The 275,323-nt window shown below is 63.2% G+C and overlaps 2 protein-coding genes, 1 long non-coding RNA gene, 1 other non-coding gene and 1 pseudogene across 9 annotated transcripts; 4 read left to right on the top strand and 1 right to left on the bottom strand.

Annotated features, from left to right (window-relative positions):
* Positions 1 to 19,379: 19,379 nt before the first annotated feature.
* Positions 19,380 to 19,542, top strand: LOC133747397 (small Cajal body-specific RNA 16). Its single transcript, XR_009864350.1, has one exon. It is a non-coding gene; the product is annotated as a small Cajal body-specific RNA 16 (non-coding RNA).
* Positions 19,543 to 49,975: 30,433 nt separating this feature from the next.
* On the top strand, positions 49,976 to 108,909 carry SEC14L1 (SEC14 like lipid binding 1). Its single transcript, XM_062215462.1, is given in 18 exon segments — positions 49,976 to 50,082; positions 51,512 to 51,604; positions 85,284 to 85,433; positions 85,551 to 85,682; positions 87,490 to 87,618; positions 88,347 to 88,575; positions 90,008 to 90,117; positions 91,828 to 92,017; positions 94,783 to 94,871; positions 96,544 to 96,614; positions 97,635 to 97,806; positions 98,745 to 98,879; positions 101,802 to 101,936; positions 105,088 to 105,339; positions 106,620 to 106,709; positions 106,711 to 106,799; positions 107,203 to 107,304; positions 108,801 to 108,909. Coding segments are annotated over 17 exon segments (2,154 nt in total). The 5' UTR covers positions 49,976 to 50,082; positions 51,512 to 51,541; the 3' UTR covers positions 108,817 to 108,909.
* A 29,166-nt stretch (positions 108,910 to 138,075) lies between these two features.
* SEPTIN9 (septin 9) lies at positions 138,076 to 274,675 on the top strand. Of its 6 annotated transcripts, XM_062215569.1 has the most exons (12): positions 138,076 to 138,109; positions 153,812 to 153,868; positions 215,934 to 216,569; positions 265,619 to 265,810; positions 267,817 to 267,945; positions 268,145 to 268,226; positions 268,481 to 268,618; positions 269,682 to 269,799; positions 270,300 to 270,395; positions 270,527 to 270,623; positions 272,364 to 272,415; positions 273,020 to 274,675. In XM_062215569.1, exons 1-12 carry the CDS (start codon positions 138,091 to 138,093, stop codon positions 273,153 to 273,155), a joined length of 1,752 nt encoding a protein of 583 aa, XP_062071553.1. In that variant the 5' UTR covers positions 138,076 to 138,090; the 3' UTR covers positions 273,156 to 274,675. The 6 variants fall into 6 exon arrangements, with proteins under 6 accessions (XP_062071553.1, XP_062071555.1, XP_062071556.1 ...); XM_062215571.1 differs by lacking the exons at positions 138,076 to 138,109; positions 153,812 to 153,868 and adding an exon at positions 163,405 to 163,505; XM_062215572.1 differs by lacking the exons at positions 138,076 to 138,109; positions 153,812 to 153,868 and adding an exon at positions 196,186 to 196,219.
* Positions 174,334 to 174,501, top strand: LOC133747436 (U2 spliceosomal RNA; annotated as a pseudogene).
* LOC133776554 (uncharacterized) lies at positions 242,895 to 244,544 on the bottom strand. Its single transcript, XR_009868436.1, has 3 exons — positions 244,395 to 244,544; positions 243,276 to 243,409; positions 242,895 to 243,142 (listed from the first exon to the last, which is right to left on the bottom strand). It is a non-coding gene; the product is annotated as an uncharacterized LOC133776554 (long non-coding RNA).
* Positions 274,676 to 275,323: the final 648 nt, after the last annotated feature.

Below are 275,323 nucleotides of genomic sequence, written 5' to 3'. Positions count from 1 at the left end.
CTGCCCTGGAAGCCCATCCCCCATCGGGGTACAAGGGGCTGGGGGGTCAGGGTTCGGTGCTGACCTCTGCGTCCCCCTCGCTCCAGGCTGACTTCTGGACAGTAATGGGCAGAGGAACCGCCCTGAGTTTCTCGGGCCGGCGCCTACACAGAATGCTCTCCTCCAGCCCGGCCCCTCCCATTCAGTCCACGAGCTTCCAGGGCTGGTGACAGAGGAAAACGTTAGAAAGAAATGGCAGTGCCAGGACCCCAGTGCCCCGGGATCCTCCAGGCGAAGCCCCATGGATCCCAGGATGCCCACCCTCACAGGACAGCTAATTCCCCGGGGCCTCGAGACGGGGAACAGAGCCTTAGCCCCAGGTCCTGCACCTGCCTGCACTTTCCCGGGGCTGCTGCAGGCCCGAGCAGGCAAACCCAGCGCTCTGGGCTGAGGCTGTGGCGTCAGGGGAGGTGGGGAGGGTTAACGTCCCCTCCACCCTGGCCAAGGGGAATCTGAACGCTCGGGCAGAGGTGAGAGCCCTGCCCTCGACGGACGCTCCAGTGCTGGGGCCTCACAACCCTGGCTGCACATTTAGACCACGGTACTGCCCGGGCCACTCCCGAGACCCTGACCTAAAGGATCAGGGGGCAGCCTGGGCGCAGGATTTGTAAAAAGCCTCCCGGTGAGTGTAACTTCCAGCCAAGGTCGAACGCCAGATCTAATGCTTCTATTTGGTGATTTTTCTGAAAAATATGTCCCTGGAAACCCTGGGTTCCTCTGGCTCTTTTGTTTTTAAAGATTTATTTTTTTATTTGAAAGGGAGAGAGAGGGAGGGAGGGAGGGAGAGAGAGAGAGAGAGATCTTCCGTCTGCTGGTTCACTTCCAAATGGCCACATCAGCCAGGGCTGGGCCAGCCCAGAGTCAGGAGCCTGGAGCTCCATCCGGGCCTGTGGGTGGCACGAAATGGTCAAACGCCCAGGCCATTATCCGCTGCCTTCCCAAGCACATTGGCAGGGAGCTGGATCCGAAGTGGAGCAGCTGGGACTCGAACCTGCACCTGTATGGGATGCTGGCATTGCAGGCAGAGGCTTAATCCACTGTGCCACAGCACCAGCCCCCATGACTTCGTTCCTTTCCTGAGCTACAATAGTCCCAAGCTCTGGGGGGCATTGAAACTCCGCACAAACCAGTTCATGTTTGTCCTCACTCGAACCTCCCCAGAGCCACAGGAAAGCTTTTGTTGGTCTCTGAACTTCTTCATCATCGGTGAAACGGAGCCCAGTGACTCCCTCAGGGTTGCTGGGTCTTAGGGCAACCAGGGTTAGTTTGTACCTGGGATACGGACTCCAAGCTCGGGGCCTTTCCATAGTAACTGCTTCTGGACACGCTCAGGAACGTCAGGGCTCAGGGGAGGGGGCAGGAGGAAGGGTCTCTTTCACAGAGGAACATCCAGGACTGGGGTGGAGCGCATGAGGCTCTCCCAGGCTGGGCCCCCAGGTGGGAGCCCCTTCCAGCAGGTCCTGCCATTTGTAAACCATGGAACTGGGATTCAGCTCTCAAGCAAACCCAGCTAGGGTGAGCCCCAGCAGGTGCAGGAGGCTCCTCTGGGGGCAGCTGACCTGTAGCTGGCCCTCCTCTCGGGACACCAGGAGAGCTCCTGCCTGGCTGCAGCTGGGAGTTTGTTGGGTCTGGGTGTCCGTGTCTGGGTCACAGAGGTAGCCAGCGTGAGGAGTGAGCAGGGAAGGACCCAGGGTCAGCAGGACATTCCTCCCTCCCAGTCCTGCTGTGGGAGCTGCCGGACATTGTGCTCCAGAAAATGAGAACACGAATCAGAGGGAAACGCAGGATCCAAATGACAGGAGACACAGCCACTGGCGAACAGCCAGAGCGACTCCCAGCGTGATGGAGACAGAAGGGTGCTGGGTGCGATGGCTTCAGAGTGAGTCAAAGGGGAGCTCCCCAAGCAAGGAGTGAAACAGACACGTTGTCTAACGTCCACACACATCTGGAAAATACTGATGGGCATCTGAAACCTTTCAAAGGATCTGAGGAAACATTAGCAGGCAGTAGTCTGACAACCAGGCAAACAGAAAAACCAAGGCAACAATTAACACCAGGAAAAACAAAGAGCTATAGAAGAGAGAAAAGGCCAGTGTTATATAAACATGACAATGTCAACACGACCTGGCCCCCAATGTAATGTGATCATATTGAGAGGACTGTGGGAAGAAATGGAGAGGTAGTGTGATCATAAGAATCAAATCCTCATCTTCCAGGGCAGGGAGTAAGCAGATCATATCATTAGAAGGCAAAACCCAGAACCAACAGCGGAAGGGACTGGAAGTGGCTGCCCCTGGAGAACAGGACCGGGAGTCGGCCCGGGTAGGGAGGTCACTGTGGGTTTTTGCTATTATTTCATGTTTACAAGCATAGTCACATGAACACTGACTGTCACTTTAAAAGAGGGAAGGAGAATATGTTCTAAAAACAAAAGAGCACCCCTGGCACACGGACCCCCAACTCTGGCCCTGGCTGAATCTCCTGACCACACCAAGGACACTCCCGGCACCCTGGCACCCCGGCACGGTCCCCCTGCCTCCGCTCTGTGCTCTGTCACCATCCCACGCTGCCGTCTGACATCCACAAACACTCGGAGAGCCCGGGGGGACGTTTGAAACCCCTTCAAAGCATTTGGAAGCAGCAGGAAGAGATGAATGGGAAGCCGTGAAAACCAAGCGCTCCCTCAGTCGCGCTCAGATGTCAGCTCTCTGCCAGGCTCAGCACCTTCATCCACAGCGGCAGAAGCCGGGTGCCAGCCTCCACCACGTCCACGCACACCCAGGAGCCAGACTGAAGTCTCAGCCACGCCGACGGGAGAGGGCACACGGGCTGCCTCTCTGCCCTGCCGGCCTCTCAGTTAAAGTGTCCCTTTGGGTATTGTAACTGGAAAGGGATGGGGCTGTACGGGGATGCACCTGCCACAGACGGATGGGTGGGAGGGGACGAAGCTGCCGCTCGGTGGCCAGGGCTGTGAGCACTTCTCTGAGGGCAGGGGAGCATGGATGGCGTGTGGGGACGCAGGGGCTTCAGGGAACAGCAGGAGAACAGGTGGGGGTCAGGGCGGGGCCGGCTTGTGGCTTCAGATGGGTGGTGGAGCCCTGGTTCCCACAGCGGGCTAACAGCTTGGAGAATGACTCCCTGTGTGAGCAGGGAACAGAAGCCCCCCTCGGGGTTACGCAGGCTCCACTCCCACCCTGTGTCGGAGGGCGCTGTCCTGCTCAGGACTTCCTCCGTGGAAGGAGTCTGCGGCTGGGACGTGTGAGGGTCTCCCCCTTCTCAGTCTGGCCGAACGTCCAGTGCACACGTGACTTTGGGTCTCAGTTTCAGGTCTGCCCTCACAGCCCTCCTCTCACGGGGATGGACTACAGCTCCTCGCACAGACACCGTGGGCTTAGTTCGTGGCCCCTTTAAGCACAAGTTTCCTTCCCTTCCCCCATGAGGGTGCTGGGTGGGAGGGGGATGTGGAGAGGCGGTGTCCCCTCTGCAGCTGGTCCCTCCCCTGCTGTGACGGCTCCCAGGGCTCACAGGAGACGCCCAAAGTCCCCAGGGTGGCAGGTGCGCCCTCCCACCACCCTCATCATGCACCTGCCGCTTCCGAGCCAGAGGTGCCCTGGGCTCAGGGACCACCGCGTCTTCGTGGACCCCATACTCGGCCCAGCTCCTGGCGCTGGGCTCTGTCTGCCGAGAGAGCACAGCCACGGTTTCTCGCAGCCGCCCCCCGCCCCAATATCCCTGCTCCAATCCTCCCGCTGGAAATCTGGTTCAGTTCCCTTCATCTGGGCTGTGAGGAGCAGAGGAGCACAGGGAGGAAGTGCCTGGGGCAGGGTCCACGGAGGGCAGCGCCCCCTCCTCTGTTGCTGTTGTGGGCGTGGTCAGCAACACATCATAAGGGCCAGAGGTCAGGCTGCAGAGATCCCAACTCCACTGCGGACCCGGCCAAGTGCTGAGCACAGGGTCAGCCTCACGGGGAGGTCAGCCCCAGAGCCAGCTTGGTGTTGGGGTGCACATGCGCAGACCCACGCTCCCCACTGGGGGCTAGGGTGCCTCCTCCCCATCCTGCTCAGCCGGGCTTGGCTCTGTCCACTCTGGGCCCTGCCATCACTCTCTTCTCCCTGGACAGTGTCCTGGGGGTAGGGGAGCCCCAGGGGAGGCTGAGGCTCTGCAGGAGGTCAGCTGACCCCAGGCCCAAGTGGAGCACCTGCGCCTGACCCAGGGGGCCCGGGGGGCTGGGGGGCCCGGGGCAGGCAGCCCGCCTTCCTCTCCCCTCCGCCTGGGAGCCGCCCACCTGCACACACACCTGACTCTTTACTCTTTTCTCTTCGCCTTCCCTTCCCACGCCCCATCCTCCCTGTCCTGGGTCCCAGGGGGGAGTCAGGTCCCACAGGGCGAGCAGGAGAGGGAGCCACCAGCAGGCCAGCAGGAGGAGGGTAACCAGCGCCCTCCTCCCTCCGCCACCTCCCTGGCGGGCACCCGGGCTGCACAGGAATTCCCAGCAGCCTCCCCTGGCCTGGCCCTGGCTGCCCCTCTCCTCCCTGCCCGCACTCCCTGCCTTTGCTGAGCCACCAGACACACACGGCCAGCCCTGCAGGAGCGACTGACACGGGGCCCTGCCCACAGGCCGACCACGGCTTGGTGGTCCGGTCACGTCGGGGAGGGCGCTGCAGGCCGGCTTGCACACCCCGCAGACTTGCTCAGTGCTGGGGCCTCTCGTCACATCACCCCCACCCCGCAGAGCGGAGTATGCGCCCGTATCCGTGTGTGCATGCCTGCGTGAAGGGCCACGTGCACCCCCCATATGTGTGCGCACACGTGTGTGAGTGTGTGCACGTTTAGCTTGTCTGTGTGTGCACACGTGTGCATGTTTACCTGTGTCTGTGTCCACGTGTGCTCACATCTGTGTGAAGGGCCCTGCATGCCCCTCCCTGTGTGTGTGTACACGCTTAGCTGTGTCTGTGTGCCCCTGCACACGTGTGCGCACCTGCTCTGGCGCAGACCGGCGATGAGGCCAAGCTCCCCTCAGAAGGCCCAGGCCAGAAACATCCTCCAGCCCCACTGGGGCACGTGGGCGGTCAGGGACCAGGGCAGGCCTGCGTGGCCACACGCAGTCCCGGGTGCACCCAGCAGACATCTCGGGCCCAAGCCCGCGGGGATCCCCAGAGCCTGCCCTGCACGACGGCCCCCTGCCCTCCCTCGCCCTGTGACCGCCCTCAGGGAGACCCCAGCAGCTGGGCTGTGGGGCAGGGGCGCCCCAGGTCTCTGCCTCCGCCCTGCCTGACCCCAGCCCTCCGGCGCCTGTGACCGCCCCTCAGGGAGACCCCAGGCAGCTGGGCTGCGGGACGGGGGCGACGGGCGCCCCAGGTCTCTGCCTCCGGCTCCCTGCCCGGCCTCATCTGCGTGCCTGCCGGGTCAGGAGAGCAGGCGTGCCCTGCCCTGCAGAGCTGCGGGCCAGGCGCCGGGGCAGGGAGCAGCCACCGCACACCCGCCACTCCGCGCGCCGCCGCCGCCCAAAGAATGATTTTCTCTCTTTTTCGCTTTTCCAGGCTGCTTTCCGGAGCGCCCCCTTGTGGCAAAGTCGCGCAGGCACAGTATCTGAGACAACGGTGGTCCAAGGGGTCTCCCCAGCTTTGCAAAGGGTGGTGGGAGGTGGGGGCGGAGCCCACCCTCCGCGGTCCCCTGCTGACCCCTCCTCTTCCAGGAGCCCTGGGAAGTGAGGGGACAGAAGTCTGTATTCGGATGTTTTACACGGAGGAGCTGAGCCTGGTGGACAGCCGGAGAGCCTCCCCTCCCCCGGGGACCAGAGCCGCGGTCTCAGCGCTCGCCTTGCACTTCTTGCACCTGTCACAGTCTTGGCTGGGTCCACTCTCTTCCCCCACCTCACATCCCCCAGGGCGGAAGACTGGGGAGAGGCGTAATCACGGGGCAGGAGACCCCGTACTCCCCTCACCGTCCCCCCCGTCCCGCTCTCCATCTGTGCATGGGAATCCGAACACTCCACGCCGCTTGTACTCCACCTTCTCAATGCATTGTCATTTACTGGATCTCAGGGCGTGGGGGGGATTCTGGTTTTGATGGCGGTCCAAGTACTCGGGTCCCCACCTCCTACGCGGAGGACCTGGATGGAGTTCCTGGCTCCTGGCTTCAGCCTGGCGCAGCCCAGCGGATGGAGACATCTCTATCTCTGTCTATATCCATCTCTGTCTCTTAGGGGCTGGCACGGTGGAGCAGTAGGTAAAGCTGCCACGTGTGGTGTCGGCATCCCAGATGGGCACCGGCTCAAGTCTCGGCTGCTTTGCTTCCGGTCCAGCTCCCTGCTAATGCACCTGGGAAAGCAGTGGAGGACGGACCAAATGCTTGGGCCCCAGCAGCCCATGTGGGGACCCAGACAGAGTTCCAGGCTCCTGGCTTTGGCCTGGCCCAGCCCTGGCCATTGTGAACATTTGGGGAGTGAACCAGCGGATAGAAGTTTCTCTCCTGCCCCCATCATTCTGCCTTCAAATAAACAAATAGAGCTTTAAAAGCCCCAGACAATGTGCTCTCTAGGAAACATGCCGGCATGCATCCGTGTGCAGAGTTAATTACACAAAAGAAGGAAGTCGCACAGAGCCAGGCCTCCGCACACGCGGTCCTGCGTGCTCAAATCACTTCTTTCGTTTCACTGCCCGTGTCAGAGCAGGCGCCTGGAGGCTGTTTGCTCTCTCGCAGGACCGTGACCCGAGGCTCACGCCGGCCGCTGTGGTCCTCCCCTCCTCCCCACTCTGCCCCCAGATCTGTATTGCTCAGAGAAAGGACTTGCTGGCCGCGTGGGGTCTGAGAGCTTTGGGTCTTAGTTTTATTTTTAGACCGTGTGCAAAAGAAACAGAAAGGCCCGAGGCAGGGTTTGGACGCTGGCCCAGTTCTGAGACTGCCGCCTGCTCCGAGGCCCTGAGAGAGGGCTGGGCTCAAAGGCTGACCCCAGGGGGCAGGTTTTAGCTTCTGGGGGGGCAGGCTGCTGCGTCACAGCCAGCAAAGGAAACCCCTCGACTGCCTCTGCCCACGGGAGGTTCCTGGGGGAGCAGCCGCAGCCCTGCACGACCTCCGTGAGAACTTGACGCATCTCCCCTCCAAGTTTCCTAATACCTGGGGGCATCCTTGGCTGGGAAGACGGAACCTGTGGAGGTGCCTCTGCGGCTCCCCCAGGGGCACCTGAGCTTGGTTACCCTAATCTAAAAAAAATATTTATTTTATTCAAAAGACAGAGTTACAGAGAGAGCGAGACACAGAGACTGACAAATCTTCCATTCCCCAAATGGCCACAACAGCCAGAGCTGGGCCGAGCCGAAGCCAGGAACCAGGAGCTTCTTCTGGGTCTCCCATGCAGGTTCAGGGGCCCAAGCACTTGGGCCATCTTCCGCTGCTTTTCCAGGCCATAGCAGAGAGCTGGATCAGAAGTGGAGCAGCCGGGACTCGAACTGGAGCCCATATGGGATGCTGGCACTGCAGATGGTGGCTTAATCTACTATACCACATCGCTGGCTCCGGTTACCCTGATTTTGAAAGTCAAGTGGTCCCCGGACTCCTCTTCTGACCTTGAAACTGGGATCCCTCCTCCCCCACCAGCCTCTGTGCCCCAACACCCCCGCAGGCTGAGACCACGTCCCGGCAGCTCCCACACAGCTCCACTGGGACGTCCGCCGCCCGGCCCCAGAAGTGACTTGGTTTTATCAGTAGGAGGCGCTGATGAGCTGCTGAGCAGGCACTGGGGCAGGGGCAGGGGCGAGCTCTCACTGGCAGTCGTGCATCCACGCCCGGTCCAACACCTGACCACAGAGACAGCATCCTGGACCGGCTCACACCGGTGCTGCTGCACGTGAGGTCCCCAGGCCAGCCTCCCCCGTGCCCGCTGACAACTTTGGAGCGATCCAGATTCTCGGGCCCAGCTTGCGATTAATGGGCCCCCAAGGCGATTCTGTCGAAGGGGCCAGTCTGAGAACCCCCGGTTTAGTCTGAGACCCCCTGGTTTGGGTGATTCATGTGGGACCCTGCAGCCACTACCCATCGTCATGGAACAAAGCACCACAAGACTGAGTGGCTTAAGTTAGCAGTGATTTTATTTGCTGGTGACTCCGTGGGTCGGCCGTGTGGGGCTCTGCAGGGCGGTTTTCTGTGATCTGACTGCCTCGTCCATCAGCTCCCAGCACGGCTGCCCAGGTGCTTTCTGATTTCTGAGAAGAAAGAATGTGTAGTTAGTTGTTGTTCTTTTTTAAATTTTTTTTTTTTTTTGACAGGCAGAGTGGACAGTGAGAGAGAGAGACAGAGAGAAAGGTCTTCCTTTTGCCATTGGTTCACCCTCCAATGGCCGCCGCGGTAGCGCGCTGCGGCCGGCGCACCACGCTGATCCGTTGGCAGGAGCCAGGTGCTTCTCCTGGTCTCCCATGGGGTGCAGGACCCAAGTACTTGGGCCATCCTCCACTGCACTCCCTGGCCACAGCAGAGAGCTGGCCTGGAAGAGGGGCAACCGGGACAGGATCGGTGCCCTGACCGGGACTAGAACCCAGTGTGCCGGCGCCGCAAGGCGGAGGATTAGCCTAGTGAGCCGCGGCGCCAGCCTCTTTTTTAAATTTTAAGAGTTATTTATTTATTTGAAAGTCAGAGTTACAGAGAGAGAGAGAGAGAGAGAGAGGTCTTCCATCCGCTGGTTCACTCCCCAAATGGCTGAAACGGCTGGAGCTGCTCCGATCCTAAGCCAGGAGCCAGGGTCTTCCTCCAGGTCTCTCACGCAGGTGCAGGGGCCCAAGGACTTGGCCATCTTCTACTGCTCTCCCAGGCCACAGCAGAGAGCTGGATCGGAAGTGGAGCAGCCGGGACTCAAACTAGCGCCCATATGGGATGCCGACACTGCCACAGGGCTTGCCCCCGCACTTTTTCAAAACCCTCTGTGTGATCTCGTGTTTGGCCACAGTTTGACAAACAGAGCTGAACGCCCAGGAGCCGGGACCTCAGGCCATAGCCCTCGGCTTTGCGTCCCGCTGTGAGACGCCCAGGGGGCCTAACTTCAGTAACAGAGGAGTTGTATTTCTCCCACAGCTTTGGAAGTTCAAGTCCAACAAGGGTGGGACCTTGTTGACCCGGTGCCTGGTGAGGGAAGCACATTGCGGAGGGGGCGTGTGTAGGAGCTGACAGCCACGATGGCCACGTCTCAAAGCAGAGCAGAGACAGACAGAGGAACAGGTGATCCGCAATCCCTCAATGCCCTCCCCTCCCGGGCAGTGACCTAGGGACCTCCCATCCACCCCACCCCTGCATCACCTCCCAGTGGGAGCACCCGGGGCCCGAGCCTTCCCCCCCACCCTGAGCCTTTACCACCAGGTTCAGCACTCAGAGTGTGGCCCAGGCTAAAACGCGAACCCAGAAACGCACATGGAGGGGAGGACAGGAGGGCCAAACAGAAGGCATCAGCCAGGGCGTGAGACACAGGTCCAGAAATCTCACACCAAGAACCGTGGGCCTGGGGCCGAGACGGGGCCGTGCCTGCCCCTGTGCCGCCACGCAGCGAGGCCTGCGCTGTCCACACCGCCGCCAGCCCGAGTTGTCCCAGGACAGAACATGGCCGAGAATCATCCCCTTCTTCCCAGTGGCTGTGGCCTGAGCCACGTGTTCACGGCTGCTCCGGCTGTTGTTCTCGGGTTTGGTGTAGACTGGAGTCCAGAGCAGGCTCCCGCCAGCACGTAGACTGTCAGACGTCCAGGACATGGGCGAGCCACTGTCACCCTGGGCCATTCTGCAAGTACAGACTCCAGGGCCGGCATGTGGCGCAGCAGGTGAAGCCACCGCCTGCAGTGCCGGCATCCCACATGGGTGCCAGTTCAAATCCTGACTGCTCCACTTCCAATCCAGCTCTCTACTGTGGCCTGGGAAAGCAATGGAAGATGGCCCAAGTCCTTGGGCCCCTGCACCCGCCGGGGAGACCCAGAAGAAGCTCCTGGCTCCTGGCTTTGGTCTGGCTCAGCCCTGGCTGTTGTGGCCATTTGGGGAGTGAACCAGCTGATGGAATACGTCTCTCGCTCTCTCTCTCTCACTCTCTCTCTCTGTAACTCTGCCTTTAAATAAATAAAAATAAATCTTAAAAAAAAAGGAAAAACTGGCCAGCGCCGTGGCTCACTTGGTTAATCCTCCGCCTGTGGTGCCAGCATCCCATATGGGCACCGGATTCTGTCCCGGTTGCCCCTCTTCCAGTCCAGCTCTCTGCTGTGGCCCGGGAGTGCAGTGGAGGATAGCCCAAGTGCTTGGGCCCTGCACCCCATGGGAGACCAGGAGGAAGCACCTGGCTCCTGGCTTCGGATCGGCGTAGCTCCGGCCATGGTGGCCATTGTGGGGGTGAACCAATGGAAGGAAGACCTTTCTCTCTGTCTCTTTCACTGTCTAACTCTATCTGTAAAAAAAAAAAAAAAAAAAAAAAGGAAAAACTGGAAATGCAAATATTAAAAATGTACAGTCCCTGGCTGGCGCCGTGGCTCAACAGGCTAATCCTCCGCCTTGCGGCGCCAGCACACCGGGTTCTAGTTCATAGCTCTCTGCTATGGCCCGGGAAGGCAGTGGAGGATGGCCCAAGTGCTTGGGCCCTGCACCTGCGTGGGAGACCAGGAGAAGCACCTGGCTCCTAGCTTCGGATCAGCGCGATGCGCCGGCCGCGGCGGCCACTGGAGGGTGAACCAACGGTAAAGGAAGACCTTTCTCTCTGTTTCTCTCTCTCACTATCCACTCTGCCTGTCGAAAAAAAAAATGTACAGTCCCACACATTGCATAAAAAGACAACAAATACTCAAAATTCACCGCTCTTCAATGACTCTGCTGCGTGTCACCGCTGCCTGTGCCGCCGAGGCCCCTCTTCTGTGGCGTTCCTGACAGTGACAGCCCTGCCATCGGTCGGGGGTGGCAGCCAGGTCACCCGAGGTCAGCCATGGTGACAGCCCTGCCATGGGGGGTGGCAGCCGGGCCACCCGAGGTCAGCCACGGTGACAGCCCTGCCATGGGGGGTGGCAGCCGGGCCACCTGAGGTCAGCCACCGTGACAGCCCTGCCATGGGGGTGGTAGCCGGGTCACCCGAGGTCAGCCACCGTGACAGCCCTGCCATGGGGGTAGTAGCTGGGTCACCTGAGGTCAGCCACTGTGACAGTCCTGCTGTGGGGGGTGGTAGCCGGGTCACCCGAGGTCAGCCACCGTGACAGCCCTGCAGTCGGGATGGTACCCGGGTCACCCGAGGTCAGCCATGGTGACAGCCTGCAGTTGAGGTGGTAGCCGGGTCACCCGAGGTCAGCCACAGTGACAGCCCTGAAGTCAGGATGGCAACCGGGTCACCCGAGGTCAGCCACGGTGACAGCCCTGCCATGGGGGGTGGCAGCCGGGTCACCCGAGGTCAGCCACAGTGACAGCCCTGCCACGGGGGGTGGCAGCCGGGTCACCCGAGGTCAGCCACAGTGACAGCCCTGCCATGGGGGGTGGCAGCCGGGCCACCCGAGGTCAGCCACGGTGACAGCCCTGCCATGGGGGTGGTAGCCAGGTCACCTGAGGTCAGCCACCGTGACAGCCCTGCCATGGGGGTGGTAGCCGGGTCACCTGAGGTCAGCCACCGTGACAGCCCTGCCATGGGGGTGGTAGCCGGGTCACCTGAGGTCAGCCACCGTGACAGCCCTGCCATGGGGGTGGTAGCCGGGTCACCCGAGGTCAGCCACCGTGACAGCCCTGCCATGGGGGTAGTAGCTGGGTCACCTGAGGTCAGCCACTGTGACAGTCCTGCTGTGGGGGGTGGTAGCCGGGTCACCCGAGGTCAGCCACCGTGACAGCCCTGCAGTCGGGATGGTACCCGGGTCACCCGAGGTCAGCCATGGTGACAGCCTGCAGTTGAGGTGGTAGCCGGGTCACCCGAGGTCAGCCACAGTGACAGCCCTGAAGTCAGGATGGCAACCGGGTCACCCGAGGTCAGCCACAGTGACAGCCCTGCCATGTGGGGTGGCAGCCGGGTCACCCGAGGTCAGCCACAGTGACAGCCCTGCCATGTGGGGTGGCAGCTGGGTCACCCGAGGTCAGCCACGCGGGAGGAATGACGCCGTGGAAATGGGTAAGTGCCGTCAGTCACGCTGGTTTGGTTTCTGAGCCAATGCTAATGGTGATGGTGAGAAGACCCCGCCTTGGCCCTGGGTTCTGCGGGAACGGGGAGCCTGCACCCAGCCCCGTTCCTCTTGCTGGGGCTCCACTCCAGGGTCCCGTGGGTCAGGACCCCCCAGCCTCGGCCGCCACCTGCCCTGGCTCCCTGCACAGGGTCCCCAGCAGAGCCCTCAGCACTGAGCCTGGGGGTCCCCAGGGCCCCGGTGCTCCGTGGGCCACCTTGAGCCAGACCGCCCAGGAGCCACACCCCCTCTCCAGCCCCAACACTGCCCCTGCCGGAGCCCGGCCCCCTGCCCCGCTGTCCCGGGAGGTCACGCAGAGTCCCACCCCACCCCCCCCTGGAGCTGCAGGCTGAGGCTCAGCCGCTCTCAGCTCCCCTGAGTGTGGAGGGGTGGGGGGGGTGGGGGTCCCGAGCTGTGCCAGCGTTGACCTGCAAATCCCAGCAGACAGCACCCGGGACCGCGCACCCTGGGGAAAGGCTGGGCCCCGCGGAGGGGTCTTCTCAGCCCCCTGTGGACGCTCCACACTGTTCAGGGCTGCTGTCCACGGCCCAGGGCCTGCCTTCGCTCCGAGCGCCACGACGCCCTCCAACACGCGCGGCAAAGGTGCTGTGACCCAGCCCCCTGCCCTGAGAAGACCCGTCCCCGCCGAATCCCAGCCCCGCCCCCGCCGGGTCCAACCCCGCCCCCACCGAATCCCAGCCCCCCCCCCCCCCCCCCCCGGTCCCAGCCCCGCCCCCGCCGGACCCCAGCCGCCCCCAGGCTCTCCGTGGCCCAGAGTCAGCGGCAGCCCCTGTGGGGTTCCCTCCTGAAGCCCCCGCCAGCCCTGCTGCTGGGGAGGGCTAAGCCGGCGACTGCTCGCAGCGCCCCGCTATTTTTTCTAATTCACCATTGACACAGAGTTTGTTACGTTGAAAGGTTCCTATCCAAGGTGCACAGTATGGCGAGTTTTGAGGAATGCGGTCCCACTGTCTCCCACAGCCCCACAGCCGTGGAGAACGCCCCCCACCACTCCAGAAGCTTCCCTCTCACCCCTCGGCCATGCCCCCCCCCCAGGCGCCCGGGGTCCCACCAGGACGGCCGCTCGCGGACCCCGGGCCTGGCTAACTCCCACCCCTCGGCCACGCCTCGCCCCAGGCGCCCGGGGTCCCACCAGGAGGGATGCTCGTGGACATGGGGCCTGGCTAACTCCCACCCCTCGGCCCTGCCTCGCCCCCCCCCCCCAGGCACCCGGGGTCCCACCAGGACGTCCGCTCGCGGACCCCGGGCCTGGCTAACTCCCACCCCTTGGCCACGCCTCGCCCCAGGCACCCGGGGTCCCACCAGGAGGGATGCTCGTGGACATGGGGCCTGGCTAACTCCCACCCCTCGGCTACGCCTCACCCCAGATGCTCGCGGACCCCGGGCCTGGCTGCGGTAACTCAGCGGAAAGCCAGGCCCTTCCTTAATTGTCCACGAAGTCTGTGCGGAGAAGGTTCTAGACTGGAGCCTTTATGCCGGAGTTTAAAATAGCCAAGCAAACCTCTGGCTCCCCCCCCCCCCCCCCCCGCGTTTCAAAAGCCCTTTGTGATACAAAGAACAGGGAGAGAACCTCTGAACTTTGACCCCTGACCTTGGGCAAGTGTGGTGATTGCCCCCAGTGCTGTCACTAAGGACCGCAACCCATTTCGACAACAAATGTGGGAGCGACAGGTCGGAAGTCAAGGGGCCCAGGATTCACGAGGTCAGAATCCAGGTCGGGGCTGTGGCGCTGCGGGTCAGGTTGCCAGCTGTGTCCCCTGCCTCCCAGACTCGACGCTCCATGGCCGATCCGGCTTCCTACGAACGCTCCCAGGGAGGCAGCGATGATGCCCATGGGTTCCTGCACCCATGTGGGAGACCGGGATGCTGGCCACGCGCTGGCCACGCCCAGCTGTTGTGGTTCTGCACCCGTGTTAGACCGGGATGCTGGCCACGCCCAGCTGTTGTGGTCCTGCACCCATTGGGAGACCGGGATGCTGGCCACGCCCAGCTCTTGTGGTTCCTGGGTGGGAGACTGGGATGCTGGCCACGCCCAGCTCTTGTGGCTCCTGGGTGGGAGACCAGGATGCTGGCCTCACGCTGGCCCACGCTGCGCTCCTGCAGAGTTTAGGGAGTGAGCCAGCAGAAGGAAGCACTCACTCTTCCTCTCTCTGCCTTTCAAATAAAATATGCAAATAAATACATATAAAATGAAAGGGGCTAACCTTTCTCCGCACACCGCGTGACTGTGCTGGGAACATGTCTCCGGAGACGCCGTGGCAGGAGCCGGTCTTCTGGATTCAAAGCTGTGGATTCCCAGAGTGTGTCCTGGGGCCCAGGACCCAGCAGACAGGCGTGGTGGGGAGGGTCCTGTGCTCACCCGGACTGGGATCGGTCATCCTCTCCTGGGCTCCAGCCTGGGGAAGAACCCTGACCTCACACCTGACCCAGCACAGCCTCCCGGTTCGACCCGGGACCCACGGTCTTTACCGCCACCTAGTGGTGCAGAGACTCCTTGCATGGAGAGCGTTCCGGAACCCAAAGCAGGCATCTCTGAGCTCTGAACCGGGTCACCTCTCACCTGGAAGCCACTTCTCACCCCCCGCAGCCACCCTGAGGGTGGGGGGCAGCTTTTGGAGAAGCCCCAGGGGGCCGGGGTGCAGGGTCACGATGTCGCCTTGGTGCAGGTCGGAGCCCCGGCTTGCCCACTTGCGGCAGCCGGCACTCAGGGCCCTGGGACGCACGCTGTGTCCCCTGGGCACCATTCCCGGCCTGCTCCTCCCGGCCTCTCGGCCACAGGTCCTGTTCTGGACTCATCTCAGGGAGAGTCGTGGTCTCAGGCTCATCCCCGCGGAGGAGCCGTGTGCTGGGGAGCCATGGGCGGGCCGGGGTGGGGGGACCCAGCCGTCCCAGCGTCCCAGCGTCCCACCGTCCCGCGTGCCTGCATTTCACATACACACAGTCATACACACGCTCAGCCAGCGCCGGCCTGGAAGCCACAGCCTCGGTCCCCGGACAGAGCGTCGGCTCGGTGGGGAGACACACGTGTCCACCAGCGGTTAGCACGGTGTGCAGGGGCGTCGGCACCCTTTCCTGGCGCAGAAGGTGGCCAAGGCCTTGGTGGTGTGGCTGGGCCCGATGGCCTTGAACTTCACCACCTCACAGCAAAGTTTCCATGAGCCGCTCCTGTCCCACGGTCAGCGCCTGGCCCAGCCCCAGACCTGCCGTCCCTAGGGGAGGCAGTGGGGCCGAGCCGGGCAGCAGGTGGCCAGGCATGGGCGCCCCCCACTGGACGGAGGCCACAGGGAGTGGGCACAGGCGGTGTTGTCAGGAGGGAGAGACGAGGGTGTCACAGACGGGGGGCGCCTGAAGCTGCTTCCTGTGCAGGGGGGTGGCAGGGGAGCCACGGCCCAGGCCCTGGGCCCACCTCTGGGGAGCGGGGCTCAGAGCCCCCTGAGTGCTCCCTGGAGAGCAGATCCCCCCACCCTCTCTCCTGGGCTGCTGCGTCCCCCCCACCATGGGAGTCAGCGGGGGGCATGCAAAACGCAGCCAGGGAGGGCCGACGTGTGTCAACCTCGCGTCTCCCAAACCCATCCATGCTCAGCTGTACTGGGGAAACTGAGGCAGCCTCCTGCCTGGAGGAGGCAGGAACTTCTTCAGGAACCGCCGTCCTGGGCACCGCGGCCTGGGGTGAGACACGGAGGCCCTTGGTCCCCCCCAGCTCCGGAGGCTGAAAGCCCGGCCCCAGGTAGCCACGGGGCTGGTTTCCTGTGGCCTCTGCCCTCGGCTCTGCGTCCTCTCCCTGGCTTGGTCCCCTCACTCGCCCTCTGGGCCAGTCCCTGCGTCCCTGCGTCTCTGTGTCCGGCGTCCCCTGTTCTCATGAGGACCCAGCCTTCAAGTGCCCACTCTAGCGACCCCGAGTTAACCCGATGACCTTGGCCCTGACCCCATTGCCCAGTGAGGTCCCATTCAGCGATGCTGGGGTGGGGGCTGCAGCCTGTGGACGCCACAGGGGATGCAAGTCGCTCCACGGCACTCAGCACGGCCCCACGAGCCGGCCAGGAGGGCGAGCGCAGAGCCGGGCACCTGGGACAGGCGGGCGCAGAGCCGGGCACCTGGGACAGGCGGGCGCAGGACCGGGCACCTGGGACAGGCAGGCGGGCGCAGAGCCGGGCACCTCGGACAGGCGGGCAACGGAGCTGGGGTGGGGGAGCCTCTCATCGCCAGTGGCCCGGAATCAGGGGCCCTGGGCTGAGCGGAGGGCGAGACCCAGTGCTCAGTGGCAGCCATGCTCCGCCCCACGGCTGCGGCGTGGAGTGGCGGAACGCGGGCTCTCGGGGAGTTAAACACCTTCAAACGCGAGGCTTCAACGACAGCCCCCTTGCGCCCCTCTCTGGGCCTTCTCCGTCCTCAGAAAGCCCGGGGCAGGCGGGAGTGGCTGATGCAGGGGAAGCCCAGCTCCCATGGGGGCGCGGGTGCCGCCTGTTTCCCGTGGCCCCGGACCAAGGTTATCTGCGAGGCCACACTCACCGCCCGGCTCAACAGTCCTCGTGTCCTGAGCCCTGGCAAAGCCGGACCCGAGGCCCCGGGGAGATGGGGAGAAGGCCCCCAGGCAGAGCCGGGCCGGGAGAAGCGGGGTGCACGCGGTAGCCTCTGGGCAGCAGGCAGGGATGTGAGCGGGGTTTACGCGGTAGCCAGAAGCCTGGAGCTCCATCCGGGTCTGCCGCGTGGGTGCAGGGGCCGGAGCACTTGGGCCGTCTTCTGCTGCCTCCCTCGCACGTTAGCAAGGAGCTGGATCAGTAACGGAGGAGCTGGCACTGGAACCGGCACCCACGTGGGCGGCTTTATCTGCCGTGGCACAGCACCGGCCCCGACTGGGCCTTCCAAGGGCCTCACAGCCGTGGGGAGGGTGAGGGGGGTCCCGTCCTCTGCCCTGGGCACCTGCTGTTCCCGCCCTCGGAGTGCCCCAGGCCAGAAGCGGACATAGTCCCTGGGTCCCCACCCACGCTCTGCCACAGAGGCCAGCCTGTGGACCCCCCGGGTTTGGCTTGGTTGGGGGGGGGGGTTGCCCAGGTTGGCTGGGGTCTGAGGGCCGAGCCCCTCTCCCCTCCTTCTCCTGTGTGACTGCAGTAGAGTGAAGCCGGGCCCACCCCACCCCTGCACGGCACTGCCTTTGCCCGCGAGCCACAGCTGAGTCCACGCCCGGCTCACAGGCGGCTCTGCCGGCTCCACAGCGCCGGCCCCAGGAGGTTTGTTGAAAGCAGGAAACCTCCGGTCACAGCAGTCAGGGAGGCGCCCGGGAGGAGCTGCCGGGGAGCTCACTAGGTGGCCTCCCACATGGGCGCCGGATCGAGTCCCTGCTATGGCCTGGGAAGGCAGCAGAAGATGGCCCAGTCCTTGGGCCCCTGCACCCACGTGGGAGACCTGGAAGAAGCCCCTGGCTCCTGGCTTCAGATCAGCGCAGCTCTGGCCATTGTGGCCATTTGGGGAGTGAACCAGCGGATGGAAGACCTCTCTCTCTCTCTCTGCCCCTGCTTCTCTGTAACTCTGCCTTTCAAATAAATAAATCTTTTTTAACCTCACTTTGCTCACTGTCCCTGGCCCCATTCTTCCCTGGGAGCGAGGGCTGAAGTCCCCGTCACCTCCCCCAGCACCAGCACCTCGGGGACAGGCGGCACCTGATCCGGTCTCCGGGGCCTGGCCTTGGAGCTCTGATGGCTGGGTGTCGCCCTCCCCCGCACACCCCCGCCCTCCCAGAACTGTCTGGGCTTGTCCTTTTTCCTCTTTCACCACTGGGGCTTGGCTCACTCAGGGGTGGGGACGGGGACAGAGCCTTTGTGTCCCCGCATGTGACAGGCAGGATGGGGGGGTCTCACACACCAGCAGGCCCGCGAGCACAGGAGCAGAGCTGTTGAGGCACCTGGCCCCTCGCCCCCCACTCCCGCCGTGCACCGCTGGGGGCTCCGTGGCCGCCCCCCCCCACCCCCTGGGGCCTCCCCCAGCCCTGCTTGGCGCACCCAGGGTGCACAGCGCCCCGCTCGCCCACCCCGCGGGCCCAACAGGTTGTCTGCACGTTGCCAGCGGCCACTCAAGCGGGCCAGACTATATACCACACCAACTCTGCCTTTAAAAGATTTTATTTTTTGTTTTTTTTTATTTATTTTTTTTTTTTACTTTTTTTTTTGACAGGCAGAGTGGCTAGTGAGAGAGAGAGAGACAGAGAGAAAGGTCTTCCTTTGCCGTTGGTTCACCCTCCAGTGGCCACTGCGGCCGGCACACCGCGCTGATCCAAAGCCAGGAGCCAGGTGCTTCTCCTGGTCTCCCATGGGGTGCAGGGCCCAAGCACTTGGGCCATCCTCCACTGCACTCCTGGGCCACAGCAGAGAGCTGGCCTGGAAGAGGGGCAACCGGGACAGGATCGGTGCCCCGACCGGGACTAGAACCCGGTGTGCCGGCGCCGCAAGGCGGAGGATTAGCCTGTTGAGCCACGGCGCCGGCCGAAAAGATTTTATTTTTAAAAATTTATTTTAAAGACATTTTAAAGACAGAGATCTTCCGTCCGCTGGTTCACTCCCCAGACCCGCTGGCGCACACTGGGGCTGTGTCCGCCCTCCTGCTACTGCGGATAACGCTACGGCGAACACGGCCGGACAGCACTTCTTCAAGTCCCCGCTTTCCGTGTTTTCGCGTGACGGGGCGCTCCGCGGGTGCGGCCCCTTTAAGGCCGACTGGGAGGACCCAACGCCGAGAGCGCGCCTCTCTAGCCGCCGTCTCGATGGTGGGCCGGCGCTTCCGGCCGGAAATACGCGCACGGAGCCCGCCTCCGGCCGGAAGTGCGCGCGGAGCCCGCTTCCGGCCTGGCTGGCTGCGCGACCCTGGGGGAACGCGCTTTGTCCGGTCTCGGAGAGACGCCTGCCCGGGCCCCTGCCGTGCGCCAGCCCCCGGCTCTCGGGGCCGCGGCGTCCCCGGCCACCCCCGGGGCGATGGCGGGGCGCCCCGAGCTGCCGCCTTCCCAGGGCGCGGGGTCCGGGACGGCCTGGGCCGCGCGGGGGGGCGGGGCGGGCCCGGCCCTCGGAGGCCCTGGTCCTGCTCCGCGCCGTCTCGCTCTGCCCGGGGCGTCCGCGGCGTGGGAGAGACGGGCGGCGCGGCCCGCGCGTGGGCGCCCCAGGTACGTGGGGCCGGAGCCCGCGCCGCCGCCGCGCGGTCTGGGGAGAGGCTCCTGTGCGGCCGAGCCGGTGCCGGGCAGCCCGACCCTGACCTACAGCAAGCGCCCAGGGGCCGCCGGCCCGGGTGCGACGTTGCAGTAACAGGTGTGAGCACCCTAGCAGCAGTTTGGTGATCATGTATGATACTGCACACAGGCCCCGCGCGGGGCCGGGGGAGGGTGGTCGCGAAGTCGTTTCCCGCGTTCAGAGTCGGCCCCGGGCCCCCCAAGCCGGACCCCGGAGACGGGGCGACGGAGGTGCTGCACTTCTGCTTCCGCCCACCAGAGGGCGCGACCCCAGGTGCCTGGGGTGCAGCTCGGGGCGGTGGTCGTCCGCTGCAGGAGCTGACCCCGACCGGGCCCTAGCCCTCGGGGCGGCGAGCGCGCGTGCGCGCCTCTGCCCGCGGTCACTTCCGGCGAGGAGCCGGCACGGTGCCTGCTGGAGGTCGTGGCCGGAGCTCCGAGCGGGCAGCCGGACAACACCCCCAGCCCCCGGGGGCGCGGGGTGGCCCCCCTGCGCCCGACCTCCCGCGCGCTCTGGGGCTCGCGTGCCGGCTGGGCCTCTGGGGGTCGCAGCGGTGCCCACCCCAGGAAGCTTCCGCTCCTGTTGCTTTATCCGCTGGGGAAGCGGCGAGGGGCAGACCAGCGTCGTCCATCCGCTGGGTCACTCCCCGAGGGCCGCAGCGGCCAGGGCTGGGCCAGCCGGGAGCCCCATCCAGGCCCCCACGTGCGCCGTCCCCGCCGCCTGCACGGCGCGCCCGGGAGTGGAGCTGGGCTTGGTGGCCGGGGCGGCGGGCAGCCCCCGAGCTCCCTGTCCGTCCTGGGCGCTTAGCCGGCCCCACCGGGACAGGGCAGACTCCTGACCCCGCACAGCCGTTCCAGTGCAGGGCGGCGGACAGGGGTCTTAGGAGACCCCGAGACAGGTGCTGTGGGAGAAGAGGGGGCGGGAGGGGCTCCTGCGCGGGGGCGGGGCGTCCCCGGCGGGGGGTGTGTGGGGGGGGGGCGGGAGGAGCTGCAGGGGGGCTGGGGGGCCTGGGCGCCTGGGGGTGGGCTGCGTTCCCGGGGCTCACCCCGCCTCTGTCTGAACCCGCAGGTCCTGGGATGGGCGACACCGCCGGAGGCGCCTGGGGTGACAGGTGAGGCGCCCACCGTCGCGGCGCTGGAGACTGCCCGTCTGAGGACCTCGGCCCGGCCCCTGCACCACGCGGCTCCCAGGGGCGGGAACCCTGCCCGGGGTGGGTTCCCTGTCCCCTAACCCAGGTCACCGTCGGCAGGTGGCCGAGAGCGCCCCCTGCCGGTGAGTGGACGCCATGCGGGGCCTGGGCTGCACCAGGTTGGTTAGGTCGGTGGGGGCGGCAGAGCGCGTCTGCTCCTGTGTACCACGTGTGTGCCGGCCGTCTGCTTGTGTGTACCACGTGTGTGCAGGCCCTGGGTCACCGTGGGAGCCGCTCCCCTGGGACTTGCCCAGCGCCGCCCCCGTCTCCCCCCCCCCCCCGGAGACTCGGGTCAGCTGTGTGGCTGCGCCCGCCCTTGTGGGGGCGGTGCCGGGCGCCCTCGGGGCTGCCGGGCAGGGCTGCACCGGAGGGAAATAAACCAGTGAAGGTAGGCCTGGGCCTGAGCGTCTTCCTGCGGTGGGGACGGCGCGGGTTGGAGGGCTCCGGGCTCTGATTTTCACGGGAAGAGCAGAGCCCCACCTGCTCGGTCCCCAGCGGTCGCAGCTCAGCTGGGCCAGGGGCCGGAGCTCCATCCGCGTCTCCCGCGCCGTGCGGGGCCCGAGCACCTGGGCCGCCTTCCACTGCTCTCCCGGGCCATGGCGGAAGCTGGGCTGCAGGACTGGGCCCGTGAGACAGCAGGCGCCGGGATGGGGCGGGTCCCGAGGTGACCACAGCGCCCGCCAAGGACAGGCCGCCTTGGCGCCGCCCCGCAGGTCCTGGCGCCGACCTCCCCCTCCCCTGCCCCTTCCCCCGGCGGTGCCCCCGTCCCCTCAGCTCTTCCTCTGATGTCTGAGCGCCCCCCCAGGTGCCCCCCCCCGTCCCCTCCCCCGGCGCCCCTGTCCCTCAGCTCTTCCTCCGAGTCTGAGCACTGTGCCGGAGCCGCGGTGGCGTGGACTTCCACTCTGGCGGCCCAAGCGCCCCCCACACCTCCGTGTCCTCACCGGCTCGGGGGTGTCCTCTGTTCAGTGTCCACCTTAGCGCGCACGCGAGTGCCCCTCCCCCGGCGTCCCCTTGTCCCCTCCTGGTCTTGGTTTTCTTGGGCTGGGCCTCTCTGAACTGGTGCGTCCACATCTGCCAGGGGCCTGTGGGCGGGAGCTCCCGAGGGCGGTCAGGGTGGTCTGACAGCCACGTCCTTGGGTGTGGGGGCCAGGGCCCAGCCGGAACGTCCAGCTTCCTGGGGAGGCAGAGCCATCACACGGGAGTCACGAGGAAGTCATGCGTGTGAGCCTGGGGCTGTGAGCGCTGTGGGCCGCGCCTTTGAGCAGCGGCCGGCCCACCACCCACAGCAGCCAGGCGGTGACCGCTCTCCCAGAGGCTCCCCCCAGCCCCGTGGAAGGGAGTTGTGAGCTACACCAGGAGAGGGCTCCGGCCCGAGCCGGTGTAGACACGTCCAGTCCGGTCCACACAGGACTGCCTGGGTCCAGGGGCTCAGGTAGCTGCACTTTTACTCAGAAGATAAAGGAATTTGTCACCCAGGCCACCAAAGGCACAGAGAGTCCCTGGGGTCTTGGAGTGCAGCATGCGGGAGGGGTGGGCAGGCCTGGGGCCCTGCCGTGCTGCTATTCCGGGGGCCAGACCGGGCCCTTGCTGATGTCCTGGCGAAGGGCCGTGTGCACACAGCAGGGTTCTAGTCCCAGCTGCTCCTCTTCCAGGCCAGCTCTCTGCTGTGGCCTGGGAGGGCAGTGGAGGATGGCCCAAGTGCTTGGGCCCTGCACCTGCATGGGAGACCGGGAGGAGGCACCTGGCTTCCGATCAGCGTAGCTCTAGCTGTAGCGGCCATTGGTGGGTGAACCAAGGGAAGGAAGACCTTTCTCTCTGTCTCTCTCACTGTGCACTCTGCCTGTCAAAAAAAAAAAAGATTTACGTATGGCACCAGCGCTGTGCATAGTGGGTAAGGCTGCTGCCCGTGACGCCAGCATCTCATGTGGGCGCAAGTTCGAGTCCCGGCTGCTCCACTTCCGATCCAGCTCCCTGCTGTGGCCTGAGAAAGCAGAAGATGCCCCAAGTGCTTGGGCCCCTGCACCCACGTGGGAGACCCTTAAGCCCCTGGCTCCGGCCTGGGCCCAGTTTGGACCATTGTGACCATTTTGGGGGTGAACCAGCAGATGGAAGATCTCTCTTGCTCTGTAACTACCTCTTTTTTTTTTTTTTTGAAAGATTTATTTACTTATTTGAGAGAGAAAGTTACGGAAGTGAGAGGGAGAGGCAAAGATGTTTTCTGTCTACTGGTTCACTCCCCAAGTGGCTAAAACATCCAGAGCTGAGCCTATCTGAAGCCAGAAGCTTCTTCCGGGTCTCCCGTGTGTGTACAGAGGCCCAAGGACTTGGGCCGTCTTTATTTCTTTGACAGAGACAGACAAGGGTCTTCCTTCCCTTGGTTCACCCCCCAAATGGCTGCAACGGCTGGCGCTGCGCTGATCCGAAGCCGGCAGGTGCTTCCTCCTGGTCTTCCAAGCAGGTGCAGGGCCCAAGCACTTGGGCCATCCTCCACTGCCTTCCCGGGCCACAGCAGAGAGCTGGACTGGAAGAGGGGCAACCGGACAGAATCCGGCGCCCATATGGGATGCCGGCACTGCAGACCAAGGATTAATCTACTGAGCCACAGTGCCAGCCCCTAACTGCCTTTCAAATCTTAAACACTTTTTTTTTTTTGAAAGGCGCAGTTACAGAGAGGAAAGACAGATTGGTGTTCCATCTGCTGTTCACTCCCCAGACGGCCACAGTGGCCCAGGAGCTCTGTCTGGGTCTCCCGTCTGGTGGCAGAGGCTGCAGCTCGGGCCGTCCCCCTCCGCATTCCTGAGCACAGTGGCAGGGAGCCACATCCAAAATGGAGCAGCCAGGACTCAAAACCAGCGCTCACAGGGGGCGCGGGCATCGCAGGCAGCAGCTTAAGGAGCTGCATCACAGCGCGGGCCCCTCCTCCCTCCAGCTGGAGAATTCAGTTCTAATTTGCATTCGCCTGTCACACGTGGTGGTTACTGACACCCAGGAGTTGAGTTCTGTCTGCGAGTTGGAAGATTCTGCCCTACACTGGAGAGAGCTTTCAGTCCTGCTCTGAGTAGCCAGGACCTTAGAGACCAAAGCCCAGAGGTCCCAGTCGCGGGCTCGAGCCCGGTACCCCAGTGGGGCACGAGACGCGGCCGTCTCCGCCACGGTCGGGTGCCTGGCCCCTGTCGTGTGTGTATCTTTTTAAGATGTATTTTTATTTACTTGAGAGGGAGAGACAGAAGTCTTCCTCCTGCCGGCTCACTCCCAGATGGCCACCACAGCCAGACCGGAGCCAGGAGCCTCTCCAGGGTCTCCCCGTGGGCGCAGGGGCTCAGGCACTTGGGCCGTCCGCTGCTGCTCTCCGGGTGCGTTGCAGGGAACCGGGTCTGATGCCGGATGCCAGCTTCGCAGGCGGTAGCTTCAGCTGCTGTGCCCCAGTGCCAGCCCCCGGAGTTTGTTTCTAGCGCCATTCATCACTGGCATCCGAGATTATAAACCAAAAGCATTTAGGTTGTGCCCCCCACCCCCAAGTCTCTCCTGCCGCATCTGGCTGCGGGGGGGCTGCCTCCCTCTTCGCCGTCCCAAACCTTGGTGCTGTGCCGGGTCCTGCCAGGAAGTGACGCCACTGCCTGTGCGGCTTCAGCCCCGAGCTTTGTCACGGGAAGTCCCCGCCCCTGGCGAGCGTGACTCCTGGCGTAGACAAGATTGTAGGTTAGATGGAGCCGATTCTGTCCTGTAGGAAGGGGAACAGTGGCTCCTGAGCCTGTGTGGGACCTGCTGTGCGAGTGCCAGCCGTGTCACGTGTCACCCAGCAGCAGTGTGGGACAGGCCCGGTCTTGTCACCGGTCACCCGTGGGCGCTGTGGTCCGCCGTGCACAGTGATAGCTTGTGAGGCTAAGTTGAGAAAGAAGTTCCTTGTCTCGGCACAACCCGCTCCACCCCATTGGCCTTTTTAAAAAAGATTTATTTTATTTGAAAGGTAGAATAACAGGCAGAGAAAGAGAGAGAATCTTCCATCCACTGGTTCACGCCCCCAAACGGCCACAACAGCCAGAGCTGGGCCCAATCTGGAGCCAGGAGCTTCTTCCAGGTCTCCAACACAGGTGCCGTGCCCCAAGCACTTGGGGCCATCCTCCACTGCTTTCCCAGGCCATAGCAGAGCTGGATCGGAAGTGGAGCACCCAGGACTCAAACCGGTGCCCACCCATATGGGATGCTGGCACGGCAGGTGGCGGCTTTAACCGGCTATGCCACAGCGCCGGCCCCCGGGAGCAGCTCTCAAACGGCCACTCCACTGTGTGTCTGTTTCCCCCCAGCCCTGTTCTGTCTGTGCAGCTCGGCTCACCGGACACCTGGGTGCGTTTTAGAGGACACACATTCTGGAATTCAAAACAAAGGGCTGTAGTCGTGCCCTTGACAGTCAGCCTTAGAAATCCGGAGGCGCTGCCTGTGCCCAAAACGCCCCTGAACCCGAGAATGTGGCTGCTCCGCTGTCCCGGCAGCCCTGCTCCAGCGAGACCTGAGTGACGCCAGGGTCCAGCTGAGGACACGGCTGTCGGCCTCCCGCCTGGGCCGAGTCGGGCTTTGGCGGCTTCTTGGCACCCGGGTCATCCCTCGGGAGATGTCTGAATCGGTGCACGCCCTGGGTCTTTCTCTGGGAGCAGTTTTTGAAACAAACACAGATCTCATCCTCTGGTCCACCCCACCGTGACCCAGGCTGAGCCGGGGCCGAGGCTGGGAGCCAGGAACTCCATCCAGGGCCCCCCCCGTGAATGGCAGGGACCGACTACCTGGTGCCAGGGACCCGACGTCACGCTGTTTGGCTCGAAAGCCCTGGCTGGGCCTGGTCCGGTCCTTGTCTCCCTGTGTGAGAAGACAGCCGGGAGCCACAGAGGCCAGCAGAGGAGCGGGATGTGCCGAGAGGCACAGGGACAGGGCACACCATCCCCCCACCCAGCCTGGGGCATACTCTGGGGTTGGGGCGGTGCTCTGGGCAGGGCCTGATTGGAGACCCAGGGCGGCCGGGAAGGGGCTCTGGTGCCTGGGGCGGGCGTGCCCAGCATGGGGCCTGGAGGTGATGGCTCCAGATGGCACACACAGCTTGGGTGCTGCCGGTCCTTCGTGCCTTGTCCCTCCCCCGACTCCCTGCCTCGCCCACGTCACCAGGGCAGCTGGAGCCTGGACTCAAACCCGAGTGTGGGATACAGGCACCTTCACGGCTCAGCCAGCGCCTGCCCCTGGGGACAGTTTCAGAGGGGCCATCAGAGACCCCAGATGGCCGTCCCTGGTCTCACCAGGGGTCCACTAGACTCCCAGCCCCCCCTGACGGGGGAGGGGCTGCAGCTTTTCCTCTCTGGGCTCGGCTGCGCCCGGTCCCACCGCCTCCCCACCCTTCCTGCACCTGCTGCTCTCCAGGCTCCCACGACTCCCCGGAGAAATTCTGCCCAACCCACAGGTGCTTGCAGCCTGCGAGTGGACAGTGGGCCCCTGCTTCCGGCACCTTCCGCCCCCCCTTGCAATAATCCTCGTCACTGAGGTCTCGTGTCTGGATTTGTGCTTTATGTGGGAACAAAACGAAAACGGCGCAGCTCTCCTGGGGCCACGGGGACGCAGGAGCCTCAGCACCTAACAGGAAGACGGCGCCCCCCGGGGCCAGGACATCGGGGGTGTCCTGTTGCTTGGCCTTCATCGCCCGCTGAGGACGCCGGGATCCAACAGCGGAGAAACGAGCGTGTGAAAGGGGCGTGTCGTGTCACACCGGGTGGGTTCACGGCTGGGCAGCGTGTTGCCGCAATGAGTCACACACGCACGCGTGCGCACACGCACACACACATCCGCACACATACACACGCGCGCACACACACCCACACACGCGCACACACACACACCTGTGAAGGCCTTCCCCGCTTGCAGGTCTGGGGCAGCCCCGGGGCCGGGGATCACATCTCGCCCTGGGCTGCAGCAACTTTGGAAAATGTCGGGTGCTCTGAAAGCCTTGGAGTCGAAAGGAGTCCTGGTAAAGACCCAGGAGCTGCTGGGGCATCGCCGTGGCCCCGGCCGCCCCCTCCAGCCCTCAGCCCAGGCACCCCCAAGGGCTTCCCTCCACTGCCCCTCTCCAGCTAGAGCGGCGGTCACAGGAGAGCGTCAAGGTCAGGTTTTGAGTTTACTTGAGCCAAGAGAGAGCTGGCCGGAGCGGAGCTCGGAGCTGGGAACCAGGCTTTCCTTGCCAAGGTCAAAGCAGAGAGGACTTCCTTATCACGCCGGCTAAAACCGGTCTGGAGATTTGGCTGTTATCTCTCTGTTTTCGCAGAACACAGTGTCTCGGTCACCCAGCCTGTCTAACTCGGCCCTGGGGGAAGGTGGGAGTGCACGGAGGCTCAGCCGAAATCGTTGCCGCCTGGGAATTGTGTTGGACCTGAGACCCCTCGTCCCTGTCCCGTGGCCATCAGAGCGGGAACCTTATCCGAAGGCATCTTTTCCGTGCGGCTGCCAGGAAGCCGTCTGCAGGGCCCCGGGGTGTCCTGGCTGTCCCCTATCCCTAGCACAGAGGCCAAGATCTTCGGCAGCCCCCGCACCTCACTGAGCCCACTCCCCCAGGTCACATGGAGAGTTGCGAGCTGGGCAGGGGGAGGTGAGCGTTAGCTCAGCAGCTGGGACACCCCTGGGGGCGCCCCTACTCCGCCTCACAATGCCCAGTTTCTGGTTCTGGTTTCTCCTGATTCCGGCTCCCTGCTGATGTGCCCTGCCACCCACCTGGGGGACCTGGACTGAGTTCCCTGCTCCCGGCTTCCGCCTGGCCCAGCCTGAGCCACTGCGGCTTTGGGAGTGAACCAGCAGACGGAGGTCTCGCACGCCGAAGTTTTCAAATAAAAAAAAATGGGGCTCAGCTGCTTTCCTGGGGGGGCAGTGGGTGGAGGGCATTGGTTCCTTGCGGCATCCGCCCAGAGAGTGCGGGGGGGGGGGGGTGGCTCTGCTTCTATGCAGATTGGGAGAACTGGGGGGGGGGGGGTTGCCCCTTATCTGATGCCCCTGCCTTTCTGATCTGCTTGTGCTAAGAATCAGGAAACCCGCCCCTGGCATCCCTGTGCCCCGGAAAAGGGGAGTCCACAGGACGGGATCTGCTCCAGACTGGGGCGGGCCCCCTGCCGCAGCCCCAGCCCTGCGCCTTCTCCTCCCTCGTGGGTCCCCAGGCGTGCGCCTCACCACCGAGGAGCCGCCGTGTACTGCAGGGGGAGCTGACCCGCAGAGTGGCGGTGGCTACAGGCTGGGGGCAGGGGTGAGAGCCCCGGGGACTCTGCCAGCCCCCGGAGAGCACGGGCGGAACAGAGGCCACGTGTGAGAAACAGCTCCTGCCCAGGGACCCCTCGGCGCACACAGCTCCCGCCTGGTGGCTTGAGCGGCTTCTCCCTTGTCCTCCCAGCCGACCGCCGGGGCCGGGAGCCTCCTTCCTGGGATGGCACCAGCACGGTCCCTGCCCAGGTGCACAGCTCCTGACGGCCAGGGTGATTTTTCTTTTTCTTTTTTTTTTTTTTAAGATTTGTTTATTTTATTTAAAATAGTTACTGTCCATTGGTTCACTCACCAAATGGCCAAGCCAGATCTACCACGTGGGTGCAGGGTCCAGGCACTTGGGTCACCTTCCACTGCCTTCCCAAGGGCATCGCAGGGAGCTGGATTGGAAGTGGAGCAGCTGAGACCCCAACCGGCACCCACGTGGGCTGCCGGCATCGCCGCTGGCTGCGGCTGAACCTGCTCCGCCACAGCACCTGTGCCGAGGTCTTTGTTCGTAATTTAGCCTTAGACAGAGCGCCCATCCATTGGTTTACCCCCACCCCCACCCCCAAATGACCACACTATCGGAGACCGAGCCAGGCCAAAGCCAGGAGCCAGGAGCTCCATCCAGGTCTCCCGCGTGGGTGGCAGGGACCCAAATACTGGAGCCGTCACCTGCTGCCTCCCAGGGAGCCAGACGGGGGCATTGCAGCCAGCGTCCTAACCTGAGACCGGATGTCCACTCCTGAGTGCTGGGCTCGACCACGGGCAGCGCCTGGTCTCGTGACGTAAGATGAAGAGAGTCTCAGTCATGTGGTTTCAAACTCAATGAAAAAAGCATTCAGAAAGATTTCTAAGGACAAAGTATTATAAAATAGCTTCATTCTGTGCCATGTTAACGGGGACAGGGAGGGCGGGTGGAGAGGGGCTGGGGGATTGCGACAGAGACCTAAAGGCCGCCTAGGGGCCCCCACACACCCAGGCTCCCGGGGAGTTTTTTGTTTTCTTTTCAAGATTTATCTGTGAGGCCCGGGGAGAGGTCTTCCATCTGCTGGTTCAATCCTCAAATGGCCACAATGGCCGGGGCTGGGCCAGGCAGAAGCCTGGAGCCTGGATCCATCTGGGTCTCCCACACGGGCGCAGGGGCCCGAGCACTTGGGCCATCACCACTGCCTTCCCAGGCCACAGCTGGGAGCTGGATCTGAAGTGGAGCATCCGGGACTTGAACCGGCGTCCTGATAAGGCATGCCGGTGTTGTGGGCAGCGGCTTCGCTGCCTGTGCCACAGCGCCAGCCCCTCTTGGGTGACCTAAAGGCACTTCCCTGGCTTTGCTGCTAACAGCCGGGTGGCTCAGGTCACGGTGGAACCTAAAGGTGTTGGGAGAGGAGGGGTTTTCAGGCTTGCCTGGGGCTGGCCGACTGTCGGCCACAGCTGAGCGTCCCTGGGGTTGGCATTTGCGGCGTCGTTTTCGGCCCCGCCCCACACCCACACGCACACACATGCCCACTCCCGTGGACTCGCATCCCCATTTAAGCAGTTCTGGTCCAGTGAGCGAGTGCATCCCTGTAAAGGAGTCGGCAGCGTCTGCGCCCTGCCATCGTCCTGCCGCAGCGACCCGGGTTTCTTGTTAAAGGCCGTGATGGTCACCGCCCAGGCTGGACAGCGGGGAGCCCTGGGTCAGTGGGAAGTTCTCATCTTACTCCGGGTGCTTCCCGCAGGAAAGGGGTCTGCGGCCAGAGGTGGCCCCGGTCTGTCATGATTGCTGTCCAGATGCTCACATTCCAAGTGACTCAGGCTGTCCCCAGACGGAGTCCCGGGGGCGGGGCCAAGCTGCCGGCTGTGACGCCAGCGTCCTGTGTGGGCGGCGGTTCAAGTCCCAGCTGCTCTGCTTCAGATCCAGCTCCCTGCTGACGGACCAGGAAAGCAGCAGAGGACGGTGGGAGGGGAGACCCCAGTGGACTCCAGGCTCCTCACTTTGACCTGGTCCAGCCCCAGCCGTCATGGCCTCGTGGGAGTGAGGCAGTGGAGGGAAGACCTCTCTCTCTCTCTCTCTCTCTCCTCTCTCTCTCTCTCTGTCTAGTAAATGAATCTAGTTGAGAGGGTCTGCTCGGTGTTAAAGGACGTGAAGTCCTGTGTTTAATGCCCGCGCTGGACGCCAGTGACAAAAGTCCTTGTTCGAAGGTGACGTCTCTGCTTCCCACACCTGGCCTTGGAAGTGCACGCGCTGTCACAGACCCTGGCGGGAACGGGACCCCGCGAGCCTCAGAGGCACCAGCAGACTGAGGTTCCGGCGCTCGCTGCTAAGGACGCGCGCGTGTTCTGGCTGTGTCGTCAGAATGTGTAGGCTCCCCAACAGCTCCCGGGAAGACGGGCGCTCCCCGGGCCGCTGCTCTCCGTACTCCCTGTGCTGAGCACATAGCAGGCCAGCTGCTCCGCTCCCCAGAACTGAGGCGTGGGCCGTGTACTTGCCTTTCCTTAGGGACATTCTTTGTCTTCCACGGAACGCTAGGAGGGGTTCCTGTCACCGAGCACAAAGCCCCGAGGGAGGGCGGCTCCCCTGCCGACTGAGCCCTGAGCCACAGAAAAAACACCTCGGGGTTGCCAGGCTGCGGGGAGCCCTGGAAGGAAACACTGTTCCCAGAGCCTTGTCCTCCCCCGTTCCCAGAGCCTTGTCCTCCCCTCGTCAGCTTCGGCAGAGGCTCCGGGTGATGACCAGGCAGTGCGAGGAGCCAGCCCCAGGCTGTGCCATGGATTTTTCCCACTCAGCACCTGCCGCTGAGTCCCGGAGCCCGGTGCGTCTTGGCTGTGTCGTTGCAGCCCCGGCTGGCGGCGCCCAGAGACACAAACAGGAAACCAGTTAAGGAAATGACGCGCCTCTGCTGTGCCGCTCCACTTACGCAGTGTCCAGAGCCGGCCGAGCGCAGCCTGTGCGGGCAGCCCAGTAAGGGGCCCTGGGAGCCAGGCCGGGGAGCGGCCTCGACCCCACCCTGCCAGGGGCTCCAAGGCACAGGGTGCAGACTTCGGAAGGCTGTGCAGTAAGAGTTGTAAGAGGCCACAACAGCAAAATCAGATCGAGTCGCCCACGCTCAAGTCACCGAACCTTCGGTGAAGCCAGGAGAGGGGGCAGCCAGCGTGACCAGCACTGCCCCCTGCTTCCATCCGAACCTGGTGTCGGCCACCGCCGATTTGTCTCCAGCTCTGCCTCGCCCAACAAGGGCGGCAGCGTGGGGATGGCCACCCCGCTCCCCGCTCTTCCCTCGGTCTTTTCTGTCTGTAAAGCTGACGTCGGCTCAGCTCGTTGCAATACTGGTTCTGTTTGTGGAATGAAGTGTTGCCCACTTCTAGAACTGAAAATAAAAGCCCATTGAGATAAAGGGGGGGGGGCGTATTTGAAAGGCTGAGTTGCAGGGGGGGGGGATCTTTATCCACTGTTCAAATGGCTGCAATAGTCTGGGCTGAGCTAGGCAGAAGCCAGGAGCCAGAAGCTTCCTCTGGGTCTCCCACGTGGGTGCAGGGCCCAAGGCCTTGGGCCATCTTCTGCTGCTTTCCCAGGCCATTGCAGAGAGCTGGATGGGAAGTGGAGCAGCTGGGACTCGAACCAGCAGCCATATGGGATGCCGGCACAGCAGGCAGTGGCTTCACTTGCTACGTCACAGCACCTACCCCCCATGGAGATCTTGAACTTGCTGTCTGGTTTGTCCCTTGACAGGGGCCACAGTTGTGCCAACCACGAGGACACAGTAGGAAGCCGAGGACAATAATTTCTCAGGGGCAGCGTCCCGCCTCCCCCCCCCCCCCCCGAACCTGTGTCTCCCAGAAGTTCTGAGCCCCCAATCCAAGCGCTGCTTTTGCGACGAAGTCACAGTGACCTTGTCGGTTGCTGTCTTTGGGAGGCGCGTCGCTCTGCCGGCCAGGACAGCCCTGCACAGTCCTGGGGCTGCGTGGTGACCGTGTAAGAGCCTCTGAGCCCAAGCAGGCCCCCCTAGGCCGCCCTGCCAAGCAGTGCAGAGCACCTCCAGTCCGGAAAGCCACGCTCCGCCTCCCAGCCAGCCCTCCTCTCCGGGACGCGCACTCTGAGGGGAACAGACTGGAGAAGAAACACCAGCCAGCTACCCACCCCCACCAGCTGAGGTTGTCCTTGTCTTTGGGACAAACGTTGGGGTCAGCAGCGAAGACCGGGGGCCGGCACCTGGGACACCGGCACCCCACATCGGAGCTCCGGTTCGAGTCCTGGCAGCCCCACGCTCTGATCCACCTGGAAAAGCAGCGGAAGGGCCCCATTGCTTGGGCCCCTGCACCCTCGCGGGAGACTTGGATGGAGCTCCAGCGTTGGCCTGGCCCAGCCGCAGCTGTTGTGGCCTTTTGGGGAAGTCAACCAGCGGAGGGAAATTCTCTCTCTGCCTTTCAAATAAATACAATAAATATTCAGAAAAAAAGGGAGAAAAAAGTCATGAAGACTTTGGGTCTGCCGCATCCCAGGGAGTGTGCCAGAGGCAAACGGGATACAGCGGCTGCTGGTTCCCCGCGCTGGGCTGTGAGCACAGCCTCTGGTTCCCCTCCCCAGGCTCTCGCCACCCCACCCCTACCTGGAGAGAGACCGGCTGCTCACTGTAGGTGCAAGTTACTGGTGGGGAGGGCGCCCTGGGAGGGAAGGAGATGCAGGACAGGTGGGTGACGATGATCCCAGGACCCCTCCGGCCCCACCTCCCTGGATTCAGAGGTGCGCCCGGTCCAGGCCCCCGCCCCGGCGGCTCACGCCAGAGCCACGTGGGAACCCTGCCCCTCCTCGCTCCTGCCATTTTCTCATTTTGTCCTTGGGCCTGTGTTTCAGTCACTCCAGAAAGCTGCCCCCTCCCGCACCTGGGCCGTCTCAACCCCGTGAGCTTCCAGCCCCGAGGCCTCGGCCCCCCTTTGGTGGCTGAGCCTGGGGAAGGTGTTTTCCCACGGCCCCTTGGGGAGCCGTTCCGTTCCCGGCTGTGTGTGGGGTCCCCAAAGAGTCCACAGAAAATGCGTGCTCTGAGAAAAACAGGCATGGATTTCAAAACTTCTTTGCACCTAGATTAAATTGATCTTTCTTTTAGATTCTTTTATTTGAGAGGTAGAGTTACAGACAGTGAGAGGGAGAGGAGACAGAGAGAAAGGTCTTCCATCCCCTGGTTCACTCTCCAAGTGGCCGAAACAGCCAGAGTTGAGCCTATCTGAAGCCAGGAGCCAGGAGCTTCTTCTGGGTCTCTCACACAGGTGCAGGGCCCCAAGCACTTGGGCCATCCTCCACTGCTTTCCCAGGCCACAGCAGAGAGCCGGATTGGAAGAGGAGCAGCCAGGACTCGAACCGGCACCCATATGGGATGCTGGCACTGCAGGCGAAGGATTAACCTACTGCACCCAGAGCCGGCCCCTAAATGTATCTTTCAATTCCATCTTTCCCAGGAGGTCATGGGAGCCCTTTTGTGTGGGGGCCTAGGGATCACTCACCTGGGCATCTGCGCTCTGGACCACACTGCTCACCTCCCAGAAGGGGCCCTAAGCAGCTCTTCCCGGGGGGGGCGAGTGCTCTGACCCCGACTGCTGACGGACCCCCCCCACCTCACCCCGCTGCTTCCACGCAGAGCTGACCGCTAGTGAACAACTTCACAGACCAATCCCCCAGGAGATCCCCACGGAGCTGACCAAGACTGGCTCTGGAGAGCACAGCCTGCTGCCGGCCCGGGCCGCCTCCCTGCAGGAAGAGACGCGGCGCAGGGCTGGGGGTGAGGACAGCCCTTCCACGCCGCCGTGCAGCTGGGGCAGTGGGTGTAGCTCGGGGTCTCTGGGCCCTGCCCCCTTCCCGACTATCCCCGAGTCCTTCCTTCTCATCTCCCTTTAGGGGGAGTCTGTGTGGGATGGTAGGACACTTGGGCCTCTTACACCAGCCTCGGAAGGAACCCATGTGTGGGAGGAGCCTGGACATTGAGAAGGCCCAAGGGGTGGGCAGTCCCTGGCAGGAGGCTGGCCAAGAGGGCTCACGTGAGGCTGCATCTCCCTCTCCTGGGGTCAAGGTCAGGGTCAACAGGATGTGTGTGTGTGTGGGGGGGGTGCTGTGATCCCCTGCCCTGGGCCCCTGCGGCTTTCACTGGTCGTGCCAGGGCCTTCCCTGCAGCGGGGAAGCCGTGGAGAGAGGGGGCAGCAGGCAGCCTAAGCCGCGCTCATCACATCCTAAAGCCATCCTGCCCGGCTGGTCTCCCGTGTGGGGCCGGGGGGTCCAGAGCGGCCTGTGTCTTCCCCATTCTGCTTGAGGATTGTAAATCCGTCGTCCTGACTTCACACTCCCCAGAGTGAAAGTGGACGTTACTAATCAGCACCTTCAGGCAGACGTCATAAACCGAGCCTGTCTCGGGCCGCCGGGTCGTCTGTCACCCCAAGGACTCGGGCCAGAGAGGGAAGCAGGGTGACTCACTGCCCAGGCGTCTCGGTCTCCACCCAGCACGGGGCTTCCTCACAGTGCACGATTTCCTATTACATAATCCGCTCCTGAGCCATCAAGTGCAAAGGTCACAGACGCCCAGAGCGTCTCCAGCCGCCGGCCCAGGGAGCCGGGGCCCCAGAAGATCTCGCTTCCCGGTGTCAAGGTTGTCATTACGCCTCCCGGAAGCCACCTTCCGGTAATTGTTCTCACGCCTGTGCAGGCGCGCACAGGCGGTGCACCAGGAACCCGGGTATTTTTAGCACCGCCTCTGTGCTACGTTCCTGTGTTCTCATGCTGGGGGCACAGGTTTGACGAGCAGGTGATCGCGGGGGTTTGTCATGGGAGAGGAAGAGCCAGCACCTTCCGGTGGCATCTACCACCCACCATGCCCTCAGCACGGTCCCCGGAGCCAGCGCAGCATCCAGGAACTTGGGCCCTGTGCATGGAGCGAGCGTGGACGGGAGCACAGCCCCGGGGCGCCCAGGCCCCCTCCCCCATCCTTCCACGCCGGGTCCCCATCGGCCTTCGGTTAAAAAGGCAGAAATCGGAGAGGAGCTGCCTGATGATAGGTGGGGGGGGGGGGGGGGGGACCGCTTCTCTCTGTCCCCCCACGGCTGGGCTTCTGATGGCCAGCAGCGGGCACAGCAGGAGGCCCCTCTGCGCCCATCTGCCTGGGGGCAGAGTCAGAGCCCACAAGTGCTCAGTCCCCTACAAGAGCACACCTCTGCCCCTCCCCCCAGAACCTGTGACTCAAATCGAGGGTCCCACGACCCCCTCCTTGGGCTCCACTTCCCCGAAGCATGGTGAGGGGTTGTTGTAAAGGGCGTTAACCAACACTGCAGCTGCCAAGAGCAGAGAGCACGGCGTGGGGGGGGGGCGGAGCTTCCGTGTCCCCCCTCCCCCCGGGCACCTCCCCAGACCCCGTATTTGGCGGGGGTTCGCAGACGTCCCACTGGGTACACGTGGATGACTGTGTCGAAACGCGATCAGACCCGGTGCCCGTGGACGGGGAGCCCAGCACGGCCACCTGCTCAGAATCTTCTGGGCTCCCCCTGGGGCTGGGGCGCGGCCCTCTCTGGGACCTAGGGTCCTAGGGCTGGGACAGAGCAGGGTCTCTGCCCGCCTGGGAGAAACGCTGCAGCCTGCACGGGCAGGCAGCAGAGGCTCAGAGAGCAGGAAACAGGGGTGGAACCCAAAACTCCCCCACCCGTGATGTCACCAGCTGTGGCCTGGGCGAGAGCAGCTGGCGCGGGTCGAGCTCTCGCATCCCATCTCGAGCTCCAGCTCCCCCAGCTTCTTGCTGAGGTGTCTGGGAAGGCAGCCGAGGATGACCCAAGGCCTTGGGTCCTGGCTCCCATGTGAGAGGCCCCGGGGGGGCTCCTGGCTCCTGGCTTCAGCCTGGCCCAGCAGAAGGATGATACTCTCTCTCGCCCCCCCTCCAAACACCCCACTTTTCAAATAAATAAATCTTTAAAAAAATGGATTTCAGGGGCTGGTGCTGGGGCATAGCGGGTAAAGCCACTGACCGCCTGCAGTGCCGGCATCCCGTATGGGTGCCGATTCGAATCCCAGCTTCTCCACTTTCAATCCAGCTCCCTGCTAATGCACCTGGGAAAGCAGCAGAAGATGGCCCATGTGCTTGGGCCCCTGCGCCCATGTGGGAGACCCAGAAGAAGCTCCTGGCTCCTGGCTTGCCCAGACCTGGCCATTGTGGTCATTGGAGAGTAAACCAGCAGATGCACAATCTCCCTCTCTCTCTTTCCCTCCCCCTCCCCCTCCCCCCTCTCCTCCTCCTCCTCCAACTATTTCAAATAAACAAATAAATCTTTTATAAAAAATGGATTTCAGCTCTTTAGCAAGACAAGCAGCAACATTTCTTTATCCACCCCCAGGATAAAAGGGCATGCATTTGATGAAATACTTGACGCGAAGTGAATGCAAACCACCCTCCGTAATTGTGGGTAACTAATCCCGACCTCGGAAGAGGAGGGCGGCTGCTGGCTTGTCTCCTGGGGCCCTCCCGCGCCGGCCAGGCCCCGGCTTACATAAACGGCCTCTGCTTCCACCCACCAGGTCCGGCCCTCCCGCCCGCCCCGCACAGGCTGTGACTCGGAGCACAATTAGAGGCTTCCCGTGGCCTGGCTCGCAACTCCAGGGAGGACTGCCGGAGCCTGACCTTGACCCGACCCCCGGTCTGTGTGCATTTTCCTTACTGCAGGGCACATTCCAGCTCGCTCCCCCCCCCCCACCCCATGTCCTCCACCGAGGTTAGGGCACCTTCTTAAAAATGTGCAGCTGAGGCCGGCGCCACGGCTCACTAGGCTAATCCTCCACCTTGCGGCGCCGGCACACCAGGTTCTAGTCCCGGTCGGGGCGCCGGATTCTGTCCTGGTTGCCCCTCTTCCAGGCCAGCTCTCTGCTGTGGCCAGGGAGTGCAGTGGAGGATGGCCCAAGTGCTTGGGCCCTGCACCCCATGGGAGACCAGGAGAAGCACCTGGCTCCTGCCATCGGATCAGCGCAGCGGCGCGGTGCACCGGCCACAGTGCGCCAGCCACAGCGGCCATTGTTGGGTGAACCAATGGCAAAAAGGAAGACCTTTCTCTCTGTCTCTCTCTCACTGTCCACTCTGCCTGTCCAAAAAAAAAAAAAAAAAAAAAGTGCAGCTGGAGCATAGCAGGTTAAGCCACCACCTGCGACGCCGACACTCCATAGGGGCACTGGGTTGCGTCCTGATGCTCCACTTCCCATCAGCACCTGGGAAAGCAGTGGAAGATGGCCCAAGTGCTTGGGCCCCTGACACCCACGTGGGAGACCTGACCTGGAAGAAGCTGTTGGCTCCTGGCTCAGGCCTGGCCCAGCCTTAGCTGTTGTGGCCATTTGGGAAATGAACCAGTGGATTGAAGACCTCTGTCTCTGTCTCTCCTTCTCTCTCTCTCTAACTCTGCCTTTCAAAAAAATAAATAGGCCAGCGCCGTGGCTCAACAGGCTAATCCTCCGCCTTGCAGCAACGATGGTTCAGGTCCCTAGGTTCCTGCCACCGTGCTGGGCTGAGTTCTTAGCTCCTGGTTCTGACGTTGGCCAAGTCCCCGCCATGGCGAGCATTTGGGGAGTGAACCAGCAAGATGAGAGCTCTCTCTCTCTCTCCCTCTCTCCCTCTCTCTCTCTCTCTCTGCCTCTGAAATAAATAAAAATAACAATTAGCTAATTAATAACAAAAGAAAGATCAGGGGGTAAGCCATGGCTTGCAATGGCAGTATCCTACATGGGCACCATTTCTAGTCCTGGCTGTTCTACTTCCGATCCAGCTCTCTGCTGTGGCCTGGGAAAGCAGTGGAGGAGGGGCCAGGTGCTTGGGCCCTGCACCCACGTGGAGACCAGGAAGAAGCTCCTGGCTCCTGGCTTTGGCCTGGCCCAGCCAGCCCCAGCTATTGTAGTTGTTTGGGAAGTGAACCAACAGATGGAAGAACTCTCCCCGCCCCCTCTGCCTCTCTCTTCTCTCTGTCTCAGTAGTTCTGCCTTTCAAATAAATAAATAAATCTTTAAAAAAAGAAAGAGATCTGAAGTCTCTGGCGCTCCGATGTGTGATTTAGAGGCAGCTGGTCACGTGTTCCTGCCGGAGGCTTTGACCGGAACTGTCTTGTGCAGAGGAAGAGGCTGGGCCCAGGGTGTCGTCTTGTGGGCATGGATGGTGGCCGAGGCGGCCACGACCTGGCCTGGCAGCTGCCCCTCAGCCAGGTCGTCCGTGTGACTAGGGGATGCGGCTGTCTCTGCCCAGGGCCTGCCCAGCACATCTCGGGGCTCTCCATCCCTTTTTTTAAAAAACAATTTTATTGCCGGCGCTGTGGCTCACTAGGCTAATCCTCCGCCTTGCGGCGCCGGCACACTGGGTTCTAGTCCCGGTCGGGGCGCCGGATTCTGTCCCGGTTGCCCCTCTTCCAGGCCAGCTCTCTGCTGTGGCCTGGGAGTGCAGTGGAGGATGGCCCAAGTGCTTGGGCCCTGCACCCGCATGGGAGACCAGGAGAAGCACCTGGCTCCTGGCTTCGGATCAGCGCGGTGCGCCGGCCGCGGCGGCCATTGGCGGGTGAACCAACGGCAAAGGAAGACCTTTCTTTCTCTCTCTCTCACTGTCCACTCTGCCTGTCCAAAAAAAAAAAAAAAAAAAAAAAAGCAAAACAAAACAAAAAACAGTTTTATTTATTTATTTAATTTTGGCGGCAAAGAGACAGAGCAAGCTCTCCCACCCGCTGACTCACTCCCACAATGTCCCCAGTAGCCAGGGCTGAGCCAGGTTGAAGCCAGGGGTCAGGAGCTCATTCCTGGTCTCCCTTGTGGGTGGCAAAGACCCAGATTCTGAACTTGCTATGCCAGGTAGTGCCTTACCTAACGTTCTGCCGCGGTTAGGGTGTGACATCACAGGGGATGCTTGCGCAACTGTGCGGGGAACACATTTCTGAAACGTCATGTTTACAAGGAATGCAACCCCCCACTCCACCCTGGCGGCTCAGCGGGCAGCGGCTTCACCCTGACTGCTCTCTGCGGCCTGGGCCCCTCCTCGCGGGCTCAGCGTGCTGGTGGTAGCCCAGGCAGCCCCGCTGATGGCACGGTGGCCCCTTCTTTTTGGGGTTTCTTTCTTTTTTTTTTTTTTTTTGATAGGCAGAGTGGATAGTGAGAGAGAGAGACAGAGAGAAAGGTCTTCCTTTGCCGTTGGTTCACCCTCCAATGGCCGCTGTGGCCGGCGCACCGCGCTGATCTGAAGCCAGGAGCCAGGTGCTTCTCCTGGTCTCCCATGGGGTGCAGGGCCCAAGGACTTGGGCCATCCTCCACTGCACTCCCGGGCCACAGCAGAGAGTTGGCCTGGAAGAGGAGCAACCGGGACAGAATCCGGCGCCCCGACCGGGACTAGAACCCGGTGTGCCGGCGCCGCAAGGCAGAGGATTAGCCTAGTGAGCCGCGGCGCTGGCCTTGGGGTCTCTTTTTAAGAATGGTGAACCCTTCCAGAAGCCCTGCCCCGGGTGCCACGTCCACCCTCCCGCCGCGTTGTCCCTGGGGGAGCAAGGCCGTGGGCCCCGGTCCCCTTGCTGGCAGCTTCCTCTGCTGCCCCCAGCACGGCATCCCAGGCTGCTCCGCTTCCGATCCCGCTCCCTGCTAACACACCTGGGACAGCAGCGGAAGATGACCAAGTGCTTGGGCCCCTGCACCCACGTGGAAGACCTGGAGAAGCTCCTGGCTCCTGGCTTTGGCCTGGCCCAGCCCTGACTGTTGCTGCCATGTGGGGAGTGAACCAGTGAGTGGAAGACTCTCTCTCTCTCTCTCTCTCTCATTCTCTCTCTCTCTGCCTCTCCTTCTCTCTCTGCGTAACTGTGGCTTCCAAATAAATAAATAAATCTTTAAAAAAATAGAAAAAATCATCTAAAAACCACCCATGCCGTGATTACAGTCGCCCAGGGGACTCACTGCCGTGTTAATGTTATGAAAGTCTCTGCTCCTACGGAAAACAGTCGCGGCCGGGACAGGAACAAAGCCCTGTCCTGTTGCTGCCCTGGGAGCACCAGGGTCCCGCCTGGCACCGGGGTCAGTGCCGGCGGCCTCGGAACTGGGGCGTGGCTCATAATGACGTCCCTTGTCTCAGTGGAGCGCAGAATTCACTGTGGTCCTTAGCTGGGAAAAGCACGGAGCCTCGTTTATCAGACAGGACCTGGTGCAGACTTTACCTGGTAAACACGGGAGGGCTTGGCCAAGGTGAAGGAAACGGCCTCGGAGGTGGCCTGCACCCAGCACGAGCGTAGCCCAGGTTTTACCGAATTCATGCAGCCCCTCGGCCTCCCCCTCATCAAGCTGGGACCCATCGTGCCTTTCGGCTTCTCCTACGCGGAGCCCAGAGTGCTGGAATCCAGACGGTGGATTTGATACCGTCTGCCAGGGAACAAGGTTTACTTTGTTCTGGGATCCAAACAGTTCAAGCAGCGAAGTGTACTGGGACAATGAGAAAAAAGGGAATTTAAAGAAAATAAATGAAAACAAATACAAAGAACTTCCCATTATTTTCACCAAGTTAAAGTTGCCTGGATTGCACTTGGCACCTGCAAACTAGACCCTAATCCACAGATTCCAAAGGGGCAGGGTTTTCCTTCCCGCCCCGTGACGTCATGCCGTAGGCGCTCCGGAGCTGCGTTGTATCTGGGAACGATCAGATGACGGAGGATAAATGGAACTCAAGAGCCCTGGTGCACTTGTTATTTAGAGAATGCATGAGTCAAGTCAGGACGGGGAAAGAGCCCCATCCTGCCCGCCCGCCCGGGGTCCGAGGTGCCACACACAAGCGGTGAGCTGGGACAAAAGCAAAGAGCAGAAAAACCGAGTGGCCAGAGAGGCGCGAACGCAGAAGACACAGCCCTGCAGCGTGGCGTCAGCGAGTGAGGCCCCGAGTCCGCTCTGGAGCTGCCTGCCCTGACCGTACCTCGGTCTCCACCTGCACGAGGAGCTGACCACAGGGGCCGTGCTGTGGGTCTCTAACTGCTGCTGTTTGTTCTTGGAGGGAGCCGATCCTGGGCTGCGGCTCACTGAACTGTCCCGTGCTCGGGCGCCATAGGGGAGAGGGCCTGCCAGCTGCCTCCAAGGCTCTGAGCAACCACAGCTGCCTGTGCCTCCTGGGTGTGGCGTAGGTGCCAGTGGCCAGCAGCATATCAAAGGGTTTCTGGAATGCACCCCCAAGGTGCTGCTCCCCAGGGGACCCCTTAGTGTGGCAGCGTGTCATGTGGGACCAGCTCGTCCCTCATCCCCGGGGCACACGGGAGCCCCTGACGACAGCCCCACCTTGGCTGCCAAGGGCAGCAGCAGCCTTGCTTCCAGGCTGTTTCGGAGCCCACGGTCTGCACAGGCACCGTTGGGCTGGCCCGGGCGCCTCCTTGGGCCTCACAGGGACAGGAGCGAGTGCCGGGGGGTCCCGGAGGTGGAGCCTAGGCGGCCCCCAACGCCTTCTCTGTGCACCTGCCAGCTCCACCAGGCACAGGTTGCAAATACGGGGGGAGAAGCCGCGCCTGACCTGGTTGCATCACCGTATCTTGTACCACACTGAGTCACGCAGCTTACCTGGCATGCACATCGTGTCAGGGGTTGCAAGTCACCTAGGGATGATGTAACGTGTCCAGGAGGGCGTGTGCAGTTTGCGCGCAAAGACTGCTGTGTTTCAGCCCCTCCACGGCTGCTGGCTTCGCAGAGGGGGGACCTGGAACGAACCCCACGACACAGGGCGGCTGCCCCTCCTGCTTGCAAAGGCTGATGCCCGTGGAGTGACAGCGAGCAGACGCGTGCCCCTCCCTCAACTGTAAGCAGTTGAATGGGACCCCAGAAAGATGAGCGAGACCCTAATCCCAGTGGGGGCCAGTGGGGGTGGCCTTATTTGGAAAAAAGTCTTTGCAGATGTAGCTAAGAACCTTGGACACACTGTGGATTTGGAGTGGGCCCTCGATCCAGCGACTGCTGGCCTTAGAAGAGAAAGGAGGGAGATGTGGCGCCCGAGGACACGTAGAGGAGAAGGCGGGTGCAGGGCCACCAGGCAAGGGACAGCTGAGGCCATCGGCATTGAACAGGCCAGGAAGGGTCTTTGCCTGGAGCCTCAGGGCAGGGCACAGCCCTGGGACACCCTGGTTTCACCTCCATGTGTTTCTGTTGCCTGAGGCCACCCAGCTGGGGAGGATTTGCCAGGCCAGCCCCAGGGAGCCCAGCACCCACATCCTGAGCCTTGCGCGTGGCAGGAAGGCGCCTGTGCCCTGCGTGGGAAGGTCGGAGCTGCACCTGTGCCTCCTGGGGAGAGAGAAAAGTCACGCAGGCTCTGGGTTTGGCGTCAGCATGGCAGAGCATTCCTGCGGCCGGCAGACCTCCCGTGGTGTCCTGCAGGCAGCTGGGGCCCCAGCCCCGGCACGCACAGGGCACCTGACCAGAAGCCGCCAAGGGAGGCACCGTTCCTTTTAGGACAAGTTATGCATTTGCACTTGATCATTTTAAAGTCGAGTGAAAAAAAATAAATAAGTCAAGTGAACTTCCTGAACTTGGAGGGACATAGAGACTGCTGTGCCCAGCTAGGCAAGGTGAGCTCCTGGTGTGTCCCCTGAGCCCTTGGCGCCCAGGTAGCAGGTGGGCTCCCGGGAACCGCTGTGTCTCTGTAGCCTGTTTGTACCCGGAGCTCAGCACACGAGAGCTGGTCTTTAAATCACTTTTGCCTACCAGTCTTTTGAGTGAGTTCCTTACTGTTTTTTCTGTTTGGGGAAATTGAAGATGGGGAAGGGTTCATGTAAATTACAGGGTGATGTTGGTTACAGGAAGGCGGTGCTAATCACCCAGGGGCAGAGCCCCGGGAAGCAGTTGGGGACAGCCCAACCCTTCCCAGTGTCCATCAACGTTTTCGCCCGGGCTCAACAACCTGGGCAATGCATCTTCTGACGCTGAATTCCACCAACATCCAATCTTTGAAAACATGGTTTTTTCTCTTTGGAGCTCCCTAGATGGCTCAGTCAGGCTCCCGGGCCCTGCCTGGGTGGGAAGGGAGGAGAGAGGGAGTGTCGGACCGGGGTAAAACGAGGACATGAGGGGCCCACACTGTGGCATAGTGGGTTAATCCTCTGCCTGCAGGGCCAGCATCCCATATGGGCTCTGGTCCTAGTCCCAGCTGCTCCTCTTCCGATCCAGCTCTCTGCTGTGGCCTGGGAAAGCAATAGAAGATGGCCCTAGTCCTTGGGCCCCTGCACCCACGTGGGAGACTTAGAGGAAGCTTCTGGCTCCTGGTTTCGGATTGGCGCAGCCCCGGTTTGTTGCAGCCATTTGGGGAGTGAACCAGAGGAGGGATGACCTTTCTCTCTGTGTCTCCTTCTCTCTGTAACTCTACCTCTCAAGTAAATAAATAAAATCTAAAAAAAGAAGAAAAAAAAGAAAGGAAGAAATGAGGCCATGAGTGACTCCCATCAGCCGGAGCCCACGCTGCGTCCCAGAACCCACCGGGGCTGTGGCTGCAGGAGGCCTGGTAGGTGGACGCGCCCCAAACAAGGAAGTGGAACGCAGTCTGAGGGGTCAAAAAGAAAGTAGGAGGAGCCCGGCCTCTGCTGGGCCTCGCGGGGTCTCTGGTCAGAGACGGAGTGGAGGAGGACTTTCCTGTCCTTTGTTAGTCTTGGGCAAATTACTACCACTCATCGGGCTTAGGGTGCTCTGCTTTTTTTTTTTTTTCTAAGATGTATTTATGTATTTGGAAGGCAGAGTGAGAGAGCTAGCGGAGACTTCCGTCTCCTGGTATAGTTCCCAAATGGCCCCAACAGCCAGGAGCCAGGAATTCATCCGGGTCTCCCATGAGGCTGGCAGGGGCCCAATCACTTGGGACATCCTCTGCTGCTTTCCCAGGCACATTAGTAGGGAGCTGGATCAGAAGTGGAGTGGCGGGGACTTGAACCTGCGCTCACGTGGGATGCCGGTGTGGCAAGCAGTCAGTGCTGCAATACTGGCCCCAGGATGCTCTGCTTTCCACTACTCACCCGGCCCCTCGTTTTGTCAGGGTCCTGTTACGAGCAGCAAGTCCACCCCTACCTCCGGCCGTGGGACTGGAGCCAGCACAGCCCTGGGCCTGCTCGCTGGACCTCGGCTAAGCTAGGGTCCGACTCGGCGTGGAGCGAGGGTGCCACACGGCAGGTGAAGCACGAAACCAGCCGACCAGAGAACCAGGTTGCAGTCGGCCGCTTCGTCCCTCTGAGAGGGCGGCTCACAGGCTCAGGTCACCCTCGTTCGTCCTGGATCCATCAGATGCCCGCTGTGGCCCTCACTGCCGAGGTGCCCACGTGGCTTCCCTGGGCCTGCTGGGTGACAGGAGGCAGAGAGGAGCTGGCCAAAGGCGTGGGAGAGGGGACAGAGTGCAGCCTCCAAGGTGCTTCTGCTCTGCCCTCCTGCTGGCGAGGCCTGCTTAGTGCAGAGTACGGGTCTCAGCAGTGCAACCCTACCGGGGCTGAAGAGGAGGGGTTGGCCAAGTCACTGTGACGCTGGCATCCCACGTGGGCACCAGTTTGAGTTCCGGCTGCTCCACTTCCAATCCAGCTCCCTGCTAATGCAAAAGCAGCAGACGATGGCCCAAGTGCTTGGGCCTCTGCCCCCGTATGGGAGACGTGGATGGATTTCCAGGCTCCCGGCTTTGGCCTGGCCCAGCCCTGGCTGTTGTGACCATTTGGGGAGTGAACCAGTGGATGGAAAATTTCTCTCTGTAGGTGTCTCTCTCTATATATATGTAACTCTGCCTTTCAAATGAATAAATAAATCTTTATTTTAAAAAAGTATACTGAGAAGTAGAAGAAAATGAATGGCCACAGCCTTGGTGGCAAAGCAACCTACAATTCAATGGGAGAGACAGAAGCAGTTATTTACAGTCAACCCGATGGAAGCCAACATTGCCTTCTCTATTTTAAGATTTATTTACTTATTTGAAAGGCAAAGTGACAGAGAGAAAGGATGAGAGAGAGAGAGATCTTTCACCTGCTGGTTCACTCCCTAAATGGCTGCATCAGCTGGGACTGGGCCAGGCAGAAGCCAGGATCCAGGAGCTTCCTCCGAGTCTCCCACGTGAGTGCAGGGGCCTGAGCACCTGGGTCATTCTCCACTGCTGTCCCAGGTGCACCAGCAGGGAGCTGAGTTGGAAGTGGAGCAGCCAGGACTCGAACTGGCACTCAGAGGGGATGCCGGGCCCGGAACACTGCCTTCTAGTGGAAGAACAAAGCATGGGGGCCCGAAGAAGGAGGCTCAGGGAGAAGACTCCGGGGTCCACACGGGTGACACGGGGCTACCATGGAACTGAACGGGCCGCCTTCCCTGCTGGCGCCTCTGTGCTCAGACACTGGATCCCCGCGGGTGTCTTCCCCGCTCCGGGGCTTCCCGTGGTGTCTGAGTGAAAGCAAGGTGCCGGGTCAGTGCTGGGCTCACAAGGGCATGCACGACTACACGCAGAGGCCGAGTGGGGACCACAACGCAGTCGCTCTGGGAAAAGCCAGGCGGGGCCGGCGATCCGCCGAGGACCCGCGAGGCCAGGCTTCAGAGCTCACGGTAAGTCTGTGGTCAGCAGGGTTCTGCAGCGAGGCAGTGAGCTTGTTTGTGTTTCTCACGGAGAATCCTGCGTGCGTGCGCCAGGCACCCGGAGGGAGGCAGATCTCCCAGGTCAGGGAGCCGGCTGAGCTGTAGGGAGCTGCGCCTCTCTGCAAATGCAGGAGGCTGCCCGGTGACCCTCGCGCTGGCTCCTTGGCCCCGAGTCTCCCCAGGCCAGACTGATGCAATGTGTTAGCTCAAGGCCCCTGGGTCACTGCCAGCGCTCAATTAGGAAATTGTGCCTGTAGGGTAACCTACATTTTCTGTACTTTTCCAGGCCGCCAGCGGCCAGATGGTTCACGTCAGGAGACTCTGCCTTTCACTCTTTTAGGTCCAAATGTGAAAGCCGACTGCTCCAGAAGCACACGTGGCGTCCCGTGCGTGCGTGACGTGGGAGCAGAAACGCCAGGGCCTGGCCAGGGCCAGCAGCGCCCCCGCGCCTCTCAGCACGGCGAGCATCAGGAGTTGCTGGCGGCTCTCCACGTGGCTCATGTTCGGACTCAGTTCTTCCTTCCTTTGCCGTACGGTGACGAGGCTGGGCTCTGGAGACTGTCCCTGCATGCCACGGTCTCTCCTGCCCCCCCCCCCCCCGGTTCCCTTGCCCCCAAACCTGTGATGTCGCTAACTTCCCCGGCTTTCCTCGAGGGGACCCCTGATGCGTGCCCACTGCAATGGTGAAGCCAGGGCGCGAGGACCCGCGCACAGCGTCCCCGCCTCAGGAGGGGAGAAGGGAAGCTGCACAGCTGTTTCCTGTGTACCGCGGCGGGTGCCAGGCAGTGAGAACAGGCTGTTGACACGCCGTCCTGATGTCACCAGAGGCCACTGAAGGGAGCAATTGCAGCCTCAGGCTGGTGATGGGACTTGGCTGAGCCACAGTGCTCTGCTGTGGATGCCAGGACCTGTGACCCCGGGGCTCTAGCCCAGGGGCACCGATACGTGTGGCCCTTACACAGCGTCTCCGCCACGGGAGAGGTGACATGGACAGATGAGGAGTTCACTAATGAAACGCTCATCACGGGGCCTGCGTGGTGGCCCACGTGGACCACCATGTGCCATGCCAGCGTCCCAGCCCGGAGTGCTGGGTTAAGTCCCTGCTGTTCTGTTTGGATCCAGCTTCTTGCTGGTGCGCCTGGGAAGGCAGCCGATGACGGCCCAGGTGCTTGGGACCCTGAGAGACCTGGATGGGGTGGTTGGGTGCTGACTTCCGCCTGGCCCAGCCCTGGCTGTTGCGGGCATTTATGGAATGAGCCAGTGGATGGAGCTCTCTCTGTCTCTTTCACGCTGCCTTCGCAATACACATATCAATAATGAACGTTGGTGACGCAAGGGACACACTCAGGTGCTCGGGAACGCTCTGGTGGGGAGGGAAGGGCCACTCCCCAGGCTGCGGGCAGGGCTGTGAGCCCCGCCCTGCTGCAGCCTGCGGGTGACAAGACTGGCCTGGAGAGCCGAGAAAGGAGCAGTGCCACCCGGGCAGAGGTCTCGAGACGACTGACCAATTCGTCCTCTCTGGAGGACAAGGGCTGGGTGGCACCGCTGACCTGAGAGTGGGCACTGTCCTTGCTGGTCTCCATTCTGTCCTCAACCCACCCCTGTCCACCCTCCTCCCAGTGACCCTCTCGTGTCGCAGAAGCCTGGGACCGCCCTCCTTTCACATCCTGGCCAACATCCTTGGCTGTTGACTGCGTTGACCCCACGTGACCGGCCCCGGTACGTTGCACCCCCTCCTGCCTCTCCCTCCACCCCCCCACCATCAGCACCCTCCCTCTCTCTTGCCCACACCCTCGCTTTCTGGGGGTCTTCAGATTTCTGCCCTGGGTCTTGTGTGTGTGAGCAGGCATGCACACACGCCGGAGGGCCACGATGATCCCCTCGGTGACGGACTTCCCCCTTGGAGGCGGCCCTGCTCGGCGGTGAGGCCTCCCCCATGCCCGTCGCCGGCTCCCACGAGCACTCGCTCCGAGACTCAGGGCAGCACCGTGGCTTCTGCGTGTCCCCCCCCCCCCCTTTGCTGCTGAAACTCGCCAAGACGGGCACTCGGCGCCGATGACAGCCCTGCCACATGCGCCCTCTGCTGCTGTCTTATTAAGAGAGCCCCATTCTCAGCTGGGCATGGGGCACCTGGAACACAGGCCGCGTTCCCTGCTCGTCTTGCGACTGGGTGTGACCAGGCGACCGAGTGCTGGCCAATGGCCGCGAGGGGACGCGTGCACCTGTATGTGACCTCTGGGGACAGGAGGCTCGGTTCCCCATTATCCTTTCCCGGCGCCAGCTGGCCGTGCGAGCAGGAAGCCCACCGTGACCTGGCAAAGCAGAAGACGCGGCCGCCCTGGCCGTCTGACCCAGGACGTTCTTGCTCAGGAGGACACGGTGAACCGGTAGCCAGCCTCGTGTTCCCTCAGGACATGCACAGGAAAATCCGTTCTCGGGAAAGACTGCTGCTCTGGGCACCGGGCCGCTTCCCAGGACGACTGCTCTCCCGGGCCGGCAGCTCCACGCACACCCACACGTGGGCCCCGCGCGTGCACACCAGGCCCGAACCAGTACGGCGCTTTTTCTTTTTTTAAAGATCATTTTATTTGGCCGGCGCCGTGGCTTAACAGGCTAATCCTCCACCTTGCGGCGCCAGCACACTCTGCTGTGGCCCGGGAGTGCAGTGGAGGATGGCCCAGGTCCTTGGGCCCTGCACCTGCATGGGAGACCAGGAGAAGCACCTGGCTCCCGGCTTCGGATCAGCGAGATGCGCTGGCCGCAACGGCCATTGGAGGGTGAACCAACGGCAAAAAGGAAGACCTTTCTCTCTGTCTCTCTCTCTCACTATCCACGCTGCCTGTCAAAAAAAAAAAATCATTTTATTTATTTGAAAGTCAGAGTTACACAGAGAGGGAAGGAGAGAGAGAGAGAGAGAGAGAGAGAGAGAGAGAGAGAGACTTCTATCCGCTGGTTTACTCCCCAATTGGTCGCAGTGGCTGGAGCAGTGCCTATCCAAAGCCAAGAGGCAGGAGTGCCTGTCTCTCCCTCTCTTGAACTCTTTTAAATAAATAAATGAAATTTGAGGCAAGATTCCCCACACCCCACACAGCCACCTGACCCCTCCTGCCTCGGCGGGAGCGCCTTCGGGATGGCTCTGGCTGAAGCGGGGCTCTCCCCTGCCAGCCGGCTTCGTGAGCTCAGCCTCGGGTCGCTGGCTGGTCACCGTGGGAGTCTCTGGGCAGCCGGGGTGGACCAGCCCCAACTTCTGTCTCGGCGATGCCGTGACTTTGGGCGTTGGATCCCGGCCACTCCCCCCGCCCCAACATGGTGGTCTTGTGTCTGCCACACAGCACCGGCTCCGGGCTCTGGTGTGGGAAGAACAAGGCTGGAGCTTCCTGCGGAACCCCGGGGACCTTGTTCCTGTATCGGAGAGAATTCTAAGCAGAAGCAAAAGTGGGCAGGACAGTGTAACTGGGACCAAGCCAGGCCCCCACCCCTCCCTGTGGATGGCGTTTATTTCAAAGGCAAAGTTACTGGGGGGGGGGGGGGGACAGAGATCGATCGCCTGGTTCAGTCCCTAAATGGCCACAAGGCTGGGCTGGGCCAGACTGAGGTCAGGGGCTCCCTTGGGTGCTGCTCCCCGGGCGACAGCCGGAAGCTGGGGACCCGAGCCTGAGCCTCGTCTGGGATGCACAGCTCCAGCCGCCTCCACCTGGTTACTCGGAAGCCAATCCGTTAGCCACCATCCCATCACCACCTCGCCTTAAAATGAACTTTAACGTCGCTGGGTATTTAAATAGCTTACATTTCCATTTAAATTTTTCCTATTTTGTTCAAGTCAATGCAGTTTCCTTTTTAAAAATTTAAATTTAAGTCTAACACCGCAAGAAACGCGCGGCCCAATGAATTTCCGATCCATCTCCTTGGAAGGTTCGTCCCGCGGGGTCCAGGCGGGAAGACAAGGTGTGACCGGGTCATCGGCCGCGGACTCCCGCGTCGGGCGGGCGGCACCAGGGACACCGGGGGGACAACACCGGCTGTGCCGCGAGCGCGGGCCCGGGCCGAGCCCCGGCCCGACGCCGCCGGACGCCGCCCCGCGTGGCCGTGGCTCGGCCAGCCCACGGCAGGGAAGCCCGGGGGAACCGGCAGGGCCGGCCGGAAGCGGGCGCAGAGGCCCCACGACCCCGACGCCCCTCCGGGCGCCCGGCTCCACCTCCGCGGCCCCGGCCGCCGCCACGCGCGCAGCTCCGGCTGCCCCACCCCGCCCCCGCCCGCGGCCCCGCCCCCGCCCGCGGCCCCGCCCCCGCCCCGCCCCGTGACGCACGAGAAGTGGGAGGAGCCACAGGGCGTCGGCGGACGCCCGCGGTTTGCCGGGGCCGGCGTCTTCCCGGAGCTCCTCCCACGCCCTGTGGCTGCGGACATGGCGCCTGCGCAGTGCCGACCCAGCCCGGCCGTCTCCCCCTCCCCCTCCCTAGCAACCGTCGCCGGCTGCCGCCTCCGCCCCTCGACCGCGCCCGCGCATGCGCGCCCCGCCCTCGCCGTCACCCGTAACAACCACTCGCGCCCGCGCCGCGCCCCTCCTCGCGCCCGCCCTCAGCCCCCTCCCCGGAACCGAGCGGTGAGCCGAGCCGGCCGCGCGGAGCCGCCGGCATGAGCGACCCCTGCCGCCCCGCGCCCCGGGCCCAGCCTTTCTGACAGGAGGTAGGCGCGCGCGGCCGCGGCGGCCCCCGAGTGCGGCCCCGCGGGGACCCCGGCCGCCTGCGGGCCGCGCGCGGAGCCGGAGGGGCGCCCCCCGCCGCCGCCCCCTCCCGGGCCGCGGCGCCCCTGTGCGCGGGGAGCGGAGTTGGGGCGCGGGGCCGCGGCGGGGGCGCGCTGGGCCGGCCGCTGGCGGATCCCCGAACGCCGATTGTCATGCAACAGAGGCGGCCGGGCCGCGGTCACTCCGGATGCCCGCGTGGGCGGCCGCTGGACCCGGGCGCCGCCGCCGCCGCCGCCGGCCGGGCTGCCGAAGCGCGCGGACTGGCGGGTTCTTCGGCGCGGTCACTTGGGCATCCTGGGGGGCGGCCCCGCCGCGCGCACCCCGACCCCTCTTTGTCCCCGGTGCGGCTCGCGGCGTTCGGGGACAAGTCCGGGAGTTCAGTGTCCCGGTTAAACGTCGGGGAATGGTTGGGTTCCCGTTGCGCACCGGCTGCGCCCGGGGAGCAGAAACGGAATGGAACGTGGTCCCGGCGCGCCGGGGCGGGTCGGCCCCAGGGCCCCGGGATTTTAGGGCCGGGAGCCTGGCGGGTCCGTGGCGGAGCGGAGCCGGCGCTGGTCGTCCATGGCCTGTTGCAGGGGCCGGAGTTGTCCACTCCAGGCCGCTCCCGAGAGGGAAAGTTCCAGGCCGGGTCCGAGGCACCCGAACGCTGCAGGAGTTAATTGTTCAATGAGAGCGGGGCGACGTGTGGGTTCTGCCTCGAGGTCTGGGCTCCTGCTGCTGCTGGGTGTCCGCCCAGCCGGGCTGATTCCTGGTGGTCGTCCTGGTGGGGTTTGTTTTCTTCCTAACTTTTAAACAGGGGCGTTAGCAGTCACAGGCCTGCGGATGCGCTGTGTTCAGCAAACTCCTGGCCGACCCGGGAGCCGTGCCGGAGAACCCCGGCCGGTGAGCTGGGCCTCAGCGTGTAATCCCGTGTGGCGGCCCTGCGAGGCTGGGGGCTTCAGGGGAGCCCCTCTACCCAGCGGGCTGGGTCCCTGCCAGGAGAGCCAGGTCTCCGAGACCGTGTGCGCAGGCAGCAAACAGGAAGCGCCGGGTGTCCTGGGACGGGGGCCTGCACCAGCCCTCCGTGATGGCCTCGCCCCGGGTCTACCCCGGTCCATTTCTGTGTTTCCCGGAGCCCCTCCTGGAAGTGGCTCAGGGAATGTGATCCGAGCGCGAACCCTGGGGGTTGTGAGGATAACTCAGGGGTCCCGGGTCCCCGGGGACGGCCCCCACGCCTCCAGGCCCTCTCTGGCCTTCCTGCCTCCCGCCCTGTGGACTTGGGTGTCGCCTTTCGATTTTGGGTCCGTAGAACGATGACCCCACGTGGGTAGGATGTGCCGGTGCACACCTGGTTCTCTGTCTGACTGTTTGCCGCCCGTTTGTGTCTTGCAGGTGTGAGAAGATTGCTGTCGGGTTCCAATCATGGTGCAGAAATACCAGTCCCCGGTGCGGGTGTACAAACAGCCCTTTGAGCTGATTATGGCTGTAAGTCCTCCAGTGCACTCTGCGGAGTGTGATCTGTAGAAGCTGCCTGTTGTCTCCGCTGCTTGTTGCCTCGACTGTTGTGCTCCAGTGCTGTCCGGAGCCTGCGATGTTTAAAACTCCAGGATCTGCGTTGTGTTTGTTTTTGAAAACCGTGTCTCAGCGTAAAGCCTGAATTTGTGTTCATTCTGCCTCTGAAATGCAGAAGTCGGGCTCTGAGCACATACTTCCTGTTGGTGTTGCTCTTTTCTTCTCTTGTTTGTCACAGCAGAAAAGGGATGTGGAGCGCGGCGTCTTCCTGAGCTGTCTGGAAGCGCGCGCCGGCTGCGGGTGAATTGGCCCCGGGTCGCCGTGGGACCCGGCACCCTGGGACAGATGTGCTCCTGCTGTCCGTGAATGAGTTTTTCCCCTGATATCAGATCCGTGTCGAGGGAATTCCACAAGGTCTGTGGTCGTTTGCTTGAGTTTGGCTGAAAAGTGGTATTTTACTGGATGGGAAACAAGGCTTCGCCCACCGCTCTTAGATTCCCGGGGGTGCTCCTGGCCTGCTCCTTGGTGTAACCGGCGGTCTCATCCCTACCCAGGGCATCTGATCCGTGCTGGAAAATGCCTCTGTCGCCGCCACCACGCAGCCTGATGAAAATTTGTCACCCAGGACGCGGCTGTGAGTGGCACTGGAGTGTAACGAGGCCGGGGGCGTCTCCCCCACCCTGCCCTCCGCCCTCTAAAGTTAGCCCCGGTCCAGACCGGCTGGTAGCTGTTTGTATAAATAGAAACAAAGGTGCCCTTGCTTCCGGCTGCCCCTGCCTGTGTGGGATTGCGCCGGATCAGAGGGTGCTGGAAGCGCAGCCCCTTCAAGGGGACGACTTGGGTTTTTTTTAATTGCGGTCTGATTTGTGTGCAGCAGAAGTCACGTGTTGGGTGTGTGGTGTGGTCAGTTGTAACCAGTCACCAGCCCGGCACGACACTGGACGTTTCCCCGGGGGCCGTGCGCCCCGCTGTGTGTGTGTGTGTGCGTGTTCCTGTGGAGGTGCTGCCTGCCCCCGTGCGCGAAGCCAGCCCTGAGGGGTTTCCGCTTGGCGCGTTGTGTGTGCTGGCTCGGCGTCTGCTCCTCGTATAGAACAAAGACCACTCCTGCCGGCTTGAAAAGGAGTTTTGTTCGCGGGATGCATGTGGCGTGATGGGAATCGCACACGAGTTCAGGAATTGAAGCTGGGCTGGGCTGCGCTCCAGGAGCCTGGTGCTGGAGGGTGGTTCCTGGCACTCCGGGCCTCCGCAGCAGTTGTCCCCGGAACCTCACCCCAAAGGACTCTGCCTGGCTCCGGGCCGGCGCCCTCCTCTCCGCCCCCCTCTCCCCTCTCCTGCCCCAGGCACGCCGGCCCCCTCCCCCGCGGCCCAGCCCACTGCTCTCAGCTGGCTGAAACCCTTCTGGCCCCTGACGCGCGTTCTGGCATTCCTGTTGCATTCCTTCAGTCTCTAAGTGACCGGTTCTTGTCACATTCCTGAGAGAGACTCGGTCTGGTTCCTGTGGACCGTCTGCGGCTGGGCTGCCTGAGCCTTGTTCACCTAGCAGGACGGCTTGGGGACAGAGATATGGGGACGCTGGAGGCAGAAGAGCAGTGTGGGAAGGTCCCGGGGGCAGGGGCGCGGTGCCACAGGGGCCGCGTTTCCCAGAGCATCGCGGAAGCTTTGCAGGACGCAGAGCAGCCTGGGCCCCGGAGTTGGAAGATGGTCTCCTCCCAGGTGCTGGGTTCCGTGGGGGAGGCTGGGGCTGTCTGGCGGCTGCCTGGGTTCCCTCACTTACGTGAGAGTGCTTGAGAAGCCCATGGAAAAACGGAATGAAAAGATGGGGTCGTTTTGGTGTGTAAAACTTTGAAATTGTTTATTAGAGGAATTCTACAAAGGTTCATGAAAATGTATGTTATAAAAAAGCCACGGGGCCGGCGCTGTGGCATAGTGGGTGAAGTCGCCACCTACAGTGCCAGCATCCCGTATTGGTGCTGGTTCGAGTCCCAGCTGCTCCACTTCTGATCCAGCTCTCTCTTGTGGCCTGGGGAAGCAGCAGAGAATGGCCCAGGTCCTTGGGCCCCTGCCCCCGCGTGGGAGACCTGGAAGAAGCTCCTGGCTCCTGGCTGTGGATTGGCTCAGCTCCAGCCATTGCGGTCATCTGGGGAGTGACCCAGTGATGGAGGACCTCTCTCTGTCTCTGTCTTTCAAACTCTACCTTTCAAACAAATAGATAAATCTTTTTTTTTTTTTTTAAGCCTATGGATCTCAAGAATTTTGGTACCCGAGTAAACGTATCTTTTAGTTTCATTTTCCATGAACTTTTTTTAAAAAAAGATTTATTTATTTTATTTGAAAGAAAGTTACAGAGAAGTAGAGTCAGAGAGAGAGAGGTCTTCCATCCGTTGGTTCGCTCCCCAGATGGCCACAATGGCTGGAGCTGCACCAATCCAAAGCCAGGAGCCAGGAGCTTCTTCCAGGTCTCCCACGTGGGTGCAGGGGCCCAAGGACTTGGGCCATCTTCTGCTGCTTTCCCAGGACATAGCAAAGAGCTGGATCGGAAGTGGAGCAGCCGGGACTCAAACCCGCAACCATATGGGATGCTGATGCTGTAGGCTGGGGCTTTAACTCACTGCGCCACAGTGCTGACCCCATCCATGAACTTTTGAAGTGCCCTCCTATTTCCAAAGTGGTGACGCCTGCCTTGTCGATCTTGGCCGCCCGCGGTCTCCCAGCATCAGGCCTTGAACGGCCTTGGCTTTGAGGCAGTGCTTCCTTTTCCCGCGACTGCTGCGAGATATTTTTTGGTCTGAAGATGCAGTGTTTTTGTAGCGGAGCTGGAACGTCGTTGGTTTCTGTGCGGGGTGCCTGGCTGCCCAGGGTGCTGGCCTCAGTGTGTGCTGAATCGTTTTTCTCATTGAGGGAAAACCACAGTGCAGGGTTATGCTGGAAGTCCATCGTTCTGAGTGAGTTCAGGGGAGGACGGTGGGTTCCGTGGAATGTTCTGGAGACCCCCAGGAAGCAGATGTGCGTCTGTAGAAGTCCGCGTCGATGGCATGAGGCAGACCTGGCAGGTGCTGGGGCTGCCCTGTGGGTCCTGTGAGCAGAAGTCCCTGCCCGAGTGTTTTGACCAGGAGTGTGAGTGTCGCTGCAGGGGCGGGGGGTGGCACAGCGGCTACACTGCCACACGGGGAGCCTGTATCTCATTGGAGGGCCTGGGATCAAGGCCCATCTCTACCTCCAGTCCAGCTTCCTGCTGATGTGCCCGGGAGGCAGCAGGCGATGGTGGGAGAGCCAGGTGGAGTGGCCGGCTTCTGGCCTCGGGCCGGCCCAGTCCCATTGGCTCTTGGCATTCAGGGAGTGAACCAGTGGATGGAGGTATTTCTCTCTCTCTTAATCACTCTGCTGTTTGAGTAAATAAATAAACACATCTTTTTTAAAAAGTTTCATAAAGTTTAGTATTGCCAGAAAATTGTAGGTAGCAAGTGCCTGATGTCTACATGTTTTAGGACACACATCATTGAGGGATTCGCTGCATTTTATGTTAAATATGTTAATTGCATTTCATTTGATTTAATGAGAGTTACCACCTGGGACGATAGCGTTAAAAAAATCATGTTCAGAGTTCCGTTCACTTATCTGGACTAAAGAAGGGGATTTAAACAGGCAAGATGGGAGGGGGGCTCCCAGCAGGTGCTCGTGGGTCGAGTGGGGCCTTGGGTTTGCTCTTAGACCCAAGATGGAGCATTCAGCACACATCAGGGCCCCCGGCCCAGCTGCCCGCGTGACCTGCACACGACACAGAAGGGCTTTCTCGCCTAGGGGCAGAGAACTTCTTTTTTAAACATTCGTTTGTTTATTTGAAAGGCAGAGTTACAGAGAGGCAGAGAGAGAGAGGTCTTCTATCCGCTGGTTCACTCCCTGATTGGCTGCAACAGCCGGAGCTGCACTGACCTGAAGCCAGGAGCCAGGAGCTTCCTCCAGGTCTCCCACACTGGTGCAGGGGCGCAAGCACTTGGGCTGTCTTCCACTGCTTTCCCAGGCCACAGCAGAGAGCTGGATCGGAAGAGAAGCAGCCAGGACTCGAACCGGCGCCCACATGGGATGCAGGCATTGCAGGTGGCGGCTTTACCTGCTACGCCACCGCGCCGGCCCCCAGAGAACTTCTGATTCTCAGGTTGCGTGTTCCTTTTATCAGGCCTCCTGAAGCACTGCTTGGAGGTCTTTGCCCGGGGGTCTCAACCCGCAGCATCTCCTAGGGTGATTTGCCTGTGGCTGCTGGCGGGAGGAGGGGTCCGGGGAGAGCACTGAGGTCGTGTAGGCAGGGAGGAATGCAGAGTGGGGTGCTTAGGTTAGACTGTTTCATCTTGAGGTTTGTAACTGAAACCATGTTGCCAAACAAAGTCAAGTGCAGCCCTTCCTAAGGGATACAGAGCCAAGGTGTGGGCGCCCTGGCTGGGACCTGCGGGGGAGGCTGCTTCTGGGCCAGACCCCCGTGACCGGCCCCTGAGGCGGAGCTTGGCCTCGCTCTGTGAGGACAGCTGTCACCCTACCTGGGCTGTTCCAGGTCGCACGCCCTGGGGCCGTCCCTGTTCCCTGGCTGGCAGGGTGATAGCGCTGCCTTTCCCTGTTCCCGGTGGTGCTGGCCTCTCCAAGGCCTTGGCTGTCTCCCTGCTGTAGCAGCTGCAGCCCGCGGTGCCGCCCAGCCACGCCGCCGCCTCCCTTCCACCCGAGCCCTGTCTCAGGAGGGAGTGACCGAGACGCCGGCTCCTTTCCTGCTTGGGTCTTGTGTCCCTTCAGGTCCCCTGCGTCCTCCTGAGCGTCCTCTGTCTGTCCAGGGGCTCTGTCAGCTGGCAGCCGCCTCTCGTGTCCCGGTGCTTTCTTCAGGGTCCTCTCTGCCTGTGTCCTGCTTCCCTGCCCAGCCTCGGCCGGAAATCCCGTGAGGCCCCCGACACGCGCTGGGAGCTCTCCTTGGCCCTGCGGGCGAATCTGCACACGGAGCCTTCCCATCTCGCTGTGTCTTCCTCCGGGCCCAGCCGTTGGCCCTTCGCTGCCCTGCTGTGCCCTGGAGGTGCCCTGCGTGTCCCTCTGCTTCCCTTGGGCGCCTTGGTCAGGTGTCCACGCTGGGCGCGGGGGCTTCTGCTTGGAGCTCTTCCCGAGTGCTGCTCTCCGCACAGACGCTGGCTCCTGAGTGTGGGAGGCACGCGTGTGTGTGCTTGTGTGTGTGGTGGGCGAGTGCACACGAGGACGTGGCCGCTGGGTGTGGGGAGGCTTGGATCTGCATGTAGTCCCCGTCCTGATTTCAGACAGGATTTCGTGTTTCCTCCCTGGAAGGAAGTAGCGTGTCAGGATCTTTCAGTTAACCCACGCCTCCCTTGGAGCAAAGCCCTTTTGTGGAGAAGTTGGCTGATTTTTTTTTTTTTGCATCTTCGTACATCCTGCAACATCCTGCTGGCAGACGCTCTAACAGCTGTGTGACCGTGTGCTTCCCAGTGGGGTAGCCAGGAGCCTACCTGCCAGCGTTTGGCTGGGATTGAACGCCTCGATCCAGCAAAATTTGGTTTTGCCCTCCTCACCTCCTTGCTTTGTTTTGCTGGCTCCTTCTAGCGTCTGCATTCTAGGCTCGCTTCCTTTCCACTCAGGCGCCTCCTGGCCTCCCACGGACGAGGAGACGCAAGGCCGCGTGCACGTCCAGCCTTGTGGCCTGGTGACGAGGCTGGTGATGGCCGTGGGGGGTGTTGGGAGGAACAGGCAGCAGGTGCAACACGGCAGGGAGGCAGCTCCGGGATGGCCAGGCCCTCCCGCCCCTTCCCTATACCCCCCTCTACTCAGCTTCAGATGCAGGTGCGACGGGCCAGTTTGTGTGGAAGTAAGTGGCTCTGCCTTTGAGGTCAGATGGGCATTTTTATTTGTGCCTGATTTCATCCATTCCCACTTCATATATGAAATGGCTAGGGGACAGACACGGGGGGTCGCACGCAGACTCGTGTCTCTCAACAGGGGAGAGCCCGCGTTCGTTGTGGAGTGAGGGTGGGCTGGCAGGGACCTAGAGCCTGACTGCTTTCCAGGGAGGTGTTCTTGGAGCAGAAGCTGCCCCGGGTGCAGCTCTTCCAGACTGTTCCCCGGCTGGCTGGGGCGGGGGAGCATCTGCCGGAGCCTGTCTAGCTTTGCCCCCTCGTCTGCGGGCAGTGGCCTGGCTGCTGGAGGTCTTCCTTGGCCGGAGAAGCACGGGCCACCTATCCCCTTTTCTGTTTATCTTTGGTTCAAGTCCCAGAGCAGGTTTCCGGCACTGCTTCCGTGATTATAAAACATTTCCCGCTGTCTTTCCTCTGCTCAGTGCGCGCTGGATTGCGTCCTTGGGCCTTGTCTGACTCCGGTTTCCGAGCTCCTGACGGCTCGTGTGAGGGTGAAGTGTGTGCTTCCATTAGTGGAGTCGTTAGATCTGCAGGTAGCAGGTGTGCAGCAGAGTTCATGTTTACTCAATAAGCCTCTGTTTCTGGGGTAGGGACTTAAAGCCCAGCTTCGGGGGCTGGCCTGTGACACAGCGGGTTAAGCTGGCACTTGGCACACTGTCATCCGTCCCCATTGCAGAGTGCCAGTGTGAGTCCTGGCTGCATCACTTCCAATCCAGCCCCCCCCCCCCCCCCCGCCATGCACCTGGGAATCAGTGGGTGTTGCTCGAGTACTTAAGTTCCTGCACCCACGTGGGAGACCTGGATGGAGCTCCCGGCTCCTGGCTTCCACCTGGCCCACCCCCAGCTGTTGTGGCTGTTAGAGGGGTGAACCAGTGGATAGAAGATCCGTCTGTTTCTCTCTCTCTTTTTAAACTCTGCCTTTCAAATAAATAAATATATAAATATTTAATAAAACAAACAAAAACTCAGTTTTTTTAAGTCTGGAAGTGAAGGAGAGTGTTCCAGTTTCTCTGATTCAGGGTCCTGGTCAAATTTTCTTTCTTTCTTTTTTTTTTTTTTTTTTAAGATTTATTTATTTTATTTGAGAGGCAGAGTTATAGACAAAGAGAGAGAGAGAGAGGGAGAGAGGTCTTCCATCTGCTGGTTCACTCCCCAGATGGCCACAATGGCCAGAGCTGGACCGATCTAAGCCAGAAGCCAGGAGCTTCATCTGGGTCTCCCACATGGTGCAGCGGCCCAAGGACTTGGGCCATCTTCTACTGCTTTCCCAGGCCATAGCAGAGAGCTGGACTGGAAGAGGAGCAGCTGGGACTCGAACCCGTGCCCATATGGGATGCTGGAGCTGCAGGCAGAGGCATAGCCTGCTACACCACAGTGCTTGCCCCTCCTGGTCAACTCTTAATGGGAGGTTGTGCTCATTTAAAAAGTTGCTGAGTGCCGCCGTGGGAGTCCTGTGCGCTCAGTGGGAGCTGGGGTGAAGTGGGTCAGACTGGGTTGATGTGGAACGTGGACACACAGTCGTCGCACTCCAGTACGGATGCCACGCTGGGAGCAGCTGCACCACAGTTCCAGCCCCTCTGATCTACAAAACCCAGAAACTTGTGTGAAAATATTATATTATGGAAAGTTTCAGACGTGCCCAAGTGGAATAGTACAGTAAGTGCCGTGCCGAGCTGCGATTTTATCCACACTTGCAGTATTTTTCCATCTGTCCTCCCCACTCCCCCGTGTGTTCAAGCAGACTTAGCTGGTTCATTCACTGGCACACCCTTCCACACGTGTTTGTAACGGTGGAGAACCTTTTCCTTTTCAGATGCAGCCACTGTTATCACCCCAGCACAGTTACTCCGAATTCTCGATGTCTTGTGCGGAGTCCATGTTCACCTTGCCCGCCGCCCGCTGTCGTCTGTCTTGTGGGACCCGGCTGCGTGAGATGACCTGCGTTTGGTTATTGTTTCTTAAGTCCTCTTTGTTCTCTAACATCCTCCCTCCCCCTTTGTCTCCTTTCGTGCCACTGATTTGTTAGGGAAACTGGGTCATTTGTCCTGTTCGGTCACTTAACCTCTCGTTGGTCTAATTGTTCGTTCCGGCAGATGGGCTGGAGAGGGTGCCGGCTAAATTCCATCCGTGGCTCCCAGCTTTGTTAGCGACAGGGCTGGAAAGCAGTGGTTAACGCCAGCTGCGCCCTCCGTGTTCCCAGGATTATTCTAGGTCCTTGTGAGTTGCAAATGAGCTGCAGGATATTTTTTCCTAAATCAAACTAGGCCATTCTATTTATAGCTACCTTTAAACCCACAGAATTGGTCCTCATATTTTGTGCTTAGAGCAGCGAAAGGAATTAATTTTTGGGCAGGGTTTCTCGGTGGTGCACCTGTCCCATGGCTGCTGAGAAAAAGCTGGCGGTGGCCTGAGTGTCCCCCTGTGTGTCCATCTCACCCTCTGCCATGCTGCTGTCCCTGGAGCCCTGCGTGAGGGTGTTGTGCCGTTTGGGGATGCTCCCACAGAACCTCGCCGTAGGGAAGATTCGGGTTGGCAGGTGTTAGAAATCCATCCATCTTCCTTGGGGGGGTCTCAGAGCCCTTCATTGAGGTTTGTGGGCAGGGGGAGCTGGGCGATGCCTCGAGGCGGAATGAAATCCTGGATTTCCCTGCTGTCCCTGTGCACGAGTGAATGAACCATTTCCTCTGTCTCTAGCAGGGTTGTTTTACAATGTCTGCACTGAAGGGCTCAGTTTGATGTTAGGACTAGCCTTCTGTCTAAAAAATTCTCTTTATGTAATTGTGTTTAATAATTGCTATCTGAGCAGGCTTCAAGAAGTTTCTAGCAAATGGAATTACAAGGCGGCGTGAATTTTGCACAAGCGCTCGAAGCCCCCCCCGTGTATCCTGTGTGTCTGTGTGTGCCGAGTCCCTTTTCTGCTGAGCTGTCTGCCCCGTGTTTCGTGGCCCTGCACTGCCGTGCGGTCACACCAGAGGGCCCGGGCCTCGCCCAGCGTCCTGTCTGCTTAGCTGGCCGCGCTTGGCCCTCTTCCCCTGCTGTCATTCGGGCTTTTCTTTGTCTGCCCACTTCCTTGCCTTCATGGCTCCGGATGGTTCCTCCTCTCGTTGTTCCCTGGCTGTGTAGCTCGTGTTTCTTGGCCGTCCTGAGTGTTTTGGTTAGTGGTTCCCCCTCTCTTTCCCACATGGCTTCCTGGCAAGAGCCGGGAACTTCGCCCATCTCCCTGGTGTCCCCGGCAGCCTCCCCTCCTCGCTGCCGTCGCCTTGACGCCGGACTGGGCCTGGCAGAGATGTTCCTAGGTGTGTGCGTGGCTCAGCCCCAGGCCAGCTCTCGCCCCGCAGCCTCTGGACTCCGAGTTCAACTCCCAGTCCCTGCAGCTGGTCATCTCCAGGGCTGCCACCGGATGGGTCCCTCAGCTGTCAGTCTGAGTGCGCCTCTGGCTGGTTCAGATTCTGAAGTGGCTACACCTTGTCCGCTTGGTATCCGAGAGTCCCTTAAAAATATAAATTTATCTATTTATTCAAAAGGCAGAGTTAGAGAGGGAGAGACAGATTTTCCATCTGCTGGTTTACCTCCGGATGGCTGCAGCAGGCCAGGCTGATGCCAGGAGGCTGGAACTACGTTTGGGTCTTCCACGAGGGACAAGGACCCAAGGACTTGGGGCCATCCCCCACTGCTTTCCCAGGCACATCAGCAGGGAACTGGATTGGAAGTGGGGCGGCCGGGAGTTGAACTGGCGCCCGTGTGGGATGCTGGGGTTGCTGTCCGGCGCTGGCCTGCAGAGCCTCCTGATTCTCTGCACGTGGGGCTCCCGCACACTCCTCAGTCTCGTTCTGTTGCGTTACTTGCACTTTTCCAGGGACCTCATTTTTTCTTGGTTTTGGGGCCTTCACACTTCCTGCCTGGAATACCTTTCCCCTCTCTCTCACCTGCTGGGCAGACGCACTTGCTCCTGGTTTGGGGGCCCCCTCTGCTCTGACTGCACCGTGGGGCCCTGAGTCCCTCCCGTCACGCTGCTGTGCTGGGTGCGTGTCCCTCCGGTGTGAGTGTCTTGTGGCTTTGTATCCCGAGTGTGTGCTAAGTCCTCAAAACTAGGTTTGTCTCAAGAGAGATTCTTGGGGCCGGTGCTGTGGCACAGGTTCAAGTCCTGGCTGCTCCCTTCCAATCCAGCTCCCTGCTAATGCTCCTGGGAAAGCAGTGGAGGATGGCCCAAGTCCCTGGGCCTCTGCACCCACGTGGGAGACCCGGGAGAAGCTCCTGGCTCTTGGTTTTGGCCTGGCCCAGCCCCAACCATTTTGGCCACTGGGGGAGCAAACAGGCAGATGAAAAATCTCTCTTTCTTTCCTTCTCTGTAGCTCTGCCTTTCAAATAAATAAATAAAATCTTAAAAAAAGAGAGGGAGAGAGAGAGAGTGATTCTTGGAGTGTATCCTTGTGTTTCCTGTATTGCTTCTTCTTGTCATGAAAATTTTGGCAAAAGCTCACAGAAGCGTGTTCTTTTGGTTGGATGTTACGCCCCACATCGTGTCGCGGAGGACTGCCGTGAGCGAGCTTTGTGACTCAGGTGGTTTGTGCTCCGTGACCGGAGGCTCGCGTTGCTGCAGCTGCTGGGGAGCGAGTCCTACTCTGTGGTCCTTGGTACTCGAGTGGCTTTTCTCCCGTGGGTGGACGCGGACTGAGAAATTCCCCTCTTGTGGTTCTCCTGCAGGACACAGAATTTAAGTAAAATTCCTGACTCTCATAGAATGGTAATCTGTGTTTCTTTGTAAGATTTCTCAGAATTTAAAACGTCTCAGCTGCTGGTGATTATCTGGGTTTTTTTCTAAGTTATTCTGTAATATTAGGTGTAGTCATAATTGCAAAATGTGTTTCTTTTCTTTTTCCTAGTTTTATACCTGTGTATGTATTAAAAACCATGGCTAGCACTAAAAGCCAGCGCCGTGGCTCAACAGGCTAATCCTCCGCCTTGCAGTGCCGGCACACAGTTCTAGTCCAAGTCGGGGCGCCGGATTCTGTCCCGGTTGCCCCTCTTCCAGGCCAGCTCTCTGCTATGGCCCGGGAGTGCAGTGGAGGATGGCCCAAGTGCTTGGGTCCTGCACCCCATGGGAGACCAGGAGAAGCACCTGGCTCCTGGCTTTGGATCAGCGCGGTGTGCTGGCCGCAGCGCACCGGCCGTGGCGGCCATTGGAGGGTGAACCAATGGCAAAAGGAAAACCTTTCTCTCTGTCTCTCTCTCTCACTTTCCACTCTGCCTGTCAAAAATACAAAAAAAAAAAAAAAAAAAGCTACAAGGTACATATCCCAAGAAATAAACTTATTTAAGTTGTCATTGGTGTGTTGTAGGATTTCATTTTAATTTTCTGAACACCAAGTTGGTTTAGAATGCAAATTCTAAGAATTGTAAATTCTGCATTTTTAAAATATTTATTTATCCATTTGAAAGGCAGAGTTACAGAGAGGCAGAGGCAGAGGGAGAGGTCTTCCATCCTCTGGCTCACTCCCCAGAAGGCCACAGCAGCTGGAGCTGGGCTGACCTGAAGGCAGGAGCTTCTCATGGGTCTCCCGGGCGGGCGCAGGGGCCCAAGGACTCGGCCATCTTCTGCTGCTTTCTCAGCCACAGCAGAGAGCTGGATGAGCAGTGGAGCAGCTGGGTCTCGAACCTGTGCCCACAGGGATGCCGGCACTGCAGATGGTGGCTTTACCCGCTGCACCACATCGTCGGTCCCAAATTTTGATTCTTGAAGGAGGGGCCCAGTGGTCTGCGGCCCCACCCTCTTCCGGGTGAGTCTGGTGTTCGGGTGAGAACTGCTGGCTTAGATCCCCTTGCTTTGAATTTGCAGTAAGTAGAAAAGAAAGAAAGGAGGATAGTTTTAGTTCACGTTTTACTTTGTTTAATTTTTACAAAATTTAAGAATTTATTTGAGAGGCAGAGGGACAAAGAGAGAGGGAGAGAGGTCCTGTATCTGCTGGTTCCCTCCACAAGTGCCCACGATGGCTGGGCTTGGGCTGAGCCAAAGCCAGGCGCGCAGTCCAGGCTCCCCACGGGCAGCCGGAAGGCAGTGACTTGGGCTGTTGTCGCTGCCTCCACACGGTGGGAAGCTGGAGTCAGGAGCTGGACCTGGGAGTCGGACCCAGGCACTTCTGGCTGGATTAGTGCTCACCCCACGGCTTTAATTTAAAAACCTTTGAAGGAAGGTGGGCCAGTGTTTGGCCTAGGGGTCCTGACGGCCCGGACGCCTGTGTCGCAGCGCCCGGGTTCAGGTTCCAGCTTCCTGCGAGCGCACCCTGCGAGGCCTCAGCTATGGCTCCACCGTGGGGACCCAGGAATGAGTTCCGGCCGTTGAGCTGACACCTGGGGAGCAAACCAGTGCTGGGGGCTCTGTCTCTGCCTTTCAAATAAATAAAATAGAGAAATAAAAAAAAAAATTTTTTTTTTTTTTGGACAGGCAGAGTGGACAGTGAGAGAGAGAGAGAGAGAGAAAGGTCTTCCTTTTTGCCGTTGGTTCACCATCCAATGGCCGCTGCGGCTGGCGCATCTCGCTGATCCAAAGCCAGGAGCCAGGTGCTTCTCCTGGTCTCCCATGCGGGTGCAGGGCCCAAGGACCTGGTACATCCTCCACTGCACTCCCGGGCCATAGCAGAGAGCTGGCCTGGAAGAGGGGCAACCGGGATAGAATCCGGCGCTCTGACCGGGACTAGAACCCGGTGTGCCGGCGCCGCAAGGCGGAGGATTAGCCTGTTAAGCCACGGCGCCGGCCTCCCCTTTTCCTTTCCACAAGGCAGTGAGAGACACAGAGACAGAGATCATCCATCCACTGGTCCACTCCCCAAATGCCCACAACACCAGGGCTGGACTATGCCACAGGCAGGAGCCCGCAGCTCAATCCAGGTCTCCCTCACAGGTGACAGGGACCCAAGTACCAAGCCTGTGTCTGTTGCCTTCCCAGGTGTGCTCCAGCCGGAAGCTGGATTGGGAGCAGGGCCGGGACTCAGGCCAAGCGCTCCGATGTTGGATGCCGGCGTGCCAAGTGGCATCTTAGCCACTGTGCCGAATGCCTGCCCCTGCTTTCGGTGGTAATCTCACTACTCCAGGATCCTCAGATAAGAGGACTCACATGACAGTTTACTTATTTGGAAGGCAGAGTTAGAGAGAGAGGGAGAGACAGAGGTCTTCCGTCTGCCGGTTCACTCCCCAGATGGCTGCCATGGGCAGGGCTGTGTCAGGCTGAAGCCGGGAGCCAGGAGCTTCTTCCAGGTCTGGGCCGTCTGCCGCTTCTGCTGGTGCATGAGCAGGGAGCTGGATCGGAAGTGGACCAGCCGGGACTTGAACTGGCGCCCATGTGGGGTGCCGGCCTCTCAGGGTGACTGTACCTGCCACACAGCCGTCCAGCCCCGACGTTTGCCTTTTGCACTTGACATGACGTCTACTGGAGCACGTGTTAGAGTTTCCCCTTCAAGGCTGGATGCTATTCCGTTGTAATATTTGTTGAGGGACACTTGGGTTGCTTCCTTTTTGTCTAGTGTCTATACTGTGTGCTTTTCCATTTTTTAATTTCATTTGAGAGACAGAGTGGGAGAGAGAAAGACTGAGAGCCCCGTCTGCTGGTTCTCTCCGGATGCTCAAGCCTGCTCCAGGCCTGGCCCGTGCTGGCTGCTGCCGGCTTGGGGAGTGGACAGAGGACGCCACACTGTCTCAGCCTCTCCAGTGAATAACTAAATACGTAACACACGCCAGCTTACTTTCCTGGTGGGTTAACCCAGTGCCCGCTGTCAGCCTGCTGACTCCAGAGGGCTTTTGTCCTGGCTCTCGAGGCCGGATAATGTTTCCCTGGCTCCTTGCATGCTTTGATGTGGGCAGATGCGTGGCTTCTTCAGAAGCTGAAGCTGCAGTTCCCGGGACACCACGTGCCTCCTGCAGCCCCGAGTCTGCCTGACACAGAGCTGTGCCAAGCCAGCTTGACTGGAGGAGGAATCCGCAATGCCGTGACTTGGTTGCCAGAGATACGTGTGCACCGTTCGCTAGTTACCAGACCAGCATTTTTCTGGGTTGGAAATGGTTTTTGAAATTCTTGGCAGGTTTTGGATTCTGCTGGATCCATTTAGCATCCAGTGACTGTCCTTTTTTAATGCAAAAGAAATGCTATTTTTTCGTTTGGAAGTCAGAGACAGACAGGGAGAGAGAGCTTCCGTCCACTGCCCACACTCCCCAGATGCCCACAGCGGTCGGGGCTGGGCAGGCTGGAGAGCCAGGAGCCGGGAACTCGTTACGGGTCTCCCATGTGAGTGGTAGGGGCCCAGGGTTCTGGTCATCCCTGCTGCCTTCCAGGGCGTGGGTCAGCAGGAAGCTGGCTCGGAAGCGGAGCTGAGACTTCCTCCCGGCACCTCGATACAGGATGCCGGCATCCCAGGCACCATTGTAATCACTTCAAATACCGAATTAAACACCTGAAAACCGGGAGTAGAAAAACCGTTCATAGCGCTGTAGGTGTTTTTGTTTGCCTAGGGCTTATGTTTCTGTAGCATGCGGAACGTTTGACGTTCAGGTTTATTGGCAGGGACAAGAGATCTTAAGTACGAAGACCTGTTGTTTGCTTACGAGTGTCTTGTGATTCTCACGGGGTTTGGTTACTGTACCTGGACACAGTGACTGAACGTGACACACACGTCTCCATCGTCTGGATGTCCTCCAGTTACAGCCGAGCGCTGGCGGACGCCGTGTGTCTGCTTCAGTGCTCCTGTCACAGCTAAAAGCAAATACAAAAAGAACAGAGGTGGAATTAACACCGACGCGATGTGTTGGAGCCAGATCCAGCCCGCGTCACTTCACGGCCAGGTGGGGACAGCGGAAAGAAACACAGATACAAGTGCTAGACACAGGAAGTCAGCAGGGCTCCCGCACAGGGGGCCTGCCAGGTCCCACGGCAGCCACGCCTGCCAGGTCCCCTTCATGGTGGAGGGGAGTTTGTCATTTGCCTGTCGTGTGTATGCTGCTAGTTTGGGTTTGATAACTGGAGGAGGCTTTAAAAACAACACACTAGTACGTTTGTGCCTCCTTAAGTAGCGTGATGTGGGTACCTGGCAGCACCAGGGGTCCGAGGAAGCCCTCGTTACCCGCGGTTAAGGAGTGATTCCCGAGTCCAGCCAGCCAGGTTCTTCAGGTCCAGTGCTGTTTGAAACCCACCAGTGGTTGGGAGGAGTGGGGGTGAGCACGTGTGTGGTGCTCTCCACGCTGCCGCGGTGCCTTCCCGGCGGGCAGCACCCTGCTCCGTGCGTCAGCGGGGACATGATGGAGGTCGGCGGTGGCCAGGCATCGGGGGGACGTGATGGAGGTCGGCGGTGACTGGGCATCGAGGGGATGTGATGGAGGTCGGCTGTGGCCGGGCGGCAGAGTGGAGAGCAACGTTGCGGTGTCTCCTGCTTCTAGATGGAGATCAGTATAGTGTGCGTCTCGGATACTACAAAGGCTTGAATCTGTGTTTATTTTTTAAAAAAGCTTTATATATCATATCCCTGTGATTCTATGTTCATTTTTTAAAATATTTATTTATTTACTTGAAAGAGTTACAGAGAGGGGGCTGGCGCAGTGGCATAGCGGGCAAAGCTGCTGCCTGCAGTGCCAGCATCCCATGTGGGTGCCGGTTCAAGTCCCAGCTGCTCAACTACCAATCCAGCTCTCTGCTGTGGCCTGGGAAAGCAGTGGAAGATGGCCCAGGTCCTTGGGCCCCTGTACCCCCGTGGGAGACTGGGAAGAGGCTTCAGATTTGCCCAGCTCTGGCTGTTGCAGCCATCTGGGGAATGAACCAGCGATTGGAAGACCTCTCTTTCTTTCTTTTTTCTTTTTTTTTGACAGGCAAAGTGGACAGTGAGAGAGAGAGACAGAGAGAAAGGTCTTCCTTTTGCCGTTGGTTCACCCTCCAATGGACGCCATGGCCGGCGCGCTGCGGTCGGCGCACCACGCTGATCCGAAGGCAGGAGCCAAGTGCTTCTCCTGGTCTCCCATGGGGTACAGGGCCCAAGCACTTGGGCCATCCTCCACTGCCTTCCCGGGCCACAGCAGAGAGCTGGCCTGGAAGAGGGGCAACCGGGACAGAATCCGATGCCCCGACCAGGACTAGAACCTGGTGTGCCGGCGCCGCAAGGCGGAGAATTAGCCTGTTGAGCCACGGTGCCGGCCTCTTTCTTTCTCTCTGCTTGCCTCTCTATAACTCGGCCCTTCAAATAAATAAATAAATCTTTAAAAAACTTATGGAGGCTGGCGCCGCGGCTCACTAGGCTAATCCTCCGCCTTGCGGCGCCGGCACACCGGGTTCTAGTCCCGGTCGGGGCACCGATCCTGTCCCGGTTGCCCCTCTTCCAGGCCAGCTCTCTGCTGTGGCTAGGGAGTGCAGTGGAGGATGGCCCAAGTCCTTGGGTCCTGCATCCCATGGGAGACCAGGAGAAGCACCTGGCTCCTGCCATCGGAACAGCGCGGTGCGCTGGCCGCAGCGCGCTACCGCGGCGGCCATTGGAGGGTGAACCAACGGCAAAAGGAAGACCTTTCTCTCTGTCTCTCTCTCTCACTGTCCACTCTGCCTGTCAAAAAAAAAAAAAAAAAAAAATTATGGAGAGGCAGAGAGAGAAAGAGAGAGAGAGGTCTTCCATCTGCTGGTTCACTCCTCAGAGGGCCACAATAGCCGGAGCTGGGCCGATCAGAAGCCAGGAGCCAGGAGCTTCATCCAGGTCTCCCACACGGGTGCAGGGGCCCAAGCACTCGGGCCATCTTCTACTGCTTTCCCAGGCCACAGCAGAGAGCTGGGTCGGAAATGATATGCTGGCACTGCAGATGGCAGCTTTACCTCCTACACCACAGTGCTGGCCCTGGGACTTTGTTTTTTTCATTCGAAGCAGAGAAGGGCCAGCGCTGTGACTTAGTGGGTAAAGCCACAGCCTGCGGGGCTGACATCCCATATGGGTGCCGGTTTGAATCCCGGCTGCTCTACTTCCAATCCAGCGCTCTGCTTTGGCCTGGGAAAGCAGTGGACGATGGCCCAAGTGCTTGGACCCCTGTACCCACCTGGAAGTCCTGGATGGAGCTCCTGGCTCCTGGCTTCGGATTGGCCCAGCTCTGGCCGTGTGGCCGTCTGGGGAGTGAACCAGTGGATGGAAGAACTCTCTTTATTTCTGTCTGCCTGCCTCTCTAAAACTCTGTCCTTCAAATAAGTAAATAAATCTTCAAAACAAAAATAGTTAGCAAAAAACAGGTAGAGGGGCCACACAGGTAGGGCTGGGCCAGGCTGAAGCCAGGAGCCAGGAGCTCCATCTGGGTCTCCCAGGTGGGTGTAGGGGCCCAGGGACCTGCACCATCTTCCTCTGCTCTCCCAGGCCATTAGCAGAGAACTGAATTGCAAGTGGAGCAGCCAGGACGCGAACTGACGCCTATATGGTGGTGGCTTAACCAGCCGTGCCACGACACTAGTCCCACAGGTGAGACTTCTGACGTGTCCATGCTGGGCTGCTTCCAGGGATGCCAGGAACTTCCCGTCTGTTCTTCAGCCCCTGCCACACGCGAAGGCCCGTGTCTGCCCTCCTGCCCAGCACTCGGTGAGTGTCCAGACGAGGGAGGACAGCGGCGTCTGTGCTTCCACAGCAGTGCACCCTCGAGAGGTCCAGGGCAGCAGCCGGCACCTGGGCGCCTCTGTGCCAGCCTCTCCTTACTGCTGCTGCGTATAAACCAGGGTTTAAGCTGCTGGCCCAGCGTGGACTGACCAGAGGCCACGAGCCAGCAGGCCCCACACGCTGGAGCAGGACACCCGGCTCACCTCCGGGCTGCTGGTGGCTCTCCCGTCCTGAAAGGGGCCATTCAGCCTTTGCTCCCGCCAGCCTCCCGCCCGCTGTGATCTGTCTGCTCTGCTCCCGTCCCCTGCTGGGCTGCAGAACCCCAGTGTCTCGCGGTCTCTGTTTCCTTCAGCCAGGGAGCGGTTTCTCCCGTGGCACAGCTGGGATTCCAGCTGCACTGCCCGCCTCCCTGGTTTGTGTCCTGCTCCGAGAGGACAGTACTGGAGTCCGTGGCTGGCCGGTTCATCGCTGGCGGATGGGGCGGCAGTGGTCGTCGTTGGGGGTGTGCAGTCTGCAGGAGCACAGAATTTAAAACAGCCAGCGTGAGCCGTGGTGCCGGCGCCGATCTCGGGTTGTGCGTCGTCGTGCCGGACCGTCCGGAAGGCTTTCGTCCTGAGAGCAGGCCGGGAACCGCAGGCTAACGTGTCCACGTATTCAGGCCACTGCGGGCTGGGCAAGGGGTTCTCTGTCTCCCAAGCAGACTTGTTTCTTCCTTTGGAAAATGTAGTGCCGGTAGCAGGAAGCCTGGTTCGCGGCCGCTGTAACCGGAAACCTTTACGGAGAAGTCTGCGCCAGCGCCGCCTCGTCTCTGTTTACTGTATGAACATGCTTGTCCCAGCTTGAGTCCTGTGCTCTTCAGGGCCGCCGTGTGGCTCCCAGCGACAGCAGCGGTCAGCGGGTGAGCGGGCTTGCTGGCTGACCGAAGCGGCGGACTTCCTGTGCTCCTGCTCCATCTGTAGCTTCTGGCTTTTCCTTGGCCTTGGGGAGGAAGGAGGCCTGCCTGGGTCCTTATTTTGGTTGGTTAGTTAGAAACTTAAGGTAGCTGGCTTCCAGCGAAGCCTGGAGATTGATGTCTGATGTTTTTAGGGTCATGTGAGAGAATTGTTGGGTGAACACGGGGGCTTTTTGGGTACGTTTTCTTTTTTTAAATTTTTGAACCTTGATCTTTTCTTCTTTGAAGATTTGTTGTTTGTTTGAAAGGTAGAGTTACACAGAGAGAGAGGGAGAGACAGGGAGGTCTTCTGTCCCCAAATGGCTACAACGCCTGGGGCTGTGCCAGGCAGGAGCCAGGAGCTTCTTCCAGGTCTCCCATGGGGTGCAGGGGCCCAAGCGCTTGGGCTGACATCCACTGCTTTCCCAGACCATACAGAGAGCTGGATTGGAAGTGGAGCAGCTGGGACTGGAACTGGTGCCCATATGGGATGCTGGCCCTTGGTGCGTTTTCAAAGTACTGCAGGAAAGAGAAAGTGGAAGATGTTAGTTTTTTAGCTGTTTGCATGAGAAAGGTTCCCTGCTCCTTCTGCGCAAGCTCACGTGGGTCCCGGCCTATGGCGCAGACAGCGTGTGTGCTTGGTGGGGCCCTCCCCGCCTCCCGAGTCGCCGTGTGTGGCTGTACGTGGACTGGGCGGGCCCGGGACGGGGCCCTCCCCGCCTCCCGAGTCGCCGTGTGTGGCTGTAGGTGGACTGGGCGGGCCCGGGACGGGGCCCTCCCCGCCTCCCGAGTCGCCGTGTGTGGCTGTAGGTGGACTGGGCGGGCCCGGGACGGGGCCCTCCCCGCCTCCCGAGTCGCCGTGTGTGGCTGTACGTGGACTGGGCGGGCCCGGGACGGGGCCCTCCCCGCCTCCCGAGTCGCCGTGTGTGGCTGTAGGTGGACTGGGCGGGCCCGGGACGGGGCCCTCCCCGCCTCCCGAGTCGCCGTGTGTGGCTGTAGGTGGACTGGGCGGGCCCGGGACGGGGCCCTCCCCGCCTCCCGAGTCGCCGTGTGTGGCTGTACGTGGACTGGGCGGGCCCGGGACGGGGCCCTCCCCGCCTCCCGAGTCGCCGTGTGTGGCTGTACGTGGACTGGGCGGGCCCGGGACGGGGCCCTCCCCGCCTCCCGAGTCGCCGTGTGTGGCTGTACGTGGACTGGGCGGGCCCGGGACGGGGCCCTCCCCGCCTCCCGAGTCGCCGTGTGTGGCTGTACGTGGACTGGGCGGGCCCGGGACGGGGCCCTCCCCGCCTCCCGAGTCGCCGTGTGTGGCTGTACGTGGACTGGGCGGGCCCGGGACGGGGCCCTCCCCGCCTCCCGAGTCGCCGTGTGTGGCTGTACGTGGACTGGGCGGGCCCGGGACGGGGCCCTCCCCGCCTCCCGAGTCGCCGTGTGTGGCTGTACGTGGACTGTACGTGCCTCTGCTCCGGCGCACACCTGGGGCCCTCAGTAAGGAGGTGCTGGTGTCGCCACACAGGACGTGTCTGGGTCCGCGGAGAGGACGGGTGGTGGCCCGTCCTGTCCCCGCGTCCTGTGTGCTGTGAGGCGGGGCCGTCTGTCGGATGCTTGGTGTGCGGTCTCAGGTGAGTAGATCCCTACCCTCGGCCGAGGGGCCACTTGATGCTTTCCAAGTTTTTAATAGATTTGACTGTGTTCGCACAGTTTTGGATTGACAGAAAATTAGCAAATGACGCAGTCTCCTCCAGCCCCGCCTTTCCCTCAGCGTTGCTGGCGTCTCGTGCTGTTCTGTTGGTGCTCCCTGAACTGCCGTTGATGACCTGGTTTTTAGCCAAAACCCGAGGTTGAGGTCCGGCTCCTCCCGCCTGCTGCGCGTCCGTCCGTCCGTCCGTCTTGACGCGTGCGTGGTGTTCCACAGCCACCTTCCGCGTCCTTGTCAATAACCCCGCCTCTCCTTCTGCTTAAGTGTGCTGTTGTTTCAAATGGCTGCACGTGCTTTTTTTTTTTTTTAAAGATTTATTTATTTGAAAAGCAGAGCCATGGGCTGGGGGATTGAAGGGGGAGAGATAGAGAGAGAGAGAGAGAGAGAGAGAGAGAGAGAGAGAGAGAGATGTTCCATCTGCTGCTTTACTCCCCAGATGGCTGCAGGCTGGGCCAGGCTGAAGCCAGGAGCCAGGAACTCAGTCCTGGTCCCCCACGTGGGTGCAGGGGCCCAGGCGCTTGAGCCACCTTCCACTGCCTTCCCAGGTGCATTAGCAGGGAGCTGGCTCAGAAGGGGAACAGCTGGGACTCACTGGCATTCCAGTGGCTCCATAACCCGCTGTGCCACCTTGCTGGCGCTCGCAAGTGCTTTTTAGGTTGTGTAGCCTGAATGACCTACTGAATGGCCAGCCCCCAGGCCTGCGGTGGAGCTGTGACATGGGTCACTGACGGGACAGAAGGCAGATAAGCAGTCAGCAGTGTCTCAAGTGATTGTCTTGGACAGGACACCAGCTGAAGGCACGGGGACCCCCGGCGCTGCCCGAGACACCGGTCAACCTGGAGCTCTTTCAGAAAGACAGCAGACGGCTGGGCACTGTGGACGTTAGTTTCCGAATTCACACTCCGTGTAGACGATGCAGGCAGGCCTGTGGATCGTACTTGGAGTGGTATAAGTACCGTCGCCGTCAGTCAGCTGAGCGGTGCTAACGAGTTCCCTGGGGACCGCCCCCGGAGGCTCCAGAAGAGGAAGGTTTGGGGGGTTTGGAGGTCAGGCCCCAGGACCTTGCGAAAGCAGGGCTCCCCTGTAGCAAGGAAGCAGACAGGGGCTCGCCGGCCCCCGGGGTCCCCGGAACGCGTGGCGGGGACTGGTGCTGTCTTGCGTTGGCCACTGTCAGCAAGCCTGCCTTCAACGGCGATGCAGACGGTTGCTTTTCTTTTGAGTATAATTCTTTAGCTTTCCTGCTCGTGTGCTTACAGCAATGGTTCAGAGTGACAGAGCACGAGGGAGAGACAGAGAGGCCTCCATCCGCCGTTCACTCCCCACATGGCTGCAGCGGCCAGATCTGGGCCAGGCTGGAGCCCGGAGCCAGGAACTCCATCCAGGTCTCCCACACGGGTGGCGGGGGCCCCTGCACTTGGGCCGTCTCCAAAGCTTTCCCAGACGCATTAGCCGGAAGCCGGATCAGAAGCGGAGCAGCCTGGCCCTCCAATGTGGGATTCAGGCAGCAGCTTAACCTGCGGTGCCACAACGCTGGCCCCTACATTTTTTACATTTACGTGCATTATTTTAATTGACACAGTAATTGTATCCATTCGTGGAGTGCAGGGTAGCATTTTGATGTGTGAGAACCTTCGATCCCATCAGCCATTGGCCGATCACCTCGGTCGTGGTTGCTCCTTGTCTTGGGTCAGGGACGGCTCTGACAGGCCCCGGGGCTGCCTGCACGCAGAGTAAAGCGTGGCCGGGAGTTGGTGTCCTGGGTGCGTGCGGGGAGGCGCGGAGCTGAGGTCCCGTCCTTCTCTGCCCGTCCTCGCCTGCTGCTCCTCTGTCCTTTCCTCGCTGGTTTCGGGGCAGGGGCTCACGTCACCAGGGCTTGTGTCTGGGACCCAAGCAGGGAGCACACCTGAAAGCGACGGGAAGTGTGTTTCGTGCGGAGTCGGCAGTCCCGGTGCGGGGCCCGTCCGTCCCACTGCCAGTCGGGGCTGCAGAGGCATAGCGTGGACATCCCCAGCCTGAGCTAATCACTCAGGGGCCCGCGTGTGGTGCCTGGGGTTGAGACACCGCCGGCGACCCCAGTGTCCCTCCTGAGCACCGGGTCCAGTCCCGGCTGCTCTGCCTCCAGTCCAGCTCCCAGCAGACAAGTGACAGCCCAAGCCCCTGGGTGCCTGCCGCCCACGGGGAGACCTGGGTGGAGCTCCCGGCTCCTGACTTCAGCCTGGCCCAGCCCTGGTTGTTGTAGCCGCTGGGAACTGAAACAGCGGATGGAGGATTGATCTCTCTCTCCCCCTTTATCTTGTAACTCTGCCTTTCAAATTAAATATATATATACACACATATATATACATCATATTGTTTTAAGATTTATCTGTAAGGCAGACTGAGAGAGAGCGGTCTGCTGTTCACTTCTCTAATGCCCACAGCCGCCAGGCTGGGCCAGGCCAAGCCAGGAGCTGGGATTCCGTCTTGTTCTCCGTGAGGGTAGCAGGGACCCAGCCATTGCCCCATTCTTCCTTCCTCGCGAGGCGTGGGTTAGCAGGAAGCTGGAGTGAGAAGTGGAGCAGGTGCTGAAGCCAGGCACTTCCCCCGCGACGTCTTACCGCTGTGCTAAATACCCGCCCAGGCCTGAATTACTTTAAGAAGGGAGAAGGCCCTGCGATGCCCGGTGTTACTGGTGTTGGCTTGGACACCACCCACAACACGGGCAGGTCAGATTAGCGCTTCCTACATGGGATGTCTTAATTCTGTGACCCTGGGGCCGGCGCCGTGGCTCACTTGGTTGATCCTCTGCCTGCGGCGCCGGCATCCCATATGGGCGCCAGGTTCTAGTCTTGGTTGCTCCTCTTCCAGTCCAGCTCTGCTGTGGCCCGGGAAGGCAGTGGAGGATGATGGCTCAAGTGGTTGCGCCCCTGCACCTGTGTGGGAGACCAGGAGGAAGCACCTGGCTCCTGGCTTCGGATTGGCGCAGCATCAACCGTGGCGGCCATTTGGGGGGTGAACCAACGGAAGGAAGACCTTTCTCTCTGTCTCTCTCACTAACTCTGCCTGTCAAAAAAAAGAGAAAAATTCTGTGACCCTGTAGAGTCGTGTTCCCTGTGCCTGCGGAGAGTCGGGGGGGGGGGGGTGTTCCAGGGAAGGTGTGGAGGCCCATGCAGGTCAAGTGGGGAGTCGTTAGCTTGGTGCACACCCCACAGATACCCCTCCCTACTTGATGGGCCGTTTCCTAAAATATAGGGTTTTAGAAGAAAATCTAAACTTCGCTTATCCTTTCACAAAAATAGGTCATGTGAAACTCTTGGAACAAAGAAACAAACCGTGATTTTTGCGGGAGAATGCCTCTCGTTTCCAGGGTCTGCCCCCTCCCTGCATCGCACGGTCCTGTGTGGCAGCAGGACTGGCTCACATCACGTTGGTGCGCTGAGAGGTGCGTGGGCATGCGGCCGTGGCCCCGCCTGCCCGGCGCACGGTCCCGCGCCTCCCCGGTGCTCCACAGGGGAGGCCCGGCCGTCTTTCCCGGGCACTTCGGCAGCGGTGCGGTGCCTGGCCTTTGTTTGGACTGTGGCACATTGGTTGAATCCACGACTTCCAGGCGAAACATTGCTTCTGGGAGAAGAGCACTGTGAGGGTCACGGATCTGCGGTTTTCTGAGGCGAAGCTTACAGTCGCCCTCGGGGGAGATGGCTCGGGAGAGCAGGTTTCCACAGGTTTCATCCCAGTGCCAGTGCGGTCCGTGTGTTTCCCGAGTGTCTTCCGGTCTGCTTTGGCGATGCGTGTTTGTCTCCCTGAAGACCGGCACTGAGGAGGGGGACTCGGCCAGGAGCGGCCTCACCTGTGGCCGTGCGGGCCGTGTGCCAGCGCCGGTTTGTCCGTAGAGGTTTATACCTGGTTGAAGTGGCCACTCCGATGGGGCGCTCAGTAGGATTGAGTAAGTGACGGGGGCCGCAGCTGGCCGGGCCGTACCGCTTCTTTGAAAGGGCTCGTGTGTGTGAGTGTGAGCAGTGTGCGTTCCCCTGCGCAGCGGTGGGAGAGGGAGCCCGCCCAGCCTCCCAGCAGCAGAGCGCGCGCTCGGAGCCACGCACGGAGCCACGCTCGGAGCCACGCACGGCCCGAGCTCCCGGGCCAGCTTCCAGGAGAGCTGGCGTCCGGAGCCCTCCCTTGAGTTTGCCTGTGCTTTGCTCTTTGGCTTTTCTGGATTTTTTGGTTGCTTTGGTTTTATTTTTCTTCCTTAAGATTTTCTTTCTTCTTTTACGAAGTTTCTTCTCAAAATTCCTGTGGCAGATGTTCCTGCGTGTTGCAGGCCGGCGTTAGGCTTGTGAGCTGGAAGCCCAGCCCTTCCCTCGCTCCTGTGCGCCCTCATGCTGTGCCCCGGCCGTTCGGGTTAGTTAGCGCTCCCCTTTGGGAGTGGGTTAAAGGCCTGGGTCACAGTGGGCCCGGCCCGTTTCTGGCCCATTTCCCCTCGGCCCTGGGTCCCTTGCTGCCCCCGTGCCCTCGGGCCACCCGCTCCACGCTTCCTGGCCTGCACGCTCCTCCACGCGGCTGGCTCCTGGTGCTCGGCGTGAGTCCAGATTTCCCTCTCTCTTAGCCAGGGCCCGCCCTCTCCTATGCATTCTCTCACTGAATAAAAGCTTAAAAACTCATCCTGCTGCCTCGTTTATTTGTGTCAGTGTTCAGAATTCTCAATATTAGGCAAGAACCCACACAGGCTTATTAACATTGGGGGTTTATTAGGAACACGGTAATATAAATGGCACCCAGCAGGTGCGGCCCTGCGTGCTGAGCTGTTTCCCCAAGTGCTGCCCTCCGGGGCCCTCTGCAGGGGCCGCCTCCCTGAAGCCCCTGGCCTTCCAGGCCCACCTGGTTTCTGTCCCAGGTGGTCCTCGCGCTTGCTTCTCTGCTGTTGGTCACCTCCTCTGCTCTTCCTTTCTCTGTGTACAGTTAGAGATTACGTCTGTGTCCCTAACTGAGCCGAGTTCCTGGGTCTCCCACTTCTGTGTTCTCTGGAGTCCTTGGTGTGGGGCCTGCACGTGGGAGGTGCCTCCCTGCCTCTATATGTTATCTATGGAGATGAAATATATATAGTGTATATTTTAAGATTTATTTATTGAAAGGCACTGTCACACACACACACACACACACAGAGCGAGCGCGAGAGAGATCTTCATTTGCTGGCTCACTCCCCAATGGCTACATTAGCTGGGCTGGGCCAGGAGCTCCAACTGAATCTCCCGTGTGGTCGGCAGGGTGCAGGTACTAGGGCCACCTTCCGCCGCTCTCCCAGGCACAGAAGCAGGGACTTGGATCAGGAGCAGAGCAGCCAGGACTCAGCGTTCTGATGCTGGGTGCCGGTGTTGCAGGCTGACCTGCCGTGCCACAGTGCTGGCCCCCTTATCTGCCACTCAGTGATAGTGAATTGGAGAACTAAACTCTGAAGGACTTTGGTCAGTTTGACGTTGAGTGTTTGTTTCTTCGTCACCAGCAGCACACAGACTTCAATCTCTTAGTTCCTCGTTTGCCGACTCCTTGCAGAATCAAGTCAGATCTGTACATGCCTGGGGTTTGCGTCTGGGAGCAGCCGGCGTGGTCTGCGGGCTCGGAGACCGTGAGCCCGTGCAGTGTGAAGCGGCTCCTGCATTGCAAAGGCCGTTTCTGGGCCGTGGACGGGGCCCCGCGCGCTGCTTCTGCAGCCGACGCCTGTGCCCATCCATGGCACAGCGCTGGCTGTTAGCACACTGAGGTCGCATGCAGGGGCTGGTTAGAAGCTGAAAGTGCTGCTGCCAAGCTTCCGGCTGCAGGCTCAGAATCCCTTCGAAGGGGAGCAGTGGGAGGAGGAAGGTTTGAAAGAGGAGCCGTGGAGTAGGAGGCCGGAGCGGGGCGGCTTTCTTCAGCAAGTGGATGGGCCCTGGTGCAGTTCCCATTGCGGGAACAATTGCTGTGTCAAACAGAAAGAGAGAGCAAATGGTACAGTTGTTCTTTCTCTTAAAAGAGTAATTTTTTTCCTTTAAAAAGGAGATATCCAAGACTGTTTCTCTCTGAGAAATGACTTCTGGAGAGTTGGCTTTGTTCGGCCCGTCTTGGTTTCTGTGTGGGGGGAAGGTACATACCCGGGGTGTGCAGACCTACAGGACTCTGGGCCAGAGCCGAGCTCTGCGTGCAGAGGCCAGAGCTGTAGGCCTGTCTGAAAACCTGGCTGCTGGCTCCTGGTGAACACTGGGTGCTCTTGGGGTGCCCCCTGCAGGCGCCCTGCGAGCCTGGCCCACCCCCACCTTGGGCCATGCTTGGGCTCGACCTGTAGTTTGTATAAAGTTTCCTTTATCAAACGTGGCAGTGAAATGCAAGACTGTAAAAGCTGTAGCTTGGTTTCTTACTTGTACCAACCACTGTAGGCTCTGGCTCGGTGCAGTGGAAGCACTTTTTATTTTACATGTGGACTTCTGCCCCACTAAAGCTGCCATTTTCCCTATGTTTTTCCCCAATTTTGTGTTTGGAGAAATTCCATTTTAAAAAAATGTAAGTGGAGGCCGGTGCCTCGGCTCACTAGGCTAATCTTCCGCCTGTGGCACTGGTACCCTGGGTTCTAGTCCCGCTCGGGGTGCTGGATTCTGTCCTGGTTGCTCCTCTTCCAGTCCAGCTCTCTGCTGTGGCCCGGGAAGGCAGTGGAGGATGGCCCAAGTGCTTGGGCCCTGCACCTGCATGGGAGACCAGGAGAAGCACTTGGCTCCTGGCTTCGGATCGGCACAGTGCGCTGGCCGTAGCGGCCATTTGGGGGGTGAACCAACGGAAGGAAGACCTTTCTCTCTCTCTCACTGTCTAACTCTGCCTGTCCCCCCACCCCAAAAAAAAAGTAGGTGGGGGCTCACACTGTGGCATGGTGGGTTCAAGCCATGGCCTTGCTGCTCTAGCATCCCATATGGGCACTGGTTCAATGCTCCACTTCTGGTCCAGTTCTCTGCTGTGGCCTGGGAAAGCAGTGGAAGATGGCCCAAGTCCTTGGGCCCCTGCACCCACATGGGAGACCCAGAAGAAGCTCCTGGCTCCTGGCTTCGAATCGCCTCAGCTCCGGCCGTTGCAGCCATTTGAGGAGTGAACCAGCGGGTGGAAGACCTGGCTCTCTGTCTCTACCTCTCTGTAACTGTCACTCAAATAAGTAAAGTGAATCTTTAGAAAGGAAACCGTAGGTACAAGAGGACAGTCAGCACCTGTGAACGTTTCACCTGGATCAGCAACACACTTGGTCTCTCTGATGCACACACGGGCACGTGCACACTTGGTCTCTGACACACACGGGCACGTGCACACTTGGTCTCTGACACACACGGGCACGTGCACACTTTGTCTCTGACACACGCGGACACGTGCACACTTTGTCTCTCTGACACACACATGGGCACGTGCACACTTTGTCTCTCTGACACACACATGGGCACGTGCACACTTTGTCTCTCTGACACACACATGGGCACGTGCACACTTTGTCTCTCTGACACACACATGGGCACGTGCACACTTTGTCTCTCTGACACACACATGGGCACGTGCACACTTTGTCTCTGACACACATGGGCACGTGCACACTTTGACACACACGGACACGTGCACACTTGGTCTCTGACGCACATGGGCATGTGCACACTTTGTCTCTCTGACACACACATGGGCACGTGCACACTTTGTCTCTGACACACATGGGCACGTGCACACTTTGACACACGAGGACACGTGCACACTTGGTCTCTGATGCACATGGGCATGTGCACACTTTGTCTCTCTGACACACACATGGGCACGTGCACACTTTGTCTCTCTGACACACACATGGGCACGTGCACACTTGGTCTCTGACACACGTGGACACGTGCACACTTGGTCTCTGACGCACGCGGACACGTGCACACTTTGTCTCTCTGACACACACATGGGCACGTGCACACTTTGTCTCTGATACACATGGGCACGTGCACACTTTGACACACGAGGACACGTGCACACTTGGTCTCTGACGCACATGGGCATGTGCACACTTTGTCTCTCTGACACACACATGGGCACGTGCACACTTTGTCTCTCTGACACACACATGGGCACGTGCACACTTGGTCTCTGACACACGTGGACACGTGCACACTTGGTCTCTGACGCACATGGGCACGTGCACACTTTGACACACGCGGGCACGTGCACACTTGGTCTCTGACACATGTGGGCACGTGCACACTTGGTCTCTGATGCACGCGGACACGTGCACACTTTGACACACGCGGGCACGTGCACACTTTGACACACGCGGGCACATGCACACTTTGTCTCTGACACATGCGGACACGTGCACACTTTGTCTCTCTGACACACACATGGGCACGTGCACACTTTGACACACGCGGGCACGTGCACACTTTGTCTCTGACGCACGCGGACATGTGCACACTTTCTGTTGCTGTTTTCTGAGTTGTGTGAATCGGGACTCTGCCCTGGAGCACTGGAGTGCACGCCTGGGAATGGCCGCCCTCCTGACTCGGTGCTCACACCTGGGGGCCCAGCCGGCCGAGGCAGGGCGTGGCCCTGCTCCCCGCACGTCCTGCACGCGTCCTCACTGCTGTGTGCAGCTGGTCACCCCAGAACGAGGCTGGAGCTGCCGTGCATCCGGCGAGCCCTTCTGTGTCGAGGTGCTCTTCTGTGCAGACGCCTACTTGTTGGGTTTAGCTCTCAAGGTGTTCAAAGCCCAGGCCTTGTTTGTAGACTGTTCTCAGTTGGGTTTCTGTGTGATCTCCTCACGGTGAGCCACGGAAGACGCCGGTGGCAGGGTGGGGTGCCCACTCCATGGCCTCGCTCCCGGTGGTCTGGCTGTCCGTAGCCCTGCACGCGCTCACTGGTGACCTTCTGTGGCCTGGCTCTGCTGACCTGCTGAGTAGCCTCCACCCGTGACCCCTGACCCCAGCTGAATCGGTCGTTGCGCATGGCGAGTTGCAGAGTGGTGACTTCCTGAGCCTGTCATTCCTTCGGTATGTATTGAATGACTTTTTTTTTTTTTAAAGATTTATTTATTTATTTGAGTTACTTAGACAAGCAGAGGCAGATAGGGGGCGTCTTCCATCCACGGGTTCACTCCCCAGTTGGCCGCAACGGCCAGAGCTGCACCGATCCAAAGCCAGGATCCAGGAGCCTCCGCCGGGTCTCCTACCCAGGGTGCAGGGGCCCAAGGACTTGGGCCATCTTTCACTGCTCTCCCAGGCCATAGCAGAGAGCCGGATCAGAAGAGGAGCAGTTGGGACTCGAACCAGCACTCACATGGGATGCCGGCACTGCAGGCGGCGGCTTTATCTACTATGTTACAGCGCCAGCCCCGAATGACTCTTTTTTAAAGGAAATTTTCTTCCTCTGCTCATTTTTCTTGTATCACTGTGCAGTTTTTCATGCTTTGCCATCTTTATTCTTCTGATGAGGTTATCCGAGAACTGCTGGTGGAGGCCCCACAGGCTGGTTCCTGGGTCCTGTGGGCGTGGCCCTGTCTCCAGTGGAGCCCCACAGGCTGGTTCCTGGGTCTTGTGGGCGTGGCCCCGTCTCCAGTAGGGCCCCCATAGGCTGGTTCCTGGGTCCTGTGGGCGTGGTCCCATCCCCACTGAGCAGGCTCTCGCTCTGTGGTGAAGATGTCACAGACTCTCCTGGACCTTGCCTGGCTTCAGCCATTTCTCCGGGGAAGCTCTGGGTCCTTTTAGCAGGGAGTGAACCATGATCCGGGTGCCAGACTTGCTTTCTGCAGATCCAGCCCTGCTGTCATCTTCCTGCAGTTTGACTTTCCCATGATCCTCCAGAAGCCTAGAGTGTTACCCAGTCTGCAGAATCCATTGACCTCACGCAAGCCGGGGGGAGTCCCATCTACTGAGCTTTTACTTCATAATTTTAACATGCTTATTGAACAGTGACTCCTTTAGGCTCTTGGGTCTGATTCTTGTGGGGATAAAGAGAAGTGGGAGTTGCTCTCTGTCCCGTAGCCGAGTGGCACGTTTGGTGGCAGAGTGACAGGAGTTGGGAGAGAACGTAGAGGATGTGCCCCAGCTTTGTGCCTGGGCAGCCACTCCTCACTCAGGCACCGCCAGTGCCCGAGTGTGAACGTCTGCCCGTGGGAGTGCACGTGGACGGGTGATTTTGTGGGGAGTGGCAGGTTTTTAGTGTGGTTTGGGTGCCAGGCAGGGCTGTGTGGGTGATGCCGCCTCTGGCCACTCTGCCATGATGTTGTGGGCACTTGGAGAGTGGCCTCCTTCGAGTGCTCGAGTAGGAGGGTCTGGCTTCGGTCCTTTCTTGTCGGCTCAGCCTCGTGGTCCCCCAGGGCGCTGGCATGTACGGAGCCACTTGTGTTTCTGGTGTGGTGCAGCTTACAAAGTCGTTTGGCTTTCAGTGTCAGTGTGGAATAAGTGGTAGCGGTTTTTGCTTTTTTTTTTTTTTTTTCCTGGAATTGTTCGTGTGTTCAGTGCTTCTTCCAAAAAAGATTTATTTATTTGAAAGGCTGAGTGACAGAGCGAGAAATACTTCATCTGCTGGTTCACTCCCCTAAGGGCCGCAACAGCCAGGCCTGGGCCAGGCCAAAGCCGGGAGCAAGAATTCCTCCTGGGTCTCCCGGTGGGTGCCAGGAACCTAGTTGCCTGGGCCATGATTTGCTGCCTCCCAGGTGCCCGGGCAGGGAGCTGGATGAGACAAGCAGAGTAGCCAGGACTGGGGCTGAGCGCACCCAGTGTGGAACGCGGGTGTCCCCTGGGACGACTGGGCTGCTGCACCCCCGCCCCCGCCCCCGCCCCCGCCCCGGTGCGCCTCGTGTGAGCTCAGCTGTGGTGTGACCTGAGCGGGGTCAGGAAGCCTCGCGGTGCTGTTGGTGGTGACGGGCGTGCACCGGTGAGCTAGCAGTCATGCGGTTCAGAACAGGCCTTGGGGAGGGCGGCTGGTAAGGGCGTGGGGAGTGTTTTCATCTCCCGAGTAACACGTTTGAAAGGCAGACATAACTGGTCCCCCACGTGGGGCTTGCCCCCTTCCAGACTGTCCCGCACACGGTCGCTCCAGTCACATCAGTGCTCCCTGCATGCCGCTCCCCGAAGAGGAGGCTGGCAGAGCTCAGCGGCCGGGGGCTGGGCTGTGTTTGCAGGCTGCCATAGAGCACCCTCGGCCGGTGTTCAGCGCATTGTCTTAACAGTTTTGAGAAGCTACATAGGGGCCGGCGCTGTGGTGTAGTGGGTAAAGCCACCACCTGAGTGCTGGCATCCCATATGGGCGCTGGTTCGAGTCCCAGGTACACCACTTCCAGTCCAGCTCTCTGCTGTGGCCCGGGAGTGCAGTGGAGGATGGCCCAAGTCCTGGGCCCCTGCACCCGCGTGGGAGACCTGGAGAAGCACCTGGCTCCTGGCTTCGGAACCGTGCAGCTTTGGCCGTTGCGGCCATCTGGGGAGTGAACCAGCGGATGGAAGACCTCTCTCTCTCTCTCTCTCTTTCTTTGCCTCTTCTTCCCTGTATTTCTGCCCTTCAAATAATATATAAATCTTTAAAATATATTTATTTTAAAGATTTATTTTATTTATTTGAAAGGCAAAGTTACAGAGAGAGGGAGGGAGAGGTCTTGCATCCACTGGTTCACTTCCCAAACGGCCGTAACAGCATCTGAAGTGGAATGGCTGGGACTTGAGCTGGGGCCCATATGGGATGCCTGCTGGAGGCTTAGCCCACTGTGCCACAAGGCCAGGCCCAGATTTATTTATTTTAAAATAAATAAATAAATAAATAAATAAATAATGACAGAAGGAAAGAAAAAGGGAGATTCTCCATCCACTGGTTCACTCACCAGATGGCTGCAACAGCAAAGTCTGGGCCAGGCCAAAGACAGGACCATCCAGGTCTCCCATGTGTGGCAGGGTCCCAGATGTTTGGACCGTCTTCTGCCGCTTTCCCAGGAGCACTGGCATGGAGCTGCATCGGAAGTGGAGTGGCCGGGACTGAACCAGTGCCCTGACATGGGACGGAGGCATTGGAAGCAGCGGCTCAACCCCGCTGTGCCGCAGTGCCAGCTCCCCTTTCCACCTGTGTGTGCATCACCGTGTCCCTGACGGCTGGGCGTTGGACGTCCCCTGTGTCCTCCGGGGCCCCGGCCGAGTCAGGGCTGTGGCTTGTGAACGGCTTCTCCTGGTCTGTAGCTTGGGTTTCGTCCTTGGAGAAGAGTCTCCGCAGAGTGAGGTTTCACATTTTGGTGAAGTCTGTCTACCTGTGTTTCCTTGTAGGAGTCGTCATTTTGTCTTCTCACACCTCTGAGCTCGCCCTAGGCCTCGCTCCTGAAATCTTTCGTTTTTGCTATTCTAATTTTATATGTAAGTGTGTGCTTCATTTTGATTTAGATCAAGATTCATTTTTTAAAAAAAGATTTATTTCTTTATTTGAAAGGCAGAGTTACACAGAGGCACAGAGAGAGGGAGAGGTCTTCCATCTGCTGGTTCACTCCCCAAGTGGCTTCAATGGCTGGAGCTGTGCTGATCCCAGTTGCTCCACTTCCAGCTCTCTGCTGTGGCCTGGGAAGGCAGCAGAGGATGGCCCAAGTCCCTGAGCCCCTGCACCTGTGTAGGGGACCTGGAGGAAGCTCCAGGCTCCTGGCTTCAGATTGGCCCAACTCCAGCCGTGCGGCCCTTTGGGGAGTAAGCCAATGGATGGAAGATCGATCTCTCTCTTTCTGCCTCTGTAACTCTTTCAAATAAATAAATAAATTTTTAAAACAAACCGATTGAGCCCATTTGTTTGGGTGTAGTTCTTGGTTCTGCCCTTGACGTGTGTGTCTGTCCGGTGCCGCAGTCGTGATTGCTGCAGTGGGTAGGAAGCCTTAATGCCAGGCTGAACCCCAGGCTGAACGATTCCCCCCGCTTATTCTTTCTCAGAATCACTTGGCTATTCTAGTCCCTTTGCCTTTCCATATACATTTTAAAGTAATCTTATCCAGAGCTACAAAAAACAAACAAACAAAAAAAGCCAAACATTTGCTGAAACTTTGGTTGAAATTCTGTTAAGCTTGTATATCCATGCAGGAGAACTGACATCTTTCCTGGGTTGAGTCTTTGAGTCTGTGGACATCGGATCCCTCGTTCTTTTCTTTTTAAATTTTGTTTGTTCGAGAGACATACAGACGAGCAGAGAGAGAGAGCCATCATCCTCCGGTTCACTCCCCAAATACCTATAACAGCTAGGGCTGGGCCAGTCTGTAGCCGGAGCTGTGACTTAGTCCAGGTCTCCACTGTGACAGGGACCCAGCTGCTCTGAGCCATCACCTGCTGCCTCCCAGGGTCGGCGGTGGAGGCGGCCAGAACTGGGCATCAGAGCAGGTGCAGCACACGGGGTGCGGCGTCTTGACTCCTCGGCCAGACGCCAGCCCCAGCCCTCTGCTTTCTCGTGGGAGCTGCAGCCGTGGAGACGGCGGTCGGTGCACGTCGGCCTGTGTTCAGGACACTGTTTCAGGGAGGACGTCACCGACAGGCTGTCGGGCTGAGTCTTGGCTCACTCTCTCCCGTTTGCTTTGTGTGTCTACCCCCAGGCCTATGAGAGGAGGTTCCCTACCTGTCCCTTGATCCCAATGTTCGTGGACAGCGACACTGTGAATGAATTTAAGAGTGAAGATGGGGCCATTCATGTCATTGAGAGACGCTGCAAACTGGACATTGACGCCCCCAGGCTGCTGAAGAAGGTACCGCGGGGGTGTGCGGGAGGCGGCCGCCCGCCCGGGGACGCGCGCGCTGCTGCTGCTGGCTCGTGTGCCGACTGGTGTCCTTAATAAACCTCATTCTCTGTTTCTGTTTTGAAGATTGCAGGAGTTGATTATGTTTATTTTGTCCAGAAAAACTCTCTGAACGCTCGGGAACGCACTTTGCACATCGAGGCCCACAACGAGACGTTCTCGAATCGCGTCATCATTAACGAACACTGCTGCTACACTGTGAGTCCCCGGGCCGCCGGCAGGGCAGCGCATGGGCCTTCTGGCCGGCTCTGGCCTGTGGCACTGCAGAGTGGGTGACGTGGGCCATTTCTAAACACCCTCCCGTGCCACTGCCTTCCTGTCCCCCTGTGACATTTCAGAAGGACCGAGCACCGAGTGCATCTCTCATCTTCCCACTTCGCTGTTCGCACACTGTTTCCCAGAACAGCTCTTGGCTGATCCTTCACATAACCTCCCCCAGCTCGCCTTTACCCTCCCACGACGCCTCCTCCACGCCGAGCCCGGCAAGACTGGTCCCTAGTGGGGTTCACCCTCCCACGACGCCTCCTCCACGCCGAGGCCCGAGTGGTCCCTAGTGGGGTTCACCCTCCCACGACGCCTCCTCCACGCCGAGGCCCGAGTGGTCCCTAGTGGGGTTCACCCTCCCACGACGCCTCCTCCACGCCGAGGCCCGAGTGGTCCCTAGTGGGGTTCACCCTCCCACGACGCCTCCTCCACGCCGAGGCCCGAGTGGTCCCTAGTGGGGTTCACCCTCCCACGACGTCTCCTGCACACTGAGGCCCGAGTGGTCCCTAGTGGGGTTCACCCTCCCACGACGCCTCCTCCACGCTGAGGCCCAGGTGGTCCCTAGTGGGGTTCACCCTCCCACGACGCCTCCTCCACGCTGAGGCCCAGGTGGTCCCTAGTGGGGTTCACCCTCCCACGACGTTTCCTCCACGCCGAGGCCCGAGTGGTCCCTAGTGGGGTTCACCCTCCCACGACGCCTCCTCCACGTTGAGGCCCAGGTGGTCCCTCCTGAGGCTTTGCAGCAGATCAGCTCGTGTCACTTCTCAGCTCAAAGCCTGGCAGCCTCCACGTCCCCCGAGGACGAGCCCCGAGCCCTCCGCGTGGCGCATGAGGCCCTGTGTCTCTCCTGAGCACTGCTCTGCTGTCCCTTCTTTGTGGTGCGCAGCCCACGGCACCCTGCTCCTGCCTGGCGTGAGGCTGCTTCCTATGTGGGCTTCTGCTCTTCCAGCCTGGCTGTGTCCCCGTCTCCTGACCCCTCCCTCCCCTCCCAGCCTCTGCTGCTCGAAGCTGCCCTGACCCTCTGAGTAATTCTGCAACCGGACCCCAATCTTCTTTTTTCTTTAATAAAGATTTATTTATTATTTATTTGAAAGTCAGAGGGAGAGACAGCTGCAACACCGAGGGCTGGGCCCTGCTGAAGCCAGGAGCTAGGAACTTATCTGGGTCTCGCACGTGGATGCAGGGGCCCGAGCACTTGGCCGTCTTCCACTGCGTTCCCAGGTACACCAGCAGGGAGCTGGATCAGAGTGGAGCAGCCGGGACTCGAACCGGCGCCCATATGGGATGCCGGCACTGCAGGCGGGGTCTTAACCGGCTGTACCACAGTGCTGGCGCCGACCTCTGATCCTTTTAGCCCTGCCCCAACTTCCTTTTTTCCAATGGCTGTGTAGTTCTCTGCCTGTTAGGTCTGTGCCCAGTCGTCCTGTGTCCCCTGCTGGACTGGGCAGCACGGACGAGGCAGGGGATGCTCCGAGGGTGCTGAGTGGGGGAACGGAGCAGAAGTGGAGCTCTTCTTTTCTACCCATTTTTTGATATCCTGGAAAAATTGTTATTTGACCTTTTCATGACTTTGAGCCACTGTGGTTTTCCAGCCGCTGTGTGCGTGCAGTCAGCTGGTCGGGGATGCGCGTGTTTCTCGTCACGTGTGTCTGAGGAGCACACGGACACGCGTGTCTGAGGAACACACGGACACGTCTCAGTGCCGGCCCGGTCAGTGAGTGTGCTTTCTCTCCGCCCGCAGGTTCACCCTGAAAATGAAGACTGGACTTGCTTCGAACAGTCTGCGAGTTTGGATATTAAGTCTTTCTTTGGGTTTGAAAGTACTGTAGAAAAAATTGCCATGAAACAGTATACCAGCAACATTAAAAAAGTGAGTTGCTGTTGGGGCTCTGTGGAAGGTGTGGGCAGGAGGCTTTGAGATGGCCTGGGGAGGTGGGGGGTGGGCTGGGGAGGTGGGGGGTGGGTTAGGGATTGCCAGCCCCTTCCTGAAGAGGAAACTTTGAGGCCTGGCCCTTGCTTCATCCTCAGAGGTCAGGGTTCAGGTGGGGGTGGTGCTGACAGGTGAGGGGGTACAGGATGCTCCTGGCCATTGCGTGCTCTGCCGGGAAGGGTGGGTGCTGGGGCGGGCAGCGGCCTGGGGCTCACAGCACCCCCAGGCTCGCCTCACTACCACGTGGTGAGACTCACCCCATGGGCTAGTGGGCACCCCAGCCCTGGATTGTCGGGTTCGTCTTCCCTGCAAGACCTTCTCACTTCCTGCTGCGTGTCGTGGAACTACACCAGCGGGGGTTGTGGGCGCTGTCTGAAGGCTGCTGGCACTCAGGTGGCTGGGTTGGCATAGGCATATGTTGAGTATCCCTTTGGAGAAGAGGAAGAAGTAAAATTAGGAAAAGCAAAAAACAAAGTCCTCTGTCTTTCCCCCTTGGTCTGTAGCAGTTGTTTTTAGTAGCATTTGCTAGCTCGTGAGGGTGAATCATGTCTCCTGTGGCACTGCCGTGTGTTGGGGATGAGCTGTGGCCCTGCCGTGTGCTGGGGATGAGCTGTGGCCCTGCCGTGTGTTGGGGATGAGTGACCGGATGCGGGCTGTTTTCCTTCAAGGGCAAGGAGATCATTGAGTACTACCTGCGGCAGCTAGAGGAGGAAGGCATCACCTTCGTGCCCCGCTGGACCCCGCCTTCCCTCGCGCCCTGCACGGAGACAGCGGCGAGCGGGAAGCAAGCAGCGGCCGCGGCCGTCATCCCAGACGCCGCCCTCAGGGAGGGGCTGTGCGGCGAGGCCTCCAGCACCCCGGGCGGTGTGCCGGAGCCCGCCGCGGGGACCCCGGACGGTGAGTCTCAGGATGCTGCCTTCCTAGAGCAGGCTGGGGTGCTGTGGGCCCTGCTGCACGCCACCTGCCTGCCGTCGGACGGCACGTAACGGGAAATCCGGCTCTTGTTTTTGGCCCCGTTCTCTGCCTTATGTAAGCACAGTCTTATTTTTGCCTTAGACTTAACTGGGAAGGTTGCAGCCACTTCTCCTTGTGGAGACCGGAAGGTGTTTTCTCTGCCTCAGCAGAGAGCCCTGAGAGCACTGTGGCACCGGCGGCCTCCTCCGTGCTGGCCGTGTGCGCGGGCTCTCCGAGCACCTCCGCACTAATGCTCATTTATTGCTGGTTCCCTGTGCTTAGGAAAGGCTTAGGACCCTCACTCACAGGGTAAGGAGGCACCGAGACCTTGAGTGGCAGCCTGCATAGGTAATGCCCGTGGTAAAGAGTTTAAAACGCTGAAAACACAAAAGCCCACCACTGGAAAATTAAAAACAAATTTATTTGAAAGAGAGAGAGACCTTCCATCCACTGGTTCACTTCCAAAATGGCTGCAGCATCTGGGGCTGGGCTGAGCTGAAGCCAGGAGCCAGCAGCCAGGAGCCAGGAGCCAGGAGCACCATCCTGGTCTCCCACGTGGGTGGCAGGGACCCAAGCTCTTGGGCCATCTTCTTTTTCTTCTTCTTCTTCTTTTTTTTTTTTTTTTTTTAAGATTAATTAATTTATTTGAAAGGCAGAGGTACAGAGTGGCAGAGGCAGAGAGAGAGGTCTTCTGTCTGCTGGTTCACTCCCCCAAATGACCACAATGGCCGGCGCTGTGTCGATCCAGAGCCAGGAGCTTCTTTCGGGTCTCCCATGTGGTTGCAGGGGCCCAAGCACTTGGGCCATCTTCTACTGCTTTCCCAGGCCATAGCAGAGAGCTGGGTCCAAAGTAGAGCAGCCGGGACTAGAACCGGCGCCCGTATGGGATGCCAGCACTGCAGGCAGCGGCTTTACCCGCTACGCCACAGCGCCAGCCCCTCTTCATTCAGAATTGATTTAGATGCACTTGCTTGTTTGGAGACCTGAGGTTGCTCAAGCAGAGGTACCCGGGAGGGTCCAGGGAAGGGCCGGCGCCACGGTGCCAGCCTGCGGCTTGGTCTGCAGTTTGACCTCACGACCGCGGCGTCCCTGCGGTGGCCGGCTCCTGTGTTCTCTTGCATTATTTACTTATTTTTAATAGCTGCTTTACAGTTTTTGATGGACATGCAGTGCTTGCCCAGCACTGGGCACAGGGCCGTGTTGCCACCTCCGAACAGGGTGCCCGTCAGGGCAGGCGGCAGCCAGCCTGCACCTCCTGTGGACGCTGCCATGGCTGCAGGCTCGGCCCAGGCCCCCGTGCTGCCGTTGCCGAGCTGGACCTGGAGGCCCCGGTGCCGGTGTCCCTGCGTGAGCCCTGCCGCGCCCTGTGTTACAGACAAGCTGGACGCAGACTACATCAAGAGGTACCTGGGTGACCTGACCCCTCTCCAGGAGAGCTGCCTCATCCGGCTGCGCCAGTGGCTCCAGGAAACCCACAAGGGCAAAGTGAGTGGCGCCTGTGTGAAGGGGGCACACTGGCTGCCGTCGGTGTGAAAGCGGGGTGCGCGTTGGCTGCCGTGGGTGTGAAAGGGGTGCATGCTGGCTGCCGTGGGTGTGAAAGGGGTGCATGCTGGCTGCCGTGGGTGGGAGCTCCCCTACAGCCTGTGAAAGTGGGGTGCGCGCTGACTGCCATGGGTGTGAAAGTGGGGTGCGCGCTGACTGCCGTGGGTGTGAAATTGGGGTGCGCGCTGACTGCCGTGGGTGGGAGCGCCCCCGCGCCCGGCTGCAGGGCGCTGACTCGGGGCGTTGAGTCTGGTGACAAGTTGCGGTGCCCCTCCGCCTGGGTCGGCTGTTGTCCCCTAGGCTTTCAGCAGAACAGTGTGACTTGAGAACAGTTAAATGTCAAGTTACAAAGCAGCCTTGTGTTCTGAGTGTTCACGCACTTTAATTTTTAGAAAGTTTGGAAGGAATTCAGAGTTCACAAGAGATTAGAGACGTCTGAGCTTCAGTGTGAGGATTTTGGCAGAATCCTGGCCTCGTGAGGGCTCAGGTCGGCAGTCTTAGGTGGCAAGCCGAGGCGGGTCTGTGTCCCCCCGCCGCGCCCAGGGCTTCATTCAGGAAGCTGCTCACCGGCGACAGCGTCTCAGGACTGTTGCTGCTCCTGGCTGCCGTTGTCGTGTGCTGGCCACGTGCTGGACACCGCGTCAGCCCTTTCTACATCCCCCAGCAGCCCCGTGGAGCAGGTCTGTTCCTAGCACCTCTGCTGGAGTGGGAGGAAGCAGGCCCAGCTCCTACAGCTGGCGAGTGATGGCGTCAGGATTTGAACCCAGGCCGTTAGGTTCTGAACCACTTCCACACAGCTGGTCCCGCCTGGTGAAGAGGAGGCTATGGGCTTTGCATTGTGTGCCCGGGGCCGGGGCTGGGAGCCAGCTCAGGTTCCCACTCACTTCTTCGTCCCCTAAGGACCGCCCACATCAGCCAGTGTGTGGCTCTGGGGGGACGCTCGACTCGCCCGTGCCTTGCTCTCTGCTGAGGAAGTCAGCTTACTGATTGGCAGTGACGTCTAGAGAAGGTTCCTGTGTGTTAGCAATGCCACCCACCACCAAAGCCAGCACGATTTTGTCGTCTGTTGTGTCTTTTTCAAGATTTATTTATTTACTTGAAAGGCAGAGGGACAGAGGGGGAGGGACAGAGGGATCTCCCATCACTGCTTCAGTCCCCAGATGCCTTCAATGTCCAGGGCTGGGCCAGGCTGGAGCCAGGAGCCAGGGGTTCCCTGAGGGCCTCCCACATGGCTGGCAGGGCCCAGGTGCTCGGGCCATCCTCCCCTGTCTTCCCAGCAAGCTGTACTAGGAGCAGAGCAGCAGGCGCTCAGCCCGCACTCAGATACGAGATGTGGGGATCCAAGCGGTAGCCTCACCCACCCTGCCTCGCTTGGGAAGTCTGTTGCACACACGTGACAGTGCACAGGTCACGAGAACGCACAGGCCAGTGCGTAGCAGTGTTCAGGAAGTTAGGTATGCTCTGGACGTAAGGAGCGCTATAAACATTATTCACACTAATGCTGGTTTTCTAAAATGTTGAAGATTTTTTTGGAAATAGCTAATTTTGAACAATGTAATAATTAGCTCCCTGTTGATGGGAAGTGGGAGTTTTATGAATCTTATTCCCTTAGCAACTTTTAACTTGCTTAGAAACCTCTTTCTCTCTTAATAGATCCCAAAAGATGAGCATATTCTTCGATTCCTGCGAGCTCGGGACTTTAACATTGACAAAGCCAGAGAGATCCTCTGCCAGTCTCTGACGTGGCGGAAGCAGCACCAGGTGGACTACATCCTGGACACCTGGACCCCGCCGCAGGTCCTTCAGGACTACTACGCAGGAGGCTGGCATCACCATGACAAAGGTAGTGCAGACGCACAGCCGTCTGTTTGTCCTGCTGTCTCGCTGTGTCACTGGAGACACCATGTTGTGCACGGAGCAGGAGGGTCCTGCCTCACGTGGAGGATGGGAGCCCTTCCCTGGCGCAAACACGCAAACACAGAGGGCTTCCTCCGTCCCAGGCACAGCTCTCTGCACCTGAGCGGCCAGGCAGAGCCTGGCATCTCCACCTCTTGCCACACAGCACCTGGACGTGTAGCCCCTGGGGCGGGGACTTCACGTCCTTCCCAGTGCATCACTTGGTTTTCACTCAAGAAGAAATGAAGTGGAAATGTCTGGGGTGGTTCTTCCCTGCAGCAGTGCTGTGGTGATGAAGGCCCTTAGCGGTGGCGTTAGCCTCTGATGCAGCCATCAGCACAGCCCAGAGCCTCACCCCAAGCACAGGTCCGGGACAGCTGTGCCCCTGCCGTAGCCGCCGCCCGCTGCGCAGGTGCAGACCCTGTCCTCGCAGGAAGGCTGCAGCACCAGCGATGGCGCTGATTCCCGATCCAGATTTGTACGGCTTGGGTGCAGATGCTGGACAGAGGCCCCGGGGCTGCCAGGAAATGGGCTCCCGCCCCTGCTCTGGCCGCATCCTTTCCAAACCGAGGGGCTCCGCTGTGTGTGTTTCCGACTTAATTGCCTGTGTTTCTCCAGGTTAATGCAGCGTGACTTCTCCTGGAACCCACAGTCCTGGTGTTCAGTCCTCTTGTGCCCAGCCTTCAGGGGCCACAGAGCTTGGTAGTGAGAGATGGTTCCTGGTCGTCCCCGCCCTGGCCTCGGTGCACACGGTGCAGGGTCAGTGGCTTCTCTGGAGAGCCATCCAGCCCTTTTCTTTCCCATGATCCCCTTGGCGCTGAGTGGCAGGAGCCAGGTGGTGCCGACTTGGGCTACCTCTGGGTGGCCGGGCCGGGGGAATGACGTCAGTGGGGTGTGAGCTGGGCCCTCTGGAGGTTAGCGCTGTAGAGCGGTGGAGCTGACGTTCCGTCGGTTTGCATTTCAGGACTTCCAGACTGTTCTTGTTTGCCTTAGCCCTTAGGGTGGGAATGAAGGAGGCTGGCTTTTTAAAAATGTTGAAACTAACTTTTTAGGAACCTATAAATGAAAAATAATTCTTTTTCTAAGAAAGAAGTTTTTTTTTTTTTAAAGATTTTTATTTTACTTATTTAAAATTTTTTATTTATTTATTTTTTTGACAGGCAGAGTGGACAGTGAGAGAGAGAGACAGAGAGAAAGGTCTTCCTTTTGCTGTTGGTTCACCCTCCAATGGCCGCCGCGGTAGGCGCGCTGCGGCCGGCGCACTGCGCTGATCCGATGGCAGGAGCCAGGTGCTTCTCCTGGTCTCCCGTGCAGGTGCTGGGCCCAAGCACTTGGGCCATCCTCCACTGCACTCCCTGGCCACAGCAGAGAGCTGGCCTGGAAGAGGGGCAACCGGGACAGGATCGGTGCCTTGACCGGGACTAGAACCTGGTGTGCCGGCGCCGCTAGGCGGAGGATTAGCCTAGTGAGCCGCGGTGCCGGCCCTAAGAAAGGAGGTTTTGAAAGTATTCTGCATTTGTAGAAGAAATACCTGTGGGCATCAGCGCTGTGGCTCAGCGGTTTAAGCTGCCTGTGATACCATCGTTCTATATTGGAGTGACATTCGAGTCCCGGCTGCTCCACTTCCAAACCAGCTCCCTGCTAACGTACCTGAAGGCAGCCATGATGGCCCAAGTGCTCAGGCCCCTGCTACCCATGTGGGAGACCTGGATGGAGTTCTTGGCTCCTGAGAAGTGAGAGTGAGAGAGAAATCTTCCATCTGCTGGTTCTCTCCCAAGATGGTCACAACAGCCAGGGCTGGGTCAGGCCAAAGCTGAGAGTCAGGAGCTTCTTCCAGGTCTCCCATGTGGGTGCAGGGGCACAAGCACTTGGGCCATCTTCCACTGCTTTCCCAAACCCATTAGCATAAGGGAACTGGATTGGAAGTGGACCAGCCAGGATGTGAACTGGCAGCCCATATGGGAAGCCGGCAGTGCAGGCAGGGGCTTGTTATGCCACAATGCAGGTCCCTTCCTTGCAGTTTTCTTGGGAAGACGTGGGCTACCAGCCCTCCACACTAGGTGGTGCTTCCGTGAGAAGGAGCGAGCTGCGGCTTGTGTGGAGCGTGGGCCACGCTGCCTCGTCGGGCTCTGGGGTGGAGCGTGGGCCACGCTGCCTCGTCGGGCTCTGAGGGTGGGGCGTGGGCCACGCTGCCTCGTCGGGCTCTGAGGGTGTGGAGGGTGTGGAGCGTGGGCCACGCTGCCTCGTCGGGCTCTGAGGGTGTGGAGCGTGGGCCATGCTGCCTCGTCGGGCTCTGAGGGTGTGGAGCGTGGGCCACGCTGCCTCGTCGGGCTCTGAGGGTGTGGAGCGTGGGCCACGCTGCCTCGTCGGGCTCTGAGGGTGTGGAGCGTGGGCCACGCTGCCTCGTCGGGCTCTGGGGTGTGGAGCGTGGGCCACGCTGCCTCGTCGGGCTCTGAGGGTGTGGAGCGTGGGCCACGCTGCCTCGTCGGGCTCTGGGGTGTGGAGCGTGGGCCACGCTGCCTCGTCGGGCTCTGAGGGTGTGGAGCGTGGGCCACGCTGCCTCGTCGGGCTCTGGGGTGTGGAGTGTGGGCCACGCTGCCTCGTCGGGCTCTGGGGTGGAGCGTGGGCCACGCTGCCTTGTTGGGCTCTGCGAGCCGCTCCCCCAGCTTCCCGGGAGGCTCGTGCCGACACTCTTCTCTTCCCTTTCTGCAGATGGGCGGCCGCTCTACGTGCTCAGGCTGGGCCAGATGGACACCAAGGGGCTGGTGAGAGCCCTCGGAGAGGAGGCCCTGCTGAGATACGTGAGTGTCCACTGCCGGGTTGCCGGGCCCCGTGCCAGCTTCACGCTGCTCTCGCTGCTGGTGGCATTGGCGTGTTGCTGGTGGCATTGGCGTGTTGCCACCGATCTGTCCTGGCGGCTCGCCTTTGTTATTAGAAAAGAAACTGTTTTTTAAGATCTCAGAGGAGGACGCGCAAGTTATGCAAGTGTTTCTCGCCGTGACAGCCTCAGAGCAACACTGATTGTACCCGGGCGCCTCCCTGGGGACTGGTCCTGAGCCCGCCGCCCCCCACTCGGGCGCACTCACCACCCTCCCTCCCCGGCTCTGAGATCTCCTGAGCCTCCCGCTGCACGCACTCACACCGGGCTGAGCGGCTGCCGTCTGCTCCCACACTGCAGGCCCACTCCGCACTGCCCCTTCGCCCACGGCAGCCCCTGGCGCTGGCAGCTGAGGGACGTGGTCCTTAAGTTTAAACAAAAACGCGAGCTTTAGAAGGTTCCTCTATAATCCATGCCTTTGTCTTGGAAGCCCCCGTCGTGGGCATTCTGTGGGGTGTGCTGTTGGCCCGAGGCCGTCTCTCAGGTGCACATGGAGGTCTGGAGGGGCTTCTCCAGTGGGGGAGTTGGGGGCCTCTCCTGGGCCGTGTGCGGAGCCTGCTCTGAGATGGCCCCTTCGCTGGGCTGGGGCGGGGGCGCGGGGCTCCCACACTTGGCGCTTATCTCCTGCTGCTCCCAGTGCCTGGTTCTGAGAATGGCGCCAGCTCGTGTTCTCCCCGCTCACCCGGCGGCTCCTCTGAGCAGCTCCGGGGGCTGGCTGCTGCCCTTGCCCTGGGGCGGTGCTGGTTCTCCAGGGAGAACGACAGTGTCTACGTGGACACCACGGGAAGCTTCCGTGGCCAGCGTCTGTTCAGCAGGGACAGCATGCTCTGTCATGGGCCCCTGCAACGTGTGGAGCAGCGCCGTTGTCCTGAGCGCTCACACCAGGCTCCCCGGGCCCCTCCAAGGCGTGGAGCAGTGCCGCTGTCCTGAGTGAGCGCTCACACCAGGCTCCCCAGGCCCTCCGAGGCGTGGAGCAGCGCCGCTGTCCCCGAGCGCTCACACCAGGCTCCCCGGGCCCTCCAAGGCGTGGCGCAGCGCCGCTGTCCCGAGGCTCACGCCAGGCTCCCCGGGCCCTCTGAGGCGTGGCGCAGCGCCGCTGTCCCCGAGGCTCACGCCAGGCTCCCCAGGCCCTCCGAGGCGTGGCGCAGCGCCGTTGTCCCGAGGCTCACGCCAGGCTCCCCGGGCCCTCCGAGGCGTGGCGCAGCGCCGCTGTCCCCGAGGCTCACGCCAGGCTCCCCGGGCCCTCCGAGGCGTGGCGCAGCGCCGCTGTCCCGAGCGCTCACGCCAGGCTCCCCGGGCCCTCCGAGGCGTGGAGCAGCGCCGCTGTCCCGAGGCTCACGCCAGGCTCCCCGGGCCCTCCGAGGCGTGGCGCAGCGCCGCTGTCCCCGAGGCTCACGCCAGGTTCCCCGGGCCCTCCGAGGCGTGGCGCAGCGCCGCTGTCCCGAGCGCTCACGCCAGGCTCCCCGGGCCCTCCGAGGCGTGGCGCAGCGCCGCTGTCCCGAGGCTCACGCCAGGCTCCCCGGGCCCTCCGAGGCGTGGCGCAGCGCCGCTGTCCCCGAGGCTCACGCCAGGCTCCCCGGCCTTTTTGTGCGCAGGTGCTCTCCATCAACGAGGAGGGGCTGAGGCGCTGTGAGGAGAACACCAAGGTCTTTGGCCGGCCGATCAGGTGCGTGAGGGGTTGGCTTCCCCCAGCTGGCTAAGCTCTCGCTGGCTTTCAGAGGCCAGATCTGGCAGTTTGTACGTTGCAAGACCTCCGAGAAGGTAGAGTAATACGCCATAGCATTGTGGAGCGAGAGTCACTGGGCTGAGTTTGTTTGTTTGTTTGTTTTTTTTTTTAACATATTTATTTGAAAGGCAGAGTAACAGAGAGAGAGAGAGAGAGAGAGAGAGAGAGGTCTTCCATTCGCTGGTTCACTCCCCGAATGGCTCCTAAGGCCAGGGCTGGGTCAAACCGAAGCCAGGAGCTTCTTCCAGGTCTCCCAGGTGGGTGCAGGGGCCTACACTCCTGGGCTGACCTCCACTGCCTTCCCAGGTGCATTAGCAGGGAGCTGGATTGGAAGTGGAGCAGCCGGGACCTGAACCTGTGCTGACATGGGCTGGGCATCACAAGCAGAAACAACCCCAGCGCCAGCCCTGGATATAGGAGTTTGGTCACTGAGTGTTGGCCTCTCTGGTTAGCCTGCACGGCTCTTGGAGCCCCAGCTTGCAGCTTGTTTGCGTGTTTGTTTCGGGCCCACCAACTCCTGCAGTTACTCCGTTCGTCAGCCATCCTTGTAGTGTGGCGGACTGTCCTCAGGTCACGCGGCATCCCAGGCTAGCGCCAGGACGTCAGTCGGGACCGCTCCCTGGGGGCGGGGCCTCTGGCTGCTTGTCTGTCCACAGCCGTGCTCAGCACCCGAGACGGGCCTCACTCAGTAAATATGTGCTGAAGATGTGTCAGAGTGCCAGATGCGTGCCTGCTGCCGGCAGGTCGGGGCGGCCGCTCAGCCTGCCAGGGACAGCGCCCGTGGCCTGGCTGGCCCGTCCAGATGGGGCTTCCGGCGTTGTCAGGGGGCCAGCGCCTGCCTGAGCGTTGCACTCTGCTCCACACGAGGAGGCAGAGCGCGAGTGCACGGCCCAGGCACCCGGTGCTGCCTGATGCGCAGTACGGAACGAGAGCTGAGACCCCTCTCCACCCGCCCTGCAGCTCCTGGACCTGCCTGGTGGACCTGGAAGGGCTGAACATGCGCCACCTCTGGAGGCCGGGGGTCAAGGCCCTGCTGCGGATCATCGAGGTGGTGGAGGCCAACTACCCCGAGACGCTGGGCCGGCTGCTCATCCTCCGCGCGCCCAGGGTCTTCCCTGTCCTCTGGACACTGGTGGGTCTCCACGCTGTCAGCCGGGGTCTTCCCTGGTGGTCTCCACGCTGTCAGCCGGGGTCTTCCCTGGTGGTCTCCATACTGTCAGCCGGGGTCTTCCCTGGTGGTCTCCACACTGTCAGCCGGGGTCTTCCCTGTCCTCTGGATGCTGGTGGATCTCCATACTGTCAGCCAGGGTCTTCCCTGGTGGTCTCCACGCTGTCAGCCAGGGTCTTCCCTGGTGGTCTCCACGCTGTCAGCCGGAGTCTTCCCTGGTGGTCTCCTGCTGTCAGCCGGGGTCTTCCCTGGTGGTCTCCGTGGTGTCAGCCAGGGTCTTCCCTGGTGGTCTCCGTGCTGTCAGCCAGGGTCTTCCCTGGTGGTCTCTGTGCTGTCAGCCGCTGGGAAAGTGTACAGCCTGCATTCAGACACTGGGCCTCACGTGATCTTAGCTCTTCACTAACTCAGAGACACAGTGTTTGTCTCGAGGAAGACAGACGCGAAGCTTCCACGTCCCTAACGCTGCGCAGATGGAATTTTCTTCCGTCAGCCTCCCACTCAAAATACCACATTGTTGTTTTGTTTTTTGTTAATTTTCATTTTGTCTGAAATGCACGGGGTGGGGGGGGTGCTCCATCTGCTGGCTTACTCCCCAGATGCCAGCAACAGCCAGGTCTAGCCCAGGCCACACCAGGAGCCCAGAACCCATCCCAGGCCTCCCGTGTGGGTGCAGGGACCCGAGCATTTGCACCCCAGGGTGCAAGCCAGCGGGAGCTGGATCCGAACTGGATCCGAGCTGGATCAGGCCCGCGAGTTAGCACTGGAAGCAGGCACTTCCGGAGGGGGTGTGGACGCCAGGCTGCATCGCAGCCTCTGCGCAGGGCGCCCGCGCCACCTGGTGGTCTCGCTCTGATGACCAGCGCAGCAGACGTGGTTACGGGCCGTTCTCTGTTCACTTGCAGGTTAGTCCGTTTATCGATGACAACACCAGAAGGAAATTCCTCATTTACGCGGGGAACGACTACCAGGGCCCCGGAGGCCTCTTGGACTACATCGACAAGGAGATCATCCCCGACTTCCTGAGCGGGGAGTGCATGGTGCGCCGCTGCCTGAGGCGGGGGGCGGGCTGGCCGGGGGCGCAGAGCGTTTATGTGGCGCCATCTGTTCTCGGTTTGTGGGCTGTCATCTCTGATCCTAGCGTAAACGCAGTAGAACCACTTAGGTGCGCACAGAACCTAGCGGAATTGTCACACACTCCCTGTGGGCAGGCTTCCTGACTGCGCAGAGGAGCTGGGCGCCTGCAGGTGCCCTGCTTCTCCCTGCGTCTGTCGGGGGATGGACAACGAGGCAGACACCTGCATGTCCTGGCCTCTGGTGGGAGAGTCGCCCTCAGAACCTGGCCGCGGCTCCACATGCTGTCGCCTGGCGCGAGTGTTGAGGAGACCCAGACTGGACGTCCACATGATGAGGCCGGCAGGAGCCAGCAGGATGTCTTCCTGAATGCTCAGAGAATTTAGAAGATGCTGAAGCTTAGGCGTCAGTCGCCAGTTTTGCTGGAGAGACACTGCTGGCGTAGTCACAGTGCGGTGCAGTGAGCGAGTGAATGACGGCACCGCGGCTTCCCAGGTGCCAGAGCCAGGCTCAGAGAGACCGTGAGCCGTGTGGGGGTCCTGGAAAGTCGCAGCTTCTGACTGTGCCTGGGACAGAGCAGAGGAGCCAGAGGAGCCTGGACCGGTGGGGAGCCAGGCCTGCGTTCGGCACACGCTGACCGCTGAGACGTACTTGGAGTGCTAAGAATTTTGGACAAGAGTTGAGCTGTCTGAGCTTCGGTGGTCTCCACCCCTGTGCTGCGCTGGGGCCGACCGGCATGGAGGCCGCCCCTGCCTCTCTGAGCCTGCGGGGTTCCCACCCTGACCCGGCCTGCTCTGTCCTTACTGTGAGGTTTTCCCATCTGTGCTGTGCTGCCCAGGACGGACAGTAACACAGAGCCTGCTCGGATCCTAGGAGCTGGGACGTGACGTCATGAGGACATGGGTGATGTGTTCAGACACAGAGCCTGCTCGGGTCTTAGGAGCTGGGACGTGACGTCATGAGGACATGGGTGATGTGTTCAGACACAGAGCCTGCTCGGGTCTTAGGAGCTGGGACGTGACGTCATGAGGACATGGGTGATGTGTTCAGACACAGAGCCTGCTCGGGTCTTAGGAGCTGGGACGTGACGTCATGAGGACACGGGTGATGTGCTCAGACACAGAGCCTGCTCGGATCCTAGGAGCTGGGACGTGACGTCATGAGGACACGGGTGATGTGTTCAGACACAGAGCCTGCTCGGGTCTTAGGAGCTGGGACGTGACGTCATGAGGACATGGGTGATGTGTTCAGACACAGAGCCTGCTCGGGTCTTAGGAGCTGGGACGTGACGTCATGAGGACATGGGTGATGTGCTCAGACACAGAGCCTGCTCGGGTCTTAGGAGCTGGGACGTGACGTCATGAGGACATGGGTGATGTGCTCAGACACAGAGCCTGCTCGGGTCTTAGGAGCTGGGACGTGACGTCATGAGGACATGGGTGATGTGTTCAGACACAGAGCCTGCTCGGGTCTTAGGAGCTGGGACGTGACGTCATGAGGACATGGGTGATGTGTTCAGACACAGAGCCTGCTCGGGTCTTAGGAGCTGGGACGTGACGTCATGAGGACATGGGTGATGTGTTCAGACACAGAGCCTGCTCGGGTCTTAGGAGCTGGGACGTGACGTCATGAGGACATGAGTGATGTGTTCAGACACAGAGCCTGCTCGGGTCTTAGGAGCTGGGACGTGACGTCATGAGGACATGGGTGATGAGTTCAGGTTCTAATTCTGTGTAGCCTGTTTCAAACAAAATCAAAATAAGTTGTGTGTGTTTCTGGCTGGTGCTGTAGACCAGTCATTGGACTTGGTTCTCACACACGAAGCTGTGCTCACTGATTCTTTCATATCTATACACACACATGTACATATACATACACATGTACATACACATACACACATACATATACACACATATATACATACAAATACACACGTATACATATACTGCATATACAAATATGTACACAAATACATATATACATATACATACAAATACTCACACATATATACATAGACATGCATATACAAATATGTACACCTGCACATACAAATACACATATACACACACATATACACACATACATATATACACATGTACACACAAATACACACATATATACATACACATATACACATACGTACACACACATATACACACACATGTACACATACCAGTGCACACATACATGAATACACACGAGTACATATGTACACGTACACACACTCCTGTATACGCACACACACACACACACTTGAAAGGGAGAGCAGCAGAGTGTGTACTCTCATCCGCTGGCTCACGGCTGTAACAGCCAGGTCTGAGCCGACCAAAGCCAGGAGCCAGGAACTCCATCCTGGTCCCCACGTAAGTGGCAGGAGCCCAAGCGCATGGATCATCTTCCAGTGCCTTCCCAGGTGCATTCGCAGGGAGCTGGATGGGACTCAACCCAGTGCTCTGATACCGGGTGCTGGCCTCGCAGGCGGGGGCTTCACCCGCTGTGCCACAGCGCAGCCCCCAGTTCTCACCTTGACTGACTTCATGTCAGAGAGAACGCCTGCAGCTGGTGAAAGCGAAACGCTTCTTGGCACAAGGTTCCTCCTCCACGGTGCCTGACTCCTGCGCGAAGCGGCTGTAGAAAGCAGCCAGTGCTCGCGCCCCAGTTCTTGGCGAAGCGGCTTCAACTCGGTCTCATCTGCGAAGTTCAGCACCACACGTGGATGCCCTGGTCAAAGCTGCTCTGCTGAGCAGGGCCGGCTGCCTCGGGGCCCTGCCACGGCCCCTGTCCGTGGCCCCTCGGCGGCCCCTGTCAGCGCTGGGCGGCGCGGCCTGTTTGGGGCCCCCAAGGCTGGGTGTGCTTGCCCAGCGCTCACCGCTGTGTTTTCGTTGCAGTGTGAGGTGCCGGAGGGCGGACTGGTCCCCAAGTCTCTGTACCGGACCGCGGAGGAACTGGAGAATGAGGACCTGAAGCTGTGGACCGAGACCATCTACCAGTCCGCGAGCGTCTTCAAGGGCGCCCCGCACGAGGTGCCGCCACCGCCCTCCCCCGCCCCACGGGTCCACAGCCGGGCTCGGCCGCCTTGCCCGCACCCTGGCTAGGGCTCCGCCGACACCTGTTGTTTAGGCTGGGTAACTGGAAGCCCGGGGAAAGCAGGTCTCCCTCAGGGTAGGAGGGAGCAGGGCGGGGCCGGGGCCCTTGACACAGGTGGTGGCAGCTCGCCTTCCCTTGGGGAAGGGCTTTTTAACTCCCAAATTTAGTTCCTCTCTCTCTCACCTTTAAAGATTTGTTTGTTTGAGAGACAGGTCTTCTGTCCTCTGGTTCACTCCCCAAATGGCTACAACTGCCAGGCTGCAGCCAGGAGCCAGGAAGTCCCCCCGGGTCCCCCGCGTGGGTGGCAGGGGTCCCAGCACCAGGCGCGTTAGCAGGGAGCTGCATCAGAAGCGGAGCAGCCAGGCCTCGCTCTGGCGCCTCCTGTGTGGGATGCCAGCGTCTCGGGTGGCAGCTGAACCCTCCGTGCCACAAGGCAGCCCCTGAACTTAGTGTGCGTGATGGTTGCACAGAACCACTTTCATTTGTGATTGCTTTTCTAGACTGGGTTTGATTATTTATATTTTTAAGGTATTTGTTGGATTCTGTAGTTTAAAGGGAACAGAGACACGAGTGCAGTTCTGTTTGCTGCTGCTGTGGGCGCCCTGTGTGCTGCCCGTGCCCAGTCTGTGCTGGAGCACGTGAGGGCCCCAGGGCTGAGTCGCCCCATCCCCCGCTCCAGCTGAGGTTCGCGGCTCAGTGTTGTCAGAGAGGACGGTGGTGCTGGGTACAGAGCAGGTGTTCCGTGAGCGTGTGGCCAGGAGCTGACCCCTCCCTGCTCCCTGCCACGGCTGCCACCTGGCCCTGCCATCTGCCTGTCATGGCTGCGGGCACACCTCCCATGCGCCTGACGTTTGGGCAGGCAGGTGAGAGAGTGCCGTTGCTGTGGCTTGAGCGAGCAGAGGTGAACTTGGTTCTCTGTGCATGGCTCGTAGGGGCAGTCCCAGGTCCTGGCTGTCGTGAGGATCTTTGCGCTGACCTCTTACTTGGAGGACGGGAGGGAGGAGGCAGAGTGCTGGCCGTGGCTCCTGGCCGTGGTGCACCTGTTTCCTCTGAGTCACAGGGCGTCTGTAAACAGAACAGAACGGCGCCTGTGCTTTGGGATTGAGTCAAACCAAGCGGAAGACCCGCCCCCTCCCCCGGTTTCCCTTTGTGGTTTGTTACCGTGGCACACGCACTCGGGTATTTTAGGAGCGAGATCACACTCTCATGTCTTTGGCTGGGACACATGGTCTGTTCTGAGTGTGCTCTGGGCCCGTCTACGCGTAGAGTTTATCACAGGTGTGTGTGCACGGCGTGCCGGCTCCTGTGTGGGCATCCGCTGGGGGGCTGGGACAGACCAGGGGGAGTCTGCTGCGCACCACAAGGAAGGCTGAATGGAACGTCGTGTGGGGAGGGCAGGAAGGAGGTGGCTCTCTACGGGACCGATGTGCCCCTGGGTGCCGCCTGCTGCTCTTGGGTGGCACTGCTGTGTTTTGTTTTAAAGATTGGTTTATTTGTTTGAAAGGCAGAGTTATCTTCCATCCACTGGTTCACTCCCCAGATGGCTGCAACGGCCAGGGCTGGGCCAGGCTGGAGCCAGGAGTCTCACTGGGTCTCGCACATGAGGGCAGGAGCCCAAGGACTTGGGTCGTCTGCTGCTGCTTTCCCAGGCCGTCAGCAGGGAGCAGCACCCGTACCCTGGGGCCACAGCAGTGACTCAGCCCTCTGTGCCACAGTGCTGGCCCCTCAGCTGGGCCTTCTGTGTTCATGGAGTCCGCGGTTGAAGGGACTTAGTGGTGACAGTGGCTGTGGTGGACTTGAAGGAGGGTAGCCCACAGAGCACAGTGGGTCAGGGTGAGGGTTGTTCTTTTTTTTTTTTTTTTTTTTTCTTTTTGACAGGCAGAGTGGACAGTGAGAGAGAGAGACAGAGAGAAAGGTCTTCCTTTGCCGTTGGTTCACCCTCCAATGGCCGCCGTGGTTGGTGCGCTGCGACCAGCGCACTGCGCCGATCCGAAGCCAGGAGCCAGGTGCTTATCCTGGTCTCCCATGGAGTGCAGGACCCAAGCACCTGGGCCATCCTCCACTGCACTCCCTGGCCACAGCAGAGAGCTGGCCTGGAAGAGTGGCAACCAGGACAGAATCCGGTGCCCCGACCGGGACTAGAACCTGGTGTGCCAGCGCCGCAAGGCAGAGGATTAGCCTAGTGAGCCGCAGTGCTGGCCTGTTTTTTTAAACATTTATTCATTCACCTAAGAAGTTAGCGAGATCTTCCATCTGCTGGTTCATTCCCCAGATGACCACGACAGCTGGATCTGGGCCAGACTGAAGCCAGGAGCCTGTATCTCCATCCTGGTCTCCCGCATGATGGTGGGGGCCTGGATACTTGAGTCGTCCTTTGCTGCTTCCCGGAACGTTAGCAGGACTGCAGCTGGCATGCTAGGAGCTGCGGCTTAACCTTAACCGCTGTGCCACAGTGCAGCAGCACACCCTTCCCCCCCCCCCCCCCCCGCCTTTTTTCTCTTTTTTTGCATTTGAAAGCAGAGAGAAGATCCTCTGTCCCCTGGTTCTCTCCCTGAATGGTGGCAGCTGGGCCAGAACTCCATCTGGGTCTCCCCCCAGGCATATTAGCCGGGTGCTGGAGTGGAAACAGAGCCATGGGGACTGGAGCTGGTGCTCTGATATGGGACAGTGGTGGCCCAAGCACTTAACCCACTGTGCCCAACACCAGCCGCTGGGCAGGGCTTTGGAGGCAGGTCCCGGGGAGGGTGGCGCGGCGCGGCCTCTGCTGCCTCCTTGGGCGGAGTCTTTGCCGTCAGAGCTCTGTGCAGCCGCCTTGCCTCCTCCTGGTGCTTGTGAACCTGCCGCTCGTCCCCTGCAGGGAAGCTGCTTCCCCGTGCAGTGTCAAGTTCAGGTGTGAGCTCAGCACCTGGGGTGTTCACGTCCACCCTGCCGCCCAGCCTGTACCACGCCCGCTGCTGAGGCCGGTCCTCAGCCGCCGCCCGCTCCCCGCCGTGTCCCGGCCCTCCCGGCGGTCCTCAGCAGAACTGGCTGTCGCCCCTCCCGGCGGGGCCGTGCACGCCTGCCGGCTGATGCAGCTGCTTCTCGCAGATCCTCATCCAGATCGTGGACGCCTCTTCCGTGATCACCTGGGACTTCGACGTGTGCAAAGGGGACGTCGTCTTCAACATCTATCACTCCAAGAGGTCACCACAGCCCCCCAAGAAGGACTCCCTGGGGGCCCACAGCATCACTGGCCCAGGCGGCAACAACGTGCAGCTCATAGACAGAGTGTGGCAGCTGGGCCGGGACTACAGCATGGTGGAGTCGCCCCTGGTGTGCAAAGAAGGAGAGAGCGTGCAGGTAACGTCGTCCGCTGGCAGCCCCACCCGGAGAAGGCAGGGCCCCTGCCTCTACCCCCGGCCCCACAGCCTCTCGTGGCGCCACCTGTCTGTGCGGCTGGCCGAGGTCAGACGAGCCAGGACACCAAAAGAGCTGAGAAGGAGAGGACTCAGCCTGGGCAGGGTCCGGACAGACCCCACACCTTACGCGCAGAGCGCATGCGTTTTCCTGAGCAGTGTTTTCAGCAAAGCGACAGGAGGAGCAGGCACTGCAGGTGCACGCGGCTGGGCCCTGAGACTCCCGCGGCGTCATCGGACCGCGCGGAGCCCGTGCTCCCCACCGGAAAATCAGCCCGAGGAGATGCGAGGGGAGCGAGTGCTCGGGCCAGGCCTCCCACCGCACGCGTGCCGAGCTGCTGGGCGCGGCAGCCCGCGGCTGACACTCGCGCGTGGTTCTCTGAGCGCAGGTGGCGGTGTTGCTGCCCATACAGTTTCTGAGGGTGAGCCTGGGAGTGCTTCGTGGTCCTAGATGCAGACTGAGTGTTTTTATCCCATTTCTTCTTTTTTAGAGATTTATTTATTTATTTGAAAGTCAGAGTTACACAGAGAGAGAGGCAGAGAGAGAGAGAGGTCCTCCATCCGCTGGTTCACTCCCCAGTTGGGGGCAACGGCTGGAGCTGTGCTGATCTGAAGCCAGGAGCCAGGAGCTTCTTCCCGGTCTCCTATGCAGGTGCAGGGACCCAAGCACTTGGGCCATCTTCCCTGCTTTCCCAGGCCGTAGCAGAGAGCTGGATTGGAAGTGGAGCAGCCAGGACTTGAACCGGAGCCCATAGGGGATGCTTGCACTGCAGGCAGCGGCTTTACCCACAACACCACAGCGCCGGCTCCTATCCCATTTCTAAAGTGACGCACATTTGAGCGCCGTCACGGCCTCTGATTCCATAGAAACTAAAGCTCGGGCTTTAGAGCCACACATGGGTGGCCCAGCACAGGCGGTGACATCTGGCCCAGCCCGGGGCCTTTGCCGATCCCACCAGGCACCTGTTTCCACATGGCCGCTTCTCCACGGGGGAGACGTGGTGTCTATGGCTGTGGCCCCTCCCGTACCCCACAGAGGCCTCAGCACGGGGTGGCCGCTCGGCAGAGGGAGGGGCAGGGCTGAGCCACTTCCTGGTAACGCACCCAGCGGCTGGTCTTCCATCCCTTCAAAGTTGCTGCTCAGAGAGCCCGGTGAGACACGGCCCAGCCGCCCGGGGCCCTGGGGAGCAGGTGCCCCCAGCTGACGCTGGCTTCCTGTCGCAGGGCTCACACGTGACCCGGTGGCCAGGCTTCTACATCCTGCAGTGGAAGTTCCACAGCATGCCGGCCTGCGCCACCAGCAGCCTGCCGCGCTGTGGACGACGTGCTGGCCTCCCTGCAGGTGTCCTCCCACAAGTGCAAGGTCATGTACTACACGGAAGTGATTGGCTCCGAGGACTTCAGGTGCGGGCGGGGCCCCAGCCGGAGGCTGCGCGTTGGGGGGCTGGGGGAGGAGCTCAGGGGATGGGGCGGAGCGGACGGTGCCCGGCCGCTGACCTGCTGGGGACATGGTGCCCCACTGGGAAGCGGGGAGAGGGTAGGGGCCCGGGCCGGGGCGGGGGGGGCTCGGGGGCGGGGGTCCTGGGTGGGGGCTGGGGGCGGGGGCCGGGGGCTCATGGTCAGGGGTCCAGGTCTGGGGCTCGGGGTGGGGTCTGGGGCCCGGGGCGGGGTCCGGGGATGGGGGCTCAGGGTCAGGGGTCTTGGGCGGGGTCTGGGGGCCCTGGGCTCGGGGGGCGGGGGCTCGAGGGCGGGGGGTCCGGGGCGGGGGCTCGGGGCGGGCCCTCACCGCCCCACTGTGTCCTTGCAGAGGCTCCATGACCAGCCTGGAGTCCAGTCACAGCGGCTTCTCGCAGCTGAGCGCCACCACCACATCCTCCAGCCAGTCGCACTCCAGCTCCATGATTTCCAGGTAGTGCTGCGGCGCCTGTGCCTAGCGTGCCGAGGGGACGCCGCGTCTGCGTGAACAGCCAGCCGGCGGCGCCAAGCGCAGACTCCTGGCACCCTCCAGATAGGCCATAGCTCTGCAGGCGGGAAACGTAGTCACGTGATCCCAAGACTCGAGACACGGGGAGCTGTGCTGACCCTACTAACTCCATAGCCATAGATTCTGTGTGCCGTGCGCACAAAGGCCAGGCAGCGCACAAGGGCTCTCTGGAAAGAAACGTAGTTTTTATACCAGTTAAGGGGCTGCCTTTGTCTCAGATGTTGATGCAAAAAATTTTCTAGCCAGCTCCACCTCCTCCATTAGTGCACGAATTCCTCTGAGCCCTTCAGAGACGCGCCCACCTCCTCCCGCGGAGCGCCGGCCACCAGCTCGGGCCCCCACACCGCGGCGGGCTCCTCACGTCTCCGTGGATGCCGGGACAGCCCTCGAGGGGCCCTTTCCTCCCAGGCCCCGGGCAGCCTGCCAGAGTGCCCCGTGTGCCGCGCCGGAGCGGGCGCAGGTGGCTCGGGCGGGGCCCCGGACACTCCACAGGGCGCCCGGGAAGCAGCGCCGTCATTAAACGCCACTTGCTCGTTCCTCTCGCTCGCTCTCTGGCGTTTTGTTCAGAGCCTGCACGTGGGTGGGGGCATCCTCCCCTCTCGCAGTGCGCGGGTGGGGGGCTCCATCTGTGGAGAGTGCGGCTTCAGTCCCCTGGGCCCCGGCCGCTCTTCCCCTCGTGGGCAGGCTGTGCCAGGTGCCCAGGAGCTCACGGTGGCCGCTTGGGAGCCCGCCGCAGGCCCTGTGGTGCCTCTGCAGACGGCACGGAGCTGCTGGGCCCTGCTTGTTTGTGCCTGAAACGTGGGCCCTGGGGGGGGTGCGTACGTGCACACATGTGCGTGTGCACGGCTGTGTGGTGCTCACGGCATGGGCAAGTGGAGGATTCTGCACAGAAGCAAATCAGTTTGCCTTGTGCGTTTCTTTCCCGACTGGAGTCCCAGGCCTGCTCTGTCTCGTCAGGCCTCCTGTTTGGGCTTTTTATGGGAGAAGCATGTTTGTGGGTCTGTGCAGACGCCATGTAGGGTTAGCCTCCGATAGACGTGTGTGTGTGTGTGTGTGTGTGTGGACATCGGGGGCGTGGCAGCCCCCCCGAAGGCGTTAGGTGGGCACGTGGCTGGAGAGCTGTGTGCAGGCCGTGCGCACCCTGCGGGACAGGGTGGGGAGGGCCTGGGGGCGCCCTAAGGCCGTCGTGGGCTGCTGGGGTGGCCGGCCCGGCCCCCGCTGTGTGCTGCCGTGGAACGAGAGCCCATGTCCGTCGCCGTAGGGGCAGTTAGGGCTCTGGTCAGTGCTTCCTGTCTCCAACTGTGAGGACCTGAAGAGGGTCCCTTCTCCCTCTCTCCCCCCTCTCCCCCTCTCTCTCCCCCCCGTCTCTCCCCCCTCCTCCTCTCCCCCGCCCCGTCTCTCCCCCCCACCCCATGTCTCAGATGGCGATTCTGCTGACAGCTGCAAGGAAGTGCTTCACCCGGCGTCCTCACGTGCCCGGGCGTTGTAGCCGGGCCCCCGCACCCGGCGGTCCTCACATGCCCAGGCGTTGTAGCCGGGCCTCCGCACCCGGCGGTCCTCATGTGCCCAGGCATAGTAGCCAGGCCCCCACACCCGGCGATCCTCACGTGCCCAGGCGTTGTAGCCGGGCCCCCATGCCCGGCGGTCCTCACGTGCCCAGGCGTTGTAGCCGGGCCCCCATGCCCGGCGGTCCTCACGTGCCCAGGCATTGTAGCCAGGCCCCCACACGTTGTAGCCGGGCCCCCACACCCGGCGGTCCTCACGTGCCCAGGCGTTGTAGCCAGGCCCCCACACGTAGTAGCCGGGCCCCCACACCCGGTGGTCCTCACGTGCCCAGGCGTTGTAGCCGGGCCCCCACACCCAGTGGTCCTCACGTGCCCAGGCGTTGTAGCCGGGCCCCCATGCCCGGCGGTCCTCACGTGCCCAGGCGTTGTAGCCAGGCCCCCGGCTGGAGACCTGACCTTGTTGGTGGGTCCGTGTGCACAGTTTGCCCCAGAGAGGCCCAGGCGCCTGTAGGGGCTCAGAGCAGCTGGCTGCCCCCGCAGGCCCAGGCGTCAGCGCCCTGCGCCCCCTTTCCAGTACTAACCAGTTTCTGGGTTCCCTCCCAGGTTCATGATTTGCATATCAAATTCTGTAAATGTTTTGTAAACTCTGTTACCTCACTCTTGGTAATACAATACTGATTGATAGTCTTTAAAAGATTTTTTTATTGTTACCGATAATAAATGTGACGGTGTTTAAAGAAAAGAACGTCTTTGTCTTCTCATTGTGAAAGGCGGCCACCCTGGAGACCTGAGGCTCCCAGGGGACCTGCAGGAGGGGACGCCGAGCTGGCGGGGCCGTGAGGTCGGCCGTGCCGCGCAGGCGGGTCGGCCCGGAGACCCGAGCTCAGAGTCCCCACTGTTCTAAACAGCACCTGCCGCGGGTTTATTTATTTCTTCATTTTCTAAGCTTTGGTTTAGAAGCAGCCAGTGGTTCACTCCCCCAAGCCTGCAGCAGCTGGGACGGGGTCAGGACAACGCCAGGAGCCAGGCGCTCCACGCGGGTCTCCCCTGCAGGTGGCGGTGCGGGGCCGTCACTTGCTGTGTCCCAGGTACATTAGCAAGAAGCTGGACTGGAAGCACGGGGGGGGGGGGGGGGGGGGGGGGCCTCCAGCCAGGCCGTCTGCCCGGGTGCCGGCGGTGCCCCAGCCCCTCCCCCCACGCCTTCCTAAGCTGCGAGGTCTCCCTGACTCACGCGTGACCCCGGCGTCAGTGCTTCTGTAGTAGTAAAACACGGCTTTGTCCAGGTGCCTCAGAAAGTTAAACGTGGCGCGCCTGCCCGCGTTGCCGTAGCTCCGTAGCCCAGCACAGCCACGCGGGTCACTGCCTCGGCGGAGCCCAGGGCTGGCTGGACGGAGGCCCGATGGAGCCGAGCAGGGGCCACTGCTTCCTGGCCAGGCCTGTCCTTGGTGGGACGTGGGGTAGGAGCCAGCCGGGGACGCCTGCCCCCGACACGGGTGACGTCCTAACCAAGGTCACCGTCCTACAGTCAACTTTGCATTTTGGTCGCAGGACGGACACCCCCCCCCCCCCCACTCTTACACTCCTCAGGTGCCCTCAGCTGCCAGGGTCAGGCCGCTGAAGCCAGGAGCTCAGAACGCCATCCGGGTCTCCCGCATGTGGGGCAGGGCCCAAGTCCATGAGCCGTGCCCTGCTGCCTCCCAGGTGGGTCAGCAGGGAGCAGGAGTCGGGTGGAACCCAGACACCCCAACGTGGGGTAGGGGTGTCTCGAACAGTGTCTTAACCACTGCGCCCGGTGTCTCTGTCTCTCACACGCACATTCACACACACGTGCGCACTCATTCACAGGCGTGCACACACACTTCCACACTCAAACACCTCCCAGCCAGTTGCTGGTGGCCTGGCCTGCTGCTGGGAGGAGACCGGGCCTGCGTGCAACTCCCTGTTCTACCCCAGTGTCTCTCTCTCACACACACACACACACACTCACACACACTCACACGCGCACGGCCTGCGTGTGACTCCCTGGCCTGCCTCAGTCTGTCTCTCTCACACACACACACACGCGCGCACGGCCTGCGTGCGACTCCCTGGCCTGCCCCAGTGCCGCTGCTGTGGACATCCCAGACCTGCTTCCTCTAGGCCTTTGGCTGCCCGTGGTCATCGCCTGCTTCTGTTGGGCCGCGTCTGTCCTTGGCCACCCCGTGTTCCTGGCCGGATGAGGTCTCTGTGGCACTCTGGCAGAGCCTGGCCACAGGAAACAGCACAGCAAAACCCAGGGCTTTGGGAGGCAAAGGATTCTGGGAAGGTGGCAGTGGCCTCCCCACATTGAAATGACCAGCTCACAAATCACAGAGCCTGTGGGCCACTGAATTCACTTAAAATTTTTTTCCATTTATTTGAAAGCTAGAGTTACATAGAGACAGAGATGGAGAGATGTTTTCCATCTGCTGGTTCACTCCCCAGATGTCCCCAACAGCCGAAGTTTGGGCCAGGCTGAAGCCAGGAGCTCGGAACTCGATCTGGGTCTCCACGTGGGTGCAGGGCCCAGGCGCGTCAGCAGGGAGCTGGACCGGCTGGCTGGTGCTCATACGGGAGCCAGGGTCGCCCCGCAGGGCCTGCCCCTGTGTTCCGCTGTCATTAACCCTGTGGACGTCCTGTACAACAAAGGAAGGTGCTGGGGTATCCCTAGAAACCCCCAGACAGCGGTGTGTGGGTACAAACCAGTAACCGCAGGATTCACACAACCTGCAGGTTGGCGGTGTGTGGGCCGAAGGCCGTGACTGTGGACACGAGAGCCGCAGCGCCCCCCACCCCAACCCCCGCCGTAGTCCCTGGGGAAACTCAGCAGAGACCCAGATGGGGCTGGGCTCACCTGCGGGCCCCACAGCAGGCAGGGTCAGAGGCCAGCACGGCGAGGGCTGAGCCAGGGGAGACGCCCACCCCAGACACCTGCCCGGAGCTGCCTTCCAGGAGCGGTCTCACAGGCCACAGTGGGGCGTTGGGGAGAGCCGTCCTGAGCCCCCGGGCCACAGCGGGGTGTCAGCCAGTGCTGTCCTGAGCCCACAGGCCACAGCGGGGCGTTGGAGAGAGCTGTCCTGAGCCCACAGGCCACAGCGGGGCGTCGGCCAGCGCCGTCCTGAGCCCACGGGCCACAGTGGGGCGTCGGCCAGCACTGTCCTGAACCCACGGGCCACAGCGGGGTGTCAGCCAGTGCTGTCCTGAGCCCACGGGCCACAGCGGGGTGTCAGCCAGTGCTGTCCTGAGCCCACAGGTCACAGGAGGGCGTCGGCCAGCGCCATCCTGAGCCCACGGGCAGAGTGGGAGCTGCTGCCCTGGCACGGCCACTGTGTGCTCAGGGTTTACGTCCTCCCGGAGAATGGGGCCAGAGAGATAACAAAGTCTCCCCGGACACAGCCGAGAGGCAGGAGTGGGTCAACCCCTGGGCAGACCCAGAGAAACGAGTCCAGGAAGGGTTAGCAGTGAACGGAGGCGGTGTGTCGGAATCGGCGACTGCGGCGGAAGATGGTTTCTAAATCAGACAGGGGGATTGTCGGGCAGGGTCTGAGGGGCCCCACATCGAGACGCTGGGGTCCCCGGGGCCTGGAGGTGCGGGCGCTGGGCTTTAAACCGGAAGTGAGCAGGAGGATCCAGACGGTTCGTGGGAGGACCGTGCCGGGTTTCCTATCTGGCAAACCAGGGCCCCTTCCCTCCCGTGGGGTCGAGATGGGAGCTGTGGCCGGGCGGCTGGCTGCTGAGCCTGGCTCTACGCCGCCACAGACCCCAGGCCAGTGAGGGGCGGAGAGCGCCGTGTGCGTGGCATGGCGGAGCGGGGCCACGCGCAGCCTCTTGTCAGTCATCAGCTTTGTCTTCCTGAGAGCGTGGCTGTGGTCCCCGGGATGGTGTGGCCTCTCTGGGCAGAAGGCCTGAGCGAGCTGTCCCTTAAATCCTGTGTGTGTGTGTGTGTGTGTGTGGGCGCAGGTCTGCTTCTAAGCGTGTCTGCTGCAACTGCACTTGGGACCTACAGCAAACCCAGCCCTGGGACCTTGAGGTCCTGCCCCTTGCTCCGAGGTTCCAGCCTACCTGCTGGCCAGGGACTAGAACTCCCAGAGGTGGGCCCAGCCCTGCTGTCGCATCACCACGGAAAGAAGCCATCCTAGACGCCCAGGGTCCTGTCGAGAGGCGCAGAGGCCGTCCCTGGCCAGGGGCGCCACAGGGGACTCTCAGGTCAGCAAAGGTGACATCTGTGGGTTGGAGCCGGTGAAGGTCGGCACCTCTGCGTGTGTCATTCTAACGGGTCGTTTTGGGTGACTGGGAGCCGCTGTTCTGGACTTGGAAGCCTTTGTCCCTGTCCTGCACATGGGAGGTGGAAGGGAGCCGCTGCTGCTGGGGGGTGGGGGTGGGGGATGTGGGTGGGGGGATGGGGTTCACTCACGGGGAGGCGGCGCCCGCAAGGAGAGAAGCAGCGCCCCCTACAGGTCGAAAGGCTCGGTCTCCTTTGTGGGAACTGTGTGTTTTCCTCCCCGGTGGGAAGGTGGGGATGGTGATCAGGTGGAGCAGACCCCACTCTGGTGTCCGGCGCTGCGCACGGAGGGGTCGCGGTTATAGGACCCAGGAGTGGCGGCGACTGCACGGGGTGGGCGTGGGCGGCGCTGGTGCCAGCGGTGGATCTGAGTCTTGTTTCTGTGTCTGTTTGTGTCACAGAGGCTTTGTTCTTAATGGAGGGCTTTTTAGAAAAGGTTTTTGTTTGTTTGTTTGTTTGTTTTTGTTTTTTTTTTTTTGACAGGCAGAGTGGACAGTGAGAGAGAGAGAAAGAGAAAGGTCTTCCTTTTGCCGTTGGTTCACCCTCCAATGGCCGCCGCGGCTGGCGCTGCAACCTGCGCACCGCGCTGATCCGAAGCCAGGAGCCAGGTGCTTCTCCTGGTCTCCCATGGGGTGCAGGGCCCAAGCACTTGGGCCACCCTCCACTGCACTCCCGGGCCACAGCAGAGAGCTGGCCTGGAAGAGGGGCAACCAGGACAGGATCGGTGCCCCGACCGGGACTAGAACCCGGTGTGCCGGCGCCGCAAGGTGGAGGATTAGCCTAGTGAGCCGTGGCGCCGGCCTGAAAAGTATTTATTTGAAAGGCAGAGTTACAGAGAGGCAGAGGCAGAGAGAGAGAGAAGAGAGAGAGGTCTCCCATCCGCTGGTTCACTCCCAGATGGTTGCAATGGCTGGAGCTGGGCTGGTCTGAAGCCAGGAGCTTCTTCTGGGTCTCCCACGCGGGTGCAGGGGCCCAAGGACCTGGGCCATCTTCCACTGCTTTCCCAGGCCACAGCAGAGAGCTGGATGGGAAGTGGAGCAGCCGGGACTCAAACCCGGCCATTGTGGAATGCCGGCACTGCAGGCAGCAGCTTAGCCCACCACGCCACAGCGCCGGCCCCTAACTGAGAGCTATCAAAGCCCTCGCCTGCCTCTGGGTAGTAATCTGGGTTGTTTCCAGGCTGCTTTGTGGTAGGTTTTCTGTCCAGACCTCGGGGTGGGGGGGTGTGGCACAGGCTGTGTGTGGTGGCCGGGCTGAGGCCAGCATAGCGGATCAGCCCACGTCTTCCCTGGGGAGAATCCGGCTGTCGGCGCCCAAGCTAAGCCCCCGGCAGCGTGCCGTCCATGACCCGTCCTGTCCTCCCGTGGCTTTGCCCGTGGGCCTGCCAGCCTGTCACCAGGACCCCGCTTCAGCAGAACGGTCGCGAGTCCTCTCGGATCCTCGGCGCTGCCTGAGCACTGCGTGTCCACGGCAGGGCACACGGGGGACCTGGCTCTGCTCCCTGAGAGGCCATGGGGAGAGCGGGAGGCAGCTCCGTTCCTGGAGGCGCCACTGAGCCCACGTGCAGTCCAGGACCCAAAGTGCGGCCAAGCCCCGCCCCTTCCTCTTGGCAGAGCAGTCTACGCCCAAGGCCTGACGGTGCCTGGGCTCCGGCAAGGACCTGAAACCAAGCGACAGCCACAGGGAGCCCTGGAGGCCGCCCCCGCCACCCTGGCCTGCAGCTCTCGGAGCCGGGGCGGCCACCGGGTCCTTGTCCCTTTTAGCTCTGCCCACAGAGCCAGAGCCCTGGGGGACTTACCTAAGAGGGGGAGTGGTGGCACGGGCACCCCGCTGTTGGGACAGGCATGTGCCTGAATCGGCAGAGTGCCCGCCCGCACCGCTGGAGGAAGAACCAGAGAGGCCGAGCTCCCCCAGAGTAAGGGGATCCCCCCGCCTGACCGCGTCCAGGCCGAGCCCTGCTGTCTCCGGCCCTCGGGCTCCAGGACCACAGGCGCCAATTCCTCATGACAGACCCCTCCCCGCCCTCCCCAGCCCCCGTGCGTCCTGCTGGTTCTGTTTGTCAGGAGAGCCCAGGCCTGGCAGCAGGTGTGCTGCGACACCACGGCTTAGAGGGAGTGAGTGCCGCGCTCTGGAAGTTTCTCTGCCAGCCCCTGGGTGCGCCAGCTTTGTTTGGCTCCCATGAGCAGGCTCGTCCTTGCCACTGGAACAAAACCTGTCACAGCCACTCACACCGGCTCCTCCGGCTTGGGGAAGATCAAGGCCACAGCCGTGGGGGCGGGGGGGTGGGGGGACGGCGCCCCGAGCAGGGCCGTGGGCACAGCCGGGCAGGGGACCTGGGGACCTGGGGAGTGGCCTTCCCGGGCCTGGCTTCTCCTCCCAGCGCTGGGGAGGCCGAGTCCTGAGATGTTCCCCATCTCTGTCCCCGCGCTGACCCCTCGCTTGGGAGGAAGTGGACCGCCCGTGGGAGCAGTGGGCACCGTGGCTCTGCAGTGGGAGGGGCTTGGCACCCTGGAGGGCCGGCCCAGCCCCCGCGGCTGCTGCAGGGAGCGCTCTCCGGGGAAAGGAGACTGTGGAGCGTGTGGGACTCCCGGGTGCACAAGATCGGCGGAAGACAACCCCTGGGGAGGGGAGGGATCTGGCAGAGACGCCTGGCGGTCAGACGGTGAAGCCGTGGCATGCAGGTGAAGGGGGCCGGTGGGGGGGGAATGAAGTGCCGCCAGCGACAGCCCCTCGGCCCAGGCGTCATGCGGGTGAGCGTCAGCTCGGGCTGTTGGCTGGGTGAGCCATACCCCCGCCTTCTGGAACCTTCCCCGCCGTGGGCCTGCGAGGCTGGGGCATTTGCTCTGCGCTTGGCCCCGTGGCTGTCCAGCACAGGGCGGACACCGGAGCCCCGTGGAGTCCGGACTGACGGGATCCCTGCAGGTCCTGGTCTGGTCGCCTGCTGAATCCACGGCCCTCGGCCTCCCTGGCCCATCCCTTCAAGACTCTAGGGGCTGGCGCTGTGCCGCCTGCGACGCCGGCATCCCATATGGGTGCCAGTTGAAGTCCCGGCTGCTCCACCTCCGATCCAGCTCTCTGCTGTGGCCTGGGAAAGCAGTGGAAGACGGCCCAAGTGCTTGGGCCCCTGCACCCATGTGAGAGTCCTGGATAAAGCTCCTGGCTCCTGGCTTCGGATCCACTCAACTTTGGCCATTGCAGCCATTTGGGGAGTGAACCAGCCAGTGGAAGACCTCTCTCTTTGTCTCTCTTTCTCTCTCTAACTCTTTCAAATAATTAAATGAATCTTTAAGTCCAGTTATGTACCCAGCACGATGCCCGCGCCCTGTGCTGCGATACCTGGGCCTGATTTCCGGCTCCAGCTCCTGCTGGTGCAGACCCCGGGAGGTGGTGAGAGACCTCACGTGGTCAGGTTCCTGCCGCCCCCTCGGGAGACCTGGACCAGCTCCAGCCACAGTGGGCCTCCGGGGCGTGTCCCAGCTGATGGGAATTCTGTCTCCGTCGCCTTGCGCCTTCCAAGTGAAGGAGGAAGACACAGACACACACTCTGCGGTCTGGGTTCTGATCGCTCAGCCTGGGCGCACGCATTTCCTTTGCGTTTTGAAGGAGAATGTGGGGATGGGCATTGTGGACGGTCGGTTAAGCCTCTGCTTGGGACGCACATCACAGACTGGAGGGCCTGGGGTTGTGTCCCGGCCCCGCGTCCAATCCAGCTCCCTGCTCTTGCACCCTGGGAGGCGGCAGGTGAAGCTCAAGTGCCTGGGCCCCTGCACCCACCTGGGAGACCTGGGTGGGGCTCCCGGCTCCCGGCTGCAGCCTGGCGCAGCTCCACCTGTTGTGGACATTTGAGGAGTGAACCAGAGGGTGGAGGGTCGCTCACTCATCTCCCCTTTGCCCTGTTCAAGTAAATAAGAAGTATTTTTTAAAAAGAAAAAAACAAGTTGAAATGTTCTGTGGCCCCTAGAAGAATCCAGGCCGTGGTGCATGTGGGGTCGGGGGGCTCAGGGCCCAGAGGGGACGGGGAAGGCCCGCCCCGCTTCTGGTCAGAGGCAGAGCTGGACAGCAGGTGGCCCTGCAGCCCTGCCTGATGCCCTGGAGCTTCCTGGGAGCACGGCTGAACCGGCTCTGCCCACTGCCCGTCGCTGGGGTGACGCAAGCTGTGCATGGGGATGGCACCGCCTCAGGCCCGGGGGTGCTGCATGGGTACCCACTGGACGGTTACGGCCCAGCGCCCGAGGGAGCTGTGTCCCGAGTGCTCTGGGGAGCTGGAGGGGAGGGGGGAGGCAGAAGGGACTCCTGGGGTTGGGGGTCTCCAGGCCTGGGGCCTCCCGCCCATCCCTTGGCCCTCAGGCTGCTCCCTGCAGGTGGGAACCACATCCAAGCCAATCAGCCTGGGAAAACTGACTGTTTCTAGAAGGTTCTGAGGCCAGGTGGGGGGAGCAGGCCCTGAGTCCAGCTCCGCCCTTACAAGGCCCACCTTGGCATACCTGGGGGGGTGCTGCCCTGCTCCCTGCCCTGGGGGAGGCGCTGACGAGGGCAGTGCCTGTGAGGTTGTGGGAGAGGTGCCGCCCCAGAGCCCTTGGCACAGCCCCTCCACGCCTCCAGTCTGCATGCAGTGCAGAGCCCAGCCCCCGGCCGGAGAGGCCACAGCTGCCTGAGGGTGAGGCCAGGGTGGGGTCAGGGTGGGGGCCTCCCTCCCCCAGCCCCTGCAGGGCACACACAGCACCAGTCACCCCCCAGGGTCAGCCTGGTAGGTGTGTGTTCTTGGGAGGAGCGAGGGATGAATGAATTTACCACTGTGGACTGAAGCCTCCGGCTCGTTCCTAAAAGCGCCCGCTGTTTGTCAAAGGATCAGAGTGGCTGAGCCTCCGCTGGCTGGGAGTGTGGCCCAGGGTCAGGCCCCAAGGGTCACTGCTGCCCTCACCCCTGCCGGGCCACCAGGCTCTGGCCCCTACAGTTCTCTTCCCCGAGACCTTGGGGGCTCTGGCTGGTCTCCTGTGCCCCTCAGTGCCTGTACAGAGTGGGGACCAGCCCGGCCACCATCAGGGACACAGCCCACCCCGGCCGAACTTGAACTTGACCTCCCGGCTGCTCCCTTGTCCAGGTGCGGCCACCACAGGGCCCCTCCCTCCCTCCCACTGACCCCAGGCCTGGGGTTTTGTTTCATTTTGTGAACGGCATCACACAGCTCGTGTCCTCTCGCGGTGACGAGGTCCCTGGGGCTGGGGCTCACAGGACAGAACTGGCTCACACGCCACAGCGCAGCCGTGACACAGAGAGAGAGGGTGGGCCGGCCGGCGGGGGCCCAGCCTCATAGAACTCACTGGCAGGAGTGGTGCCAACCCCTGCCGAGGGGGCGCCCCTCAGCCCTCATGGCTCCATCCAGCTCAGCACCCCCCCCCCCCCGCCCCGCACCAGGTGTCCAGCACGGGAACCTCTGGGCGCCACACCCAGGCCGCTGGTGAGACTTCGTCTCTGAGCCTGTTGGGGAGGGTGTTTGCAGGAGTTTTTTTAAAGATTTATATACTTATTTGAGGGCCGGCGCCGTGGCTCACTAGGCTAATCCTCCGCCTTGTGGCGCCGGCACACCGGGTTCTAGTCCCAGTCGGGGCACCGATCCTGTCCCGGTTGCCCCTCTTCCAGGCCAGCTCTCTGCTGTGGCTAGGGAGTGCAGTGGAGGATGGCCCAAGTGCTTGGGCCCTGCATCCCATGGGAGACCAGGAGAAGCACCTGGCTCCTGCCATCGGATCAGCGCGGTGCGCCGGCCGCAGCGCCCTACTGCGGCGGCCATTGGAGGGTGAACCAACGGCAAAAGGAAGACCTTCTCTCTGTGTCTCTCTCTCACTATCCACTCTGCCTGTCAAAAAAAAAAAAAATTAAAAAAAAAAAGATTTATATACTTATTTGAAAGGCAGAGTTAGAGAGGGTTGGGGGAGAGACAGAAAGAGACAGACAGATCTTCCATCTGCTGGTTCATCCGGGTCTCCCACGTGGGTGGCAGGGGCTCAAGCACTTGGGTGTCCTCCACTGCTTTCCCAGGCACACCAGCAGGGAGCTGGATCGGAAGAGGAGCAGCCGGGACTCGAACCAGCGCCCATATGGGATTCTGGCACTGCAGGCAGCGGCCTTACCCGCTATGCCTCAGTGCCGGCCCCAGGAATGAGCTTTGAATGAGCACAAGAGGTGGAGGAGGGCGACCTTGCCTTCCTGGAGGGGCTGAGACCCCTCCTCCTGCCCTGGACACCAGCGCTCTGGCTCTTGGCCTTGGCCTCAGCACAGCGTGACCCCAGCAGCTCCCCTGGAGCTCGGGCCTCGGCCTGCACCACTGCGTCTCTGTGGTCCCCGTGACCTCGTGAGAGCAGCCCTGTGCGTCCCAGTGGGCCTGATCCTATGCAGGGCCCCCGACTCCCACAGCCCGGAGCCCAGGCACAGGCTTCGCCTCTCACACGTGACTCCCTGGAGAGGCACGCATGTGGCCACGTGACCCGGGGCTCTGTTCCCTGTCAGTGCTCGGTAGGTCCTGCGGAGTGGGTCGACCACAGTTGAATTTTTCTTTTAAGGTCTGTTTATTTATATATGTGTTTATGTGAAAGGTAGGGCGCCAGAAAGCAAGGGAGAGAGGGAGAGAGGGGGAAAGGAAGGGGTGGAGGAGGGAGAGAGAGAGGGGGGGGGAGTGGGGGGAGACTGTCCGGGTCTCCCCGTGGGTGCAGGGGCCCAGGCTCTTGGGCCCCTGTCTGCTGCCTTCCCGGGCGCATCACTGGCAGCTGGGTCGGCAGCAGAGCAGCAGGACCTGGCCCAGCTCTCTGAGATGCCAGGGCACCCGGCGGCGGCTTCCCCGGCAGCACGGTGCCTGCCGGCCTGGTTCGTTTGGTCATTTGTCCACAGAAGGGCAGCAGTTGTTTTCAGTTTTATTTCACGTAAATCTGTGGACATCTGCGAGCAGGTTTTTCTGCGCACTCAGACTCCCGCTTCGCTGGGGCTGAGCGCCCGGGACAGCAGTGGCTGGGTCTCACGGTCGCTGAGTGCTTTCTAGAAGGTTCCGAGGCCAGCTTTACCGGCCGGCGCCGTCTGCTTTCCACATGGCTGCACCCGTGTCCCCCAGCAGCGACGCGTGAGCCTCCTCGCCTGCACTTGGCGCTGCCGCTAGCCAGTTATTCTCTGCCAGTGACTAGGGGCTCTGCCTCTGCGTGTTTGTGGGGCTGTGGTCTGTTATCTCCCCCACTCGGGTGGGTGTGTGGTGGGGGCTCTGTGTGGCTGTCACCCGCCTGTCCCCGCCGGCTCACGGTCTCACGGTCCGAGTCCTTGTCAGTTCTGGGTCCTTGCTGGTGAAGCGTTTATTCCTATATTTTGCTCGTTTTCTTTTTCTTTCTTCTTCTTCTTCTTCTTTTTTTTTTAAGATTTGATTTATTTGAGAGGTAGAATTACAGACAGTGAGAGATGGAGACAGAGAGAGAGGTCTTCCATCTGCTGGTTCACTCCCCAGATGGCCTCAACGGCCAGAGCTGGGCCGATCTGATTCCAGGAGCTTCTTCCAGGTCTCCCACGAAGTTGCAGGGGCCCAAGGACCTGGGCCATTTTCCACTGCTTTCCCAGGCCAATAGCAGAGAGCTGGATCGGAGGAGGAGCAGCCGGGACCAGAACTGGTGCCCATGTGGGATGCCGGCACCGCTGATGGAGGATTAACCAAGTGAGCCACAGCGCCAGCCCCTTCTTTTTCTTCCTTCCTTCCTTCCTTCCTTCCTCTCTCTCTCTTATTTATATATATATATATTTTTTTTTTTTGACAGGCAGAGTGGACAGTGAGAGAGAGACACAGAGAGAAGGTCTTCCTTTTGCCGTTGGTTCACCCTCCAATGGCCGCCGCGGTAGCGCGCTGCAGCCGGCGCACCGCGCTGATCCGATGGCAGGAACCAGGTGCTTCTCCTGGTCTCCCATGGGGTGCAGGACCCAAGGACTTGGGCCATCCTCCACTGCACTCCCTAGCCACAGCAGAGAGCTGGCCTGGAAGAGGGGCAACCGGGACAGGATCGGTGCCCCGACCGGGACTAGAACCCGGTGTGCCGGCGCCGCAAGGTGGAGGATTAGCCTGTTGAGCCACGGCGCCGGCTTCTCTTATTTATATTTTTGAAAAGCAGAGTGATAGAGAGGGAGAGATCTCTCTTCTGGTTCACTCCTTAAGCAGCTGCACCGGGCAGGACCGGTCCAGGCTGAAGCCAGGAGTCTCCCACATGAATGGCAGGGTCTCAGGTACCTGGACCACCTTCCACTGCTTTCCCAGGCCCACTAGTTGGGAGCCGGATCAGAAGTGGAGCAGCCGGGACTCAAATTGACGCTCCGATATGGGATGCTGGCGTCGCCGGCTTAACCTGCGCCATGAGGCCGGCCCCTCCCACTGGGCTAGAGTGAGAGAGGAGACCCGTGCTGTGTCACGCCTGGAGACGTCGGGTTGTTTGGTCACCACTGCAGAAGGGGCTCATCCTGACACATCCAGAGAGGACAGAGGTCTGGGGGAGGGGCAGGAGGTGGCTGGGACAGGCAGGGACCCCAGGAGACGGGGAGCAGCTGTGCTTGTCGTGTGGCCCCGCCCTCACCCCCACCCCCGGAAATGTTTGCGGTCGGGGCCTTCTTGCCGGGCTTTCTACCCCGCTCCCCCTCCCGCGTTTCTCCTGTGTTTTCTCCTGGGCCTTCCGTGGTTTGCTCTGCATTCGAAGCTCAGGTGCAGCAGGTGCGCAGCCTTGTGTGAGGAGTGAGGTGGGGACGGGCAGTGCCAGAGCCCCTGGAGAAGGCCCCTGGGGACGCACGCTGGGTCTGCAGGCCGCCTGAAGTGGGGGCAGCAGCCACGGCAGTGCCCAACACGTCCCTGACCCCCGTGGGCAGAGCGCCCTCTTGTGGCTGGGTAGCTGGCCTTGGGGCGCCCCTGCTCCCGCGTTCAGTCCACTTTTATGCCTGCGTTTTTGAACTCCTCTCTGGGAGCCGTGTGGTTTCAGAGTCTTGGGGGGAGATTGTGCGCTGGAGCGGAGTGGGGGCGGCCTCATGGGGATTTCCCTCCAGGACGCTGGCTCCGCCCCGCTGGGCTGGGGCTGTCTCTGGGCCTGGGGGGCCGGCGCAGGGTCCCCTCCCCACTACAGCTTGGAAAGAGGCACAGGAACGCTGGTTTCTGTCTGTGGCAATATGCGGCGCCCAAGCCCCCATGAGAGAGGATTCCAGGCTGGGGCCAGCGTCGCTGTGGCCGCACCGTGGCCACGTCCCTGCACCCATCAGCCAGGGATGGCCCTGGGCTTGTCCAGCGCTGGGCCTCCCAGCTGGGGCGCCGCTGGCAGGTGGGGCAGGACCGTCCTGCGCATTGCAGCTCCGGTCTCCCCGCGAGGCACCATCAGCGGCTGCCCCGCGTCCTGTGAGTTGGGGATCGCTGATGTGACGCAGGGCTGCGTGCCTCGGGGGAGGGCACGGGGCCCAGCGCCACACGGGGAGCCCGTGGCCGGGAGCCTGTTGCTGCCGGAAGCTGTGATGTGTGTGGCGCTCGTGGGAGGTGCCCCCGGGACTCCTCCAAGGTCTTGCTGTCCCTTCGACGCCCCTGAAATCGTGACCAGGCCGATGTCAATTTCCTCGGCTGTGCAGGGAGCCCGGTGTGCGTGCACCCGGCCTGGGCAGAAGCCGTATCCTGTGGCGTGTCCGGCGTCGCCTCTCCCCAGCCCAGCTCTGCACGCAATGGCTGTGGGCTCAGCGGCTTCTCCCGAGGGGGCCGTCCCCACCCAGGGCTGCACCTCGGGCTCCGGGACACGCGGGCCACATGGCGGAGGGCTCGCCTCCCAGTAAAGCTGGTGTTTGCACAAGCGCCTGGCGCGTGGCCGCTCGGCGCCGTCATCACCGTCATCGTCACCAACAAATGCTGAAGCCCCGCGCCCCGGGTGCACGGCGTGTCCGTGTGCTCTGGGCAGAGGCTGTTGGGAAGCCCCCGGGGAGAATCGTTCCCGAACGCCAGATTTCCCGTGATTGCTTCCGGTGGTCTCTGGATTGCACACGGTGGGGACTTTTCTTAAAGCCCAGACGCATTGATTTGGGAGCTGTGGAGAAGAGTGCGTGTGTGCACGTGCACACGTGTGCGCATGCGTGTGCACACGTGTGTGAGCATGTGTGTGTGCACCTGGCCACATGTACCCTGAAGGCTGAGTCTGCTTCCGCTGGGACACGCTGCGTGATCCGTGCGTGGATGCACCTGATTTTATGACCCTAGAGTTGGCGCCACACGCACGGGTGTGCAGACCTCGGGGAGCGCCAGGCAGTGGGCAGCCCCTGTTCCCCCGCCTCCCCCACCCCCAGCTCCACCCTGCAGCCTCGCGTCCAGGCCCGGCCCTGCCTCCGGACAGCTGGTTACCGTGAGCGGGGCCAGATGGCCACAGCCTTTCCTTTGCGCGGGCCAGTGCAGGCCCGCGGGGCTCCAGCCGTCAGCCATGCCCAGGGCCAGGTGCATGGCCCTGGAAGTCCCCAGGCCCCTCCAAGGGTGGACAGAGGGGGCTGCCACGTGGAGGCCTTAGCCTCAGAGCTGGCGTTGACAGCGACACGGTGACAACGCGGCTGTGCTGGTGACGAAGACCCTGAGGACTCAACGCCTTCCCATCATGCTCAGGGCCCCGGGAGGCGCTCACCAGTGCCTCAACAGTGAGCTCAGTGGGAGCCGTGTTTTCCCCTGGGAAATCCTCACCCCACCCCCACCCCAGCCTCAGCAGGCCCAGGTGCCCCCACTGCCTGCCAGCTTCCTACGGCTGCTGCGGGAGGGAGCCGTCCGGGAGTGGGGCAGATGGGGCGCCCCAGGCCGTGTCCCCAGCTCAGGGTGTGCGGGGCGGAGCCTGAGGACCTCACCTGGCCCCTGAAGAGCCAGTCCTGTCCGTCCGGCATGAGAATTTGTTTTGGAGCCTTTGCGGGAAGGTGGTGGGTTTGGGAATGCGAGGGTTGGGGGCGAGGCTCCGCCCCGGACCCCACACTCTCTCTGGTCAACTCCCTGAGACCCTTAGGAGCCCTGTGCAGGGGGGCGGCTGCGCAGGTGGGCGGGGCCTCAGCCAAGTAGTCTGGGGGCAAAGCCCAGAGCTAGAGCAGGGGCCGGGTGGGGAGGGGAGTGAGGGAGTAGCCGACCCGGGAGGGGGTTTCACTGGCGAGGCCTGGGTGGGTGAGGAGAGGACCAGGGGCTCCCCGGGGCCCTGGTTAGGAGCTGTGTCTGTCAGCCCTGTGCCCGTTGTGCTGAGTGGCCGGCGGCCCGGGGACCCTGTCACCCCCTGCTCCAAGGCGGAGGCCATGGGTTGCCCACAGTGGTAGCAGGGCCCTGGCGCGCACTGGGGCTCCCGGCGACCTGGGAAGCCCAGGCTGGCCAGGCTGGCCACGGCAGGAGAGCCCAGCTGCTTGGATGGTGCACTGCGCACTGCTGCTATCCGCGTCACGGCCCACTGACCACAGGCCCGGCTCAGTGCTGGTCAGTGGACGGCCCGAAGGCCACGGCAGCGCTGGTGTGGCCCTGCCCTTGCCGGGAGCACCCCACAAGGTGGCCGGCCCTGAGCTGGGATAGTCCGCAGCCCAGGGGCACCAGAGACCTGGGGTGTGGGTGTGTGCACACCTTCGTGTGTATGTGTACCTATCTCCGTGGGGGTGCGTGTATATCCATGTCTGGTGTGTACATGCCTGTGTGGGAACAGCCACTGCTCTCCACCTCTTCCTGGTGACCAGTCCTGCTGTCCCCTTGTCTCTTCCTTGGAGCAGGGAATGACGGGGTCCCCGGCCCACCAGTCACTCAGCACAGCCAGCACAGGGCTGGGACGGACAGTTCCTGACCAGGGCCCTGGCTGAGCCCCTGTTCCTCTCCCGCTGCCCCTCTAAGCAGCCCTGGGGCTGGCGTTCCTACAGGGGAGACCCGAGGGGCCTGGGGGCCATGGCAGGGACTTGAACACACAGCACGGCTGCCTGAGGCCAAGTGTGTGCACTGCTCTGAGACCCGGGTGTGTGGGAAGGGAAGGATGGGGGCACTGCTGGTGTCAGTGCCCCCTACATCTGGAAGGAGGTGATGCCCAGGGTGGGCGCCTGCTGGGGACAGGACCTGTGCGCTGGAGCCACCAGATTCGTTCCTGAGGTGATGGCGCCACCTGCTGGAGCTCCTGTGTCCAGGCACAGGGCTGACGGCTGCGGCTCCGGGCCAGGTCCAAGCCGGGAGCCAGGAGCTTCCTCCCAGTCACCCACGAGGGTGCAGGGCCCCAAGCACTTGGGCCATCTTCCACTGCTTTCCCGGGCCATAGCAGAGAGCTGGATCGGAAGTGCAGCAGCCGGGACTCGAACCGGCACCCACATGGGATGCCGGCCCTGCAGACAGCGGCTTTACCGGCTGCGCCACAGCGCCGGCGGTGGTTTCTTGTCCCCGGTGCACAGCTGGCTCCTCTTGCAGCCCACCCTGCAGTCTGACTTTCCCTGGTCTGTGCAGGACACCGCCTGCAAGCCTGGCCCCCATCTTACTGGTTTTTTCTGTTTATTTCCTGTTTCTCCCGTCTTCCGTTCCTGCGGCGTGTTTTTAGGATTCCGTCTTGGCTTATTTCGAGCCTTTGAGCGTCTGTCTGCTGCGTGTGGCCTTCTCAGCGGCTGCTCTGGGCTCACACAGGTGGTTTCCCACGTCTGCTGCCACTGGTGTTTCTGCACTTTAAGTGACCCCGTCACCCTACGTTACTTCTTCCCTTTTTTTAAATTTTTAAAATTTATTTTATTTTTGACAGGCAGAGTTAGACAGTGAGAGAGAGAGACAGAGAGAAAGGTCTTCCTTTTTTCTTTGGCTCACCCCCCAGTGGCCGCTGCGGCCGGCGCACCGTGCTGATCCGAAGCCAGGAGCCAGGTGCTTCTCCTGGTCTCCCATGCAGGTGCAGGGCCCAAGGACCTGGGCCATCCTCCACTGCCTTCCCGGGCCACAGCAGAAAGCTGGACAGGAAGAGGGGCAACCGGGACAGAATCTGGTGCCCCGACCGGGACTAGAACCTGGGGTGCCACTGCTGCAGGCAGAAGATTAGCCTATTGAGCCGCGGTGCCGGCCAACTTCTTCCTTTTAAATGCCGGTACCAGGGCTGGCCCTGTGGTACAGCAGGGATGCCTGTGTCTCAGAGTGCGTGGCTCAAGTCCTGGCCACTTCTCTTCGGATCCCACTTCCTGCAGGTGCACCTGGAAGGCAGCAGGTGGCGGCTCAAGCAGCTGAGCCCCTGCGCCCACGTGGGAGACCCCGGTGGAGTTCCTGGCTCCTGGCTTTGACCTGGCCCAGCCTCGGCTGTTGTGGGCCTTTGGGGAGGGAAGCAGCCAGTGAGAGACCTCCCGTCTGTCATTCTGTCTCCCACATCATTACATTTTTTTCAACAATAAGTATCATTATCGTATCAGACCTGGGTGCCTGAGCCTGGGGCCCTGGGGGGCAGAAGTGGGAGCAGTCTCTAAACACTTCCAAGGGACAAAGGCCCTGGGGCCCGCTCCGTCCGGCCCCAGGTCTCGGCCAGCGCACAGCCTGCCGGGCTCGAGCCTTCTCCACATGGGGCGCCACGGGTCCTGTGGGATCCTGGGCCACATTCACTCTCCCATGGTGCATCCTGCGGGAGGCGGCTGGACCCCACTCACAGGCCCCCTGCCCTCACCAAGAGGCTGGAGAGAGACAGAGAAGGGAGAAACCCCCCTGGCAGGGACCCCTGGACAGCAGACCCCACAGTGAGGCCTCTGGCCCCCCACGGTGGTCCCAGCAAGGATCGGGACCAGCTGGGAGGGTGAGAGCTGGGAGCCAGCCCCATGGGCCCCGGAGACCCCAACCCCCTCTCTATGCTCAGGGTCTGAGCCTGCCTGGTCCAAAGCCTGGAGGGGGACCTGGGGGTCTTGGGGTGGATTCCTGGCGGGGGGCCGGGTCTCTGTGAAACCGCGGCTCGCCACAGCCTTTGTCCCAGGGCCTGCCGCACCCCCCCAACCCCGGCGGCCAGTTCTCTCCCTCTTGCTGTCTTCTTCCATCCACAAGGGGCATCTAGGTGGACCCAGCCCTGGTGGGGGAGGGGGCAGGGCCGGGGGAGGGAGCACACAGGTGGAGCAGCCCCGCCCTGCTGCTGGCCAGCCCACACACCCTCATCCCAGCTCAGCCTGGCCCAGGAACGTGAACCCTGGAAGGTTTCCAAAGCCAGGGTGTGCGTGGGGCCTGTCTCTCCCTGCGTGGGCTGCCGGCCGGGGCACAGCGTGGAGGGGGGGGGCAGGCCGGAGAAGAGGAGGCCTCTCTCAGCTGCCAGGGCCCAGCCCCTGCCCCTTGCCCACCCCCTCTCCTGCTAGGGCGTCGGTGGCCAGCCTGCTCCCAGACCCCTGGCATCGCCGTCCCGTCCCTTCCCAGTGGGTACTTAGGCTCCTCGTGGGTCACCAGGCGCCCACCTTCTCCACCAACCTGCGATTTCCCGGGGGTGGAGTCACTGGTGGACACCCCTTGAGCCCCTGGGTCCCTGCCTTGTGAGGAGGAGCCTGGGGACCTCTTCCCAGGAGGCGTGGCCATGTGGAAGTCTGGGTGCATGGGGCGGGGCCACCCCTCGCCCCGCCCACAGGGGCTCCCGGGGGCCTGGGGTTTAGGGTGCAGCTGGAAGCAGACATGTAGGACAAGCACTGGGTGCAGATAAGGGGGGGCGGGGAAGGGAGGCCACAGGAGCGCGGCCCAGCTGCTGGCCGCTCCCGGGCTTCCGGCCCCGCATCTGTGCGATGGGATGGGTGTGCGCGAATGCATGTGCGGTGAGCTCCAGGTAAGCGTGAGTGCCAGGCTCTCACGGTGGGGGACCCTGGGACGGGGCTTCCCCTGCCCGAGCCCAGAGCGGGCATCCCAAGACAGCGAGCACAGGGCTCTTGGGTGAGCTTGGCCTGTGCTCCACCATGGCACAGGGCAGAAGCCTGGCTGGTGCTGCCAGGGCTGGGGGGAGGGTGGCGCTCATTCTGCTCCGCCAGCGTCTCCCAGGGCAAAGGGCACCAGGTGTGTAGGAGACTGGGGGAGAGGCAGGTGGGAGGCGCCTAGAAGGGCTTGTTCCCTGGGCGACAGGGAAGCCGCAGGTGCAGCTGAATGGGGGAGAGGGAGGGAGCTCCATGGAGGGAGGGAGGGGAGAGGCCGGGAGGGGAGGGGCCAGGAGGGGAAGGGCGGACCCCACCCCTGCCCCCTGCAGCTTGGCGTCAGATTCCAGGTTGAGGTTTTGATGTGGACTGGTCAGCAGGAGACGTTCCAGATTCCACTCGGTGTCTGTGTGGGCCATTCTGCCTCTCCCTGTGTGTCCCTCTCTGGTAGCTGCTGAGGCTCTGTGCCCCAGGCTGCGGCTTCGCTACGAAGTCTCTAAGTGTGCACAGATGCTTGCTTGTCCTCTGGCTGAAGACCCAGTTCTCTTTTTGGTTTTGAAAAATCTCAGCCCCCGGGGCTGTGCAGGTTGAGTCACCGCCTGCAACACTGCCATCCCATACGGGCGCCGGTTCGCATCCCGGCTGCTCCTCTTCCGATCCAGCTCCCTGCTATGGCCTGGGAAAGCCGCAGAAGTAGCCCGAGTGCTTGAGCCCCTGCACCCACATGGGAGACCCGGAAGAAGCTCCTGGCTCCTGGCTTCAGCCTGGCCCAGCCCTGGCTATTGCCGCCATCTTGGGAGTGAACCAGGGGATGGAAGAGTCTCTCTCTCTCTCTGCCTCTCTGTAACTCTTTCAAATAAATGAATAAATCTTAGAAAAGTCTCAGCCGCTATCTCGCTGACATTGGCCTTGCCTCAGTCCCTCATTTCCACCTGGACGCCTGCCCCTGCCCTCGCTGCCCCCCGGCCACTCCTCACTCTGGCCGCTCGTCCGCTCCGTCCCAGCACCACTCCCAGGCGCTTCTGCCCACGCGGCCCTCCCTGCTCCACAGGCCCAGTCCGTACACGCCGTCTGCTGAGTGCAGTCACCATACCTTCAGGGGCGGGCGCTGTGTCCGGATTTTAAGGCCTCTTGAAACACCCACGTCCTGTATCAGAGAGCCTGGGTTCGAGTCCCGGCGCCACTTCTGACTCCAGCTTCCTGCCACCCACCCGGGAGACCTGGAGGGAGCTCCGGGCTCCTGGCTCCAGCCTGGCCCAGGCCCGGCTGTTGCGGGCATCTGGGGAGTGAACCAGCAGGTGGAAGACCTCTCTCTCTCTCCCCTCTCCTCTCTCTCTCCTCTCTCTCTCTCCCCATTTCCCTGACGTCTTTGCCCGCGTGTGTGTGTTTGGGGTCAGGTTGGAGTAGATGCTTCTCTCTCGCCCTCGCTCCCTCTCTCCGTTCTCTTCCCCTCCTCATCTCCTCTCCCAGAGCTGCCTCTGCTGGTGTCTTCTGCCCCCCTCCCCTCGGAACAACCAGTGCTCCCAGCTCCTGGAGGGTACTGGGGCGTTAGAAGCTGCGGCTCCCCCTTCCCCCGCCGCTGCAGGTACACAGCTGAGACCCCAGCCCGCCCCACGCAGAGCTGGGCCGGCTCCAGGCCTTGTGTCTCGTGCCTGTCACATGGAGACTGTGATCTTAGGGTTCGTCTTCTTCTTATTATTATTATTACTATTATTGTGGCTATATCTTTTCATTTTCTCTGAAGTTTATCTGTGTTTGCTGTGTGGGGTGACTTGAAGATGGCTTCTTTTAATGCTTTAAATATTTTCTTTTATTGGGAGAACATTAAAAATAGAAAGCCAGTGGAATTGTTCAGCTTCCTGGAATGCAATGGGTTTGAAGGTTAATTTTTTTAAAAAATAAAAGCTCATCAAACTGACCCAAATGTGAGCTCAGCCGAAGGTCCCCGCCCCCACCCTGGGGGGGGCTCTGCCAGCTGCAGACGACCACAAAGGGTAAGTTCCTGTTCTCTTTGCAGAGTGGGAGGTGATAAAATGTCCGTGCCTTGCGAGATACGTTGCGCCGGGTTCCCTCTCCTGGAACCCTCTTGGCTAGTTGAAATTATTGCGAATTTCTGATAAACCCTTTTATTGAATCATAGCATTGGCAGGAAAATGCACACGTGGTAAGGGTGCGACGTGACCAGCCTGCACACGTGGGCTCACCTGAGCACGTCATGACTCAGAGAATGAAAGATCAGAGAGGGTAAGTGACAGCTCCCGGGTGCCCAGCTGGCAGGGTCCCAGGCCCTTGACGCAGCGGGGGGAGGGGACTGGACAGAGCAGGTGCACCTGGACACGGAAACTGCCGTGAAGTCAGCAAACCAGGAGGAGGCTGCGGGCGGGGGAGCCCTGGGCAGGCCCGGCCGCTGTGGGGCTGGGGCACACGCGATCCAGCTCTGCTGTTGTGTCTGGGAAAGCAGCAGAAGATGGCCCCAGCACCCACGGGGGAGACCCGGATGGAGTCCAGGCTCCTGGCTTTGGTCTGGTCTAGCTCCAGCTGTTGTGGGCATTTGGGGAGTGAACCAGGGGATAGAAGATCTCTCTCTCTGTAACTCCGCCTTTCAAATAAATAAGTAAATATTTTAAAACAAAACTGGAGGCCTCCAGACGGGCTTCCGAGGTTCTTATTTTGCCAGAAATACATCTTTTAAAAGACGGGCACTCCGGGGCCGACACCGCAGCCTAGTGGGTGAAGCCGCTGCCTGCAGTGCTGGGTTCCCGTGTGGACGCCATTTGAGTCCTGGCTGCTCCTCTTCTGATCCAGCTCCCTGCTGTGGCCTGGGAAAGCAGTGGACGATGGCCCAAGTCCTTGGGCCCCTGCACCCAAATGGGAGACTGGTAAGAAGCACCTGGCTCCTGCCTAGCTCAGCTCTGGCCATTGCAGCCATTTGGGGAGTGAACCAGCGGGTGGAGGACCTCTCTCTGTGTCTCTCCCGCTCTCTCTCTCTTAACTATGCCTCTCAAGTAAACAAATAAAACTTTAAAATAAACAATAATAATGAATATTTTTTAAAAAGACACGCACTCCTTGCTGTCACCACCGGCTTACTTTTAAGGACAGCCTCACACATCTGTTTGCACACAGCGGAAGGAAGACCTGGCCGGGGGAAGACCAGGCCCCGTGTGTCGCCCACTTTACACAGACCCTCGGCACTGCCTCTGCCCTGCACAGTGAGGCCCGTCCTCCCCCTCCTCCCCCCGCCCAGTCCTCCCGGCCTTGGGGCTTCCAGAACACACCAGGTAAATGTGGATTTCAGGTCAACTATTTTTTTTTCTAGTATAAGGACGTCCCAAATATGGTGTTGGGACCACACCAGGGGCACTTTGGGAGCCTGAGGAGGACAGAGCAGAGCTGCTAAGGACGCCCGGAGGTGACGTCCATAGGTGCTGGGGCTGCATGGCCCCGCCCCCGAGCATGCAGCCCCTGGCTCGGCCCTCAGGCACCTGCAGCTGCACCCCCGGGGGCTCAGCCGGGTCCAGGGCTCCCACGTTTTCAATGACAGTGAATTAACATTTGCTACCCCTGGAGATGTGAGAGGCACACACCTGGAGGCCCCGCCAGGGCCTGGCTGGGTCAGCTGCGTAGGGCTGGGCCCCAGCGGGCTGGTACCCAGTCTTCATCCAGCGCCTGCACACAGCACCGAGGCAGGCCAGTCGGCAGGGTCCGTGACGTGACCCCAGCCGGGCTCCCTGCCCTAAATCGCCGTTGACAGAAGCCACACGCCGACCATCAGTGCAGGCTGGGGACAGCGCGTCCTGAGCTCGGGAGGAAACTGGGGGGCTCAGCGAGGCGAAGGGGCGGGTCCGACCCAGGGCAGACTCGGGATTTTGCCCCCGCCGCCCCCGGAACCACGGTCCTGAGCCCAGAGAGTTTTCCACACACCGGGACTCCTCCTAACGTAGCGGGTGGGTCCCAGGCTGGGGGGGGGGGTGTTACTTGAAGGCTCCCGGAAAATCCAGCACAGAGGGAGGTGCGGGCCTGTTGGGAGCAGTCACCCGGAGGTGGCAGCAGGGGAGGGGAGAAGACCCCGAGCTGGGCTGAGCGCACAGGGAATGCTGGGAGACCAGGCCCGGCCGGCTGGAAGGCTGGGAGGCGAGTGAACCGCGCCGGTTCAGGGCGCAGGTGCCGCCTCCAGTTTGCTTGCTGTCCAGCAGGAGGCGCTGCCGAGGTGGCGGCCAGGTGCGGCCCCTCCTTCCCGGGGCCCTGGAGGGCAGCTGTGGGCTCTGGGAGCTCCTCCCGGCGCCGCCTCCGGGTGAGAGGAGCCCCAGCGGGCTGGAGGAGGAGGAAGGGGCGGCGGGAAGGGACCGAGCGGGGCAGGGCACGGGCAGACCCCTGGGGCGGCCGCCCTGACACCTGTCCAACCGGGTGCCGGTGCACGGGCGGCCTGCAAGGTTCTGGCCTCAGACACAGTGCGCGAGGCTGCGTGCTTGGAGCACCCGGCGCGGATTAGAGGCTCTGAGAAGGCCTGCGGAGGAGAGCGCCCCTTACAGGGGCTTCCCGTGCCCCCACTTCCTGACCCCGCCCTCTGCTGCGGGACAAGGAACCTGGGGTGCAGTAGGGAAACACCCTGGACACAGGCAGCGGCCGCATGAGGATCTGGCTGCTCCTGGTGGCCCCACACAAGGAGCCCCAGAGAAGCGGGAGGAGGGGTGCCCTGTCAATCTTCCAGAAGGCCCGCCCCTACCTGGGCTGCCGCTGCGGGAGGGGTGCACCCTCTTGCAGAAGTGCAGGGCAGGAATGAGGGGGTGGTCTCCCTCGGGGGCTCAGCCGCTGCCCAGGGCAGGTGCACGCTGAGTCCCAGGTCCCCCAGCAGCCCCGGCCTGCGTGGTCTTTGCAAGGATCTCAGGGTCTCCAGGGGGGCCCCTCTTAACGCTAGGCCTGGGGCCTGCCCCCCAGGGAGGGGACATCACCGTGTGCGTGGAGCCTGGGGACCGTGTCACACATGCCACCTGCTGCCATCTTTCCTGAAAAGTGCCCCTCTGATACCCGTGCACCTGTCGCCTGCATGCACCCTGAGGTGGGAGGCAGTGCCCTGCCCCCTGCGTGCCACACGCGTGCACGTCTGTCAGCTTCCACTCTGCTGATGTGTGCAGCACGCACGCCTAATTCTTTTCAGGCTGGAAAAACAAACTCAGCTTGTTTGGAAACCACAGGAAAATGCAATGAAGGGAGCAAGTCTCCCCCCCCCCCCCAGGCATGGGGAGACACCCCCCCCCCCCACCTGCCCAGGGAGCGCTTGCTAGGCTGCTGGCTTCCCGCTGTTTCCATCTTTTTAATGTTGTACATTTTATGCATCTGTTTTCTATGTAGAATTTTATGTGCCTTTAGCCTTTTAGCCTTCGTTTTCAAAAAATAATTTATTGAGCTGAAATTCACAAAACATAAAAGCCTTTTCCAAAAATGTGTGTGTGTTTGTTGTCATCAGCTTGAATGTTGGGATAACAGGCTGGTGGGCGGGGCGCCAGATGGAGCGAGAGCGAGGAGACAGCTCCATCCGCTGGGTCACTCTCCAAATGCCCACGACAGCCAGCCGTGGCTGGGCCAGGGGCCAGGAGCTCCATCCGGGGTCGCAGGTGGCACCTGGGCCATCGGCTGGGTGAAAGCGGCCAGGCGTTCACGCGCTCACCGTGACGCACCCCCTCTGTGCTGGTCCCCACGGCGTGTGCACGCGGCCACCAACCGAGAGCTCTGGTTTCTTCAGCCCTCAGGCCGCAGGGCTCTCTGCAAGTGGGGGGCTCAGGGCAGGGCTGCTGCGCGCGTCCACGTGCTCGCCCCGGCCACCCCAGCCCTGGGCAGTCCCGTCCCCCGTCGGCTTCAGTTCCCACTCTACCAGCTGGACTTCCAGCCGGGACCCCGCCTCCGCCCGCCAGACCAAACCCAGTGCCCACCCCCACCCCGGAAGCTCCCTGAACACGGTGTGCTGGGAGCAGCCCGCCCCGTGCCGAGGGGACCACCTGCCACGGGCCGGAATCCTGAATCATCCCGCACCTCGCCCCCTCCGCCCCCCTGCAGCGTTCCCAGGTGCCGCGGATTCTGTGTCTGGAATTTCTCCGGGGAAAATTCACAGCTCTGCACCCCCCACGCCAGCGCTTCCTCTGCCCCAGCACTGCCGGGGCTCCAGCTGGACTCGGCCCCCTGTCTCCCCACATTTTACTCAGTCCCCCCCTCCCCTCTCAGCATTCCCATGCCTTCCGTTCTTGGGATAAAACCCCGAGTCCTTAACATGCAGGGCCCGGACCCTGCACACAGCTCTCCAGCTCTTCTGGGCGCAGCCTCTGCAGCCATCCTCCGGGTTCTCGGGTAGACTGACCACAGGGCCTTTGCACAGGGTGGTCCCCTGCCTGCAGTCTGTGATCCTGTTTTTCCTGGCTGGTCACTGCCCAGCTTCCTGACCTCGGGGAAGCCCTCCTCGGCCCCCAGACCCGGCGAGGGCCCCTGTGTTCTCACTGCACCTGCCTGGCCTTGATTTCAGTTGTCATTTAAAATAGAAGCACTGGACTCCCAGGGCCCATAGAGGGTAATATACGGAAATATTCAAGACATGTATCAGTGAATAAAAAAATTAATTTCTCGGGCAAAGCCTAGGGGTATTTTAAAGATCTTAATGGATATTTCCAGACGCTCTTGGGACAACTAGGGGCAGGGTGTGTGCCCACAAGACATAGGAGGGGCTGGGTAGCCACGCCTGTACCGTAAACCTCACACCTGCGGCAAAGCCTCAATCACCGCCCAGGTTCAAGGCCCTGGGATAGACACGGAGCGCACGCACAGCCGGCAGCAGACGCTGAGCCAAGCAGGCGAGGACGGCGGCCGGGCCGAGCCCGAGACGGAGCTGCGAGGGGCCTGTCCCGGCATTGGTCTCAAAGCCAGGGCCCGTCTCCCATGTTGGTCTCAAAGCCAGGGCCAGGCCTTGGCTGCCGGATGTCCCTGAAGGTTCAAGTGCTGGGGGCCTGGTGTCCATGCAGGGGTCGGGGTGAGAGGCCGTGAGGTCCTGGGGGTGCCCCGCCCTAAGTCCTGGTAGAGGCCGTGGGTCAGGTCCCGGGGGCTGGCTACCCCCCAGGAGTGGGTCCTGTAAATTGGGCTTGGCTGACTCAGCCGGCCGGCCTGCTTCGGCCCATGCCACGTGTTCCTTCTCACGCACCTGCTGTGGCCGCACTGTGGCCCGGCCAGACCCGGCACCGAGCTGGGCAGACCGCAGCTGCCGGGATCCGGGCCAGGGAGACCTGTTTTCCTTATCAGGGTCCAGGGGGACAGTCAGCTTCGGTGCCTGTCCTGCTTGCACGCCTCCTTCCTCGCTGGCTCTCACGAAGGAGCCGCTGTGCGGGAAGTCCATGGGCGAGGAACTCCGCTGTAGCCGCTACGATCAAGGCCTTCGAGGGCCCGGATTCTGTCAGGAGCCATGTGACCTGCATCCACTCCTCTGGCCCAGCCCTGGGCGTCACTTCTGCCTGCATCATTGGTGACAATCTAACAACAATGGCCTGGCCCGATTCAAAGGGAGGGGACACGGGTCCTCTCGGTGGGGGAACGTTGAAGAGCACAGGGTGGGCAGCCTGTGGGCTGGGGGATCTCACTGTGGCCAGCTCTGCCCTTCCCTCGATCCCGGGGGGGGGGGAGGGGCCACCAGCATAGCTCAGCCCCTCCCACTGCAGAGGGCACCAGACTGAAAGTCTGGGGACTGGGACTGTGTTGGCTTGAGTCCACCAAGGCTCCTACAGGGGCAGCTGGGGGAGGTGGGTCTCCGAGTTCTGCCCCTGGGGTCGTCTTCCTGCCTCATGGCTCTGTCTTCGAGTCACCCCTCCCTGCCTCTCATTCCTCCTGTCCTCCACCCTTAGGGCAACAACCTCATGCCCTAAAAGACTTGGGAGAGGCCCCTGTGTCCCGGCTCACACAGGAACTCAGGTTCAAGTCCCCGTTGCTCCACTTCCGATCCAGCTCCCTGCTAATGCACCTGGGAGAGCAGCAGAAGATGACCCGCGTGGGAGACCTGGGTGGAGCTCCTGGCGCTGGCCTGGCGCAGCCGTCTGGGGAGCGAGCCAGTAGATGGAAGATTCTCATTTGTCAGAACTGCCAGAAGTGCCACACCGAGAGCGACCCAGGTGGACTTTGGCCCTCAGCTAACAGTCACACAGGGCACTGGTCAGCCCGGAACAAGCTCCACCCTGATGCAAGGCGCTGGTGAGAGGGGAGACGGTGGGGGTGGGGGATGGAGAACTTGGAATTCCTGCTGCCCCAAAATAGTGTATTCATTTTTTTTTTTTAAAGAAGTGCCGTGTTTTTTGTCTGGTGGAGTAGATTTTAAGTTGACACATAGGGAACTCCCAAATTAAAAAATATATATATTTGTTTTATTTCTGCTAAAGGCAGAGTTGGTTGAGAGAGAGAGAGAGAGAAAGAGAGAGAGGGAGAGAGAGAGAGAGAGAGAGGGAGAGAGAGGGAGAGAGAGAGAGAGAGAGAGGGAGAGAGAGGGAGAGAGAGAGAGAGAGAGAGAGGTCTTCCATTCGCTGGTTGGAGCCAGCAGCCAGGAGCTCCGTCCTGATCTCCCACACGGGTGGCAGGTGCGTCAGCAGGCGGAGCTGGATGGGAGCGGAGGCGGCAGGACCGGAACCGGTGCTCCTAGACGGGCAGTCACAGCATCACAAGCAGTGGCTTAAGCCCAGTGCTGGCCCCTGTGTGACACATCTCGGAGCAGCCAGATCCCCGGACAGCTGCTCATGAGGGCCCTGCACTGCCCAGGCCTCGCGGGCTCCCTGCCTTACACCCCTTCCCCCCCTGTCCCCAGACCAGGCAGCGGGCTCCGGCAGGCAGAGTGGTCCGGTCAGCTCCCCCTGGGGCAGGAGGGCCCGTGTCTGGACCTAAGCGGGGGCGGGGGCAAAGCCCTGGGGATGCAGGCCCTCCGTTCTCCTGGGCACCAGTCTCCCTGGCTTAGGCAGGACCCTGGGGGGAGGTGAAGGAGACGGGGGTGGGGGGAGAAGGGCGGGCTTTGGGGCTGTCAGTCACAGGTTCTCTGAGCTCTCAAGGGTGGCACCAATGCGCCTCCCTCCTGTCTTCATCAAGAGGGCCGGCCTGCCTGTGTCTCTCCCACCCGGAGGCCCGGCCACGCCCCGCCCTGCCGGGAACAGCGGCCTCCATCACCCAGGCTACCTGGCAGATCCCTCCTCGCTCCGTGAGACCTCACTCTTTCTGCGCCGCTTAATCACTTTCTCGGCTGCACATTTTGTTTTTAAGCAGAAATAAATAACTGAAACCAAGACGGTTTAGGGCTGGGCTTTAGCTCAGCAGTCAGACGTAGGTTAAGACGCCCGGGGGGGGGGGGGCAGCAGGTGAGGGGCCCCTGCCACCCACTGGGAGACGCAGATGGAGTCCCCAGCGCCCGGCTGCAGCCCAGCCAGGGCCCCAGCGGGCATCTGGGGCGTGAACCGGTGGATGGAGCTGGCTGCCTCGCTCCCTGGCTCCATGAATTAACTCTCTCAGCGTGGACACTTTCCTTAAGGACACAAAAGTACAGCGAATTCTTCCACAGTCACCGCACACACTACCGGGCCGGCGAGCCGGCACCGAACCCCGCACACACCGAACAAGCACACACACAGAGGCGCGCGGCTCCACGGGCGGCCTCGGGCCCCTGCGTGTCCCGCCCGGCCCTGCCACTCCGGGCGCTCCCCGCTCGCCGCGTCCACCTGGCCGGCCACACCCCGGCCCCACTCCGACCGAGGAAGTGGCGGGGACGCCCGGGACGCAGCGGGCGGCCCGCACCCTCGGACACCCTGGGTCGGGGCGCGGAGCAGCGCGCGCGCGGGCCCGGCGCGGGGCGCGCGCCCTCCCAGGCCGGTTCCGCAGGTGCAGCGCGGCGCCCGCGCGGGGCGGGCGGGGCTCGGTGCGCACCTGGGCGGGGCGGGGCGGGGCCGCCCGCCGCTCCCCGCCCTCCGCCCGCCGCTCGGGCGCGGGACCAGCGACGTGGGAGCCCGCGGCCCGCGGCCTCGCCGCCACACTCTCCTGGGAGCGGGGCTCGGCGGCGCCATGAAGAAGTCGTACTCAGGTGGGTGCGCGCCGAGCGGGTCGGTCCGCGCCAAGGACGGGTGTTGGTGCAGCGCGGGCGACGCTGAGGGCACTGACCCCCCGGCTGCCCCGTGCCCCCGCGCGCCGCTCTGACCTTGGCCGAGGCTCCTGCGCGCCCTGAAGTCCAGGAGGCTGGTTCGGAGGACGCCCCCTACCCCTCTCCCCTTGGTCCTCGCCGGAATCGCTGGCTCGGTAGGGTCGGTGCGTCTGCGTGGACGGGCCCCTCGGGGGTCCGGTGGCGGCGCCATCTCTCCCGCTCAGCTCCCTGCCACTCCGCCACCAGTGGGGTCCGGGAAGTCCCCCCGCCACACACACACCAGACCGTCCCAGCACAGCTCGGGTCCCTCGTTTGGACCTCCGGGAGGCAGGGGTCAGCGCGTGCAGCTGTCCCAAGTCCACTCCGGCAGGCAGGCGCCGGCCGTCCCCGGGAGAGGAGGCCCGGGGCACTCGGGATGCACCCAGAGGGCTTCGCAAGGAGGCTCCTGGATGGAGGGAAAGTTCCAATTTACAGAGGCACAAACTGAGGCTGGTGAAGCCTGCTCTGCTCTGCTTTTCCTGGTGGTCTCCCCTGCCCTGCCCCCCAGGGCCACCCAGGCAGGATGCTTTGTCCTCCTGGGGCCACCAGGCTTCTGTCCCTCCCCTCAGCCTATTTGGACTGGGAGTCTGCCGAGGCCTGTGAGTGAACTTTCACTGATAACAGCACAGGATCACGGGACCCAGGAGGTCATCTGAAAAGGCCATCCTCCTGCCCTCGGGCCTTCTCGCCCTCTTCCTGCTTCCCACACTCTGCAGCCCCAATGAGCCTTAAGCTTTGTCCCCAGGGACCGTCGGGGCCTCCCCTCAGGTGCCCTGCTGGGTGAGTGGCTTCAGGTTTCAGGAACCCGTGCCTGGATGTTGTGGTGCTGGGGGGCGGGGGCTTCCAGGTGGCAGAGCCTGGGTTTGGCGCGTGGCCTTCCTCCCTCCCCGACATGCTGACATGCTCCAAATACTTGGGATGGTTGTGGGCACCTGTGGGGGCGCAGCCCTTTCCCGGGGGTCTCCAGCCGGCCGCTGTGGCCCTGGGTTCCTGATCCCCGGCCACTGTGGCCCTGGGTTCCTGATCCCCGCTGTGTCCGCACAGTGGGCGTGACCAGTCCTTGGTCCTTGGCCCTGGCCGCGGTGCCCCGGAGGCCTCTACAGCAGGCTGAGGTCCTGAGCCCCGGCTCCTTGTGAGCCCAGTGGCACCGCCTGCACCAGCCCGAGGAAGCCAAGTTCAAGAGCAGCCTCCCGGGCTCCCAGTGTTTGCTCACAGGGGCGGGGCCCCTTTCAGGATGGGGAGCCGGAGGGTTTGGGCCATTTCCGCGTGGTTCCCGCTGCTGGCAGCGGTCCAGCGGGGGCTGGGCACTCTGCTGCAGCCCTGCAGGGTCGGGCTGGAGGGTGCTGGTGTCCTGCCGCCGCCAGGGGCCCCTTGCCCGTGTCCCTGGAGGATGTCGCTGCCCCGAGATAGAGGGAAGCAGCGGAAGATGCTACAAACCGCTCTGGGGTCTGGAGACCCGAGGACCACCAGGCAGGTTTTCCTGTGTGTCCTGGCCTGTGGAGGTGGAGATGGGCTTGGGAATGAGCGCATGGCGCCGCGGTTACAGGATTGTTCCCGGAGAGCCGCTCAGGCCTTGCGAGCTCCAGGGGTCGGGGGCGCTGGACTTCTGTTTGGGGTCACCCAGGACCTTGGGATGAACACACACTGTGGGCGGGAGTGCCGACTAGGTGTGGGCTCCCTGCGTTCCCACGGGCGGGCGGGTGGTGCAGGTGGGACCCCCAGCCTCCCAGCGTTGAGGAAGGCCCAGGGGCAGAGCTGGGCGGTTGGACGGGGAGGAGGTGGGCCTGGAGGGGCCGGAAGTCTTGAGCACGAGGAATACAAAGGGTCCTTCCAGGTGAGGGACAAAGGGGGGGGGGGCTATTGTAGGATGGGGTGGGGGCGGGGGCAAGCTCCGTCTGGCTGCTCCCGTCTGTTCCAGGACTGTCCTGGCTGTACCTGCCCTGTCCCCAGCGGGGCCGAGCTGATGGCAGGCTGCAGGCAGTGTGCCGTGTGGCCCTGTGGTTAGGCCAGTGGGCGTGTAGCCACCGGGCCGCTGGCTCCCAGGCTGCCGCCTCTCACGGCGGGGACAAGGCTCCCTGTCGCAGTTGCCGGTCTGTGGAACGGGGACCATGCTGCCTCGCTGTGGCGGCCGACTGGGCTCTCACATACCCAGCAGCCACACGTGGGAACGCCTGCCGTGGCTCGTCAGCTGCTGTCGTGGTCATGGCCTCGGACAGAGGGAAGGCCCTGCAGCACCAGGGGGCCCCAGGAGCTCCCACGCCCTCCCTCCCTCTGTTGGAGGCCGGGGTGTGGCTGCCCCCCTCTCCTCCTCTGGGGTTCTGAGCCTCCGTGTTTGTGCTGGGGCTCCCGGAGCTTCCAGTCTGTGACCCTGGCTTCCTGGGGCGTCCCCAGTGGCAGGGGACCGGGGGGGGGGACTTCCCTGAGGCCTGTGGGCCACGGAATAGGGATGAGGGTGTCTCTGTGCACTTGGGGGTCACTCGGGGTCCTGCACAGCTTCCAGTAGATTCTGGCAGGGGTGCCAGGCAGGACGCAGCCTGGGACAGTCCTGCTGCACCCCAGGACTGACCCGGTTGCCTCTCGGGTGGTGGGGGCTGGGAGGAGGGCGGGACACAGGGTTCTCCCCTCTGCACGCTTGCTCACCCGGCCTCTTGCCTCCTCACGTCCCAGCTTGTTTGTCCTGGCACGCTCGGGGGACCTGGGCTGCAGAGAAAGAGCCACCGTGTGCACTTCGTCGGTGTCTCTGTCCAGCCCCGCTACGTGTGAGAGAGCTGGCCGGGCTGGCCAGCCGCGTCCTCCCAGCCTGGGGTGGAGGCAGAGCCATCGACTTGCCCGGACCACAGTCACCTGGCTGCCCGCAGCCCCCAGCCCGCCCGGAGGGGCTCTGAGAGCCGGGTGCCGTGCAGCTGGCCACACGCGAGTGTCCCAGCCACCTTCTCCCCGTGGTCCCAGCTCTGTGCAGGACAGGTGCAGGTGGGACAGGGGGTCACCCCTGCGGGGCAGCGGTCTGCAGTCCTGGTCCGGTGTTCCCAGGCCCCAGGTGGGCATCTCTGAGGGAGGAGGGGCTTGCTGCTCGATGCTGAGCCCAGGCCTGCCTTCTGTGAGTCCTGCCCGCGTGGGAGGGGCCCGTGTGTGGGCAGTGCAGGTGGGCCCGTGGCTCACTGCAGGTGAACCTGATAAGGAAGGTTCAGCACACGGCCCAGCCCCTGGGCCCTGTTCCCTGGGTGGATGCAGCTGCTTGGGCTGTGTGTGCAGCGGGGAGGGGCCTCAGGGCTGGGAGCCTTGGGTGGGGAGGGGCCACAGGCCAGGTTCCTCTGCCTCTGTTTGTTGAGCTGTTGCCTTGGAAACATCCCAAGCCTAGGGGTGTCGGTGAGGGGTGAAGTCCCCTGGGGCGCCTCTGGCACTTGGCACTTGCACAGAGCACACGGGTTACTGTGCCCAGTGACTTGGCCAGAGAGGCCCAGGGGCGCTGGAAGCGGTGGTCCAAGGGAGGAGGTCCCCGGGGGTCCGGGCACTAGCATGGAGGGGGTCGGGGGCAGCCAGGCCTGTGGCACCGACTCCCTGACCAACAGCGGTGCCCGGCCCCCGACTGCCATAAGCACTGCTGAGCTCCCCGGGGTCCCTGGCCTGCCCCTAGTCCCCGTGTGGCTTCCATCGCTCATTCCAGGAGTGGCAGCTGGACACCACCCAGTGCCCGGCTCCGTCCCCTCCCCAGGGTGCAGTGGGGCCCTCTGCTTCCAGCCTGGTTTCTCACTCTTTTCTTCCTGACCTCAGGCCGAGCCCAGGGGCCATCTGCAACCCCGTGAAGGGGAACATTGACGGGGGACATTGAGCCGCTCCCGGGCGACCTGCAGGTCCCTGGCCTCTTGGCAGCCTGCGAGCCTTCGACAACCGAGCTTTGTTCCGGGCCTGGGCTGACCTGGTTCTGCGGAGCGTGACTGCTGGCAGCCTGGGGAGCTCCAGGACAGGAAACGGGAGTGGCCGGGGGTAACCCGATCCTGGCACAGGTCGTGGGGCGGGGCTTGGGCCCGAGCTGCTGGCCCTCCCTGGCTGGCACCCAAGTCCACTGTGACCCTCTGACCTGCAGCGTCCCGCGGGACCCCAGAGGAGCTGGGCGAGGGGACGAGGAGGGCTCCGCGGCTTGCTGGCTCGCTCCCACCCGCCTTGCCTCCCGGATGGTGGTCCTCACTTGGGTCTCCACCCAGCTCCTGGGATGTCCTTGCTCCTCCCAGGCCATCTAAGGGACGTGTCCAGAACCTGTGGTGCCCCCGACTTTGCACCTGGGAGCCCGGGGGCAGCCACGGCTGTGGAGGAAGTCCCCAGTGCTGTGCCCAGGCACCCGGTCCTCGCCAGGCTGGGCGTGCCGGGGCAGCGGCCGACACAGGAGCAGGGGCGACTGCCCGCCCGGTGTGAGCCTGGTTCCCAGGAAGGGTGGGGCCCCGGCAAAGCCCGCAGGGTGCTGCCCGGGCCTCGTGCTGCGGGTGGATCCCGTCCGCATCCGGGGCCCCCTTTCTCAGCCTTCCCGTAAATCACGGCTTGGGTTCCCATCCAGGACCAGATCCAGCGGGGTAACGCTCTGTAACCCAAGCGCCTGGAAGTGGGATAGGCCCCGCCCCTGCCGTCTGCCAGCCTGTCGAGGCCCTGGCTGACTCAAGCGGACGGAACTGGGGGTCTCTTGCAGGACGCACTGGCTCGGGGGCCATGGGGTCCCAGATGCGTGTGGGGAGTGCAGGCGCCATGGGGGCTCCAGCTGACGGGACAAGGGCCAAGTGCACACTGCGCCTGGGGAGGGGGAGGTGCCTTTTTCGCCAGCACTGGCATCATGCTGCCTGCGGGCTGCAGGCCCTAAGGTGTGGCACAGCCGGCCGTGGGGTGAGTCATTCTGACTAGCAGAGGTCCAGGTAGCTGGGGGTTAACGCTTTACCTGCAGGGTCTCCGTGTGGTTTTTTTTTTTTTTTCCTAAAGATTTATTTATTTGAAAGTTAGAGTTACAAACAGGCAGAGGCAGAGAGAGAGAGAGAGAGAGAGAGAGAGAGGTCTTCCATCCGCTGGTTCACTCCCCAGATGGCCGCAATGGCTGGAGCTGTGCCAATCCGATGCCAGGAGCCAGGAGCTCCTTCCAGGTCTCCCACATGGGTGCAGGGGCCCAAGGACTTGGGCCATCTTCTACTGCTTTCCCAAGCCGTAGCAGGGAGCTGGATCGGAAGAGAAGCAGCCGGGACTCGAACCAGTGCCCATATGGATGCCAGCGCTGCAGGCTGGGGCTTTTACCCACTAAGCCACAGCTCCGGACCCGTGATTTTTTTTTTAAGGGACGTTTTCCGGAGTAGAGACTGCCTCCGTTCCTCTCTTCTGCTGTCTTCTCAGTTCTCGCCAAACCACGTGACGGAGGCACTGCCGGGAGAAAGCCAGCCAGCCCGGTGCAGCCCTGCGGTGCTGGCGGCCACGTGTGCCACGGGGCTCCTCGCCTCCCGCGGCTCAGGGTTCTGCGCTCCCCGTGACACGGCTGCTTTCTGTTCTCGAGGTCGGGCTGCAGGCCCGGGGTCCGTGGCGTCCCCTTAGGTGTCCCGGAATTTACCTCCCATTCTCCTGCCTCTGGCTGTGCCGCGAGGCTGCAGGCGTGGGCTGCCTGGACGCTGGCTTCAACCCTGGCACGTGCGTGTTTCAATAATTCTCATGTCTGTTTGCTCTCTGGGGCCCTCGCTCTTAGGAGGCAGGTGTACTTGCAGTTCGGCACGCAGGCACCTCCAGGTAATGACTCCACCAAGGCCCGGCCCACGGTGAGTCCCTTTGCCTGCCTTCCCTGCTGCGGGGGCTGGCACCTTGCGTGTCTGTCTGTGGTTTAAGGAGCGGCAGGCGCCACCGGCCTGTGTGTCGGTCGTTGGAAGAAGTCACTTCCGGTGCTGTGGTCTGAGTCCCTCTCTGTGATGCAGGGTCGCTCCTCCTGCCGCCTCCAGTCCTCGCCCCCTGCAGGTGCCTCTGAGCCCCAGCAGGTGTCTTGTGCTGGGTGGGCGGGAGGAAGGGAGGTGTTGGCGGGGTTGAAGCCCCAGGTGACCGCTTCTTCCGCAGCGCTTTGAATAAATAATAGCAAAGTGTAAAGAGTAGGGGGCAGCGGTTAAGGCGCCCCCTGGACACCCGTGTCCCGTTCGGAGGCCTGGATTGAGGTCCAGGCTCCACCTGTGACTCGGCTGCCCGCTGCTGCACAGCCCGGAGGCAGCAGTGGCGGCTCAGGTCGCTGGGCTCCTGCCGCCCACCTGGGGTGTTCAGGCGGGGCTCCTGGCTCTGGGGCATTTGTGGGATGGACCAGCAGGTGGGAGGTCTCTTTCTCTGCCTCTCAGAATGAACGCAAGGGGTCGGCGGCACTGTGGCTCAGCGAGTAAAGCTGCCTCCTGCAGTGCCAGCACTCCACATGGGCGCCGGCTCAAGTCCCGGCTGCTCCACTTCCGGTCCAGCTCTGCTGTGGCCTGGGAAAGCAGTGGAAGATGGGCCAAATCCTTGGGCCCCTGCATCTGCATGGGAGACCCGGAAGAAGCTCCTGGTTCCTGGCTTCGGATTGGCCCAGCTCCAGCTGTTGTGGCCATCTGGGGAGTGAACCAGAGGATGGAAGACCTCTCTCTCTCTCTCTCCACTTCTCTCTGTCTGTAACTCTGCCTCCCAAATAAATCTTTAAAAAAATAAAATAAATGATGCATTTACAAAATTGCACCCTTCAGACAGATCTAAGTCCCAGAACCCAGAGAAGCGACTTGGGCTTTTGTCGGCCCCGAAGTGACTCTTCCCGCAGGTCTTCTGGGATTTCTTCTCTCCGTGACGACCTCGTTGGATCATTTTCTGTTGAAAACGTAGCGAGTTGGTCCATCATCCTGGTCGATCAAACTTTATTTTTGGCCTTTGGTGGCTGGGATACGTCCGTGAGTGGAGGTTTACCCAGCGTCTGCGACACCGCCAGCGTTCTGTCCAGGGTTTGCTAAGTTCTGTTTTACCGGACGTCGGTCAAGAAGGAGCGAGACGGGCACGGGCGTTGGGAGTCGCTGAAGCGTCCTGGCACGCACGAGGGGCTCGGCAGGTCCGTGGGAGACGTGGTGCAGAGAGCGCCTGGACGCCCCGTGCTCCCCCCACGTCGGCCTCTCTGGATTCCGTTTTCCGGAGCAGCTGGGGGTGCCCTGGTCCCTGACCCGGCAGCTGCTCCACGGAGCCGACACTGAAACCGCACCTCTGGCGCGCGGCTTCCTTCCCGACTTGCCCTGGCTCCCGGCGCTTTCCCCGCGCCAAGCACGGCAGGACGCGGTCACGTCTGGTGACTTTGGAATGTGCACGGTAGGCGGACGGAGCGCTCCTGGAACCCGTTTGCACCCCAGGACTGGCGCTGTGGCTGTGCCGTGCCGGGAGCCAACTCCGCCAGACTGGACACCTTCCTGCTCGCTCTGGCTCGGCGCCGTACCCCGCGTGCCGGCGACCCTTCCCACCCGCCCCACCCGGGACAAAGGGAGATGGGCAGGAAGTCGGTGCAAATCAACGGCGATGTGACTGCTTGTGGCTCAGGGCTCCTCGGCTGTGCAAGCTTTGCAAAAACGTCAGAGCAGCTGGACACGACGCTGGGGCCTTCCCGGGGGCTGGAGACGGGTGCACCCCAGGGAGGGGTGCTCCGGGCCGGGGGTGCACGGCCTCCAGACCAGCAGCAGGGAGGCCCCTCCTGGACTGGAGCCCCCGCCTGGGCTGCTGCCCCTCAGTCACAGGATGCGTGGAGTCGTGGCAGCAAACACAACTGGAGGAACCTCCGCAGGCGCGTGGGGCAAAGCGACCCTGACCCGTTCTTGACCCCAGCTTTCGGGCTCCCCCCGAGCCTCTCACTGCCTGAACCCAGCTCAAAGCGCACAGGTCTGGGGACCTGGACGCCTCCGCTTGCAAAGGGGGCCGTGGGAGGGGTGAGGAGTGTCCAGGGACCTGGCAGGGCCAGTGCCATCAGGAGCCCGGGGCCTCCCTGCCCACAGGACGCCACAGCCACGTCTCACCGAGGCTCGCTGTGGTCAGGGAAGAGGGAGGGAGGCCCTTGCTCTTGGCGGCCCACTCCATCCAGGGTCCCGCTATTCCCCGGCCCCTGCTCCCACCAGTGGCGGCACCGATGGCTGCCGTCTTCCAGGGGATTCAGCCATGCTCGGGGTTCCCCGCCTGCCGTGTGCCCCAGATCCAGCCAGGGGATCGGGGTTAGATGAGGGCGTCGGGCGGGGCTCGGTGCCGCAGGATCCCCACGAGGTGGGCGCCAGGAAAGGAGGCCACCCTGACGGCACCTTGGTCTCCAGGACGGCTGTGGTCCCGGCCCCCAGGCCCAAGCGCGCTGCTGCCCTGGGCTGTGGGTCTCACTGAGACGAACTCAGTCCTCGCAGGCTTTATTGAGCGCCTGCTGTATGCACGGTACTGTGGCTACTGCTGGGACACAGCGCTGTCGCTCCCTTCCTGTTGGAGGAAGCTGTGCATCCGCCTGTCCCCCGTTGTCTGGGGAAATGGCTGTGTGCGAGGTGCTAGGTGGAGGGTTAAGAGAAGGGGAGCCCCAGTGAGCAGTGGCTGCTTTGAGATTTGCTTGTGTACCTGAAAGGCGGCTACAAGGACAGACAGGGAGGGATCCTCGGCCGCTGGTTCGCTCCTCAAAGGGCGGCAGTGGGGGGGCAGGAGCCCCAGCCGGGTCTTCCACGTGGCCCAAGCACTCGAGCGTCTTCTGCCGCTTCCTCAGGGGCGTTTTCTGGGAGCCGGTGCCTAAGTGGAGCGGCCGGAGCTTGAACCTGCGCAGCCACGCCCGGCCCGGGCAATGCTGCTCTGGATCCGGTGTGAGGGATCTCAGAGGTGACCGCGACGCTGGGGTGCGGAAGGCGGGATGGAGCCAACCGTGCAGACTGGATGCGCCCGGTCGAGGCGGATTCCATGGGAGGCAGGGAGGCTGCGTGGGGGTGGGGGGGAGGTACAGGTCAGGCAGGAGGCTGGGGCCACATCCAGGTCCTTCACCCGCAAAAGGGGGAGCGTGTGTCCCCTCTGAAAGTCACCAGTGCCCAGCACGGCGTGTGGCGTGTCCTTGGCCCTCAGCAGGCCGTAGGCAGTGCTGTTGGGGGGGACAGGGTACGTCCCAGGAACGGGGTCGCTGTTGCACATTGGGCGTCTTCTTTCTACTTTGTAAATTTGTCTGTGGCTGCGTGAATCTTGCTTATTGCACGAGGCACTGTTGCGTTAACGTCTGCTGGGTACCAGGAGGTCAGTGCAGCGGGAGCTGAGGCTGCCCACGGGCTGGACACTCGTCTGTGGCCCAGGGCCCACCCGTCCCGGAGCAGCATCTGCTTGGGGGAGTGAGACAGCGGCAGAGAAGGGTTTGGGGCGGGGTCCCAGGTCCTCCTGGTGTGCAGGTAGCTCAGACCTCCCGGGGGCCACCTCCACCTCGGCCTGGGAGGGCTCGGAGGCGCTTGGACCCGTGGTGGTGGGAGATGGGCGGCTTCTGTTTGGTTCTCTCCCCACCACCCTCACTGCTCCCTCACCCAACTCAGGTGGGCCTCGGGGGCCTGGGTGTCCCGGGGTGTGTGTGTGCGCGTGTGTGCGTGTGTGCATGTGTGTGCACGTGTGCGTGTGCGTGTGTGTGCATGTGTGTGTGTGTGAGCAGAGTCTCACCCAGGGGTGTGCGTGGGCCTCGGGCGCCTGGGTACCCTGGGGGTGTGTGTGTGCACACGTGTGCGTGTGCATGTGTGTGTGTGTGTGAGCAGAGTCTCACCCAGGGGTGTTTGTGGGCCTCAGGGGCCTGGGTGCCCTGGGGTGTGTGTGTGTGTGTGCATGTGTGTGTGTGTGTGTGTGTGAGCAGAGTCTCACCCAGAGTTGTGAGTGGGCCTCGGGGGCCTGGGTGTCCTGGTGTGTGTGTGTGTGTGTGTGAGATTCCGGTCACTGGAGAGGGCTGGCTTTACTCCTGACTTCGGTTGTCCGGTCTAACGGTGGCTCACCCCCGCCATGCCTCACTTAACCGTTTCTACAACTCATTGCTTCCCGGGCTCTCAGCTCGAGCTTTGGGGAGCTGTGGACTCCACACTGGACTGGCTTTAAAAGCTCATCACCTCCAAGGGTCCTGGAGGTGCCGACCCCTCGCCTCGCTCCAGAATGGGCTCCCAGCCACCGGCTCCTGACCATCGCAGCCGTGGGTGACCCCGTACAGCGGCGAAGCTGGGGTTGGAGGCCAGGGCTGCCCTGGGATGCTCACCGTCAGCGCTCAGACCTTCATCTTCTGGTCACTTCCAGCCGCAGGGCGTCCCTGGAGAGCCGAGGGCACTGCGGGCCAGCTGCTGGTGAGCTGCCCGGCTTTCAGCCAATCCACACCCCCACAGCTCCACAGAGGACGAATGACATTTGAATTTTAGATCAATGAGGATTCATTTCTAGTGCGTGGCCAGCAAAACATTTTGAAATATACATATGCCTTCAAATTATGTGGTTTGTCTGAAACTCAGGTTTATAAAAAAAAGTCCTGTATTTTCTAGGGTGACCCCATTGAGAGGACCCAAACCCCTGGCACTCCCCGCTGACCCTCCTGGGGGAGGGCTTTGTGGGCCTTTGATTGGCAGTACTCTTAGCCAGTGGGTGTGTAGCTGCTGCTGTCCAGTGCAGGCAGAGCGTGCCCTCACACACAGGAGCTCCACCTGCCCTCCCCGGCTGTGCGCTCACTGCCGAGGGGGTGCTGGGCCATGCTGGTCGCCCCCAGTCTGCAGCCCCTCAGTCGGTGCCTGGTGCACGGAGATGCCTGGGAAGAGGTTGCGTGAGCCGTTTTGTAGCGCGGAAACCGAGGCTCCCAGAGCCAAAACTCGTCCCAAGAAGACAGAGCTGGAGAATTCGCACCCAGAGCTCTGTTACTCCAGGCACGGCACTGTGGCCTGTGACACCTCCGGGGTCTCCCTGGCTCCCCCCCTGCAGCTGGACCCTAACCCGACCCCAAACGCAAGAGGCCGAGGGTGCTGCACTCGCACCAAGGTGGAGCCTCCTTTTGGTTGTTTCTTCCCGACTGGGGGCACGGCTGGCTTCTCCCTGGAGGAGGGGCTGGCAGAGCAGAGCCCCGGCCTTAAGGCCAAGGCTGTGGTGAGCACACCCTCGTGCGGTCAAGGCCAAGACCCCTCGCCCCCTGGTTTTGCCCACAGCCCCAGGTGTGGGCCTTGAGGTGGGGGAAGGTGGCCCTGGGGCCCGGGGAATCTCCTCTCCACCCTCCAATGTGCACCTCCGTGACAGCAGAGGCCACCGGAAGAGGGGGGTTGTGGGAGATAAGCCTGGAATTTGAGTGCTCGCACCCACAGGACAGCCTGACTTTGATCCGGCCCCGCACGGCTTCCGTGAGCAAACAAGGCCGGGCTGGGGGCAACTGCTGTGCGACCCAGAGCCGCGTCTCAGGCCCTCCACCCCCCAGGAGGCAGGGCTGCCCTCCCCCCTTCTGCCCTTTGCCTGGGTGGGGGATGGGCTCGCTCCGGAGTCTGAAGAGACTAGGGGTCAAGTTTTGTCCAGATTGACGACGGATGTTTGTACGTGGCGAGTTTTTCCGTCTTTTCCTGCAAAATCACTCTTTGAGGAAATAGGGGGAGCACCGCCCTGGCCTGTGCGTCGTGGGCGTGGGAGCAGAACCGGGGTGTGGTGATGCCTGCTCCTGCCCTGGCCACGCCCAGGGGTCCGGGCTGAGACCCCGGGAGCAGAACCGGGTGTGGTGATGCCTGCTCCTGCCCTGGCCACGCCCAGGGGTCCGGGCTGAGACCCCGGGAGCAGAACCGGGTGTGGTGATGCCTGCTCCTGCCCTGGCCACGCCCAGGGGTCCGGGCTGAGACCCCGGGAGCAGAACCGGGGTGTGGTGATGCCTGCTCCTGCCCTGGCCACGCCCAGGGGTCCGGGCTGAGACCCCGGGAGCAGAACCGGGGTGTGGTGATGCCTGCTCCTGCCCTGGCCACGCCCAGGGGTCCGGGCTGAGACCCCGGGAGCAGAACCGGGTGTGGTGATGCCTGCTCCTGCCCTGGCCACGCCCAGGGGTCCGGGCTGAGACCCCGGGAGGAGACGGGCGGGGTCTGCTGGAACACAGGAGAGCGTCGACGCCCTCGGAGCCCGGGCAGTTGTCTCAGCCCGGGGACCAGCAGGCTCCAGCTCTGAACCTTGGCCGGAGAGAGACTTTGACGCCGTGTGTGTCCTCTGCTCCCCAGGTCGTCCGTCGGTCAGGGCTGCCGTGCCCGGTGGGGGCTGTGTGTGGTGGGCTTGGGAGGAGCCGCCATGAGAGCTCTGGCCTTTTCCTGGCTTTGGGGGCTTGGATGTGGGGGTCCGCAGTCGGGGGTCCGCACCAGCACTCCTGCGGGGCCCCCTTCCTGCGCCCTCCCAGGCTCCTCCCCTGCCCGTGGCCACCCTGCCCCCTCCCTGGGACCTCCAGCCCTCTGTGTCGGTCAGCTCGGTCACTGCAGTGGAATACGTGTGACCCTGCTGGGGGGGGAGGGAGAGGCTGTGGCTGGCTCACAGGTGCCGGCAGGGGCGGGGCTGGCGCGGAGGAAGCTTTTACAACCCACCTCCGGGACATTGAAATCGGGTTTATCTCCACTGAAAAAAAATAGATTTATTTTATATGAAAGAGTTAGAGGAAGAGCCGGAGAGAGAGCTCCCATCCTCTGGTTCACTTCCCAAGCAGCCGCAATGGCCAGGGCTGGGCCAGGCTGAAGCCAGGAGCCAGGAGCTTCTTCCAGGTCTCCCATGTGGGTACAGGGACCCAAGGACGTGGGCCATCTTCTACTGCTTTCCCAGGCCATCAGCAGAGAGCTGGATCAGAAGTGGAGCAGCTGGGACTCGAACCGGCGCCCATATGGGATGCCGGCACTGCAGGCGGTGGCTTTACCCCACACACCACAGCGCCGGCCCCAGTACCATTGATTTCTGACTTTGGGGATTCAGCATCTGCACGCGTTCAGGAGCCAAATCCGGCTAAAACCGCAGCAAGCCAGCTCCTTGCCGTGTGTCTAGATGCCAGTCGGGGCCGGGCTGGGTCACTGCCTTGTGTCGCCTGTCGCCGGTCTCCCCAAGGACCGACAAGCCCTGTGTCGTTTTAGCGCAGTGCCTAGGACAAGCCACGGGAGGGCGGTTTATTTGCGCTCACAGGTTGGGCGGGTCTGTCAGGTCACAGCCCAGTGTGTTGACCTCAGAGCCTGCGCACAGCAAATCCCACTGATGTTTGTCGCTGGCCTGGGGTCGCTGAACCCTGACCAGGAGGCCTTCGCCATGGCCCAGGTGACCAGGCACAAGCGGGGGTGGTCCCGGGAACCCCCTGGATCCAGGGAGCTGCCCCCTCCAGCGTGCCCTTGCCCTGGAGGGCGGGGAGGGGGCTCCAGGGCCGGGGCAGCAGCTCTAGGTTTGTAGCAACCTGTCGGCCAAGCTTTGTGAATTCCTAATTACAGAGCCCTGGGCCAGGCTGGTGTACGTGGCTGGCGTGATCTAATAACAGGCGTATCCTGCGTGATGATTGTAATGATGCGAGAGCGCTATCTTTGATGGGGTGTTTATTTTGTGCCGGGCACCGCACTAAGCGTTCATTTGATCTAATAACCTCGCGAGGACACACCCCTTCCGACCCCACTGGCCGGTGGTGAGCCGAGACGTGGAATGTAGAAGTCGGTTCCCAGCCGGGCGCGGAGGGGGCCGTCTGGATTCGAACCCGGATCGTCGGGCTCTGGACTCGGCTGCCTCCTGGACCGCTGGGTTGGTGATTTGCTCTGGGACGGCTCCAGGCGGCTCGGTTTCACGTCACCCCCTCTTCGCCATGTGTTTTATTTTAAAATCCCATAAAAATAGCTCAACTCCGCCGGAACCGCTGAGTCGTCGGATGCCTCCGAGTCCCTCCCAGCTACCTCCTTGCTGGACTCAGACCCCGGCTTGGATGAGGAGGTGGCTCCGGTCCCCTGCTCGTGTCGACCGAGCGTGCTGTGCAGCCTCCCTGTGCCAGGAGCTGCCTGGCACCAGGCCCCCATTTTGGGAAATCAGAAAAAGAAAATAGTGTCACTGAAGCAAGATTCCCCCCCCCCCCCAGAAACCCAAGACACACACTGCGATGTTTTCCTCCGCGTCCGGGGGCCTCCGGGCAGGGCTGGGTGTCCAGTGCCCTGGGGGAGGACAGGGCAGCCTGCGTCCCTGGCACCCCCCACGGAGAGGTCTTCCTGGTGGGAAGTGACTCAGTGCACCGGCACGCCCAGGCCCTGCTCCTGGGATGGGCTGGCCGGTGCTCACCGCATCGTGTTTCCATTTCGGGAGCACGTATTAGGGCCACAGCTGACCCGCCCCACACAGCTGAGCTGCAGGTCATTCACTGGGGGCGTGCGTGGGGGGGTAGGACGGGTGGCCATACTGCCCCTGGTCACTCTGTGCGGTCAGGTGTGGGGGGGTCACAGCTGTGGCTGCTGCTCTCAGCTTCGGGGGCGGGGCCGCCCCTTCTAGCCGTGGGTGCCAGGTGCCTGCCCTTCTGCCTCCTCCCCACATCTAAGGCTGTGGTCAGCCTCTCTGTCCAGCAGCCCTGAGCTGGAGTCCCCGGGTCTCCTGGTGGGCTCCCTGTCACCCAGCAGTCCCCCATCAGATTGGAGCCAGTGAGCTCTGGGCCAGGGCGCTCCTGGCCTGGCCACATGGGGTCACCGTTGAGGCTGGGTCTGGCTGGCCAGCAGCTGCGTGACCTTTGGCAGTTTGCTGAGCTCCCTGGGCCTCCGTTTTCTTATCTGTGAAATGGGGGCAGCAGCGTCTGCCTTCCCGGGATGCTGGCTCCATGAAGGGAGTGAACCGGAAGTCACAGAGCCCAGGCAGGCGGGGGTGGTGGGGGCACCGCAGTGCCCGCCTGGTGCTCCGTCCAGGCTCGGCGGGTCCTGGCTGCCTCCTGGAGGCCTCCCTGCTTTCCTGCTGCTCCTTGGAGCGCGTGCCACCAGCCTGGTGCCGTGCCCTGGCAGTGGTGGCGCCGGCTGCTCCCCCAGGCACCTTTTCTCCCAGCTCAGCACCTTGGCAAATCTCTTCCAGTTACGACTTGCCCGCCGTGGGGCATGAGCGGGTAGAGGGATCGCGTGCAGCACGAGGCTGCCTTAATCCGGGCTGCGGTTCTGCACCCCTGCTGGCGCGGTGGGGAGGGGCGGACCAGCTCCTCCCTCACCCCCCCACCCCGCCTGGCCCCACCTGACCCTGGGCTGCCTCCAGTGCAAGGCAGTGCCGTTCATGAACAGGCAGCCTTGGGTCGCAGGGGCTCTGGCTGCGCCCCAGGCCCTGTCTCCACCCCGCGATGGTCCCGGTATCATCAGACTTTAGAACTGGATGGACTCGGGCTCGTGGGACTCGGCTGGTGACTCGAGCCCACTGGCGCTCAGCGCCCTCACCTGCAGAACCCGGCAGCCAGGGTGTATGGAGGCTTTGGCTCGGTGCCTGCCTCCAGGTGGGTGGCTGGCGTCACTCTGGGCTACAGGTGTCTGATGCCCCAGGGGTACCTGGGAAGCAGCAAGCCTCTCACCCCAGAAGGACCCCCTGGCAGGTTCAGAGGTGAGGACACCCCCCATCCACCCGGAGAGAGCATCCTAGGGGCCCGGCGTGACCTCTGCCCTTTGTCTCTGTCTCCAGGAGTCACTCGGACCCCCAGCGGCCGGCTCCGGAGGCTCGGCGACCCCTCTGGCCCAGGTAAGTGGCACGGTCTGCCTCAGCCCGTCAGGACCAGAGTCCCCAGCTGGCCTCCTGGGGAGTGGGGCTACTTGTCCAGCACCCAGGAAGGTGCCAGCAATGATGGTCATGGACGCAGGGGTTCCCAGGCCCACCACCGCCAGCACTGTCCCCGTGTAGGTGGGGATGGCCCACCTCTGCGGCAGCTACCCACTGGGGCAGAGGGCCTGGGTGTGCCGGACGCAGCGGAAGCGGGTGTGGACACAGTGGGAGTGGGCGTGGACGCAGCAGGAGCTGGTGTGGACGCCGTGGGAGTGGGCACCGAGGGAGCAGGTGTGGACACAGTGGGAGCGGGTGTGGACGCCGAGGGAGTGGGTCTGGACGCCATGGGAGCGGGCGCCGGGGGAACAGGTGTGGACGCAGTGGGAGTGGGTCTGGACGCAGCGGGAGTGTGCGCCGGGGGAGCAGGTGCACTGTGTAAGGGTGGCCGGCACCAGGTGGCCCTGCAGGACCGCGGCCGCTCCTGGTGGGGGAGCAAACCTGGCCGCGTTATCCGGGCGTACAGAGTGGGCTCCTGGACCAGTCACTGTGCTGGTCGCTCTGCTCCTGGCGGGGGAGCAAACCTGGCCGCGTTATCCGGGCGTACAGAGTGGGCTCCTGGACCGGTCACTGTGCTGGTCGCTCTGCCTTTTTAGTGTGTTGGAAGCTTTTCCCCGACAGCCAGTGGGAGGGGGCCGAAGGTGACCCTCCCCCACCCCACTGCCCAAGCAGAGCCGTCACAGGCTCAGGGGCTCCACCGGCCATCGTGGGCCCTCCTGGGCAGGGTCTTCCTTCCTCCCTGACGCCCACCTGGGCTTGGTGCACCTTCTTCCCCCGAGTCCCGGGGCCCCCAGACCTGGCCCGGGTGGCTGCTGCAGGCTCTACTGTCCCAGAGCTCATCTTGTGCTTCTTGGCCGACTCCCCTGTGACCAGGCCTGGGACGTGTGCCTTCTGGTGGCCCCTGCTCTGTCGGGCACTCGCCTGCCCTAGGAGAGGGCAAACCCCTAGGGAGCCCACACTGTGTCCAGGTGCTGGGCTCCGGGGAGGGGCAGGTGTGATATGGACAAGGCAGGGGCCTCAGGGAGCAGACTGTGGGCAAGAGTTAGACAACGACACAGAGGGAAAACATGCAGCTGGCTCCTCTGTGGATCAGGGCTGCTGCTGGCCCGCCCAGAGCCACCCTCCTCTGCCCAGCCCTGTCTGGTGGCCGTGCCGGACCGGCGGCAGGAAGGAAGCCACTAGCCACGGGAGTCAGAACGCCCACGTGCAGAACGCGTGTGAAAATGTGCTGAGGGGCTGGTGTCGTGGCAGAGCAGTTCGCGATGTCCCAGTGCCGGTTCAAGTCCCGGCTGCTCCGCTTCCGATCCAGCTCCCTGCTAACGGCCTGGGAAGGCATCGGAGGACGGCCCAAGTGCTTGGGGCCCTGCCACTCACGTAGGAGACCAAATGTGGAGTTTCTGGCTCCTGACTGTGGGCCGTGGGTGTCTTCACTCCCGGAAATACGACATTTAAGCTCACTTTAGACATTCATTTGCATAGAATTATTAAATAGGTTTTCGGCTAATCGCCACTGAGTATTGACAGGTGGCGGTGAGATGGCCACCTGGGACCCTAGGATTGTGTTCCCAAAATGTTCCCGAGACTCCTTGGCTCCTTCCCCTGGGGGTGGGCTGATGCCGGGGGCCACGGAGTGGCTGGGGGCGGCTCTTCTCTCTGGACAGCGGGGGTGGCAGTGGAGGTGGCATGGGTGGTGCCTCGTGGCACGTAGGTTACAGGGCGGGGGGGGCAGCCTGCAGATGTACGAGCTGGGACGTCCACAGGAGCGTGTGGGAGGCCCCTTGTGCAGGGCGGGTCTGGGTGTGGGAAGGGGAAGGCGGGGGGGGTGGCGAATGATTCAGTGGCTGCCTGTGGTTCCGGAGCGCCCCGCCCACCGCAGCCACGAGGGACCGCCAACCACTGCACCGCCCGCTGCTGTGAGTGTCTGAGCCCTGGAGTCCAGGGCCCCGCTCCCTGCCCTCGTGCGTCTCTGCCGGCTGGCTCGCCGTGGAAGGGGGTAGTTGGGGGGGCCTCCCAAGGCTGTAGGGCTGTGAGGTGTCGGGGGGCTGGCACCCCGGGCTATGGGGACACAGTCCTGTCGCGCCCCTGTGTCGCCTGGCTGGTTCTGTGCTGTCAGCACTTGGCAGCGCCCCCTCGGCCCGGCTTGGAAACCTAGGGCATAATTTGCTGTGCCCAGTGCTGCCTGCCGGGGATCTGCTGGCACACGCGGTGCCTCTGTGTGCGCCACCTGAGCCGCTCTCTCCTCACCCTCCCGGCCTCCATGCGGCCAGACCTTGGCCCCCTGCCTGGGCTGACCCCATCTCCTCTCCAGGCTGGCAAGGACCCCTCGTGCTTCCTCTGCTGAGTCCCCGAGGTCGTGTTTGGGACCTGGCCGGGGTGGCCGCTCTGGTGCGAGCCACGGTCCCTCAGAGGGCACCGCCAGTCAGCCCCGCGCTGAGCTCACTCCCTTCCTGTCCCTTACCTAAAGCTGGAGTTGCTAGATCTGTTAAACATGCCATGAATGGAATAAGACCCCCGTGAGGAGACAGAACAGGGGTGGAAGAGCCCCCGGGGGACCCTCTCCACCCCTCCCCTCCTGCCGAGCAGGGACCTGGAATGTGCCCGTCTCATCACAAATGTCGCCAGTGTCGCGCCAGGGCCACCCTCCCTGCGTCAGCGGCCGCCGTGCCTGCTCACATGCGGCGGGCTTTGTGATCCATCCCCGTCGACCCATGCGGCTTGGTTCATTCATTTCGGGCACCCGTGATCGTGGGAGAGGCCGAGTCTGTCTACCCTCTGGCCAGTGGGTGGACCGCAATGGGGGTTTCCTTGTTGTAGACACTCCTGGGACATTCTTGCAAGCGTGTCCCGTGCACATGCATGTCCCATGCATGTATATATTTCCCCCAGTGGCTCGGCGGGGCAGTAGGGACGCCCACCTCCTAACTGTTGCCATAGTGCCCGCGTGCCAGCTTTCTGGTTTCTGCTCCTGCACTCGCCCGCTGTCTCTGCCTCGCTCGGTCTCCGGCTGACCCTTGCCCCGGTTCCCACGGTGCACACGGCGTCCCCTGGGCTGTGCCTGAGCTGAACCCTGGAGCCTTGTCCGCCTGCTCCGGCATCCGGTGTGCTGCGGGCCCCGCTGGTCCTCGGCCTGCCCTGCCCCTTATCTCTCCCCACACTGAATCCTGCTCCCCTCACCCCTGTTCCTGTCCATCCAGAACCTCAGATCGTGGGCTGGCTTGGAAATAGACATGGAGATGGATGAGGTCGCTCTGGATCAGGGTGGCCCTCAGCCCCACCACTGGGGTCCTCGCGAGAAGCAGTGCGGGCACAGAGAGGACAGAGCCCTGGGACCCCGGAATGTGCCTGGGAGGAGTCGAGTCAGGGCAGGACCCTCCCCTGGGCCCGCGGGAGGGAGCCTGGCTCTGCTGACCCCTTGATCTTGACCGCAGGCCCCCAGACTGGGGGAGAGGCAAGTTCTTGTTTCAAGGTCCCCGGCACCCACCCCACCTCCCCAGCCCCCCGCTGTGGACCGTGGCGTCCCGCCCCCCGGAGGCCTTGCCTGAGACACTGCTGTCTCTGCGCTGAGGGGGCACGCAGACACAAGGAGGTACAAAACCTGCTCCCCCACCCCCGCCCCTCTCCTCCTCCTCGCCCCGTGAGCCCTCAGCCCAATACTGCTGCCGCGTCTCCAGTGGACAGCAGGTGCGGAGGGGCCGTCACTCACTCCCACTTCTTCCCCAGGGCACTGCCCTGCACTGGGCCTCACTGCCTGTGCACAGCAGGGTGTTCAGTAACACCAGGTGCCCTGTGCCCGCTGTTGGGCAAAGCCCTGGATCTTTGCCACCCTAAGATCTTGCCCTGGGGCCCCCACGGGGCCTCGCTCCTGACTTCTGCCCCTACCCACCGAGCCCCACCACTCCTGCTCCCCAAGTACCCAAGCAGGGTCTCAGCCTCCCCAGAACCCTCAGGCGGCCAAGATCTCATCAACTCACCCCCACCCCAGTGCCCCTTGGGCCGCCTGTGACCTTGGCCGAGTCCTGGTCAGGCCCCTGCCGTCCCTCCTGGGACCCCTGGCTGCTCCCTTCCCCACTCATCCCCCCTCTGCAGGTTCCTCCACGGCCAACATTCGGGGGGCTGTCACCAAGTTGGTGACAGAGGACACCCAATCACTGACCCCAGGACCCCCCCCCATTTCCAAACAAACTCCAAGCCTTGAGTCCCTGGCCGGTGACGATTCGCTGCTGCCTCCCAGCCTAGCCCTGCCTCCTCCTTCCCGGCCCCAAGGGCTCCGGCCTCCCCGGGCGGGCGGGCGGGCGGGGACCAGCCCTGCGGCTCCCTGTGCTGCAGGTGCACTCACACCCCCTCTCCTGCGCCGCTCCCCCCCCCCAGGCTCCAGGATAAGGCTGCCCCCACCTGTCATCCTGCCGGGCAGCTGGCCCCTGCAGTGGCACCCCCAGGCGGTCACTATGGCGAGGAGAGGCCTGGGGACCGTGAGGTCGGTTGAAGGAGGTTCGGCTTCCTTCCGCCTGTTTGCCCTCTGGGGGAGGGAGAGGCAGCCCCAGGCGTGTGTGCCATTGGCGTGTGAACTAGCGACAGAGATGGAAAGGGTGTGTGGAACCTAGCACGTGTGCCATTGGCATGTATATCATCAACGTACGTGCAAAGCGTGTCTGGAACCCAGCAGACACGTGACACTGATCTCGCAGCGCACAGCTCTCAGCGCACTGCCGGCTCAGGTCGCCTTTGCGTTGGCTCCTCCGCCTCCTTGTGCATCCAGCACCGAGCAGGACAGAGGCTGGGCTCGCGGGGGAAGTCAGAGACGCCAGCTCTCGGGGAGGCTCTGGCGCCCTGGGCCAGCTCCACAAGGCCCCGTGTCTGCTCCCCCGCCCCCATTTCTCTGGCCGAACAGACCGTGGCCCCCACTAAGGCCGACGTGCCAGCTCTGGCCCCAGGAGGGCTGCGGCCTGCGATGTGTGGCACGGGTGGCCGAGCACGAGGGCCGTGAGCACACGGTGGAATCCGGCCCCGTCTGGGCCGCTTCTCCCCGTTGTCTCGGCTTCCTTGCACACAGAGCTGGAAGGGCTCCCGGGGCAGCAGGCTGGCCAAGGCAGCCGGTGAGCCCCACGGCGGCCCCCAGGCACAGAGCGCCAGTGTCGTATTTCTGTAGGCGCAGCCGGACCTCACGGCACAGGCAGTGGAGCGAGCGCTCGGAGGAATGCAGGCGGCCGCCGGCTCCCGGGGGTCTCGGCCCGCTGCCCGCCCTGCTGGCAGGTACGGTAGCCGTGGCCGCGGCTGGGTCAGCGGGAGGGCCGGGGCCGAGCGCCTTTTGTGTTTCATCCAGGGAAGCAGACGTGAGCGGTGGAGTCTGGGCAGGAACAGGAAATGAGCAGAGAAACTGTGTTTTTTTAGAGTGAGAGGTCACGGCCTTTGCGTAGGTCGCTTGTGGGGACGCACGGAGCCCTGTATCCGGGGAGGAGCGCCGGAGGGTTGGGGGGAGATCAGAGCCCAGAGCTCCACAGAGTGCCCCTCCCCACTGCTCGCTGGGCCTGCCCTGGGGCCCTGCTGCCCACGGCACAGTCACCTGCAGGCGTGCCTGCTCTCCCGCCCAGTCTGCTACGCCGGCGCCTGGCCGGTGTTGGGAGTTCAGGCCACCCTGGGGACACTGGGCACATTTTTTGGTTAATTTTTTGCTTTTTTTTTTTTTTTAAAGATTTATCTATTTGAAAGGCAGAGTTAGAGAGAGGGAGAGGGAGAGACAGAGAGCGAGCTTCCATTCACTGGTTCACCCCCCAAATGACCGCAGTGGCTGGAGCTGAGCCGGCCCGAAGCCAGGAGCCGGGAGCCTCTAGCAGGTCTCCCAGCTGGATGCAGGGGCCCAAGGACTTGGGCCATCCTCGGCTGCTTTCCCAGGCCATAGCAGGGAGCTGGACCGGAAGTGGAGCAGCCGGGACTCGAACCGGCGCCCACGTGGGGTACCAGCGTCACAGGCAGCGGCTTCACCCGCTGCACCTCAGCGCTGGCCTCGGAAGGGCAGAGAGAGAATCGGGCTCCCTGGTTCACTCCCCAAACGCTCACAACAGCCAGGGCAGGACCAGGCTGAAACCTGGAGCCTGGATCCCAATCTGGGTCCCCCACATGGGGCCCAAGTACTTGAACCATCAGCCGGAAGCTGGATCAGAAGCAGAGCTGGGACTTGAACCAGTCACTCCGATAGGGGCTGTGGGTGTTCCAGGCTGGGTTTTCGCTGTTGAGCCAAACGCTGCCCCGCCCCAGGCATGATTTTGTCCCCTCCCAGCTGGGTGCTTGGCCGTTGGGATGCTCAACAGTGCCCAGTGCCGCGAGCTGTGGGTGGGGGAAGAGCCTCCCCGCTTTGCGTGGGCGTGGGGCTCTGTCTGCCAGCGTTTTCTGCCTGGGGCATGAGTCCCCACTGAGGAGGGAGGGATTCTTACCAGGAGGCTGCGGTGGTGGGATTGTCCACCAGGGCCAGGCTGTGTCTGGGGGAGAGCAGGAGGGAGGAGTGGGCAGTCAGGGAAGGCTTCCTGGCAGAGGCGGCCTTTGGCTGGGTCTTGGGAAGGAGCCGCGTCCCAGGCCCCGGTGGGGAATGGAGCTGGGCAGTCCAGCTTTGCCCGCATAGTGCCCCTGTGGGGTGACCTCCCTCCTCCTCCTCCCCCTGCCCGCCCCTGTGGGGTGACCTCCCTCCTCCTCCTCCCCCTGCCTGGACTCCCGGCTGCTTCTCCACGTGGGGTCTGTGCCTGGCAAGCCCTCGTTTCCATCCGGAGGAGCTCCCAGCTGGCGATGGTGACGTCACAAAGCAGGTGGCCAGGGCGTGCAGGTCACGGGTGTAGGTTTGTGCAGGCTGGAGTGGCCGGGAGCTCACGGGTCTGGATCACCCAGAGCATTCCGGAGCTGTGGCCCTGAGGGCCCAGCCCCCTGGACAGCAGGCCTGGGTCCAGGTTGGGAGGAGCTGGGTTAGGCCAGGCCAGGCCCCGTGGGCAGAACCGCTCGCCGTGTTTAAAGTGCCCACGGGCCTCGTGGTCCCACTTCGGCGCCCCGGGTCTGGCCTGCCTGTTGCCCCCTTAGCGCCGACACTGAGGCTACAACCCCACGGGCAGCAAGGGCAGCTCCCTGTGTCCTCGCCGCCGGGCCTCGCCCCAGCCCGCACCCTGCCTCTGCGCCGGCTCGTGACTGAGCGGGCCGTGTCGGAGCCACGCAGCGCTGCCAGGTTTTCGGATTCAAATTATGTCCTGAATGCTTGGATTCGTCGGCACGGCGGCGAAGTGGACCTTGAGCCAAACGATGCCGCGAACACCAGAGATCAGGCCGCCAGCAGCTGCACCAACCACGCAGAGAAGGCCGGAGCCTGCACGCCTGCCCCTGCCTGGCCATGCGGCGCCACCCCGGCCGGCCAGCTCTGAGGCCCCCGGGGGCCTTGGCCGCCGCGGCGGGAGCTGGTGCTGGGGCGGCCCAGGTTTCCCCTCCTATGTGGTGTGCAGTTTCTAAACTTAATACAAATGATTGCATTTATAATCAGAAAAGCCAAGAAGGACTATTTTTTTCAAAGTCAGAAAAGAGATTGAGTAAACAAGCCCCGCCCCTCTGTGCTTTCCCCCACTCTGAGTCAGCGATGGTTAGTGGTTGGTTCCGCACAGAAAGAAAGCAACAGAGCCGGCCGAGTCTGGCCGGGCCCCCGCGCCCGTGCCCGCTGGCGGAGGCCACGGGTTCCCACGAACTGGGGTGGGTTAAAACAACACCCGTGTGCCCTCAAGGGCCTGCTCCTGGGGGCCGCAAGTCCGGGCCACGCTCCCTGGGGGGCTCCTGGGAAGAGTCCGTTGTCTTCCTCTTCCGGCTTCTGGTAGCTCCGGGCACTCCTTGGCCTGTGGTCCCATCTGTCCACCTCCGGGCTCTCTCTGCTCCGCCTTCCCTGGGCTCCCCCTGGGCTCCGACAGGAGGGCGGTTAGGGACCCTCTGCAGAGAGCCCAGGATTCTGGCCCCAGCTCAAGGTCTTCCCTCAACACAGATGCGAGGCTTTTTGCAAATCAGGTTGTGTTTGCAGGTGCACAGTTGGGGCCTGATGTCTTTGGGGGCCGCTATCAGCCCCTCCCCCCAGCCTCTCGCTGCTGTCCTGCAGCCTCCCAGGGAAGGGCCTGTCCCCTAAGAGGATGTCTTGCCCACACTGTGCTGGGGGTCCTGTCCCAGGCAGGGGCGGGACAGGGCCTGAAGTGGCATTACGAGGCCTTTGTGTCGCCTGGCTGAGAGCTGTGTGTGGACCAGGCCTCAGGTGCGGGACTGTCCCGCAGAGGCCCCCAGCCCCCGCTCCCAGGGCAGGCAGGCGGTGGGCCTGCGCACAGGGGCGGTGGGGGCGGTGGGGCCGGCGGGCGGCTTCCCCTTCCCGCGGGAAGCTGACCATCTGGACTTCGCAGGGAATCGCGGCGTTTCGGTGCTGGCACAGACACACACGTTCTTTAAATAGGCTCTGCCGTCCACAAGCCGCCTGGCTCCCGGGGCTCAGTGAGCCCTTACAGCAGGGAGCTGGGCCCTCCCCCACCCGCCCAGAGGCCCTGCCCCAAGCTCTCCCGCCTACTCTGCCGAGCCCCCTGAGCCTGGCCAGGTGCTGGTGGGCACCACCCCGCTGGCCAGGTCAGCAGCCCCCGCGACCCCTGGCGAGCAGCAGGGGCCCCAGCCCGGCCCTGTGTTCCCAGAGCGGCGTGGAGCGTGGGGAATGTGCGGCAGGAGGACCTGCCCCTCCCAGGGGACAGCCGAGGCGGCACTGACTCATGCCTGTGTGGCAGGAATCTTCCAGGAAGTCCCGGCCGGGGTGGGGACAGCAGCTCCCTGTGTCACCGCAGGCTGGCGGGACAGGGGTGGCTGCCTAGGGTTCGTCCTGGGTCCGCGTGCCAGGAGCTTCTCTCGGTCCGCCCAGACCGGGGTGCAGGCGGGAGGCAGGCAGGCGGGCGGGCGGGAGCCAGGCTTTTTAAACGCTCAGACCCTGGGCCGGGGAAAATGAAAGACTTTGGAAGTCGCCAGGAATTTGACTCTGCGAGTTGGTTTCCGAGCAGCTAAGTTAAGCATCTCCAAGTGGATATTAAAACGGGGCGGCGGGGGCTGGAGGGGGTGGAGAGAGGCGGCCGCGCGCGCCGGAAGCTGCACGCCGGGCTCGGCAGCCAGCGCAGGCAGCGCCAGGCGGCTGTCCCCGCGCGTGGGGAGGACCCTGGGGGCTGCCGGGTGCCCCCGAGGCCCAGCTCCGGCTCGGGCTCCCTGCCGCCTCCTCTCTCCTCCCGTTTCGAAGGCACACAGTGCTACTTGATGGCGCTACACATGAGCAGCACATGGAAATGTGGTAATTTGGATGCATTTGTGATTGCAACAGATTGAAGGAATTAGACCAGACAAAGAGTGTCTCTGGAGGAGGAGGAGGAGGAGGAGGAGGAGGAGGAGGAGGAGGAGGAGGAGGAGGAGGAGGCAGAGAGAGGGAGGGCGACGGGGTGAGGACGGGGCGGAGGACTCCTGCGAGCAGGCGACGCCGGGACTCCCGCGCTGCTGCCCAGCGGCTCCGCAGGGATGGACAGGGACCGGATCACAGGTAGGCAGACGACGCGCCCCTGCCCCAGCCCTGCGCCCACTGCCCAGAACTCGGACCTTTCTTGGGGCTCGGGAAATAAGCACCCAAGGGTCACTTTCATGGAAATTTTTCTCATTGACTGATCTCGGTTCAGGGGACGCAATGCCGCCGTTCCCAAAGCCGGAAACCCGGTCCCCCTGCCCTCGCCACTGCCGCTCTGGCACTTTCCCCCGTGCCACTCGGGCCCCCCACGGGCGCCGTGCTGCTGAGAGGAGACCTGGGGCGGGGCGGGGGCCCTGCGGCCGGCGTCCACCCTCTGGTCTGCGCTTTGCTGCCAGCCGGAGTCGGCCCCCAAGGGCGCCGGTCTCCTTCCTCCAGTAGCGTTTCTGGGCTCCCTGGCCGGTGATTACATAGGCGGGAGCTCCAGGCGCTCAGAGGAGGCGTGCGTGTGTGCGTGTGCGTGCACGTGTGGACGCCCTCGTCCGCAGTCCGGGCAGGAGCCGGCACAGGACGGGGGGAGGGACCCAAACCAACAAGGAGGAAACTTGCCGTCCCAGCCGAGCCTCCTGACACCAGCATCAGCATTTCCCGCTGAGGACGGCGCCTGTCGCTCACGGGCACCCCCCTTGGCCAGGTGCAGGGGTGCATACCGTGGGGGCATCCTAAGGGCATGAGCCCCACTCTGGCTTCCGTGACCTGGGGTGACCTGTGGGCCACGCGGGGCTGAGTGTCACCCCACAAGCACCAGCCACCCTGTCGGCTGCCACTTGTGTGTGCTGGGGGCGTCCCCCAAGGGGCCGGGGGCGGAAGGCCACCTCTGCCGCTCTTCTGAAAGACAGCCCCCCCCATGCTCCTGGGCCTGCTTGGACTCCTGAAGTGACGTCAGGACTGGGGTGGCGGCCCCGGAGGGAGGGGATGCCTGGGGTCCTGATGACAGTGGGGGTGTGTGTGTATGCATGTGTGTGTGTACATGTGTCTGCACATGTGTCTACGTGTGTGCATAGCTGAGCACAGCAGTCAGACCCCGGGGGGGGGGCAGCGACAGGGATGGCTGAAAGCCCCTCTCGTCTGTGTTGAGCTGGGCGGGGGGCTCAGTGGGGGATGGGTGGCTGCAGAGCCGGGGTTCCCTGTGTTCTCAGGTTGCAGGTGCGGGCTGCTAGGAGACCCTTGCTGGGCCTGGGTGGCGGGGCGTGTGCGGAGTGGCCCCGGCAGACGTGAGCCAGCTGCCCCAGTCGGACTGGTCTGCTGGCCTGCAGAGGCCTAGGGAGCCTCGGGTCCAGCCCCGGGGAACCGGAAGCAGTGACCACGTGTGGGACCTCCCAGGCTGGCCGGATTACAGGAGCTTTTCACAAACTGAGCAGGGAGTCTTGACACGGGCCAAGTGTGCCTCTCGGCCGCTCTGCCCACTGGTGCCCCCAGCCAGGACGGCTCAGCAGCGGCGGAGCCGGGCCCTTCCCCCGGGACGTGCCTGGCTGAAAGACGGGCGCTGCCGGTGGGTGCCCATTGGATTTCTGCGCGTTCTCTTCCAAGCTCAGCTGTAACCCGGCCAGCCTAGGGATGAGAGCAGAATGCCCGCGCTGTTTCCTTATTTCCTGATGCGTTCCTCACACTGGCCAGCCCGTTGCCAGCCCCGGGGAGAGCTCCCACCCAGACCCTGCTGGGTGACCTGGAGCAGCCCTGTGCCTCAGTTTCCCTGTCTGTAAAGGGCAGGAGTTGGGCCAGCAGGGCCCCGAGGCGACGTTCCCGCCCCTGGGCGGTGGGGGGCTCCCTCCCGCTGGCTGCACCCACTGGCCTGGGCCCCTCAGCCCCACAGCCAGGCAGTGGGGCAGCTGCTCCGGTCCCCACCCGTGCCCGCTGGTGGTGGGTGAGGAGGTCGCTGTGCCTGTGTGGACAGAGGTCTGCCTGGCCAGATGCCCCACCCGCCGGGTTCCAGACGAGGCTGTGATGCGCTTCCTGCTCCCTGGGCTGGTGGGTGAGGCTACTCTCCTGGAGGGCTTGGTGGGAGAGGTGTGGTCCCCCCTTGGAGGCCACGTGGTTCTCACGGCTTGGGGGAGGGGGGCTCTGGGCAGGTGCCAGCAGCCTCGGGGGTCCTCAGACCCGCTCTCTCCTGCTGTCTGGGGTGTGAGCTGGGCCCTGGGGTTCGCTGTAGCCAGGGCTGAGGCTGCCCTCCCCCAGCCCAGCCTGGGAAGATGCCTGGGGGCTTGTCAGCTGGGCCGTGAGTCACCGACAGGCCACTCCTCCGGGCAGGGTCGGGTTTTCTGGCCTGGCCTGGCTTTGTGGCTTTTGCAGATGGAGTGGTTTTATCTTGCGTGGCTGCAGCAGGCGGCAGATCTGCAAGAGAACTTTCCACCCGGGGCTGTTACTCCGCCCAGGGGGGCCTCGGGGAGGGTGGGGACGGCCGAGTGGGTGAGCCGGAGGCCGGGCCGGGGAGGGCCTGCAGGAGTCTGGGCTGCGCTTTCCCAGGGTCCAGCGTGGAGCTGGAGGCCCCTGGGTCCTCACCTGCTCCCTCGTCCCCTTGCTCTGCCGCCTCTCTCGTCGTCTGAACCTGCTGGGGAATTCTTTTTTTTTTTTTTTTTTTTTTTTTTTTTTAAGATTTATGTATTTATTTGAAAGGCAGAGTTACAAGGAGGCAGAGGTGTCTTCCATCTGCTGGTTCACTCCCTACATGGCCCCAATGGCTGGAGTTACACCCATCCAAAGCCAGGAGCCAGGAGTTTCTTCTGGGTCTCCCACACAGGTGCAGGGGCCCAAGGACTTGGGTCATCTTTCACTGCTTTCCCAGGCCATAGCAGAGAGCTGGATCGGAAGTGGAGCAGCCAGGTTTCGAACCAGTGCCCGTAGGAGATGCCGGCACTGCAGATGGTGGCTTTACCTGCTACGCCACAGCGCCGGCCCCAGAATTCTTAGTCCAGCCTGGGTGGGCACTGCAAGCCCTCAGCTTCCATCTGCTAGGAGTCTTTTGTTCCTGGAAGGACGTCCTGGGGCTGCCCAGTACCACACCGAGGGGCTCAGAGCCCTCAATTCTGGACGCCAGGGACCCCAGATGAAGGCGTTGCCGGGCTTGGCTCCTTGGGAGGCTCCTGGGGGGCCGCTGGTGCTGGCTGGTGCTCCTTGGCCTGTGGCTGCCTGCCCTGTCACAGGCTCATCTTCCGTGTCCCAGATGTTCCTCTGCCTTTCCCTGGCGCGGCCCCGGGGCCCCGAGGCAGATCCCGTCTCAAGGCCTCCACTTCATTGCATTTGCAGAGACCCTTTTCCCAGACAAGGCCAGGCTCCCAGCGCTGGGTGGACGCGGTCTTGGGCGGGGGCACCACTCTCCCGCTGCGGTCATCTGGATCCAGCCTGCCCAGACCCCTCGCTGGCCCACTGTGGGCTTCAGTGTGGCTGTTAACCCGAACAGTCTGGTCACCAGGCCTGGTGAGGTGTGGGGAGGCTCAGCCCCGTGTGGGATTCCAGGAGCAGCCAGGAGCCTGTCCCAGTCCCCCCTGCACCCAACCCAGCTGTAACAGCCTCAGTGCTGTGCCAGGCTGTGACCCAGGGACCAGGTGCACAGGCATCTAAGCCCCACTTCAGGTTGACAACTTACTCCACGAGCGAAGTGGACGTCCCAGGGCCGAGTGTTAACCGGCAACGTGGTGTGCGATGGGGGTTGTCTGGAGCTGCTGAGGCCACTCCATACTGCAAGGGCTGTGGGTCCAGGCCCGAGCCTCTCTTTTAAAGTTGTGTTGGGGCTGGCCTTGGGGCGTGTGGAGTTAAGCTACCTTCTGTGATGCCAGCATCCCATAGTAGAGAGCCAGTTTGAGTCCTGGCTGTTCCAGTTCTGATCCAGCTCCCTGCTAATGCACCTGAGAGAGCAGTGGGAGATGGCGCAAGTAGTTGGGCCCTGTACCCATGCGGGAGACCTGGATGGGGCTCCTGGCTTCGTCCTGGCCCAGCCTTTGCTGTTGTGGCCATTTGGGAAGTGAACCAGTGGATGGAAGGTCTCTCTCTATCTCTCTCTCTCCGTGTCTCCCTTTGTCACTCTGCCTTTCAAATAAATAGATCTCTCTCTTTCTGTCTATTTTTAATTTGGTCATGCGTGCATCACATAGGATTTAGCCGTTCCCGGGTGTCCAGGGTGACCGTGAGTGCCGGGTGCACGTCGTGCCGCTGACCCCAGAACTTCATCAAGTCGGGGACCTGAAACTCCGTCCCTGTGGAGCACTCTCTCCCCACCCCCACCCCACCCCCATCCCCACCCCCAGCCGGGCGGCCTGTTCCCCTCTCTGCCTCTGGGTGTGGCTGTTCTGGGAGAATCATGCCATACCTGTCTATGAGTGACCACGTGGGCTAGAATCCCCTTCCCGTGTCGGCTTTCCTCGGCGGTGTTGGGGGACCTCGGGCGGCTCCTACCCCTGGCTGTGCCACAAACATAGGTGTCCCTGGCCCTGCTCAGTTCTTGCAGACCCATGCCCAGCCGTGGGATTGCTAGATTCTGGGCCTGGCTTCCTGAGGGACCACCAGATATTCTTAGTAAAATATTTATTTATTTGAAAGGCAGAGTTGCAGACAGAGAGGGAGAGAGAACTTCCATCTGCTGGTTCACTCCCCAAGTGATTGCAACAAGTGGAGCTGGTCAGGCCGAAGCCAGCAGCCCAGAACTCCATCCAGGTCTCCCACGCGGGTGCCGGGGCCCAAGCACTTGGGCCGTCTTCTGCTGCTTTCCCAGGGCACGAGCCGGGAGCTGGATGGGAAGTGGAGCAGCCGGGACTTGAACTGGTGCTCCTGTGGGATGCTGGCCCTGCAGGCGATGGCTTCACTGGCCGTCGGGGTTGCCACAGTGCGCCGTGTTCACACCAGCAACACCTGGAGTTGCACCTTTTCCACGTCCACGTCCTCGCTCGTCTTCTCCCTGTTTGGAGCAGCCGTCCTGCCGGGGTTGCAGCCGTGGCTTGGCACCGCCTTGGTTTGTGGCGTTGAGCATCTTTGCTCGGGGCCACCTGTGTGCCTGCCGTGCAGAAGCGTCCCTTCGAGTCTGTGGCCCCTTGGGCTGGCTCTCTGCGGTGCCGCCGAGCGTCCTCCACGCGTTCCGGATGTTTCTTCTTTCTCGTAACCACTTGATGGCCGCAGTTCTCTGTCTGACGGCTCCTGGGATCGAGGGGCTGGGGGTGTCCGCCGACGTGCGGTGCACGGATGTCCTCGCTCAGCAGCGGTTCACTGTGATGCAGCCGGTTCACGCATCCTCCCCCTTGGTGGCTGCCCTTTTGGGGTCATGGCCCTTTTGGGGTCACAGTCACGGCCGCGCCCCCGAGCCAGCGTCGCGAAGCTTTTGCTCCCTGTAGTCCTCTGAGCGCGGCGCCGTTGTAGCTGCTGTATCGAGCGCTGTGATTCCCTGTGGGGTCTTGATTCTCCACTTTCTTCTCTCTGTGGGGGCCGTGGCTGGATGTGGGCACTGCGTCCCCCAGGGCTGGGGGCAGAGGGCACCCGGGGCCCTGGAGGTCCGGCCTGCAGTTGTGGCCCTTGTGTCCGGGGTCTGGCTCCCAGCTCCTGGCTCCCGGCTCCCGTGAACGCCCACCATCCTCAAGTCAGGGCCAGGGCTCAGCGTCCACCACCCGCCCCCACCGTGCCTCTCTCTGCTTCCTGCCCAGAGGGGGCCGTCCCTGGTGCCTGCCCCAACGGACACGAGTCTCGTCCTGAGGCTGCCAGCCGGGCCCCTGTGTCCCCAGCCCTCCCACCCTCAGGGACCTGCTGACTGAGCCCCTGCACTTCCTCCACCTTGCCCCGTGGGCATGGAGTTGCCCTCGCCCAGAGGCCTTGCTGGCCGCCCCGGGTGGGCTGGGCAGGGGGTCCTCAGCCCGCACCTGCCTGCTGCTGCCCCCGGGGCCTCGTCCCCCCGGAAGTGCCTGCCTTCCTCGTGCAGCAGCCCCATCCCTCCCCCTGCCCTGCCCACCCCTTGCCTGCGGCAGCCTTTGCTGCCCTTGCTTGTCACTCATTCATTCATTCATTCATTCCTTCCTCCCCTGCATGCCTGGCGCTGTTCACGGAGAGCAGAACCAGACCCAGACGTGTCCTCTGAGCCGTGTCACAAACGTGAAGCCCGCAGCCACGGGAGCCTGGGGGGCGGGAGCCCAGGTCAGGGGGGGCTGCCACAGGGGAGAGGCCTTGGGCTGAGCTCTGAAAGGCGAGCCGAGAGCCAGCGCAAGCCAGGCCTGGGTGGTAGAACACGGCCAGCAATCGGCCGCCTGTGCCCAGGGTCTGGGGCGTGAGGGGCTGAGACCCAGCAGCCTATAGCTTCCTACCGAGGACTGCTGCCCCGCCCCCACCCCCCTGGGGGGCCACGCTCAGGGCCGGTGCACAGAGGGGGTCCCGGGACCTGGTCTTCCTGCCGTCTCTGCGCTCAGCTGTGTGGTCCCCGCTGGTCTGCCCCACTCTCGGGGCCCAGGCCTCGGACTCCCCCTGCCCCCACCCCAGGACCCAGCCCCCTTTTCCCATCTCCACCAGGAGGTCTGTTCCATCTCAGGGCCACGGCGTCCCAGATGGAGGTGCTGTGTGCAGCTTTGGCTCTCCTCTCCCCACCCCTGGATGGAGCCCAGACCCCATCCTCTGTGTGGCCCCCATGTGCTGGCCACCTGCTGCCCTCACACCTGTTCAGTTTCACCCAGATGCTCCCTGGGGGGTCTCCCACCAGCAGGGGGCATTGGTGTTGGTCCTGGGGCTGCCCTGGCTCAAGCCACGAAGCCTGAGGGTCCCCTGAGGGGGTCCCGAGGCCCAGGACAGGTTGGGGCGCCCTGGGGCTGGCGGCTGGGCAGGGATGGGGTGTCCTCCTGTGTGGGGCCTGAGTCTGGAGTTTTGGGGCCCCCAGCCCCTGCCCAGCACCAGCACAGAGCTCCTGGAGGCCCTGTGGGCAGACTCGGGACCCCTCTGCGCCTCCCCTCCCTGGCCCTGGCTTCCTCTCTTTTCACACAACTGGGGACGCCGTGAGGGGAGCAGAGCTGAGCGTGGGCAGTGGAAGCAGTGCCCCCTCGGAGCGTAGCCGGGGCCGGGCCGCTCCTGGGTCGCAGGAGTCGAGGGTGGCTGCAGGGTGACAACCCAGTGCCCTCCATGTCCTGGCTTTGTGTCCTCTGTCCCCACTAGACAGGGGTCGGTCCAGCTCCCTTGGAGGCTGTTCACTGGGGCCCTACTGGGTGCAGGCAGTCTCCGAAGTTCTTAGCCTACAAGGAGGAGTGAGAGGGGCACAGGCCCTGGCCACTTAGGGTTAACAGGCAGTGAATAAATTAGCAAATCCATCGCTGGTTTGAGATGCGGCTGACCCCTGAGAACAGGTGATGCGATGGAGCTGGGTGTGGGTGGGAGGGTGGGGGGCAGAATTGAAGAAAACCCTCCCTGGGAGATGACAGCATCCTGAATTGAATGACAGGAGCTGGCCAGGCCAGAGTCTGGAGGAGGCAGGCAAAGGGAGCCTCAGGTGCAAGGGTGAGGTTGCGGCCTGTAGAGTGGCTGCAGGGTGGCCATGGGAGCGGAGCACGGGACCTGGGGAGGCCTCTGTGGCTGGCTGCAGAGGCGGGGAGTGGCCAGGAGGGGGCGGTAGTGGTTGCTGCATTCACAGAGGGAGGAGTCCGAGGCTGGCTTTCTCTTCCCTCCAGCCTTGGGCCCCTGACTCTGGGCAAAAAATCCAGGTCATTCTGGTGGCCCTTGGGGCTGGGGGTAGTGGGGGGACCTGCGTCCCACTGGGCACGCGGCATCCCGGAGCTGGTATGGAAGGAAGGGGCTGATGGGGGAGTGGGGCCCCGCCTCACCTGCCGCTGGGACCCCAGGGTGTGGGACCCCTTGTGAGCTCATGCTGGGGGCCAGGCACCACCCCCTGCGGGGCGGCTCTGGGTGCGGCTCCTGCTCTCCGTGCAACCTTTCCCTGCAGTCTCCCCTCACCTGGAGAGGGCCGGGAGGGGGCTCAGGGGGCTCCTCTCCCCGTCAGGGCGCCTGCTCCCCTCTCTGCACGGCAGCTGTTTTGGGTAAAGCCCCAGAACCCCACGCCAAAGCTTCCCAGAGAGCAAGCCTGGGAGCTGACCGGGGGGCGGCACCAGGGTCTTCCCGGCTGCCGGCCTGTCCCTCTCTGTCCCTGCTGCTCACACCGGGCAGCCCTTGCCTCCCACTGGCAGCCCCTCACCCCCTGGTCCCCGGCAGCCCCAGCGTTCCATCCCTGGGCGCTGCTGTGTGTTCTCACGGAGCTTGGCAGCAGCCTGCCCCAACCCTGGAGTCACTGGGTCCAGGGAGAGGGGAGGGGGCCAGGCCCGGGCTCCACCTGGAGGAGGTGGTCTAGGGCTAGGGTATTGGGAGGAGGGGCTGCTTCCCGTGGAGGCAGGAGGGGGCCAGCGGCCGCGGGGTGGGGAGGGGCTCGGGCGCAGGGAGCGGCTCTCCCAGCAGGTGGCGGTGCAGGCCCAGGTGAGCCTGGTTTCCCAAGGGCGCATTTTCCCTGCCTTGGCGGGAAGCCGAGAGAACTGGAACAGGCGCCTCCCTGGCCCTGGCTGGGAGGGCCGCGGGCGAGCCTGGGCCTTGGACCCCACCCCCACCCACCCACCCACGACCCCACATTGAGCGGCAGACGTAGCTCAAGTCCCACGGGAGTCCAGTGTCTGTTTATGGCTCCTTTTCTAGGGATCTGGTCCGGGTGCCAGAACCTGAATTCTGCCCCAGGCTGCCGTGTGTCCCAGCCACCCGCCCCCCCAGGAAGGGCCCTCCCACCCCTTCCCCACCCCTGAAGTTCTAGATTTTTCCCTCTGGTGAGTGGGTTTGCTGGCTGTGTTGGTTCTGTGAGTGGGCCTCTGGCTGGTGCCCCGGGGGCTCCTGGGGATAAAGCTGGGTGACAGGTGCTGCTGTCCACGCCTTGCTGAGCCTGGAGTTTTCTGGGTAGACACCGGAGGTAGAACTGTGCAGGGAGAAACTGCGGGGGGTTCAGCCTCCTCCGTGACGCGGGCATCCCGCACGGGCGCAGGTTTGGTTTGGTTGCCGTCCCGGCTGCTCCACTTCCCATCCAGCTCCCTGCAGCTGCGCCTGGGAAGGCAGCAGTGATGGCCCAAGTGCTCGGGCCCCTGCACCCACGTGGGAGACCCAGACGGCGCCCCAGGCCCCTGGCTTTGGCTTGGCCCAGCCCTGGCCATGGTGGGGTGAATCAGGACAATCTCTGTGCTACGCCTCTGTCTGTCTGTAACTCTGCCTTTCAGAGAAGTAAATAAATCTTGAATAAAAGACAAGAAAAGGGGCTGCCGGCTCTTGCCCCTCAGGGGCCGTCCGTTCGCACGCTCCCACTTGGTGCCTCACTCTTGGGGTGGGTGTGCCCCGTGTCTCGTCAAGGCTTTGCTTTGCGTCTGTTGGACGAGTGATGCTTCCGGCACATTTCTGTGTGCTTGTCAGCCGCTCGGACGGTTTCCCCGTGCACAGAGCTGGCGCCCGTCTGCAGATGGCACGGCGCGGCTGGAGCTTGTCCTGCTGGCTCTGGGTGCTGGCCTCTTGTCACCGAAGTGTCTCGCAGATATTTCGTTCCGGACTGCGGCTGGCCTGCTCATTTTCTTAATGGTGTTTTCTAATGAGCGGAGGTGTGCCGCGGGCATTTTGCTGACTGAGGTCTTGGCGGCCGTCACGTTCTGTGTTCTCCGTAAGAACGTTTTGCCTGCCCCAAGTGGCAAAGGCGGCTTCGACGTTTTCCTCCAGAAGGTTCTGTGGTTACGGCGGCCGTCTACGGATGGCGTGAGGTGGGGTCGAGGTTCGCTCTGATGTTTTCCCCGTAAGCCCAGTTGTGCCACCTGTTTGTCGGAGCGTGTTGGGTGCTGCAGCGTGGGTCTCTCTGGAAGTCCCGCCCCGCGAGAACCACACTGTGGCTTACCGTGGGTTCGTGGAAGCCCCTGGACCTGGCAGTGTAGACTGTAACAGGACACCTGAGGCCCTTAGGACCCGGCCCTCTTCCCGGCCTCTGCTCCGGACGCTTGTGTGGGGGCCGAGCTACCCACGCAGGGGGTGTGAGATGCCTCTTGCTCTTCTCAGAATCGCTGTGGCTGTTCCCAAGCCTCTGCAATTCCACGCCCCTTTGGGAACCCCAGTTGTTGCGAGCAAGGCCCCGGGGCTTCCGTCTGGTCTGTGAGAACCTGGAGTGAGCTTGGAGAGTTAACTTCGTGCCGAGTTCAGGCCCTGAAGCTGGTGCTCGGCTCCCTGCGCTCCCCTCTCTGTTTTATCTTCCACCCCGGTGCAGCTGGGGCCCCCTGCCACCTCCCGGCCCCCGGCTGCTCTTGGTCGTCCTGGGAGCCCCTGAGCAAGGTCCTTTTGGGTTTTGCTCGTGCACAGGCCCCTGGTGACCTACTCAGTCTCCGGCTCTCTCCTCTCCCTGGACTGGGAGGGGCCGGCTGGCAGCTCCGCTTTATTCACAGTGCTGGTGCCCCTGAACAGCCCCCCCCCCGCCGCCATCAGTCATCCCATCAGCCAGTTTCGGGGATGCCCTGGGTTTCAGGAGCTGTGCACAAGGAGAGCGGGGGGGGGGGGCAGCTCCCCCCTGCTCCTTTCTTACAGTATTCCAGCGATAACACCTCGGGCCGGCTCACAGCCTCCGGTCCCGTTCCCCGAGCTGCTGTTTAAATTCCAGGTGTGGTTTCTGCTTCCCGACCGCTTCCTGAGGGAGTGGGAGGGAGGAAGCCATGACGGATAAGGGCAGCAGCCAAGGGAACGGAAAAGAACAAGGGCGAACGTTGCGTCCGTGCAGCGATCCGCAGCCTGATCAGCCTGCAGCTGGATGGAGAGGGGAGAAAGCAGAGCCCGGGGGCGAGCCGCGACCCCCAGCTCCTGCAGACGTGGGTGAGGCCGGCGTCGCTCCTCTGTGGGTGAGGCCGGCGTCGCTGCTCCGCCTTCTGGCCAAGAGCGTTTGTTCTCAGTTTAATATCTGATGCAAGGACGGCATTTTAAATGGATTTTTGGAGCGGGGAGTTGGAATAGGAGCCTGCTCCGTCCACTCCGAGCATCGACCTGGTGTTGCAGTACCTCTAGGGACAGTGCACCTTCCACCCCCCAAAAAGATGCGACCAAGGAACTATTGTGAATAACTTACATAAAATAAACAAATCCTTTCAAAGTACAACTTACTAAAATTAACTCGAGGGGCTGGTGCTGTGGCATAGCGGGTAAAGCCGCCACCTGCAGTGCCAGCATCCCATATGGGCGCCGATTCAGATCCCGGCTGCTCCACTTCCCATCCAGCTCTCTGCTATGGCCTGGGAAAGCAGCAGGAGATGGCCCAAGTCCTTGGGCCCCTGCACCCACGTGGGAGACCTGGAAGAAGCTCCTGGCTCCTGGCTTCAGATTGGTGCAGCTCTGGCCATTGCAGCCAACTGGGGAGTGAACCAGTGGATGGAAGACCTCTCTCTCTCTCTGTCTCTCTCTCTCTCTCTCTGCCTCTCCTTCTCTCTATGTGTAACTCTGTCCTACAAATAAATAAATAAATTATTTAAAAAATAGGAAATAAACAGTTAAAAAAAAAACCTAAGAAAGAACAGATCAAATCCGGCAATGTGGAGAAAGGTTATAGGTGGCAGCTAAGTTGGACCCAGTGCAGGAATGCAAGGTTGGTTTAACGTTCAAAGAAGCAATCCTGGTAATTCACCCTTCACCAGAATAGAGGGGAAGAGATACAGAGAGAGCGCCTACCGGTCAGTACCCAAATTAAGCATAGCAAGGAAGGTGGCCAATCTGACAAGGGGTGTGTGTGGGGCTCTGGAGCTAAGGCTGTTGGTTATGGCACAGGGCAAGGCTGGCCACGCGGTCAACAGCTCCTGTCAATACCGTACCAGCAGTCCCAGTGCAAAAGGGCAAGAAAAGGCAATTAAAGGCCTCAGGGTTACAAAGAAAGAAGTTACAACTGTCTGTTTTCAGATGACGGGATTGTACGGAATACCAGCCATCACTGGGCAAGGTCGTAGGATGTGAGGTTTGTGTACAAGCAGCAGGTGTACTTCTGCCTTCCAGCTGTAGACAATTGAAAATGAGATTTGGAGGCCGGCGCCGCGGCTCACTAGGCTAATCCTCTGCCTGCGGCGCTGGCACCCCGGGTTCTAGTCCTGGTTGGGGCGCCAGATTCTGTCCCGGTTGCTCCTCTTCCAGGCCAGCTCTCTGCTGTGGCCCAGGAAGGCAGTGGAGGATGGCCCAGGTGCTTGGGCCCTGCACCCACATGGGAGACCAAGAGGAGGCACCTGGCTCCTGGCTTTGGATTGGCACAGCGCGCCGGCTGTAGCGGCCATTTTGGGGGTGAACCAATGGAAAAGGAAGACCTCTCTCTGTCTCTCTCTCTCACTGTCTAACTCTGCCTGTCGAAAAAAAAAAAATATATATATATATATAAGAAAATGAAATTTGGAGATTTTGAAGTCTGTGCTTGCTCTTTGTCCAGTTTCCTGGCAAATGGCTCCCCGAGCCCCTGGGCTGTCAAGGGTGACGAGTGTCCTCTGTGGACAGCTGAGTGGACTGGCCGCTGGCAGCCCCTAGGGAGCTTTGGGAGGGACCTGCTTTCCAGAAAGACCAAGGTGGGGTTAGAGGCTGGGACTTTTCAACCGCCATCCGGAGCTCCAGGGCGAGGAGCGATCCTGAAGGGCAACGGTCACCAGTGGCCAGCAGGGTCCATAGGGTCCATAGCGCCCAGGGAGGCGCGAGGCATGTGGGGAGCTCCGTGTATCACTGCCTCGTGGCTGGTGTTCTGTGAATTGAACACTGTGATGAAATAGAGTGTTTATTCAAAACACACAACCCAGGAAGCATGGCGTGGAGGTGCTGGGCTGCTGGGGGTGAGGTGGGGGCTGTGCCCTCCCCGTGGTCTCTGCTGCTGTCCACGTGTGTCCTCTCACATACCACTTGTGGACACGCCTTCGGTGCAGTGGTAGGCACTGCTTGAGATGCCCACAGCCCATGTTGGGTGCTGGTGGCTTGGAGTCTTGGCTTCGCCTCCACGTCCGGCTGCCTGCCGATGCACGGCCTGGGAGGCGGCACTGGTGGCTCTTGGGGCCCCCGCCACCCCTGTGAGACCTGGACTGGGCTCCTGGCTCCTGGCTGCCGCCTGGTCCAACCCCAGCTCTTGCAGGCATTTGGGGAGTGAACCAGTGGAAGGAGGGTCTCTTTCTGTCTGATATAAAGTAGATTTTTAAAAAGTGTTACCATAAAACATAATATAATTTGTAATTAGTCAGTAATAGCAAATAAACTGACTTCCTGGAATCTGAGAGCCACGCTAGCAAGTCATAGAACTTGAAAAGGGGTCATGAGATCCTCCGACTTGCAGCCAAGTGGGACAGAGATCGTGGGTGACCGGGCCCGTGTGCTGCTGGTGACAATGTCGTGGGTGACCGGGCCCATGTGCTGCTGGTGACAATGTCGTGGGTGACCGGGCCCGCGTGCTGCTGGGGACGGAGTCATGGGTGACCGGGGCCGCGTGCTGCTGGGGACGGAGTCGTGGGTGACCGGGGCCGCGTGCTGCTGGGGACGGAGTCGTGGGTGACCGGGCCCGCGTGCTGCTGGGGACGGAGTCGTGGGTGACCGGGCCCGCGTGCTGCTGGGGACGGAGTCGTGGGTGACCGGGCCCGCGTGCTGCTGGGGACGGAGTCGTGGGTGACCGGGCCCGCGTGCTGCTGGGGACGGAGTCGTGGGTGACCGGGCCCGCGTGCTGCTGGGGACGGAGTCGTGGGTGACCGGGGCCGCGTGCTGCTGGCGTTGGAGTCGTGGGTGACCGGGGCCACGTGCTGCTGGCGTTGGAGTCGTGGGTGACCGGGGCCGCGTGCTGCTGGCGTTGGAGTCGTGGGTGACCGGGGCCACGTGCTGCTGGCGTTGGAGTCGTGGGTGACCGGGGCCGCGTGCTGCTGGGGACGGAGTCGTGGGTGACCGGGGCCACGTGCTGCTGGCGTTGGAGTCGTGGGTGACTGGGGCCGTGTGCTGCTGGTGACGGAGTCGTGGGTGACCGGGGCCACGTGCTGCTGGCGTTGGAGTCGTGGGTGACCGGGGCCGCGTGCTGCTGGCGTTGGAGTCGTGGGTGACCGGGCCCGTGTGCTGCTGGCATTGGAGTCGTGGATGACCGGGCCCGTGTGCTGCAGGTGACGGTGTCGTGGGTGACCGAGCCCGTGTGCTGCTGGCGTTGGAGTCGTGGGTGACTGGGCCCGTGTGCTGCTGGCGTCAGCGTCGAGGGCTGCCGAAGTGTGTCCTGGAGCGGGCGGACTCCCCGAGACAGGAGCTGGTGGAGCGCAGGCTGCCGGGGCCCAGGCAGGGGAGGGGCGCAGTCTGAGGCTGTGGGATGCCGGGGCAGCTGGAGCCACGGGAGTGTGCGTCCTGCCCTGAACTGCCCTCAGTGGTGGCGAGACTGGTAGGACTTAGGTTATGGACACACACAGGCACACACAGAGACTCACAGAGACACACGGACACACACAGAGACACACAGAGACACATGGACTCACAGAGACACACGGACACACACGGAGACACACAGAGACACATGGACTCACAGAGACACACGGACACACACGGAGACACATGGACTCACAGAGACACATGGACACACACAGCTACACGCAAGCACGCACACAATGCACACATCTGCACATGTGCACACATAGACCGACACACCTGCACATACATCTACACACGTACACGTACATTCACACACACATACACACCTGCACACACATCTACACACATACACGTACATTCACACATGTATACACACCTGCACACACATCTACACACATACACGTACATTCACACATGTATACACACCTGCACACACATCTACACACATAAGAGCACATACACAAGAGACACATGCACACATACATGTGCTCACTGTACACAGTATACTTTTTAAAAATTTTTTTAAAAGATTTATTTGTTTATTTGAAAGGCAGAGTTACAGAGAGGCGGGGGGGGTGTCTTCCATTGGCTGGTTCACTCCCCAGAGCTAAGCTGATCCAAAGCCAGGAGCCAGGAGCCAACAGCTTCTTCCGGGTCTGCCACGCGGGTGCAGGGGCCCAAGGACTTGGGCCATCCTCCACTGCTTTCCCAGGCCACAGCAGAGAGCTGGATCGGAGGTGGAGAAGCCGGGACTCGAACAGGCGCCCATGTGGGATGCCGGCCCTGCAGGCAGTGGCTACGCCACAGCACCACCCCCACAGTTCACTTCTATACACATACACACACATCCCCACATGTATACACGTTCACACAGCTACACCTGCAAACACAGTACACACACACAGACTTCCATACACACGCACACACACGCACACCCATGCAGAGAAGCAGCCTCGGCCTGCGGGGCTGTGGGCAATGGTGCAGGAGAAGGCTAAGGACTTGGGCGTCCTCCCCTTGGGTTCAGGCCCTGCGGGGGGCCATGCGGCTTCCCCAGAGGCCCGCGACCTCCCGTGGTGAAGGTGTGGAGCGAGCAGGTCTGTTGGAGCGGCTTAGTGGGTGCCTGACAAACTCAGCCGGGGCGTGAGCAGGCCGAGCCGGTCCCCAGGAGCTGCCTGCAGAGGTCCCGGCGGGCTCCCGGGCTCCCGGGGCAGCTGTGCCTGCGCAGGAGGCGGCCTGGGGCCAGGAAGAGGAGCGGCTTCCTCTCTGAGCCCTGCGGAGCCCTCCAGGGCTGCCCGTGGCCAGAGCCTGGCTCCCCGGGGCAGGGGAGAGAGTGGCGTCAGAGCGGATGGGCCTGGGGCTGGGATGCTGTGCTGGGGGAACCGGGTGTTTGCCAGCTGCTTCAGGTGGAGCCGTGGGTTGTTCATTTCGGGTTTCTCTCCTGTCCTGAGCCCGGCACTCACTGGTTCAGCCCTGGCCTGGCTTCCGCCTCCGCTGACCGATTCTCGTTTTCACTGGCGTTGAAATTCTGTGCGATTCCCTGTGAGCCTTTCCGCTCGGGCTCCTGGATTGTCCAGAAGTGTGTCGTCTGTGCTCTTCTAGAACCTTCTCAGGGCTGTTGACTTGTACATGGCCACAGCGCGTACTCGATGTGATTTTGGTCTGCTAGAATGTGAGGCGTGTGGCCCCGTAAGTGCCATTGTCACGCGAGGGCACACGTGTTCTCGGCCTCGTGGGCGGGGTTTTGTCGTCGTGGACTGGGTCAGGGAGGTTTGTGGCATCCTTCATGTTTTCTGCTGTTTCTGTCCAGATGCCGAGAGAGAGAGAGAGAGGGAGAGAGGGAGAGAGAAAGAGGGAGAGAGAGGTGTCTTCCATCCACTGGTTCACTCCACAAATGGCTGCAACAGCCAGAGCTGGGCTGATCTGAAGCCAGGAGCTCCATCTGGGTCTCCCATGTGGGTGCAGGGGCCCGAGCACTTGGGTCGCCTTCTGCTGCTTTCCCAGGCTATTAGCAGGGAGCTGGATGGGACGCAGAACAGCTGGGACTCGAACCCGCGCTCAGGTCTGGGATGCCAGCGCTGCAGGCAGTGCCTAACCCACTGCACCACCGTGCCAGCCCCACGTGTTCTGGAGTATGGTGTCCAGAGTTGCAGTGTCGTCTGCGGGGAGACCGGCCAGGGAGCAGGGGCCCTGCGGGGAGACCGGCCAGGGAGCAGGGGCCCTGCGGGGAGACCGACCGGGGAGCAGGGGCCCTGCGGGGAGACCGGCCGGGGAGCAGGGGCCCTGCGGGGAGACCGGCCGGGGAGCAGGGGCCCTGCGTTCCAGGAGCCCAGCTCTTCCTTACTGGAGGCGAGAGCACAGGGCCCCTGCCCCTGGCCGCCGGACAGCATGGGCTGTCACCAGGGACTTTTCCTGGCAGGGGTGACCATGGTGTCCTTGGTCTCTGGCTAGACCGGGGCAGTGACCTCCCGTTGGCGTCTCTGTTGGAGCTGTGGCCCGGAACCCCTGGACCCGGCCCGTAGAAGCTGGAGCTTCCCACGGCTGCTTCAGGGCCGAGGGTCCGGTCTCTGGCTCGCACTGCCCAGTGTGGGATCCAACCCAGCGCCCCTGCTCATGGGGCCGCTCAGCTCCATCCCAGGGGCAGGGCTCCATCCCCCGCTCCCTGTGCACATGCCGAGAGGGGCCCTGGGGTCGGCTCCAGAGGGGTGCAGAGAGGGACCCCAAAACATAGCCCTTTCTCTGGCCTGGCCTGATGCTTCCCAGGCACAGAGGGGAGTGGTCCTGGGCGGAGGCACAAGGGGCGGGCGGTTGCAGGGGTTAGCGGGGGTGGGGTGGGGGGTGCGTGTCAGCTGGGGCCCTCACAGCCTCCACCCTGTCCTGTGTGGGCAGGGAGCCCATTGCTGGCTGGAAGGGACGTGGAGGGGGCAGCTGCCGGTCCGGAGGAAGCCCGCCTCCACTTCGCCCCCCAGAACTGTGTGTGCACTGCGTGTGTGCTCACAGGTGTGCGTGCGTGTGGCCGTGTGCACGCACACTCCCTTCTGCAGAGGAAGTGATTCACACCCGAGTGCCGAGGTTGGAGCCGAGCAGGCAGCAGGAAGGTTGGCCACGCAGAGGGAAGGAAGTGGGCAGGGCGGTGGGGACGGGGCGGGGCCGAGCTCGGGCCCCACCCCCGGAGCTGCTGGCGCAGAGCTTCGGTGTTGTTTCACCAAGGCCTGGGATCTTTTGGGGGGAAGAGAGGGAAGGATTTCTCCTGTAGGGCGTATGCGCACACGCGTGCATGTAGTGTGTGTGCCTGCGTGCACATGCTCACGGGTGTACATGTGTGCGCATGTGTGAGGCATGTCCGTGTGTGCCGCTTCCATTTCCATTTTTATGTTTTCCTGACTACCAGAGAGAATTTCCGTGGTGGCCTCCCCCATCCCCAGGCTGCCCGTGAGGGCCATGCACACATGAGCAAGCACAGGTGTGTGCACGCACACACACAGACAGATACACAGATACGCACACAGACACGTCACATAGACACACACAGACACAGATACACAGACACACACAGACACGTGACACAGACACACACACAGATGCACAGAGACACAGATACACAGATACACACACAGACACACACACAGATACACAGAGACACACAGACACGTGACACAGACACAGACACAGATGCACAGAGACACAGATACACAGATACGCACACAGACACACACACAGATACACAGAGACACACACAGACACGTGACATAGAGACACAGATACACACACAGACACATGACAGAGACACAGATACACACAGACATGTAACACAGAGACAAAGACACATGAGAGATACATGCAGACACACACATGCTCAGATACACACTCAGATACACACACAGAGACAGACACACAGATACACATTCAGACACGCACTCAAAGACACACACACACTTAGACATATGCCGAGACACACACACTCAGAGACACACACACTTAGAAACATACACACTCAGAGATACACAGTCACACACACACTCAGACACACAGGGGTCAGGACAAGCGTCCCCATGGATTGCACCTCCTGACACACACACTGAGACATACACACTCAGAGATACACAGTCACACACACACACACACTCAGACACGCACAGGGGTCAGGACCAGCGCCCCGTGGGGCTCACCTCCTGACACACTCAGAGACATACACACTCAGATACACAGTCACACACACACACACACACTCAGACACACACAGGGTCAGGACCAGCGCCCATGGGGCTCACCTCCTGACACACACACTCAGATACACAGTCACACACACACACACACACTCAGACACACACAGGGTCAGGACCAGCGCCCCGTGGGGCTCACCTCCTGACACACTCAGAGACATACACACTCAGATACACAGTCACACACACACACACACAGGGTCAGGACCAGCGCCCATGGGGCTCACCTCCTGACACACACACTCAGATACACAGTCACACACACACACACACACTCAGACACACACAGGGTCAGGACCAGCGCCCATGGGGCTCACCTCCTGACACACACACTCAGATACACAGTCACACACACACACACACACACTCAGACACACACAGGGGTCAGGACCAGCGCCCATGGGGCTCACCTCCTGACACACACACTCAGATACACAGTCACACACACACACACACACTCAGACACACACAGGGGTCAGGACCAGCGCCCCATGGGGCACACCTCCTGGCAGGAAGTGCAGCTCTGGGAACGGCAGGCCCCGCCTTTGGCACAACGCCCTGTTTTTGTTGCTGCCCATTGAAGGGCGCAGAAAGTGGGGTGGAGGCGGGCGGTGGGTGGCGGGTGGCGGCGGGCGGTGGGTGGCCAGAGGAGCAAGCGTGGGGGCAGGGGAGGGGCTGTGCCTGTCCCTCTGGCTCAGACTCCGTGTGGCCCTGGGGGGTCTCCCAAGGTCAGGTGCCACCACACTTGGGGTCGGACCCTGCATCCCCTGAGCCGCGGTCAGTGGTGGCCAGGGCTCTTCCCCGTGTCCCCGGCCACGATCAATGAGCAGACAAAGTTACACTGCCAGGAGCCTTGGCCACTGCCCAGCCCAGTGCCCACTGCCCACCAGGGGCCCCGTGGGGCTGGGGTTCACAGCTCTGTGACCTCAACCAGGGGGCAGGATGGGCACAGCTGTGGGGGGAGGGGCCCGCGGTGGGGTCCTGGGGGCTTGGAGCAGGGAAGCGTCCTCTCTCGGGGAGCTGGAGGCCGCCGTTGGGCCTGTCCCCACTGTGGGGTCTGCGGGAGTCCCCGGCCCCTCTGCCAGCCCCGGGGGCTGCCGGCTGTGTCGCACCTGGCTCTGCTCTGGCTTCACGCGGCTTCTCCCAGCTGGGTCCCCTCTCTGTTCTGAGTCCGGATGGCCCGGCATTCCTCACAGACTGATGCCAGTCACTGGGCTTAGGGCCCGCCCTCCGTGTCCCCAGACTCCGTCCCTGTGGCCCTGTCGTGGGTAGAGGGTGAGGACTTGGCTGTCTTTCTGGGGGCACCCAGCTCCACTCAGTGCAGATCCCCTTGGCAGAGGGGCGCCCCGTCCTGAGGGGGGCAGGTGCGCAGGGGACCTGCGTGGTGAGCAGGCTGCAGCAGGTGCAGGGAGGAGCTGTGCAAGGGGCGGGGCTGGGAGGCCTGCCCGTGCCGGAGGAGCCGCAGCCCCCATCTGCCGAGGGGCAGGGGAGACGGTGCCACTGACTCTGCGTCCTTTCTAAATGAGACCTGGAGGGCCACAGCCGCGGCCCAGAGGTGCTTGTCCCACCATGGCCGCGGGGCAGGCGTGGGTTCCCGTGCCTGGGAGCTGCGAGTGGGAAGTCGTTCGGGGATGCGTGGAGGGGGCCCCGGAGGGTCCCGTCCACACTAGGAGGCTGTTGATGTCCAAGCATAGTGTTGCCGGGGGAATGCTTGTCCCGGCCAGGCCTCCCCACTGCGCCTTGTCTTACAGGGCAGGTGCGATCCTACTGCCCGATCCCCCGCCTTCTCTGTTGCTATGGGAACAGCGCCTCATCTGGTGACCCCCTGTTCTGAGCCCCAAGCCAAGCAGGCTGTTGGTCACACATGCGTGAGCGCGCACACACATGCACACATGCACGCGGTCATGTCGCTGGTGTTTTGAAGGTAGTGAAAGCTGTGAGATCGATCCCACCAGGCCACGAGGACGCCCTCGCCAACCCGGGAGGGTCTGTGGAGCCAGGGGCCGGCGGTGCAGTTGTTCGTCCTGCTCCGGGGAGGGTCCCACGTGTGTTACATGGCTGTCGCAACTTTCACTCCGGCAGCTCTCGCGCTGCCCCAGGCACTGTCTCAGCACCACGGAAGGCCATGGCTTTAGCCTCGTGAGGGGCGGGGGGGCATGGACTCCGCCTCTCTTCCCTCCCTGTGTGGAGCAGGTCTTGCCCCGGTCGGGGGCTGGGCCTTGTGTGGGTTGGTTTTGCTGTGAGCACCAAGGAAAGTTCCGGAAGCCTCATTCCTCTGGACTTCCCCGCAGTGCTTCAGCCTGGCCGGGAGCCCCCTCTCCAGGGGGAGGGAGGAAGGGCCCCCAGAGGTCACTGGGCAGGTTCAAAGCCAGGCTGAGCAGCCCCTCTCGACGGGGCGCTGCAGGCCTGCGTGGGGGCTGCGGGTGAGGCTCCGAGCAGCTGTCCGGGAAGGTGAGGGCTGGGAGTGCAGCCTTGCGGAGCTGAGGCCGGAGCAGCTGGGGGGCCTGAGGCTCCCTGCTGCCCCTCCCTCCCCGGGTGCAGCTCCAGGCTGACCTCTGCTTGTCCCACACCTGTGCCCAGGCTGGGCGCTCCACAGGGCAGGCGTGCAGGGGCCAAGCCAGGGCCTCCGTCCAGCAGCCGTGGGAAGCGGGGTGCTTCCTGCATGTCCGGCCTGGGAGGAGCCCGATGTCCCGCTGAGCTGAGTGAATGTCCTGGCCAGGGGCGTGGCTTTGCGTCTTGGTCCTGAGCTCGTCCAGCGGCCTCTTTGGTGCGTGTGGCCTCGCAGACAGCAGTGTCTCTCTCCATGGGGACGGTGTCAGGAGTGGCTGGGCACTGCCGTGGTTGGGGCACACAGATGCTCCGCGCGCTCGCTGGGGTCCTGGGCGGAGCTTCAGCATCCTGGGGGCAGAGACCCTGGCCATCCCCACGAGGGGCCCAGTGGGGTCAGCTGCAGGGACTGTGGCTGCCGGGGACCCCTCTGTGCAGGTGGGCGAGGTGTGGGGCAGGGGCTGCTGTTCACTGTGCATGTCACACGTTGTGCCCAGACTGGCCCCCACCACCTGGAGAACCTTCCAGGCCCAGGTGCTGAGAGCAGGGGCTTCAACCTGTGAGCCACCCAGGCTCCACCCGAGTCCTGTGATCTTAGGAAGAGGCTGGGCTGCAGGCCACGGGCGCTCAGTTTGGGGGCCCACCCCTGCGCCAGCACCCAGAGTGCTCTGCGTTCTGTTGTGAGAATTTCCCATCATGCAGCATGTGGAAAGCAGGCTACAGGGAACGTCTGAGTCCCCGTCGTCTGGCTTCTACCTCGAGCACCAGGCCACCCCTGCCTTGTCACCTCCCGAGCGTCAGTCCACCTTCCCGTCTGCCTGTGGGTCTCTCTCTCTCTCTCTCTCAGATTTATTTCTTTATTTGAAAGGCAGAGTTGGAGAGAGAGGGAGGGAGAGAGAGGGAGAGAGACAGAGAGATCTTCCCTCTGTGGATTCACTCTCCGAATGGCCACAATGATCAGGAATGGGCCAGGCGGGAGCCAGGAGCTTCTTCCAGGTCTCCCACACAGTGCAGGGACCCAACCACTTGGACCATCTTCTACTGCTTTCCAAGGTCACAGCAGAGAGCTGGATTAGAGCGGAGCAGCTGGGACTCGAACCGGCGCCCATCTGGAATGCCGGCAGCCTAACCTGCTGTGGCACAATGCTGGCCCCAGGTCCATCTCATTTTGCTTGTGGTGCATTTTCAGTAACCCACAGTCACCGATGATTCCGGACGGACTGCCAGATCTCTCGTGTAGCGCTGCCTCCCCAGTTACCCACCCAGAACGCCTATGAGCGCCAGTTACCCACCTATGGACACCTCACGTTCGCAGGACGGCTCCTAGGCGGCCCGCTCTGTCATGGACGTGCAGCCCTCAGTCACGCCTCGCGCCGCCACAGGTCCAGCTCTCACGCCCATAACACAGGGGTTAAACAGGCGTGTGTGAGAGCGGAGAGCTTCGCAAAAGCGTGGGGGCTGGAGTTAGTGGGGACGTTCATTTTGGTGCAAACATTTTGAAATCCACGCATATGAGAGTCTTCAAAAAGTTTGTGGAAAAGGCATGTTGTGGAAAACCGAGGCATGGATTTCAACCTTCTTTTAGTTAAAGATTTATTTATTTATTTGAAAAGGAGAGTCAGAGAGAGAGAGAGAGAGAGAGAGAGAGAGGGAGAGGTTTTCCATCCGCTGGTTCACTCTCCAAATGGCTGGGCCAAACTGAAGTCAGAGCTTTATCCGGGTCTCCCACGTGGGTGCAGGAGCCCAAGGACTTGGGCCATCTTCTACTGCTTTCCCAGGCCACAGCAGAGAGCGGGATCAGAAGTGGAGCAGCCGGGACTCGAACCAGCGCCCATAAGGGATGCAGGCATCACAAGTGGTTTAATCTACTGTGTTACAACACCAGCCCCCATCTTTTCTTTCTAAATTTTCTTGATTTCTTAAAATGTATTTGAAAGGCAGAGAGAGAGAGAGAGAGAGAGAGAGAGATCTTCCCCCTGCTGGTTCAACCCCAAATGCCAACTATAGCCAGCACTGGGCCAGGCTGAAGCCAGGAGCCAGGAGCTCCATCCAGGTCTCCACGTGGGTGGCAGGGGCCGAGTACCTCCCAGGTGTGCGTTAGCAGGAAGCTGGATTGGAAGTGGAGCTGGGACTGGCACCCAGGCACTCTGGTGTGGGTGTGGCTTATATCTCACCCTCTGTGTCCAGTGCCCGCCCGCTTTCCTCCTTTCCTTAAATTTCCCTGGGAGATTGGCGCAGCAGTTTCTGTTTAGCGGGGTGAGCTGAGCCCGCCCTCTTTGGCGAGCCCTGCTGTCCCGGGGTTAGATCGGGAAGCAGCCCCTCCTGCTAGGAGGGAGGACGGAGCACAGAGGGCTGACCGCGGTCAACGTCATCTTGTGCCCGGGGTGACTGCAGGCGGGTGGGAGCCGGGGTCAGGAGTATGGCCGCTTCCGCAGGGGGGGATGGATGCGCCGGGGATGTGCAGCCCCCATTGCACACAGCTGGGTTTTCCTGAATGTTCTAGGGTATTCATGATTGCGTGGTCAAGTCTCTATGGCCGGCCCAGATAACCCCACGCACCACGCGGCTCGGTCAGTGTCGGGATGGGCCGAGAGGCGCTGGCCTCCGACATGCACGCTTCCTCCCCATGGGAGAGGCGCTACCTGGGTATGTGAGCAGGTGCGTGCTCCTGCGGGAGGCTTGGACGAGGGGGCAGACGCCCCGCCCCGCTCGGCGCCCTGGTGTGCTCACCCAGGTCACTGGGTCTGTGGCCGGCCCCACGGGACGAGCCAGAGCTGGGGCCCGTGGCCCTGTCTGGGAATGTCTCCACCCTGTTCTTGAAGGTGAGAAATTTCTCTCTGTTGGAGAACAGCTGTGTGCAGGCTGGCCCATATGGCTCGCAGGCCTGCGGGCGAGGGCGGGCGCCGCCCAGCGCTTCCTGCCTTGGCGGGCGGGCGGGCGGGCTCTCCACGCGAGATGGAGATTGCACCCGCGGCTCTCCCCCCTTGCTGCTTGGGGCTCCTGATCCCAGGGTCCAGGCAGGAAGGTGGGGGCGGGAGGAGGCCTCCAGGGGAGCAGGCTGATGTAGCTGCCAGGTGTGTGCAGAGCCCTCGCGTCCCAACACACTTGTGCAGGGTCTGGGTGCCACGTGGGCAGAGAGGCCTGAGGTGGAGGCTGCCCGTGGACTGGGAAAACTGAGGCGGGGCCCCAGAGGAGAATCCCATCATCCGGGGGTTCCAGGAAGGCTTCTGGGAGGAAGTGGAGCTTTTGTGTTGAGACCTGAATGGTTGCGGTGAGCCAGCCCCGGGCAGCTGGGATGGATCTGTTCAGCAGAGGACAGAACAAGACAGGCCCAGAGGAGGGGCTGCGAGAGGGACCCGAGGGTGGGGAGAGGAGGTCAGAGGGCCTGGCCACCTGCTGGGCCCTCAATCTGGGGATGGAAGGCCAGCGGGCTGGGGTCACTTCTGCACGTCACTCGGGCCATGGCACTGACAGCGTGGCATCTAGGTTGGGAAGGATCCTGGGTGGGGAGGGGGGCAGCCCAGAGCCCCAAGCTAAGGGGGCCAAAGTAGATAGCAGAACCCCATAGCCTCTCCCCAGAGATGTGGCTGCCACAGGTGGGAAGGGGGTGCTGGCCCCTCGGGCCCTGGGCCTGCTGCGTTCCCACGCCACCCGTGTTTGCCCTGTCCACGGATGGGGTGTGGCCGCTCAGGTCCCTGGAAGCCAGGGGCCCGGCAGCCTCTGTCCCCTGTGCCTGCCCCTCTCCCCTCACACAGCTTAGCCAGGGTGGCTGCAGCGGGGGAAGACGGGGCCGGGGTCCCCTCGTTCACTGGGGCGCATCTGGCCGCTGGCCGTCCTCCAGTGCCGCTCGGGTCGGGAGGCTTTCATTTCCCATCTCCAGATCGTCTGGAGGGGGCTCAGCGCCCCCCCCCCCCCAGGGGAGCATTCTGTTCAGGCTGCGGGCCAACCCCGGCTGCCTCTCAGGTGCAGGGGGTGGGGGTCCCTGCGGCCTGGGTGCATCTGGTGGCACAAACCCCTCTCCCGATGGGGGAGCAAACTCCAGCGGGTGGCTACGCCACCTCTGTCTTCTGAGGACCTGGCCTGGACAGAGCTCAGCTGCTCTCCCCCCCTCCCCCTCCCTCTCCTCCTCCCAATCCTCCCCCTTCTCCCCTCTCCCTCCTTCTCCTGCCAATCCTCTCCCTCCTTCTCCCTCCTTCTCCCTCCTCCTCCTCCCCCTCCCTCCTTCTCCTCCCCCCTCCTCCCTCCTTCTCCTCCCCTTCCTCCCTCCTTCTCCTCCCCCCTCCCTCCTTCTCCTCCCCTTCCTCCCTCCTTCTCCTCCCCTTCCTCCCTCCTTCTCCTCCCCCCTCCTTCTCCCCCTCCCCCTCCCCTCCTCCTTCTCCCACTCCCTCTCCTCCTCCCTCCCCCTCCTCCCCTTTCACTTCCCCCTCCTTCCTCCTCCTCCTCCCCCTTCCTCCTTTCTCCCCCTCCATCTACTCCCAATCCTCTGCCTCCTCCCTCCTCTTCCTCTTTCCTCTCTCCCTCTTCCTCCCCTCCTCCTCTCCTTCCCCCTCCTCCCCCCTTGTCCTTCTCCCCCCCCCTTCCCCTCCATCCTCCTGTGGTGGTGCCCACCAGGCAGAGCTGGCTGGTGACAGCCAGGAGGGGTGACAGGCAGAGCTGGCTGGTGGCAGCCAGGAGGGGTGACAGGCAGAGCTGGCTGGTGACAGCCAGGAGGGGTGACAGGCAGAGCTGGCTGGTGACAGCCAGGAGGGGTGACAGGCAGAGCTGGCCCCGGAGCTGCCAGCACAGGATCCTGCCCCTAAACACCGGGGCCTTTCTGCTGACGTCATTGGAACCTGGGGCAGAGTGCCCAGGCGTCACCCCTGTCTCCCATGGATCCTGGATTTGCCTGCTGGGGACAGTTCAGGGCAGCCAGAGGCCTCGGGGTCGCTGGCTGAGTGGGGGCAGAGCCGGGGGGGCCGGGAGGCCGCCGCCCCAGCCTCATGCGTCTAGAGCAGTCTGCAGTGGTGCAGGCCCAGGCGTTTCCCAAAGCTCCTGTTTGTGACCACTGCTAGACAGGCAGGTCTCTCCTTGGGCAGGGCAAGCCCACAGCCGGGGCCACACGTCTCTGTCGGGGTGTGGAGGAGGTGATGTCCCCAGCCCCTCCGTGCACCTCTGTGGCCTTTAGTCTCTGTCGCAGCACAGGGGACTCCTGGAAAGCTCGGCCAGCGACCCACGTCCCACACTTTTCCCCTCTCTGCCCTGGGCAAGCGAAAGGGACACGGGTCCCCCAGATGGGAGTCCTCTCTGTCTCCATCTCTCATCTCCTTCACCTCCCTCCGTCTCTCTTTCTTACCCTGCTCACTTTATCTCTTTTGGAAACAAAGCTGGCAATGGGGTTGAGAGGTACTGAGCTCCCCGTCACTGGGGGTATGCAGGAGCAGGGTGGACGGGCGTGTGGGGCAGGGTCCACATGAGGACTCCAGTGGGGCTGTGGGTGGCAAGGTAACGCTTGCAGGCCCTTCCGAGGGGCCCCCAGCGGGGAGGCCCCTGCTCCTGCCTTCCCCAACTGCTTTGCGTGCAGTCTCCTTGCTTCCACCTGCTGGAGCTTGGGGTGGGGGCAGGGTGGGGGTGGGGAGTACACAGGGAGGCCCCGCCCCCCCGGGACCACGCTGGTCACCGTGGTGACTTTAGAACTCAGCGCTTTCTTCTCTGCTTGGGCCCCCATTGTCCCTGCTGACGTGGAGCTAGGGCAGGCCAGTGACTCAGCTCTGGTGCCCACACTGCGGCGGTGGCACGGTGCCGCCAGCCCTGGGCCCCGAGCAGCGGGATGCCTGCTGGAGAGCGAGGGGGGTCAGCCAGGACACTGCGGGCCCCTGGGAACAGCCTGTGCCGCCCAGGCAGACTCATGGCTCAGCCAGGGCCCAGGGCTGCCCCCAGGGTGAGGCGTCTGCAGCTGGCACAGCCGGCGATGCTAGCCGAGGCCTCTGTTGCTGGCTGCTTGGTGGTGGAGTCGGTCCCGGGCTGGTGTGGCCATTGCAGAGCCACTGGAAGGGCAGAGGCTGTTTGTCCCCCAGTGGCCAGCCACCTCTCTGCAGCTCCAGCCTGGGAGGGTTGGGAGCCGCGTCTGGGGTGGGGGTGGGGCTGTGTGAAGCCGCAGGGATGGGAAAGTCAGCTGAGCCCCCAGACAAGTTCTTCTGTTCCCCCACTGCCCCCTGGGTTAGAGCGCACGGAAGCCGGTGGGGACATCCCAGACCCTGGACCAACCCATCAGTGCTCATGGTCGTGCAGATAAAGGCTCGAGGCCAGGGGTGGTGATCTGGGGGTCTGCTGGTGTGTGTGTGGGGGGCAGTGGAGCAGCCACAGCTCCCACCCACAGCTTCGGTCCTCCGCGCGCAGCCCCCAGCCCCCAGCCCAGCGTCCCCTCGGTTTGAGGTCACTGCAGGCAGGAACGTTCATGGAGGAAACTGAAAACAGGAGGCCTGGGCGGTTCCTGCTCCGAGCCAGGAAGGCTGGGGAGCTGCAGGCTGATTCAGCCCCACGCAGCGTGGCCCCTGGAGCTGGGGGGTGGGGTGGGGTGGGGGAGGGCCTTGGGACGGAGCAGAGCCTCCATGACTCAGAAGCATTTACTCTGTTTAGAAAGTCCCGGGCCGGCCCGGAGATAAGAGCCGGCCACTGTGCTCTGGCTGTAGGTTTTCCCCAGGAGCTGGTGGGGCGGGGCTGGGGGCGTGGCGAGCTGGTCCTTCCCGGGCTCCAAGCTGAGCGCATGATGGGAGGGGGCTTTGGTGTCTACAGACCTCGCGGGTGTCATCGGCTGGCTCCGAAGAGATGGAGTGGTCCTGATCCCAGGGGCTGTCCCCGGCACGGCACGTGTGACGTGGAGGCGGGGATGGTCCTGGGGCCTTGGTGTCCGGCTCAGGACTCTGGATGTGTAGGGGCTGGCGCTGGTCTGCACTGGGGCTGGCAGGCGTGCATAGGGTCCCTGTGAGGTCTGAGCATCCTCCCGCCCCGTCGGGGGTCACCGTGACCCTCCGTGCTGCAAAGGCAAAGGCACCACCCAGCGCTGAGCAGGGACGGGGGATGGTCTGTGCTGTGTGCCCACAGGCAAAGAAGTCGGGAGAGGAACCCGGGGATAGTCCCTCCGATGGTTAAGACCAAAAAGACAGACAGGGAGCTGGGGGAGCCGGGGAGCATAGAGCCGACCGCTGGCGCAGGTGTGGGGGGCAGGAGGGAGGCCAGCAGGGACACAGGCAGGGGCCAGGGTGTGTCAGACTTGTCTCGGTGAGGAGTTTGCATTTTGGTCTGAGTGTCAGGCCAGGGGAGGTGAACTCAGAGTTAGGGGACCGCAGCCGGCAGGAGGGAGGAGCCTAGGGCCAGTGAGGCCGTGGGGGAGGGGTTGGGGTGTGGTGCTGGGGACCGAGCAGAGGCAGTACAAAGATCGAATCCTCCACCTGTCGCCACAGAGATGTTTTATAAATCTCATAAAGACATGTAAGCTCTCTATTTCACATATAATCACGCATCTTAATTACATTGAAATGCATGTTTTATAAAATATATAAAATTAGGAATGAGTTATATATGAATTATCATTTAAAAGTCAACGATAGGGGCTGGCATTGTGGCGTAGTGGGTTAAGCCACCGCCTGCAATGCCGGCATCCCATATGAGCACCAGTTTGAGACCTGGCCGCTCCACTTCTGATCCAGCTCTCTGCTGTGGCCTGGGAAGGCAGCGGAGGATGGCCCAAGTGCTTGGGCTCTTGCCAGCCCCCAAAAGAAGCTCCAGGCTCCAGGCCCAGCCCCTGCCATTGCAGCCATTTAGGGACTGAATCGGCAGATGGAAGCTATCTCTCTCTCTCTCTCCCTTTCTCTGTGTGACACTGACTTTCAAATAAATAAATCTTTAGAAAAACTAAATGATATAAAATTACCGTATTCTTTAGCAGCTCCACTTGTGGTTACAGACCCCAGGGAATTAAAGGCAAGGACTCGGACTGATACGTGGTCACGGCTGTGCCGTGCACGACAGCCAAAAGTGGGGAGCACCTCAGTGTCCACTGAGGGCTGCAGACCCCGTGCCATTCAGCCTTTAAAGGAAGGACTTCCTGACACATGCTACGCCCCGGGGAACCTGAAGACACTCCTGCCACGTGACGTGAGCCAGCGAAGGCCCCACACCGTGTGATCCCGCTTCAGTGAGCTTCCTGGAGAGTCCAACACGTAGAAACAGAAAGTGGACCAGGGCTGCCGGGGCTGGGGGGGGGGGGGCAGGACGGACAGACAGGGCTGCCGGGGCTGGAGGAGCAGGACGGACAGGGCTGCTGGGGCTGGGGGGGGCAGGACGGACGGAGGACGGACAGGGCTGCCGGGGCTTGGGGGGGCAGGACAGATGGGGCTGCCCGGGGCTGGGGAAGCAGGACGGACAGACAGGGCTGCCGGGGCTGGGGGGGGGCAGGACTGGGAGTCCTTGTCTCACAGGGACAGTTTCAGCTGGGAGGAAGAGAAAGCTTTGCAGATGGCCGGTGGAGATGGGCAAAGGTGAATACCTCTAATGCCACTGACCTTGACATCATCTAAACACGACTAAAATGCTCAAGTTTGCTATTCAGCTAGCTTTTTTTTTTTAAAGTTTATTTTTATTTATTGGAGAGGCAGAATTGCAGAGAAAGGGAGAGAGAAGTAGATATCAAAAGGTCTTCCGTTCCCTGGTTCCCTCTTCAAATGCCCAGACCCAAGCTGGGAACCCGGAACTCCACGGAGGGCACCCCATGGATGGCAGGGGGTGTTCACGCACCATCACCTGCTGCCTTCCCAGGCTGTGCACCAGCAGGGAGCTGGGTCTCAGGTGGAGCTGGGATCGGGCCCAGGCGCTCCAACAGGAGTAGCCGCCACCCTAATAGCAGCTTCACACGCTGTACCACACTGCTTGCCCTAAAATTGTGTTGGTTTTCATTTTATGTGAAAGACACACAGACAGTTCTTCCCATCCACTGGTTCACGCCCCAGACAGCCAGGGCTGGGCCAAGTTGAGGCCAGGAGCCCGGAATTCAATCTGGGTTTCCCATATGGGCAGCAGGGACCAGGGACTTCAGCCGTCACCTGCTGCCTCCAAGCGAGTGCGTAGGCAGGAAGCTGGATCGGAAACAGAGTGGGGACTCCATCCCAGGAGCTCCAGTAGGGGGCGTCTGAGCCCCCGGAGCCAAGCCCCTGCCCTGTTATCTACATTTTGCCCCAGTGAAAGTGCATCGCTCTCCTAGAAATAAAATGCCTGTTCCATTTATATGATACAAACGTCTTTCAAGTGATTGTATTTGAAACAAAGGTAATATAGAGACAAACAGCTCAGGGCTAGGATTTTGGCTACATTTGCAAACACTGTATTAGAGGCTGCTCATCACACGCAGTGATGTCACCATGGTAACTTGAAACAGGCACCAGGGAGCAGACCAAGGCTCCAGATCAGGCGTTGTGTTCGTTTCCCTTATCCCAGAGGGTGAGACATGAGCCAGCCCCCAGTGGGAGGAGGGGTCGACCTGCAGGTGCCTCCCGCTAGAAGGGGGCTGATGGGAGTGAGAGACAGGGGCTTGAGCATCGAGGGTGGGTGTGGTGCACTTTGCTGTGGCACAGGCTGTGAGCTCCGGGGGGGGGGCTGTGGCAGGCCCAGCAGCCGCCGGATTAAAGGCGTGGAGCCCAGTGAAGCCCCACTGTGTGCCAGGCCCGTGCAGAGTGGAGCCCCCACGGCCGCTGCCCTGGAGAAGCGGCCTCGTGCCAGGACCCAGGTCTGGTTGCTCAGTGGGGTGTGCGGAAGAGGCTCAGCAGCTGGCTGAGCGCCACGGCCCCTCTGTGCTCTCCCCCGCCCGCTCCACTGCCCGGGGCTGTACCTGGGGGCCCAGGGTCCCCGGCTGTTTCCGCCCGCCTGCTTCCTCCCGCCTGCTTTCCCATGCTCTGGGAGGCTCCAGTTCAGAGCGGGGCCTTTCGTGCCTGGCCCTGCCCGTCCTGAGAACTCGCTGTCCCCACAGGGCAGCCACCTGCAGGCCGTGTCACTCCCTACATCGGCTTTGGTGACTTCTCGGGCACTTCTGCCACCTGGAACTTTGAGCCAAAGAAAGAGGCCAGGGGGGAGCAGAAGGCGTCCAGGACTTTCCCGGGGGCAGCGTGACAGGTGACCGCCAGCCTGGTCAACGACACACACGTGTTGCCTCACTGCTCTGGAGGGTGGCAGCCCGAAGTCAAAGTGTCCTTGGCGCCGAGCTCCGGAGGGGCCTCCCTGGCCTGGGCAGCGTCTGGGGGCTGCAGGGGTCCCTTGGCTGTAGTTGCATTCCTCCAGTCCCAGGCTCCGTGTTCTTTCTCCGGGTCTCTGTGCCTTCTGTGTGTCTCTCAGAAGGCCCCTCGTCCAGGGTGGCTTCATTCAAGACCCTTTCTACAATGTCGGGCACCTTCTGAGACTCCAACGGACACGTCTGTTTCTGGGTCCTGTGGTGCACCTGTGAGGCCTCGGAGGCCTGTGCGTGTGTTCACTGAGTGCGAGCGTCCTTTGGCAGATTTGAGCTCCCTTCCTTAGCGGCTGCTGCTGGTCTGCCTGCCCAGGGCCCGTGGGAGAGGAGAGTGGTGGAGGGGACCCGGCTGCAGGGCTGGGGAGGGGTGACGTTGGCGGGGAGGAGACAGCAACACTGGGTTGTCCCCAAGCTTGGACAAGGTACCTGGACGTGAAGGGAGCTGCCCAGCTGTTTCCCAGAGGAAATGAGTGATGTCCAGTTGGAGCAGTTGGTTAGGTACAAGGGTGGGCTTCCTGGCTGGGAGCGTGGCCAAGCCCAGGATGGGTTTCCTGAGGGAACGGGGGAATCTTCTTACCTGGAAGTACCCTGGCCTCAGCTCAAGGGGAGGGAGCAGGCGCTGGGGACGCCATGCAGGCACGGGACACTCTCTCCTCTGCCACTGTCCTCTGGTTCCCATGGGGAGCGTTTTGGCGAGGCGGGCACCCTGGCCGGGCTCCCCAAGGAAGCAGACTCGAGTGGTTTGGCCCCACTGTGCGTGGAAAGAACGAATGCACAATGGTCGGAGCCTGGGCCGGCCTGGAGGCGCCGCGGGCAGAGGGAACAATGGCGCGGCGGTGCCCGCCCTCGCCGGGTGCTCTTTATAAAGACAGTGGACAATGCACCCACCGGGGCCTGGGCTGGACACCGGCCTGCACACCTGGCACTTGCCCAGGGCTGAGTGGAGCCCGCCATGTAGGGGCTGGCCCGTGGGGCCGGCCGCGGTGTTGGTGTCCAGGCGAGCGCTCGGCGTGGAGGCCGTCGCGGTGCCATTACCGGCGTGGTCGTGCTCTCTGGGAGCAGACAAGGGCATGCGCACATCTGAGATGTCTGTGGTTTTGCAGTTTCTGGGGCCACAAACTCACTGGGTTGAAAATAGTTCAAAACATCCAAAGCATGAGGGAGGGAGGGAGCGCTGGTCTGAAAGAAAGAAGGGCTTGGTTCCCGCCCCTCCCAGAGTCCACCACACCTAGTGCATTCTGGGCAGGAGACCAGCTCGGCCTCGGGGCCCAGCATCCCCTGCCCCCTTGGGGCCTTCCAGAAGCAGAGGGGAGTGGCAGTGACCGGTGCAGACCCAGAAGGAGCCCTCACAGGCTACTCCATGCCACACAGGTTGCGAGGTGCCCACCCAGGCTGTGGGCAGTGGCCTCGGGGTGGAGGCAGGAGGAGGGGGGCTGGCTGGCCCCGCGGGGTGAGTGGGGGGGAGGCCCCTGGGTTGCAGGTGCCACACCTGGAGGGCTTGCGACCTTACTGTGTCCCAGCCCGGGGGACTTCTGCCCGAGGAGGTCCCGCTCATCCCTGGCCTGGGAAGAAAGGCCAAGCCTCAGGTGTGGGCCGGGCAGGGTCTGCGCCCTGGGGGCCTCTCCCCTTCTCCTTAGGAGGGGCCGGCCCAGCTGGGCGCTGGGTTTCCAGGAAGCCCTCGGTGTCGAGGCAGCCACATCCCCAGCCCTCCTACCGGGTGGGCCGGGGAGGGGGGGTGCCCAGCACCGGCCCCCTCCCCTGGCCGAGGCATTGCCTGGGGGTGCGAGGGGGGCGGGTGGAGGCCCTGCACCCCGGCTCTGTAACCTGCAGGCCGCGGTCTTGCGCGCGCCCCGAGCCCAGCGGCCGCGCATCCCCCGCGGGCGCTGCGCGCGCGAAGCAGGCAGCGGCGGTGGAGGCGGCGGCGGCGGCAAACTTTGTTTGGCTGCGTCAATAAAACCTCCCGCAGGAGGAACCCGCGCCCCGGGAGGGGAGGGCTCCCGGCCCTCGGCGCCCGGCCCGGCCTCCACATCCGCCCACATCTGGCCGCAGCAGGGCGTCGGAGGGGGGGAGAGGCGAGGGGCCCAGCCGCGTCGGTCGCTTTCCTCGGGGCACGGAGGAGGGGGCGGTGGGTCCGAGCGCCCGGGACCGGCCTGTCCCTGCGCGGCGACCCCAGCCCCAGCCCCCAGCCCCGGCCTTGACGGGCGGGCGCAGCAGCCAGTGCGCGCCGGGGAGGCCGGGCCCCGGGTGCGGGAACCTGATCCGCCCGGGCGGCGGGGGCGGGGCGGGGGCGGGGGCGGCCGCGCGGGGAGGGGCCGGCGCGGGCCTTCCTCCCCCATTCATTCAGCCGATCTTGGGGGCCGCGAGGCTCCGGTGGCGAGCTCTACGCGGCGGGAGGGCGGGCGCGGCGCCCCAGCCAGAGCGCAGGGCCTGGGCCGGCCGGGGGCGCTTCCTCCCCGCCGCCCTCAAGCCACCATGTCCGACCCGGCGGTCAACGCGCAGCTGGACGGGATTATTTCGGACTTCGAAGGTGGGTGCCGGGCCGGCGGCGGCGCTGCGCCCGCGAGCGCACGCCGGGGAGGCCCCTTCGGGCGGGCCGGGCGCGGGACCCCCGAGGGGGCGCCCTCCCGCCGAGAGTCACGCGCGCCCGCGGCTCTGCGCCTGGGCGTCGCCTACGTGGAGGACCCGGGTCTGGGGACCCCGCGCAGCCGGGGGGCTTCCTTCCTTGCATTGTTGTTTGTGTGTGCCGGGGCACGGCCGCCTCCGGGCGCGCAGTTTCACTCTCGGCGCCCATCGGCTCGCTCCTCCCGCGCTCCGCCGCGGCTGCCGGGGCCCGCAGGCTGGACGGGGAGAGAGCTCCAGGCCCCGGACCCAGTGGGCTGCCGCGTCCTGCCCGGGTGGCCAGCCCTCCCCTCCCCCACGCCAGCTTCGGAGCTGGGGCGGGCCGGGCGCACCCGAGCGGACGCGGCCCAGGCTGCGGCAGGGTCCGGCGTGGGGGCGACCTGTGGCCCCGATCCGAGTTGGGGGACATCCTCATCCGCCTCCCGGAGCCGGGCTTGCGCGTGTGCGGCCAGGGACAGCAGCTTGGCGCCCTCCTCTTAAAGTGTTTGCCCGGCGTGGAGAGACGCGGGGCCGTCTCGCCCGCGGCGTGGGGCTGGCATCCCGTCCCGGTCTACTTGCGCGCGCGCACGCGCGTGCTCGTGACTGCCGCCACCGCCGCTGCCAGGGCTCCGCGTCCTGCGCCCGGGGGAGTAAATAACGCGCTCGCTGGGGAAGCGCACACAATGGTCTCCAGCGCTTCTGGGGCAGGGTTACCGAGGGGCGGGCCTGCGGCTGCCTGGACCTGGAGCCCCCGCCCCTTGGAGGGACTCCCAGGCAGCCTTGGGCCGGGCCCCGCGATGGGCGGGGAGGGGGAGCGGCCGGGCTGGAAGGAGTTCCAGGTGCCCCGCCAAGGCAGAAGTGACCACTCCGAGTGTCCCACCTTCCGTGGCCAGGGCTGGGATCCAGGGCCTGCTGCCCGCAGGGTCGCCCGGGCGCAGCTCCATCTGCTGGGTGGGGGTGGCGCCTGGTGGGGACCAGAGCCTTGGCTGTGGCTCTGAGGAGTGGGCCCAAGTTCCCCGGTCTTGGAGTCCTGGTGGGCGGAGCGGTGCCGGCTCAGCCCCGCCGGCTGGTCTGGCCGTGGCGGGGTTCTTCCTAGGGGTCTCCTGGTTTGCTTTGTTCGGAGGCTGCAGGCTCCCCCACGCTCGTCTGCGGGCCATCTGTCTACCCAAGTGTCCAGGGGCAGGGCCGGGTCTGTGTGATCCCTCCCTGCCTGCTCTGTGCTGGGAGAGGAGAGACGGCTGCCCCTTCAGGTCTGAGCTCCGTGCAGCTCCGCGGGGACTGGCGGCAGTGGAGGTCTCTGCCGCTGGGCCCGGGGCATTGTGTGGGCCATATGCTTTCTGGGGGACAAGCGCAGGGGTCCCCGTGGGAGCTCTGTGGCCCGAGGAGGCGGAGCTGGCGGGATGTCCGTGCCCCTGTCTGGGGAGGGCCTCTGGGCCGCCTCCCAGGCCGGCTTCTTGACCCTGTGGTACAGCCCAGACAATGGCCTCATTGAGGCCATCCTGGTTCAGCGGTTGGCAGCCTCCTGGCTCCTGGGGAAGAGATTTCTAAGCGGGGAGCAGGGCCACGGACCTTCTGGGTCCCCTGCGTGCGTCATTCTCCCCACGGCCTGCCCTGGGGAGCCAGGCCTTAAAGCCCCCCACCCCAAGCTTCCCAAGCGCAAGTGTGTGCACGCATGTAAACGCAGGACACGCGTGTGTGTGCAGGGCTGTGAATGGTGACGTGGGAGCAGAAAGGTGGCCCTGCCTGGTGGCCCGTGAGGCTGCCGTGGGCTTGGTGGATGGGGACAGTGTGTGGGGGGGTGGGAGGTGGGCAGCTTTGCCGGTGGAAGGTTGGTGAGACGCAGGGCCCCGGGGGGAGGAGAGCCGGCACGTCACCGGCAGTTTCCAAATCAGGGCAGGGAAAGGTCACTGCTGGCCGACGGGGAGAATCCGCCACCGCCACGGAGCAGGCAGACCTTGAGGGCAGCTGGGACGGGATTGCGGGAGGGAGGAGGAGGGCATTGAGGTCAGGGGCACAGGCGGCAGCGGGGTGGCCCCAGGGAGCTGGGGCGTGAGGAGAGGCAGCTGGCCGAGAGCAAAGGGGCAGGCGTGTCGGCCCGGCCGGGAGTGGAGCTGGGCCTGGGAGCGGTGCAGCACCCATTCTCTGCCCCGGGTGCCCCCCTGCTGCCTCGGCTCCTGCAAGGTAGGTGGGAAGGCCAGAGGCCGGGTGGGCGAGTGCGGGGCACACCCGGGCAGCTGTCCCAAAACCCAAAGGCCCCATGGGGTGTCTCTGAGGGGTTTGGAGCTGGTGGCAGTATCCAGGCCAGGGTAGCACACTGGGGCAGAGAGGGAAGGGGCCCAGGGCTGGGGGTCGGGGTGCGCAGGCCAGAGATGCACACCCGTGGGTGTCTGTGCATGGTGCGTGGAAGGGGGGTGCGGGTAGGATTCTTGCCGCTGCCCCGTGCCCGTCGGGAGGGCATCACCCCTCCTGGGGGCTTCTTTTTCTCTTCATCTTTACTCCCTGCCTTTAGCCCCTCCCTGTCCGGGCCGTGTCCCTGGGGTGCCCCGGGCTCTGAGAGGGTGCAGCCTCGCCCCCCAGAGGGAGACCCCGATGTTGGGACAAGCAGCCGAGCTTGGTTTCGCTGGTGTGGATTTCAGAGTCTCATCCCCCGCCCTCCCCACGGGGGCACAGATGCCCCTGGAGAGGACCGTGGTGGCCGTCTCTGCCCCACGATGGGGTGGCAAGGAGGGCGGCCCTTCCTCTCGCCGTTGGAGGCCAGGCAGGGGCCGTCGGCCTCTTGCTCTTTCGTGAACTCGGCCAAGTCTGTTATCGCTAACACGATTACAGCTCGGCTCCGTGAGTAACAAAAGCCGCCCCCATGCCAGCGCAGGGCCGCTGCGCTCAGCTGTTGGCCGTAGCTGGGTTGCAGGCCCAGGAGGAAAGCTACAGGTCGGCACCTGCCCTTCGGAGACCCTCGTAGCTGTGCCCTGGAGACCTCCTATGTGCTAGCAGGGTTTTGGGGGGGGACTCCCTGGGGGAACCGGACCACAGAGGCACCTCCGGGGCAAGGGCACTGGTGCCTCCTGGGTCCCAGTGTCGCCTTCTTCCCCCTCCCACGAGGTCTGCTGGGTGCATGGGCCTCCTGCTTCCCAGCCGAGACCTCCTGTGGGGCCCATCACCCCGCACCTGGCACCTCTGGCAGGAGGCGCAGAGGCTTGTGGGGTGTGGCCTGCAGCCTGGAGGGGCCGGGCCTCACGTGCGGTTCCCATGGCCGCCGGCACGGCTGCCCTGGTGCTCCGTGTCCAGCGCAGGCCCCAGGCTGTTCCTGTCAGGGAGAAGGGGGCAGGCAAGTGCCCGCCAGTCAGCTTCGCCGATGGACCAGGGATCTGGGGAGAGGCGGGTGGGGGCCCGTGACCCCCCCGGGGGGGCCTCAGCCTAGAAGGGCTTTCTGTACACGGGGCTCCCAGGAAGCTTCTGAGAGCGGCTGCTCAGCCGTGTCTGTGCCCAGGGAGAGGCCTCGGGGAGGCTGGACTGTGGGGCTGGGCCGACATCTGGAAGCCATGAGCCCCCAGCCTCAGTTTCCTCCACGTGAAGTGGAGTTATAAACAGCCCCCCCCCCCCCGCCCTGCTGGAGGATGCTGTGAGATGCACAGGGTGGCTGAAGATCACAGGCGAGCTGGTCCCATTGGACAGCTGGCAGCATCCTTGCGGTCTCCGCAAACCAGCCACCGGAGCCTGGAGAACCCCCCGTGCCCCTCCCCCACCTCACACTCTGCCCTGGGGGCCTCACCGCCCTCTCCCTGGAGCCTGGGGTCCCCTCGCTGTCCCCACCCCCGCCTCTGAGCGTCACAGATGGGTGGGCCACGTGCTCGCCGCGGGGTCAAGTGCTGACAGTGACAGAGGCACGTGCCGGGTGGCTGGACCGTGAAGACGGTGGCGGGGCCCGGCGGCCACTGTCCACGGGGTATGGGGCAGGGAGGGGCGCCTGCTGGCCCGGGAGCCCTCTGCCCGTGCCTGATCTTGCTAGGCACAGCACGGAGCTGCGGCCGTCTCCTGTGGGGCCAGTGGGCAAGCGAGGGGGACTGGGTGCTGGGAAGCCAGTCGCCTGGGGCTGGAGCCCCTGGGGCCAGCAGGACGGTCGCCAGGGGAAGTGCAGGCCTGGAGGTGGTGCTCCTGTCCCTGGGCCCCTCCTGCTTTCTCCACCTGCTGTTTCCTGGGTGCCCAGGGCTGGAGCTTGTCTCACAGTGCCCCCCCCCCCCTTGCTTTGTGCATAGCTACAGCGCCCTTCTGTCACCATGCAGTGCAGGGGGCGGGGCTGGCTTGCCACCACCAACAGTCTCAGGTTCTCGCTGGGTACGGCCAGCACACAGGGGCAGCAGGGAGGCCCTGAGGACCAGGTTCCAGGGATCCATGTTGATCCCAAGCCCGGGATAGCCCCACCTTCCTGCCTGGCCTCTCTCAGGGCAGGGCTGTGTCTCTGCCCCTGTCAGTGGCCGGAGCCATGGGCTGCGTGTGCAGGCCGGGGGACGTCCAGGCGGCGTCATTTTTGTTGTGCCCGTCCCCGAAGGCCAGCGGGGCGCTGGGCTCCTGTGCAAGCCCGGGGGAAAGTGGCCACACCGCAGCTTGCTCCAGCACCCTCTTGGTTTCTCCCAAATTCGGAGGCCCTCGGAGCTGCTGTGCGGCTGCGTGCTGGGGCTCTCCCTCCAGCCAGAGCGGCCCCCCCTTGGCCTGCAGGCACCCCCCGGCGCCAGGGGCATTTCTGGGCTCCGGCTGGGCTCTGGCCGTTTTGTTCCCCCGGGACGGAGCCTGGAGACCCCGTCCAGACGGCACCGGCAGACGGTCTAGAAGCTTCCAATGTGTGGTCACTTTCAAAAGTGCTGCCAGTGCCCTGAGGCTCAGAGGAAGACCTCGATTTCAGTGGGGAACATAAACGCAGGCCCACAGCGACTCCCGGGGCGCCCGGAATGGCCGGGAGTGAGACCCCACCCCGCCTCTTCCTGGGGTTCTTCCCTGGGTGCCTGAATTACCCCTGCCGTCTCCTGCCTCCCCAGGAGGGGCGTGGGGGACCCTGCAGGCGCGCGGTGGGCCTCCCCAGAGAGCTGCCCTTGTCAGGGAGAGAGTTTCTGGTCCATTCTGTGTTTCCCAGGCAGGACTCCCCTCCCCCCAAAGAAAACGTGCCCCCCCCCCCCCCCCCAGTGCAGGGGCGTTGGGTCCGAGGACGTTCCACGTGGGTGGGCAGTTTCCCTGTGAGGGGCGGGCCAGCCCCTGCCCTGCATCCCCTGGGGACTGATATCTGCAGTAACACAGGATGAGTTTTCCTGGCTCCAGACCAGGCCTGGAAGGGCCGAGTTCCCTGCTGGCCTCCGCCGGCCCCTGCCCCTTGTCCCCCGCGGAAGGTCGGGCGGCAGCGCGTGGTGCAAACAAGTCGGGCTTGGGTTTTTTCCTTTAGTTCAAAGCGAAGTGCTGGGAGCCCCCTGCCCACCACCCGGGCAGTGGAGACGGGCCAGGAGGGCGTCGGTGGGGGGAGGCTGCTGCCTCTTCCATCTGTTTGCTTCGCAGCTGGCTGTGGGTGACAGCTGAGTGCCAGTTCTGTTCTAGTCACTGTGTCCAGGAGAGGGGGTGGAACTCAGGAGGGCTTCCTGGAGGAAGGGCCACCTAACCAGAGACCGGAGCAGGAATTTGCCAGGTGTTCGACCCTGGCCAGCTGCTTTTGGTTCTCTGTGTGGGAGTCCCTGTGTGCCCCCACCTGGCGCAGGTGCCTTGGGCAGGGAGGTGGGAGGCGTGGGTGGTGACCTGGGGGGGGGGGACTTCAGGAGAGGGTGGTTTCAGGACCCAGCCCCATGCGGGGGGAGGGGGTGCCAAGCTGGGGTGAACGGCAGCTGACGGTCAGCCGCGGGGGATCCTGGCAGAGGCCCGCTGTGTGTTAACTTGGGAGGACGGAGCTGCCCAGGCGGCTGGGTGGAAGTGACAGCTTTTTTTCTTTTTCTTTTTCCAAACTACAAAAGAAACCTCAGGGGCTGGGCCGGGGTGGGGGTGGGGAGCCTGGAGTCCCTGCAGCTGGGGGTGGGGACAGTGGTGAGGGACTGGGGCTGGGGGCGCTCAGGTATTCAGTGGGGGAGAGGGGCTCCCGTGAGCAGCTGCCCTGGAGCCAGCTGTCACTGCTCTGGCCTCCCTCCCTCCCTCCCTCCTGCATTCTTTGTCTGACCCAAATCCCAGCCTTCCAGCTGTCCCCCCTCCCATACCCCCACCCCCTCCCCCGCCCCATGGCCCCGCCCCTGACGGATCTTGTCCTTTCTTTTTCAATAATGAGCACCCACTGCGTGCCAGCGCCAGCCGTGGCCGTGTGCTGCGTGTGCGAGGTGTCTTAATCCCCCGGGAGCCTGGCTGGGTGGCCGAGGCCGAGGTGCCGGCTACAGAGCCAGGTCGTCCGGCCTCACTCCTGTACTGAGCACCACTCCCTGGCTCCCTGCCTGGTGCCACCTTCCAGGGACTTGCCTTGCGTCTCCCTGGCGGGCTGACCCCTGCTTGGGTGCGATGCAGCCCCATGGGGACAGCGGGGTTCTGAGCCAGCTTGGGAACCAGCAGGGTGGCCGGAACACCGGGGCGGGGTGGGGGAGTGGGGACAGTGCCCGCTGTGGCAGGGGCTGTTGCCCCCAGAGGGGAGCTGAGCACAGGGGGCGGAGCCTCTGGCTCCCGTCGTCTCCCTCCTGCCTGACTGAGATGCTGAGTGAGCCGTCTGCCCCTCTGTCGGCCCCTCCGGGGCTCGGTTCCCCCTCCGGGCCTCTGTCCCCCCTCCGAGGCTCGGTTCCCCCTCCGGGGCTCTGTCCCCCCTCCGGGGCTCTGTCCCCCCTCCGGGGCTTAGTTCCCCATCTGTTAAATGGGACGAGAGTCATTCACCATCTGAGGTGGTGACGGGATGAGCTCAGGAAGTGTGGACGGCCACGGGTTGGGCGCAGCAAACCCTTCTCAGACTTCCGCGTGCCAGGCAGGATGTGAGGCCCTGGGGGCGGGGGTGGGGGGCGGCAGCGGCGACTGTGACCCCCGGCAGGAGACTCCTGCCTGCTTCCTGCAGCAGGTGCACGAAGCCAGCCCCTGGGAAGGTTTGGGGACTTTGATGGCCACGCCCCCTTGTCACACAGGAGCTGTGGTGGCTGAAGCTGGTCATTGTCCTTGGGCGACTGCCAGGAAGTGGGGGCAGCTCCGAGGTCTCACCAGGGCTGTCTTGGGGGCTTCCTTCTGGTGGGACTCCCAGGAGGGCCTGGAGGTCCCCCGGGGGGCGGGTCATAGGCTTTGTTCCTCTCGTGTTTTTCTGTGTTTTGCAAGTGTTCTGCACAGTACTTCATTGCTTGGCATGGTGAGGGAGAAAAGGGATTATTTTGAAAAGTTTATTCTGAGAAAAAAAGGCAACTCCCCCAGCCGCCCTCCCTCCAGGCTTGAGAGGCGCTGGGGGTCCCCAGGCCCTGGCTCGCTCTGCCCGGCTCGCCTGCAGCCGTGGGGCAAGTGGGCCAGGGCCACTGCTGTCCCTCCATCCCAGGCTGACCACCCTGTCCACGGCTGGCCAGGCCCCATCCGCTGAGCCGGGCTTGGCACCTGCTGGGCCAAGTTGGCCCCGGAGTGAATGTCCCTGGGAGCCCGCGGCAGACCTTGAAACGGCCCTTGTGGGGGTGCTATGTCCGGACTGGAAGGGACCTCCCAGTCCAGCCCTTCCTGTTCCTCCCCAGGAAACTGAGGCCGGAGGGGTCATCTCCCGCCTGGGGTGGGGCGCAGATGGTGTGCGCTTGCCCCCGGGCCACTGGAGGCTGAAACTTTTCCTCTCTGGTTAAGAAGAGGAGGAGGCCTCCGCCTGCAGTCCTGTGGGCGACAGGCTCTCCCCGTGCCCTGCCCCCAGCGCCTCTCACAGGCCTCTGGCTGGGGGCTCGGGTCCCTGCTGCTCATTTCTAGACACCTGGGGGCTTGGCCCTCTTCTTCCTCTTGCTCTTCCTCAAGTTGTATTTATTTGAAAGGCAGAGTTAGAGAGAGAAGGAGAGACAGAGAGAGACAGAGAGAGAGAGAGAGGGATGGATTTTCCATCCACTGGTTCACTAGATGGCTGCAATGGCAGAGGCTGGGCCAGGCTGAAGCCAGGAGCCAGGAGCTTCTTCCGGGTCTCCCACGCGGGTGCAGGGGCCCAAGCACTTGCTGCTTTCTCAGGTGCATTTGCAGAGAGCTGGATTGGAAGTGGAGCAGCTGGGACTCGAACCGGCGCCCATAGGGGATGTCAGCGCCGCCTTTACCTGCTTCGCCGCAGTGCCGACCCCTTGGCCCTTTTCTCACCTGATGTCCCTTGCAGCTGCTGGTGGGCAGGACCCTGCTGCCTGGGGCTTCACAAGGTGGAGTGGTGATTGGCAGGCAGGTCAGAGGTCATGGGACAGCTGACTGCAGGAGGGGTACCTGGGTCAGCCAGGGAGCTCTCTGCACCCAGGGTTGTAAACAATTCCTTGTCTTTCCTTCCCTGCCCCCTCCCCCCAGCCTCCGGCACAACAGTAGGGTCTTCTGTGTATGGGGTGGGGGTGGTCCTGAGGGGGTTACCCGTCCACCAGAGCCAAGCAGGTCGTAGACCACAGGGTCCCATGTTGCCTGTCCAAGGGACCATGTCTGGGCTGCCCCTCCTGGGGAGAAAGTGCAGGCTGTACAGGGGGCCGGCGCCCCCTTAGGAGGGTCTTTCCGTGAAGCCTTGAGTGCGAGACCCGATGGGCACGTGGAGGTTCCAAACGTGGGCAAGAGCAGGCAGAGAGCAAACCGTTTGCAGTCTGGAAGCTTGGCGGAGTGGTGGGGGTGGGCACAGCGAGTGCACGTGACCAGGAGGGACCTGGGCACCTGGCGCCATCCTGCAGGGGAGGCCCCGGCCATGGGGAGCACCTGTTGGGAGACGCAGGTGTGGGCAGGGCTGGCTGCGGCCACTTCCTCCCGGCTCGCCGTCCGTGGCCGCTCCGTCTCTCTCTGTATCTGGCGTCCCCTTGTAAGACGCTGGCCACTGGGTCTAGAACGTAGACCCCGGGTAGCCGCCCCTGCGGGTGGCTGAGGACAGCTTCACGGATCCTCTGCTTTTGGGCCTGTTCGGTGGCTGCAGTGGCCGACCCTGGTGGGAACAGAATGGCCAAGGCTTGGGTGAGTGGGATGAACGTTGGGGAGGGCAGGACCAGTCCTGATGTCCCAGGCTGGGTGACTGGTTCCGAGTGGCCTGTGGTTCTGTGTGTGCCGTGGCACATGGCAGTAGGGCTCTCTATGCTGTTGACTGGCTGTGTCTTGGGAGGGGACCAACACCCTTCCCCTATACACCCGCTCGGCTCCCCTCTTCAGTGTGGGTGGAGCCGAGGTACTGGTGCCTGCCGCCCGTCCTGGGGACCAGTGTCCAGCGCTGGTCATTCTGGGGTCAGAGGCCAGGCAGGAGGTCCAGCCCCTCCCCCAGCCCCCATTCCCAGGAGGCAGAACCGCCCCGGACATCTCAGTCTCTCCTTCCCCAGTCTCAGCCCTTCTCCTCTTTGGGCCCCACCCCCACCTCCCATGTGGAGACCCCAGCCTGGCCGGCGGCTCCCTGGGGAAGCCTAGGATTCCACCTGCTCCCAGCCGCACCCCTGCTGACTTGGGTTTCCAAGGAGCTTCTGGAGCTTGATGAGCTTGGGGTTTTCCCCAGGGTCTGATGTCCCCTGTGGGGCACAGATGCCCCCCCCCCCCAGTCTGCTTGGCGTCCTGCTGTGGCCTCTCCTGCATGGCAGGCCCCACCCTGTGGCTCCTCTTGTCCTGGAGGATGGAAACTAAGCCCCCCCTCCCCCCAGCCTTAGGGTCAGCAGACACCAAAGCAGGCGAGTGGCTTAGGTCTGTGCAGAGCTATAAGGTCCCTGTCCTCACCCCCACGTGCGGGAGCACGGACCCTCGACCCCTCCCTGGCCAGGAGGCCTGGGGAGCAGCTGGCCCCTGGGTGCTGGCTGACCGGAGCCTGAACTCTGCTCCCGGGGTCACCGCCCCCTGTAATTAGGGTGAGGCTGGCTTGGCCTGGGCCCCCAGGCCCGCACGGAGCCCTCGGAGGCCCCCCTGCCAGCGTGATTAATAGATGCCTCCACCTGGGCCAGGTGGCCCCTGGTGCTGGGTGGGTGTTTTGCATTTTTAAAGTACTTTTATCACTTCCCCCAACAGGGGAGGGGAGGGGGAGGCAGGGGGCCCGCCTCGGGCTGGGCACCCGAGGAATGGCCGCTTCCTCGGGCACAGGACCAGGGAACTGGACCCACGTGCTGACCCCTCCCATGCCATAGAGCAGATTCTGACCGGTCCTGGTCCCTCGTGGGCTGACCACCCGTGGGCAGGGCCAGACCAGGAGTCCCCGGGCAGCTGTGTCCTGGGAGCCCTGAGGGGCCTCTGCAGGTGGCAGAGAGTGCACTGGAGGTGGAATTTGGGGGAGCTTAAAGTCAGGGGGCAGGGGTTGGGGGCCTGGGGCGTGGGGACGAGGAGCAAGGGGTGGGTCGCCAGGCGGCGGGGGCTCGGCTGTGGCATGCGATGGAGGGGCTGTGCTGTGACCTGGAGCCAGACCCTAGGTTCTCACTCCGCACAAAGGAATGCTGTGGTGACGGGACGGGGTCGTCTGCGGCTCCCCAAAGGCTGTGGGAGCCCCAGGAGAGCCGTATCCCTGGGGTATGTGTAGCATTTGGGGCTCCCCTGAGCCCCGTCATTCCCTTCCCAGTCCCAGACCCGCCCCCGTCCCTGTAGCCTTCGGGGAGGAGCCGCTTCTCTCTGGGCTGCCCTGGTGGCCCCAGCCTGAGCCGCGAGATGCCCCTCCTGTGCCCAGCGTCCCCTCACTCGCGGCTGAAGCCCCTTCCTCCCCTGTGCCCCCTCCCATGCCCGTCACTTTCAGTGAACGATCAGGGAAGCCCAGCATCTTAGAGCCACTTCTTTTTTTTTTTTTTTAAAGATTTTGTATTTACTTATTTGAGAGGCAGAGCTACAGACAGAGAGAGGAGAGACAGAGAGAGAGGTCTTCCATCCACTGGTTCACTCCCCAGATGGCCGCAACAGCCGGAGCTGGGCCTCTCCAAAGCCAGGAGCCAGGGGCTTCTTCCAGGTCTCCCACACGGGTACAGGGGCCCAAGGACTTGGGCCATCCTCTGCTGCTTTCCCAGGCCACAGCAGGGAGCTGCGTTGGAATAGGAGCAGCCGGGACTCGTATGGGGTGCCGGCACTGCTGGCAGAGGCTTAGCCCACTGTGCCACAGTGCTGGCCCCCTCTTAGAGCCATTTTTAAAGTCCCTCTGGGATGGCCCCATGGGCACAAGGTGATGGCAGGAGCGAGCCACGGACAGTTCTGTCTCCTGGGGAGGCCTGGCCTGGAGCGGGGCTGCCCTTGGAGCACTGACCGAGATTCTGGCCTGGAGCGGGGAGCGCTGGGCAGCTGTGCCTTCGGGGGCCTCGAGGGGGCTCCTGACCCTGGTGGGGACAGACTGGCCACAGCCAGGGCAGCCGCATAACCCAGCCCCCTGTGAACCCTTGGAGGGGAGAGGACGTGGGGAGTGATTGGCGTGGGGAGCCTGGGGTGGCTGGGGCCGTCCCGGAGGGCGGGGTGTCTGGGTGCCTCGACCCGCGGGCGTGGACGTTGGGGGCAGCCCCGCGGCCTGGCCAGGCCCGCCGCAGCCCCCTCTAGGGCAGCCTTCTCAGAACCAGTGAATCATCCGCAGGAAGTGGCTTCGGAAGCCGCAGAGCTCTGCCGAAGCTGAAGGGGCTGACGCTGCAGGCTCCAGGCCTCCCCCTTCCTCCCCAGGGTCTGTTGGTGCGTCTGTCTCCTGGGACAGCCGAGCTGGGGGCTGGAGGCAGTAGGACGGCATCCTCTCACAGCTCTGGGTGCAGGCCAGGCGCACAAAACCAAGGAGTGGGGGTCCCCGTGGAGCCGGGCTCTGGGGGACAGCCTGCTGCTTCGCGGGAGACTTGTCGCTGGCACCTTCTCCATCAGGCCGTGCCCTTCTCCCCCGTCCCCGGGTGGCTGCCTCCTGTTCCATCTCTCACAGTGGCCTCGTCATGGATTTAGGGCTCATCCGAATCCAGGAGGCTCGTGTCCAGACCCTAAACTGTCCTGCGAAGATCCCTGTGCCGAGTTGTGCCATGTTTACAGGTTCTAAGGGTTAGCATTTATTTATTTACTTGTTTACTTATTTGAAAGGCAGAGAGAGAGATTTTCCATCCAGTGGTTCGCTCCCCAAGTTCCTATAACCAGGGCTGGGCCGGGCCACGGCCAGGAGCCTGGAACTCCATCCGGGCCTCCCGCGTGGGTGGCAGGGACCCCAGTACCTGAGCTGGAGTGGGAGAGGAGCTGGGACTCAAATCCAGGTCCTCCCCCGTGGGGTGTGGGCGTCCCCGGGGGCACCAAAGGCCTGGCCCAGGAGCTGGAACTTAGAGCCTGTGGAACATTCGGCAAACCCGTCGCTGGTCCTGTGCCGCATGGAGCAGACTCTGCGTGGCTACAGAGACCCCACTGGCCCCTTTCTGTCGTGGCTCAAGGCGGGGGCAGAGGCAGGGGGTTGGGCTGTGTCCGCACTGCCAGGTTGTCTGGGGGCTTTGTCCAGCGGGGGACAGCAGCACGGTGATGCTGGGCGAGGAGGCCTGGGGTCCCCAGGGCCAGCTGTGGACCGCAGCGGCCGCTGCCTGCCCTCCTGCTCGCGCCCGATGCTGCTGGCGGCCGTGCCCGAGGCTGGGCTGGGGTCCCTTCCAGGGCCCCTCCGGCGCTTGCCGAGGGAGGGAGGGAGGGGGCTTGTTTCCTTTCCTTGGCCTCATCTGGGAAATCCAGCCACAGGGCAGGGGCTGGCCCACCTCCCAGCGTCATTCCAGAGTGGGCTCGGCCTCCTGGGTGGGGGCTGTGGTGGCAGGAACCCTGGGGTGCCTGCATCCGCCAGGTCAGGGGCAGCTGTGGCCAAGAGAAAGCAGCCTCCTTCCGGCACCCAAGCCGGGGCCATCATCAGACTGGACGGGTGGGCGGCCTGGGCCCTGCCGGGGGCCGACCAGGCTCCCCCGGCTCCTCCCTGGCTGCAGAGACCCCGGCAGGGCAGAGACGCACGCGTGGGTGTGGGGCAGCGGTTCCTCCTTGCCCTGGGAGCAGGGACTGTGTGGATGGGGCCCCCAGCACCAGCCTCCGGCCAGCCCGGGGGAGTTCATCAGCTGCTGCTGCCCAGGAGTGGGGAGGGGGCAGAATCTGGTGGGGAGGGGCGCTGTGGGAGCAGTGCCCTTGCTCTGTCTTCCCAAACCCTCCCCGGCCTGAGACGTCCACCTGTGGCCCCCTCCAAGGAGGAAATCTTCCTCTGTCTATGTGGACGTCGCCTGCTGTCCCCGTCCGTGTTCTCCTGGGGCCCAGGGGCTGCCGGCAGCCCGCGTACCGACTTCCCTGGAGGCTGCACGCTGTCTATTTTTAAGGCCTTCCTTTTGGGCTGTTTTGCTTCCTGCAAACACTGCCCGCCCCATCACCGGCTACATCCTCCTCCGGGTCCTGAGCCTGCCTGGCCCGAGTCTCTCTCTTCACCAGGGGGACCGCAGACCACGCCACTGGGTGCCCGCGCGGGGTGGGGGTGGGGCATGAGACTCCAGGTCTTGGCCGAGGCTTCAGTGTTAACTCCTTCCTGCCTCCAGGCTGGGGCACCGGGGCGGACGGCTGTCAGGGGAGGTGGGACTGACAGGGGTAGGGCTGCAGGTGGGCTGGCCACACCCACCCCCGGGGGCACGGCCAGCCTGCCGCACACTGTGCCTGTGCCTGGTGCTACCTTGTGTCGCCTCGGCTCCTGTGGGTGATGCCGGCTCCTGTGGGTGATGCCGCCGCGAGACTCAGAAGTGTGCTGTGGGCGTGGCACGCGCTGCTGTCCCCGCCCGACTGGAGGGGCTCCCCAGCCCAGGGGCCGCCCTTTAGCTCCTGGAGTTGTCCTCTGCCCCCTGGGTGTCCCCTGGGCCCTACGTCCCCAGATCTGGTCCCGCCTTGTGGCAGCCATGGGGACCACTGGCCAACTGGGTCAGGGCTGCTCTTCTGTCTCCCTTGCTCCAGTGGACGGCACCGCCACCGCCTCAGATGGGAGGTCCCCCTGGCCAGACTGGCGCCCTGCCCGGCTGCCTGACCGCTGCTGGTCCTGAAAGGGGTGTGGGGAGGTCAGCTGCTCCCCTGGAGCCCATGGGCTGCTGGGGGTGGGGTTTCCCTGAGCCCTCAGAGCAGGGAACAGGGCCCGGCCTCCCTGGCGCCGTCTCTCTGGGTTCCCTGGCCCCTGACCCGGCCCTGGGGCAGCCCTGTTTGTTCAGGGACAGGCTGAGCCTCGCTGCCGCTGGAGGAGACTGGCCTGACCAGGGCCGGCATTCCTGGAGCCGGAGCCGGAGCTTGACCCCGTGCAGGCTGCAGCTGCAGGGGCCCCTCCTGCGGGAGCCCCACATGGGTTTGTTTTGACCTTGGTCTCGCATTTCTCCGCAAGACATTTGTCCTGGGCTCGAGCCGGGCTTTGAGGCCTAAGGTTGCACCAGGAAGTGCTCGATCCGGTTTCAGGGCCCGGAGAGTATTGCAGGCAGCTTGCGGTCAGAGCCGAGCCTTAACAATGGTCCCTTGTGCGGCCACACATTCCTCCCTAAACAGGCCCAGACCCAGGCTGCGGCTGCTCAGCCCCGGTGGGCACTGCGGGAAGCTCTGCACTGCAAGGGGGGTGGGGGGTGCTGGTTAGGGAGGGCCCGGGGGGGGGCCGGCCTGGGCCTTGGGGGCAGCAGGGGACCGGGAGGTATTTCCCATCGTGCTGGGTTACCCCCCCCCCCCCAGCTTGTTCGCAGCAAGGTGCGCTTGGCACAAACAGCGCTGAGTGTTTAATCCCTGAACGGCTCCAGCGGGCTGTGTGCAGTGCTGGCGGCAGGAACACCCACCATGGGCCCAGCCGAGGGTCATTTCCCCTCGGCGCGGGCGTGCGCAGGCGTGTGCGTGTGTGTGTCCGCGTGCAGGCTGCACGTGTGTGTGGGACGTGGGATTCGGATCTTTGCATGCATCTTGTATCCTGCTGTGTTTACTTCGTACTTGGGCATTTTTCATCCTCCGGTGTGTGGTTCTGACGACCATGCAGACACCCGGCTGGTGGCCGTGGCCGTGGCTGTTTCCGTGGTTCTAGCCTGCTCATCCATCTCTCTCTGCTTCCGATCAAACTCTTGGGAGTGAGTCCCAGGGGCCAGGGATGCTTCGGGCAGTGGGCAGGGTCTGATCCGGGCCTTATGGGTTTGACATCACAGAGCAGGGGCGTGGGCTGCCCTGTGGGGTTGGCTGTGTCTCCCCCTCCCAGGGCCAGTGCAGACCGTCTCCATACTCTGGCACAGAAGTCCCCTCTGGGTGCCCTTTGGTTGTGTTGACTTCCTGTGGACGGGGGAGGAAGCTGCCCAGTGCTTGCCCCATTGCGCGGTGAAGGGCCCATCGGGCAGTGACTGCCAGCTGGTCCCCCAACCCGATGCGCATCTCACATCCACTCGTGGCGCACTCCTGCTGGCTTCCGTGGCCGCCCACAGACCCCCTTGGCTGCCGCTTCCCTGCAGGCAAGGGAGATGAGTCAAGTGGAAAACACCTGTCCCCGTGGGGTGGGGGAGGGGCGTCTCCGGAGGAATCCAACCGGGGAAGGGGCCGGCCGTGAGTGGGGGCGCTGGGGAACCTGGTGGATTGTGGGGGAGAGGCTGAGGCCTAATTGTTTCCAGCCGGGCGCTCTAGGGGCGGCAGCTCCCCTCACAAAGCTGCTTGAGACGCCATCTCATCGCTGTCAAGTGTTCCCATGGGACTCTCCGCCACGTTACTCCCTGGATGGCTTCTCCCGCCATCTGGGGGTCTGGGTGATTCCAAGAAGGAATGGGGGGTGGGGCTGGGTGGGGAGTGGGGTGACCTGGGTGGGGGGAGGGCCTCCCCCTCCACCCCCGGCAGCTGGGCAGAGGCCAGGGTGAGGCTGGGGGCGGGGCCCATCCCTGGGCCGCCTGCGGTGAAAAACCCACTCCTGGCTTTGGGGAATTTTCTGGAAGCCCCCGGGGAGGGGGGGGCTGGAGAGTGGGCTCAGGGCCCTGGGGTCCTGCTCAGTTCCCCAGGGCCCAGATGCTCTCCACAGCTCATCAGGTGGTCAGGAGATGCTGGAGGAGCCCTGGGGGCTGTGGGGGCCGGGACAGCTCTGGGAAGAGGCTGGAGGGAGCCGGGTTTGTGGGGGCTGGGACTTGAGTCTTGAGGGCAGGGGGAGCTGTAGTGTTTGACGGGGCGGGCGCAAGCTGGGGCCGCTTCACCCAGCTGGGACTCGTGTCTGGGACAGCGGATACCCCCAGGACCGAGCAGCCCCTCCTCCGGCCGAAGTCTGAGCAGTGGCCGCCCCGGTGGGCAGGGCTCCCTTGGGGGACCAGTCCTCTGAGGTCGTCCCAGTGGGGGTGGGGTGGTGCTGGACAGCAAGCTTGTCCAGATGACGGAGCCAGGCGGCAAGGACAGTGGCCTGAGAGGCAGGTGTGCTTTGAAAGCACAGGGTGGCTGGGGAGAGCACGCATGTGTGTTCACACGTGTGTGTGTGTTGTGTGAGGCCAAGGTGAGGGGAGTGAGCCACGCAGAGGTCTGGAGGAAGGAGAGGCCCCAGCCAGGAGAGGGGCCTCTTTGTTCCAGAATGCTCTGTGTGTGTGTGCACACGCGTGTGGGTCTGACTGGAGCTGCTCACTGCATGTGGCCTGTAGCCGCCACCAAGAGCACCAACCAGCAGGGCCTTTGGCTCAGTGCGGGGTCACCGGTGGGGATGCTGCCAGGTGGGACTCCCAGGGTGGGGCCTCCTGCGTGGCCTGGGCAGACCTGGGAAAGGCACTCACCAGTCTGGGCTCTGTTCTCCAACTTAGCCATGAGGACCTGTGCCGAAGGTGGGCAGGGAGAAGCCCCCCAACTTGGGAGAGGTCCCAGGACAGAAGGGCAGCAGTGGGCTGGAGGCAGGGGTGGACCCGATCATCCCCCGAGAGGGAGCCACACGAGGACGCAGTGTGGGCACCGAGTATTGGGCTGTGGGCAGGGCCAGCAGCTCTGACTTTGCGCTCTGTTGATGGCCCCACAGAGGGCGGGGGGCTGGCACCTCCCTGGTACCCAGGCTCAGGATGCCGCACCCCCAGCCGGCGTGCATCACCCAGCCTCATCACAGGCTGTGCCCGCAGGCAGCACGGCCTGGGGGTGCGATTTTGAGGACTGTGGGGTTCAAGAGGGGCTCATTTGGCCTCGTGCCCACAGCTATGGATCAGAGCTGCCGCATGCAAGTCGGGTTTCCCGACTCCTGTGACGTCATCTCTGGCCACCGTGACTTGTGTTCCTGCGGGGCACTGAGCAGCAGGTGCCCTGAACAGGGCACGCGGTGACTCCCTTTCTGTGGCCTGGGGGACAGTTGAGCTTTAATGACCCAGGGTTTTATCCCCTCCTCTGCCCACCAAGGAGCGCCGCCCAGGGTTCAGAGCGGGTCCCCCAAGTCCTGGAAGCCCGTGGTCCTGGGGCCCAGGTATCAGGCATGTGGCTCTCCTCCCCTCCGCCCTCCCCAGCTCCTGAGGCACACGCCCCGGCCACCTGCCTCTTGGCCGCCCCTGGCCTCTGGTCTCTTCAGGGAGTCTCTGACCGTGGGCAGGACGAGGGCTGTGTTTGCCTTTGGAGGAGAGAACCCTGGAAGGAGGGCTGCTGGAAAACTGTGGCTGGGCGCTGGGGTGCAGCTGCCGGCGCTTGTCCCTGTGCACAGCGGGAGGACACTTGGGAGAGGGCCGGGGAAGGTCTGCCACGTGGGCCGCGGAGCCCGAGCAGCTGGTTCTCGTTGGCGTGTGGTTGCTGGGACTGTGGGCACGGCACTGCCTCGGAGGGAGTGATCCCGGCCGAGATGGCAGCGTGGCCGGGCGGAAACGCCAGCCAGGGTGGGTGTGGGGGGCGGAGGTCCCGGAGCTCAGACGAGGCTGGGGCCTGTGAGTGCAGCCTGAGCCGGGGCCCTGGGCGGTCAGCGGGTGGAGCCTGGCCGCCTCCGTCTGGCTCTGCCTCTTTAACGCTCAGCCTCAGTACCCCCCCACCCCTGCCTCAGTTTCCCACATGTAATCAGGGGCGTAATCATGTTCTTTAAGTCACCGGATCGTTGCGGGGGGCAGGTGTGGCTGGGCACAGCAGACACCCCAGCGTCAGCCATTGGTGTTCGGGTTGATTTGCGGTTGCCATGTGGTTGTGATTCTGGTTGGGGGGCGGGGGTCATGGTCATCTCGCCGCCTGTGTGCCGGGGGTGGAGGTGAGGGATAAGGAAGCCACAGCAAGGGGGAATCAGAGGTTCCCCGGGAGCCAGAGCCTCGTGCAGATGGAGCCGTGCCCTCACGCCGTGGTGGTGACAGGATGGGGGGGGGGAGGTCCAGCCTCAGGCTGGTGCCTTAGGACGGGAAGTCCCCCGGGGCCCTGGCTGTGTGCCCCAGCCGTCGATCTGCCGGTAGGCAGCACCCCCGGAGTGCCCGCCGCCGGCTGGCCACTCACCACGACCTCTTTGTTTTTCAGCCTTGAAAAGATCTTTTGAGGTCGAGGAGGTCGAGACGCCCAATTCCACTCCGCCCCGGAGGGTCCAGACTCCCCTGCTCCGGGCCACCGTGGCCAGCTCCACCCAGAAATTCCAGGACCTGGGCGTGAGGAACTCGGAGCCCGGAGCCCGCCATGGAGACTCCCTGAGCCAGCGCTCGCCCAAGGCGTCCCTGCGCAGGGTGGAGCTGTCGGGGCCCAAGGCGGCCGAGCCCGTGTCCCGGCGCACGGAGCTCTCCATTGACATCTCGTCTAAGCAGGTGGAGAACTCCAGCGCTGCCGCCGGGCCGGCCCGGTTCGGGCTCAAGCGGGCCGAAGCGCTGGGCCACAAGACGCCGGAGCCCGCCCCGCGGAGAACGGAGATCACCATCGGGAAGCCCCAGGAGGCCGCTCACCGCAGGATGGAGCCCCCGGCCTCCAAGGTCCCCGAGGTGCCCACGACCGACGCAGCCCCCAGGAGGGTGGAGATCCAGGTGCCCAAGCCGGCTGAGGCGCCCGCGTCCCCTGTCCCGCCCCAGATGCTGGAGAATTCGGAGCCCGCCCCCGGGGCCCCGCTGCAGAGCAGGCTGGAGCCCAAGCCCCAGCCGGCGGCTGAGGCCCCGCCCCGGAACCAGGAAGGTGAGTGGCAGAGGGCGGGGTCCTCCCCGTGTTGTTGGGGGGCTTGGCTGTGGGGTTTCCAGGGGAAACGCCACACGTGGGTGGGGGAGCGGCTAGCATACAGGGCCGGGACGGTGGGGCCTCTGTCCCCTGGTGACACCAAAGGGGACTTGAGTGAGCCTTGGCAAAGGATCTTGGGGTGCAGGGGCCCCTTTGCTGGTCATTGTGGCCCCGGTAGGACCTCTGTGGTATGGGACGTCGAGGGCCTGGCTCGGGGAACCAGGAGTGGTACAAGAACCCGGCTGGCTTGTAGGGGGTGGGGAAAGGCCCTGGGCAGACTGGCTTGCCCACTCTGGGGGCTGCCTGGGAGGGGCCTATGCCACTCCTGAGGTGTTTCCTGAAGGTTCCTCCTCTTCCTCTTCCCCCTCCCCCCCCATCCCCACCCCACCATCACCACCACCCTGGAGGGGAGGCTGGGACCAGAGCAGGAGCACTGGATTCTCACCTGGAGCACCTGCCGAGGGGCCTGGGTCATTCCCGAGGGACGCTGCAGCCTGCAGAGCCGGCCTCCCTCCCTCCACTGAGCAGGGGTGCTGGCTCTGTGGGCCCTGTCTAAGGTCCAGCCTGGGCCCCCCGAAAACCAGGTCTCAATTATGGGCAGGGGACTTGGAAGTACTTTTTGAGTTGAACAAATAAGAACATCCTTTTTTTTTTTTTTTTTAAGACAATGTATGTATTTATTTGAAAGGCAGAGGGCCAGAGAGAGAGGGAGAGAGAGAGAGAAATCTTCCAGCCGCTGGTTCACTCCCCAAACAGCCACAGTGGAGCCAGGAGTCAGGAACTCCATCTGGGTCTCCCATGTGGGTGCAGGGCCCAGGCACTTGGGCCATCCTCCACTGCTTTCCCAGGCCATAGCAGGGAGCTGGATCGGAAGTGGATCAGCCGGGACTCAAACCAGCAGTCTGATAAGAGATGGCAGCACCACAATCGGAGTTGTTATTTACTGTTTTATTGTTTTTAATTGTGATGAAATATACCTACCATAAAATAGACCATTTTGGCCATTTAATAAAATTTCGAGAGGCAGAGACAGAGCGAGCTCCCATCCGCTGGTTCATTCCCTGAACACCCACGAGGTCTGAGCCGCAGCGAAAGCTGGGAACTCCATCCAGGTCTCCCACATGGAGGGGCCCAGTCGCTCGAGCCGTCACCTGCTGCCCCCCGGGGCGTGCGTTGGCAGCAGCCGGAGGCAGCCGTTGCATGAAGGCACCCACCGTGGGCTGCAGGCATCCTAAAGCCCCACTTCCCTTTTTAGGAATTTTTAAGTGTGCAGCTGAGTGGTATTACAAACACTCACGTGGTTGTGCAACCATCACCAGCATCCATCTCTCCCACCGGTCCTGAAGCTCTGGCCCCACTGGTTCCCACTTCCCTCTCCCTCCTCGCCCCACAGCCTGCCCCCCACTTTCTGTCTCCGTGAGCTGGGCTCCTCTGGGGACTTGGTTTAAGTGGAATCCCGCGGCGTGCGTCCTTGTCTGATTGGCTCCTGGCGCTGAGCAAATGCAGGGTGCTCAAGTCTGGCCGTGTCGCGGCAGGTGCCGGAGAACCCTTCCTCCGTCCCACTCCTCGCTGACGGACACTTGGGCTGCTCCGCCCTCTGGCTATCGTGAATAGCATGCGGTGCACTTTTCTCTTCCTTCGTGGCTGAGAGTTTCCAGTGGTCAGCGGAATCGGGGGCTGGGGCCTGGAGGGGTGGGGCGTGGAGAGCATCGCTCCCCTTACTTGCTGCACGTGGTGCCTACATCCCTCCCGCTCACGTCTGCCTCAGCAGGTCAGGGGCCTGGTACCACAATGGCGTCAGGACGCAGGTGTGGGCAGTGTTTGCAGAGTGACCGCCTACTCCCGCTGCTCTTTGTGGGTCCATGACCTCCGTGGGAGCCGATGCGCCCGCCGGAACACAGTGTTCACGCTCTGCTGAATCCAGGGGGCTGGGGCTACCCTGGAGGTGGCCCTGGCCCTAGGGGATGGACATGGGGCTTCCGCTCAAGGAGGCAGTGCCAGGGGACGCACAGGAGCGTCTCTCTGTGGTCACCTCGACTCTTGCTCCTGAGGTCCCTCTGGGGTCAGATCACACCGCCCTCGGCTCCGCTGCCCAGCCCCTGGGCTTCTCCCTCCCAGAGGGTGTGTGGGCTGTGGCTTGTCTCCACCGCAGGGCTGTGGGTGCCACGCGGGCTCTCCCGGGGCCCCAGCTGAGCTGCTGCTCCCGGGCTGACCCCCTAGAGCCCAGCCCTGCTGAGGTCACAGTCCCCGCCCAGCCCCACACCCCTGTGCCCTTGCCCTGTCTTCTCTTGATCTCCCGTGTCTTTCCCCACAGCCCCTCTGCCCTGACCTCCTGCCCCCGCCCTGGCCATCTTCACAGCACTGCCTAGTGCCTTCCTGGAAGCCCAGCCATCCCCTGACTCCCGGGAGGTGTCCATCCTCCTGCGAGACACCTCCTGTGTGGCTGGGGTTAAATTATCTACACCGCAACCTTGTTTGCTTCACTAGGCTTTTTTAGGTTACAAGTTGCAGAAGGGCCGCAATTAGACGCGAGCAACATTTTGCTCCATAGTTGCATTCTTCAGAGACTGCTCATACCCCTCCCCCGCCCGCCTCCTTCTGGGCTCCGGAGGGCGGGGCTGCTGCCGGCTTTTGTGAGGCATCCCCTAACACAGACCTGGGACAATGTCACAGAAGGGCCTCGCTGAGGAGGTGGAGCTGGGTCTTCGGTGGCTCCTGCCCAGAGAGTTGGCGGCATGCCCCCAGTGACCGAGCCGGTGCTTCCCTGGGCGCCTTCACCCCAGGGGCACCAGGTGTCTGAACCACAGGTTGATGTCGTCACCCTGTCGTCCCCGTGTGGGCCAGGTTGCCTATGGAGAGTGCCCGGGGAGAATGGGGACCCGGCTGGCTGCGAGGGAGGGAGGGGGACCCAGAACCCTGTGCTGGGTTACCGGGCTCAGCGCCCACGCCAGCCTTCTCCTGGAAGGGTCCTTGGGGTCCTTCCTGGTCCTCTCGGATTCCCGGTAGGGGCAGCCTCGCCTCCTCTCCCTGTGTTCCTTTCTTGCCTTTGCCTCCTACATGGGTGCCTCCGAGAGGGGCTGGGCGGGAGCACCCAGAAGCCAGCCTGCGAGGCCGGGCTGCTGGCTCAGGTCTCCGGGAGCCACCCCCTCCGGCTGCACGGCACCACCGTCCAAGTTTCCCCGAGGCTGCCTTATAAGGCGGGCACGAGCCACACTGGGTGCTCCCTGGAGCCCGGCCGAGTTCTGGGCTGGGTCCCAGCCCCCGCTCTGAGCCGGCCCAGTCTCTCAGGGAGCTGAGGGGGGGAGTGGTGGGGCTGCGGGGTCCGGGCCCTGCAGGGGGGTGTCAGCTCCTCCCTGCGGCACAGTGGGAAGACTCAGTGAGGGGCTCAGCAGTCTGCCTGAGAATGTTCTGGAAGGACTCTCGGATGTGGAGGCTGAGGGGGTCGGGCCCCAAGCCCTGCTGGGTGGCGTGGCTCTTGCCCCGGAGGTCTGTGCCAGGCCCCGGGTCCAGGGCTGGGGACGGGAGAGGCCGCAGGTGCAAGGGGGGTGGTGTTAGTCCACGTTGGTGGCTCCCTGGGGACCCAGGCAGAGGCAGGGGGAGGGGCCCAGGGGAGCTGGGTCTGTGGGTGAGGAGGCACCGGCCCACGGAGGGGACGTGCCAGGCCCACACGGGCAGGAAGGATTGTTCCAGAAGCTCTGGGTGGGGATGGGAGTGCAGGAGGAGGGCTGCCGTGCGTTGAGGGGGGAAGGCCCCATGGTGGAGGCCCCCGCCCCGATGTACAGGACGTCCACACTGGGGGCCACTCCCGGTGGGGTCTGCCCCTCGTCTACGCAGTCGTCCCCGGCGCTGGGCAGGCGCCGGCGGGACTAGGCTGGGGTCTGATGAGGGAGCAGAGGACAGTCCCAGGCACTGCTCCAGGCCCTTCCCCCGCAGGGTTCTCTTCTGTGGGGGGGGCCTCCCACCGGCTGCCCCCCCCCCCCGGGCGGCGCCTGCCTGAGCCCCTCCCCCTGCCTCTGCCGCCCGGTCCTGCTCCTACGTTGGAATCAGGCCTCTCTCCCCATGTGAGATCAGACACGCTCCTCCTCTGTGCCTCCCTGGAGCAGCCCAAGTGTGTGCAGGATGTGTGTGGGGGATGGGAGGACCTCGAGGAGGGGTGGCCAGACCAGGTGGGATCCTCCAGGGTGGAGGGCAGCGAGACCAGAGCCTGTGTTTTGGGCCCAGGACAAAGAGCTTCTCCCCAGGCCACCGGCAGCCCAGCTGTCTGCCAAGGCCAGCGCGGGAGGGAGGACTGCCGGAATGCCGGAGCAGCTGCCGACTACCTTACACAGAGCCGCGGGGCTGCAGCTGCCAAGGCTGCACGCGGCTCCACCCACCGTGGCTTTGTGGGCCAGGCCTGGACACACGGCACTGGGTGAGGCAGACGGGGCTGACGGAGCAATGGTCTGTGTGTCCACTGCCCGGGGGTGTGGCCAGGCCGCTGGAGAGAGGGCACGCTGCGCTCCGCAGGAGCATGGAGGCAGGCGGCCCTCGGGATGCCACGTGTTCCCCCGGCCCCACGTGCCCCCTGTGGCTGCACAGCTGAGACCTTTGGGCTTGTGGTGAGCCCGGCAGGCGGCCTCCCAGGTCCCAGTTCACTTTGAACCCCGAACAGAGCTGTGGGTGAAAGCTGAGTTGCTCTGGGGGCCGGCGCTGTGGCTTAGTGGTTAAAGCCACCTGTGGCGCTGGCAACCCTGGGCACTGGTTCGAGTCCCGGCTGCTCCACTTGCAATCCAGCTCCCTGCTAATGTGCCTGGGAAGGCAGCGGAGGATGGCCCAAGTGCTTGGGCCCCTGTACTCACGTGGGAAACCCAGAGGAAGCTCCAGGTGCCTGGCTTTGGCCTGGCCTAGTGCTGGGCGTTACAGCCATCTGGGGAGTGAACCATGGATGGAAGATCTCTCTCTCTCGCTCTCTCTCTCTCTGTAACTCTTAAAAAACGAGTGACTTTTTTTAAGAGTTGCTCTGGTTGGAGGAGCAAAGCTGAGCCCCCACCTTGGCCACCCCCACCCCTGCCCACTGCTGCTGCTGGGAGCACCTCCTGGACCCCAGGGCTCCGAGGACCACAGTGTGGTGCTCCCTGGTCTTGTCCAGTGCAGGCCAGAGAGGGGAGGTGACTTGTCCGAGGTCACATGGCCACTTACACCACGCCCGGGTCAAGCTTGGGGAAGACCCTCCTCCTGCCTGGCCCAGCCCACAACTTGGAACCAGAAGGGGCCTTGAAGACCCTGTTCCATCCCCCTGCTTCCAGGTGGCCACAGAGGTTCCACGGAAAAGGCAAAGGATGCTGGGGCAATGTCCGTTCATTTTTTAAAAATTGTGCATCTCAGTCAATTTACAAAAAAGATTTATTTATTTATTTGAAAGTCAGAGTCACAGAGAGACAGAGGCAGAGAGAGAGGTCTTCCATCCACTGGTTCAATCCCCAGGTGGCTGCAATGTCCGAAGCTGCACCAATCCGGAGCCAGGAGTCAGGAGCTTCTTCCAGGTCTCCCACTCGGGTCCTGGGGCCCAAGCACTTGGACCATCTTCCACTGCCTTCCCAGGCAGGAAGAGGAGCAGCTAGGACTCGAACCAGCGCCCATATGGGATGCGGGTGCTGCAGGCGGCAGCCTTACCTGCTACACCACAGCACCAGCCCCTCAAGTCAATTTTTAAAAAACAATTATTTATTTGAAAGGCAGAGTTATAGAGAGGGGGACAGACATAGTGGAGGGATATCCCATCAGCCGGTTTACTCCCGAAATGGACGCAACTGCTGGGGCTGGGCCAGGTAGAAGCCAGGAGCCACTGGTCACTGTGAGACAACAGAAGATAAAGACCATGTGACACTGGAGAGCTGGCCTGTCACTCCCACTCCCCCACAGTGTGTGGATAGCCAGGCGTGTTTTGTTTGTGTCGTCATTTAGGGTTTGTGCTGAAGAGTCCGGGTTTCTGCAGCCGGCTTCATTGTTCCTGTGTCCAGGTTGAGCCTCCCTATATGAAATCTGAAATCTGATGGATTTTCGGACGAGGGATGCTCAGTGGGCAAAGTCTGTGCAAATATTCTGGAACAACGAAAACTCCGTGACCTGCCCCTGGGGGAGGGTTCAGCCACCTGCACCGTGCCGTGTGTCCAGCACGGCTGTCTCGCAGTGGGTCGGGGCGGGCAGTGGCACTGCCACTCTGGTGCACTTGTTCCCAAGGGTAGGTGATGCAAGAGGCCATAGTGGACACCCTCACACATATATTCGTGGCCGTGGGATGGGCCCTGCAGCACCTGGGGCTGGGCCATGTTGCAGGCAGGACTTGGGGACCCACGCATTGGAGCCGTCATCTCCTGCCCCTGCCCCCCAGGTGCAGGTCCGCAGGAACTGGGGCCTCAAGCCAGGGGCTCTGAGAGGCGGCGCTGGGCTCCAAGCAGTGTCCCAAGCGCGGTGCCAAACGCCTGCCCCGATGCTAACAATCGCCCACACCCGTGTGCCGGCTGGTGCCCGCGTCCTCTCCCAGGTGTCCGCCCTGAGCTTCATCCAGGCGTGCTCTTCTGGAGGGAGTGTTGGGGCTGGCGTCGTCCAGTTCTCAGCCTGCGCCCCGGGTGAGGCAGAGCTCTGCCCGCCCAGCCGTCGCCTGTGCGATCAGTTTCCACGAGCTGGGATCCGGAGTCTGCGCAGACAGCCACGAGTGGCCGTGGCCTGGGCTGCGGGTGATTGTGTGTGCAGGGTGAGTGTCTGGGGTGTGGCATTGTGGGGGCGTGGCGATGCCGGGGCATGACAGCATGGGGGCGTGGCCATGTGGGGGTGGGTTATGGCAGTGGGGTGTGTGTGTGTGTGTGTGTGAGACAATGCCTTGGTGTGGTGGTATGGGGGCGTGGTGATTCATGATGGGGGGGCCATGGCAGTGGTATGTGTGTGTGTGAGACGGTGCCTGGGCGTGGTGGTATGGGGGCTTGGCGATGCCTGGGTATGACAGCATGGGGGGAGTGGCTTTGTGGGGGTGGGGTGTGGTGGTGTGGGGTGTGGCCATGACGAGGTGTGTGTGTATGTGTATGTGTAAGCCGATGCCTGGGCGTGGTGGTATGGGGGCGTGGCGATGCCTGGGTATGACAGCATGGAAGGCATAGCCTTGTGGGGGTGGGGTGTGGGGGTGTGGGGTGTGGCCATGCAGGGGCCTGGTGGAGTGGGGCTGTGGCCATGACGAGGTGTGTGTGTGTGTGTGTGTGTGTGAGCCGATGCCTGGGCGTGGTGGTATGGGGCGTGGTGATTCGTTGGGGGGGGGCGCGGCAGTGGTGGGGGTGTGGCGGTGTTGGGGTCGGGTGTGCTGTCTGGAATCTCATGCCTGTGGTGTGGGCTGACGTGTGTTCCGGCTTCTGTTGCGACCATCTGGGGAGCGACCCAGCAGATGGAAGACCTCTGTCTGTCTCTCTTTCTCTGTAACTCTGACTTTCAGATGGATAAGTAAATCTTTTTTAAAAATTTAAGTTTTATTTAAACACAAACCAGAAGACACTGGTCATCCCGCATTCCAGAGTCGCCATGACTTGCCGTGTGAGACTGGCCGGCCTGGCACGTGGGCTGGACGTGGCTGGGCCCAAGGTGGGCAGAGGCCGGGCTCAGGTTGCTGCTGGGGCGGAGCCAGCATCCCTGTGTGAGCAGGGCCTCGGCTCAGAGGGTTTTCTGGAAAGGTCTCCGTGCCAGGGCTGTTTGTTTGTTCAAGACTTGTTGAGAGCTGCGAGGTGCCAGGCCCGGTTCCAGCAGCAGGAATTCTGGCCAGGACGGTGAGCGAACGTCTGCATGTGGATAAGAGACTGGCCCCAGCCCTGCACCTGCCTGGCCCTGCTGCTGCCTCTGGTTTCGGGGGTCCGAACCTGCTGCGCGTTCAGGCCCTAAGAGGTGCGGTGGGCTGCGCCTGCAGGAGGAGGCAGCAGGTCCCCCGTCCAGCCCGGGACTCTGCTGCTCACGTTTGGCACTGCATCAGGGCCCCGCCCGTCCGAGTGGCGTGTGACGGGGAGGGCACGGCACCGGACAGCGGGAATCCACAGGGAGCAGGAGGAGTGAAGGGGCCTCCGAGGTCCCTTCTGATGGTCATGGCAGTGCCAGCTGTGGGCAGGGCGGAGGTGCTGGGAGCCAAGCCAGCCGTGGCGGGCTGGGGACAGCGAGACCCTCCAGTACTGCTCCCCTTAAAGCACAAGGAGTGGGCTGGTGGCTCCAGGGCAGCCCCACCCAACCTTGCGGCTCCTGAGTGCGTGGAGAGCTGCCCCAAGAGCGCCCCCTGCTGGCCAGGTGGCAGGCCTTCCACTTGGGTTCCTGTCTCCCTGTGGGAGAGACAGGCAGACGCAATCACCTGGAGTCCTAGTGGAAGTCGCATCCAGTCTCTGACACCCCAGCTGCCCTGTCCCTAAGACCAGGCCATTCGGGGGACCCCAGCCTTGGGTGCCCAGGTGCTCCAGTGCACTGCGGGGGCCAGCGCCGGTCACAAGCCGGCACTGGTGTGGAGGTGGGATTTGGGGCCCCTCTGCCTGCATGGGAAGTCGGGCCGCACTGCCCTAGCCTGCGGAGTTGGAACGAGCCCGGGGTGCCTGGACCACGGCGATTCCGTCGGCTGTTCTGCTGAGCCAGGCGCACAGGGGCGGTTTAACAGCTGCCAGGTTTGCTACTGTGGACTTCGGTGCCATGGGCCTCAAGGCCGGCAGCCCTTGGTGCGGGCGGGAGCGGGGCCAGACCCTGGCCCGGGGCGGCGGGGCCCCTTGGCAGGCGGGAGAGGCGGCTTCCCGTGCCACCTGTGGCATCCGGCTGCACTTCGGCCTCCTGCGGCTCTGAGCCGGGCTGGTCCTGACCCGTCCCCTGCCTGCCTGCGTGGCCTCCTGACCCGGCCGCGGAGCCGCTGGCCTCCAGCTTGGCTTTGATGGACCGCCCAGGGGGCCGCAGGCTTCCCCCTTCCCTCAGGCCCCACTGAGGTCCCCAGAGGCCACGCCAGAGCGTGGAAAAGACCCTTCTTGGGGTCACTGCCCGTGATCGCTTGAGCCTCTGTTTCTGGGCCGGCCCGAGAGAGCCGGTGCGTGGGGTGTGTCTAGGCTCGGCGCGGCCTGTGGAAAGCTGACCGTGGAGGCCACAGCTGGGAGGCCCGGCCTGGAAGCGGCTGCCCCTCGTCACCATCCCCAGGCCCACTTGCTGTCATCTGCCTGTCTCGTTCCTGGCAGGCGGGGTCAGGAGACCCTGGGGGTCCCTGGGGAGCACAGAGGGGCTTGGGCTGGGCCGGGTTTTCCTGTGCCCCTCCCCCCCGGGGGGCTGCCCATGCAGACCCAGTTCCTGCTCACGGTCAGCGGCAGGGGCTGGCAGCCTCGTACAGACCCCTGCCCACACCCGCCAGGAAGGAAGAAGAGAAGGGGTCTCTCCGGAAGAGCCCCCCCACCCCAGCCCTTCCGTCTGGCGCCCTGCCCACCAGGCCGCTGACTAATGCTGCCCTGGGGCCTGCTGGGAAGGGCCGTGAGGCGGCAGGCCCCTGTCACCGCTCGGCTCGGGTTACAGGGGCTGAGGCCAGGCCCAGGAGCCACCGCCCCTGCTGCCCACCTGCACTCCAGGCGGCAGGCCGAGCGTGTCCGGGAGGTGAGAGCGACACCGGGCGCCGCCGGAGCCTGGGTTTCCGGTGTGGGCCCAGCTGGGGGAGGATGCAGAGGGAGGAGCCAGGGCTCGGGCAGGGGAGGAGGGAGGGGGTCCTTGGTGCCGGCTGTGTCCTCGGCCCCTCCCCCAGGCCTGTGTGACGGGTGTGTGTGTGTGAGGGGGGGGGTGGTTCCGTGGGGGGGGTGGTGTCCGTGGGGGGGGGGGCGATGCTTCCTTGGAGCCCACCTGGCCCTGGGCCACAGAGCAGCCCAGCGTTCCCGCCTAGCCCCTCGCAGCAGCCCTGCGTCCCAGGGAGGGCCAGGCCGGCGGTCCAGCTGCACGGTGGGGCCTGGCTTTGCCCGGGGCGGGGGGCCCTGGCTGGGACACTTCACTCTGGACAGAGCACGGGAGGGCCAGGCTTTGGGGCCCGGTCCTCGCTGCCTCGGCTGCTCGTTCCTGTTGCCACTGCTCTCCACGGGCTGCCCCATGGGAAACAGCCCCCCACCCCCATGCCTTCCAGCCTTGTGACAAGTGACGCCAGCGCTGGGTGGCTCTGGGGTGACTGAGCCTCAGAGCCAGGGGCCGCGTCCTCCCGTGAGTGGATGTCCCTGTCGCCTGCCCTCCCCCTCCCGAGGCCTCGCCTGGCACCCCACCCCCGTGCCTGCAGCCACCCCCTGGCACAGGCACCTCCCCTTCCTTCCTGGTCCTCGAAGGTGCACCCCCCCCCATGGTGTCAGCCACACCCCCTTGAGGACAACACCAGCCTCCCCCTTGCCTCCTGCCTGCCCATTTTCCAGACTAGGAAATCAAGGCCCAGAGAGCTCCAGCCACACCCCTGAGGCCCCACAGCTGTGTCTGAATGGGAACCCAGGGGGAGTCTGGCTCCTGGGCCGCCCTGTGTGGTAGGTGGGTGACAGCACGGCCCCCTGCTGGGCCCCTCCCAGAGGCTCTGGGAGTGTGCAGGATGGTCCCTTTGGTTCTTTGTTTGCAGGGCTCAGAGACAAAGCAGAGGTTAGAAAGGAGAAGCCCCTCCCCCACCCCTCCCCCTCTCCCTCCCTCAGCTGCTGGTGGTGGGGGCGGTGGGAGCAGCCCAGCCCCTCCAGTCTCATCCTTCCCTGCCTTCCTCCTCCCCTCCTGCCTTCCCCCTCCCCCGCCAAGAGACAGGAAGTGTTTGGGCTGGGGGTGGGTCTTGGTGGGAAGGGGATGTAGACTGGAGACCCTGGACTGTTGGGCCTGCCTCTGCTTTGGAAGAGGGAACCGCGCTGTCAGTGTGTGTGGGAGGGGTCTCTGGGGCTGGGGGTGCTTCCGCCGCCGCCTGTCTGGGTGCTGCACAGTGGGGGAGGGGTGGCCCCAGCTCGCCCATGTTTTCCAGATGCAGCCCAACACAGGTGAGCCCCCTGCTCTCAGGGGTGGGCGGCTCCAAGCTCATATCTCAGTGGAGACCTCGATGCCAGCCCAGGGCTGTGTCCTGGGCCCGTGGCCCTGGCCCTTCGCTGTGGACATCAGCAGGAGCCTCGGGTGCAGAGCTGGGGGGACTCTGGTCCTCCCCCTGCCTTGGGGCCAGGCAGCTCCACCAGGCCAGGAGTGATGGAGGGGCATGGCTTCTAGGGAGGGCAGTGGTCAGCGCTGCCCATTTCCGGTCTCCGGGGGCCAGGCCTGCGGAGTTGGGGCTGGGGAGAGAGAGAGGGGCTGGGGGACCCTGGGGACCTACTTTCCTCCCAGGGCCTCCATTTGCCCAGGGAGCCAGGCCGGTGGTCACCCTGGATAGGGACTGGGTCCCTGCAGGGGGTATGCCCTACCCCCACCTTTCTGCGGCCTCCAGGGCCCTTCGGCCAGCGTTCTGGAGCCAAGTCTTGGACAGCCCGAGGCCTCCAGTGCCACCAAAGGCAGCCCAGAAGCCGGGTAGTGAGCTGCCCGCTGCCCCCAGCTCCTCCCTGCCCCCCAGGAGCCTGGTCAGGACCTCGCACCCCTGTGAGGGTGCCTGGGACCACCCTGCGCCAGCTGTCGGTGGGAGACAGAAACACGCAGTGACCCACCCACAGAATGTTCTGGAATCTGGTGGCGACCCCACCCCTGCTTTCTGACCTTAGGAGGGGATTTGTCCCTAAATGAGGGAGGCCGTGTCCCCTTTGGGGGGTGGGAGCAGGGGCTGCCCGTTGCCCGTCGGCGCCGAGACCACGTGGCATGCGCCGAGCGCGCCCAAGCCTTCCCGGCAGCCTGCCCGCCCCCTCGCATCCCCCTGCAGGGGGAGCGTCCAGGGAGCCTGCTGACACATTTGGCCTCAATTTGTTTTTGAGAGGGAATGGAAGGAGAGAGTGAGTAAGAAGGTGGCGGGGGAGGTCAGGGGGAGGGGAGGAAAGAACCGGAAACTCCAAGCGTGTGCTGGCCGAGCAGGTGCCAGCCGTGAGGTCATCTGGAGGCCCGGGGCCTGGGAGCCTGCCCTTGGCTCCCTCTCCCCGACTCTGAGAGCCGAGTGGGCGTGGCCACTCCCGGCCCCTCTGCGCGCTTCATTCACCAGTGAGCTTAGGATGCGGCTCGAAAACTTAGGCACCAGTTGCTGTGGGCACCGCAGAGAAGGCCCAGGCACAGAGAGGTGCAGTAACCGGACCGGGCCACACAGCTGGAAGGGGCCGACCAGCCTGGGAGCCTGGAGCTGTTTGGTGTCGGTGCCGGCTGGGTGGTAGGGGAGGGCTCCAGGAGCTCAGGGGCAGAGTCCAGCTCGCTGGCCTTGAGGTCACCGGGCTGTCGACCCCTCCGGCTCCAGCTGTTTGTGCTGCTGGCCTGGGGCCCCGAGTCAGGCTCGCGGGGAGGCCCTGTTGGGCTGAGGGTTTGTTGTGGACTCTGATGTTAACGAGAGGAAGCCTGACGTCTGTCTGTCTCTGTGACTCAGTTGCTTTGTCTGTCAAATGGGCAGAAGAGCGTCGTCCTCACGTAAGGGGTTTGGGGGGGTGTGGGATGAGAAGCGTTGCCCGGGAGCCCCGACACTGAGCACCCCGGCTCGTGCGCACTCAGCCTCTGGACCTGGGAGCTCCTGGGGACCCAGACCCCTGCTCACGTGGGCTCTGGCCGGGTAGCGAGGGCCTGCCCAGAGCTGGGTGACAATGAGTGACCCCAGCAGATGTCCAGCTCCCTCCACTGCAAAGCGGCCACGCCACCAGGGTGAGCGCTCGCTCCGACCCCCACCCCCGGGCTGTCCCTGGCGCCCTGCCCTGCACCACGTGAGCCGGGCCTGGGAAGATGGGCCCCGCTGTGGGAGGTCGGGCGTGCAGCACGCGCTGGCCTCCTGGGGGCGCAGGAAGTCAGGTCGGTGGCCCCGGAAGCTTCTGAGCCTTGCTGGGAGGCCTCTCCTGGCCGCGGCTCCAGAGTCCCAGGGCGGATGTGACCCTGTGGCTGCAGTGGCTGCCAGCTGGGGGCGCACTGCGCATCCGTGGGGGCCCTCAGCTGACCCCATGGGGGCACACTGTGCATCCGTGGGGGCCCTCGGCTGGCCCCGTGGGGGCACACTGCAATCCGTGGGGGCACATTGCGCATCCGTGGGGGCCTCTGCTGACCCCGTGGGGGCGCACTGCACATCTGTGGGGGGCCTTGGCTGGTCCCATGCACCCTACGCTGGGGGGCCTCGGCTGGCCCCGTGGGGGCACACTGCTGGCCCGTGGGGGCGCACTGCACATCTGTGGGGGGCCTTGGCTGGCCCCGAGGGGGCACACTGCACATCCGTGGGGGCACATTGCGCATCCGTGGGGGCCTCGGCTGACCCCGTGGGGGCACACTGCACATCCGTGGGGGCCCTCGGCTGGCCCCGTGGGGGCACACTGCACATCCGTGGGGGGCCTTTGCTGGTCCCATGCACCCCACGCTGGGGGGCCTCGGCTGGCCCCGTGGGGGCACACTGCATATCCGTGGGGGCACACTGCACATCCGTGGGGGGCCTCGGCTGGCCCCGAGCGCCCCACACCTGGCCTTTCGGCCCCAGTGGGGCTGTGTCTGCACTGGGGAGCGGGAGGCTCAGCCCGAGTCCCAGCTCCCTGGAAAGGCACAGCCTTCCTGCCCCCACCTCAGGGCTCTGCACGCACGTGGGGGGCTCCGAAGAGGAAGCGCCCTGCCTCATCCACAGACATTCACCTTCGTGGAGCAAAGCCACGTGAGGCTGGAGCTGGGTGCCACGTGGCCCGGCCGTGTCCGACGGTGGCCGCCTGGCCCTGGACAGAGCCAGGCTCCGGGAGATGGACGCGAGGCTCAGGAGGCCAGGGCTGGGACGTGTGCATGGCCGAGGAGCCACGCTGGTGCGACCCAGCTGTGAGTCTGGGGGGGCAGAGGGTGCTGGCCCCAGGAGCACCCGGTGTGGGGGTGGGGACACCTTCCCAGCTGGCGCCACGTGGGCCCCGGCCTCGCCACCGCAGGAGCTGCACCCAGCCCGGTGCCTGGGCCCCAGGAGCACCCCGTTCACACGCACTCGGGAGCCAGCAGACGCTGTTCCACATCGGGTCCTGGGTCCCATGCCCTGTCCCTCTGCGTGGGCCGTTGTCTGCAGAGCTGGCGCCAGCCCAGGAACACTGTCCGTGGCCATGGGTGAAGGCGCAGGGGGGCCTGGGAGCCCAGGCATCTTTTACAATGAATTAATGCTTTTTTATTAGAGCGAGAGCGGGCAGGCCAGTGGGGGAGCACACTCCCCAAATGCCCACAGCAGCTGGCCCTGGGCCAGGTGGAAGCCAGGAGCCGGGACGTCTGTCTGGGTCTCCTGGGTGGGTGCAGGGGCCCAAGCTCTTGAGCCACCTCCCGCTGCTCTCCCAGGCGCGTTAGCAGGGAACTGGATCGGAAGTGGAGGTGGAATGTGCCCAACGCCAGCCCTGCCGGGCGGCTTCCCAACAGAGAATTGGTTCAGGTCACGCCCAGCTGCACCGTGTCCTGGGTACCTGCTGGTGAGGGGGCTCTTAGGGTCCTACAGCGGGTGCTGCTCCTCCCACCCGGCCACTGGCGTGCAGCCCCCTGCCCTGGCTGCTCCCAGAGCGCACAGCCTCGTCCCCACCGCCGGCTGCTCGCGTGGTTCCTTCCGTTGTGGGTCCCTCCCTGGCTCTAGGGCTGCCTCACTCTGCTCCCTGGCCAGCCAAGGCGGCCCTGCTGTGCTGTGCCCGGGGTGGCTGTTTGTGAGGTGTGCGTGGTACCCAGACTCCTGCCATTTGCGGGTTCATGTGCCTCCGTGGGGACAGGGAACGGTGAGCTGTGTCGTGAGTGCCTGTCCTGTCCTGGGTGCCGCCGGGTGCAGATCTGATGAACGCTAAGGGAGTGCAGAGGAGGGAGACTGCTTCCAACTGCAGCCATCAGGGAGGGCTTCCTGGAGGAGGTGGCATCTGGAGGCCTTGGCTGGTGGGAGCTTTATCTCTATGCAGATATTAGGCGAACAGAGGGGCGTAGCAGACTGTCACGACAGGCCAGACTTTGCTGCTAAGTGGACCTGCCCACAGTTGGTGCTGAGGGGGAGTCACAGGCAGGCGATCCCCTAGCTCAGCCTGAGCAAAGACCAGAGGCAGGCAGGCCATCGAAGTCACTCCATTAGCACAGGGAACGACGGGCGGGGGTGCCTGTGGGGCACTGGTACACACGGGCCCGGGAAGGGGCCTCGCAGACCACCCACCCTGGGGCCGAGCTGGGGCAGCCTGTGTTCCCCCGAACGGAGGGCCGGGGTGGGTTTCCCCTTTGCTGTGGGGATGGCCGCTCGCCTCCCGCAGCCTGGTGTGGCCGCAGCTGCCGCCGGGCGCCCTGAGTGCATTTGGCTGTGTGGCTGCCTGAAGCACTGTGTTGAGAATGATTCTGAGGCCCGGGGGTGCAGGGCGTGGGGAAGATGGCAGCACCCGGGGTGTCGCACCTGCTGTCCCCACTGTGCACTGCCTGCGGGGTCGCGATAGGGAACCTGCAGCTCCCCCGGCGCAGGGCCTGGAGCAGGCGGGGGAGGCCTGGGCACGCGGGTGCGCTGCAGGGGGTCGTCCGGGCCGGCCTCCAGGTCAGAGCGCCCTGACCGGCTTGGGGTGTTTGTCAGCGCCCTCTCCTGGGGCCCCGCTGGCCTTACTGGTGTGAGTCATGTTCCTTGCTCCACCATCAGTGCCCGGCAGGGAGCAGCCAGCTCGGCGCTGCCCACACCTGTCCCCGAGCCACAGGAGGCTGTGTCGCTAGGCTGCAGTCACTTGGCAGGTGCCGGGCAGTGCTCCGGCTCAGGCCGGCCTCTGACCCCAGGGCCTCGCAGGGCCTGGGACAGGACACTAGCAAGGAAGCAGGCGGCCCTGTCGGCCTGGTGCCGGATGAACTGGTGACCGAGGCCAGAGTGCTTCTCTCAGGCCACACAGCGAGAGGGTGCTGGGGGCCTGAGGCTGCGTGGGTTTTGGGGGCCGCAGAGGCCAGCGGGGGGGGGGTTCCCCACTGGTCAGAGCCGTTTGTGAGTGCGTGAGCAGCCCCTTGTGTTATTTATTTGAAGGGCAGAGTGACAGGGAGAGACAGATCTTGCATCCCCTGGTTCACTCCCCAAATGGCCACAACGGCTGGGGCCGAGCCAGGCTGACACTTGCAGCCAGGAGTTCCTAATCTCCCGCGTGGATGCTTGGAGCGTCCTCTGTTGCTTTCCCAGGCCCATTAGCAGGGAGCTGGATTGGGAGAGGAGCAGCCGGGACTCGAACCAGCGCTCTGATACGGGATGCTGGCATCGCAGGCAGTGACTTACTCGCTGCGCCACAGTGCCAGCCCCTTGGCACCTGCTCTGTGCCCAGCACCCGTGTGGGCTCCGGGAGGGCGCTTTAGCCCCGGCTGTGATGCGAGAAGCCCACTTGGCCCGCGGGAGTGAGCACTCTCGCCCCCTCCCCCTTCTCCGTGGTTCTGTTTCTGTGGTTTCCCTTCCAGGGCTCGGCTGCAGGCTGGGAATATTAGCGTTTGTCCTGACTCCTGGAAGGGAGACCAGGCTGGAGGGACTTCTGTTACAGGGACTTGTCACAGTTGTCTGTTGTGTTCAGGGCTGCCGCGAGGTTCCTAAGAGTGCCTTGTGAGCCACTGTTGTTAACCGTTAGCAGGGGTCTATCTATGCATAGGGCAGGTTAGAACATTTACGGGTCGCTACCATCTGTGGCTGCAGCAGCCACGAGGGGTCTTGGAGCCGACCCTGGTCAGCTCAGGGGGACGACTGGGCTGCACTGGCGGTGCCCACAGAGGAGGGGGGCCCCCCTCGCACCTGGGTGTGAGCGAGCCTGTTCACATGCATTTGAGTCTCTGATCTGTGAGCCCCAAAAGCCCCCAGGGCTGAAGCCAGCTCTCGGCGGGGAGGGCTGGCCACAGGGCAGGGCTGGCCGGCCGTGCCAGCGCCAGCGCCAGCGCCATCAGCACTCGGGCCTTCAGCCCTCACCGCCGGCTGGCTCCCGAGGGCTGCCTGGTGCTCCTGTGGGCTGCCTGGTGCACCCGTGGGCTGCCTGGTGCACCCGTGGGCTGCCTGGTGCACCCGTGGGCTGGCCCCTACAGGCGTCGAGATGTGGAAGTGACTGCGCGCCTGGGTGGCAGACTGCTCGCCGATTGGCGGGGGCTGATCCGTGGTGGGGGCATCAGGCCAGGCCGGGAAGTTGGATTTCAGTTCTCAGAGCCGTGGTCTGGGGGTCTGTTGGGGAATGGTCTCCTTCCTGGAGCCTGGGTTGGGAGAGGGTAAAGACGTCGTGGGGACGTCAGGCAGGGGCGGGGTTCAGGGGCTGAGGGGCACCGGCTACTAGAGCTGGCGAGGCCTTCCTGCAGGGTTTGGTGCCGGGTTCGCCCCCTATACCAGGGATGCAGGGGCTATCAGGGACCAGGAGCACCGGGGTTCAGGTCCAGCGTGGGCAGGGGTGCTCAGAGCCACGCCGGGCAGCCCTGGGGAGGTGGGCACCAGGCTTCCGGTCCACACTCCATCCCGGGCCGCGCGGCACCTCCTCTGCAGTGCCCAGCCAGGACCACTCGCCCCGCAGGCCCCGCTGTGTGGCGTCAGTGTGGGGGGCCCCGTGGTTGTCAGGCCAGGGCTGTGCTGGGGCCCCCTGCAGCTGGTGCCTGTCCACGCCGGGGTCTGCCCCACGGTGCTGCCCAGGGCTCCCAGGAGGCTGGCCAGGGCTGACTAGGAGAGGGGAGGCGGCCCTTGGGCTTGAACGCTAGCCTTTGGGGGACAGGTGTTCCGGAGGAGCCCTGTGGAGAAGGCTCACCCAGGGGGCCCCGCCCCAGCCGGAGTGGGGAGGGCACTAGGGCGGGGCCAAGAGCCCGCCTTGCTGCAGAGGGAACCCTGCCCTCCAGCACGCTCAAGCTCGCCAGCTGCTTTGCCCAATTGCCGTGGGGACAGGTAGATGGCGGGCCCCAAGCCTCTGGATCCACTGTGGGGGCGGGGCTTGCAAGAGGCCTCGGGGGCTGGCTCTGGTGGAAGTGACCGTGGATCGCCCCAGGCAGAGGGAGGTGATGTCCAGCCTCACCTGTGGAGCAGGGGCCAGAGGAAGGGGACAGTGACTGTAGGGACGGGAACTGGCCCCAGCGAGGCCGCCCTCTCAGCCCCCATCCCCCCAGCACACCTCTGTGTTCTGGGGGTGCCGGCCCCCCTCCCCCACCAGTCGGGGCTGGTCAGTAGGGGGCAGTGGAGGTCTCATTTCTGGGCGAGGACTTGGCAGGTGGCGCTTCTGGCTCTGTCCCTGGAAGGCCTCTCCCGCCCACGCCAGCCGCCCCACCTCCGGCCATGACATTTGTCCGGGTTGTCCCGATGCCCGCCGGGCGGTGGCTGACGTGGAGCTGTGTTGACACAAACCCTGGCTGAACCCGCTCGCTCCCTGCACCCAGCGGTGGTGCCGAGGCCGGGGGAAGTGACCTGGTTGTAGGGGCTCCGGGGGCACCCAGCACACGTCCTGCCCGGCTCCTGGGCCCAGCCCTGGCTGTGGAGGAGAACCGGCGGGTGTGCCTGCGTGGCCGGAAGATGCCAGCGGGCGTGGGGTGGAGCTGCCGCCGAACCCGAGCCTCTCCCGCGTGAGTGTAGGAATTGACTTCTGCTCACGGCAGAACCAACGTAGCTAGGAAGAGGAAGGGAGCCGGCCCGTCGTGGGTGCGTCTCGCGTGGATAAGCCCTGTTCGTGCTTTGGGTCTTCTGGTTCTTTCCTCCGCACGTGTGCTTAATGCAGGTGATTTCTTTTAAAAAACTCAATGAGGTCAGCTGTTTTGTGGACGCGTCTATACTTAGTACAAGTGGCTTAAAAAATAAGAAAAGCTGCAGCCAGCTACACTGGCACTGGAGCACATGTTCGAGTCCCGGCTGCTCCTCTTCCGATCCAGCTCCCCGGAAGTAGCCCGAGTGCTTGGGCCCCTGCACCCACGTGGGAGACCCGGATGGAGCTCCAGGCTCCTGGTTTAGGCCTGGCCCAGCCCTGGCTGTTGTGACCACTTAGGGAGTGAGCCAGTGATGGAAGGTCTCTCTCTACACTGCCTTTCAAATAAATAATCAAACCTTAAAAAAAAAAAAAAAAAAAAAGATGAGGCTGGACACCACGGTGCGCTGGCTCAGGCTCAGGCTGTGTCTTCTCCCCCAGTCTTGCCCAAGGCCTTGGGCTTGGAAGTGGGTGGGGGAGTTTCCAGCAGGAAGTGGCCTCCTGGAGCACCTCCCAGGTCTACCTGTGGGTGGCGTGAGCGAGCCGGCGCCTTGCCAGGGCAGCCGCACGGCCTGGGCTCCCACCCAGGGCAGCAATGTCGGTGGAGATGGGGCTCAGGCCCCCTCTGTGCAGTGGGCTCCCGGAGGTCCCAGCTCAGAGACCGCGCCGAGGGCCAGCGGGTTTGTCCGGGCAAAGTGCGCGGGGCGGCCGGTCACAGCTCCTTCTCACCCTCAGCCTGTTGACTTCCTCCGCCACCAGCCTTCCATTCATTTGTTCATTCACTGATTCACTTGGGGAGGGGCTGGGGCTGAGATTGGCAGCGGGGCCCAGGGAGGGAGCTGAGGGAGGGGCTGGGCTGAGATTGGCAGCAGGGCCCTGGGAGGGAGCTGAGGGAGGGGGCTGGGCCACCTGCTCCGCAGGGGAGGCAGCGGTGGTCTGGCTGCGGGGCTGGGGGCTGCTCAGCCCTTGTGGGGAGCAGCACCGCGGGCAGGACTGCGGGGTTTTGTGAGGACCCCGGGACAGCTCGGGCCGGCTTCGGTCATCACCGAGGCTTGTCTTGGCTCTCAGGACGCTGGCGCTGTGGTGGAATGCTGTCCCTGGCTTGCTGACGGCCCAAACCAGCCCCTGGGGTCCTCGCTCCAGAAGCTTCTGTCCCCCTCTGCTCCAACAAGGGGGCAGTGCGGGGTCTGGAGGCCTGTACAGGTGCGGTTTGCTCCAGGAGGAAACCCCTGCCCTACGCACAGGGGTCCCCTCCCTGCTGCCTTGGCCGCCGGCCTGCGGCTGCTGCACAAGGGGCAGAAAACCCAACTCCAAGTGGCGTGAGCTCTGAGGCCTCCGTGTAGCCCAGAGAGACAGAGCCGAAGCCAGGCGGCTCGGGTGCTGGGGAGGATGACCGTCCTGCCGTCCCCAGCACCCACACCCTTGGGGACCACGCACGGGGTCTGCTTTCCACGGAAGGCTCCCTGGGATGTGGCCACGCAGCCTGGTGGCCAGGCTGGCTCAGGCTCCCGGCTCGGCTCCGGTGCCCGGTAGCTGGGTGTCCTGGGGTACCTGGCAGCGTGCCGGGAGCAGTCACACGGGGTGCCGATGTCGGGTCTCCACCGCCTCACTCGTGTTGCAGGCTCCGCGCACTGCCCACAGACCCACGTTGTTCCGACAGCTGGCCCTGCACCTGCGACTGAGCAGGGATGCTCCATGGCCTCGGGCGACCATTGGTAGGGTGCCCTGCAGGGCCTGGGATGTGGCCCCTTTGTCCCGTCAGACTTTACAGCATCCTGACTTGGGGTGATATTTGCTGTTGCACGTGGGCAGTCTTGTGTGGAGGAGGCAGTGGAGACTGTGGGGTGGAGACAGAGTTCTGCTTTTTTTTAGGATTTAATTACTGGGGGCTGGTGTTATGGCGTAGTGAGTGAAGCCACCGCCTGTCATGCCGGTATCCCATACAGGTGCTGGTTCGAGCCTCAGCTGTTCCACTTCCAACGCAGCTCTCTGCTACTGCTCCTGAAAGCAGTGCAAGATGGCCCGAGTGCTTGGGCCTTTGCCACTCATTTGGGAGACCTTCGAGAAGCTCCTGGCTCCTGGCTCCTGGCCCAGCCTGGCCCAGCCTGGCCCAGCCTGGCCCAGCCCAGCCATCGCCACCATCTGGGAAGTGAACCAGCGGATGCAGGGTCTTGATCTCTCCATCTTTCCTTTTTTTTAAAGATTTTATATTTATTTGAGAGGTAGAGTTACAGACAGTGAGAGGGAGACAGAGAGAGAGAGAGAGAGAGACAGAGGTCTTCCACCCACTGGTTCACTCCCCAAATGGCCACAATGGCTGGAGCTGCACTGATCTGAAGCCAGGAGCCAGGAGCTTCTTCTGGATCTCCCACGTGGGTGTAGGGGCCCAAGGACCTGGGCCATCTTCTACTGCTTTCCCAGGCCATAGCAGAGAGCTGGATTGGAAGAGGAGCAGCCGGGACTCTAGCCAGCACCCATATGGGATGCTGGTGCCGCAGGTGGAGGATTAACCTGTGCAGCGGTGCCGGCCCCGATCTCTCCATCTTTCTTTCTCTCTCTCCTCTCCCTCTCTGTAGCTCTGCCTTTGAAATTAATAAAAATAAATTGTACAAAAAACCAGAAAAACAGTAAATAAAAGATTTAATGATTTATTTGAAAGGGCAGAGTGGAGGGAGGGGGGAGATGGCACATTGGCTCCCATCTGCTGGTTTACCCCAGGTGCCCACGATGGCGGGGGGGGGGGGGGGGGACACAGGGCAGGGCCAGCGCTCAGTCCAGGTCTCCTGCGGGGGTGGGGGCGGGGCAGGAGCTCCATCACTGGAACCGTCGTCGTCTGCTTTCCCGGTCAGCGTCAGCAGGAAGCCGGAGCGGGAGCAGAGCTGGGAGCTGAACCCGGCCACTCCGACCCAGTCTGCTGAGTGCCCGCCCTCAGAAGGGGCGGGGCCGGGGCAGGATGGACGCCCCCTGGCGTGGCCTCTGCCCTGCGTCCTGCGGTCCTGCGACCTCAGAGGGACGGCAGTGCAGTGCGTGGCCTTGGTCAGCCTGGTGCTGTGCTGTTGATCCTGGCAGCACCGGCTTGCCAAGGCCACCGCACGGGCCTGCGAACACGCCTGCTTCCGAGCGCCGTCCACGTGGTCCATGATCTGCGGGGTCTAAGTGGGGCGCGCGTTTTTGGGCTGCTGGGACCCCCTATGCTCAGCTCCGTGGGGCTGGAGTGTCTGCTTGGCGGCTTCCGGGCACGAAGGGGTTAACCGCGGATCCTGCTTCCCGCCCAGGCAGAGGGCAGGAACACTTCGGCCTTATCTCCGGAGGAGGGGGTGGGTGGGGGTGCGGGGAGCTCTTCACTCGGGCCAGGCCCTGGGACTCCGAGAGTCTGCAGCCCAGCTGTTCACAGGAGGTGGGGGCGGGGCTGGAGCCTGCCCTGCCGGCGGAACTGGAGCGAGTGTGGGATTCATTACTGGAATTTGGCAAAGCAAGGAGCCTCACTTTCTCCTGGGAGATGGGATGGGGGCTGGGCCCCCTGGAGGAGGAGGAGGAGGCCTGGGCTGCAGCCAGGGGCGGGGTGGGGCCGTGGGGGAAGGGGGGAGGGGTTGTCAGGCAGGGGCCCCTTCCTACTGGATGAGCGGGGAGGGGTCCCTGCAACCGGCCCTTTGCCCCAGACCCTCAGCCTGGAACCTGTGCCCTGCTGGGGAGAACGCCCGGCCTCTGGCCTCCACCACCTATGGCCTGCTGTGGAGCCGCGCTGGGCCGGAGGTGGGAGGAGGTGCTGGGAGGAGGTGCTAGTCCCCGGAGGCCCTGAGCTGCTCCGGGCTGCCCAGCCCCAGCAGATGGCAGGGCGGGGCCGGGGCAGGGCCGGGCAGGGCAGGGCATCAAGGCCACCCTCCTTGGCTCTGAGGCTGGAGGCCCCGCTGGGCTTGGAAGCTCCGCAGAGCTGGGGTGGTGCCAGCCGTGTGCCCTGACCATGATGGTCGTCATGCAGGGGACCTGGTCCCCCGCCCCTCAGTTTACAGAGGGAGAAATGTGTCCAGAGAGGCAGAGTGACTTCCTCAAGGCCACACAGCCCAGGTAGGCCAGGGCCTGGGTGCCAGCTCCCAGGTCCGTGGGCACCTGTCCCCTGGACACCTGCCATGTGGTGCTGTGCCTGGGCACCAAGGCTTCACCTGGGCGCTGGCTGCCCTGCCTAGGGGAGCCGGGCCACAGAAGAGGCCTCAGCCGTGCTCTGACCCCACCCCCAGACCTGGGGCAGCCCCCAGGAAGGGGTCCCATGGTGAGGGGGTGCCATTGCCCCTGCTCCTTCTTGGGCGACCCCAAGGGTGCCCGGCAGGACCCAGGCAGGAGGTTTGCTGTTGCCCATGCCCCTTCAGGTGCTCCGGAAGCTTCTCCAGGCCCTGCCCTGGGTCGGAGGAGGCACTGGCGACCCTGGCTTGTGCTGGCGTCCGTGGCTGCTTGTCCTGAGCCGTCTGAGCACGCAGGGCACCGTCCGAGCACGCAGGGCACCGTCCGAGCACGCAGGGCACCGTCCGAGCACGCAGGGCACCGTCCGGCCTTTCCGAGCACGGAGGAGGAGCTGACAGCTCAGCGTCCTAGGTGGGGTGTGATGGGGGACCCTGGAAGGCTTCCTTGGCCAGAGGGAGTGGTTTTGAGGGGCTGCTGGGACGAGGTTGGTTCTTCCCGAATTCCACGGTGAGGGAGCAGTCACCAGCCGGGCGCTGCGCCACGTGTTGTGTGCACACTGCCTGCCCTCCCCACACGCGTGACAGCCGCAGGGTGTGCCTCCTAAGTGGTGGAGCCAGGGCTGAACCCGAGCCCTACCCTCGCCCCCAGCCAGGCCCCGGGCTGGGGAGTCAGCCGAGGCAGGAGGCCCAGAGGCCCGAGGCGGCAGGGCCCAAGTCAGAGGGCCTGGGTTCAAGTCCCTGCTCCGCTTCCGGTCCAGCTACCTGCTGAAACAGACCCTGGAAGGCAGCAGGTGATGGCGCAAGGGCTTGGGCTCCTGCCAGCCGAGGGGGAGACCCGGATGGAGCTCCTGGCTTCCACCCGGCTCAGCCTCAGCGGTTTCGGGCATTTGAGGAAGGAACCAGCAGGTAGCTCTCTCTTTGCTGTCTGTCTGTCTGTCTGTCTGTCGCTGTGTCTTTTAAGGAAATGAAAAGAAATAAAGGTTGAACAAGAGTGCTGAAAGGCCAGGGCACTGTGATCATGCAGCAGGGCTGGGGGGAGGGCACGGGCCAGGGAAGCCACAGGAAGCCGGGTGACCCCTGCCCTGCGGCCTCTCGCTGGGGACCTGAGGGCACCCTGGCTGGCAGCACGCGGCCCAGGGGAGAGCAGAGAGGGCCTGCAGCCTGGTTGGTTGAGCACTCCTGTCCTCAGGAGCCTGTGGCCAGCACCTGGCCAGAGCTGGCACCTGTCCTTGGCCGTGAGATGGTCATTTCCTTCCTTTTTCATTAAAAAAAAAAAAAAAAGATTTACTTATTTGAAAAGCTAAGTGTCAGAAAGAGAGGTCTTCCATTCGCTGGTTCACTCCCCTGGTGGCTGCAACAGCCGGGGCTGGGCCAGGCCAAAGCCAGGGGCTTCATCCGGGTCTCTAACGTGAGTGCAGGGGCCCACGCTGTTGGGCCATCGTCTGCTGCTTTCCCAGAAGCATTAGCTGGGAGCTGGAGTGGAGGCGGGGCAGCAGGGACAGCCCCACCTGCCCCGAGAGATGCTGGCCCCCACTTTTTTGTGTTTTTAAAAGAACTGCCCGGGGGCGCACACTCGAAGCTTCCTCTGGCCGGAGCCCGGCTGGGCAGCTGCCTCCTAGGGAGCTCTCCTGCAGGAGGAGGGAGGAGCGGCCGTGTGGCCGTGGGCACTGCGGGGGAGGACACTTGCCCACGGTCACTCGGGGGATTTGAACCCTGCCCTTGCGGCCTCCCAGCCACCCAGCCAGTCGCCAAGATCAGCTGGGAGGCTGGGGCTGCTGGCTTGGGTTCTACAGAAACAAGCTTCTTGGGTCCCTTGTTCAAGGGACCCAGGGCTTCAAACCCCTTTCCACTCAAAGGAGGACCCGGGCTGCCTCCCAGGCCGGAGGCCACGCCAGGGGCCGGGCTGTCTCCGCCAGCGGACTGTGGGTCCTTGACACCGGAGCTGTGTGTCCCAAACTGGGTTCCGTTGGGGCAGCGGGATTCCCCGGTCACGTTTGGGGAAGAGAACATTTAAGAGACTGAACCCATTGTTGGTTTTGGAAATGCACCCTGCAGAATGGGGTACATCGTAACACTGTGTGTGTTTGTGACTCCAGGAAGGAGCTGTGGGGGGTGGCAGGTGCCACTCTGATTTGCACAAACTCTTGCCTTGGCGACGTCAGATAGCGCCTGAGGCTCGAGGCCGCGTTGCTGGTGTGGGTGGGGGCGGTAGGGAGAGGGGTTTTTGTAGGTGATGAGGAGGAAGAGCTTTTCTCTGCCTTGTAGATTCAGTGCTGGGAGGCTGGGAATGAAACTGACCGATTTCATCCCTATGTCAGGGAGTTGACGGAAACAGTGACTCCGTGAAGCGCACGCACGCGGGAAAACCAGTGACTTGCGGGGCTGGGGGGGTCTCTGGAGAACAGATGGGAGCTGACTCGGGGACCGTGTCTGTCCCTGTGTGGTGTGGAGACTTCACGTCTCCTGTGGTGAGAAGTCGCTGCTCCCAGGGACAGCAGGGATGCCATGGGCTCTGTGTCTTCTGCCCAGCATGCTTTGTGTCAGACATTCTGGACCCCTTGGGCGAAACCGTCTTGTCCTCTTCCAAGGCAGGTGCAGCCCGGCAGGGGGCGGTGTGCGGAGCCGCCATGGCCCCCAGCTCTGACCCTGGTGGCCGGGTTCTCTGTGCTGTTAGAGGGGAGAAGGCTGACCCCACTCCCCCCAGGCTGTGTCCCTGTATCAGGATCCTGGCTTCCCAGGTGTGTGCGCCTGAGGAAGTTTAAAAAACAATTGGGATTGGTTAAAATCCCATTTAAAATCCAATTGGGATTGCTCATTTAATTTAAGATTTATTTATTTACTTGAAAGAGTTACAGAGGGAGAGAGAGGTCTTCCATCTGCTGGTTCACTCCCCAGGTGGCTGCAATGCCAGGGCCGAGCCAAACTGAAGCCAGGAGCTTCTTCCCGGTCTCCCGTGTGGGTGCAGGGGCCCCAGCACTTGGGAGCTGGGAGCTGGATCAGAAGCAGAGCTGCTGGGACTCGAATCGGCGCTCCTATAAGGGATGCCCACGTCCCAGGCCGTGGCTCAGGCGGCAGCCAAGGCCGGCCCCACCCGTAGTCTTTAGATGCTCCCTCGGCCTGCAGCCAGGGTTCCCGGCGGGCCCAGGAGCACCCTGCCCTTTCTCCTCCCACCTCCCGGCACCTGCCCCAGCGCCTGGCTGTTCCTCGCCCAGGTGAGAACTCTGCCCTCTTGGCTGCTGGCATTTGCTTTGGTGCCTGTTGCAGGGGAGGCTCAGGGAGGTCCCAGGGTCCCAGCGAGTGTCCAGGCCCTTGGGGCCCGCGCCTAGTGTCCCCCTCCCCCAGCTCTGCAGTGCCTGGGGCAAGAGGCAGGCGTGGTTTGCTCCAGTTTTGAAATCTAACACAGGGCCTGGTGTTTCCTACCCTGGTTTTGTGTTTGTGGCCCTGGGGCTGAGGGCGGTGATGCTGGGCTGCGCTGGGCTGCGCTGGGCTGCGCTGGGCTGCGCTGGGCTGCGCTGGGCTGGGCTGCGCTGGGCTGCGCTGGGCTGCGCTGGGCTGGGCTGCGCTGGGCTGGGCTGCGCTGGGCTGGGCTGGGCTGGGCTGCGCTGGGCTGGGCTGGGTTGCAGACTTGAGGTCACACCTCAGGTGAAAACATCAACAATAATTTGCAAAGGTGAATTCTGGGTGTCTGTTAAGTGGAGGGTGTCCTTCTTAGAAAGGAAGAAGTGAGGCTGGGGCGGTCCTGCCCCTGAGCACCACGGAGGCCTTGTTACCTAGGAGACAGGGGAGGGGCCAAGTCCGGGTGCAGCCTGGGAGGATGTGGTCAGGAGGATGTGGTGGCCTTGATGGAGGAGCTCCGAGGGCTCCCTGGAGGTGGTGACTGCCGGGCTTGCTGGAGTATGGTGTTCTGAAAAAACGAGGGGGATTCAGGCCAGGCCGCAGGGTTCTCCAGTGCCTGGGAAGAGCGGGGAAGAGTGACTGAGTGGGAGGAGCCGGTGGCAGGGTGGGCTGACAGCACTGGGGAGGAGGGGTGAGACAGGAAGTGCCTTGCCCTGGGGAGCAGGACTGGGCAGGAAGGAACCAGAGACACCAGGAAGTAGCAGCCTGGGGAGTTGCGGGTGGGGGTGGGGAGCCTGAACCCCAGGACGGGGCGGGGGTGGGGTGGGGAGGTGGCCAGCACGGAGGCGAGGGAGGCCTCCCCGGGGAGACCCCTGGGTGGGGGAGGAGGGCCCGGGAAAGGGCTGCCCCCGGTCAGAGAGGGTGGAACTGGACGTTGGCCCTGAGGAACATCTCAAGGGCGCAGTTTCAGACGTGAGCCGGGCAGAAGCCAGATGTCCGGGGTGGGTGGAGGAGCCGCGGTGTGGACCACCTGCAGCGGCCAGAGAGTCAACTGTGGGAGGGGGTGACTGGGCTCCTCCCCCCCCCCCCCCCCCGCTCCGAGGCCCAGAGAGACCTGGAAGGAGGAGGAAACTGCCAGCCAATGTGACAGACGCCCCCACCCCACCTCAGCGCTGTCCTGCCCCTGAGGTGGGGGCTGCGGCCAGCCTGCCCGTCCTTGGGCAGCAGGGTCACGTGCTAGGACACGTGGGTGACCTTGGGGAGTGCACCGCGTGGACACCCGCCACCTGCCGGCCACCCGAGCCACGCTGTGGCCGCCCAGAGGGGCCCGGAGCAGGAGAGAAGAGGGGTGTTTGTCTTGGACTGGAGGGCTGGGCGCTGTGGCCACACCCTGGCTTCTCCTCGGGTGCGGGTGCGAGAGGGGCAGCTTGGCTGTGTGCAGAGGCGGGGGCCGCCCTGCACTTCTGCAGGTGTCAGCCTCCCAGGATGCTCTGCTCTCGGCCGGCTCAGGAGGAGGCTCCAGAGCAGGACCTGCCGCGGGGCCCCACACTCACCTGTACTGCCGCCCGCCCCCCAGCACCAGGACCTGCTGACGGCACCGCTCACGGGCAGGGGGGCAGCAGCCTGGGGACCAGCTGGGCTCTGAGCATCCTGGAACATCCAACTGAGACCCTCGCCGCGGTTGGGAGGGGGCGCCTCCTGCCCTCTGGGTGCCTGGCCTTGAGGGAGTTGACCCCCAGCCCCACAGAGCGTGGGTCCCAAGGCGTTCCCTGCGAGGCCGAATTCACTTTGGCTGTCTTCGGCTCGCCGCTGCCGCTGTCACGTGACTTCCCCGTGGTCAGGTCCTCCTCTGCTTCGCTGGCGATCGCCGTCGGCCCCCGCCTGGCTCATCTCTTCATCCCACAGCCCTCGTGGGGCACCCTCGTGGTCCCCAGGGGGACCCTCATGCAGCCCATCAGGGGATTCGGCATTCGTCACCGGGTCCTTTTGCTCCTAAGCATTAGGTCAGCTAAGCAGGCTGCAGGCGGGAGAACGGACATGTGAAAGCCCTCGTCCTGTAGCTGTGTCCCTCTCTGGGCTGGGACACCCAGAGCGCGGTCATCACCCCAGAACGACACCCGCGCGTGAGGGAGCCCTGTCTCCTGCCCCCACCCCGGCCCCTGGCAGCCACCGTCTCTCTGTCTCCGTAAATTCCTTCGGGAGCATCCTTCGGTGTGGCTGTGGAATAAACACGCGGCGAGCGAGTGGCCGGAGGGTGCTCCGTGCAGGGGACGCGATGCGCCCAAGACCCAGGCCCCAGAAGCCGAGTTGAAGCCTCCTGGCACCTGCCACCTTGTCCTCGCCTTGCTTGGGGTCCCCGCCTGTAGACCCCATGGGCCCCGCCATTCTCTCCTCTCCCTTGGTAGGTGGGCCCCACACTTCCCACCCAGCCCCTGTGACCGCCACTAGGGAACCCCCTGCTGCACAGCCCCCAGGCTGCCCTGTCAGTCAGGCTCACCCTGGCCTGTGCACCTGCGTGTGGGACGGAGCCACCCAGCCTCCTGCTTCCTTTGCAGGGAGAGCACACGGCTAGCAAGCGTGTGTATTAGCTCTGCTCTGCTCTTTTTTTTAAGATTAATTTATCTGAAAGGCAGAGCTACAGAGACAGGGAGAAACACAAGAACCAGCCACTGGTTCCTTCTCCAAATTCCAGCAACAGCCAGGAAAACTGTCCGGGTCTCCCTCGCCGGTGCAGGGGCCCAGCACTGGGGCCGTCCTCTGCTGCTTTCCCAGGCCATAGCCGGGAGCCGGATCGGAAGTCAGACAGCTGGCACTTGAACCAACGCTCATTAGGGAAGCCGGCACTGCAGGCAGCGGCTTAGCCCGCTGTGCCACTGTGCCTGCCCCCAGACTCTGCTCTCTCGATCAGAAAGGGATCACGGGGCCTGTGTGTGGTGCAGTCGGGTGAGCCTCGGCCTGCAGTGCCAGCATCCCATATGGGAGCACAGCTTCCGATCCTGCTCGTATGCCTGGGACAGCACAGATGGTGGCTCAAGTACTTGGGTCCCTGCCACCCATGTGGGAGCCCCAGATGGCGTTCCTGGCTCCGGGTTTCGGTCTGGCCCAGATCTAGCTGCTGTGGCCATTTGGGGACTGACCCAGCATCCCCGTTTCTGCTACTCTGTCTTAAATAAATAAATAAACTCAAAAGAAAGAGGTCATGGACACAGCGTTGTCAGCGTCACTGGGTTGTCGCCGGGCTCTGTTCTGGGCTCGCAGACCTAGTGCTAGAAGCCACCTGAGCACACGGTCCAGGCCACGTGTGGCCGGTGCACATTTGAAATGTGGCTGGTCCAGCTGGGCGGAGGCCAAGCCTCAAGTGGACCGTGCATGGCCACCGGGCCTCAGAGAACAGAAAGCAAAGAGGAGGCGAGAACACACAGCACCCCGCCCTGTGTGTGCTGGTCGCCGATGCGCGGCTAAACCCGGGCTCCCTAGACTTTGTAAAATAAGGTGGCTGCCCAGGAGGGCACTGACACAGCCCTGGGGGCCGCGGGCCGACCCTGAGATATGGCCTCTTGATGCCCTCATTGTCTTTTTTTTTTTTTTTTAAATAAGCAGAAGGAGTGCATTGTAGACAGTACAGAGTGCTGTGTGCAGATCCACACACCAGGCACGCGGACGTGAGGCGTTGTGCTGTGATGCTGTGCTGGGTGCGGGAGGCGTTCTCCATCCCTGTTCCCCTCTCACAGTGCCCACCGTTGTGTGTGCCGTCCACCGATGACCAGGACGCCGGCGGGGGGTGCGTGACTGTGTTAGAACCTGCGCTCCCAGCTGGGACTAAGACTGCACCTGCAGCCCCTGTTCTGGCCAGCACCTGTGCAGGCCTCAGGTCGCCACTGCCTCCCCGGAACCCAGAGGAACACGGGAGCAGAGTGTGCCTGAGCGGGCGCGGGGTGGTGGCTCCAGAGAGCTGGGGCCCCAGTGAGCCCAGGGGGAGGAGTTACAGGGAGGAGCTCAGCAGGGAGCCCTCCGCCCACCTGGCCACGTGCAGGTGCAGGTACAGGCCACCTCTTAGCATTCTTTGTCCCCAGTTCCTGGGGCCGCCCTTCAGGGCACAGGGACCGGACAGGGTGGCCGAGAGGACAGATCTGCCCCAGTCCCCGTCCCCCCAAAATCACCTTCTTGTAAGAAAGGGAGATCGTGGTGTTTGAGTGATGGTTCTTAGGGGTGTGGACGAGCCTGGCGTGGTGTGGGGGGGCAGGGCCACACGGAAATCTGGGGATGGGCAGGGTGAGGGTGTGTGGAGCCCAGCGAGGGGGGCCCTGGCCCTGGGTCACCATGGCTCCTTGGCACTAGAACTCATGGCTCCCCACCCAGCAGAACCCCCCCCCCAAAAAAAAAACAGCCCCCTGGGAACTTGCCCAGTGTGGGAGTTGGCCTGGTGCCCTGCTGCCCACGCCTGTGCCTGGGAGTGACTCACTCAGGGTCAGAGGCCGTGGCACTGGACAGCTCTGGCAGATCCCAGAGTCCAGGCCCAGCCCCAGCAGGGTCAGCGCCTTCCTCTGGGGACCCCCACTGCCCATCCCCCGCCCCGCCTTCAGGAGGAGGAGGAGGAAGAGGCTAGATGACTCACTGCCCAGGTCCGGGGGGGGGGGGGGGGGCAGAGAGGCTGGGCCAGAGTGTGTCAGGGACTCCAGGGCAGAAGAGCAGAGGGTGAGCTCCCCGCCCCCGCACCCCTGCTCTGCCCCCAGCTGCTCAGAGGCCTGGAGCGCGGCACTGGGCTGCGGGTCTCCCAAAGGTTCCAGGAGCGCTGGCCCGGCCACGGCTCAGCCCGGGTGCCAGAGCCCAGGTGTGGGGGCGTCACACCTGCCACCCGAGTGGGGTGTGGCCTTTGGGGCACAGGAGAGCGGTTACTGCCACCAGTGTCAACTTCCTGGCACCACCTGCGCCTGCGCCCTGGCGGGCAGTTGGGCACAGACTTTGTCACACGCTGGGCAAGAGCAGCCTGGGCCCAGTGGCTGCACCCCAAGCTCTTCGCTAGGGACAAGGGCACTTCCTCTGGGCGGCGGGGGGGCGGGGGGGCGGGCTCACCCAGCCGTGTGGCTCTGAGCCTTGGTGTGACGCGCAGTCTCCCACACGCCCCCTCCCCGCCGTCCCCTGCAACAGCTCCCCTGCGAGCCTCCCTTCAGTCCCCCTCCCTACCTCTGCCCGCGCTCTGGGAGGCTCCTTGTTCCCCGGCCACAAAGCCCCTTTGATCCTCTGCTCGGCTCCGAGCCATGTGACCCGGTGGGCGGGCCGCGGCTCTGGGCGCCGGCACTGCCGACTCCTCTCCGCTGCTGCTGGGTGAGTCTTCGCTCTTTGTTCCTCCCAGCCCACACGGCCCGGCTCGGGGGCCTCCAGGTGCTGCGGGCACCGGGCGGGTCTCCCGATGGCCGCGGTGGCGCCGGGGCGGGCAGCCGCGCCGCCTGGGTCCTGGGTCCTGGGTCTGGGCCGCAGGATAGCTCTGAGCCCCCCCGGCGAGGGGCGGCGGGGAGCTCGTCTCCACGCGGGGACCAGATTTTCGGCTGCGGACTGAAAGAAAGGGGCTTTGTGCCGGCACAGCTATCTCTTTGTAAATATTTGGCCACCTCGGCCGGGAGGCTCGGATCCTCTCCTGGTGGGAGTTCTTGGAGCACACTTGCCTCTCGCAAGGGGCTTCCCTAACTTCCGGATGGCCGGTGCTTTCTCTCCTTAAGTGGCTTCGCGGAGATGACCGCCCATGGGGAGCGGCAAAGTCACTTCTGTGGCCGCGATGCCTGGGGTGTCTTTGGAGGCTGCGGGGCGTGGTGGGGGCCGCCTGGGGGTGCAGCGTGGGGGCCGCCTGGGGTGCAATGTGGGGTGTCCCTCCTGGGAGCCGTGTCCAGGGGGCGGGGACGGTGAGCGAGCGGCTCCTTGGTGGACCTGCTTTCAGAGGGCTTTTCCCTCCCACCCAGTGGAGACCAGGGCACCACGCCCGGCTGACACCACGCGGACCCCTGCCCCAGGCAGGGGGTGAGTGACAAGGGAGGCAGAGCCATCGGTCCCAACCGTCGCCTGCGGCTGAGTCAGCTTCCGTCGCGGCTCGGTCTCTGTCATTGCCCTGTCTCCCATCTGCCGGTGTTTTTGGCACAGGGCTGGGAAGCCTCTCTGCTTCGCCCCGAAGTTTGAAATTCCTCCCCTGGCGGGAGCCTGCCCCCTCCCCCAGCCGCCAAGCAGCCGGGAGGGGGCTTCTGGGGGGTCTCTTCCCCATCCTGGGGACCCTCAGTGGAGGCTGCGGGAAGAGACCGCACTCCCTCGTTCTGGGGAACATCGCTTCACCTTGAAGCCCACCGGGGCGTCCGCGGTGTGGACGCGTGCACGGCTGTGTCATTTTGGCCAGCTCCCTTGGGGTTCTTCTTAAGATTTATGTATCTGTTTGAAAGGCAGAGTGATGGGGGGGCGGGGGTGCACAGAGGGAGGTCTTCCACCGGGGGGGGGGGGGGGGGGCGGGGGTGCACAGAGGGAGGTCTTCCACCCGCGGGTTCACGCCCCAGGTGGTGCCTGGGCTCCCCTTCAGGAAACAGGAGGAATACAGAGTGTCCTCGAGCCCCGGGGGAAGGGGACATTGCTGGGTGTCTTGTGTGTGACTCCTGTATTAGGGTCTGTCCCTGTTCCCCTGCTGTCCCTGATCGGTCCCTATGGGGGCACTTGTGACTGTCCATCCCCCAGCCCCTGCTCCCTGTGGGCTGTCATGGGGACTGTGTCACTGCCTCTAGCCCACAGGGAGGGCTACCACTGTTCTGGGGGTGGTGGGGGCTTCCAAGATGGAGGAGCCACGAGAAAGCACAGCAGTGGTGTCCGGGGGTGGCCCTTCCTGGAGCCTGGGGTCCTCCCTGGAGTGCTGGCTCTCTGCCCTTGGCCGTGAGGACATTCACCCTGTCCTGTTTGAGCACCCAGAGTGAACTGAACTCCCCACCCCCTCCCAGCCTCTGCAGCCACCATTGCACCATGCGTCCTTTCTGCTTCCTGTTGTGTCGGCGCTGGGCGCTGGTCGGAGCTGCTCTGTGCAGACCCCAGGGCTCTGGGGCAGGGGGAGGTGGGGGCGGTCCTGTGCTAGGGGAGCCCCCAGCAGCTGCCTGGCTCCCGGCTCAGCGGCTCAGCTTCCGTTATCTGATCCCCTCGCATGCCTGGTGCGGAGGCTTTCCTACATCGCCCCGGAAGTTTCTGGCTTCCTCCCTCCCTCCCTCTCTCTGTCTCTGTCTCTCTCTCTCTCTCTCTCTCTCTCTCTCTCTCTGTCACCGGCCCGTGTGTGGGAAGTACAACTTTTAAGCACGAGGTTGAGGACAAGCGCTCCGTGCCCACCCAGGGGCAGCTGGGGCCGCAGTCTGGAAGCTTCCAGCAGAAGTCAGCAGGTCCCTGGGCCGGGCTCCATTCCCAGCCTGCTGCCTCGAAGCTGTGATTGCTCGTGGAGCCCAGCCCTTCTGCTGGGGCAGGCAGGGGCCTGTCCTCCGGAGCTGTCCCAGGGGTGCACGGAGCTGTGGGGAGAGGGCTGGGGAGGTGCAGGGCTAATGACGGGCCAGCGGGGGGCTCTCTCGGGCCCACCTGGCAAGGAGGGGAAGTTCTGGCGCACTCCGGACCTCCCCCGTGCCTTGCTCTGGGGGCCTGGGAAGTCTGCAGGCGGGGGCTCCTCTGTGGACAGAGTGGGGGTGGGGTGGACAGTCAGCACCAGGGAGCTCATCCCTGCTGGGGCTGGCTCCAGCCTCCCAGGGGCCCGGGGCATGGATCAGTCTGACCCCAGCTTCCTGCGGGGGGCCTCGGCTGCGCCTGCCCTGCCCTGGGCCCCAGGCTGGTGCCAGTCTGTGAGGGCAAAGTTAATGATCGGCTGCAGGAGTTGCTTCACCCCGCCGCCGGCCCCGGGGCTGTGGCCACAAGGGCGAGGGCTCAGGGCTCGGCTCACTGCCGCCTCTCTGACCTGGAGGTGCTTTGATTTGGGTTCAGAGGGGATCATGGGCGAAGGCGCCCCCAGATTTCTCATCACTCTCTTGGAGCTGGAGCCCGGGGCTCCGTCCGTGGTGTGACAACCTCTGCGTGCCTGCACTTGGAGCCCCAGCCTCGGGCTGGGCTTGGGCCGTTGCTGGTGGAGTCGCCGATACTGACCCGTCCCGGGCTGCTGGGGGCCCCTTGCTCTCCGCTCCAGCTGCCTGTCACAGCTCCCTGGACCTGGGCTCCCGGGGGCCTGCTAGTGCCCTGCCCTCGCCTGCAGGTGCGGGGCAGTGAGTGACACGGGTGACACGGGCATCCGATGGAGGGCATGTGTCCTTGCCGCTGTCCCCTGAGGAATGTGCCAGGACCTCCTCCCTCCCCCAGATCCCCATCTCTTATCTTATCTCCAGTGCCTGTCTCCACCACCCAGAGATCAGCTTTGCCTGGGCCTGGAGGCCTCCTGGGGGCGGGGACCTGGGCGTCCTTCATCCCTCTCTGTGTCTCAGGTGGTCATTGTATGACTGTGGGGCCGCCACTTTGGTGCAAATATCCTGTGGTTTCCCAGAGTTCAGCTCAAAAGAGCCATGGAGGCGGGGCCTGTCCTCCCTGGGGGCGGGGCCCTAGGCCAGCTGCCTCCTGGCTGGCCCCTGTGAGGGGCGGGGTCTCTAGGACAACTGGGGGGGGGTGTCTTGTGCACCATGTGCTGAGGCCAGGACTGCCCTTGTGGGGGGGGGGGGTGTCAGCCGTGGGCCCTGAGACCCACGTCCCGGTGGGCAGTGGCCGGGTGAGTGGCGGCAGAGTCGCTGTTTGTGGCTGGGGACTGAGTACAGCAGAGGCCACAAGGAAGGAGCGTGGCGGGAGGGAGCCTCCTGGGGACAGGCAGGTGTCATCCCCTGTCGGCCGGGCCCACCTGCTCCCAGCCCTCTGGAGAGAGGCAGGCGGAGCCGTGGACCCTGCGGCCAGTCGCAGACCACGTGCTGTGCTGAGGGAGTCCCGTCTTCTGTCACAGCCTTGGTGTCTCTGCAGGAGCCCTGCAGGGCCGGGCCAGGGCTACACCCCTTGGCCAGAGCCGGGCCCCACAACCAGGCACGGACACCCATGGCTAGCGTGAACGCCATGCTGGTTCCAGGCCTCGGTGACTGGTGCCTTGTCCCTGGAGTCTGGGCGGGGCTGGGGGTTGGGGAGCTCAGACTCCCCAGCACATCAACAGACAGAACCGGGTGCAAGGCCTCCAGTGGCCGGGACGGGGTCTCGGTAAAAGGGGGGGGGGCATCCGGGGAGGCATCCTTCACTCTCATCCCCCAAGGCACGCGCGGGCCCTGGGCTGTGAGGGCTGGGGCGGGCCCTCTGAGCCGTGCACATCATTTATGAGATGAATAGTATTGATTTCTTTATTAGAGAATAAATAAAACAGCCTGTTCTGCTGCAGACCACCCTTCCCCGAGCCCCAGCAGGTGGTCCCAGCGCTCGAGGGTGTCGGGGTGGCCCCAGCCCGCGTCCCTGGCACTCCGGAGTGTGTGAAGGCCACAGCAGCAGCCCGTGCGTGCACACGACCTCTGCTTGCCCTTGGCTCACTCAGCAGAGCCCCGGGGTCCCCGGTGTTGGGGAGCGAGGCCGGCTGTGTGTGTGGAAACAGAGGCTAGGGCAGGTGCTCTGTGAAGCAGGGGGCCCTCTCCTGAGTCAGGTGCCAGCTCCAGCCCTAACCAGGTGAGCAGCAGGTCCCTGCAGGGCCCGGCCTGGTTCATGCACGTGTGCGGGTCTGTGGGACTAGAGCCGGGTGGGATGTGTGGAGGGGAACGGCGCAGGGGGTGGGGTACAGCGATGAATTCGGACCCACAGGAGGACTCGGTATGGCTCTAGCTGCTGCTCTCAGATCCCAACCACATGGGGGTGGGGGGAAGGGCAGCAAGATGGGCCTTCTAGAAGCTTCTGATCCAGTGCACACCCAGGACCAGGTGTGTCCAGGCCTGGTGGGGGCGGGGACGGCTCAGCACCAGCTTCCTGGCCTGCAGGTGTCTGTGATGTGCCTCTGGGAGGGGGGTGGGCACAGCCGTGGGGGCCGCGGGAGGGGCGGAAGTGCTGGTGTTCAGTGTGGGGGTGGGGCAGCACACCCGCGGCCCGCACCTGCTTCCTGCTCGCTTGGGAAGAGCAAGGCCTCTTGGCAGAGTCCCCAGCTGCCCCCTTGCCATTGCTCAGGGCTCCTGTCGGCCTGGACCCTGGTGCCATCTCCACAGATACTGGGACCATGCCTGGGAGTCCACATCTCCTCCACTCACTCATTCATTCATTAATTCATTCATTCACAATGCCTTCTGGGGAGGCCATGACCACTGAGACCCCACGCCCACCACCTCCCCGAGCTCTGCCCCCAGCCAGGGAACCTGGAAGGAGAGGAAGTAAATACCTCAAGTGTGTGCCTCAGTTTCTCCTTCCGACTAAGCAGGGGAACTCCTCTGCCGCCAGCTGTGGGATGGGATGCTGGTCCCCCGAGGGTGTTGGTGGGGTGGGCAGGTGCACTGTGCCTGGCCTGCTCCTCACTGCTGGGGGCTGAGGACTTGGGCTTTGAGGGGCCCCCGGACACCTGAGCGTTGAAGTCATTCAACCTTGGGCATCCAGGGCACCCTCGCACACGCACTCAGGGGCCCGAGCACCTGTCAGGGTGGGGATGGTAGAATTAGGGAGAAGGCTTGGGCCACTCACGGGTTTGGAGTGGGTGCTGCCAGGGGCCCTGGGAGGACACGTGGGCCTGGGTCCTCTGTCCCCTCTGCTGCCGCCTCTGTGCATAGCTGGCTCTCGGCTCCCGGGAGCAGGTTGGACTCCTGGCCTTGCCTGGCTGTGGTTTGAATGCCGCCCCTACCCCAGCTCTTTCAGGGTGAGGACCGTGGAGCTCTCGAATTGAAAAGGTGCCTACAGATGCCAGGCCCCTTGGTGGTCAGGGGTGGGGCCTGCAGGAGCAGGCAGGGGCTAGGAGAGGTCACCAGGATGAGGGCCCCCACCCCGTGCCACTGAAGGGAGGGGGCACACAGGCCAGATGCGGGCAGCAGCATCCCCAATGGCCCTGGGCCTGTGCTGGGGCCGGGTGGGTCCCGTGCTTACACGCGGGGGAAGCGTGCCTGCTGGTTGGTTCGAGGTCGTGGCTGTTTTGAAATGATGGTTTGCGATTTCCTGTACGTTCTGTAAAATCCGGTCTTCTAAGGGACACGATTCAGTGGGCTTGGTGCGTTGACAGTCGATGGGTCAGGGTTCTCCCAGAGCACAGCAAGAGGACGTGCAAGCCCCCTCCAGGGCCGGCCCACAGGGCGCGTGCCGAAACCTCTCCTCCTTCCCGTGAGGGAGGTTTGGCTTTCGCTTTTGTTTTTCTCAAGGTTTATTTGGGTTATTTGCAAGGCAGAAGAACAGAGAAGAAGAGAGATTTTCCGTCCTCTGGTTCACTCCCCAAATGGCCCCAACAGCCAGGGCTGGGCCAGGACGGAGCCGGGAGCCTGAGCTCCATCCGGGTCTCCCGTGGGGGTGGCAGGAGCTCAAGCACCTGGGCCGTTGCGGCTTTGCTGGGTGCATCAGAGGGAGCCGGAGCAGAAGCGGAGCAGCGGGGACAGTCAGCAGGTGCTCAGATATGGGGTGCTGAGGTTGCGGGCGTCGTGGGCAGCAGCTCAACCCCGCCGGGCCGACGCAGCCCTTCCCCGGCCCCGGCGAGGAAGCGGAATTTGTGAGTGAGGCGCAGTGTGGAACAAGGCACTGTGGTAGGAGTGAAAAAGATACTCAGGATCTCTGAACCACAGTGACGCTGGTAACAAGCCTCAGAAGACACAGGTATGGGGAGGAGAGAGAGAGAGAGAGAGAGACGCCTACACCTGCCTCGGAGGTTGGCAGGGTAGACGGCAGACACACACGCGTGGCTCCATCCCCGGGGTTGAGGGCTGGAGGAGCCGCGGCCCATGTGAGTGGGAAGGCAGGAAAAAGCTGGAGTCCCACTCTGAAGGGAGACAGAGTGATGTCTGTCCACCCCACCTGGCCGACAGGTGCACGGCCGAGCCCTGTTTAGTTCCTTGAAGTCGCACGTGGCGAGAGGGGCTGAGTGAGGCCCCAGGGTTTTCTTGGCGGGTTTGGTAGAGAACCTGGCACCGAGAGCCAGCCGCGCCCCCGGGCTGAGCAGGTGGGGGCGTCCCTTCCACTTGCTGTGTGGGGGAGGGGCGGGGGTCCTCCCTGCACCTGTTCGCATCAAATATTGCAGGTGCCATGGCTCGTGAGGTGAGAACATCTGGATTTGTCCTCTCCCGCGGGTGGGACCAGGCCCACCCCAAAACACCTGCACCAGGATAATGCCGGGCTCCTTGTAGCCCACTCGGTGACGCCACGCAGCTGTCACCACCACCTGTGGCCGTCCTGCAGGAGCCCCGTGCCCGCCAGCAGCCCCTCGCACCCATCCCCAGCACCCTGGCCCAGCCCTGCCCCGGCTCTGTGAACTGGTCTGTCCTGGTCACACACTGTGGCCTCCGTGCCGGCTGCTTTCCTGGGCCCGGTGTCTCGGGACCCACAGGCCACTGCGCCATCCCTGTTCTGTCATCTACTGGTCAGGTGCCGGGCTCCGGGGCTGCATCTATCCTTTGGCTGTCCTGAGCGGTGCTGCGGTGGCCAGTGGCTGTCCTGGGAGGGGCCCACCTGGCCTGGTGGGAGGTTGTGCTGGGCCAGCCGGGCCTGTTAGTATCAGAGCTGGGCCTGGGGCAATTCTGCCAGCTCCAAGGAATATGCTGAGTCAGTGCTGAGTCAGCACGAGGTGGGGGTGGGGAGTAGCTGGTCCACCTGCCGCGGCCCCCTTCCAGGTCCCTTTGCAGAACCCTCAGAAAGGGGAAGTGAGGGGATAGGTGTGGGGGCGGGGGTGGAGCTGGTCCCAGAGTGAGAGGAAGAGGTAGTGAGTTTGGAGACCCCACCCCTGCAGGGGACTGGGGTCCAGGAGGGACTTTCCTTTCTCACAGGGTGGTCAGGCCAGGCCTGGGAGCGCCGGGGTCCCCAGCTGGGGCAGGGGTGGGCAGCTCACCTTACAGGCACAGAAAAGGCAAACTTGGGTCGGGAGCAAGCTGCCATTGGTTAGGCTGCTGCTCGGCCCGTAAGCCCAGCCCCAGCCGCGGCCACGCCGCCCACCCGGCACCACTGCCCCGGCTCGCCCCATCATCCGCAGCGGCTGCTCCTCCGGGGGTGCAGCCCCGGAGCCCACTTGGCTCCAAACGCGGGCTCAGGATGGTGCCCAGGCCAGCCCCCCCCCCCCCCAAGGCTCCTGGCCCAGGGAGAAATTAGCATGTGAATGCGGCTCCTTCCCGGAGGAGCCTCGGCTTGGGGGGGGGGGGGGCGGCGTGGGAGCGAGGAGGCCTCCCACCTTCCTGGGCCTCCAGGGTCCAATGAGCCCCGGCCATGGCGAGTGGAAGAGGCCCAGCACCCCTGAGGCTGGAGGTCACCGCCCAGCCCCGCGGTAGGTCGACAGAGGGGACCCCCCGGGCTCCCCAGCTTAGCTGTCCTCCATCGCCGTGTGCAGAGGGACCTGGGGTCTCCCGACGTTGGCCTGAATTCAGAAGGCACAGGTCAGGGCCGCGGCGGACTCAGGCCACGGGGGTAGCTCAGAGAAGACGCCCGGGGACGGGCGCTTTGCAGACCCCTGCCCAGCCTGGCCTCCTGCCTCTGGTGCTGAGCTCCGTGGTGGGGGAGGGGTAAGTGCATTTACTTTCCCGTCGTTCCTAGGGTGCTGGCTCTCCGTGGCATTTCTCCCAGGTCCGGCTGGCCCGGCTGTACCCTGGAGGGGGACCCTGTCCTCAGGGTGGCTTGGCCATAGTTGCAGAGTGGGGACGGAGCCCGGTGTAGGCCCAGCTGTTCTGATCTGCAGCCTCTGGGCTCCTGTACCTGCCCCTCCGGCCGGCCAGGCGGCCCAGCCTCAGCACCCCTGATTCCTGAGCGGAACTCCCGGCCTGGGCCCCACCCAAGCCGCCGTGGCCTCGCGTGGCCTCGCCTGCTGCCACTCGGGGAAACCAAGCAGAGGACATGGCAGCGCGGTGGGCCAGGGAGGGAGCAGTGGCTGCTCTGGGGTGGGAGGAGAGGGCTGCAAGCTAACCGGCCGCTCAGCCGTGCTGGGGGAGGTGGCAGGCAGAAGCCAGGCAGGACTGGTGTGAGCTCGCTCCACCATGCAGGTCAGCTCTCCCCAAGTGCCCGGCAGAGAATGTTCTGGGGCAGGGAGGCTGTGCCTGGGTAGAAACTGGGGAACCGGGCAGGGGCTCCACCTGCTTTCCCGAGCTCTCTGGATCCTTAGCACAGAGAGGTTCGGTTCCCTGCTCAGAGTCACACAGCGTGCCAGGGTGTAGCCAGAGTCCCCAGGTAGGATTCCGGACCTCAGGATTCTGACTTGTCTTTCCCAGTGCTCAGAGGAGCCTGGGCTGGGGACAGTGAGGGGCGGCGGCTTGCACTGTCGGGGACTGCGGGGCTGGACTGGCTGGGACTGGTAGGACTTGGGCATGGGCGATGGGTTTGGGGGAGGAGGGGCCCCTGGGCTTCTCACTGGACATGTGTCATGTGCCTGCCCCAGGAGATGGTCTGATGGGGGCAGAGCTTTCTCAGGGGCGTGTTCAGTTCCGGGTGCCTCTGAGATAGCCCGACAGCCAGCAGAGGCCTTGGGACACTTCTGTCCAGCCATGCTGGACCCCAGCCTGACCCTGTAGGAGGAGGCGGGGCCACAGAGGCAGAGGAGGGGCCAAGAGGGGACTCCCGGAAAGGCAAGGCTGGGGGGTGCAGCGGTGACCCCTGCACCGGCAGCTCTGTCTGCTCAGAGCCTCCAGTAGAGAAGCCGGCGAACCTGCTGTGGCGTGGGCAGGTGGCAAGGTCGCTCCGCACCTGCTGGTGTCGGCGCCCCCGGACTCAGATGCCAGGATCTGTCCTGAGGGGTGCCGGGCAGCTGTCCACGCGTCCCGCTTTTTCCTGGAGAGGGTCCGGGGAATCGGTCCTCGAGGGGAGCAGGGGTGGGGGGTGGCCTGGGGAGCCATGAGAGGAACCCTGCAGCTTCCAGGGCCCCTCTCCCCCCAGCAGGAGATTCTCCCTACTGGGGCTGTCCCAGCTGGGGGCTGGTGCTGCAGGTGTGGCCTTTCCCTGGGCCAGGGGCTGGTGAGTCCTCCCCTCCCCCTCCCCCTTCCTGGGCTGCAGTACGGAATCCTCCCCCCAGAGGGGCGTGGCCAGGCTCCCGCTCCGGCCCGAGCCGGCCCGCAGGCCTCAGGCGGCCTGCACACATCTGCACGGGGCCAGGCGCCGGCCCCCTCTGCTCAGCTCCTGGCAGAGGAGAGGAGGGGGTGTCCTGCTGCACCCTGCAGCCCCTGTCTGCTCCCACGTTCAACACCCCCCCTCCAGCTCTGGTGTGTGTCTGCTGAGCGGGCGGGGGGGGGGGGGGAGGCTGGCCCCGCCCCCTGAGAGGACATCCCACCCACCCACGGGGAGGAACTTGGCTTGCTCCGGAACAGAGGGGGTCTCTCAGCACTTTGGACGGGGCGGGGGCTGGGAGGTTCCTGGGAGTGGGGCTCCCTGGGGGAGGGAGGAGGCTGGGGGCACATTTCCTGTTCCTGCCTCTGCAGTGGCCCCTGGGGGCGGCGGAAGTACAAGTGGAGGGCTCTGCGGGCCTCTGCGGGCCTCTGCGGGCCTCTGCGGGCCTCTGCGGGCCTCTGCGGAGGTGAGTAACCCACCCTGCAGGTCGGAGCCGGCAGGGGCCGGTGTGTGAGCTGGGAGGGGCAGGAGAGAAAGGCCCTCCCTGGGAGGGAGGGGGCAGCGGCGGGGGCTTCCTCCAGGTTTGCCTTCGCCAACTGGGGGGTGGGGGTGGGGGTGGGCGGGAACTGTCGGCCTCATGACCCCCCCCCCCCCCCCCAGCAGCCTAGAGCTCACTTTGCTGGTCTGGCTGTGGCAGAGGCTGGGAAAGGCGACCCCTGCCCCCTCCCTGGCCTTAGGGTGTCCCGGGCCGCAGGCCGGCAGATGCAGCCTGTGGCGGGGACACGCTGTGCACGGGAACCGTGGCCCCCGTCCTGGGAGCGGAGGAACCGGCAGCAGCTGTGCCTACAAAGCCGGGGCCGAGCCGTCGTGCAGGCTCCAGACAGTTTCCTCTGGGAGGAGGTCCCGGCGCCTCACCAGACACGGAGGTGGCCCCCTGCCCCACCGCAGGGGGAGGTGTGGGGCAGCGTGGGTTGCCCAGGGGGACCGCGTGTGCTGGACATGGGCGGGGGGGGGGGGGTCCCTGGTCCCTGCCTGTGCAGTGTGTAAATCCAGTCATTCATATTCAACATTTCCACCTTTAGATGGGAACAGGAAGTCCCTCCTGCAGCGCATGGGGGGTGTGGCGCTGGGGCAGGTGGAGGGGGGAGCAGATGGGGAGCCCGTCCACCCCCCACCCCGCCTGGCCGCTGCTCAACGGCGCCTTGTTCTCACTTGGGAGGCGCAGCCAGGGAGACCAGCTGGCCACAGCCTGGCCCGGCCTCGCTGCGCAGCCGTGGGACCAGGGCGGCTGTGTTGGTAGGAGGTGGGGAATGCAGAGAGAATTCGATTCAATCCAAGTGCTCCTTAGACCAGGCTGTTCTGAGTGGGGCTCTGCAGAGGGGTTCCTTGATGGCTCCTCCAGAGTCCGTACGTGTGTGTGCATGTGTGTGTGCCTGCGTGCGTGTGTGCCTGCGTGCGTGTATGTGCTTGTGTGCGTGTTCCTGTGCACTGTCTTGGGGCGTGTGCTGTCATCAGTTTTAGGAGACCCAAAAGCCCTGGGCCCCTTTATCAGCCCACGGTCCTTGTGAGGAAGGGACCGCTGGGGAGCCCCTGGGAAGACTGGGCTTAGGTGTAGGGGTCCCTGCTCTCGTATGTGGTCCCCAGTTCTCGTGCATGGTCTCTGGGTCTCGTGCGTGGTGCCTGGGTCTTGGATCTGGGTCTCGGGCCTCCTATGTGGTCCCTGGCTCTCGTGCGTGGTCCCCAGCCCTCGTGCTTTGTGCCAGGGTTCTATGCATGTACGCGTGGGCTCCGTTCTGTTTCACACCCATCTCCAGCCTGTGCCGTCGTCCTTTTGTTTATGACTTGGTAGCAGATGCTCAGTGAACCTTTGTCTAATGATCCGTGCTGTGGTCCTGGTCCACGAGGACCCTGGGATCCTTTTCTGCCGTGGCTGCTTGTGGCCACGCCTTCGGGGTCTTGCTCAGAATAGCGCCTTCTCCAGGGTGCACCCACTTCTGCCGGATGCCTGGTTTCCAGCCTGCCTTCTCCTCTCTCCCTCACCCACAGTTCTTGAGCGGGGTAACAGCAGCTTCTCCCTCCACCCACTCCATCATACGAGAAGCAGGAGTCGTTTTTGAAGCCCCTGCGGATTTTCAGTTCAATCTGGAGCGGCTTCCTGGAGGTGGAGTTTTCAGATGAAGATGGAAATTTTAAAAACTGTTATTTATTTGAAAGGCATCAAGACAGAGAGATCTTCATCTCCGTTCACTCCCCAAATGGATGCAACAGTCAGGCCTGGCCAGGCTGAAGCCTGGAGCCTGGAACTCTCTTTGGGTCTCCCACATGGGTGGCAGGGACCCAGGTACTTGGGCCATCGTCAGTTGGCATCAAAGGTGAACCCCACTCCCGCAGGGGATGCAGGCCAGACGCTGTGGTGCCGGCCCTGGGCTGTGGATCGGTCTGGAGGCTTCAGCAGGGGCCCTGGGCCTGCTGTGCCTCTGGGTTTGGGGAGTGGGGCCCTGGTGCACCGGGGCTTGCTTGCATCAGCAGTGCGTCTTGGGGGAGCTGCAGGCAGCCCCGAGAGGCCCCCGCGCCAGCACAGCCCTATGGAAGTGAAAACACAGGTGTCCCTAGACGCTGGGCAGAGCCCTGTAGCCTGTCCCACGGTGGGGCGGGGTCTCCTGCGGGCTAAGGCTGCGTCTCCAGCTCCCCGGGGCAGAGCAGCCAGGGAGGGGCTGGGCTCCCGGGCCTCAGCCCTGAGCTCTGTGCCTGTGTCTGGCACCTCCTGGGCCCTGGCTGCCACTCAGCCTTCCCACAGTGCCCGCGCCCGGCAGGCATTGTCGCCAGCCTGGGTTCACATCCTGACTGCCCTGAGTGCCAAAGCAGCTGATGGGGCCGGAGTCATGGCACAGCCTGTGACACGGGAGGCCCACATGCTGTTCCCAGGGCTGGTTCAAGTCCCGGCTGCTCCCTTCCCATCCAGCTCCCTGCTGATGAGCCTGGGAAAGCAGTGGAAGATGGTCCAAGTGCCAGGGCCCCTGCACCCACATGGGAGACCCAGAGGAGGCTCCTGGCTCCTGGCTCCTGGCTTTGGCCTGGCCCAGTCCCAGACTTTGTGGCCATTTGGTGAAGTGAAAGAACGGATGGCAGCTTGCTGTCTCTCTCTGTCTCTCCCTCTCGCTCTGTAATTCTGCCTTTGAAATACATAAATTCAATCTCAAAACGCCTAGCACCTGGCATGTGGGGTGCCCAGAAAGGTGGGCTTGTGACGCGCGGCACACCCCTCCTTTTGTTCATTCGCTCGCTCATTCGGCAGGACCGGCCCTGTGCCAGCCACAGCTGTGCACGCCGCAGTGCGCGGGTGAGCGGGATGGATGAGGTGTCTGGCTTCCGCGGGGGAGGCCTGCTCACAGGAAGTGTGGGTGAGGGAGCTGCCGGGGGCCGGACAGGACTCCCCCAGGGCTTCCCAGGACCCTGGGGGCCCCGCAGGCAGCCAGGGAAGTTGGGGGACACAGGAGTTGACTCTGTCCCTGGCGTTACCTGCAGCGAGGCTCACCCACCTGTTGCAAAGCCCCTTTGCAGGCTGCAGAGAGCACCGGGTGTTTGGGGTGGGGAGGGGTCCCAGCCGTGGGCTCCAGGTGTGCCGGAGGGGAAGACAGCCCTGCAGTTGGGCCGTTGGGCCCCAGGCAGGGGTGATGTCCCCGCGGCCTGCAGTGCAGGTGGTCCCAGGGCTTGGATTCCAGGAGCCTGGAGTGGACAGTGGTTAGCGGGCCCCCTCCTTGTGCACTGTCCCACCGGGGGACCACCCCGGGCTGGGGGTGGGCGGAAGGAAGCCGGGCATCCCAGGCTGGAGATGCCCACTGGTTTCTTGAGACTGGCAGGTGGGACGAGGGAGTGCCTGGTGGCTGGGAGCCCCCACTCCCCTGCATATGCCTCAGAGGTGCAGGCACCGTGCGGGGTGGAGGCGGTGGCCTCATCCTGCCAGGCTTTGAGAGCTGAGCAGGACTGGGCTGGGGTGAGACAAAGGGCGTGGTACGGACTTGGCCCCTGGCAGCCCGATCCAGGTGGTGCAGGCCCAGATGTGTGAGTGCCGCACCCTGGAGCTGGGAGTCCAGTCCCATAGGGGTGCAGGGGCTGCCGCCCCCCACGTGCAGTCTCTGCCTGTGGCTGGCGAGGCAGGAGCTCAGCACGTGCAGGACTGTGTGGCGTCGCTGGGATGCGGGTGTGGGGGCAGGCGCACGGAGCCCTGGGTGCTGCATTGCAAGCCAGCCACCGTGAGCCCAGCCAGCCAGGGTCGGCCCTGGAGCTCTGAGACAGAGCAGACGCCGTCCCACCCCTAAGCCCCGCCGAGCCTCCTGCCGCCTCCAGGGCCGGCTCCCAGCCAGGGTGATCCCACGGCCCCCGGCGCAGCAAGTGGCAATCCCATGCGGTCATCCTTGGCAGGCCCTGGCTGCGGAAATCCTCTCGAGTGCTGGCGCTGGCCAGGGCTGCACGGGTTACAGTCCCTGTCCTCCCCACTTCAGACAGCAGCCCCGCGGGCCTGGCGGGGGAGGGGAGCGGCTGCCCCCAACCCGTGGTGGCCAGGGCTGTCCCTGCAGGGAGCGGCAGGGGGCAGGAGAGAGGGAAACATGACCCCTGCAGAGACCCCCAGAAGCGGCCTTGCTGGGAGACGACGGCCATTCAGCCAGCTGGGGCGCCAGGGGCACCCCTGGTTCTGTCCACTCCCCCTCCCATACCTCTCAGACTTGCTGGGGCACCAGGGGCACCCCTGGTTTCTGTCCACTCCCCCTCCCATACCTCTCAGACTTGCTGGGGCGCCAGGGGCACCCCTGGTTTCTGGCCACGCCCCCTCCCATACCACTCAGACTTGCTGGGGCGCCAGGGGCACCCCTGGTTTCTGTCCACTCCCCCTCCCATACCACTCAGACTTGCTGGGGCACCAGGGGCACCCCTGGTTCTGTCCACTCCCCCTCCCATACCTCTCAGACTTGCTGGGGCACCAGGGGCACCCCTGGTTCTGTCCACTCCCCCTCCCATACCTCTCAGACTTGCTGGGGCACCAGGGGCACCCCTGGTTTCTGTCCACTCCCCCTCCCATACCTCTCAGACTTGCTGGGGCGCCAGGGGCACCCCTGGTTTCTGTCCACTCCCCCTCCCATACCACTCAGACTTGATGGGTCCATGGTGCTTTTTCTTACCAGGGTCTGACCCCTCTCCGGTTCTAGAACATTCTCTTCACCCCAGAGGGAGAACCCATGCCCATTAAGCTGTCGCTGCCCCGCCCCCGACCCCCCAGGCCCTGGCACCCTGCGAGCCTCACTCTGTCTCTGGGAATTTCGTGTCAAGGGACTTGGCCATCGGTGCCCAACCCTCCCTCGCCGCCCTGCGTGCTGCAGGGGTGAGGCCACGCTCCTTCCTGTGGCTGCTGTTGCAGGTGTATTTGGAGCTGGGAGGCCCTGAGGGAGACACAGCTGGGCCCAGGAGCTCACATCGCCGTGGGGGCATCCTTCCCGGGTGGGAGGCCAGGCCATGGACGTCACAGACTCTGTTCAGTGAAGGTCCCGTGTTGTCCTGGCTGCCCCCAGCTGCGTTGCAGGTGGCCTGAGTCTCCCCTCTGTGGCCGGGAGTCTGCGCTGTCCCCTGGGGGAGTTGAATGAGCCACGTGCAGCTGGTTAAATGGAAATTGATGAAAAGTGAAACCAAGGCCTCCCCGTCTCGGCGGGCCTGGCTTGGTGTCCAGGGCCCCCGGTCGCGTGGACACCTGCCCTCAGCCGGGAGTGCTGATTGGTGTCCCCGCTGCTCTGCTTCCGACACCGCTTCCTGCCGAAGCCCAGGGGCTTGGCCGCCTGCCACCTGCGTGGGGGACCCGGATGCAGCGCCTGGCTCCCGGCTCCGTCCTGGCCCAGCCCCAGCCTTTGTGGCCATGCGGGGAGTGAACCAGTGGTTGGAAGGTTCTCTCTGTCTCTGTCACTCTTAGTAAATAAATTCGTCTTTAAAAGTGGAAGCCGAGGCCGGCGCCGTGGCTTAACAGGCTAATCCTTGCGGCGCCGGCACACTGGGTTCTAGTCCCAGTCAGGGTGCCGGATTCTGTCCCGGTTGCCCCTCTTCCAGGCCAGCTCTCTGCTGTGGCCCAGGAGTACAGTGGAGGATGGCCCAAGTCCTTGGGCCCTGCACCCCATGGGAGACCAGGAGAAGCACCTGGCTCCTGGCTTCGGATCAGCGCGGTGCGCCGGCCGCAGCAGCCATTGGAGGGTGAACCAACGGCAAAGGAAGACCTTTCTCTCTGTCTCTCTCTCTCACTGTCCACTCTGCCTGTAAAAAAAAAAAAAACAAACCTGGGGTACGGGATCGCGCAGGCGCAGGCCGTGTTCTTAGTCTCGGCAGAGGTGACGGGTTCCTGCCGGGGTGCGGTCTGGGACAGCAGCGCCCACCCACCCCCGGGGCTGCAGGTTCCGTGGGCAGGGGCGCTGCGCTCCCGGGGCAGCTCTGTGGCGGCAGCAGCAGAGCCCCGGGTCTGCCTGTCTGGTGCTGCTGCGTCCCTTCCTTACCGCTCGTACCGGTCAGAGGAAAGTGGGAAGTGAACCACCTGCCCCAGGCAGGAGCGCCTGCCCGTGGGGCTGCTCCTCTCCCACAGCCCCACTGCCTTGGCCACACAGGGCTGCTGGGGCTCCGGCCACCTGGAGCTCCAGGGACTTAACCTGGGGTTAAGCCCAGAAGTGGAGGAGCCACTCCAGGCCTCACCCCTGCTGCTCTGGGGATGGGGGCAGGACCACCACCACCACCCCTCCCCAGGGGTCCGCTGGGGGGGTCCCTGGAGTCTCAGCACGTGCCAGGATGAAAGACCCTGGAGGCTGCGCTCCCAGAGGCCCCCAGCAGGGGTGGGCGAGGCCTGGAGCAGCAGGGACTCCAGCGTCTGCCTCTGGGCTCGGGGTTGGCGCCTCGGCCCCGTGACAGCCGTGTGTCTGTGCCACAGGCGGGCCCTGGCAGGAACCAGTGCTCCCCTGGGGTCCTGACACCCTGTGCCTGGAATCCCAGTGGTCACCCCAGGCTCTAACGGCGGTGTGGGGACTTCCGGGGCAGCCGGCGCGGGGGCTGGGAGTAGAGGGGAAGACGCTTGCCCTGTGACCCGCAGGCGGAAGAAGCTTCAGTTATTTGGGGAAGTCCCGCCCCGTCCACCCAGATGCAGACCTGGGCTGCCTGTGGGTGCGAGCCTGGTGGGTGCCCCGGGTCACAGGAGCTCGTCTGGCCTCCCCTGGGGCCCGTGGGCCGGCACAGGTGCTGGGCTCTCCGTGCTCTGTGCGGAAGGTAGAGGCTGTCCCCGCCCTGTGTGCTGGGCCGCGGAACCACGAGGGGCTGCTCTGAGCCCAGGCAAAGGCGAGCAGAGTGCACAGCCGGCGTCCAGGTGCCGCCCCCCGCCCCTGGCCCAGGGCAGGGCCCAGGGCAGCCCCGGTGGTGGAGAGCTTGGGGGAGTGGCCTGTTAGCGGTCACCTGTCACCATGGGCTCTCATCTGTGAATGGCCTGGTGGTCAGAGCTGCGTGGTTGTGGTCCTGCTCGGCTGACCCCGATGAGCCTTGTCACCCCAACCTCCGCTCTCTCCTCCCCCTCCAGCCACCGAGGCGGCTCCCGGCTGCACTGGCGACATGGCCGACACCCCCAGAGATGCCGGGTTCAAGCAGGCGCCCGCGCCGCGGAGCGAGAAGGCCCCCGTGGACTTCGGCTACGTGGGCATCGACTCCATCCTGGAGCAGATGCGCAGAAAGGCCATGAGGCAGGGCTTCGAGTTCAACATCATGGTCGTCGGTGAGTCCTGGGCCCAGCCCCCGCCCCTGCTCTGGGGCTTAGTCTTCCCTTCTGTAAGATGGGGCAGCAGCCGTACAGGAGGGCAGGGTCGCGGCGACGCCATGCAGCCGAGCTCACCGCAGGGCCTGTGGGGCCGGGCGTCACAGGGAAGCCGGGAGCGGTGGCCTTGGGGTGCGGTGCCGGCTCCGCGCCTTCCTCCACCCGCAGACTGTGCTGTGGGGGGAGGCACCCGTCTGGGGGTCTGCAGACCTGCGGGACCCCAGCCCTGTCCCAGTGCGGTGTGGCGTGCTTGCTTGTTGGTTTCCTGACCCTGAGCCCAGAGGGTGGGGCTGGGCCCGGCAGAGTCCCAGCAGCAGGGGCGGGACGACGATGACAGAATAGCAACGCGGGGTGAACTTCACAGTGACCCAGGTGGCACTGCCCATCCAGGGCGTCCCAGCTAGGACCCTGGACTCGGCCGCTGGCCTGAGTGTGGCCGGGACACACACCAGGTGGGCGGGGGCGGGGCCGAGCGCCCGGTCCTCCGCGAGCCCACTCTGGCCTTGAGAGGGATTCGCAGAGCGGGGGCCGTGGGGTTGTGTGTTGTATACGCACACATGTTGTGCAGACACGGGCTGCTCGCACGCACTGTGCTTATGTGGACACGAGTGTTATGCAGCCACATGCATTGTATATGCACACGTGTGTTATGTGTGCATGCATGTTGTGTGGACGTGTGTGTAAGCACAGCCTGGGCAGCCCTGTGCAGGGGTGAAACCCGGGGCTCCTGATCCAGGGTGTGTGGTGTGAGAGACGGAGTTGGGTGTGTATGAGTTGTGAGATATGTGCAGTGCATGTGTGAGGTGTGTGTATGTTATGTGTGTGTTGTATGTGGGGCGTATGCGGGTGGATTGTGTATATGGGAGTTGTGAGTTGTATGTGTGAGTTGGTGTGTATGTGAGATGTGTGCATTGTGTGTGAGGTGTGTGTGTATGGGAGTTGTGAAGTGTGTGTGTGTTGTGTGAGGCATGTGCGTGTGGGTTGTGTGTATGGGAGTTGTGAGGTGTGTGTGTGTTGTGTGTGTGGGAGTTGTGAGGTGTGTGTGTGTTGTGTGTATGGGAGTTGTGAGGTGCGTGTGTGTGTGTGTGTGTTTGTGACCGTTGCCCCCCAGGTGTGTGTGTGTGTGTGTGTGACCGCTGCCCCCCAGGTGTGTGTGTGTGTGTGTGACCACTGCACCCCAGGTGTGTGTGTGTGTGTGTGTGTGACCGCTGCCCCCCAGGTGTGTGTGTGTGTGTGTGACCACTGCCCCCCAGGTGTGTGTGTGTGTGTGTGTGACCACTGCCCCCCAGGTGTGTGTGTGTGTGTGTGTGTGTGTGACCGCTGCCCCCTAGGGCGGCAGCGTGGCCCTGGCCCAGCACTGAGCACTCGTGGGGCTACAGAGTCTGTGCCGTGAGCGGCCTGGTGCTCCACCCGCTGCACCGCACAGACAGGGAGGCTCCCGCCTTGCCGGGGGAGACCGAGGCACGGGGAGGCTGGAGGACTCGCCCAGAGCCGCAGCTGGGCTGCGAGGGGCCCAGCACCCAGTGTCCCATGTCAGGAGACCCCTTCCCGGACAGCACCCAGGGGCGCGGGGCGCTCTGACTACCGCCTGGCCCGCAGTGCCCGGCAGTCACCCCTCAGGACAGGACCTGGCCGAGTCTGGCCGGGGACTGCAGTCGGATGCTGTGGCCCAGGCCTGGCTGTGTGGCGCCCCCAACCCAGAACCCACACGCCCCCCACACACCCATGCCCCCCCACCCTGCACCCATGCCCTCAACCCTGTACCCATATACCCACCCACCACCCATGCACCCACCCAGCAACGCATGCCCCCACCTGGCACCCACACCCCGGACCCCGCACCCAAGTACCCAACCCAATACCCATGCACCCATCCAACACCCATGTCCCCGACCCCATACTCCAGCCCAGAACCACACCCCTGACTGTGTGCTGACGCCCCTAAACTCGTACCCCGACCCCTCCAGGGCAGAGCGGCTTGGGCAAGTCCACCTTAATCAACACGCTCTTCAAGTCCAAGATCAGCCGGAAGTCGGTGCAGCCGGCCGTGGAGGAGCGCATCCCCAAGACGGTGGAGATCAAGTCCATCACTCACGGTTGGTGCCGCGGCGGCCGGGGGCGGGCTGGGGGCTTCCTGGAGTTCCCGTGGGCCACCTCTGCTGGCTCGGTGGGAGGGCGTTGTCCCGGGCGGGGGGGGGGGGCGGGGGAGTGCGGGGGGGGGGACGGGCCCAGGGGAGGGGTCTGGGGGGGCCGGCGGGCGGGGTCTGCCCTTGAGCTGCTGCCCGCTCTGCACAGATATCGAGGAGAAGGGCGTCCGGATGAAGCTGACGGTGATTGACACGCCGGGCTTTGGGGACCACATCAACAACGAGAACTGGTGAGGGGCTGCCCCCGGGAATTCTGAACGAGAGCAGGGTCGCGCGGGGGGCGTTGCCCTCCCCACTCCGGCCCCTGGGGCCAAGGGCTGCGGGTCTGGGGGCTCAGAGGTAGAACCGTGGCCTCTCTGCTCACGGGATGGGGCGGGGTGGGAGCCGGGGGTCGCGAGGGCGCTCTGGGGGTGAGCGGCGCTCGGCCGGTGAGGCCTGGGGGCTGGGAGCCGGCCCACGTGCAGGCGCTCTGTTCCCCGCGCAGCTGGCAGCCCATCATGAAGTTCATTAACGACCAGTACGAGAAGTACCTGCAGGAGGAGGTGAACATCAACCGGAAGAAGCGTATCCCGGACACGCGTGTGCACTGCTGCCTCTACTTCATCCCCGCCACCGGCCACTCGTACGTCCCGGGGGCCGGAGGGCCAGCGCGGGGACGTGTGTCTCTGGGCCCTGTGACTTCTGCACCTGGCAGTTCCCGTCCTCTCGGTTTTGAGCCGAGGCCCGGGCACCCCGTGCACCCCGTGCACCCCACGCACCCGGCTGGGCGGAGATGCCCCAGTTCTGCTCCTTAGGGGTCCCTGCCTCCCGCGTCCCTGGGAGGGTGTGCTCCCGTCTCAGATGGAAGTGGCCGGACGGGGCTGCTGCCGCCCAAGGCTGCCTCACCAGGGCCCTTTCTGGCCAGTCTTAGGCACCCCGAGGTTGCACCCGGAGGCCGGTGAGGAGTCTCTGACTACCCCCGGTGTAGGAAGCCGGAGGGCAGCAGGTTCACCCTGCTTGGGTCCTGTGGACAGCTCTGGACCCAGCCCTGAGCCACCACACCAGTCCCCTGTGGGCCGACAAGAGTCCGTTCCGGGCAGAGGCCCGGTGAAGCCAAGTGTGACCCGATGCCTGCCCCCCGGGCCAGCGCGGCCTGTCTGGGGTTCTACAGCTTCTGGTCCGGCTGTGCCAAGCTTCGTCTGGGCTGAGAGCAATGGCGGGAGACCCAGGTCCATATGTGACACCACCAGGGCGAGCCTGCCTGCAGCCCAGCTATCCCCGGGCTGTGTCCAGGGCCGTGCGCCCCCACCCGCTGGGAGCAGGTGTCCCCTGGGGCAGGGGCGAGGGGCCAGGCTTTCCCCAGGACAGAGCCAGGTTCCCTGGGGGCGGCCAGCATGGACAGGAGCCCCACACGGTGGCTCCGACTGAGCCCCTGTCTGCATGGTCGTGCCTGGGACGGTTGGGACCAGGAAGTGCGTGGACGCGGGGGAGCTGGCTCGGCCCCTCCTCCTGCTCCTGCCACGGTGCCCTCACGCCTGGACAGGCCCTGTTCCTTGTCCCCGTCCTGCCCTCACGCCTGGCTGGCATCCCGCTTGAGGCCTTGTCCTCGTCAGCACCCCGGGATCCGTATCCCAGCTCCCCGCGGGGCCCCCGCCCCCGTCCCTCCGTGCCCCCAGCCGGGTCTCGTGAACGTGGCTTTGCTTCAGTCTCAGGCCACTGGACATCGAGTTCATGAAGCGGCTGAGCAAGGTGGTCAACATCGTCCCCGTCATCGCCAAGGCCGACACGCTGACCCTGGAGGAGAGGGTCTACTTCAAGCAGCGGGTAGGGCCCCTGGCCGCCACCGGGCCCCCGGCCCCCTGTCCCTGCCTAGCCCCCTGTCCTTGGGAGGTGGCCTGGACAAGTGCAGGGCTCTGTGTCCAGAAGGACCGTGGTCACCATTCACAGCCAGGGGCTGGCCTTGGGGGCCGGTCCTCCCGCCCCTCCCATCCACCATCTCCCAGAAGCAGCTCCTCCTTGGGGGCGTGTTCTTGAGCAAAGTCCCCAAGTAGGGCTCAAACCGGTCGCACGGGCAGCCATGAGCAGGGGCCCCAAATCCAGTTCCGTAAGCTCCACATGTCCCACTCGGCCTGCATCACGGGGCCGGGTGTGAAGGATTTTCCCAGCATGCTTAGGGAAGGATGGGTCTCTGCGGGCTGAGGAGCACCCCCAGGGCAGGCTGTTGTGCACTTGCCCCCGCCCCGCGCCTGGGCAGCTCGCAGCCTGGGGGCCATGCGTCGGGCAGATCCCAGGTGGCGCCCACACCTCTGGCCCTGCGCCCCCAGATCACCGCGGACCTGCTGTCCAACGGCATTGACGTGTACCCCCAAAAGGAGTTCGACGAGGACGCGGAGGACCGGCTGGTGAACGAGAAGTTCCGGGTGAGTGGGTCGGCCCTGGCGCCCTACCCGGGGACCCGGCTTCCTGCCCCCTGGTGGCGGTGCTGGGGCAGTGGTGGGACGGAGCCGCGGGGGGAGCCGGCCGTGTGACCAGCGCTGCCTCCCCCCACCAGGAGATGATCCCGTTTGCCGTGGTGGGCAGTGACCACGAGTACCAGGTCAACGGCAAGAGGATCCTCGGAAGGAAGACCAAGTGGGGCACCATCGAAGGTATGCGCTGGGTGCTGCCAGGCGGGCCCGTCGGCCGGGGGCGGGGCGCTTAGAGTCCCTGCAGACGTTTCCAGACGGGGTCCTGGTCACAGGACGGAGAGCTGGGGCTGGGCCCACCTCCTCGGGGTCAGGGGTCGAGGGTCAGGCTGAGTTGGGACAAGGCCTCGGCCCACTGTCTGTGAAATGGGCACAGTGCTAGGAGTTGGAGCTGCCTGGAGCGAATGTCCCAGACCCTGCCCTGTGACTACGGGGGCGGGGGGCCCTGGTGCTGTCCCCTCCTGTGCTGGAGGAGATGTGGGGGGCTGAGAGCCAGCAGGGGAGGGGTCCCGAAATGGGAAGAGGCGGCTCCATCTCCTCCCCCTCCCCCCCGCTGCTGGGCTGCCTGCAGCTAGGGGGCACAGCCTGGGGGGGACATGGGCGGGTGTGGGGCCTTCCCTGGTCTGTCGCCCGCCCCCCTTCAAACCAGTGTCTTCCCCCTCTCCTGGCCAGGAGCTGGTGGACTGAGTTCCCAGACGCCTCCTCTTCCATGTTCTCTCTGTGAGAGGCTTGTTGGAGAGGGTCCCTGGGGAGTGGGGCAGCCCTGTGCAGGGCTCGCCGGTGCTGCCCCCTGGTGGCCGGCTGTGGGCACTGCAGGTGGCCGGGAAAGGGGAAGCAGGAAGGAGGCCATGGGCGCCCTGCAGAGGAACCCTGTGGCGGTGGCCTGGACGAGGCTGGCCCAGGACACAGGCAGGTTTTCACATCAGGCCAGAGGCCTGGCTAGCAGGAAGCGAAGTGAGTTGGCCTTACTCACGCTGGTCGCACTCACTGTGCACCCTCAGGAGGCGTCTCTCCTGGGCACTGCTGGGGGCACAGTGGGCCGGCGGCCAGGGTGTGACACCCCCACGCCGTGTCCAAGGAGGGCAGGTGGGCCCTGCTGTGCCCATTTTACAGACGAGGACATGGAGGGCCAGAGTGGTCTGGCACAGCTGGCCCTGGGAGCCTGGCTGGGAGTGATGGGGCAGCCTGGGTGGCGTGGCCGGGTCCCGAACCTGCTGCAGCCCAAGTGTGAGCCCAGGCGGAACCTTCTCCTGCCTCCTTATGCCCTACATTGCTGAGACTGCAAGAGCGCGGGCAGCAGGACCCTGGCCAGGGCAGGTGGCGCCCAAGAGGGCCCCTGGCGCTGCTTCGCAGGGATCCCCCCCAGCCCCCTCCCGCGGAGGTCAGACGCCCCGCAATGTGTCAGCCGAGCGTGCTGGGACTGTGGCCCCTGGGGTGCCCGTGGCCTGCCCTCGGGCTCCTGTGCACCGTGGAGGGCAGTGTGTCATCTCGCCGGCTCCTGAGTTAAGTGTCAGTGGTGGCCCGTGGGGCGCGGTCTCCGTGTGTGCGTGTGTGTCCCTGTGGGTGTGCCCCGAGCACGCACGTGTGGGGAGGCTCCCACTGGGCCCCAGGTTTGCTGTGAGATCCCCCTCGGGCCCCCCCCCCAGGTCCTGTTCCCAGCACCGCAGCCCCCGGCTCCTCTCAGCCGCCCACGAGGCTGGTCACCCAGCAGGGCAGGGGTCCCATCTCCCCGCTGGACCAGAAGCTAACAGGGGACAGGAGCCGAGTCTCCTGTCGCTCCACCTGAGCAGCACCGGGTGTCTTCCCGGTGTCGGGCGCACCTGTCGGCAGGCGGCTCACCTGCACATCAGCCCGTGGGGCTGGGGGAGGCGTGCAGGGCGAGGGGCTCCCTCCCTGATGTTAAAACCCTTCTGTCTCCCGCAGTGGAAAACACCACACACTGTGAGTTTGCCTACCTGCGGGACCTCCTCATCAGGTGAGAGGGGTGGTGGCTGGGGTGGCGCTGCCGTGGGCGGGGGTGGGCGCCCAGTCCTGGTGGCTGCCGCACATCCTGGCCGGTCCCTCTGACCATCCTCTGGGGAATGAGGGGAGTCAGGTGTGAACTAGCGGATGGGTGCGGGGCCCCTGGGTGGGGTGGGCTGAGTTCTGACCCCAGCCCCTGGGACCTGGCTGAGGCTTCCCCAGCCACGGAACGGCACAAGCAGGTGAAGCTGGGGGCGGGGCCGGGTGAGTGGGGGGTGGGCCCTGGGAGTAGTGTCAGAAGGGGGCAGGGTGTCCAGGTTGGGGTGACCCCCCAGACTCCCCCTCCTGAGCCTGGTTTGAGTAGCGTGGGCTCAGTCTCCACGCCAGGCCATCATCTGTCTCTGGCCACAGCCCTGAGCCAGGGGTCGGTCACCTGCTGCCTCCTTCTGGGTGGAGGGACACTGCAGCCCTGCCTGTCCCTGGCCGGCCCCGATGGCCACAAGGGGAGAGGCGTGCATTGGAGCAGTGTGTCTGCTAGCCGGGGTTCCCGGGGGTGGACCCCAGGCAGGCAGGGTGGGGGTGGGGAGGGGCCCGCTGACCGCTGCCCCCACCCCCAGGACGCACATGCAGAACATCAAAGACATCACAAGCAGCATCCACTTCGAGGCCTACCGCGTGAGGCGGCTCAGCGAAAGCCACGGCGCCGTGGCCAACGGCATGGCGGAGAAGGAGCCGGAAGCCCAGGAGATGTAGACGCCTGCCCTGTCCCGGACCCTCGCCCCGCGTCGCCCCCCCACCCGGCCGGCCCACTTTATTTTATATCATTTTCTCCACTCTCCCCTATGTGCTGCCCGCCCACGCCACAAGAGGGCGCCCTCCTATGTGTGCTCGCAGACTTCAGGTGTGGGCGGGCCCAGATCCCCCCAACCCCAACCCGCCCGCAGCCCCAGGAGGGGAGGGCCCCAGGCCCAGCCCCCGGGGGGCAGCACCTGCCCTCACCGAGCCTGCCCGTCCAGGGCTAGCCTCCATGTGTGGGCTCCGGGCCCTTTCCTGCACAGGTGCCCACTGGGCCTTGTGCCCCAGCCTCGGGGCAGGTCGGGGCTGTGCCCAGGGGAGGATGGAGCCCCTCCCACCCCTCCCTGCCTGCACAGCGTAGCTGCCAGAGGCGCAGACACGCGAGTCCGTCCTAAAGCAGAAAGTGCCTTGACCGTAGCCGTCCCCACCTCCCAGAGACCCCAGCAGCCCGCGAGAGGGAGGCGGCAGCTTCCTCTCCCCGCTCCCTACCCCGTGTCCTGCCTCCCATGGGCTGCGGGGGTAGCTGGTGCACCCGGACCTAATTGAGGACAAAAGAGAGGGGGAGATGCTGCCCACGCCTGATTTTTAGCAAGTGAATATGGTGGGGTAGCAGAGGGGCGGAGCCCAGCAGGTGCCTGGGGAAGGGGGGGCAGGGCGTGGCTCGGGGTGATTGGAGGGGCCCCAGCCACCCGGGCACCCGGCGACCTGCCTGTGTCCGTCTTGTCTGTTCTTGGTTTGGCCCAAGGTGTTCGGGTCGCATTATCGCCCGGTTGACCACCCCACTTATCCCCCACGGCCCTGTTTGTTCTCCTGCTTGGGCCCCTGCACCCCAGAGCCCATCAGAGACCCCCCCCCACCCCAGAGAGAGGCAGGAAGGCCCGGTGCAGACCTGGGCTGGGGGGCGAGGGCCCCCTCCGCCTCTGTCCCTGCCGGGAGGCCAGCAGGGCCCGTCCTTCCCTTGCACAGCCGACCAAAGCTGCCCCGTCCCCACCTCCTGTTCCTGTCTCGTGCCTGGCGGGGAGGGAGGGTCCGATGGGGTCTGACCCAGGTGCACCTGTCCCCGGCCGCCGCACCGGCATCCTAGCGCCGGCGAGAGGGCCAGGCTGCAGCCAGACGCGGCAGGGGCAGGTGCACGTGTGTGGGGAGCTCATTGCCCTGAGCAGCTTGGGGAAGGACCCCCTCGCCAAACCCCCCAACGGAGCAGTTTACTTGCCAACTTGCCAAGACTTTGCCAAAACCAAGATCCTGCAGGCCACGTGCAGCCCCGGCGTCGGTGTGGCCCCAGGGTCCGCAGCACCCGGGGCTCGGGATGGCTTCGCTTTCCTGCCCTGTAACCAGAATTTGGGAAATTGCGTCCGTCAGGCTGTGTCCCACGGTGGCCTTCCGCTCTGTGCCTCCTGAGAATTCCGTCTCTTTTTGTATAAATAACGAAGTGTTGAAATCGTATTTCCTGAAATAAATGTTTCAAATGCAAAGGCTCCGAGGGGGTGTGTCTCTCCTGCCTGCCGGGCAGCTGCTGGGGCCTCAGCCCCCCCCCCCCCCCCATCCTGGACTCAAAGGCCAAGTGATGCAAAAGCAGGAGCTGTGAGCCTTGTGACGCGAGGTGGCCGCTGGGTGCCACGGGGGGGCGCTGCGAGCTCCCGGTCACTGGGCGTTCAGGCTACGTTCTCTGCCAGAATGCCCGGCACTTGTCGGTACGTTACCAGCTGCTGAGCTGACTCTGGGAGGCGCGGCTGAGCGAGTTCTCTGCGGAGCCACTGGGGGGACCGGCCTGTGTGACCACAGCATAGGGCCTTAAAGTGGCCGACACCTGCTGGAGGTGCGGTCGGGGCCACACCCCCTGCAGAGGAAGCCTGCTCTGGTGGCCGGACCATGTGGCCCCCTGCGGAAATTCAGGTGGGCGAGGCAGCCCCTGGAAGAGCTGTGGGGCCCTACCCGGGGTGGCCACCTCACTCATCCCACCCAGGGCCTTCTGAAAGTCCCACGTCCTTGGAACCCCTCATCCGAGAGCAAACTGAACTGAGGGTGGCCCTGATCCTGTGGCACAGGGGAGGCCGTGGCCCCTGTGACAAGGTTGGGAGGAGGGGCAGGTGGGCCATCCAGGAGCTGGGGGCAGTGGGACCCTG

This window comes from Lepus europaeus, chromosome 18 (genome assembly GCF_033115175.1).
Source record: "Lepus europaeus isolate LE1 chromosome 18, mLepTim1.pri, whole genome shotgun sequence".
NCBI lineage: Eukaryota > Metazoa > Chordata > Mammalia > Lagomorpha > Leporidae > Lepus > Lepus europaeus.
The sequence above is the reverse complement of the archived record's forward strand: the minus strand, read 5'-3'. Positions and strand labels throughout refer to the sequence as shown.

Coding starts and splice junctions, on each gene's coding strand:
- SEPTIN9 (XM_062215569.1), top strand. Junction 270,396..270,526: donor TGGTGAACGAGAAGTTCCGG/GTGAGTGGGTCG, acceptor TCCCCCCACCAG/GAGATGATCCCGTTTGCCGT. Junction 270,624..272,363: donor CAAGTGGGGCACCATCGAAG/GTATGCGCTGGG, acceptor TGTCTCCCGCAG/TGGAAAACACCACACACTGT.